Below are 272476 nucleotides of genomic sequence, written 5' to 3'. Positions count from 1 at the left end.
CTGAGGCTTAAAAAAGCTAAAAGCTAAATGATCAGCATGTTGCCATGGGCACAGGCCTGAATCTAGCAAAAAACTATTTATGAAGTTGTTGGTCTTCCTGAAAAGGGTGCCATGTTCAATTTTAAAATAACCTTGTAGGTAAAACAAAACTAATTAAAAAATGTTAATGACAGAGCCGTGTATTATACAGTTTCACTGTTATGACAAGGTTTAACCCATTCAGACTTAACTTATATGGTGTTTTTTATGATTTATGGCCTTTGATGTTACTCTAATCACAAAAAGAAAAAAGGATTTGATTCTGCTAAATTGATCTTTGGGTGATCTTTTACCCTGCTTTTTGACTTCTAGCCTGTGACAGAGCTGAAAATAATGTATATAAGCATATCGTCCGTCTTGATCTTTATTAAATTGTTTTTGTTTGTTTACTTGCTAATAGATAATTGTTTCTGGAGCAGAGCTAGGCAGGTTCATTTAATTTAAAATCTTTTAAATTCTAGCTAGGGTCAGTTGATTTGTCAAGATGTCCATGGCTGTTTGCTGATCTCTGCAGCTCTGTGATTGCTCACCTGCCACAGACGCAGAAGGACATTAATGATGCTGTAAGTGAGGTTTGCTGTCGGAGTGAGTCATGGAGACTGCGTCAGTTCACCCACGCATGCTGCGTCGTGCGGCCACGTGGAGAACGACATGTGCTCCGCTGAGATGATGCTACTGTACGATGAAAAGCTGAATATTGAAAATGTAGCAGTGATCCTCTCATGTAATGTGACACTCACTGTTGGGCTCAGAATTTAGCTTTGATCCTGTATTCATAAAGAGATGAGGAGCAGTGTGTGTGTGTGTGTGTGTGTGTGTGTGTGTGTGTGTGTGTGTGTGTGTGTGTGTGTGTGTGTGTGTGTGTGTGTGTGTGTGTTGTGTGTGTGTGGTGTGTGTGTGTGTGTGTGTGTGTGTGTGTGTGTGTGTGTGTGTGTGTGTGTGTGTGTGTGTGTGGGTGTTTATGTGTCATTCTCATCCAGCCTTGTCATAATGTGACACGCTGTGCTGACCTTACTACATGAAAAGTGTAGGAAACATCCTGTGTTAGGAGAAGAAGTGGTATCTGAGACGCCAATCCCCAGGGAGCCCATTTTCTGTGGCTTTTTCACACATCCTGTCCTCTTCTTTCAGACTCTTCAGTCACCCATGGTTTACTGAGCCATGAGTTCACTGTTCCTTTACAACAGATATGACAGGTCCTGAATCATAGGAGCCCTGGACATCCCTGTATGACAAGCTTCCACACACTGGTGTTGGTGTGTTCGTGTGTGTGTGTGTGTGTGTGTGTGTGTGTGTGTGTGTGTGTGTGTGTGTGTGTGTGTGTGTGTGTGTGTGTGTGTGTGTGTGTGTGTGTGCATGTCCTCTAACCAGAACATCTATTGGATGGAGGGATGGATGGATTGATGGAGGGATAGATAGCAGTGAGGTGAGTGTATGTAATACCTGTAAGCTCCAGCAGGAGGGGGTCTGTTTGTTCCACTTTGTTCTGAATTGATCAGAGCTGCCTGGGCCTGCAAAACAGACACACCTGTAAAACCAAACACTGTTCTGTTCTACAATTTTTCAAAATGTCTAAACCTGTAGCAAACTTAAAAGTCATGGATATTTCTGTAATGGATATACATTTTCCTAGTTATTTTTGTAGAAACATTTCATTGGCTAGAAATGTTTCTTATGTTTATCTGTAATGAACAACTGGACAAGCCATGAATCATGTAGGGTGTTAGCCTTAAAACACCAAGGTTGCCAGTTTATTCTCAAAATAAGGTGACAGGAGTTGGGATCACAAACCCGATCTGTGACTATTGCGCCCTTGAGCAACTCACTTAACCCCAGAATGCTTCTTGTAATCAGTACTCTGTCTTTCACTTTAAAAGTTAGATTTATGTATTCATACATACAGGAAAACTTGTCAGAGATGAAACTTGACACTATTCTGAGTTCCCTGATATGATACAAACTCCTGACAGGATAATGAATTCAAAGTTGACAGTGTCATGTTGGCCTTTGGGAACTAGAGCAACGAGTGGCCCGAAATCTCCCCGCTGGAGCCTCATGTACCTCCCTTCGACCTTTAGATACATACCACCGCGCATAGCAGGCAGTACAAAGGGCACATGAGCGCACACTCACACACTGAGTGCCTGCTGACACAGCCACCTTTCCCACCATCATGTGGGACAAGCTATTCTATAAGCTCCGTCACTCAGGGAGACCAGCTGACTGGGATATTCTGGGATGGCTGTAGAACCAGATGGTCCAGTTCTCAGCCTTAAATGCTCTTTAACCTCTTCGCACTTTAGAGACCTGCAGTGTCCAACAGCAGACCTATGGAAGACAACACGGACACTCCACGGGCCAAAGCCTTATCACTAAAGAGTCTGGTCATAATTCTCTCTAAGCACAGCATTACTTAACACACAGACAGGTCACCCTCCTCTGCACTGCCAAAACGCCCACAGTGATCTATGCACAGGTGTCATTTTGCACTGAGGACGATATTAGCTGTTTGTCATTTACCGTGGCTTGTAAATTAGCTAAATCTCATTCAAAAAGATGCATTCAAAGTTTTGGTCAAAAGAGTGAAATCGGTCAAAATGGAATTGACTTCATGGACATTAAACCTGTTGCAAGGCTTCTTTAAAGGGGTGGTTGATTATGATTTCACTTTTCTAACTTTAGTTAGTGTGTAATGCTGCTGTTTGAGCATAAACAACATCTGCAAAGTTGCAATGCTCAAAGTTCAAAGCAAAAAAAAAGAAAAAAAATTATTTTGCTTTTAAAGAAATTGCTTTTTAAGGACTACAACACACAGCTGGTAAGGACTACACAACATTCTTTCGGGGTTAGTGACATCACCAACCCTAAAATGTACATAAACCCCGTCCCCTGAACACGATTTATAGATTATCACGACAGAATATGCTAATCAATGACTAGAAGATAACTACACATAAATTAATCAACTAACCATTCAGAAATGTCCTGTTGCATTCTACATGTTGTTGTCACTTCTTGAGTCTCTCCATCATTGTCTGAATCCAGTTTGAACATAAAAGGCTAAACGTTTTTGAAATTTTCAGTGCATGTCTGTTTGAGTGCAAGCTGTTGAAGCTCCGCCCCCTATGCCACGAGCAACAGCTCATTTGCATTTAAAGGAACAGATACAAAACGGTGCGTTTTTTGCTCACCCTCAAAAAGTGACAATTTAAAAAAATATCTGGGATATTTTGAGCTAAAACTTCACATACACACTCTGTACATCTGTTACATCTTGTGAAAAGGGCATTATACAACCCCTTTTAAGCGTTTGAATATCAGATTTAAGTGTCATAGAGGAGGGGAAGATTATCAGTGAATAACGACTTATTCTTGAATTCTTGCACGTTTATTCTTGAACGAGCATTAGCTGGAGGTTTTTGCATGATTTTATGTGCACACTACCTAAAGTGTGGGCTAAGTCAGTTTTTGCAATTTTAAGTTATTTTTACCTTAAAATTTAAGTTTCAAAATCATTCTGATGGTAGCCTACACTGTGACTGACTTCTAATAAGGCTATAATGGCTTCTGTTTCTTTCTCATGCTCCCCCCAAAATGTCTGTTCTGTGAGTAAGAGATTGGTGAGCGGGTATGAAATTCTGCTAAAAGGACTGACTGCTACACACCAACATAGCTTTAGCGAAGGAGTATTATCAGTACAACCAAAGAGGAATAGAAAACAATGGACAATGGTCGTGCAAGGGGCTGGACAAGAGTCAATCTTGGTGTGGCGTTTACTTGTTGGTGAGAGCTTCGTGAAATTAAAGGATGCAAAACAGATGCCAAGATGGTCTTTGTCCTGCTGCACTAGTAAGTAATAGTAGCAAAATTGCTATGTATTCTGCATTTGCATTTAATGTTTGGCTTTGTTAAAAAAGTTGTATATCCGCTAGTTGTAGTTGTTGGCAACGTAGGCTATAACCTTATCTGTGTTGTCCCTCACAGTTTTGTAGTTTGTCTGGGATTACTAAAGTCATAACAGTCTAATTTCAGGAGAGCTTGCACATAAATGCTTCTCATTGCAGGTCAGATGTGAAACTTTGCAACCTTGCAAACGTATCTCTGCTTGCTTCTATTATGTCAAATGTATATTATATGCAATGGGGCCGATTGTGTCTCCAACATTTGATGAAAAACATAAACGCTTAGCAAAAATGCATTCTGTCATTCTTATGTTATTCTTTGGTTATGGTTGTAATATTGCTCACCTTATCAGTCTACATGGTTCTTTTTGGCTTTTGAAATAATTTAGCATGTCAAAAAATGCATGTGCACAGCTAGCAACTGTAATTACAACAGGGTGCATGGGCTCCAAAATTGTAAAAATACACAAAAATACATACTGGACCCACTCAAAACACTTGCACATGGGCCATTAGCACAAAATGTGCTAATGACAAAAATTATACCACACGGACTGCCTGCGAGCCACGGTGCAATCTGGACAAGTGAATTATTCTTTGGGCTTATTGACACATTTCATTTCTGATTTGGATTTTGGTGTTTACCTGACAGATTTGCATATCACATCGTATTCCTGCTTTTATTTTCATTGAAACCATAACCAAAGCTAATCATACTCTGTGGTACTGTTCTAGTGTAATGCCAAATGTTTACAATGTGTGCTTCAGTTTAGTCCTACAGTAGCATCTTCAAAGCCCTCTTAAGATGCTGGATTCAAGAGAGCAGGCCAGCAAATCCTCTTCATTTAAATCTCATTTAATGTGTCCAGCCTCAAGACCTGAACACTCCGTAACCTCACAGACATTCCATCATAAACCCCACCTCACACACACACGCCGCTCATCCAGGCCTTTGACATTTGGTCGCATGAGCGAAGTGTTCAGTCACGCAGATGTCGTTGAACGTGCTGCTAGTGTGACGCTGGAGAGGAGATCTCTCGAGGGAGTGCGCAGTGTGTGGTGTTCTTGGGTCCCGCAGGTCTCCGGGGGGGCCAGAGCGGAGCGGAGTCAGAGCCAGACACGTGTTGGGAAGCCAGAGACCGAGGCGGCCAGCCGCGGGGCTAAGCCAAAGCTGGGATGCATTATCACATTCCTCCATGCAGAGAGCCAGAGCAAAAGGTCCACTAAACAGTCCGCTCGCAAGAATGCAGGCAGCAGGGAAGTTGTGGAATAACACAACATCTTCTGTGTTTATGTAGCAATGCGACTGAGGAATATGGCTCATGTGATTCTGGAGTCACCGCAACACATGAACTCCACCTTTAGATCCCCTGAATGAAAAACAAATAGGTGGAAACCTCAGTTTAATGATGATGTAATATCAAAATGAACCTCTTTGTTTTTAGCCTCGGCAGAAATCCATGTTCTTAAGAATAATCTGAGGTCCGGACTAGAATGAGTGCAGTTTCTCAAAAGAGTAGCGCCTCATACTTTACGTTCCTGTGTCCCAGTGGCTTCGTAGTGTCAGGTGAACAAGGGCATGTACTGTACTATACTTGTCATGGTTCACAGGAAAGGTTATAAATAAACATAAATACACACAGATCACGAGGGCGACAGGGTGTGGATGCAAGCGAAGGGCTCAGGTGAGGGCCTCAGAGAGCTTACACCAACATCTTAGACCACAGACCCACCCCAACGCACTCACTGACCTTCCCTGAATCAAACGCAAACCTCTCCCCTGGAAAAATGGGTCAATTAGCCACAAGAAAGAGAAAGAGCGTGAGAGAGTTTGAGGGAGCGTGCATGTGGGAATGCCAGAGAAAAAGCGTTCTTGCAATCTATTCTGAATTTAAAAAGCTGCTCTGGTAACACAGAAGCCTAACGTGTGTTTGCAAACAGCTATCAACTTTTTCTTTAAATATGCAGGTGAAGGCTCATGTTGGCTTTAAAGCTTGGATATATGATGGTATGTGCAATGAATAGCAAACACTCACACCCCCATTATACAACAGTTAGTTTCAACCTCTGATTTGATTGGCCGAGCTGTCTCTGTTTGAGCGTTCCTGACAGATTGTGAATGCATGCATTAGTGGTGGGAATATGAATTGATTCTTTCAGCAGGTTACATAGTTACAGCCGTAGGTTTTGACAAGTGACTGGCTTTATGAGTGAGTCATTGAATCAATTAATTAATCATTTTCGTGTTCAAAAATAAGGATTTTCTTAGGAAGTGGTTGGCTGCATCCGAACTCGCACACTTCTCTACTATATAGGTAAAAAACAGTATGTGAAAAAAAGTAGTATGTCAGAATTCAAAGTATTCATAAAATAGGAGATGAAAAGTTCCCTGATGACTTACTACTTTCAGCGTGGTTCTGATATGCTCATCTAATGGACACTTTTCTATCCCATGAGGCCATGGGAGAGGATTTGTAAATGGCAGTGAAACAAGGAAACTGATCCTCGTAGGTCAAATAACAATGACAACATGGCAAATGTGGTACGTCCGGATTAAATTCAGGTTACTCCTTATTTCGATGGCCCACTTTAGACATTCTACCAACTATAAGAAACTTGCCAACTACATGTCTACTTACTCTTAGAGGATTGGCAGGCTGTTAGTAGACTGTTTGGTAAGGGTTAGAGTAAGAAGAAGAATTTGCAAAGTTACTTATAGTCAGTAGAATGTCTGTTAGGGAGCATCAAAATAAAGTGTTAGCATACAGTCCACTAATACTCGACTAATACTCTAATTGTTAGTTGACATGTAGTTGTAAAGTTACTTATAATTAGTAGAATGTCTAAAGTGGACCATTGAAATAATGTGTTACCTAAATTCATACATGCCCTATATAGAAGAAAACTCTTTAAAGGTCACAAATTACTTATTCAAAAGAAATACCTACTCAGAGATGAAGATGAATGAAACACTGATTCATTTAGGAATGCAAAAAGTGATTCTTTATGAATGAGTCATTCAATCATGCATTCAACCATTTCATTCGAAAAACCGAATCATTTACGAATGCAAAAAGGGATTGTCTTTCTGAATGAGTCATTGAATAATTTACTCAACCGATTCGTTCATAAACACTGATTCATTCAGCAACAAAGGCCCTGTTTACACCTGGTATTAAGATGCATTTTTGGTCGATCGGATCACAAGTACGAGGGAGACACATTCCCGTTTACACCTGGTGTTTTATTCCATCTCTCTTCTTCGATGGAAGGGTCTATGGGAGTTTTTATACATTTGGGCAAAATAATGGCCAAAATTAGCTTTCGTTTCTAGTTTGTGATAGAAATATGAAATGGTGAGAGAACATTGTGCTTGGTACATTTTCCGTCTTCAAGCAAAACTTGAGTCTGCAAGCTTAAATCCCGTCTGGTTAGCGCACTTCCCATAATGTTTATGCATTATGTCAGTAGGCGGAGAGCAGGCGGTCTTTTGTGGCTGTTCGAACACATTCGACTGAGCTTTTACACTACGAAAGCAGTCAGGTTGGATGTGTTTTCAACTACCTCTGGAAGTGGTTGAAAGTGGACAAGCTCAAAACGTCTTAGACCCCATTTACACATGTATTTAGCATCGTCCACCAGTGATCGACCGAACAAAACGCATCTTAATACCAGGTGTAAACAGGGCCAAAAACTGCCAGTATATTGTGTTGCTTAGAGCACAGAAGAGGATATTGTAGCATGAAAATGGACAGTTTTAGTATTTTTTATTTAAACAAGCAAGTCTTCTAAAGACATACAAACCTGTAACATTGTTTGAAATGAAAATTCACCCTGTATATTTTGAAATTGCATTTCTGAATGATTTATCCATGTTTCATTTTTGACCTATCAGAATATCTTAACTCAATCTTCTTATGAAACTACGTACATACTCAGGTGACGTGTCAGATTTCTCCAATCATTTAGTCACTTTAAACTCCGCCTCTTTCTTACTGGTCTCCACCATACTTTTTTTTTCTTTTTTGATAATGTTTTACTTGGACGTACGTCTCAAAACTGTATAGGAAAAAAAAAATCTATCGATACTTCTCTTTCATTGCAACTTAATCCACCATCTTAAGAATCCACCAGCTAACTAACTATGAACCCAACTAACCCTATAACTCACTAGCATGGATATATATATATATATATATATATATATATATATATATATATATATATATATATATATATATATATCATGTGAGTTAGATAATATGTTCAATAATGTTTTGGTAATTTGTGATTAACACGCATCTATGGTTTATGTGATCATAATTTAACACAAATATGCGTACTTGCTCTCAAACTTTGCCTTACTTGTTGTTTTAGGGACTTCAGCCCAGGTCCATGTTCAGGCCCTGACTATAGCCGCTCCCACAGTCTTGTGAATTCATTAGATGCTGCTGGAAAATCCCATATGCAGAGTGTCTGAGGGCTGGATGACTCAGAGCATATGTACACCCACACCAATGTATGAGTAAGTTAGTGGCCTCCTGGTTAAATAAAGCAGTGTACATATAGAAGCACGCAGCCAGCAGATCCAGAAATAGCCAGCGGAGAGATCCTGTTTGGAAGATACTAGAATGAAAAGGTGAAAGATTGATTAAATGAGTACATTTCTGCGCAGGAAGGAATGGATGGAGAGGATGAAGAATTAGAGTGGGGAAAATACAGGCAGTTGAAATTAATTTAAAAACATTAATCTGTCATCTTTGTACCTTCATGCTTAATCCTTGCAGCGACGTCATTACAGGACCTGTCCACCAGACGATTCCCTTCTCTGTTTAAAGGCTGGTTATGTAATTCTATGGAAAGTCTGACCAGGGGAACTAGACGAGCTAGACAATCTCATTAAAGGGACATGATGCGTCTGCGTACGTCTCCCTCGACACTCCCTCCCTCACACTTGAGCTTTGAGCCACAAGCCTTTTTTATATCACTTATTACTTTCTATTGGGTACATTTCTGATATATAATTCCTGGAATATTAATGACACTGTACACACTGCAACCTCCTCTAATTCTCTGACCTCGTATGATTTGCTGTGGTACCATCTGGTCTGTCAGGCCCTTTAGTCTAATGGTCTGAGAGAGATCAACTGTCTGCTAGGTGACAAAACATCGGATTGTTTTGGGGTGAACGGGACAACCTGACAATGGTAATCCTCTTTTTAGACTTACGTCTACGACCAATTATGCGTGTTTAGGTTTTGTTTAGCTTCAAAGGGCACCAAAGTTCAAACTGTTTTATGTAAACATGTAAACAATATAATGGTATATTTAAAGTAAAAAAATATATATATATATTTTCTATATAAAAATTATTTAAAATGTATATTTTGTATTTTATATGAATATTTTATTATTATTGTATCATTTATATATAATAAATTAATAACTAACATTTACATGCAGTGACAGTTATTTACAGCAATGGGTATGATTACTCACTTTAAAGCAAATAATCTGAAGAAACTAAAAAAAACATTTTATTTTAAGGTGAAATAATTGTGCATCTTCATTTTCAAATATGCATTTTTTTTGGAAATTGCATTTAAAATACACGCGGCTTTGTATAATAGTCTTTGTGGGACTGTAAATTCCACCACGTCATTGACACGTACAGACGGACAATATAAAGCTGTTCTGCCACAGTGCGGTTAGAGGAATGAATGTAGTTCCTTTTTCCTCGTGAACAGTGTGTGTGTCCATGTGAACAAGGTGACATGACAAGCAACAGCAGCATGGCATGTTGCCTAGCGCTATTGTTTAATAAAAAAGGAACAGTGATGTTTCCCACACTGGCTCATTATTGCTCTCAGCTGATCTTTCTCAACGGGCTGAGGCCTGTCAAACCCTGCGTTTGGGTAAGTAGTGCTATTTAAGCAATAACATGAGGGAGAATGCTGTTGTTCTGAATTGCACGGCTGGGATCTGGTCACAGGCATGAGGGAGGCTGTTGTACAAAAGCAGATTGCGTGTTATTGCTTTTGTACAACAGGTCAATAAACAAGAAATTAATATTGAGTAACTTGTATTTGACAAACAATATTGTCAGTTCTTTGTCTATTTGTGTTCTGCCAATGAAATAGTTCCAAACAAAGTGACAGCAGAATTCAAACGTCCTCCATGGAAAAAAAATGTCATACAGGTTTGAACCTACATGAGTAAATGATTTTCATTTTTGCGTGAACTCTCCCGTTAAAGCACACTGTCAAAACGTAAAAGGAGTGATCATTTACGTCAGCACTGAGTTAAACAAATGAGGAACATTTAGACGCTGTAAATCTGGGCCATAGGCCATTCCCGCAGTGAGTGTCAATGACATGAACAGCAAAGATCAGCTGGGATGCAGATATATAAATATGGAGCCCTGTAGTGTAGCCTACATGCTATAAATGACACTGACAGCCTTACATTCCATGTGACTTTATTTTTTACAAAGCAATTTTTTTTCTTCTTCCTGGCTATAAGACCGAACAGTCACCATGAATCACCCTCAGTCTCTTGAGGCCGTTGTACAGTACTGAATTACACATTGTGCCGCTTGCCAGTCAGACAGGTTACATGACACCCGCTGTGCAACAGGCAGACTGCGGTACATTGACCCGGTAATAGGAAAAAGGCACCGGCGTGCCACAAGCTTAAGGGCAAAGGCCAGGCAGGATTGCGGGATCCTGGAACAGTGTTGCGACACGGACGTTTCGTCAGGTGAATGATCTCCTGCTTGCCTGGAACTCAAGGTAATCTGGTTAAGCAGCTTTAACCCTGCGGACGGGGGGAATTTAGACTAGTTGTAAAACCCCTTTGCACCGAGTGTGGATCAGTTCTCCTGGCTCTGTGGCCAAGCCGTCCATGTGGAGATAAATGTTTCATCAGTCCACACAAACGGGCTTCTGTTTTGTGAACAGATTTGGTGTGAATGAGTGTGGAACATGGCGTGTAAAACATGGTGTACCAATCAATCTGAAAAATTCTTGTTCAATTTAAATTGATTAAAATCATCCCAACAAGTTGTTCCAGATGCAACTTATACCCTCTAGAACTAACCATAAGACAAAAAAAAATAATAATAACAATTTGTAATACACATGTACACTCAGGTTTGATCATAAATTCCCTGGATTTTAACTTCTGTTAAAAGTAAGGAACAAACCAGGATTTATAAAGACAGAAACTGGTGTGAAAACGTTCTTATGTATACACCAACTGAAGAGCATGTGTGATCAAACTTTTGTCTCTCATTTACCAGTAATTCAAATATAAAAACATAAAGATAACTAGGCAATCACATTATGCATTAATATAAATATGTGCAAATGAGCAAAATTTTAATGGCTTTGTGATAACATCCCTGATTTTGAAAATTACCTGCAATTTTAAAAAAAGAGATGCATTTAGTTTTTTTTTGTGTGCAAACAGACATTATATAATCATTCAACATTTGGAAACCGGTCATACATTCACATTTGGGATCATTATACGCAAGTCTTTAAAAAAAACGAATCCCTAGATTGTCCTTTTTGGCTTCATGAACCTATTCGGTTTGAACATTATCTGAAGTGAGGAAGTTCATTGACGATCCCTGACGGGTGATCCGAGCACCCTTCACCCTGGTGCAAAGTAACTGTGAGGTATCTGACCTTTGCCATTTGGGATTATTTTGCACTTGTGGGGCCCTTTCAAGCTCAAGCTAATTCAACAAAAAAGGGCCCTGTGACCCATCTCACGTTCAAGGAATGTTCCAGTTCAACAAGCGCTCTACAAAAATTATTTCTACTTGTCCCTCATGAGAGCAAACAACCAAAAAAACAAAACAAAAAAAACAGCATATCTAGTAACAACATCTACTTAAAAGTCTATAGTGAATAGTAGTATGCAACAGATGTTGCGAACAGGCCTGTTCCTTTAAAGAACGCTTTGAGAGGCACTAATCAATGGTAAATAATAAACAGTAAAATTATATTTAGATTTAAGAGTGCTTTGCTTCAAAATTAGCAGTTAAATCAATTAGTACCACTGTATTAAGTGGTGGGACAAAGGCTCGAAAGTGACCTTTTTGAAGACAAGGTCATCAGCCTTGCTGTAAAACGGCTCCAACATAAGAAGATTATCCCTAACCTACCACACTAAATTGAATCTTGGCCTTGCAAAGTTCTCAAAAATACAACTCAAGAAAAGCTAGGATGCATAAATCGTCTTCACGTTCATAGAGAATTTAGAACCACAACAAAATATAAATCAAATATGTAATTGCAAGAGAAGATAAACAAGGCATGTTTTCCCAAAAGCCATTTTATTTCTTTACTTGTGCAGCACATCATTGAAAATCACATTTTGTTCATATTGAAAGCCTGTTCATTTGATATTCATAGTAATCTAATCTAAATGTAGCTGATAACTTCACCGTCTGACTCTACAGAGGGTTAGTGTGGGAGGTTCTGCCACGAGCGCACCTGCAACACACACTGGCCGAGCTTCTTATGCGTGTGCTGTTTCTTTAAGAGCAGATGAGACGACGACCCTCAACAATCTTTTAATGCACTTGTGGGGAGATTGACATTAGAATAGAGCGGATCACGCAGGCAATCTTCGTCCATGACCTGAAGAAGCCCTGGGGGGGGGGGGGGGGGGGGGGGGGGTGTCAGAACTATAGGTACAGTTACATGTAAGAGCTTGATGAGAGAGTGGCATGTTCTTGTACACTTCGGAGGGAGAAAAACAGAGCATTTTTCTGGCATGTGGCATCTGGTTCTGCTAAATGCCGAGAGTTTTCATCTGGCTGGGAGGATTTAGAGGGACGAATTTTCATATCCTGTTTTCTGTATTGAAGAAGTCGGCCTTGAGGAGTTTACGTCTTGCATAAGGTCAGTTGACGTGACAAGGGTGTGCATATATGTCGACCTGTGCTTGTGACCAAAGTAAGATTCGTACATAGTGTGCACAAGCACGTAAACACACACACACACACAAAAAAAAAAAAAATCATATTTACGCCATAGAATGACCTCGGAAAGAAAAGAGGAAGTAACATACACTCTGCAGTCTTTCATCAGTCATTCCCTGGAGGATCTCTGCGTCTTTCAACAAGTCAAAGCCTGGGCACGTCTCCAGAATACACGAAAACATCTACAAGAACACTGGAACTTGTCTTTCAGTGGTACTCAAGGTTGCCACCGCTACACACCACACACCACCATTTGCTACTGCAAAAGAGCAAGATGGCCACCTCTGTCAGCTCTGTTGAGAGTACAGAATGCCACTCCCTGCCTGCTCCACACCCAAATAAGGGCAAGGGGACCTCACCGGCCCAGGAATGTGGCTGAGTCAGCATGGACCCCGTACGGTAGCTTTTGTTTATGCCTGAGAAGTACGAACAGCCACGCTCAGGCAGTTCACGTGAGCAGGCTTGCTGGAGGGACACAAATGGGATCCGTCTGGTGCAAGATTGGTTGAGACGGCCTCATCCACTGTCTAGAAGAACTAAAGGCCTGAACCTTGACGCCATTACCTCCACATCGGCATCTCTCTGTGCTGACGTGCCAGGAAAGAGCCAACCACAACAGTTCTTCAGCTGGCAGCTTTAGTTGGTACACAAGGACATAAAGCTTGCCAGTGAAGAACTGCTGCAGGTCAGCCAGTGGGCTTCCCGGAATCTGCTCCCGAATCTCCTCAGAAAATGTGGGAACAGGGCGTGGCAGGATCTGTAGGGATGAAGAAAGAAAGGCACGTTTGAGATGAATCAAGATGGGCAATAACACTTAAGTTTAATGTTAGTTATTATAATAGTAAAAAAATGTCACAGTATAGTAAGTAAAGTTTATTTATAAAGTGAAACTTCATGAGTCTCGATGGCAAAGCAAAAAACTAATATGCTATTGAACACACACCTTCCTAAATGAAATGTTGACTTAAAGATTTATCTAAATAAACATTTTTAATGTTATAAATCAAATTAAAAATATTGTAAAAAAAAATTTTTTTTAATATATTTAGAAAACATTTCTTCAGTTAATCAAGTAAAAAATAATCAATTGAATAAAAAAAAACTAAATTGATTAATTCAATAAGAAAATAAATAATTCAGCAGTTTAAATAAAGATCAGCTGGCATTCTCTGTTTTATAGTTCTATTTTCTCTATTTGTGGTTTGATTAATATTAATGACCATCAATTGCCAAGACATTATTATCAAAAAGGTCATATGATCATTCACAGCCGCAACACCACAAGGCGCAGCAAGGTACAGGGTACACACGCACCCACATATTGGCGCTAGGAATATCCTTACATTCTTTAACATTAGTATCGTTATGGGATATGATAACGAGAGATGTCAGAATAGTTTAAACAATGGAGTTCTTCCATTTTCACTGCCACAGCCATGAAAGAAAGAGAAAGAGAAAACGCGAGAGGTCTAGTCATGTGCTCTTTGCCTCAGAGGTATTCCAGGCCTGCTTCTGCTTCAGCATTCATTCACTCAGATCAACTCCTGCCTATAATTGAGTACGGATAGATCCGCTGCCTGTGCGTTTGATCATGCTCAAACTGTTCTGCAGGGAGAACATCAACCACTCACACCGCATTAAAAGTTTCTCTTTATCCAATTGACTTAGAGGTTAAGTTTCATTTCCAAACAAGTCTGCTTCATTTAACCAAAGAATCTCCAGTATGCAGCCAAAAATCAGGCCATTCATTCTTCTCTCAGGGAAGCTCATGAAGTATGGTTTCATTTCCTGATTTTTCTCACAGACAAACTGTCTCTGGGCCTCACTTTCCCATTGATCTGCACAGCATTAAAGGGGGCTGTAAAGCTCTGCGCTTTTGCTGCAGTTCAAGGACGAGCGCTGGACGGGTATGGCCTCTATGAACCCATTGACCTCGCTGAACCACGGAAAAAGGTCCAGTTTGCAGAGCAACGACTGGCCCTGGACTGGCACTCCCACACACATTCAGCTTTGCTCCCTCCGTCTCTTTTACACACACACACACACACACACACACACACACTCTCTCTCTCTCTCTCTCACCCACGACTCGGAAATGCCAGCTCCTGCCAAATAGCACGGATGATCTGCCCATACTCATTGAGCTGCCCGGTGGAGAAACAAACACAGTGGAGTGACAAAGACGGAGTTCAAACTGCACACAAATATTTTTTTGTGTGGAGACATTTCGTGCGCATTTTATTCATTTCATGTGTCTAACTCAGCTGTCTTGTTCACTCTTTCACTAATGTGACAGTTCACTATATGAGGAAAGAGTGAGTAAAATGTAGTGTATTCAGACACAAGCAGTTATGTCTGAATACAGCAAAAAGACAACATTTCAAAAACTACCAACCGCATTCAAAATAAATTAATTAAATAAAAAATATAATATGAATATAATCATAATAACTAGGTCTGTCAATTGATGTACTTTTTATTGCGATTAATCGCATCAAAATTAGACATACACCATTTATCTCATTTAACACGTGTTTTTTTTCCCATTTGCTAGATCCAGCAAAGTAAACAATCAGATTGAACAACATCAGTAATTTCCTTGGATTTCCAAAACTAAGACACAACACAACTTATTCTGAAGTTTAAGGTCAGCTTACTTTTCTATTAAACATTTAACCAGCTGCTAAGGCATGCATGTTTGTTAACATTTTCAGGTGACAGAGCAGCCCTCTTCTTGCGCACACTGTGTCCAGCGAGTGAAAATATTCTCTCACACGCCACTAGAGATGACAAGGTATGAAAATTTCATATCACGATTATAGTGACCAAAATGATCACAGTTATCAAAATCATCAAGATATTGTTAGAATGTGCTGAAAATGTTCACACAAAATACTGACAGGCTGAATGAAAATGTAAATCCACTCTCTGACAGTAGGTGGCGCTTATGGAACAGCAGAAATAGAGCCGTTTCCCTGGTAAACGCTGTACATAAAGCAGCGTTGCACTTATAAAAATGACTTTATTAGTCATTACACAGATGTAAAATAAAGAAAATGCTATCGAAACTTCTGAAGACAGTCAGAGATATATATCAGAGATACATTCATACAACTTATAAATTCATTCATACATTTATTCATATAATTCCCCTCAGCACTTGATGGTAAAGGTTTTAAAACCTCTCGCTGCTTTTCGCCTGGTTTTCAACTGTTGCTAACTTTGTTTAATGCTGTTAAAAAAAATATATATTATAAGATGCTATGCGTTAAATGATGGCAAAGATAATCTAAATGTAAAAGTAGAGGAAATCTCCATGCTCATTAAAATATCCAATATCGACTGATATAAAACTAATAATTAAGAAAAAGAAGATCAGATAAACAAAAAGCGATAGATATATTGCACATCAACAGATCTTGTCTGAACAAAGCCAGAGAAGAAATGGATGCTCACCGCATCTAAGCTGTTTTCAGAGAAGGAAAAATCACATTTGGTTGTAATGTAACTTCCCCCTTCTGCGGAGTCTTTAGCCCGTTGTTATCAGACACCAGGGCGGTTGAATCGTCCTTTGTCTAAAGGCGGAGATAAGATCCTTCTATGTCCAGGACACTGCAGGCAGGGAGGGCTGACAGCTTCGGTTACAAGACTTAAAAACAATCACACACCACTGTCCAGTATCACACTATAATGTGCTCTCTAAAGTTGTAACACCCATGGATTTACCCACTGAATGGGCGGCACAGACAAAACGGAGCTAAATAACATGCGGTTATGGAAAAGCCAGATTTTCTCTTCAACCCACTCTCAGAAGAGAGAAAATTCACTAGTCCGTCGCATGGTGTTTGATGTCTCCACCCAGTCAAGACGCTCAGAGAGCCACAGGCTAACAAGTGGTCAGCACCGGACACAATGGAGCATGTTTAAACTCTTGCTGTCTCTCTCACACACATACTCTGACTCACCGACATATACAAACACACAATGCCTACGAATCCTGTCGCATGGAACACAGTGTTCCCAAGGAGTGATTTATGTAAAGTTGTGGAAGCTTCCCAAACAATTACAGTCAGGCTGCCCCACAAGGCAAAGGGAAATGGTAAAGTATGCGTCTGCTCACATTTTCCTCCCTCCAAGAAACCATTTCAAATGAACCAATTAATCAATAGCCCAAAGATGGCTCAAGATGGGAGTCTGCGTGGTCAAAAAACACTTTTTTACCTCCATTTCTATTGCTCTATATTGCACCCAAACTGTTGCATCAGCTGTCTAGTGACGCTGTCCAAGAGTGACAGCTTGCTCACATCACCAGGAGACACCGAACAGCTTGAGCGGCAGGTGAAAGACAAAGGTGCGCTTCAGTCCAACTGGCAAAGAGGGTGGTTTTAGGTTTAACGGGCTTGCCCAACATCTGGAAGACAGTGGGAAGAGGTCACAAGTCAGATTTTCAAAGCAAGCACTGTTACACCCTCTGTCTAAACAGACACGTTCACCTACTTGACTTAGCCGACATTCGTTACATCGTTCAAAGCCCCACATTAATTGTGAGTTACGGATCAATGCATTAGTTATTCCCTCCAGCTTTCAGATTAATATTTGGGAAGTGACCAAATGGGGTGGGTGAAAAGAGGATTTTTAATTAAAGTGACATTTTGTGAATCTGAACAAAAGAAGAGCATGGCCATTCCTGAGCCGAGATAAAGATGAAGGAAAATCGGTTTTAAAAGGTGCAAGCTCACCGCTCAGAGACATGGCCAACGGTGGAGATGTTACATTCCTGTCATGCTTGTCCCATCAAGCAGGGGCTTTCAGAGGGAGTACAGTACAGAAAATGAGAAATGAGAGCGCGAGAGAGAACCACACCCAGAGGTTGAAAGTCTCTTGTCATTATGCTACTGTGGAAAAATGCGAGGTTGGAGCCATAAACTGGCAGAATGCAGTAAGAATCTCTGGAAGGAAACCACTAAATCCCTGAGGGATATGAGAATCCATTTTGGTTATGAAATGCCACATGACACAGCATGCAAGCAGATCATCTGTATGTGGGGGGAAAAACGGCCGTCTTTACAACCGGAAGTTGGTGGCTAGGCTACAGAACTTTTGAGACAAATGCCTCCACATTTTACAGATGCCAGTTTGCCACATTAAGCCACTTTTTGAGACATTCTGAAAGAGAAAATCCAGAGTGTCCAAAGATATTTTTTATGTGACTTTAGGGCAGATTCCTGAGTCTGAGCTTGTCCCATCCGCACCATTACCCATTCTCCTCCGTGTCACGTAGGTCTTGTGCATTATTCACCATCCTTTACATATGCACAGAGTGGCATGTACACTTGCATCTCGACTTCGTCCTTAATCAAGCATCGTTGTGCCTGCATCGGACCCTCTAAAGAGGCCAGGCAATCACCGTTCCTACAGCTATGCTTCAAATGCTGAGGCGGCTCCAGTAATTCTGCCATGAATCACAGCATGAGTCAACCGGCGGGCAGGCAACAGTGAGAAATGGAGAAGTGTAGACATTGAGAAATGGATGCCATTCACAAATGCACAGATGAAAAGAATAAAAAAACCCGGCAGATGCCAGGAAGGGGAAGAGATCGTAACAAACCGCTATAGAGAAAAACGCACCTGTAACCAAAGAGCTTTTTGATGACGTTCATTTGTTTGTGAAGACGACGAGGTAAACAGGAAGACGTACCGAGGGCTCGTCCGGGACACAGACGTCACGCATACATCCTGCTCCTCCTTTTGGCTCCCAGACTTTGTCTTGGTTCAGGCGTGCTCGCCCAGCTGACCAGAAATTGTTGAATTGAGGACGGTAGTGGATGTGACGTACAGGGCAAGACACATGAATGTCTGTCTATATAAAGCTCAGATGAACACAAATCCAAACGTGTCACAGCCAAGTCATGGCCACAGAAAGTTTAACAAGCTCAAGGAAAGTAATCTTAGCCTTAATCTGAAATGTCTAGCCAAAGCCTGAGCTTAGCAGGAAGACCAAGTGAATTTTTCTGAGGAACCGAGAAGGAAAGGAAAAGGGGTGTGGCGTATTAGCATCCCAGCACCCCATCACTGCTTCCCCAGCACAAAGATGACAGTTGCGAAACTAACGAGAGCCACCACTTATTTGTCCGAACCGCTATTCTACTTCCTCCAGCCACTTGACAAACAGAAAAACATGCAGGCAAAACAGTTTGATATAAAAGAGGAAATTCCAGCTGGGTTATACAATGGAAATGACTGTGGGGCAACGCGGAAGAAGCGAAGTCATTTCAGGAATTCATGTAATCTCCTGCTAATATCAGGGCTGAGGGGTTGGGATTCTATAAATCTCAAACGAGAGCTCCAGGGACCCACACATAGCCAGAGGAAGCGGTTGGAGCCTTTAAGAGTGTGATGAGCATACCACACATTTACACTGCTGTTGGGGGGGGGGGGGGGGGGGGGGTGTTGGGGAATGAGCCCACTTATACAGCGCAAAAATCATAGACGCATGCATACGTGAACGGCAATGAATGCTGCAAAAATAGGGAAGTTTAGTACTCGGAGGTAATTTTGCGTTCTTGAGCTCGTTCTTCTGAAATGCAGTTTGCAGCACCAAAGAATGCAGAACATCTGGCCAAGATTAAAAACAAGGCTTCAGCTTCTTCTCGTTATTTTTTAAAACACAGCTTGTGGCAAAGCCAAAGACCCATTTAAACCCTGTACTGTGAACCTGACGAATCAGGCATATTTCTGGTATATCATTGCTTTAAGGAGTGCTACAGCCATGCTGCTAGTATACGTGTGCGCACTGTGCATGAGTATATAGCTTCAGCAAGTCCACACCTCCTCCCTGCTCTTCCCCAATGCAGTTACTCCGGACTACATTTTGTATTAGCAGAAAATGCAAAAGGAAGCTGATGCAGCTGGAAAACCATGAATAAGCAAGTAACTCAAATGAAACTTCTTTCATAATGTTGGTTGTTATAATGACAAAGCATGGCCTGTTCTCCCCCTCCCCACCCGTCGAACTCTGAATCATTGCTCGCAATGTTAGCAGCGATCAGAGTGGCAGCTGCCTCTCCCAGCACAGCAAAGGAAGCAAAAGCTTTGATTTGACTCAATCATGCTTTTAATACTGTGCCATGGGCAAATCAGACTGAATAGGAATCTTTCGGTTCAATTAAATTCAATTTCATTAAAATAATGAAATATCTACACTGCAATTATTCTGACACAGCAAACGACTCAACCAAAATTAGTTACTTATTGACTGAGTGCAACTGATCTGGCAAGACTATGTAGCATTGCAACTGAAAATATTTTAAATACATTTTATTAAAAATGTTATGTATTCCTGTGATGTCAAAGCTGAATTTTCAGCATAATTACTCCAGTTTTCAATGTTACACAATCCTTCAGAAATCTATATAAATAAATACATAAAAGTATATTACTCATATTAATTTATATACATCTTAAATGTCAGTCTTATATTAGGGTTTTATTCAACATGCTTGCTTATGCTCATATATTTGTATGTCTAAGTCTGTTCTGGTATAAGTGTGAGGTTCCCTCTTTCTGTTTTATAGATGTTATATTTCTGCTAATAGGAAGTCATGCACAGATGCTTACGGCCTGCCTCTGTAGTGATACTGTGTAAAAACTAGAATAGTTTATCAATAACTTGATCATGCATCCTTGACATGTCACCATAACCTAAACATTCACATGTCCCAATAATTGTTCAAATAAATTATGCTTTTCAGCAGACACCACTCCATCACACAATCTAGTTAATACAGCAGGGGTTCTCAACTCTGGCCTTTGAGGTCCACAATTTTCCAATAGCAAAGTGCAAACCATGACTACAACGATAACTGCACAGAGAAACAATAATGTTGGGATCACTTTCAGAACGATTTTTTCCAGCCAATTAACACTAAAAACATTGACAGCCAATCATGATCCATTCTGCTTTAAGAGCACACGTGTTTAAAGTGGCAGACGACAAATCACAAGCACCCGTTTACAATAAACAGAACGATATCGCCCGCAGGTGTGAATAAAGTTATCGTTACAGATAAGGTTCTTAGTATGAGCGGGCCTTAAGGCGGCCCTTGTCTTCCTTTACATTCAATTTATTCTATTCATCTATTGAGAAAGAAATACTATCAATAGTCTCACATCAGAGTACCTTGGACAAATATGTTCTTGTTTTATTTCAACACTTATTTACTACTACAACTGTCGATACTTTGATTCTTTTCAGTTTTTATAGATTATTAGATATTGCAATACATTTATCTTTTACTTATTAATCTTTGTTATTCCTTATAGTCGAATTCTGTTTGGACATAATTTTTCATCTGCCTGGATCACACTGCATCATGTTACTTAATATTTTTGTGGAAATCGTGATGCGTCTTATTTTTAGGATACTTCCAGACCAGCTTTTATTTGAAATATAAATCTTTTGTAACCTTATAAAATGTGTTTAGTCACTTTTGATCAATTGAATGCATCCTGGCTCAAAGTTTTTTTGTTGTATATCACTTTCATTTCACTATATGAAATCTAATCCATCCGCACTTACTTAAGACTAAATATTTCTTTAGAAAACACTGATGGAATTATACTCAACAGGTTCATTTCTGCCCTCTCTCTCTCGCGCTCACCCTTTCCACTGCGCTTTCTACAGTTCTTTCCGTTGGTCAAGTCTCTGTGCCATGCATTCTTGGGATGCCTGGTACATATGGTATAAATTCCATTCTGTCTGCAGAGGCCCTTCATGCTGTCTGAGATACGCCGAGCTGGACTGACTCCACCCTCCCACAGAGCTGGGCCAGCTCACAGTCTGTAACGCTGAGGTGAACTAGCTTGGCTGCCTTAAAAGAGAGAAAGAGACAGAAAAAGTCCACGACTGAAGTCAACAGAATTTAAACAAGCCCATTTTCTTTGTATAGAATGAATGAGCTCATTATTTAGAGTTTGGGGCATCTCTGCGACATACATGCGCCGCCTTGTATGTCGAGGACAGAAATTCAATGAAGAACAATAGCACAAAACCCCAAACTGGGTCACTTACATGGCGGTGTGGAGCACAAAGCCTGCAGCCCATTTAATCAAAGGGAGATTATACAGGTCCCTCTGGGTAGACAGCAAAGGCAAACTCACTCTAGAAGTCTAAAAGTCACAGACAGTGCCGAATCATCTCCTTACTAAGACAATGAAACGCTATTGCTAGGAAGTTAACTGCGTAATGTTACTGTGGGTGAAAATGTGGACAGAAGCTCCACAGGCTCACTTCCTGAGACCTCGTGGCACAAACCGCCCGAGCGGCCAGCATTTGGTCCCACAGGACTGCACAGACGGGAAGCTCCACTGTCCTTGAGACAACAGCAGACCTTCTTCTGAGATCCTCCCCTCCCACACTCAAGACAACCACAGCCACCTGCCAAACAGGCAAATCACTGTCACAGTCGAGCTTCATCTGCAAAAAAAAAACCCACTCACAGTCTGTGCGGCACGATACCGCACCAATTACGGAGGCAAACGAGGAATGTATGCCAAGACTTCAGAAAAACCACTTAAAACTCTCAAAACTCCACGAATTAGTGTAAAAAAAAAAAAATCTAAATGTCAAAGAGTCCTGCAGAAACAGCGAAACTGTAACGCTAAGGGTGTGGCTCCAAAAGTCTTCATGCTATGACATTTCTCCTCATCTGTCCATGCATGCAGATGTCTGAGCTCCAGGCTGTGGTCCATTCGCCCTTACAGATTCTTTCAATGAAATTTCAATGTTTCATAAAGACCTCACACAGTCTGACAATAAATGTCAAAAACTAAGCAGAAAAAGTATTTGAGAAGCAGAGACCTTGAATAGCAATCAAACATCCTGTGACTTCAACTCCACTGATATATTTTGGTATCTTTCCAGCCACGCATGAATGAAGAATAAACTAATGTAGTAGCGAACGCAACTGCAAGGCCACACAATGGATTCATAAAAAAACATTTCCCTGAAAAAAAAAAAAAGAAAAAGAAAAAACGCTGCCGCCTTTAGATGCTCAGACACTGGAATCAGGAAATAAGAGTCACTCTTACTAAATTCATTCAATTTAAAAGATAGCAAGAAAATTAGACCTTCGCGCAGAGTCAAGATGTCCAACTTTCCTACGGATGGCGAATACCCTGGGCAAGAGAACAGATGTTCCTTTTTCTTCCCCCATAAATTGCACTGTGCTGCTTCTTTAATGAGCTACTTCAATCTGAACTTGCTTTTTTAAAGGTGTATACGGCTGACATGTCGTACATCATTTTACAGCCCTTAATTTATTCAGGCATATTGACTTTCATTCAGGGTAGATGGCAATTAATTTTTTCGCAAATTTATACAGATTTATAAAAAAAAAAATATTTAAAAATTCCAATGCCAAATTCCATTGAAGTTTAAATGTAGTTCAACTAATGTATTAAAAACATGATGCAGAAATGCAAAGATCATGTTCAGTCATGTGACAATTTCTTGCTTATCAACAAGATCTCAAAATCAACTCTTAGCTGAAAAAGCAACAAAAACAAGGAAAAAATATTCTTAACCTAACATTAAAAAGCCAAAGACATTCTTTGACATTTTTCTAAATACTTCTTTGTTCAGTTAATTATGTGGTGTAGATTAAATATGATTAATAAATGAAAAATGGCTTTGATTTGGAGCAATGAAACCCATTAAAGCAGTTGCGCAAACATGAGTTAAGGATGTTTGTCAACACTAATTTGCTTAATCCCATCCACAAATTAAAAAAGTGCAAAAGAAGAATCATCTGGTGATATGATGGAACTGATTTGGAAAATACCTAGCTTGCTTAGTCACTCATTTGACAACACACAACATCTGAATAGTCTGTTAGATTTTTTTCAGTTCATGTATAACAAAATTGTAGAAGCTGAAAAGATTATTTGCTATTAGTTGCTATCAGTTCTGACACATCACCCTCACCACTTGTCACCTCTAAAAGTCATATTTCATAACTTACCTTTAACAGGCGGACGTCATTTTAGACCTAAGAAGAAATCCATTTAATGACAGTGTTGACACTGGTATTAAACTGAGGTCTTCACTCCAGATGTTAGGCTGTGTGTGAAAAGAGAAAAGTAAGAGAAAGCAGACACAAAAAAATTAAACAAGTAACCTAAAGAGAAAAAGAGGACAAAACTCGTAGGCTAAATATCGCACCGTAAAGGGTGGGGTCTTGAGGAATTTGCCATGCTCTCTCCTCACAGGAATCAATAGGATAGGCGTTCTTTCATACCAAATCCGTGTTTTATGTACTACTATCCAACTACAAAGTAATATTTTGATATTTGTCGTATCGCACAATATCATGTTGCTCATGTGACCTGCTATTCATCTTTAAAGAGACGTAGACCATGCATTAGGCTTTATCTTAAAGTGACAGTTCGTTCAAAAAAATTAAAATCGGTCCTTTACTTACACTAATGTTTTTCCTTCAGTAAAACATAATTGGAGGCGTTAGCCAGAATATGAGGGTCTGACAGCCTCAGTCACCATTTACTTTGATTTAATATTTTTCTATTAGGCTAATTGAAAGCGAAATATCTTGAATATGTAGCTATATACAGGTTTAAAACAACATAACGGTGAGTAAACAATTACTATATATTAATTTAGGTTAACTATTTATTTAAGGCCTATGTCATCTGACTCAAGTTAAAAAGAAGCATAAATATAATACAAACAAGTAAGCAAAATAAAAATCACGAAAGAAATAGGCCTAACGTTACGTCAGGCGATACGAGTTTAAGATATTATAAGTGAAAGCAGATCAACGCCCACTGTTAACGTTATGTCAGTAGGCTACCTTAGGTCGTCAAAATACTCTGTTAATTTTCAGCGCCTTCTCTGACACATGCAAATTTACTGGAGTTGATAATAAATAGCGTCACATCGATATCGGTGCAGCATTGAGTTTTTCGACAAACACGTCTGAGGGAAAACTTCTGAATGAGGAATTTTTAACACCTACCTACTTCAACTGGTAGAATTCTCGATCTCTGTCGTCGATCGATTCGTATGTCAGGCTGGTAAACTGTTCGACTCCCAGATATAACATATTATTAGATATCAATATTCGCTCAACATCCTTTAATTTCGCAATGGGTTTCCCCTCAGACGGTCTACTAGCGGACGGCTCACGCCCTGTACGGCTCAACTCTGAACCGAGCGCTCTCGCGATCTCCTCCAATGGAATGTAACAGATTCCATTCGTTCTGAAGTGGTTTCACATACTTCCGAAAAGTTATATAGAGAATGTTGCAACGGTCATTGAACGATTAGACTTCGTTCTGTAATCGAATGCTTCCTGGATTTTAAATAGCTCACCAGTGACACGCGCATCAAATTCTCGCGAAATCCTTATGATTCAATTCAGCCGAAGCTCTGGCGTACAAAGGTAGCGCACATTCGATATTTAAAAGCGGTTGGCTCTCTGGGAACCCAAGTTCGAATCGACCAGGGTCATGTCCTGATCCCATTTACAGTCTCTCTCGCCCCCTTTAATGCCTTACTCTAAGTGTAAACCAAGGCTAAAAATCCAAGAAATAAATGCAAGTGCTGATACAGTTTAAGTAGCCAAATTCGCCTTTTTGCTGAAAGCCACACCTTAATCTCAAATCACTCCTTAATGAAAGAGCTAAAGCGCGATCTCAGCTAAAATATCGATTCCTAACCCACTCAGACAGCAAGAATGCTATAGAAATCATTACCAATATAATTACTCCACTTCAACACGACACCATTAGACTACCGTCCTAAATTTCACAATCTAGCCCACATATCGCTGCGTCCTGAGTCTCCGCTTCAACTCCCCTCATACCGGCTTCTCCTCCCGATCAGCTGGCAGCGCAGTGACGCCAAGAGCAACAGCTGACCAATCAAACACTAACGTCAAAGAACAGAAGTGACGCCCACTTATGACCGAACATGAATGTCAGGCCTGCACACCAATGCCATGCTCTGAGTCAGAAGGGTGTAAAGCACACTGTCCAATGACGTTATCTCTCTCCGACAGGCGTTTCACGGTTCTTCTAAAGAGCAAATGACTGAGCACCTCTGTGAACAGGACTGGATAACTGTTTTCAGACTCCTATTAAATCTTACTTCACTTTGATACATTTCAGACTCCTGCGTAATGTCTTCAACATTTCCACAGACGTTGTTTTATTCTTGTTTTTGGGACTCAAGCTGTGAGCAAATGCCTTTTATAGGTTCATATTCACGTAGGCCTACACATTATTGTCGACTTATTAAGGGTGCACTCAGTAATCTTTCCTCATTAAAATGGTTTTACATAAAGACACAAACAGTACTTGTGCAAAATACATTTAAGATGATGGACACTTACATAAGATGAATAGGCCTACTCCAGCCATATCATCAGTAGGCCTATAGCTGTTTTAATTGAAATGGAGGTCCATTCATGGTGTCCGCCATGTTGAGTTCACATGACCAGCAAAAACCCACTTTATTTCTGTAATCCTCCTAGCCTGGGAAAACCCAGACCCTCTCAGTTGTAACTGAGTAAGGGTCTGGCAAAGCTCCATAGACAATTCATTTCCACAGGGGCGTCACCAACGGACGTCGGAAAGATCTAAAACCAATCAGAGCGATGAATGACATGACGTATGCAGAGCGACGGAGAAACATCTGGAGACTCTCAGCAATTCTCTGTTTGTGTTAACGAAAATGACCATTTTAAATCGCTTGAAACAGACGCGATAGCTGATTCGAACGAGTGATGTTGTGATGTTCCACGGCGGCATCCATCTCTGTAATGTACAAAATCTGCGTCACCGTCTCTGCTCTGTCGTCATCGTGTAAAACGTTTCTGATTGGTGCCGCGATTTCGGCGGATTGGAAATGGGTTTCAATGGGCTCTTTGCCAGACCCACTTGCAGAGCAAATCTAAATTTGCCGGAAGTGGTCTGGGTTTTCCCAGGCTATAATCCTCCTATTATTGGATACTTTCACTTGAAATTCATTCAACATGAATAGATGACAGGTGTGCATTTCTACTATTAGAGTAGATTGAATAGAATGAATCAGAATTAATTAAAGTTATGCAGAACTGGCAACTGGAGTCAGGTGAAAAACTCAGCAAGGAAAATGGTTTTCATTTTCTATATATAAAAAAAATTATTCCATGAGGTTTCTGGTGAAATTTATAGCTGACTGCCATCTATGCTATTGCTCATTTTGTGGACGGAAACCTTAATTGGTGGCTTGCTGATTCTAGGGAATTTTGAACAAAAATGCAAAAAATACAGGCTTGTATTCTACAATCAGAATTTTAGACCTTGCCATCCTTTTCTTTTTTTTTGGCTCCAATGACCAAATAGAGAAAAACATTGTGTTGAATGGAATTCAGGAGGAGGATAATTAATAATTAATTAATCTTATTATTTAGTGTTATTGTAGATGTGAGTTTAAGAAACTCAAAAAGAATAACTTCACTGTATCCTCAGTAAATTATCACAGTGAACTTAGATGATAGCTTATGTGTAGCCAAAAATCTCATTCCATCCATGTACCTCTTTTCTTCGTGTATTTCTTCAGGTCAATAAATGCTAATAAAGTGCATGTTTTTTAATCAAACTGATATACTCCATAACTAAAAGCTGCATGCAAGAGAGCGTCTTTTGGTCTTTTCCTGCATGACTACAGGCCAATTGCCTGATCACAGTTGTAAGGACAGCATTTCCTTCCACTTCATTCCACATTCCCACGCCACTAACTCTGGAACTGTCAAGTCCAGCAACAACATTTTATACCACATGCATTTAAAGGCATTAATATATATGATCGAAAATGATTAACTGAACACAGGGAGCTATAATTGTAGAGGATACCAGTAGTTGTAGTGAAGTTAATGCTTTCAGATCTAATTAGTATCCTGATTGGATACTAAGTTGGAGGTGGTGAATCAGTTGACGAAGTTTCCTGTCCTGTTCCCACATGGATAACATTTCCTTAAAATCTAGGCTATTGGTTATTTATATAAACAAAGTGTTACCAGCTTTGGGAAAAAGGTCATTACAACCAGTCACTACATTCGAAATGTAAATGTCATACAAATTTTCTTCATCTCCACGAGTGGTATCTGTGAGACATCCTACATCCTGTTACTTAAGAGACTGCAGACATTAAGAATATCTGGTGTAAGTCCTGGAGGGCACTTTCTCTGTCTGATCCTGATTAAGTCAAATACACTAATGCGAGGTCCGGCCCACTGTCTGGGCATGTTCTTAGACACATCATATTGTTAAGAGACTTAAAACAAACCTCTTCAATTTAGTTATTAAATGTTACTCAGTTTGTCCCCATGTGAACATGCTATGGTTATGGTTAATGTTGTGTTAATATACCTGGTGCACAGAACTGGTCCCTCCTAGGACATTAATCCAGCGCTTAAATGGATTCCAGGAATCTATCGGCCCACTCCCAGGCAAGTGCCTTCCTGCATGAGTACAGCAATACACGTCCATGATAGAAGATTTTATGTAAATGATCTCCTCTTTAAAGAGGATCTTATTTCTCTCAGTGAGGCATCCATTTTTAATATATAATATCAGTTTGTCAAATGCAATCTAATAATAGGAATGTGGCAGTACTTTCCCTGTGAAAATGTTTTAATTGTGCATTGATCATGAGACTATTTTAACAATAATTCAGACTTACATGTAGCTTTTATATTATTCCCGTACTGTTGTAATACTGTAAAATGAACCCTGTAATGTACCCATTAATTGGCTTCCCATTGGTGTGATTGACTTGTATGATCAAACCGTTCCCACTAACACATCAAACTTGCATTTCTCCTTCCATAATACTCGTATAATCAACGGCAAACCAATATTTACCGTATTTTTTGTTTATATTTGAACCTTTTTTAATTATTTGCCAGTGTCATGTTTTACTGTTATCTAAATGCCCCAACTTTTGACTAACCCCACCCTGTCTTCTGTGAAACAGCATCCAGAAGAATCAGAGTGAAGCCACTGTAACTTTAAGAGCTGCCTTTTGCAAAAGAGAACTGATTAGTGGTCCTGGCAGCCAACCACACAAGCGGCTGAGTGAAGACTCAAGCCAATGAGAAGTCCTGCTGGGCGGAGGTTACAAAACCAGCCTGAACCCAATGACTCAGCACAGGCAAGTGCGTGCGAGATGACACTTAACAGCAATTTAAAGAGCCAGTGCTCACCATGCAAAAGTAGGTAAGGGTAAAATACGCACTCTTGAATCTCAGCAGCTGTTCCCCTCCCTGCGAGGAGGACTGTGAATGTTGTTCAAAGTGACACGGCTGAGCACAACATTCAGTTTTTGGCCATTTTCTCAAAGGACCACACCTACACACTCATGGTAGACGCAGCATGACTCAGCATTGGCCATCATGTCACATAACCACATGACTGACAATGATGAACGCTGGCTACACAAAAATAATGGTTTGTGATAGAGCAGGACAAAGATGACAGTTATGCGTCACTTAGCAAAACATAAACACTATGTTTGATTTACATCAACATAAATATTCAAACAATCACAGGATATGCATGAGAAATTGCTCTGTAATTTCAGATGAGTGAATATGTGGGGATCTGAGCCACATCCTGGATGTTGTTCTAAACTGGATAGCTGCAACAAGCCAGAAAGGCAATACCTCAGTGACAAGGCACTAGCTATATTTACATCATGTGCTGTTAACTTCAGAGTACGTACTTCTCAAGCTGACGGCAGGGGTTCTAGAACATCCTCTTTGTTTAATGTAGGTAGGGCTGGACTTAACAGGTTCCTGAAATCGTAGGATGTGATGAAAAGACATTGTAAGCACTATTCAAGTTAATTATTTGTATGACACACACATTGCACCATTCAGATTCAACAAGCTCATATTGTTTACAGTGTGAAATATGTATGCTATTAACATCCAAGCATGAAAAGCAGGACCGTTAATAAGATCATCAGGTAGAACTAAATGCAAACTTGCATTATCATGTTTTTACACCCTTTAACACAGTAAAATTATGTTTACAGAAAACATTAAGAGTGAAAATGCTTCGGGACGGGAGGTGTGATGAATCATGAACGCATTTTACAATGGTAGTTTTGGTATGTGAGCTTATGATTGAGCCAGAGCTAAAGAAATGAACAGTGTGACCTGATTAAGTTTAAACTGAATTATTCAGCATTCTGTCAGTCGGCCTTACCATGAAACACAGCTAGACCTATAGCGCAGCGCACGGTCAGGACTACACGGCAGAGAAAATATCAAGAGGAATGTTGACCCACCACATTGAAAGGGCAAACTGTATTAGTCTCTAGGGTTTGCAGAGAACCAAACTGAAATCATCATAAAATTATTCATTAATCAAAAGGATTATGTAAGCAGCGTTAATTCCATTACACGTATTCATACAACTGCTTGCTAAAAATGATTAAATATGAAATAATTGTACCAAAATTCTAAAAGCATTTTTTAAATTAAAGTAGTTTCATTATACACATACCTTTTTTAAAAGGTCTGATGTCTCGTGATGTATAAACATATCCCTACAAATGGGTCAATGACATATAAGAGTGTACACATTTAAAAAAAAAAAAAAATTAAAATGCATTTATTATGCATAGGTTGGACCACATAAACAATGTATATGTTACTGCCAGTTTTTTAGGTTAGTGTAGTGTTTTACACCCTTTGACCCCTTAAACATGTTGTCTCTGTCTGATATTATCAAATATTATCATATTTTCTCCACTTATGTTCCATTGACCATGCCTTGTGGACTCTGCTCTTGTGCATATTAACAGGCCTGTCCGGCAGTGAAAGTTTGAGAGGAATTTATCTCCCTTTCCACATGCAAGGCCAAGGCCTACTTACAGATATGATTAGCCTCGTTCATATAACCTTACATGCTCTCCTTGACCAGATTCAAAGCAGCCAAACTCCATTTGAAAACAGTTTGAGTTAGCAAATGTATATGCTCCCAAACCTTTTGCCTTGATTTCTTTATCGGAGTATGTTCAGGTTTAATGTTAACTAATCAAGACAACCCAGACAACAAAGGAATGTAACCAACACAAAATCTGACAACACGCAGTAGAAACCGGGGTGTAGCCTTGCAAGAGGGGAGTCGAATTTGACGTGTCAAGCCAGGCGAAGTTAAAGCACGCCATTGCATCACTGCTATCGAGAACAGTGATTAATCTATCCTGAATAAAAATATACAGTATATGAATGCATAGCAACACACTTAGAGATTAGAGTCTGCTGAAAGAGCTATGATCATTTTATAACTTGGACCCTTGGAGTTGTTGCATCACTGCAGTGCTGGTAATTAGTGAACCAGCGCTGTGTTTTCGAGTGTACCGTGGAATCAACAGCAGGTTATGTAATGGCCCTGATGGCTGGAGGTGCGATATGAGCTAGTTAAGCATGTGACAGTGATTTGGGTGTGCGTGACCCACATTCCCATCCCAGCAGCCTTTGCCCATTAGGTCACCCGTGTCATGCTGTGCACAATGTTTTTCCTTCGGAATTTCAAAACAATTCTGTCCTTAATAATAATCGTTACTTAATGTGAGCAAAAAAACATCACTTACGACAGACTCCAAGATCCTAGATGACCTTGGAAACAAGTCACAAGCGATTGTGTCAACTGACAACACTGTTTTTGTTGTCTCGAGTGAGGTCAGTCTATATTCAAGTAAGGCTTCCCCTCCCAGAAGGGTAAAGAGCTCAGCCTGTCCCTATTATACACACAAGCACCTGTCTAAAAGAGCAGCCGTCCTCCTACCACACACCTGCCAATCTTACAGTCTGACACAGATCCAGCAGTTCGCCCAGCTGATTTTCCACAAATAGAGCCCGGTGTTCCAACTATAGCACAGCTCTCCGCTTAGCACCACGCATTTACATAACCTGGCAGGCTGGGAGGGAAGTGCCACATCGCCAAGCGGTGACACTGCACCGCCCCACTGTACCCGGAGCGGCCGGCTACACCCTCATCCTGAAAGCAGCACAGACACCTGAGAATACCCATGTGCCCCGTCAGCCTCTCATTCATATCCAGGGCAATCCTTTTAATCTTCATAACCTGTAATATCTGCTGCAGTGCACCTCTGTTGTAAGGGTGGGTGTGATTTACCTCTTCCTGGATGGTGTTGGATTCTCATTGCTGGTCTCATTTCAAATGTCGTGAGTGTCACATCCTGTTCTTTCCATTTTTGTCTTGCATGACATATTTGCTTAGTCATGTCATGTGAGCTAGTTGAAACACATTACACTGACTGGTTTAATCTGTAACATTGTGGTCAGGATTGGAGAATAGACCTCAAGGAATGTCATTGAGACATATTTGGTTCCAGGCCTTCTCAAAGATGAATGCAGGCTTTTACATGAACACATCTGGCCCAGCTAAAGATTCTGTAGGGAATATAGGAATGAAAATCACTCGTGTGTGTATGAATGGAACTAATTTTATGAAAGCAATGGCTCAGTTGTTTCGTCGAAAGGGTTTACTTCAAAAGTTTACTTCACTCTCGTATGGACATGAATGGAAGTACTGTTTTTATATGTAGATGAAAGGATCCACTAATGCTTGTGTGTAAGTAGTGTGTGAATTACAGTAGGTCGAAGGTCAATATTCTATTAGTTACGGTTATCCATTGGTTATCTGATGAGGTTAATCTCTAGGGCCCTGTTTACACCTGCTATTAATGCGTTTTGGTAGATCGGATCACAAGTAGACGAGGGAGACACATTCCCGGTTACATTTTAATCCGTCTCTTTTGTTCACGTTCAACAACTTTTGTCAAGGAGAGGGTCTATGGGTGGGTAAATGTATGATCTAATGGACGAAATAAGCTCATGCATTTTACATATGAACAGTGAACACAACAGGAGAAAACAGAAAAACATACCGAGAGCATTAGCTTTCGTTTCTGCTCTGAAATCAGGAATGGTGAGAGAACACTTTTACACTATGAAAGCAGTCTAGTCAAATGCGTTTTCAACTACCTCTGGAAGTGGTAAAAAAAACTGGACAAGGTCAATTCACACTTTAATTTTAGCGTCTTCCACTTGTGATCCGATCGACCAAAACGCATCATTATACCAGCCGTAAACAGGGCCTAGGAATACCACAATAAAAAATTAATTTTTTGTAAAAAAAATAATATTTAAATATAAAATACATATTTGTGATTTGTATAGTCACAGCGTGTACAAATAACAAGGTCACAAGAGACACAGCCATCTTCTAACCGTATACATACTGGGAACTATATTCTCAGAAGGCGAAGCTCAGCTACTTGGGCGGAGTGATTTGCGCAACGCTCTGAGCGAACTCTCTGCTCCTCACCACAGGGCTTCTCAGGTGCTGCGAGCAAATTACTCCGCAGAAGTAGCAGTGCTTCGCCTTCTGAGAATATAGTTCCCATGTATACGGTTAGAAGATGGCTGTGTCTCATGTGACCTTGTTATTTGGCATTATTTTGTCACTCATTGGGAACAGTATGCTAGCTGGAGCCATTTACCTCCAGTCTTTGTGCTAAGCTAGTGGTGGGTGCGTCAGACAGAGTTATGGAGATGAAAAGGGTATGTATGGACTTATCTAATTCTGGGGGATATGGTGAATAAGCTAAAGTCTCAAAAAGTTCCTTTAAGTAAACTTTTTGAGTATCTGTATACTTTACTTGAGTATTATTTTTCCTAGAAACTTTTTTACTTTAACTTCACTACATTTGAAAGACAAATATCGTACTTTTCTGTCAAGGTCCTTGAGTAGAAAATAGTAACGTCAGTCAGGGGATGATTTTGGTGGCAGGGAGTGCTTTTGGTTGGAAATGAAAGTCGGCTTGACGTCAGCATCTGGCGATGGATAGACGTTGATTTTGGTTGGAAATGAAAGTCGGGTTGACGTCAGAACCCGACTGCTTCTGGTTTCTGACGTCAACCCAATTTTCATTTTCAACCACAATACAACATCTGTCCGACAGTGGAGATTAACGTCAATCTGACGTTGGATTCTGACATCAACCTGATTTTCATTTTCAACGTTGGGTTTGGTCTTCTAAATGCAAATTTTGTCATTGTTTTGGAGCACACTAGCTTACAGATAACAGTAATGCTAACATATTCATACTAAAAGCCCAAAAATAGCCATTTGGGTGTCCGAAACCATTGTAGACGTTATTGCACTTATTCTATCTCACATTCAATCCCACTACTGGAACTGTGTTCTAGAAATAAATTTGATATTGATATGAGGGTAGGTAGGCAGGCATAGATTCAGAGGCATACGGTACTGTAAGTATTGCAACAATGCAACAATAATAAAACAATGCATTGATATTTACTTTTTACTTTTGATACTTAAGTACTTTTAAAAATTAGTGTTTCTGTACTTTTACTTAAGTAAAAATCAGTCTTTACAACTTTTACTTGTAACGGAGTAATATTTGACCAGTAGTATCTGTACTTTCACTCAAGTAAGGAAGTTGTGTACTTTGTTCACCTCTGGTTATTGCAATTACTATAATAAGTTCATAGTATCGATGGGGAACAGGACTGTAAAATAAAGTGCTACCGGATTCTTCCTAAGATATGAAAGAGTCAGGATTTGGGCAGTGAGACATTTGGCCAAGGCTATTTCATGTGGAGGTAATGAAACACAACATCCAATAAGCTGGGAGACAAGCGCTGTACTTTTCCAGGACCAATGCACCGATGGCCATGTGAGCGAGGGGCCAGGCCCACCCCAGCCCACTTCACCGCTTTGTTATGAGGAAGAGAAGCGGAAAGGTGCTGCCCTGCGGACAGAAGACACAGATGTCTGATGTACCCATGGTACCCAGCCACCCTCCCCCATATCCTCTACTGCCAGAGGCTGACATCCCAAGGACGGGAGCCAGGAGCTGTGCAGTCCCTGCATGTTTCCAATAAATCAGACAGATTAATTACGGAGCCAGGCATGCGAGTGCTTCAGGTCCACATCTAAAAAGAGGACAGCACTATAATTGGCAGTGTACGTTAACACGGTGCAATACCTTCCATTTAAAAGCATGATTTACATTCACTCACGGATAAAGAAGGGATAATGTACAGGGATAATATTATCCCGTTTATTACAATCCAACTCATCAAACAAATAAATAGGCTAAATAAACATACAATTTAGATTTGAGATTTAAACAATGTAATTTTTTTATAAAAAAATAAGAATTGTTGAGTGCAAAAGAATCCATCATCCAATAATGTCTCAACTTTATTCATATATCATAAAAGTTATGATAATGCCATATTTTAGAGTTGTTGGGATGTATTTTGCGGGAAACTGGGGCTGTGGGGGGCAAGTATGAAGATAAATGTTTTTTGTCATAACGGAGGAAAAATTACCATGGATCATTCAAAACACAAAACTGATTTATTTGTTCATCCGCTGATAAGATGTTCTGCATCCATGCATGTGTAGCTACACTGATGCCAAGAACCATATTTATTTTTGGAGCCGAAGTGCAACTAAAACAATTTTCTTCCGCAAGACCATTCACCTTTAATAAATGCTAGACGGCCAACACAACAGCTTTAAATGATTTTATAATTTTACTTTTATTGTCTTAAAGCTAAATACTGGCAACTGGCAACCCGGGGTGTCGAAATATTATTGGATAATTTGACAGTGGGCGGAATTACACAGACCAAAACAGCAACAGACATTCCAACCTGGAAAGTACATTTCAAAGTAGAATAACTGCTGTATAACAGCATTGTTTTTCAGAGAAACAAGTATGTGAACTTTGTATGTTTACTAAATATCTGCAAACATATTATGGTATTTTTATGCTTTACTACAGTCAAAAAAATAAATACATATAGCACATTTAATACTGAGGTGCTTTAAGCTGTTTTTTAAATACAATCAACTGAGACGGCGTCCGTCTTGTTTGTATGAAAGTAGAGTGGCTCTCAACTTTTTTTTACTTCAAGGACCTCAATTATCAACACAAGTATCTTGAGGCCCCCTAGTGGCCCCCAGCCCACTGGTTGAGAATCATTGAACTAGAGGGCGAGTTAGCGAATGATCCGTCCGAATCGAGGAAAGCCGCGTAAAGACAATTTTAGAAAATAAATTTAGTTTGATTGCCTGATATGCGAAATGCATTAAATAACCATGTGTAATGCGTTTAAATCTGTTGTGTTTTAGTTATTTAATCCCTCCTCATTGCAACAACCCTTGACTGTAACAGTGGAAACTAATGTCCCTGCTCTTTTGGCCTGTGCCTGGTATATCTGATGGCAGTCAGCAGTTAAGTGCCCACAGATCATGCTACACAGGCGTGAAGTTGCACAATGGAAAAAAAAAACCTGATGCAAGTCTCCACCAGAGAGGGCAATACCACTGGTAAACGTGGCCAGTTTCTCCTTCCTTCTCAACCAGCCGTAAAGATTGCAAAGAATGCGATTCAACCGCGGTGAAATCAAAGTTGGAAGAATGCAAGGTCCTGATCTGGCCCTCTTCAGACAAGCCAGGCAACCTGTCAACCCACATTACATCTCCTGCCATCAGTCCTCCTCATGTCTCTGCCCAGGGGAAAGGCGTTAACCTGCTCTTCTCCAAGTCACAGCTATTCAGAGTGATTAAAGCAGATTTAGGTATGGGAAGAGAGGAAGAGAGAGAATTAGAGCAAGAGAGATACATAAAGTCTGTTATAGCGAGATTTCACTAGTAGGCCTACATCTGCGTCATGCACATAGCAAAGAATTTGCCGAAGGCTTCTACAAATATTTGCTGCTTGGGTTGGGAAATGGTCACACCTGGGTAGCAGCGACAAAGGTCAAGTCAAATAACACAGGTGTTGTACATCTGCAGAGTCCAGATTACATCAACAAAACATCAGCTAGAATTATGCGGTCTTTATAGTTCAAACTGAAGTTTGAAGCTCATTGGGAAAAAATGTAGCCTATCTAAAAACGTAAGGTATGCAATGCATGCGGAACATGGTGTGCGGAAGAGGCCTTTCTTACATCTGCCAATGATGGGTCAATATAGCCCACTGATGACCCACTAATGATGAGCATCCCGACCGCGCTGCTAATTCACCCCTGTAATGCTGTGGAAGAACTTTTCTGAACTAAATGACATTCCCATTTGGTGAAACCCTATCCTTTTATGCACAGCAGGACAAAGGCATTGTATGAAATTCAAAGCGGAATTTATTTAGGCTACATGTGTCATGTTTCAGCTTAAAAATAGGTGCTAAATATAAACTCGCTTTCCGAGCCAAAACGAGAGAGATCTGCGTCATGTTAACTGTCACTCATGGCTGCGCTGCTTTTCCATAGTCTCAGGCTGTTTCCCACACTGCCATCTGCTGCTGGGAAACACGCGTGCATGAGTATGCATAGATTTAGAACATGAAGGTCTACAGACTTTACCAAAGGCAAAAAAAAAAATTAGTTGTTAGGTTAAGCCTGTTATATAAAATTAGGATTGTCTTGGCAACTAACTGAAATAAGTTTTAAGTTCTAAATTACTAAAACTAAAGTAAATTAAAGTAAAATAAAAAACATCTAAATAAAATTTTAATGACAAAAGCGCATGGAGATTTTAAAATGAAAACTAAAAATATACAAATTTAAATAATTCAGAATATGCGCTATAATAGTATCTAAATATACATCAAATAAAGATATAAAAATAATACTAAAATAACACTGTGACAAACACTACATGGCCAAAAGTATTTGGACACTCCCATCTAACAGGTTTCAGATACCCACATTAATAAGAGCATAAAATACACTTAGTGTGCATGTTCATATCTTAAAGGAATATATTAGTAGTAGCTTAAGGTACGAAGTACATTTTTTACACATTTTATATTCTGACATTGTAGGGTCCTTTTCTGTTCTAGCATAATGTCCCTATGCACAAAGTAAGCTCCATAAAAAGTCACAAATATTCAGGATTGAAAAAAGTCCCAGTTGCAGTAGTTTAAGAACCTGCCAATAAACACCCACATTGATGGTGGACCACTAATGGAAATGCAGCACTGGTTACAGACCTGTTCTTAACTATTATCCACTAGATGGCCCCGTAAGGCAGTTCTGTAAGGATTCTTGAATTTATCAATCAATGCGTTGAATAGAGCAGCAGATTTTGAAAATCATTTTAGTAAACAACAATCTTGCTATATTTATAATACAGGTTATTTGACACTGTATGTATCAAAGTAGAGTTTGCGGTTTCAAACCATGGCAAAGTTGAGTAGCACAACTGTTCTCAACATTGATAATAAGAAATGTTTCTTGAGCATCAAATCAGCATATTAGAATGATTTCTGAAGGATCATGTGACTGAGTAATGATGCTGTAAATTCAGCTTTGCAGGAAAAAAAATAATTTTAAAATATATTCAAATAGAAAACGGTTATTTTAAATTGTAATATTTCACAATATTACGTATTTTTGCAGAAAAAATAAATGCAGCCTAGGTGAGCATGAAAAAAATCTAACCATCCCCAAAACTTTAGAACAGTACTGTAGATGCCCATAAATATCCAGTCATATTACTATAATACACATTCATTAACAGAACATATACGAACAATGCATATTCAAATATTTCCAGGATGATACGAACTGAAAAATGTACATGATTTGATACAGACAAACCAAAAATGATTCACTGTATATAGGTTAATTATGAAGAGCCATTTTAAACTGCCATAGTGCTGCCTGTCAGAGCTGGAGTCTACAGAGACGGTCTCTTCTAATCATACCTCCTCTCTCTAAGCTCAGGCTCCAGGCTGAAGTTATATTTGGGGCTGATGATCATGCATCCAATGAACTGTGTGATTCCAGGATCAGATAGCGTAGAGCTTTGTGACTAAATGCACTAAATGCTAACAAATACTTCAGTTTGGCTTTCACTTTTCTGAGTCTGCTCACAGGAACAGCTGTGGGAGTAAATTAAATCCCATTTCTGTTCCATGCGGTGTGTTGCATAACCTCTCATTCTGACGTACTGTTTACTAACAAAAACCTGATTCGCATACATAAACGTGTTTAGCTGAAACCCTTTAATGAAAGCTCCCATGTTCACAGATCATTTAAACAAGAGGTTTGACACCATAGACATTACACATTTTTGAAATGGAGACAGAAAAGGCAGAAAACAAAAACAGTGAGGAAAAAACTAAAAAAAATCAGTGTTGGAGTTGTGAAAATCTGCAAAAATCTGCTCCACCCTTGTCAGCTTTCCCTGAAACCTCAGAATGACGTCATAAGAAACCCCAGCAGTGCCGACTGACATTTTACTCCCATTCCACAGGCTTCTCTAACGGCAGACTGTCACTTTTCATTATTGAATGCACGGAATGTGCTAATGCAAAACATTACTGACGTCAAAAGTACCAGAGGGAGAGGCCACTGTGTAGATGGTTTTCATTTGCTCTAAATTTTGGAATGAAGAACTGAAACATTCATGAGGTACAGAAAAATCATTTGGACCAATCCCTTTGAAAAAGAGAAACACGGTTCAAGGCTTATTTATATATACTGCCATTCCAAAAATATATATTAATAATAATAATAAATATATTAAATAAATTAATAATAATATATTGTTTAATGATATTGAGATTGTCATATAAACATCCTAGATAAATGGATATTACGGCTTGTTTTCAGATAATATATTTTGAATTAAGTTTATTTTCTGTAATTTTACTTTTTACTTTTCTTTAGTTTGGCAAACTTTAACCATCAATCCCAAATTTAGTGAGCCAAAATGGGGTAAGACATTTATTTCTAATATAAGTCTTATTACCTAAAAATAAAAAAAATACCTTGTTTTAAGGATGTTAAACCCATTTTTTTAACCCGGCCCCCCCAAAAAATTAAAAACTGAACTTCTTTTTTTTTAAGTTAATTGAAATTTTGAAACCATGATTCAGTAACATCATCTTTCTAATGTTCTACTTCAGCTTTTAGCAATTTTCTGGACAAAAATCAATGTTTCAATACTCTCAAAGATAGGCATTGTTCATCTGTTGACAGTAAAAGTCCAATTCTAAATAGTCCTGAATGTAAACAGATATTTTGTCTCGACTGCTGGTTTTATTGGCTGCGGTGAACAGCAAGTCAGACAAATGGATCAAATCTATCTTTTTCTGGCAGTGTTCCTTGCTTTTTCAGTCTCTCCCAAATCCCAAACAAAGCAGGGGACCCTCTGAGCACATCATCATCTGGTGTAGGACCTCTGCCAGTTGTAAATGGCGTGAATGTTATGCGAGCAGACGGGCAGTCGTTTGCATGTGCTGACGCTGCGATGACGGAAAGTCTTGCCAGCCCCGCTCACACCCCTCCGCCGGGCCGCCAGCTTGGCACGCTCCTCCGCGGCGAAGAAATCGGTGGTGGCGCGAAAGAACTCCAGTAAGGCCTGGTGGCTCCAGACAATCGGGCCCTCGTCTGATGTGGAGAAGCCGCAGTGGCCTCCGTGGGCAGTCAAAAGCAGGAAGAAATGTGGATTGCTCTCAAAAAGCTCTAAGGGTAGCGTGGCCTGGTCATCCCCTCGGATGGGGTCGTCCTGGCTGCACACACACAGCACAGGAATGGCCACTTCATCTATGTCCCTCAGAGGGTCGTTCCGCTCCCAGTACGCCTCCCAGTTACCTGCACCCTCCGCCATTGGCCCTTTTGAGCCCGAATGACAGAACAGCGCCTCCTCCATCGCCTTCAAAGAGCAGCTGGAGAATAAGTTGTCCGTGTGGACAAGCTCCCCGAGCACAGTTTTATACCTGCAGTTTAATCATAATAGAGAAGAGCAGCAAAGGAAGAGTTTTGTTATCATCATCATCGATTCGAGCAGGCAACCTATTTAGACAGATCACAGAAATCAATAGCACTGGATACGCATCGCTAGTCGTTATGGCAACAGCATTGTATTTTAATTTGGATCACCCTGAGCGGATTTATTTTAGAAATACCTTATTGTGACCAATCCCTTTGAAAAAGACAACACAACTTTAATTGAAATAAGCTTTCATTTATATACTGCCATTCAACGCTCCAGAAAGAAAATGGAATTTGTATTTTCATCATTAAACTTCCAAAAGTACTTTTAATTAAGTTTTCCTTCACTTCCTCTTTTTTACATTTATATGTATTCTTATCTTCCCTTTTTCATACATTTCTTTATGAACTGTTTCTTCTTGTTTTTGTTTTGTTTTTAACCACAATTCATACGAAAGATTTTGTGAGCCAAAAAATTTTTTTTTTTTAAAACAAAAACATTGCAGTGAAAAATTGCAGGCGACATGACATTTTGAAAACCGGATTTGATAACCAACTTTTAGTGTCCTATTTAAAAAAAAAATCATCATGTTGACATAAATTAAATATTCTTATACTTGATATAATTTTATTGTGATACTTTCACTGATTTTTTTTCTATTTGGTATATTTGATAGTGTGTGTATTGAGTTTTTTTAATATTTAAGTATAAATGAAATCAAATCTAATAAAATTCTTCTAAAATGTTTCAACATCCTTAAAGATAAGCTCAATTCTAAATAGTCCTGAATGTAAACGGAGATATTTTGTGGAAACAGAGGAAAAACATACCTGCTGAGGCAGATTTTTTGGTAAAGCAGGAGTGCCCAGTTGAACGGCCTGGTCGGGCCGCTCTCAAACCAGCTCTGGCAGCGGAAAACCGGCGACAGGCAGGCCGCAGCCGTCACATAGCTGGAGGAGCCGCACTCGCCCAAGTAGGACAGGAGGAGCCCTGAACCAGTGCTCTCACTCACGGCGTAGATCTGGCCCGCCGGCTGCCGGTACCGAATGTAGCGCACCGCTTCCCGCAGGTCGGTCGGGTCGCCGAACTGCTGCAGCTTGATGGTGCAGAGCGGTGTCCCGTTCTGACTCCGGCGGTTGAAGATCACAGGAAGGTAGCCGTGACTCAGAGCCGCCTCACAGAGCTGAGGAGAAAAAACAGAGACGGTCACAGGCCAGATTCAGCACACAGGGGTCATACTTGTGCATATAAACAACGATGTTTTGCTTGAGTCTTGTCCACACCTGTAATAAGTAGTCTTGGGTTAAAGTAAAAATAAATATTCTAAACTATACACTTTTCACTTCATTTTGAAACAGAGCGTTCCCATAAACTACCTGTTATAAAATAAAATATACAGTTATAAATGTTATAAAATATACACTATATGTGCATACTACCATAATATGGTCATTGCTACCCGGTTGCTGAATTGTTTTAACATCAGGGTTGTGTTAAATTCTGTTACTCGGTGGAAGGACTAGCAACAATGACGCCAAATTCCTCAAGTTTCACAAGTGTGAAGAATCCTTATAAACAAACAATCCATCAGAGTGCAAAATATTTTCACATTTTCATAATCTTTGAGTGAGATAGAAGGTAAATATATTTAGCTTGAGTTCTGAATACACCCCACCCCCTGCTTCATTAATGATGATTTTATTATTACATAGAAGGAGATTAGTACATAATATTACAAATATGAAATATTACCTCTAATACAGAGAAGTAAACAAGGCGGGGGTGAAAAGGTACTGCTTGATGATTCAATTCTATACCATATTTAATTTTTTTTAAATAAAACACTAAAAAATTAAATCAATCTTTTTAAATCCTTCAAAACATTATAATGTACAGTATGACAACTTATGATTAATTTTGAAATGCGGGAGATTACAATTAACAGTGTTATTAATTAAGTGTTTTTAAAACTAAGTGAACAGATGATGGCAAAAATCATTCAAATGTAAAAAAAAGAAACTGAACATGCACAATTAAATATCCAATATGTTGTGCATACTAAAAATTAAGGATTCAAATCTAGCCAAGAACAATGGTGCCGTTGTTTTTCACAGTGACTTATGGTGCTCATATGGGAAAATCTGGACTTAAACATCTCCATCCCATTCCTCTTTTTCCCCATTACTTCCCGTCATCCCCCGCCTTCTCTTCCTATGAGCAAAATTGCAAAGACCAAAAACAAGCAACAGCAATTCCTCTATTCTATTCATGATGACAAATTACTTATCGGGCCAAGATGCAAATGAATATGACTTAATGTAGAAACAGGATCTGCCCAAGTACACCACAGTATTTTCATGTCCCTTACTTGCGTCAATTCCCTGAACAGCCAGGAAACACACTGCTTTGTGATGTGCAAATGTGGTTCAGCCTCTCGCCTAGTGTGCAATGATCACAGTGTATATTAACATTCCTTTGTAACACACGAAGTGGACTAGAATTCATCCCCAACCAAACCCTTTAAATGTTTCTATTTGAACATATAGACTTACATATAACCATAAAACAGACACTGCCATACCTATAAAACTAAAAGGGAACCATTATGCATGACTTTATTGTTCTGTAAAAAAAAGAAGCTGGGTCTGTACTAATTTAAATGTGGTTACTGTAACAGTCAGTCTAATCACGACCAAGTGTCAAATACAGTATACAGTTTTTACACAAACACGCACAAAAAGTGATTGAGCAAATTAGCCCGCTGACTACTTGGCCATGCAGAAGTGCACTCTTAAAAATAAAGGTTCCAAAAGGGGTTTTTGCGCAGCGATGCTATAGAAGAACCTTTTGTGCAGTGGATCATTTCAATAGATGTTTAAGGTTCTTCATGGAACCATTGATGCCATAAAAAAAAACAATATTTTTAAGAACACAGCGCTTTGAGTTTTATATGGCTCTTATCTCTACAAAGATATCTTCACCATGACTGCTCTCAGTCGTGCCCCACACAAAAAGGAGAAGTAGAAGAGCCTGCTAACGCCAATTATATTCACAATGCACAGCTAACAAAGTTCCGGTGAACACAGAGTACATTTCTCCAGGAATCATCCACGATGGGGTGTGAAATCTAATGAGTTTACTTTTAAGTTGCCTGGAGCTTTAGGTCTGGAACATGGAGTGAGCTCCAAATTGGCTGAGGAGGAATGACTCACTTTTGACTCTGCTACAAAGAGTCAGAGAGAAGCTCTATCATGCATGCTATAATTGCCAGAAATAATGAAAAAGTCATGCAGCATCTTCACTTTAATGCAAAACAGTCAGAGTATTCACGTCACCTCACTGTACCCCAGTTTCATACTGTATTCTCAAGACTAATTTGCTCCTTGCCTCTTTTATCGTTTCAAATTCAGACTGTGCATAATGCAGCCTCACTCAAAGTACATACATTTATAAACTCTGTCTGTACCGTATCAGTTTCACATGTCCGGTTTGTTAAATATGACCCCACAGAATGCATTTATCCTGGACATGGACAATATGCAGAAGATAATGGTTTCAAATGCACATTAGCTGCCTGGAAAAGCCTGAAAAGTGTGTGTGTGTGTGTGTGTGTATGTGTGTGTGTGTGTGTACAATTTATAAAACCACTTTTCAGTCTGTCCCCATTCAAGTAGACAGAGATTTGGAATTTTCAAAACATGGTTGCTAAATAAGGACTACAACAAGAATGCGAGTTTACCATTTACCAGACATCTGGTAGTCTTTATGTAGCAACTTGTTATAAACTTAATTGACATATTGAATGAATGTGCAATTTTTGCACAACAAAAAATCTTCGAGTACTGTTAACCACAGATTTTTAAAAAACATAGCGTATTAGCCTTCTGGATTGGCCAACAAATTCAAGTCACAACAACAAAGATCATTAAAAGTGTTTAGGAAACTGCTGCCAACATTTTTGTTGCCATAAAATTGCACCCAATGGGTCTTTAGCCTCATTATAATGGCAAAAATATAGAATACCCGTCAGCCATATTCGATTCATGTAGTCACTCAGCTGCATAGCACACTGAAAGGTCAAAGGTGAAAGATCATAATTGGTTCAATAAAAATGGGTCAGAGAACACACACAAACACACAATCAAACACAAACAAACAAACATATACATACATGTATATATATATATATATATTATATATTATTAGAATAGCTACATTTGTGTTTTGCGATATTCTCAGAAATGATTAGTCTATTTTCAATATAAAATTATATAAAATTATCCAAAAAGGCAAGTAGCCTACCTTTAACACATTCCTGGTAATTTTCCCATAGGAGTTGGGAATGATAAGCAGAACGGGACTTGTGGAATTACTGGAAGTCCTGCGCCTCTTGTGATGTGCTGCACCAACAACAGCCCAGTCTAACGCCACGAGTCCATCATCACTCAACTGCAAATGATCTCGGATGAAATGCACGGGGCAGTCAAACGGCCACAAAGCACCGTAGACAGTTTGTAAAGACGAACTCATCCGCCAGTTCCATTTTGGTATCGATAACGACTTGCAAAAAGTCATGCAATGTTTGAGAAGGTAGTTTGCCAGTGCAGAGGGCTTGCATATCAAAGCGACCGTGGCTGATTCACCTTGTCCCTCGAGTTTCGAGTCGCATCTCTCCGCAGATCTTTTGCTCTCGCGCCGTGGAAGCAGCAGCGTGGAGTGACTCTCCGCTCCAAAACACTTCACCACTGGCCAGAGTATGGCCATTAAAATCATAAAACAAGCAGCACCAATCCATTCCAGCATTTGAACGGCTTCTGAGGCTGTACAAATAGCCTATACCTCCAAAAGCTTCCGATATTGGCTTCAAAAAAACCTATAAAATCACATAAGCTAGTTTAGTGTTAATTGAGAGCACACTGCACAGGTAGCCTAAAAAAATAATGCAACCTCTGGTAGAAAAAATTTAAACTTGAAAGTTGAGGCAGGGTGTTTTTTATCCTCATACCCAACAATTCGCCGCTGTTCTCCAAGGTGGCACGTTTTCTCGTTATCAAATTTTATGTCAGAATAATGAGATTTGTTGCCGCCATAGTTCAAAACGAAGCTCCCTCGCTGCCTCCTCTCTTTGTGCACCGTCGGATTATGCAATAGATCCACTTTCGCAGTCAACTCTTCACCTGCATCCGCCTGTCAGACTCATGCAGCGCGTCTTCTGGCATTTTTTGTCCTCATTTCAGTGGTGTGCCACGGAACAACAGCTATTGTAATGAATGATTGTCAGATAGTTTTCTGAGCAGAGTCGCATCGCACACTGGCTCGAATCCGTGAATCATCCCTGTTATAGAGAAGGAACGCCCTCTCCAGAAGATGTTATTCATCTGCAAGATACTTTTAGGCTGATGCTGTAATAAATGACTTACTTCTTTTAACCATGTTTCATTACAAAATCCTATGCTTGGATAATTAGCATTTTAAAAAATCAACTCTTCAAGGGTAGGCTAGTTTAAGTTTTACGCATTAAAAAAATGCGCTTTTTAAAAAGAAATATAAAAATTAAACTAACTAAAATATTACAAATTAAATTAATTGAAAACGGAATATAAGGTCTTCTAAAGTCGTTTTACTCTGCATGGTGTGGGTTGCCTCATGGGTGTCGCTATGTTGACATCACATGATCAGCCGTTTCACAAAATAGTAAGGCTATTACTAATATAATGTTTATTTTATTTTTTTAGCACTTTTAACCAGTGTTAAAATGTTTTACAGAGCATAAAAATAAAAATGTAACAAAACAAGCTAATTTAACAATATAACAAGCAATGTGCATACAGTCACAACATGGAGAGACAAAACAAACCGTCCACTTCACAAACCAAGGACAAAATGCTGTGACATCAAATGCTGAAAGCAAACACACAACGGTCACAGCCAGGTCACAGTTTAGCCAGTTAGTGAAAATGGGTCAGATTAATTACTAATTGACAAAATTATCTGATTCCCTAGGCCGTTATCATGAAAATCAAAAATTGCACACAAGTTATCAGTACTTAGAAGAATACAGATATTTGAATTTTGTTACAACCATTGCTTACAGTTTTGCTAAGATGAAAATGCAGTAGTTTACACTAGTTTTAGAGAGATAAAAATGTTACACAAGTCAACTACTTAAATGCATTTGATATCCACAGAAGCACCTTAGTAGCAGAGAGTTCAGTTTCTGTAACTGCATTATGGCTGAATGATTGGGGGCACAACTCCAGCTGGGTGTGTTGCCAAGTCAGAGACTGCTGGCACCACTTGAGCTATTGTTCCCAGTGTATTCTTAATGCCTTCAGAATAGACACTGAAATGGTCCATTAATGCAGCATGTTTTATTTTTAGTGCTGCAAACCAAGCATCAAGATTACAGGGGCCATGTGACATTAAGCTTTGTTTCTTTGACATTAAGGCTTAAGCTGGATTTCTACATGCAACAAAATCTGTTTCCTCTCACATTTAACTTGGTCACTCCAGCGTGATCGCTGCTTTCATGTGGAACAGGGTAAATATGGAAAGGGGATTATACTGTATTGTGTGGTGAATTGTTATGAGATGGAGAGATTGGGTCAAGGTGCATATGTGGAGCTGTTTGCATTATTGTTGCCTAACATATCCTTCATTTTCTATTTAATGAGGCCATATTATGCCTTTTTAGAAACTATTGATTGTGCTTTTGGGGTCTAGTAGGTTTTGATGCTTGAATGTAGAAAAAAAATGCACGTTACATTGTTGCAGCACCTCTCTTCGCAGTCTGTCAGTAACACTGTTTAGTTCTGGTCACTTTGAAGCTCCTCCTGGGCCAGTGTGTTGTGATGGTCAACGGCTTTGAGCGTGTTTTGGAAATGGTATGCCTCTTATCATAACTGCTTTAGATCCAGGGTGTAAAAAACACACTACTAACGCAACTTAAGTATTTTCAACTTGTATGTTCCTGGAAGAAAACTTGAGACTAAAAAAGGTGTTTTAAGAAACACATGCCACTTAAATAACTCTGTGCTTTGTAACTTTGCTGATCTTTTTATGCGCAAACAGCAATATTACACATGTTACGTCCCAGGACATATGCATTTGTGTTTTACAATAATGTGTAAGAGTCATTCATTGATGCTTGTGTGTGCTGCCAATGGACCCAATGGCCTGCTGGGAGTTTTTGTAAATAAAATATTTTCTTTGATACAGTATATCATCTGGTGTCACCTTCACTCTGGGAAAGAGGATTGAAATGTGTTCTCATCTTTTTTTCTTTTCTTTTTTCCTTTGTCACCTCCCCTCCCGACCCCTAGATGGTTAAGGGAACGTAACACACACTAAAGAAAGTTTAAAATGTAAAAAAAGTATAATAGCTATAGCATAATCCTCTTTAAGGGACAGAACTCCAAGTCTTACCTGGATAAAATGCTTTGCACGTATTGTTGTTGTCAAAGGCTGTGAGTCCAAATTGTACTATTTTGGAATAAATTCCTCTGTCGCTTGAAAATATTTAACCCACTGTTTGCTCCATCTGTACAATATGATTTCAATTTCATGCTTAGTTTGGACATGCACAATTCACAGTATTTCTAATAAATTCCACAGTTTGATTTTAAGGAAAATATTATTTACCTTTTGTATAATACATTTTTTTTAGTAGTATGTCCAATGTAAAAACTGGATCCAGAAGCAAAATCAGCCGAGAGCCAATGGTATAATATAGACCTCAAGGGAGTGTGGCAGGATGTATAAAAACATTGTATTTTGGGAATGCAGGTACTGTATATTATACAAGTTTTTCCACAAGTGTCACACCCACACAGGATTCAGTGACAATGAAAGTGTCCATTTGCTATGCAGGAAGTGTCTCAGAATAATCTTTGAAAAAGAAAAGACCGCCTCTGATTGCCTTGGACAGTGAGGAAACAAAGGATCCAAATGACAAATGGGGGAAAGGTTTTTGAACAGCCATGACCTTCAGGGCACAAATCCAACAGTCTGATCCCTTTGCAGAGGCCAGACTGTATCACATTCTCCTTTGTGCCCGCTCGCCCTCCTTTATGATTGCGATCTCCCTTGTACAGTATGTGATTGCGATAACACACACCTGCACTCACTGGGCCATATAAATATGATGAAAGCCTTCTATACTAATGTTTTTCTACTGCCATTGCCCATTAAGGGAGCTGGGAAGGGCTCGGCTATAGTCCCTTGAGTGCTGATTCCAACTGAAATACTAAAATTGAATCTAACCCTGCATAATGGCTTGAATTATAGAGAAAGTACCACCGCATACATTATAAATGAGAAATGTCCTGCTCAGGCAGCTGATCGTTCAGCAAAGTCATGCAGATTTAATTCACAGTGAGTTGAACCTGAACTGAAGAAGCATTTATTGTTTCCGCTTTAAACTAAAATGAAATTAAAACATGCACTGAGTCAACAGAAATGTTTGCTCTGGTGCACAGAAATGAAAGAAGAATGAAATAAAAAGGAAGGAATGAGGTGGTTTAGTTTGGATTTAACCAAGCGGTGTCACTATTTTATCATATTCTTTTATTTGAAAACCTATTAAAAATAAAGATGTTGAAATAATGAAATTAAAAAAGAAAATTAATAAAAAGTTTTCAAAAATAATTATTATTAAAAAGTAAAATGATAATAATACATAAAAGATACATTAGTAGATCAATTATTTATATATTAAATATATTACAATTAAAACAGAATACAGTATATGGTTCATTTTGAGGCAAGTACAAGTAATAAAAATAAGTAATAAATAGGCTGCTCATCACAGGTGGTGCATATTGACATTGTCAAGTCTCCCTCTTGATCACTGTGGAAACTCAAACCTGACGTCACCAGTACAGTACAAGCACATGCCATAAATCAGTTTGCCAGCAAAAGTGTCAAATCAACATCATTACAGTAAACAATGAGTTATCTCCATTCCTCCACTCGTATATCACACAGCCGGCGTGCTACACATGTTTATACATGTAATGAAGCGCTGAAGAAGCTCATAAATTAGAAGACGAGGTAGCATATACATCTGCCGTCTTCATCTGGTTGCTCATACTCTGAACCCCTCTGATCATAGACACTGTGACGTCAACCATCGGGACACACACGGCTGCTTTAGAGGAATGTAAATAAACATCTCCAGTTGATAAGCAGGAACATTAATTCTGACCCACTGCTCTATAGGCCTTGTTCTGAGTGAAGGTTGCAGAAATGTTTCAGAATGCAGCAGTGCTGCCAGATCTCTTTAAACTGTCTGTAAGAGCAAAGGTCTGGTTATGGCAGAGCTGTAGAGCATGCAGGGACAGGCCCTCCTCGCTGCAGTGGGTTTGCAGACATGTTGCAGTGTTAACCGGCTTTGGGTGAAGGTAAATTTGAACATCTCACTGTGGCTTTTGTGTGAGGCTTTTTAACGCTTGACCACATCCTTCTTGGTGCTCTTCCTCATACACTTCCTGTTTCAAAGGACCAGCCATATTCAGACAGGTGCACTGAAGTTTCGAAGGCTTTTTTGGTCTGCTCTTCAGTTATCTCATTGGGTGGGTGTGATGTCAAGAATGTGAACTTGTTCAAAGTAAAGTTGCTGCGCGTACGTTTTTACAGTGGCTAATCATTAATGGAGTTCTCAGATACAGATCAAAGTAAATGTCAGGATATTTTTGCAGGCCTTGGTATCATTCATTTCATTCATATTCTCACTTGTGACAGACAATGACCATGAGCTTCATGTTGCCTGAGCTTCAATAAGCAGACAAAAAATGAGATTAAATTGAGATTCATGTGTTTTCTTGTCTAAACAGGTTCTAAATAAGTTCCTATTGAAGGTGATATGTTATGGATCTAACTGTACCTGTCTTACCCTGTACCTCTAGCAATCCTAGCTGTTGTACTGCTGCAGGCGGCTGCTTTGTAAAGGTATGTGGTTCAGATCTCTGTGGAAACCAAAGACATTGAGCAACAGCAAAAAGCAGAGCGGATGTTTTCGCATGCTATTCATGGGGGATTTAAAGAGTCACAAAATGTCAGCTGTCATGCAGTCTGGTGTCAGACTGTAAAGTGAGTGATTAGCAGCGGTGGACGGAGTAATCCTGTACTTGTGTTAAAGTGCTGAGATTTTACTTAAGTGTTAAGTAAAGTGTTAAACGTTAAGTACTCTTTTCATATTCAAGTTGAGTAATAGTGCATAAGTACTTACATTAAATGAAAAGTCAAAGTACTAATCTAGGACAATACTTTATTTTTTAAAGTATTAAAAATGAATGTCTATCGACTGCAAATCACATCATTAAAAACTCTGTTTTCTTTATGGAAAATGAATGGCAAGATCTTAAAAGCTGATACTGTATGAGTAGGAGGATGTGTTAATTTAATTTAATTTGAAAAAAACAGTGAAAAGTGAATAACTGTAGTAAAATACATTATGTAAAATAATAAAAATGATTTATGTTAAATATAAAGATGAATTGAAACATATTGAATATACATTTCATTTAATATATTCAATAAGTTAGTATATTAAGTGTATATTTAATACTATATCTCATATCAAAATGATGCATCAAAATGATTGATTTATCTTATGTTACTGTACTCATTCACTTCAAGATAATTCGAAATCGATTATAATCTTTTAATATAAGATGAAATTAAATCCCAAAATACAGATTTTGAAAAGTCAAAATACTTTATTTCTTTAGCCTGTCATGCATAAAAGTACTTTTTATTGGGAAATGTGTGAAAATGTGTTATGAGGATATGGCAGCATTCAAGCCTCATGACGTACATCTCTCTGGTTCTCTCTCTCTCTTTCTGAGTCTCTGTACACGAAGAGAAGATTAATCCACACCAGAGTGATGAATGTGTCTGATGAGCCATGGAGCAGCAAGCCACAGATCAGGTCTCATTACAGCTGCTCTCCACCAGAGACCCAACACCCCTCACTGGGAAACAGCTTCAAGAAAAAGATCGATGGATCGCGTAAACCTTACAATCATCCATCACAAAACAAAACCTTGTCTGCTTTTGTTGCTATGGTTCATCTTTCAAAAACATATCTGTACTTCCTGTGGTCTTTGTGTGCTGTGAATGTGTGTTAAACAGAACACGACTCTGTGGGCAAGTGCACTGAATGAATGGGCCGACAAGGGTACTGTTTGTTGTACGACTCCAAAGGACACAAAAGGAGGGACGGAGACACCAAAATGTAACTGGAAGTGAGAGACAGAAGATCGCCTCTATTGATATGTACTAAAAACAAAAACTTTTTGATTAAAACTCTCAATATATAAAGGTAAATTGTGCACTGTATATACACATACCCACATCGTGATCTAAAGAATCTTTAAAGTGACAATTTGTCAAAAGTTACTCAACCTAACCTATAGGCAACTCTCTGCCAAGTCACCGGGCCTGGTGTCGTCCTGAAGCATATGTTCCAGCAAACCATCCATTCCCTATAGTGGATTGCATTTCACCAAAGCAGAATCATGAAGTGCTGCTCTGGTTGTTTGTCTCAATTGTAGCACACGACGAGCAACCCAAAACCCACTGTGCAACCGAGAGCAACATTTCTTTCTCTCTCTTTGATCCTCCTTTAAAGTCTCTTTGTGAATGCATTGTGGGATAGCTCAACCCCAGACTCTTTCATAAAGGAAGAAAAGATGAAAACAAAGTGCAACGAGAGCCAATTAAATGTGACATAACACAAGAGAATTTAAACTCAATCACTGCTTCTCTTTACACTGCCTCAGAGTGTGTTTTGGAGACTTAGGGGCACAGTAAAAAATCTCACAAATTCTGTTGTGCCAAGAGATCTATTTCTCTGTGGAAACTAGAACAAATCAGTCTGCGCTTCAACATCAGTTACAAAATGTGGGCAGACTGATAAAGGGAGCTGAAATGAGCTGTGACTGATTGTGTGTGCGTCTGTGTCCATAACCTCATAATCTCAGATAAATGCCGTCCAGCTGGCTTGTGGAAACTCTCCTCTTTAAACAAGGCTTCATTCTTCATGACCTGCATGCTTCTTCTGAATTTATCAGAGTCGATTTGGGCACATCAGGTCTGTAGTGGAAGGTCAAAGTGGAAATAGTTTTTAAGAAATATTTGGCCCAATATTTGAATTATTTATTCTCTGTAACATAGGCATAATTTAATAATTAACCTTTTTAAAAAGTAAAAAACAATAATGTATGTGTATATATTTACAGTACAACTAGAATTACTATAAAAATGCTATAAAATATATATATTTTTTACATTTTATATATATATATATTGTTTTTATTAAGGTACTGCTATTAAGTTTTTTATTTTAAAATTCGATTTACTTTTTTTTTTTAAAGATTTATTTTTATTTAATGTAGCCTAATATTATGTTATGCCATTCAAAATAATATTTTTTTCTGGAATGTAGTGGAGTCAAAAGTAAACTGAAATCAAACAAATAACGCCAAGCTCCAAAATGACAAAAAGTTAAAAAAAATATCATAAAAGTGACCCACACGACCCATGCAGTATATTCCAAGCCTTAAAGGGGTAGTTGATTATGATTTCACTTTTCTAACTTGAGTTAGTGTGAAATGTTGCTGTTTGATCATAAACAACATCTGCAAAGTTACAACGCTCTAAGTTCAAAGCAAAGGAAGATATTTGCTTTTAAAGAAAAGGACTACAACAAACGGCTGGTTTGTTTTCTCCCACATTCCTCCCAGGGTAGTGACATCATTAACCCTAAAATGTACATAAACCCCGTCCCCTGAACACACAGTCCATGTTGAGAAGAGGAAAAGTTGTTGTAGTCGAGCACATTTGTGAGTCAGCTCAAACTTTAGCATCCGTCTTTTCACATGCAATAGAAAGTCACTCTGTGTGCATCTCACAACAGTTCCTATATGAGTGATTTATATATTACCATGACAGAATATGCTAATTGAAGATAGTTAACTCGACATCAGCAACAAATTCATCAACTAACCTTTCAGAGACGTCCTGTTGCATTACATGTTGTCACTTCTTCTTGAGTCTCTCCACCTTTGTCTGACTCCATTTTAACATTAAAGGCAGAACAGTTTCTGTCATTTTAGTGTGTCTGCGTGAGGTAATTGCAGCTGCTAACACACACAAGCTCTTGAAACCCCGCCCTCTGTGCAGCTCATTTGCATTTAAAGGGCCAGGCACAAAACGGTGCGTTTTTGCAAACCCTCAAAAAGTGACAACTTTAACATGCTATTTAAAAATTAGGCTGTCCGTTAAACGCGTTATTAACGGCGTTAACGCAAACCCATGTTAACGGCGTCAATTTTTTTATCGCGAGATTAACGCCTAGCAAACTTTGTAGTTTTTTTCACATGATTTTGCAGCAACTAGTAACGTTATTAAAACTACAACGCCACACCGGATCTAGATAGACCAGAAACAAAACAACAGCACGCCACACACACTTGTTTGGGCTTGCGAGCCGCCAAAGAGTGGACGAGAAGCGCAGAGCCGAGCCGCGTCTAGGACAACTCATATCGCACATCGGACGCGCGCTTTCTCAGTTTATGGCCAGCAATAAAAACGCAGAATGGCGCCGCCGGTGTGTGTGCACTCATAGAGAATAATTTATTCGGATTTTAAATACGCGGCGCTGCGCTGCGCTTCTCGTCCGGTGTGCGACCCCCTTTAACGTTACGTTTTGACTGGATGAAGAATTAGCGCGAGACGCCGAAATGGATGCCAATAAGATTCTGAATGGAAAGTTTACTTTTAAAAAGTTGGCAAATGGGTTAGTTGACAAGACCAAAGTGATCTCTGTGTTTTGTCGTTGTGAACTGAGCTATCATCGCAGGCAGCACGTCCAGTCTGAAATACCACTTGATGGCCAAGCACACACACACACACACACACACACACACACACACACACACACACACACACACACACACAGCTGATGCGATCTCAGCACACTCGTCACTATCAGTAACGTTACCTCGTCAGTATTTCTGTCACCCTTTTATTGATGGACAGTGTTACATTGTGTGAGAGATTATTTTCTCCAAGTGAGAATGTTAGTGTGGAATTGAACAGATATGCCAATCTTGTTTTCAATAAAAAACATTTGCACAAAGCAAGCCGATCCACTTTTCCATGTTGATAAGAGCATTAAAATGAGAAAAAATAATGGGACAAAAAGAAATCAAGACATTTAGAATAGATAAAAATTTGCGATTAATCGCGAGTTAACTATGACATTAATGCGATTAATCGCGATTAAATATTTTAATCGTTTGACAGCCCTAATAAAAATATCTATGGGGTATTTTGTGCTAAAACTTCACACACACACACACACACACTCTGGGGACATCAGAGATTTATTTTACATCTTGTGAAAAGGGCATTATACCACCCCTTTAATTCAAATGACATTTTTGCGAAACAGGCTGAAATTAAAGTCGTTCCCTCCACCGTTAGTTCTCAAATCAAATTAGGTGTCAATGATGTAGGTGTGACATTCAGTGAATACAAACTTTACATTTTGGTCTTTTTCCTAGACAAAGCTATCATTTAAATTCAAAAGACTTGCAATCCAGTGCATAAGTCGATTAGACCACTTTTATAATACTTTATAAATAACCATGCCTTTATGTTGTATGGAAAGCTTGGACAGTCATTTGTTACATTTCGCAAATGCATATGCAGGATCAAAAACCTCCTTGTGAGCTGAATTGTGTAATCATGTCCTTTGGGTCAGCTGTTCTCAGCAAAAAAAAAAAAAAAACTCCCTGCTCACACTCTCTCTCTCTCTCTCTCTCTCTCTCTCTCTATATTACAGTGGTGAAAATATCACAGGCACTGAAACTTCAGCAAATCAAAGCAACAAAGAAAGAAAGCATAAAAGCCTTGGCCTAAGGGATGATTCAGTATCCAGTGCTGCAGTCAGGGAGACAGAATGAATAACACATCCTCTCCCTATTCTTTTCACAACACAATGAGCGAGATCAAATCACAACCACAAACAACAGAAAAAAACGCCCCATTAGTTTATCTCACTCATCTGAACGTGCCAGTGAACATGTCAGCTGTCTGCTCCCCAACTGAGTGCTTTTCCTAAATGATTTCTTGGTGCAGTCATGCACTCGCGTATGTCCACAGCGCACTCTCAGCTCAACACCTCCTGACTCAGTGACGCACAAATGAAGAGAATGAAATGGCTCTCGCGGGTGATTTCGAACTGACTCACATTTGCATAATTTCTTCTTCAATGCATTTATGCTGTCATGAAGTGATTAGTTTGTTTTCAAAATACTTTCTGTGGGATTTGACTTGTGCTTTTCGTGCTGTATTTGACTTTCCCGTGTAACAGTCTGTCCCTAAAGAGTCACTCTTGCTGCCCTATCTGGTGACAAGCCAAGAGAAACACAGTCCCACAGGACACACATGATAAGGCTTTCCCTTGCTCTTCTACCCCAACACTCACACATCAGGCAAACATGATTAACTGTGACAAGTGAATGTTGTTTTACTGCACTGCCATTTTTTGAGTGTAAACAAGTGAAAAATGCACTTACAGATATTCAACATACAATACATAAAACAAATCTTAATATAATATGTCAGAGATTTGTCATTGATTATTTCTGCTTGACATTTATGAGTGAGTCACAAAATCACTTAGGCTATTCAAACGATTCATTTAAAATACTGATTCATTCAGGAACGCAATAAGCCTTTAACAGTTAATCTTTTGTTCTTTTAAAAACACTGATTCTCGCATGAGGAAATATATATTCCACTGTTGTGTGCTGCTCAGAGACGTGTGGCGGTTAATAATGTTGCTTTGTGTGGATTTTTTGTTGGTGGAGCAAAAATAATGTAACTGGCAACATTGTGTCTAAGATGAGATATTGATTAAATATACACAACCATTCAAAAGTTTTATTCAGCAAGGATGCATTAAATTGACCAGAAGAGAGTGACAGTGGTACATTATTGTTTTTCAAATAAATATTCTTTTGTCTTTTCTATTCAACAAAGATGCCCGCAAAAAAATATCATGGTTTCAACTAAAATTATTAGCAGCACTGATTTTTTAACTGTGATATTAATTATAAGAAATGTTTCTTGAGAACCATTTTAGCATTTAAGAAGGATTTCTGAAGGATTTCTGTGGTTGATTTCAAAATCAACCACAAACTTCTGAATGTATATAGTGTATTGCATTTAATAATTTCATCATAGATTATTCAAACACAATAATCATGTCAACCTTTACTCAAAAAAAAAAAAATCAAACGCATTTCAACCTCAGTTTAACACTGCTTTCCCAAAGTTATATGTCTTAAGAAGGAAACTGAACCCATGCAAGGGCATTGGGGCCTCATAGACAACGAATCTCTACATCCATCTCCCTGGCCTTTTACACAGAGAAATCAACGTCACTTGAAAGCTTCTCTCCCCTCATCTGATGGTGAGGAGGATTTCTAAAAATATCCCCCGTGAACACGTCCCCAGTGTAAACGCCACTCTTTAACACCGCTGCCTTAGTAGGTCGTTCTTAAGATTGTCAGTACAGTACATTGCGCTCTCACTGTAACTCTAACCTCCCTGACACAATTCCCTTTGTCCTTGCAATCTGCTCATCTATCTGAGACTGAGATAGTAAGCCTCTCCCTTTCATTTTGTATGGCTCGCTCATAAACCCAGAGCCTTCCGGTAAGAGATGTTATAGGAAACTTTGCATGGCGCACTTTAAATTCAAAATAGGATGAGTGTATGACATCATAGGTGTTAAAGAGCTCTCACCAGGCGGCTAATATCTTCTCCCACGGTCCCACCAATCAGCACGCCAATACTAAACAGGTGAATTGTGCTAGGACTCATTAGCACAGAACACCATCTGCTTTTCTAGCTTCCTGCAATTCCTGTTCTGGGAACAAGCAAGCTCTAAACCCCCCACTGCTGGGACAAAGTGACGGACAAAGGCCGAGTCATCACAGAAACATGCTACTTTACATGTGATGTAGAGGAAAAACAAGCCGGTGATGTTTTTAGTTTTAATCACAAGCGAAAAGAACATTATGTGTAATTAGTGTTAGGACCCTTCTGCTACAGATGATAACTCGATAGCTTGTTTTGTTCCACTCAGTGGGGCACTATGTGGCAAGAGGACAGTACATTCGATCATGGCAGTAATTGCATGAGTGCTGCTGGTAGTAACTCATGCTGTCATAATAGAAAGGAAGCGGCACCTAATGCACTATAAAACCACATATAGAACCATGTTTTGAAGACACTTCCCAGCAATCTCCGCTGAGGTCTTTAATGTTGACACGCAAGTTGAATGAACAAACGATATGACAACAGCTCCAAATGCGTGTGTTCAAGGTATTTCATTGAAAAACACTGGTGTCTAAAGCACAAACATTGTTTAACTTTAATAATACCTGTCTATATTGTTTGAATGGCCAGCATTCTGGGGGACTGGGGAGGTTTTTATTTCTTTACTGTAAAAAATCTGTGATTTTTAATGAAAAATAAATGGAGCAATTCCAAGATGGCAGCTGTGGTTGCTAAAAAATATATAGCTTTGTGTGAGGAAAAAAAAACTTGTTTCACAGACAGGGTTTAGTTTAAGCCAGGATTAGGCCTTAGTTCAATTAGGGAATTTAAGTAGCTTTTAAAAATATATCTTGGAAAAAAACATTACTGGTGTGCATCTTGAGACAAAATAATGGTTGACATATTTTAAGATATGTCAGTTCAAGATGCTTTCCGTTAAAACAGCTCAAACATGCATTTTAGTCTGGGACTAGACTTAAAACCGGGGCAGAAAGTTGTTATTGACAGTGCTCACATTCAAATTTCATTAATGCAGTGAATATGCATATTCAAACTTGGCATGTTTGCAGTTGCAGTTACAAGATGCATAAATCATATGGCTATATAGGCTATGACTTGGAATATAGCATGCAAGTAATTCGGGCTATTATTAAAATGTTTTTTGTAATTATGGAGCTTGACAACTCCTGGTCACCATTGACTTTCATTGTATTTAAAGAGTAGTGTAAACATTCTGCTAAACATCTTTTGTGTTCCACTAAAGAATGAATTTGAAATTCACAGAATCCCTTAAAGTGCTTCAGCTAAGCAACAGATCAATCTAAATGAATCAATCCTGTTCGGACACATCTTTAATGTGCACTCTTTGTTCAGCTACATTCATTTCATCTGCTTTTTTCTACATGATTTGCTAAATTTGTTCTCCGCTTGAATCGCCAAATGTCCTCTGCCTGGCCAAAGTGAGCAGACTCACTATATGAGCATGCTAAAAATAGCAAATGAATTCATATCTTCTCGTCGTGCATGAATAAGCAAAATATGTGTGTTGTGTGTGAGTGTGTTTGACCTAAGGGCAAATTGCCCTTGCCAATACTGAAAAAGTCACCGGTCTAAAATATAAAAATGCAATAAAAAGGAACATGTACTTTTTCTATCTGGTTAGATGAGAGTGGCTGTTCATAAACGTTTAAAGATAATCAACAATTAAATTAGTTCATTTCTTCTATAAAACAGTTCTGCAAAAAAATTATGTCATCGTCCAGCTCAGTTCTCACTCAGATCAATAAAATTGTTGAATATTAAGGATTCAACAATATTAAATTTGTGAAAAATAGGGTTAGGGTTATTTTTCACATATCTTACATTGTTGCAGCAACTCTCTTCTCAGTCTGTCAGTAAAGCTCTGGTCTCTATAAAGCCCCTCCTTCTGAAAATGTGTAATGTGCTCTGATTGGTCGGCTAAACCAGTGTGTTGTGATTGTCAGCATGTTTCGGACATAGACAGTATATAAACTGGACACAGCGACCCCATAGGTTTCAACGGAGAAAAGTGAAGTCAATTAGAAGCACTCACTTCCTGATGACTGAGCGTAGTACGCAGGCTCAACCTGAGCTTGATGACGTAGATGTGACGTGAGCAACCTGTCTGACAGTTGTCAGTCTTCTAGCTGTGCCGAGAGAAATCTGAATCATTCCCTTCCGAATCTCGCAGAGACGGAGAGCGTGAGTATTAGCTGTCCATGAGCTAGCAGCAGGATCAACTTAATGACTCTCTATGGGCTTCTCCCTTGACTTTATCGGACTTTATGTCTCCACGTCCCCCCGATTGCTTGCGAGCTTCTCCGCATGTCTATACGGTAATTTCTCGACTGTGCGACAGAGAGTCGAGTGGTTGACGCTATCATTAGCCTATTTTTACAAAAACTGCTTCTACGGGGCCATAACGTAAGATACAAGGTAATTGAGCCTTTTATACATTGTCGTGTTTCTTTCGAAATAAATAATGGACAAATGGAGTCTTTAAACGCCTCAGATGTAAAGTTATTCGCTGTCAAAGTGACGCCAAAATGAATGAGAGTCAATGGAATGCTAACAGCAGGCGATGGCTTGAAAGCCAATGGCGGCCCCCGGGGAAGCTTCGGTTTCCGGCCGATGGATTACCCCCTTGGGTTTTGGAAATGTCACACTTTGAACAGTTTCAACACACTTTGCATACTCTCTTAAGTACTTATTTTGAATAAGTAATTACTTCACAACCACTTAAAAAGTGCGTTCTATATAGTATGAATGTGTGTTGGATGAATGTAATCTGGACGTACGACATTCGCCATGTCATTATTATGTGACCTACCAGCTTCAGTAATGTTGCTTCACTGCCATTCACAAATCCTCTCCCGTGGCCTCATGGGATAGTAAAGTGTACATCATATGCACACTTCAGAAACTCGCCAGAAGTAGGTCATCTGGACTCTTTTTGCTGACTCTTTTATGAATACTGTGAATTCAGACATACTTCTTTTGTCACATACTGTTTTTCACCTAGTAGTATGCAATTTCAGATGCAGTGTGTAAAGCAACTCAACCAGGCCTCATATGCATGTATTGGGCAGTAATTCTTTAAATGAGGAATATTGTGATATGTATGTTCCCGGAAGAAAACTCAAGAGGCAATTGAGGCATTTCAGGGAGTTCAGAAACAGTGCTTACTGATATGGAGAATCCTGTAACTCCCTTTGGAGTGGACTTTGTTCTTAGTAACTTTGAAGACCTTTTTCATGCTCAAACAGCAACATTAAAGAAACACTAAAGAAAGTGGAAAATAAAAAAGCATATAAGGACCCCTTTATTATTCCAGTTCTGTCCTGACTATTCTTTAGAAATGCATTTTATTCCCAGAACAGTAAGTTATCAAATTGACTTGTGACCTACATAATGAGCTGTTTCTTTCTGTGCCGTGTGACAGAGATAAAGCCCTGTAACAGGGCTTCCTGTGCAGCACGGTCACTGTCAACTGCCATTTCATTAACCCAGCACGTTTCTGAACAGCTCAATTAATCTCTCATGTACACAAGCTTGCATCCTCACGCACAAAAGCACACTTGTGTCACTAATATGCAAACACTCACCCCTACTTCCCCTGCTGAAACAAACTCACACAACTGCACTCACATTCTCTCCTATCTCAGCCCCTGGATCCTGTGTACTTTATTTTGTTTCACTTGGAGTTATTTGTGTCTCACTAAAGGATGCTTCAGAGTCTTTCCTGGAGGCTGATAACTTACGGTTCTCTCTCGCTCCCTCACATAGCACAGAATGAAAAATGATACTCCCCTCTGTTTTTTTACTTTCCAGGACAAGAGGACAATTACTCTATTAGGACAAAATGTGCACGCAACCAGATATGTAGTTTTAACAGGGTTTGCATGAAGGCACTAATGCACTAATGGGCCTTGTGCTCTGCCAAAAATGTAAAAGAGTGAATTAAGATGTCCTTTACAGCAAAACAAAGGGTCTGGTATCAAATGTCCTGAATGCATTTAAAACCACAAGAGCCCTCTGTGCATGAGCGAAACTGGGTGAAAAGGAGTTTTTCTTAAGCAGGGAGCACACTGTACGATTTATAATAGTCTTTTACGACTGTACGAGCATGTTCCCCGGTATAAGCCAAGTGTCACATTCTTAGTTTCATTATCATGGACTTTTAGTTTGTTTTCTCCAGTTTCCTGTCTTTGAAGTTTTTGAACACTTGCCATCGAGCCACCTGCAATCCCTGCTGGACCCTAGAGAGTTACATCACTATCGCACTGTGAATAGATGGATCCCCATTCACAGTGGGTGAAGCAGAGGATGACAGCAGCCTCGTCCAGCCACACCTTGCAGAAGTCTCGCAGCCAGACCCTGACCTCAGCCCACCATCACCCAGCACCACAGAGACGCCGCCTGAGCCCCCCGCAGACAGAGAGCATCTCCCTTCCAGGAGTGAGCCTCCTATGACGACAGCGCCAACCATCACCCTGGAGCCGATGCCCCAAAGGGAGTCTGACCAGGGGTGTGACCCGGCAACCATCGTACCAGTAGGAGTCTTGGTGGAGCTTGAGACTGAGGACTGTTTAATAGACTGGGACTCGGAGGTACTGGTTCCCACCCTTCCCCACCCTGAATCGTCTGTACTATCATCATCTGTGCCTTCATCACCGCTGGTTAAGCCCAGCATAATGACTGTATTTTCACCCTGTATAGACAGCGAATTATCGTCTTTGATCCTGCCCAACCACTACAGATCTCTGCCAGTCCCTGAGCCCTGCCTCAGTTGGTTTCTTACACTCCTTCACCTTCCCCCGTGACGCCTTGCGGCTCCACCTCCGGTGGCTGTTCCCTGCACTCCGCCACGGCTCCGTCGACCTGTCCACGCCGACTTGGCTCCTCCCACCCTTGGCTCCACCTGAGATCCTCTACATTTCGGCTCCACCAGGCTCCCTCGTCCCTCCGGCTTTACCTTGGTCTGCCATCACCATGTCTGCGCTGCGGACTTATGATCCATTCGAGGAGCTCCGGCTCTCCACCCCTTTGGCTCCAGCGGGCTCCGCCCTCCCTCCGGCTCCACCTGGGTCCTCTGTCGCACCGGCTCCGCCTCGGTCCTCGATATTCTGGTTACACCTCGAATGCTCGTCACCGCACTCAGGCCCATCAGCTCTCCGTCTGCAGCCTGGGATCCCCTAACATCGCCTCTGTCTCCGTCAGCCGTCCCGCGGATGTTGTCTGCCATGTCAACATCTTGGCTCCTACCTCCATCGACTCCGCCGTGGGCTGTCGTCATAACTGCGCTCTGGGTCTGCAACATCTGGCCACTCCTCCTGTCACCACCTTGGATGCTCCCACCATCTGCTCCTCCGTGGGTTTTCTGCCATTCTATCTGCCTTTTATTACCAGCCCTTTGCCTACTCCTCGTCCTCCAAAGCCACCACCCTCCCCCCCTCCATCTCCTGTTTGTCTCTGTTTTGGTTACGGCGCGAGGTCACGACTTCTGGTCTTAGTTTCATTATCATGGACTTTTAGTTTTTTTTTTTTTTACAGTTTCCTTTCTTCCTTCGTTCAATTTTCACTCTTTAGTTGTCATGGTAACAGATATGATTAGTTTTCAGTTCAGCTGTGAGTCATTAATTACCCTTGTTTGCCTTGTTATTTTTGTTTGGATTTAAATTGGCCAATGCTTAAGAGTCTATGATTGAATCATTTTTGCATTTGCAGTGATTATTGTGTTTCTGGCAACAGTTCTTCTAACTTAATTGATGAGTGTGTAGCTTTTAATTTCTTAAACAACCATCTAGGAAGACAGATCATGGCCATATTCCAGGATGACAATGTCAAGATTCATCAGGCTCAAATTGTCAATACAACATCTTGACCAAAAATGCATGCACCACTTGATGGAAAAACATCACAATATTTTGTTCCATCAAGAGGTGCATACATTTTTTTTTTATCAAGATCTTGTATTGACAAAGTCTACTCCAGCACCAAAGACTTTTCAATGAATATAAGGTTTGGACTCAAGGGGTGACAATTCATTTGAAAATTATTAATGCTCCCTCCCAACCATTTTGTGATCATTTGAGCCTGATGAATCTGGAAAATGGCCATGATACGTTTTCAAATATGGTTGTTTAAGAAATGAAAAGCTATACACTCCATCAGTTAGAAGAACTGTTATAAAAGGCATGAAACATAATACTCACTGCAATAATGATCCAAAAATGAAGACAATGTGTGTGGAGCGAATACTGTTTTTTTGTTGTCTCGGTATTTGCATCATCAGGTTCGGCACTCCTGTTGGTTTTTGATTTGATGGTCGTCAAAGGAGAAGTCACACTGCAGTACTGTGCCACAAATATTGTTCTGACACTGTCAGAATTTCATCGGAAGTAAAATTTGATTGCTACAGACATTAAATCGGCTGTCAGCGAACGTCAAACTAGCGATCCAAAGACTTCCGATTTTGGCCTAGAATCAGAGGAATCTTTTAGGATTGTCAACATTGGTCTCAGACAACTAAAAGTGTCCTTTTTATAAAAAATTGAGCAGTACACTGAAAATGATTTGGTGTAAGATTTACAACTTTACAGAAATTCCAAGTAAATTTCACAAAAAAATTACAAAGAAACGACAATTAAGTGAAATTTTGAAGTAGGACTGAAATAGTATTTTCTTGTAAAACATACTCTTGTTCTTTACATACTACTACATTCGTTTTATTTACTTAATTCATTAAAATTAAAAAGATTTTATAAAGTGCATATCTATTGTTTCATCATTTAAACCATGACGTAACCTAATCTGTTATCACATATTTGCAAAAGGTTTGAGAACGGCACTGAAATACACTTGCTTTTCTCACAACCCTCTTCTCCCTTCCTCCAACTCCCTCAGCAGTGCTCATATTTCATTATATTATCACAATGATGACGTCAGTGTTATTAGGCCCTTGTGCTCAGTTTCTTAAATCACATGCAGCAGATTCCAGTCTAACCACAGTGTAGGGCTGATCCCTGGGATTAAAGAGTCAGAAATGGAGACAGAGGTGTTTTAGTCAGTTGACTAATGATGACAGTGAGATTGGGGTTGTGGACAGCTGCTGGCTGGGTCCAAATACTTCCTCATGTTTTGCTTTAGCTTAAAGAGGCTTGTGGGTTTCGATTTCTCCAGACTGGGATCATTTGACCATGTGGGGATCTCCACACTGAGCAGGGTGGAGCTGGATTCTGGCTCGGTTACATTGTTGCGGCAGCAGACCGCTGTCACTCTGTAATGAGATCTGCGTCACAGGCTTACGCTTTTAATGGATTTACTGCATTGTTTGTAGTCTATTCATCACGCATTATTTTAGTTTCTTATTTCTCCAGTTCCTTCTAAGAAAATGTATCATGAATACACTCAAGTAAACAACCTTAAACGTTTGTTTAGGTGAATATTAACAAGTTAATTACAAGTCTGGGTCATACTTACTTAAATTAATACATTTACTCAGAAAGGGTGCAATAGCTTGCACAAAAATCCTGAAAAACATGCATCATCCTTTTCACAAAAATATCAAACACCACAACTGCTTTCAATAAGAAATGTTACTTGAGCACCAATTCTGCATATTAGAATGATTTCTGAAGACTTGGGTAATGATGCTGAAAATTCAGCTTTGCCATCACAGGAATAAATTACATGTTAAAATATAAAACAATTATTTTTAATTATAATACATTATCACAATATTACACAATTTACTATATTTTTGATCAAATAAATGCAGTCTCGGTGCCCATAAGAGAAATCTTTAATAAACATTAAAGGATAATTCCGGTATTTAACACCTTGAGTCTATAAGTTTGTTTTGGATGAACAAGAGTGGTGGACAACATTTTTTTGACAATGGTTCCTCTCTCGAGTTTTTGACTATATTGGCGCTTTTCCACTGCATGGTACAGTACGGTTCGGTACGGCACGGCACGCTTTGGCGCTTTTCCACTGCATGGTACGGTACGGCTCGGTTCGGTACGGCTCACTTATGGCGCATTTCCACTGCATGGTACGGTACGGTACGGCTCGCTTCGGCTCGCTTTAAATGGTACCACCTCTGTTGAGGTTCCAAGCGTACCGTACCGATACTAAATGTGACGTGAAAACACTGCAGATCACTGATTGGTCAGACAGAATCGTCACTTCAGCGTCATTGTATTTGCGACACGAGACACTAAATCCGCTAGATTTAAATAGCCAGACAACAGCCAACGCAGTAGCACCTGTTTTTAGAGTATTTACTTGACAAATAAAAGTAAAAAACAAACAAACAAGAAATGGCTGAATCGTGGTCAGTGGACGAGGTGCAGACGTTCCTCTCGTTGGTTGCCGAGGAGCAGAAGTAGCACAGCTCTTAGCCGCACACGGCTACCACCGGACCTACAACAACGATCAGTCCCACCCACTTTGAAGCGGTACTAACTGCAGTGGAAAAGCAACCGAGCTAAAGCGAACCGAACCGTGCCGTACCGAGTCAAGTCGTACCACGCAGTGGAAAAGCAAAGCGAGCCGAACCGTTCCGCGCTGAATCGAACCGTACCGAGCCGAACCGAGCCGTACCATGCAGTGGAAGAGCGCCATAATAGAATTGGCCATGGACCCATTTAACATTGGAGTCAATGGGCATGTCCGAAAATGTCATTAAAACAGCCAATAATGTTCGTTTACAAAACTGTTAAACTCACCGAGTGGTTAGTGGTGTTCGTTGATGATTATAAACCATATATCGTCGCAATATATGATTCCAATCCGTTTATTTTGCTATAGTGGAACTATTTTTTCAGACACTTCACAACCGTGTAACTTCCGCTCAATATTTGAATCTGAAGCGTTAGCACACTCCCGACCACTTGATGGCGATAACCGATGTTTATGTCTCGCGCGACACTCACGGTCACAAATCGAGCGGGTCCTCCATAATCCACTTTTCATAATCTATGTTACAAGTAACAATTAATGAAGGTTTTGTTTGTTTATTTCGCTTACTCTCCCGGAGCAGTTGCTCTGCTCGCTAGCCTTATGAGAAACGGAAGCGAGCAAAAAGACTACATCGACCAAATGTAAACAGCCCCCTTTCCGTTTCCGGTAGCGCATTTATATTAACGAGCACTCAGTCCTTCAACAGAATTCAATGGGATTTTACAAAATGACGAATAAAACACGACAGAAACTGTATTTCGCAACACTTTTTGTTTCTGGAACATCAACTAACATCACTAATCACTCGGTGAGTTGCATAGTTTTGAAAACTAATGTTAAAGGTTGTTTTAATGACATTTTCGGACATGCCCGTTGACTCCAATGTTAAATGGGTCCATGGCCAATTCTTTTACAGTCAAAAACTCGAGAGAGGAACCATTGTAAAAAAAATGTTGTCCACCACTCTTGTTCATCCAAAACAAACTACAATATAGACTCAAGGTGTTAAATACCGGAATTATCCTTTAAGAAAAATCTTACCGACCCCAAACTTTTGAATGTTATTGAATTATTATTCTTAGAATATATGACATTTTAGACAATATATGAACTATGTACTATAAGTGAGATTCACCTTATGGTATAATCATTTGCCTACATGGAATTATGTAACCAATGTGATGACATTCATCAATGCAAGATATCACAATGCAAAACGAATGATTCCAAAGTCCTGACACATTTATTATTCCTGCATTAGTTCCCATGCACTGCACACTCACATGAATATCAATTCAATCACCCCACGTGTTTGCACTTAGTTTTACACATAATTTAACCCTTCTCTGACATGATAGGAAAATCAAGAATGGAGCCTTTTAACTTCTTTTTGTCTGTGCCTTAATGCAATCACCATTCAGAGACCCTATGTTGGGCGTCCTATTGATCAGGGAAGGCAGGAATTGAGTTTGGCGCAAATCAGTGAGCAAGACCAACAAAGCATGAACCGAAGGGCCACATTAGTGTAGGATGGCTCCTCTGTCTGCCAGGTGAAAAGAGTTTACAAAGGCTGAAGTGAAGTGCTGAAGCACTTTACTAGAGACTGAGTGAGCGGGAGTGCTTTTAAGAGCCTTGAATGAGGGGTCATTAGCGCCTGAATGACTTGCAGGTTCCTATAGCCGCTGCGTTAAGGAAGATGGCATGCTTTAGTGCAGACATGAGCAAACACAGCACAGGGTATGGCTCTTTTAGCCTGTTGACTATCAGATTAGAACAGACCTCAACCACCACAATCTAATAGCGGCTGCTCTCAGCCTCTTGGCTGTTTGATGCATGCCACGAGCATGTGCGATGCTTGGTAAAATCATTACTGCTATCAAATTAGAGCGTAGATTCTTCTCTATTAAGATTTGCAGTCAGTTATGTGTGCTGATCACAAGATCAGCAATAAGGAAAAGAATGAGTCAATTAATTATTAAAATTAACAAGCCTCCAGAGACAATTAAAACAACGTTTGTGCCATGCAAAGGCACCTACACATCTTAACCAACAGCCTAGGAACAAACTCAAACATTTGTGCACTGAATTTAAAGACTGACTATAGTATTTATGTGTTGGTGTGTGGTTTAGGTTCACATGAAAAGCACCCCAGGGGAGTGTGTGGCCTCTTTTAAATGCCAGATGTGTCATTCCTAGTCTGACAGTGTCATATTGATAACAAGGACGTGCTCCAAGGCCCGCGCTCGATGACGACATGTGAAGAAAAGCAGTGCTGAGGTCAGTGCCAGTGCAGATGAAATTGCGTGCCCAAATAAACAAGCATCTCCGTATCAACACGAGTGTATCATTATGAGAGATCTGCTAATCAAAATATGGCATTTCCAGTCTTTGGCACACCGCATCACTGATTTCATATTAGCAACAACTGTCAAATACAAACTGATAGTGTCATAGTTATCATATTATCATCTTACAGAAATGACTCAACGTTCTAAACCTTCAGTAAGTTCAGAGACCAAGTAATTATTAATGATAAAATAGCACCATCTAGTGGCACATATTCAATTATAAAATATAAATATTATAAGATGTTATGGAAGTGACAAACATTAAATAAATCATAATTTATTTAGTTAGGGATTAACATTATTAATTATTTAGCTATTAATAACTTATTAATACATAATGGTTAATGATGTTCATCTTTGTTTTAAAACAAAATGACAGGGACAATAGAAGTTCTATATACAATTTGCTCACTTTAAATGTATTATATATTGATTATATTGGCCTCCCTTGACTGAAGCCATAAAAGTTCATTGAAGTTCATTGAAAAGCACATCTAAGTGGGCTAAATTTCTTAATGTACACAAAGAAAGCTTTCAGCTTGCTTCCATTAAAGCCATTCTAATCCAAAAATTGCATTACGGATTAAATCATGCATAATGAATCCACAACGCATCACTCACAGTCATTATAGAGTTGCACAATAACAGTCACATTACATCATTATTTACAAAACATTATAAAAGTATAAAACTTAAAAGCTAAAAATATGACAAAAGTTGCACGTACACATGTTTGCATCAACTGTAAGATGCTAAATCATGAGCAGGAGCTAGCATGAGCTGCTTGTTGGTCAGATACTTGCGATCTATTCTTTTTCCAATCACAAGTCTGTTCATACAGGCATGATCTACATTTCCAGGCCTCCTCTATGTCCACTCCTTTGGGTTCCCTCTGGCCTGTCCAGTAGGCCAGATAACCCTGAAGCTCTGCCCGTAGTTGGGCTTCATTGAAAGGAGCGACTCTGGTCCCAATGGGTCCACTAGAGCCTTGGTGATAGTATTCAAGCTGAAGCAGGTCAATGCATGGAAGATCAGAACATGACACCGTTATTAGTAGGGCATCAACCAGTTCCTCAAAGGTAGTCACCTGAACCCCAATGCTTTTAGCATGGGCCTGCACTCCCGCTCCAAGCACTTGAGTTGAACGCAGTTTAAGGTGATTTAAAATATGGTCTTTCTTCACTTCCCCTCTCACCAGTCCATCAAATAGCAATTTATACAGGCCCACCTAAATAATAGATGGACAGTTTAAAAAACAGATGCAAAGATCCAATATATATATATATATGCAGTTAATGGTGCATTAGAGTGTGCATAAACAATATTTTTTGGTAATTGAAATTAGGCTGCAATTTAATAAAGAAACGTAGAAAATTAGAAATGTAGAAAATTAGAAACTGAAATAAATACATTTAAGCTAAAGTACTAAAATGACATACTAAAACTGAAATAAAAATAAATTAAAGCTTATAGAAATAATTTATAAAAAGACAAAATTGCATAACCAAAATGAATTAAACTTACTCTACTAAGAAATAATAATAAAAGATTACACCAAGCTACTTAAAGATTTCCTCTCTAGAATTTCATTATTTCATGAGGATTTTTTATTATTATTATGCTATTAGGACAGTTGTATCACCCTGACATTTTTTACTTTATAATTTTCAACACAAAACAAAAATCATGCTCTTTATAGAAAATAGAATTTGTATTCAGGTCATTGTAATGTTTTTTTTTTTGTGTGTTTTTTTCTAAATAAATTAATAGATGTCATAAATAAGCGTCACATCATTGACCCTCACTATATGCCCAAATGTATGTGGAAACACAATGAAGTCCAGGGAAAACAAGGCAGCTATGCACAAAAGCACAGTTCAATCATTAAAGGGATAGTTCACTTTAAAATTAAAATTCTGTCATCATTTACTCACCCTCAAGTTGTTTCAAACCTGTATTCATTTATTTCTTCTGCTGAACACAAAGGAAGATATTTTGAAGGATGTCAGTAACCAAACAGTAGACTGTACCCATTGACTTCCAAAGTATTTTTTTTTCCTACTATGGAAGTCAATGGGTACAGACTACTGTTTGGTTACCGACATCCTTCAAAATATCTTCCTTTGTGTTCAGCAGAAGAAATAAAATAATACAGGTTTGAAACAACTTGAGGGTGAGTAAATGATGACAGAATTTTAATTTTAAAGTGAACTATCCCTTTAACTGCTGTATCATGATGAGCTGTAATAAATAACTCCAACTCACCTGTAAGCAGTTAACTTTATCTTGTGCAGAACTAGGCATGGAGTTGTGTTTGCGTGTCTTAAGCTCATTTAGGACTAGCTCCCCCTTCTGGTTATACATCAGTTCATCAATGACCCCCATGAAAAAAACACCTTCCTGCACACCAAACACAGGGAACTCTCGCACACGCTCCCCTGAAATAAGATGTTTGAACATTAAATGTGTATACTTCATCTAAGTACCAAAACAATACCCACAATTATTTCTACACTGTCAACACACCTGCTTCTAACCGTGAAATCATGTGTGACATGTTGAGAAGTTTGATGGCTTCTGCATCCTCTCTAGTCCGGATATCTATAGGGACAACGTTCTGTATCTCCAGTTCTGGAGATGAAAGGTATGGATGGAATTACTGAATATGCATGATACATTATGTTGCACTATACACAAAGTATTGAAAGCCAATGCAGTTTGTTACATCACCTCTTGATAAGTGCATGTCTGCTCCGATTTGCACCTCAGTCCGTTGCAGGTCTTTTCTTTTGAGATATGGCTTCAAAAGACTGTAGACGGTCTTCATCTCACACCAAGACTGGTCACACAGGAGAGTCACACTCAGATGCCGCTTGAGGAAGCGTTGCATTGGGCTGAGGCTGTTATCATGGAGGCTCTTTCTCTTTAAACCCCTCGCATCATCAGTTTTTACTGCTTCTTGCCACAAAGCCTCTTTGTTATGGCTGAAAAGTAGAAGAGCATTATGTTATTATGTGACAACAGCAAAGAAACAACATGTAGGAGAATGCCGTGGGTTGCATGTCGGCATTTTTTCTCTAAGCATCACACAAAAGACTTACTTGTACACTGATGAAGTGGACACCCTAGGGCTGTTAAAGTCCACTGAGTGTTCACAATCAGTTTCTATACTGAGAGGACGCTGGGGATCTAAAAAGACAGAGAGACAAAATACTGTTTACGTGTATAAAACCTAACAACATAAAAGCTGTATCTCATTTTTCTTTTAGTGGAAAGAAACAGATTATTTTAGTGGAAAGAAACAGATTATACAAACAAATGAACAGAAAGAAAAAAACGCATGACAATCACAACAAATTACCAAAATTACACAATATTTGGGGGCTCCCAATAGACATTGAAAATTACATGATATTTTACCGATGCTTTGTTCCTCGCAAGGGATGTTGAGAAATTCTGAGTCGCTAATGTCATCCCAGTCATCGAGCAGTTGTTGTGATCCAGAAGCATCCATCTGATAACGAAAATAAAGTAACTCTCAGCTCATTCTAATCTTTAAACCAATATTGCAGGAACAGCGATAAAATAAGCACGCCATTAGTTCTTATATTTGTTGTAGATTTTTAGTAGTTTGGATTAGTTGCATGCGACATAGTAGTAGGAAGTATCCCAAGTTAACATCCCGCCCCGTCAACGTCAACAAATGTAACGTTATTCGATTGGCTACTGCTCCATGTAGCCCCACCCGTTTGTTAGTGTAACAGTTCCTACTAATTCTGAAACGCCACGATATTTAAAAAAAATACACATTTTAACATATTAAATGAAAAAAACCCATTATATAATCATATGTATTTACACTTCCAATAGGAAATACTGGATGGCGGATGGTTGCCATGAAGAATCGTTTATTTAGCGTAAACAGTGAGCCACAGAAAGGAATGGCGTTTTTGACGTCCCGTACAGTTGTAGTTGTTCCCACCATTTGAATAAAAACAAAAAATGGCAAACTGATATTCCAAATATACGACCAAAGTTATAAAGAAAACAATTTATCAAGAAACATAACGTGGATCATTACATGTCAGGTCAGAACATCTCATTCACATTTTAATGATAACGTTACAGGTGGGTAGGAAAGACGGTGTAGTGTAACTTAGCCACTAGTTTTACACTAATTTAACATAGCCTACATAATTATCTAAATCACAGGTCTTATGAAGTTGTAAGAGTTAAAAACTATAAAATATCAATTATTCTAAAATAACTCTGGACATGATTGTTACCTTCACAGTTATCACAAGAGGATTAACGTTAACCCTTCAATGGAAAACAACACTTGAATTACCTATGGACCAGAGCCAAAAGTCTAAAACAACACCTGGGACCATGAAAAAGCTGAAGAACAGTCCTGGAGATCATACATGCTCACAGAAGACCAGAAAAAGGGCCAAAAAAGGGAGTCGACAACACAAAAATGTAATGGTATCCAAAGCCAGGCCCAACCAACCTAAAAAGACATCCATGAGCCAGTCCCAGGAGAGTCTGAGATGGGTGGGAGAGCTGGCCGACCCTGTGGAGGAAGAAGAGAGGATTGAGATTTATAAAGCCAACAGAAGGAAGCGCTATTTGGACTCAAGAACACTCAAGAACATTTAATCAAGAGCTTGCCCTGCATTGACAGCCAGTAAAGTAGGCCTACTGTAGTTCTTGTAAACTTCAAAAAGAAATGCATATTTTATACATAATGCTATACATTTCAAAATAGCTGCATTCATATTGTTTAGGAATAAAATCCTTTTAAAGTGATATTTTACCCCAAAAAACTAACATTTTGTCCTCATTTACTCACCCTCAAGTTGTTCTAAAATCTAAACCTTTTTTTCTTATCTTGACCACAAAAGAAGATATTTTGAAGAGTGTTGGCAACCACAGTTCACGGCACCCATTGACTTCCATAGTATTTTTTTCCAACAATGGGTCAATGGGTGCCGTCAACTGTCAATTTGAGGGTGAGCAAATAATAACAATATTTTCCCCAATATTATCCCTTTAAAATATGACCGCTAATACTTACTTTCACCTCTAGGGGGCTCTCGAGTACAACAAATGAGAAGATCACTAGTTGTACTATTAACTTTGTATTTGAAGCAGGGTCTTGTTTTCTAGCATGATGCAAACATTAAGGAAAATGAACATTACATTACAATAAAAACCAACATGTCACTTTAAATAATGAATTTATTTTATTTTAGGAGTTAATATCCATCGTAACCTAAACATTAAAATCAGAGTTAAAAGAATTAAAAGAATTGTACACAGCACAAATACAGATTTATAAAGCCAGCCCATTTGTGTCACTCACTCAATCAATGACTGTGCACAGAATAAAAAGGAAATTAAAACAAGAACAAGAAATAAATAGAGAATAAAAACATTTTTAAACTGAAGTGCTGTTATTTACATTATAATTTATTTCAAACGCTAGTCTTCATATACCTCAGTCTGCAGTATCAAGCACGATTGAGCTAATGTCTAATGTGACCCCACTTGTAATTTTTCCTTCATAAGTAACAATACAGGGAACAACTTACTAAAACCAAGCCGAGCTGTGGAAGTTAGCTAGCCTTTACATAAAGAAAATATGGTTAACGACTTAAGGCGAGACACGGCAGGCAAAAACATCGTTTTTTTTTCACTGGTCAATTTTGAGATTTTAGGCTATTTGTCTTCAATAACATGTCTTCTTTCAGACTTGTGGTGAAAAAAAGTCCAAAATACACATTTAGGTCTTTATTTCACTACACTTTGTCTATTTGCGTCTATAGATTTCTCTGAAATTCAACAAAAGTTGGCGTTCTAAATCAACGCGCTGCTCCGCGATCTCTGTGTTCTTCCTTTAATCACGCACATGTCTGGAAAACTCTCTCTCTGCTGTACAATGCTGTCGGGTCCAAATATGGTCATTTCCTTTTAATCAGCAACCAATCGTAAAAGTAAAATGGGCATTTAACCCTAAAAGCGAAATCTCATTGGCTGATGTCAATTTCTGACAACGTGATTGGTTCAGATGCATCACGTGACGCGCTCTGACACTTAGATGTGTGTTTTTGACTGTTTTTCTGCTCAGTTAAAGGCCATAAATGCTGTGTTTATAAGTTTTGATGTGATTTAGGTGGTTTGTATTGTTGTTGCTAATTATTTGATAAGATATTGTGTCAGTAAATAGTTGTTTCTACTAAAAAAGTATGATTTTTTACATTACAAATCTTTAAATGCCTTTTTCTCAAAATGTTTTTTTTGTCATCCTCCAGTAGAAACATCTCAGCCTTTGTAGCACCTATGTACACCAAATTTTCCAGTTATACACTTAGCAGTATTCTGAAGATATGTTCAGAGGGATTTGTTAATAAATCATTCCTGGCCTGATTTATGGGACATTTTAATCCCAAAAATATGGCGAAAATCGATTTTTTAAGGCTATGGACAGTATATTTTGATTTCCTAGGTAATGAAAGCATATATCCTGAAATCCCTCTGAACATCTTTTTTCATCTTGTGTGTAAACAAAATGAAAAAATAATTTTGCACCTGGCTTTATTATATGTTCAGATATATCTACCGAAAATATATGCAAAAGTGTGCATATTTAATGAGATAATACCTAATTTGCATAATTAAACATACAAATTTCAAAAACTTGTAATACATTTTTTTTATGAACTTGTGTAAGTAATCAACTGAGGAAGTGTCATGGTGATATCTATTATTTTTAAATTGTACCCTATTCACCTGTAGTGTCTCGCCTTAAGTGTGGCTACAGTAGTAAAAATATGCAGGTTAGTTGATCTGATGGATTTAATGTTTCAGGCCAGATGCCTTGTGCAAAGACTCTCTAAAATACCATGTTTTTTTTTGTTTTGTTTGTTTTTTCCCCAGAAAACCTTTTTAAGGCCCTAATAGCCTATGTTAATTTTTCCCTTCTAGATCTCAGTGAAATGTGAATCACGTGAAACATATGGTGTGTGGAAGCTCTAACTTTGTAACCCAGCCTAAAATGTTGTTATTCTATTACACAATTATTGGTGTGGAAAATCAGTTTTCACTCTAGTACATCCCATATTTCTCTATGGTCAACTGTGTGTCCTAGTTGAACATCAAATCTAACCTTTCAAACCAGTGATGGTCCAATATCAGAAGATCTTAAACTTTAATCTCACCATTAAATAAATCAACCACATTTCTACATACAATTAAACCCATTGGTGTACACTAGCACTAAACACTGATGGAGAAAACCATCCAAACCTTCATATGCTGCTTCTAACCAAACCTTAAAAACGACAGGTTAAAAACACAGTTGCCTTCCGTCCTCCAGCCTTGAACTCACTAACTGCATTTCTGTCTTGGGAACCCCTTTCCAACTGGCAACAATTTCAGTCAGAGTTTCCTTTTTTTCCCCCTCTTGGGACTCAATGAATGCAGGCGGTGGTTTATAATTGGTACATATGGGCGTAATGTCAGGCACATATGCCAGTGTGTCTTTCAAAGACCAGCCTTGGAATCAGAAGCCTGCAGCTCAACAGCAGAGAAGAAGCGCTTGGTCAACTTGTGCCCGTCATAATTGAGCTGGGTGGTGTAGAAGGTCCGGGTGTGTTTGGGGTACACTATGGTGGTGCTCTGGTAGCGCTGCACACGCTGACGGGGCAGGAACTCCAGCTGGGTCTTATAATGTCTCCAGGTGCTCTGAGGCAGGGCCAAAACTGTCTGGCTGCACATCTCCAGACCTAAACCCTTGGGCTGCAGGGTCACGTCCTGGATGAAGTGCCGATCTGAATCATAACGCACCGACGATGTGTATCTGTAAAAACACATGTAACAAGTTAGTGCTGCATATGATTTGCACCTGCCCAGAGCAAATGGCCCAAATCCCCAAAATCATGCGATGGGGTTACAGTAAGAAAGAAAGAAAAGAAAGGAAAAAAAAATTCACCTTATTTCTTTTAGTGGCAGAGGATCAAGTTCAATTCCTTCTCCATAGGACAATGCATGCAATTGGCGATTATTAGGAACCTGTATAAAAATAATCAATATTTTTTCAATATTAGCCTACTTTGGGTCAGGTAGGCTAAATAATACATGCATACATAGGCTACTGTAGCCTACATAAATAATTAACAATCTATCTAATTTAATAAGTAGCCTAACTTCGGTAAATATACATTTCTATAGGCTATTTATATAAATCACATCACACATAAAAAAAAGCATGTTTGTAAATCGAAATGAAGCTGAAATATAAATTTTAGATAAAAACTTAACCATTAGTTCTACTTTTTGTACTATGTCTTGGCTTAGCATGAAGGAATCATACCACAGCTGTCCCTCTGCTCTCGTCTTCAGTAACCGGGCTTCCAGCCCCGGTGCCCTGCAATAACCAGACGCTCGGGCTCGGGCTCGGAGGCAGACCGGAGTCAGGACTGTCCAGCGGCCGGTCAGCTTTAAAATTCATATCCAGCGGATCGTCGTCAGACACATTCCGCAAGTTCAGTCTTCCCACCATTGCTTTTTAAAGTTGCTCAACACTTGCGGGTAAGTTCCACAAGCTCTCCTAACAATGCAATTAAATCGAATTATGTGCACAATTGTTTTTCTCTGTAGATCTTGCGGGCAACCCGGTCTAAAAGAGATCCGAGCGGTTCGTATAAAGTAAACCAGATGTGCGATGCCGTGGACGATCGTCGATAATCCGTTTCGTGGCTCTGGCTCACCGCTCCCGTTTCCTCCGAGACTTTGAAACGCAGATCTGAAGAAGCTGCAAATGTGTTTGTTGTCGCCAAGTTTAAATGGGTTTATAAAAACTGAGAGCAAAATGGAAAGTTCCCTGACTTCGCTCCTGAGCGCATTCAGTCAGGGGGTCATCGCCGGGGAAGGGAACGCAAGTTTGCCCGCTTGTCAGCCTGCCTGCATTCAAAATTGTCCACACTCAAAGAAGTTCATTGTTTTACAAGCGCCAGCAAGAGAGGAGACGCCTTCAAAACTGCCTCCCACTGATGATTGGAGTGACAATTAGAGAGTCAGGAGGAGGCCCTTATTGCTTTTAACAGAGGCCAGCAACTTCACATCAAGCTTAACAAGTCTGTCTATCTATCTATCTATCTATCTATCTATCTATCTATCTATCTATCTATCTATCTATCTATCTATCTATCTATCTATCTATCTATCTATCTATCTATCTATCTATCTATCTATCTATCTGTCTGTCTGTCTGTCTGTCTGTCCATTGGTCTATCTATCTATCTATCTATCTATCTATCTATCTATCTATCTATCTATCTATCTATCTATCTATCTATCTATCTATCTATCTATCTAGGCTATCTATCTATCTATCTATCTATCTATCTATCTATCTGTCTGTCTGTCTATCCGTTTGTTTGTATGTATATCTGTCCATCCATTGGTCTATCCATCCATCTATCTATCTATCTATCTATCTATCTATCTATCTATCTATCTATCTATCTATCTATCTATCTATCTATCTATCTATCTATCTATCTATCTATCTATCTATCTAGGCTATCTATCTATCTATCTATCTGTCTGTCTATCCGTTTGTTTGTATGCATATCTGTCCATCCATTGGTCTATCTATCTATCCATCTATCTATCTATCTAATCTATCTCACACACATAAAATGACAAAGACAATTATCAGTTCATCCATTCATCCGATCCGTCTTCCTAGCATACAATATACTCCTGGGCAAAAAATAAATAAATAAATGTGCCAAGTCCAAAATGGCTAAACACTAGGCTTTTAATTGTCTTAACCACAAATTATTGGTCAGGAAATTAGCTACATTTAAGCAAATGCACTATTTAAAAAGCCATTGCTGTCTGTGAAAAACAGACGGATTTTTGGCAGAATATGGGAAATTGTGTGTGGAGTAATGAATCACAATGAAACACCAGTTGCGTGGTTATGCTCCAGAGCGGTGTCTATATAATAATAAATACTTCTCTACCACAGTGAAGCATGGAGGAAGAGCTGTCATTGTGTGTGGAGCCTTTTTAGCTGCTGGTGTTGGTGAGCTGCTTCACTGTGAAAAGGCATTTGATGCTTTGGAGTACAGGAGAAGGAAAAAACAGACGGATTTTTGGCAGAATATGGGAAATTGTGTGTGGAGTACATTGCTTAAGACTATTAAAAGACCACCAAATATTTTGCCATTTTTAGTTTGTCCCACTTTTTCGGCCAGGAGTGTGTGTGTATGCATGTATGTATGTATGTATGTATGTATGTATGTGTGTGTGTGTGTATATATATATATATATATATATATATATATACACACACACACACATGTTGTAAACACACACACATACCTCTTAGTAGGGCTGTAAACGATTAATCGCATCCAAAATAAGAGTTTGTGTTTACATAATATGTGTGTACTGTGTGTTTAATTATTTTGTATATATAAATACACACACACATGCATGTATATATTTCAGACAAATGTGTTATTTATATATAAAATATTTCTATTTATATATAATATAAATTATATAAAAATATATATGCAGTATATAAATGCAAATATTTCTCAAATATATGCATGCACGTGTGTGTATTTATATATACAAAATAATTATACACAATAGTAATACACACACATATATTATGTAAACACAAACTCTTATTTTGGATGCGATTATCGTTTACAGCCCTACCTCTTAGTTCATCCATCCATCGATAATACATACAGAAATGATCAGACAACTATTGGCTCATCCATCTATTCGTTTAACCATCCATCTTATATCTATCTATCAGTTCATCCATCATACATAAAATGACAAAGACAAGAAGTTTGTCAAAGCCAATAATCAACAGATGTTTATTGACAAGAATTTATATCTGCAGTTGACATTAAAAAGATGTTGTTGTCATATTCACATAAGGCAGGAATGTTTTCATTAGAAGCAATCAACAGTATAAATCATAGCAGAAATAGTTGCAAATAACATTGCAATAAACTCACACATCACAATAGCCCACCCAACACATAAATCATACATTCATTGCACACATTTTAGCTTTGATATACACTGCTGCTGAGGTCTTTTAACAAGTACAAAGCCATGTGCAGAGAAAAAAAATTATGAAGGAGAGTGTGATGAAATGATGATGAAAAGTACAGTAAACCGATTCCAGAGTTCATATAATCATCTACTAAAAAGACTAAAATAAGTTATGTCAAACAATGGGGAAAAAAAAAATCTATACAAAAGTGAACAGTAGATGAAGTAAAGTAAAAGAATGTATCCAAATTTCTGCATTCCAATAATCTCTTATGAACTAGTTATTGTTCGCAGATAAAATATCTCTAGTATGGGAAAACACAAGTGGTCAATATTTTTTCCTTACAGCTCCTGCAGGGTAAAAACATCTACAATTTGAGCGTTTCTTTCTTTTCACCCCAACCTGGGAAATTATTTTAAAAGCCAAAACAACTGGTTTGTCATTCCAGAGGAGACAGGAAATCCCAAGCTCCTCGGTTGTGGAGTACCGGAGACCTGAAATCTCACTCCTCTTCTCCACAGACACCTTTAGCCAGAGCAAATTCACAGCCGTTTACTCTTATAATGAGGGGACAATTATAAAAACGTTGGCTTTAAATCATTCTGATGTTGGAAATCCCAGGGCAGAAGACTTTGTGCCAGAATAGCAGCAGGTTTCTTTTCTGGGCCACACTGCCCTCTGTTTTGCTTTAAGTGCAAGCATATTTCAGAGAAATGTGCAAAGTAAATGACACTGGGGGTATTAGTGTTGTATATTGGAGCCAAAAAAAAAAAAACTTGTGGCAAAATGACTCATTCATGCCAGTAATGTGTTGAGGTTCAGGAAAAGACTTGAATCATAAGGCTTATAGTAATGCAAGTCATGAAAGCCTCAAAGTTAAACAGTGATCTGTAACTGAACATAAATACATACAAAAGACATAGCAGTATTATTTACGCGAGCGGAGACATGTCAGGCCATGCACAAAAGAGAGCGCTCACATTAGTATATTGATGGGAATAAAGTTCCTGCTAATTTACTGAATTCTCTTTTTAATGAGCTTTTCCAGTTTGCGGATACGGGAAGATTCTTGTTCAGGGGTGGGGGCACTGAAGGACAATGACGGGCCACCGTCTGGTCCTGAGGGCGGAGTGGGCAACCTCTGTCTGAAAAGCTCCAGCATGGTGCTCTGCTCACTCCGTTTCAGACCCTATAGATTTAGGGGTAAAAGAGGCCAAACAATTTCAAAGATCTTTTAAGTCATTTGTGATTACTGGTGTTACAGCTTATGTCTTTGAGAAAGTAAGTGTTTGTGTTTCTGAGTGTTTCTGTTGCAGGAGAAGGTGTGGCCTGCACTCAAGCCGGCAGAGATCCTGATTGTCTGATCCTGATATATATATATTTTTGTTTACAATTTGACTTATTCTCTAATGAATCAATTAGAGATGTTTGTGAACCAGTTGAACTAATTCTTTCAAAAGATCTGACTCAATACTAATAGATTGATTCACTCACAAATGGGAAATTAACTACCGGTACATGAGAAATTACCCCCAAAGGAACATTTAAAGTCATTATTGTAAGAAAATGATCAAATAGACATTACAAAAAAATAGCGTTAGAATTTTCTTTTTTTATTCAACATGTATGGAATTTATTACACAAACTTGAATGAATTACACTGCAATTACAATTGCATAAATAATGGAATGAGATTAATCAGTATTTCAGATTTGCACTGGTTACTCCTGTGATATTCCTTAACTATATCATATTATATAACTATGAGATTAACTCATACAAGGGCATTTTTGTCCCAATATCTAGGATTTTAGGGGCATTCTATCTGCATTCTATATCACCAATCAGCGTCACCAATCAACTGGATGAAATGTGAGAGGACCTCGGGGGCGGAGCGGATACGGAAAATGCATTAATCATTAACAAAAAAATTGTTTTCCCCATAACCAATTAATTAAACTAACATGTTAAATCAACAAGCCTAATATATATATTTCTTTTTTTACAGTTTTTATGTGGGTCTCCTGTTCTAATAGTTTTCCCTGAAGCAAATAAAACAGACTCACCTTCATATCTAGTATCTTCTGGAAAGTCTCAGGGTTGCTGTCAGCAAGGAGCTTGATGTAGTTGTCCACAAAGACCACGGACGGTTCATGAGGGGCCATGACCACCTGAGAGGTGGGGGGGGGGGAAGAAAAGAAAAAAAGGTCAGCTAAACTACAACTGGGTTCTCTGAACACATGACACTCTGGGAGCAGGATACAACATAATACATCGAGCTGATAGATAAAGCTCTAAACAAAAGACAAAAACTAGAAGTGTCTATTTAAGGCTCATTTTAACAGCATTATTACTCTATGCTTGAACGAAGCTGAATTGGCCTCACCGGTAATTTTGTGGGGTATAATGAGAGAGTCTCAATTGGGCAGTAAAAAAAAAAAAAAAAAAAAAAAGGTTAAATGGGGTACAGGCCTGCATTGTTAATCTGTTTCTTTTCCCTCCAAGGTTGGGAGAATTTTTTTTTTAATTGGATATCTTGTGACTATTTAGATTTGTAACAGGGCAGAAAAACACATGGCTGACAGATACAACTGTATCTTAATCAGCATCCTGTGCAACATTTCCCTTTATACAATACCCATTATTCTTTTCTTTTTACTCTCAGTACCTGAAGGGATTCACCAGGATATGCGGATAAGGGTCAAAACAAAGCAGGACACGGAACACTTCAGATCATCTAGAATTCTGAACGTTCCTTCCTTACCACAGAGTGATTTACTTAGCGACCATCCTGGAGACAGGCCAAGGATAAGCCTCGAGAAGGCTTGTTGTAGTTACCTCGTAAATGAGAAAGAAAGAATAGAGAGAGCACGAAAGAGAAAACGCGAGGAGGGGGATAAAGTCTGCCTTTCCATTCATTTCCAAAAAGAGCCACAATGGGGGGTGGGGGGTGAGACAGGCAAGAAAAAAAAGAAAAAAAAGGAGAAGACTGTGGAAAACAGCCACGTCTCACAGGCAGCAGCAGCATGCTTGGCTTGCGCTACCTCCTTCAGCTTCACATCTCTCTGAGGTTTGGGCCCTAGGATGGGCAGGAACTCATTCCCAGCCAGGGAAAGAGAGAAAAAGTGAAGACATCTTTAACAGATTACTCTCCACATTTACCCTGTAATGAGCATCATGTGGACAGCCAAGCCACCACCAGCAATGAAGGTCCTATTTCACCCATTAACTGCTTAACCGGTGTCACACTTCACTGATGTAATTCGTCAACGATTAAGAAAGAACGATGACAAAGCGAGACTGAGGTGGCAAACGATAGTGCCATTGTTAGCACAATGCAAACAATACCAGCCGCTGATTCGCCTGGCCAAATGGCAGCAGAGTCCCTTATGCTAAGGAGCATACTGAAGTATGAATGACTAAGAACCGCAGAGCAAAATGCTGATGAAGATGGAAGTAATTACCTGAGAGGCACCTGGGGCCCAACAAAGCCAATTATTAAACGCCAACCAGACTTTCAAGACCCACCGTATGGAAGTCAAGATCAAGGCCAGGTTTCTTACACAGACCTTCGAATTTCAATTAATGGTCAGTTAAAGGGCACTGGTCATGTGTTCATCAATATTTATCCAGTGTATTGTCTAATCTGGCTTATTCAGGGCTTATATAGAGATGGAAAGATACAAACTCAAACTTGCAGGGTAAGTTTACCCCAAATTTAAATTCTGTCATCAATTACTCACCATTGCATAGGACTCACTTATTACTCACCATCTACCCCGTAGTGATAAAATAAAATAAAATTCTGTATCAAATTTATAGGCAGGACAAGTAGTTTGTTTAGGCTTGGTTTGTAGAGAATTACAAACATGCGCACATATATTCCAACGCACATAACTATAGAATTAATTATTGATGCGCACGTGAGCGCCATCAGTGTTTATCACAGGTTTGCGTTTAAAGTATGTGTAGAGAGAACGGTGTCGTCTTAGCGGCCCCTAATTTAATAACAAATTATCCTTTCGACGGAAGTGAATCAATCAAAACTAACTTTAGCTGTAAAATAACATTATTCAAGAACCGCTATAAAGCCCAAACAATCTGTTACCTTAAATTATACGCAAAGCAGCTTTGAAACAATCTACATTGTTAAAAGTGCTATATAAATGAAGATGACTTGACATTGTAATTTCAAACCCATAAGACTTTCGTTCATGTTCGAAACAATTGATTATATTTTTAATGAAACCTGACAGATTTGGGTTCCTCTATTGAAAGTTAATTCCACCAAAAATGTCATAATTCAAAAAGTTCTTAAAACCATTAAAAAAAAAAAAATCAAGCGGTTTAATCCAAGTATTCTGAAGAGACATGATCGCTTTATGATGACCAGATTTAACTTAGGCTTTTATTCAAATATAAATATTGATCAACGCGCACACACATAGAGCTCGTCAAATATGATGAGCGGAAGCTCAAACGTTCTTGCTTGACGCACGAGAACCAATTTGGTTTGTTCTTGTGTCAAGAAAGTATGGGTCATCCTTTTTTTATCTATTTATTTAATTGAAAATATCTTTGAGTTTTGAAGTCTTAAAGGTTTGAAACAACATAAGGGTATGTAAATGACAAGTTAAATTTTTGGTTGAACAATTTTTTATGTTGCCCATGTTTTCTTGTAGCAGTTTTCCTCTTTTATAAATGCTCTTTGCATGATCTTGCACAATTAGAGCTGAACCCAGTATGAACATTAGGTGGATAAAGGCTGAATTCCAGGCAGTTAAAAGACCAGGAGCAGGAAAGCCCCGGAGAACCTCATAAAAGCCTGTGGAGCATGTTGGGCTGAAGATAAGGGTCATGGAGAAGAAGGTGGGCCTGGAGATCAGGGAGAGGAAGATTCACTAAGGCACACGCTATCCTCTCCTCCTTTTTGTATTTCATAGTATAACACAGATGTTCTGGTTGGGCGTATGAGCTCTGTCTACACATAATATTAGAGGCATATCATGGGAAACACGATATTCCATACACTTCTTAGTATCCGTTGACACTAATGTTTGCAACTAAATCGGTCAACCCTCTTAGACCATTTATGAAAACTAAGGCGCATGAATGGGTCAGAAATCATTGTGCCTCCCAACCTTTAAAAATGACTAAATTCATCCCTCCACTTTCTGGGAGATAATCATTAGATCTTTAAGAGGTTTAAGGCCTGTTCACATTAAGACGAACATTCAGAAAGTTTGTTCCGATAAAACATTTTAACTTGACGGCTGTTTGCATGTTCATCCGTCAATGACAGTTTTGTTATGAAATCTTTTCCATTCCATTGTGAAGAAAACTGGCCAACTAATAGGATTTGCGCTTCTGGTCATGTGCCTTGAGTGTGCATACAACTAAATCTTGGTCGTAGCAACTATTGTGCTAATTGACAGTGAATAGTAGAAGAATTTTTTTTTTAGAAAATCAGCCCAAATTTTTAAGACAAACAGACTTTTACGCAGATTGAATGCTGATGTCACTAAAGCAAAATAGGGACAACCAACGAGTCTGTTCTGATCACATCAAATTCACTCTCTTAATAATTATAATAACTTAAGTTGTAAAGGGGAAAAAAGTTTGAACCTCCACTGTATGTTACAAGTCTATATACAAGTAGAGATCTATGAGTGAGGAATATTAAACTGTGGCCTGCTAAGGCTGTAGGCAGAAAAACCAAGGCATGTGAGCACTTCCTGTCTCTCAGAGAGAGCTCATTAAACCAGACGTGCACAGCTTAGTAAATAACTCCAACTGAGCGCTGCACCACACAGAGCTTTATGAGCAGCTGATCATTAAAGACTTTCCTGTATTGAGCTTCTCATCAGGGAGGCCAGTTTAAAAAAAGAATTGGGTGAAAGCTGAGCGATTTCTCAAATGTTTAAGGGTCATGAATGCACATAAGGTTCCCACCTTGAGGATCATCTCCGCTCGAGTCATTCCTTTAACCACTATTTTGGTGTAGCTGGCCGGGGCTTTACGGACCACCTGAGAGCCAATGGAAGGGAGGTCCAGAAGAACGGTCTTGAGGGAATGTGTGTCCAGGAGTAGCTGTTAAGGGGAAGAAGGCATTTGAACTTAGTCAGGTCTATGAAACCCAAACATCCCAGGGTCTGAATCTTCACCTACCTGCTCTGCTCCAACCATGCTGATTGGCTTACACCTGAACAGGTGGTTGATGAACTTTGGAATGAACGAGCTGAAACGAATGGATAGAAAGTACAGTTAGCAGAGGTTTAGCAAACCCTGTGTTATGAAAAGAGTCTGTGTTGCACTGATTAGTGAGTGGTTGCGGTACTGACTTGGTGAACTTAATGCAGAACTGCGTGAAGTATTTCCGGGTGGAGGCCAGGTTGTCTCTAATGATGGGCACATTCTGTTTGATGTGCATGATTACAGAGGTCACATACGGGCTTTGGTCTCCCACATGTTCCACACTCTGCCATGGCATCTGTACAAACATAGACAAAATCAACTTCAAGTCTAGTATAAATATCCTAAAGACACTCTTAAACAATGTTGTTATTGTTAACTAAAACTTAAAATGGAAATAAAGCTAAAATAAAATATAAATAGATGAAAAACCAAAGAATTACTGAAAAGTTGAGTAGAAAAAAATACATATGACAAAAGCACAAACCAAATTTACTAAATGAAAACTGAAAATATGAAAGTATATAAATACTAAATTAACACTAAAATACTAAATATCTGTGTTTTTACAGTTTAATTTCAAATGAGTGTTAGATAACGGTCAAGGTTAAAATACGGGAAATTAGCAATTACAATTAAACACCTAATATTGCCTGGTACGATAAATGGGGGTGGGGGGCGGGGGGATTTAATTTCAGTCGACAACTGCTATGATACCGGTATAGTACCTTGCTCATCGCTGTAAGGGCTGGATCGCATGCAGCATCCAGGTCCTGAACCAAGAGCTGGATACTGTTTGAGATAACCCTGCCAAACAGAGAGATTCATGGGAACATTACTTAACAACCTTGGGCAAATATGTTTTTATTTAGTGTTGAGGGTCAAGTCAGTGTGACTGGTAATTACGTGCTAAAGGTGTCCATCTCCCCAGTTAAGTTGATTCTCTCCATCAATAACTTGTCCACCTTTTCCTTGAGCTTCTCCTCCAACTGTGGACATGATACAATAAATTTGCAGCATTAAAAAAAGAAAAAAAGAAAAGAAAATATGATATGTTAATTGATGCATGCGTGTTGATCACCTGCTGTGTGGTAGCCAGGCAGTATTCGGCTGTGCTTAGGATGCTGCAAATGAGACACAGCTCTTCCATTGTGAACTTGGCCGCTTCTGATCCCTCTTTCTCCTTCAGCAGGCTGCTGATGGTCAGACCACCACTATTGGTGCTGGTCCTGCATGCAAACAAGCACAAACATGGTTACCAAAGAACCCGAACTCAACCCTCCAGCCCACCCCGCTGAAAGAAACAGAAGAAAGACTGCATGGAAACCACAAGACAGCTTCTCCAAAACAAAGATCCCTTTTGAAACTCCCAAAGACAATACGGGGTAAACCACACAAGGCGACGGGTGGGGATTTTTCTTCTTTTGAAAAGCGGCAACAAGAAACCCCACAAATGCGACCACACAGAAAAGTCCACTCGCTCTCCTCTCAAGCATCACCACAGCATAAACACCCCAGCAACTGGGCGGATCAAAATTATACCATAACAAGCGAGAAGGACCAAATAAAAAAGTAATGTGAGAAAGTCAGGTGGCTCAACTCACTTGGGTAGGTTTCCAGAGAGGATCTTCCAGGCATACTCGCGCAGATACTTCTGGAAGATGGTGCTCAGAGCAATCATTGGTTCTCCGGTGCTCAGTTGCGAGCATTGCACCATACACTTCTTGTAGTACACAAAGAGATCTGCACAGCTGGGAAGCACAGCACCCCCCTCATCCGTCCCTGATTTAGGGGGACCCTGTGCCCGGAAATCAGCAACAAAACGGTCGATCAGCTCTCCGAGATTTCTAAGACAGAAAACAAAAACATTAATGGCAGTAGGCCCAGACATTATCTACATTTCCTCCACTGCATAAATCTGTGGAATGGATTTAAACATCACAACATATGTTAAACAGAATAAAAAAAACAACGAATTAAAATCTTGCATATTTTGTATTGCATTTATTTATTTTATTAAAGATACCAGGAAGAGGTTTTGAATGTTTTCAGTACTGCTTAGTTTCAATATCAAAACAAAACAAATGAAATAAGATATGCAAGGTGACATTTTTGGGGGTATAGGAGTGACCAATCCAATCTCTGTTTTGTTGGATAAAAGTACTAAATATTAAAAATGAAAAAAAAAAAAAAAAAATTTGCAAGGGGGATCTTTTTTGGGAGAGCTATCTGGCTGACACTGTTTTGTTGGAAATACTACACAATTAATTATTAAAAAAATGTATACAAAAATGAATAAAAAAGTATTTGCATAACAAATATTTGCTTTTTTGGGACAAAGTACAGTATATGATAGATGCTTTGTGTTGGGAAAAAAAACACTACTAAATAAAAAATAAAATAACATTTATTAGCTAAAACATTTCATATAATAAAAACCAGACTGCACCACATATCTGACTATGACTGAAATCATAATGTGTTAAACTTGCTTTGAACAGCGACGTATTGTAAGGTCAGTAAATAGGCCATCTCTCTCAGCACTGAGTAATCAGATAGATGCTGACCCCAAGAGAAGAATGTGGACACTCTCATGCCAGACAGGTCAGTGTGAACTGGTATAATGCAAGCCATTGTTAACAGAAAGGTCATTCTCCTTTAGGCAGTGCCAGCGGAGTGTTACATGGGCCAGAGAAGGGCCTGTACAAGAAGCCCTTTTCTTGGGAGCCCCGTGGGTGAGAGAGAGGGTGAGTGGGGAAAAAGAGAGGTAAAGAACGAGAACAGACGAATAAAGAAAGAAATCAGCCGCCGTTTTCAGGTCGTCTCTGCAGCATCTGAGGTTACCAGCTAATGGGAACCATTTTTGGTTGAGTGGTGAGGCGGAGAGAGTCAGACAAGAGAACTACTGAAAAGGGGTGTACAAGAGAGAAATGAATGGGCTTATTCCCATTTGGCTTGTCTGACATGACTGTGCACAACGTTCCAGCACTTTTCACTCACTTATCCTGCGACTCGATGTAAACGTAGAGATGAGGCTCAAAGCACTTGGACACAATGCCGTGGAAGGGGTTGTCTGGAGCCTTGGGCTTCTTTGGCTGTGAACAGCAAAACATTACTCAATCAGAAATGTCTTAAGAGTTTCCTTTACATGTGCCAGTGTTATTTTATTATCATTGGTATGCTCTTACAGTTGAATTAGATTTGATTTGTATATTTTCACTTCATTTTTTACATTTTTATTAGTTTTAGTTTTTTTAGTTTTATAAATCTATATAGTTTTTATTCATTTGTATTCAATAGTTGTTATTTTAGTGCTTCAAGTTAAACAGAATGAAAATGAAAAATGCTGCCTTGGAAACTAGCTGAAAAAAAATAAGTTAACTTTTTTACATTTTATTAATTCAAGTAACAATTTGTTTTATGGTTTTAGTTAATGACAATAACCCTGGCATGTGCTACAGTTTGACAGGAAGGTGAAAGGAAATTCTGTTGCAAAAACACCACAGTGATAACGGTGAACTTTTGAGGAACCCAAATCATCAGAAATGTTCTTACAACACCTAAAACTGAGAACATCATTGCCAATTTGAAGATAAAAGGAAATAAGTGTGCAATAAATATAGGACCTGAGCCAAAGTCAAGCTGTTGTTATATTAAAGTACGCGTTAAGAGTTTGATAAATGCATAGCAAATAAAGACTTCTAAACACACAGCGTCTTGAATGTTTTCATAACACGTCAATTACAGAGAATAAGCGCCTGATCCAGGCTAGAGTTCAGATGCAAGTCAAATCAAACTACATTAGAAAGAAATGTAAATTGCATGTTGGAATGGTACCAAATGCGGGATCACATTTCTATCAGAAGATGGGTGGAGTAGACTGGATATGGAGCAAATAGGGTCATTGCTGCATGATAGAGAGCAAATAAAGAAAAGCAGCCTCACTCTATCCAGATCTTCCTCCTTTTCTGATACGTTGTCCTCTCCTGACTCGTCTTCCAGAAAGGGGTTTGTTGGCTCTAGAGGCGTCTCAGGTTTTTTCTGCTGAAGAGAGCAAAGGAGAAGAAACATCACACAACAGCCAGATTACCAGCATGTTCACGCCTCAGTAAAGCCCTTTGCCCGCAAACAGGCATGGTCCAAAACAAAGAAGTGCAAGTGTGGGATTTCCTCACCCCGGGCCCGTCGTTCAAGGTGCAGCCCGAGAAGCGCTTAGCCAGCAGTCCCTCGAAATTGGTGGTCCTCTGAATAGCGAAGAGCAAAAGCTTGACCTCGATCTCCCTGGCACGGGTTCGCATCAGCTTGGCTAGCTCGATTCTGATGAGCAAATGAAACACAGACATAGTCCTTCTTGGCACGTTAAGTTTCGCTCACAACCCTGTGTAGAAAGCTTCAGGTCAGTGCTTTTATAGGCCAGTGTGTGCAGATGCCTGGTTTGGCTGTTAAAAGGAACCACAGTGGATCAGTGTTGTATTCAAAAAGAAAGATCCAGTTACAGTCAGCTTGAAAAATAACCTTTTTGAGAGCCTACATAGGTAGAAGATGGTGTGGTGTATCCATTCTTATATAAAGTTTTGCCAAGAAATGAGAAATATATTAGATTGGATTACAGTAGACCTCAAACATTCTTTCCAGGCATTGAGGGTTTTGTTATGACTCTTTTAAGAGGAATTCGACTATAGACAACACACAGCCTACTTTAGACTTTATCAATACCACTACTGAAATCCCAGACATGTAACCAGTTCCTTTCCATCTAATCATTCATGTCATACTGTGCACAATTATGTCTTTTGCTAAATCATGCCATAGTGGTGTGCTGTATAATGTCTAGTCTTCTAAGCTAACCACTAATGCACATGTAATTCCCCAGGTATATTTTCTCTATGGGGCAATGGAGATAATGAGGATTTATGCTGTGCTGATATCATGTCGGAATTGCCGTAATTACAATTCTACTCAGACTCAATTATTAGTTTCTATGGTTTCTATGGTCGTCTGAGGACGACCTAGAGAGATGGCAACACAAATTATGCCAAAATGTACCCATGTCTGGCTTTGTCATTGAAGACAGCAAAATACATAATCACTATAAATGCCTTCCTTTATATTCTTTATACCCCCTCCCCCTCCCCATTTATTTGTTCAAAAATGCAGTAATATGGTGAAATATAAAAATAACTGGAATGGTACTAGAAATTGAGGGGGGGGGGGGTATAGTCACATGACTTGAGATGCCTTTTTGGATGTACATTCAGAAATTTATTTGATCGTAGTTTATGTGAATGTCTTGGCAAAAAAGAAAATCCTCGAAAAGTGCGAAAAAAAAGGTTTTAATGGTATTATGGACATTTAATTTAAATTCAACATTATATATTCCAATATTTACATAAAAATGTGGATAGAAATTTGACTAATGACATGAATAAACTTCCAATATTATGTGAATGCAGTGTTAGTGCGAGGTGTTCAGTCGGTACCTGGTGATATGACAGAACTCAACAGCGATGCGCTCGGTCATCCACCACTCCTCAGGGAACATTCGTCCATACTTCTCTTCATAGTCCACGAGCTGACGCTTGATCCACGCATAGCGCCGGTCTATTTTGTCGAGCCACGCCACCTGTACTCAGGACAAACAGCAGAACAGTAAGAGATATGGTTTAGCACAATTTCTGCATGTGCAGGATGCACAAGGACACACTCACATCCTGGTTCTCTTGGAAGAGAACTAGGTATTCTGACAGGTGCTGCCTGATGAACTTTTTGATGATCTCCTGCTTAATCCGAGGATCCAGGACATTCGCCACCAAGCAGGCATCTCTGAGAACAATGCTAGGACCTCCAGATTTCTGTAAATAACAAACTAAATGTTTTTTTATCGGTCACAGGAATGATAAAGAGACTAGCTATGCATTAATACTAAAAGTTGATTATTTGTAATTTTTTCATCAGAACGTGATATCTGTACCTTTGAGCCCTGGGCAGGAAAAGTCTCCTCGAAGTCAGCCAGTATCTGTGTACCAAGCTCGCTCTGTGCGGCTTTAACTCTGAGGAGGGGCAAAACGAAATAGGTTAGTGTTTACAAGACACCTGGTAACTTCAGGATTCCCTGGTGTCTAGTGAGATTATCAAAGCAATAAAGTCAAGACACCAAATGTTAGAATCTAGAGCCAAACCAGCTACATTTTACAATACTTCATAACAACTGAATTTAACGGGGTTTATGACATGGATTTTTAAAAAATATGTTTCCTGTAATGCACACTTATAATGTTAATAAAGTTTTCCACAAAAAAAACACATATATATATTTTGTAAATGCCACTGTTATGATAGGCTAACGTCGTCATTGCATAGGAAACAGTATTAAACACTCATTATTGCACGCTAGTAAGTGTTTTGAAAACATCTATACAAAACCGTGATTTACAGACAAAGCATTATGAAATAATTTACTTGTGGTTTGTGATGCAGCTGCAGTCAGATCCAATACAGTTGACTGCTTCATCTTTCAACAAAAGCTTCTTTGCGAACTCTCTATTACACTGTGCTGCATCACAAAATGCTCATAACAAACATACAATCCTCCGACGCGATCCGGGACGATATTAAAATAAACCATCCACTTGTTTCCGACTCTGGCATAGCTGTCTGTATAGAGACACAAACGAGCCGTTTAAACTGGACGCGTCAAAGGGCCATTTGTCCTGTTGTGGACAGACTCTAGTGCGTGGAGTGAGTCAGAAACTGAATGCTGTATCTAGTTTATAATGGGTTCTATTTGCTTTTGATGCGACACTCGCATCCGGTGTAGGCAAGTGTCAGCCGTTAAGCGACTGAATAATGGGTGAGGCCTATGGTGTGTGATGATGTATAACTATTCTTCGATGTCTTGCTCTGGAGGCAGTCATATGCAAATGTATTTTCCTGTGCGACATCACAGATCCCACAATATCAAAGCGAGCCATTTTTAGAGCTTGATCAAAAAGGTAGGATAGGCAATTTCGGAGAGGCTAGCAATAACAAGCTAGCTTTGAAAGCATAAGATCCCACCCTCCCTTCAGAGCGTCTCTAAAGCCACATCTCCTTTAAATCACATGAACGCACACAGCCACAGCGGAGTCTGCAAAGCGTCACAAGAAACAGCGTTAATTTACCTCATGTCCCAAAGCACATAATAATAATAATAATGGACGTAAACAGATTAATTTCATCATTTATAGTGTTGCCACAGAAACGCATAATTTCAAGCAGCTCCAAGTGCGAATGTATCAATGCATTGAAGATCATCGCAATGATTGGACAAACATTTTTTGGTCCCGAGACTTCCACAGAAGGTATGTACATTTGTTATTATTTAGGTCACTTCCATTCAATCAGTTTCAACAAGTATAACAAAAATTGTTTCTAAAAAAACATTGCCAACCCTACCTTTAATTAAATGCTTGGTTTATAATGAGGACGTTTTAAAGACCTCTTATATGTCAAAAGATCCAGAAAATCTAAATTTGATTTATGTCATGGTCAAGGTCAAATTTATTTATAAAGCACATTTCCAAGCAGTCATTACTGCCACAAAGTGCTGTACAGAAATTCCTACCAAACATAAAACATACTAATTAGTCATGACTCTATAATATATTATAGTTAATATAAAAGGAAGTATTTTATGTTTTTTCTGAGCAAACAGTCATTAAAAATTGTGCTAATCTCTATTAGAGCAATGTGAATAGCTAGTACTAAGATCCCTCCTAAAATATTGGCTTGAATTAGAACTATTGGCAATTGAAAAAAAAAAAAAAAATGGAACAGAGACAGAAATATCAGCTACTTCTATGAAAACAGATGTAAATTTAAATTCCAATAAACAATAAGGTCAAACTGTACTTTGACTAAAAATCTCAGAGACAGTGTAACGTAAGCCCAATTCCACGAAAGGGTCTGGAAGAACCACAACTCGATGATTAGAAGATGCTCTTTTCATTTCTGAATCAGTTGCTGGCACAAGGGTCTTCCAAACTAAACAACAAGATACTCAGAGGGAGAGAGAGTGAGTGAAAGAGAGAGACGGAGACACATGCACTTGCCAGTCAGACACCAGTCTTCAACGTGGCACATGGCTGCCAATTTGCTCTCTCACCAGCTCCATTAAGACCTCCACACTGTCTGAACCACAGCACATCCCTCAGCTGCCGCCCCTGATCTCTGAAACATCTCTGCCACACCTTATAACCAACCAGACATCTCCATATAGGGACAGTCGGGCTCGGAAAGAAAGCATCTCAGTTTCTCCATATTTGGCATGTACTAATATTAAACATCACAAAGATTCAATTAGACATCACAAGAATTTTTTTGTCCTCATAATATGCGTTAAGCTTGTGTAAACAACATCACTAAAATCAGCCCATCTGATCACCAAAGGGGGGGGGGGGGGGGGGGGGTAATATTATTTACATTGTAAATTCCTAGGCACAATCCCCACCCTCATCAAATATAATCTCTTTCTACACCACAAAAGAAACGGACGAGAAAAAAAATGAGTCACGCAGCGGTCAGAAAGCGCTGATGTACTTTGGCGCACTTAAATGCTGTTTTAACAAAAACACTGGATTCGCTTGATGTACAAATGCACGTTCAACCAAACAAACTCTCATCATCACTCAAGGACGCCTGTGAAAGCTCTTATGAACCGAATGGGTAAACTTGACTACAGGGGCACTGAAAGGGAACCGCGGATACATGCTTTTCCAGAGAAACATTTAGAACCTGGAACAATCAGGGGAATCATATTTCCACATCAAACACACCCTTCCTTGCCATCTGCTTATGAAACAACAGCTTTATCAGAGCATCCAACATAAACAAGCAATGGGAAGCGCAGAATCATAGGGACCGGAGCCTCGTTTCTATCCGAACAAAAGGCCCAGTCTCTGAGCCTGCAGGGGACGTGGACAGCACCACCCAAACCAGAGAAAGCACCTCCACTGGGAAAGGCCTGAAACAAAGAGACGCTTTCCGCTCTGGGAAAAGTCCAAAGTGGGGGGAAAAAGTGAATAATGAGACACTGTGAAGCAGATTTCCTTCCTGTGCTCATCTTCAGTAAACATAAACAGGATCTTCCGACTCTCAGCACCATGATTTAGTCAAATAAACAGTGTTGAGAGAGTCTTGTGCTTGTATCCTTACCTCTCTGAGAGCTGGCGTATCTGGGGGATGCCCATGTACTTCTGGAAGTGCTCAAGCACGTTGACTACACCCTGAAGGAGATTGGCCACCTCCCCATACTGCCTCTTCCGAGTCATAGCTCTGCAAAGGTACAACGAGACAAGTTTTTAGCACACTACTATGAATGAGCAAACATACTGATCTTGGGAAAAGGTATCTTGAATAAACATACTCAAGAGAGTCCACACCGCCAGCCAGCATGTGCAGGTGATTGAGGGTGGTTATAGAAGTCGTCAGGTGACGCTTTGCATGGTCCAACTGCTTGATGTCCCGTGTGATCTCTTTCACCTGAAGAATTTTTTGTTTTAGATACATTAGGTATGCATTGATATTTCAATTCTGGCTGAAAAATTATTTTATTATTACTGTATGTATAATATTATATTTAATGCTTTCAAATAGATTAAATCACGATTAATCGCATCTAACTAAAAAGTTGTTTACATGTGTATATAATATATATATTATTATATTTATATATACATGTCTGTGTGTGAATACATACTGTATATACACAGACATGCACACACACAAATATTTAAATATGATAATATACACAAACACATACATTATACAAACAAAATGCTGATTTGGTGCTCAAGAAACATTTCTTATCAATGTTGAGAATAGAAATAGAAAGGTCAAAAGAATAACGTTTGTTAGTTTTTGTTTGTTCAAAACAAACCTATGAATGGTATTATATTATATTATTTATATTATAAATTAGCAATAAATATAACTTTAATGCTAATGATGTAAAAAAAAAAAATCAAGTGAATTTAGTAATCACATCAATATAATGTAGTGTGAAAATATATTCGAGATTTGCTCAAGATTATTTTTTTTAAGTTTTATTAAATTATAAGTGTTGAGTATGTGAGTATTAAATGATGGCAAAGGTAATCTATTTGTAAAAATAGACTAAATGAACATGCACAAATCCATTACTATTGATCCAATACTAAAGATGATTTATCATTATTATTTATTCAATACTAAAAACACTTCAATATTGGCTAATAACCTATATGGTGGTACCGATATTTCATCCACCCTTCTTTATATTGCTGGGGACACAGGGACAGAGCTTTGCTATTGTTCTCCTGCCTTCCTCCCCTTGCCCTTCCTCTGTTCTGCACTGCATAACATTCACAGATGGCCAGTGCGTTACCTTGGGCTCAAAAAGAGTGCTGTGGACAAAACCACAGGATGTCACAGTTTCTCGTGCCTTGGTTACCAAGCCTGTTGGGGTGGGTGGGTGGTGAATGGCTATTTACTCTGGGTCGACTTTCAGGCCTTAAATGACTGGGTTCCTGTCTAGAGGGCTTATTTTTACTCACCATTTGCTCCGATTTCTCCGCTTTGTCTTTGATGTCTTTGATTTTGCCAAAGAGTTGCTGGATGGCTTTCTGGGCCTCCTCCAACGCCTGGATGAGGAGACAAAAGATCTAAGATGACCCAAACAGCACCGCGGTAGCGTTTTCTTACAGCTCGCTGTCAGTTCGATGTTTTCTGTGAAACAGCAACCTGAAGTTCACTGGCTTGAGTGCAGTTTGTGTTGGGCTGGTTTCATCGCTTTCAAACTAGGCTATTAGAAAAACAGACACTCAATCTAAATCTTACTGCCACATCAAAAGCAATTAATAATGAACCCATATTTAATATGAAAATACAGGCTGAATGACATTTTAATGAACTTGCTTCCTGCCTGCCCTCCTAACCCTTCAGCTACTATATTATTTTTAGTGGGAAGATTTCTGTGCTTCAACAGGGTGGGGAACAAACCGCACGGCCTGATGAAACCAGTTTTTACTTGACATTCTTGAATGCGAAGACTGCAGCAGCTGCAGTTTTGGCCCTTCCACATGTTGCCCCACCTGATGCCACCACATCACAAGGCTCCCGGCCCGGCCCTGAAGGGATCCAACCTTCCTGGCCACTCGAATGCAGAGTCACAGCAAGTGGCACACCTCCCACTGCAGCCACACTGGCAGTGTTTGGACTCTGACAATGCATAATTACTACTTCCTTTAAAAGCAGCTGCAGCACTGGATGAGTGGGAATACTGGCTGCTGCCAATGTATTTAGAGACGTGCCTGGGCTGAGAGTGGAGAAAGTTTGGCCGTCCCTTTTGCCTTGCTTCTTCACAGGCAAATGGAATGCTAACAGCCGGCACCAGCTGCCCCCTGGAATTTACCACTTTTACAAGCCTCCTCAAAAACACAGAGATGCTTTGAGCCACACCGTGTTAACAGCAATGCATCCTCCTTTCAAAGAAAGGATTCTTCAAATTGCAGTATTGCAAGGTCATGCCAAGACTTTTTACGGCTTTGAACAAAAAGCAGAACTAGAGCCCAGGTGTTAACTGTGATGCATCTAGTTTAAAGTGGCCATGTTGTATTTGTGCATAAGAAGAAGCCATCCAGAGTTAGAAAAATGGACTGCTTGTTGGAGGACAGTCTCTGGATCTCCTTCTTATACTGCTGACCAGAAGAAAGAGAAATAGAGAGAGGTTTATTTGGATCTGGCAGGAAGGAGAGCAGCTGCTATGCATGTGGACTCTATTTGCAGTTTCAGGATGTTTCCCCCCCACCCACAGATGGTTTAGGCAGGCCACAGACTACAGGACGACATGGATGCTGGGATGCCTGCTACATTTCCCCGTAGTGTTGTGACTCAACTAAAGAATATGTAGGAGCACTGAGAAAGAAAATGTTGATTATTGGGACAGTTTAACAGCTGACAGGCATGAATGAGACTGTGGTTATTTCCTCTGTGATTATGTGGTCAATCATTTACAGCATTCCCAACATGCACTAATGATGATTATCCTACATGTAATTATTTTCTGAGATTATGAACAGCCTGGTTGCCCCCTTTTATGGTTGTATACTCTATTAAATGTCATTACCTTCGGGTTACAATTTTCTTTGTTCTGCAAGATACCAAGCATGTTGGGTGATCTTAAAATAGCCATTTTAAATGTCTATGGTCATTTTAATATCTTTTTCTGCCATGGTGGACTTTGATTTACAGAATTGTCCTGAGATTTGCCTTCACATTTCACCCATCAAACTATGATTCACATTTGTTAGTGAGTAACTTTCATAAAACATTATTTTATTGTTAATTTTTATGTTATAAGAAATTGCTTAAATATTGCCTAAAAGCAACATTGTGCAACAGTGGAATGGATGTACACTACTGTTCAAAAGTCAGGGGTCAGTAAGAGTTTTTATTTTTTAATTTAAACTTTTATTTAGCAAGGTGCATTAAAATATGAAGCGAAATATGAAGCGGTACAACTAATGATGCTGAAAATTCAGCTTTACCATCACAGGATTTTAAAAAAAATATTTTAAATTACATTAAAACAGAAAACCGTTTTAAATTGTAATATTTACACAATACTATATTTTCAATCAAATATTGCATCCTTAGTGAGCATAAGAGACTTTTGTCAAAAACATTTAAAAATAAATCTTCCCAACGGTTTGAACAATTGTGTAGCTCTCCTTTGCAGTTATCATGCTTCTTTTTTTGTATTATCCATTTTAATGTCTCATTGTATTAGTGAAAGTAAAATTTCATTTTGAATTAGACTGTCATGTAAAATCCCATCTAATCTGTATTCAACAATCCTGTTAAACTATTTAGCTAAATTAAATTGTTGCCATGACAGTTTTATGACATCAGCAAAATGTACAGTGGCTCAAATACTTAAAAAAATGTTTTTGATTAAATTTTAACATACTCAAATACCATACAAGAAAAGAAAAAACAAAATAAACAAACAAGGGTTAAAGAGGGTTAAAACCTAGGCATTAAGTCGATAAAACCTCTGTCAACAAAGCCTGCGATGACTAAAACAACTCCAAAGGGACAATCATGGATTGGTCTATAACGACTGATAGAAAACCACACATGCAGCAAACTTTCCATCCTGTGTTTAGATTAAATATTTATACTACATTCTTGGGGAGGCTCCTTCTTGGCATTCCTAATAAGCAGCTCCAGATGCCAAAAACTACATGAGACATCCTGATCCCAACTGGCTCCCTGACAGCTATAAACCTCTCATCTGAATGCTCCATCTGGGAACAACAACATGGCAAACTTTTTATATGGAACTTTCTGCAGCACTGAGGAAAATAATGTATATTAGCGCAAACCCTGCGTGAGGCAAAGGGGAAGGCCAAGTGAGGGACTCCTCAAATAATTCACACCAAATGTTTTGGCCAACTGTTGACTTTCCTTTATGAATGATATCACAAATCTAACAAGGTTCCCCACATTGTCAAATGCTTTTCCAATTCAGAATTTTTTTTCAAATATTGCTGTCCATTAACAATAATATAAAATAGTACTTTCCTCACACTCTAAATTTCCTGATAAGAACCACAAAAACTATAATAACCACATAAGAGTTATTATAGTTAACTGAAACCATATAAAAATGTAATTTCATTTCAGCTAGTTTCCAAGGAAACATTTTTCAATTTTGTTTACGGTAGTTTGACTTGATGTACTAAAACAGCTACAAGATTACTAAAAAATAAAATAGAAAAATATCAAATTGAAAACCAATTCAGAATAGTAAAAAAAAACATAGCATCTCACTTATTCTAAAACAACACTGACCAAAACAGCAGGCAGACGATAACAAAACCAGAGAGGAGTCTGGGTCTTTAAACAGGGTGAAACATCTGTGGCGTGACTGCCTCAAATACTATTTATCAAGCCCTCAGCTTCATCCAAACTTCAAAGAGACTCAGTCACAAATAAGATGCCCGGTGCCCAATTCTAACTTTAGCATTTTCTTTACCACTGGGGAGAAGGTGAAAATACTCAGCAAAGACAAACACATCCGTCCACCTCCTCCACACAGCAAGAAATGTCATCAAGCAGACCCCTGGGATCCCGTTCCAGACACGGATGTCTCCATCTCACTGATAAATACTGCACAGACTAAACAAAAAAAAAAAAGCTTCAGCGGGTCTTTCCAGTCCTCTCCCTCGGTCTCCACCATCACTCCCAGCCTCGAGTTGGGATGTGTAATCCACACTTCCCGCCGTTCCATCTGCTGAAAGGATTTTTCCTTTGCTCTGTGGAAACAACTCAGAAGGCTACGGGCCGTGAGACTCGTGGCCCCGCGTTAACAGCGATCCGTTCAGACACAACCAGTTTCCAAAAGCGGTGCATGCTGGGTAATCCAAGCTCAGCTGACCCCACTCGTAGGTCTCAGCCACACTGGCTTTTAACAACCCAATCGCATTTCACCTCAGCCTGCTGCTCTGATTAAGAACGGATCTGTGTTGAATCAACATTTTCAGCCTGGTCCAAGAAATAGTAGGACACTAAACCACAATGTGGAATGGAGCTGTTGCGAAGAACAGGAAAATTCGTGGTAAAGAGCGCCTTCCTTTCCAGGAAGACACAGCATCTTGGACTTTCAAGAACCTCGGTCCCTTCCAGAGACGTGAGATGGAAGAGATGCAAAAGACATCCATAATGTCGAGCGCTGTTGTGAAGCGGACAGAGAGGTTTACGGCGCACAGAATAACATTCTAAAGCTGCTTTAACCACTACAATGATTTGATTAGAGTACAAAAACACTTATTTAGTTTCGCCCAAACATGAAGAATCTGTCATCATTTACTCACTCTCATGTCGTTCTATTGTACTCCACAGAAGAAAGTTGTACTCCACAGAAGAAAGTTGTACAGGTTTAGAAGATATTTTGGAAAATGTGGGGCTTTTTGTCCACACAAATAAAGTCAGTGGGGATGTTGTTTTGGACCCCATTGACCTTCATTTTATAGACAAAAACAGTTCAATATATCTTCTTTTGTGTTCCACAGAAGTCAGTCAGTCATAAAAAAAATATAATCTTACAGCCTGGAACACCATGTGGCATAATGTTGATGAACCCAGATCATTGCTTTAATGCTATTATTTATTTGCCATTTATTTCTATAACCTGAAAACTATGCAGGTATGAAGGGGAGAAAGCTTTATATTTATTATTTTGATCTTAAATTATTCAAAGTCATAATCACTTGATTGGATCACAACAGAACATACAGCATTGATCTGACATTATGTGTGTGGAACCAAAATACAGTACTCACCTGTCTGCCATCTTGCCCCACATTAGTCTGTCCCCTCACCACTGTCCTGATGTTGTCATCCAACCGCCTGTTTAAAGGAATTATATGCAATATCAATTTAATAAGAATCAATAACCTCCACATATAAATGCAGGTCATGTAAGGGGAATAAATATTGAAAACTCACCTGATTTTAAGTCGTATGTTATTCACCACATCGTCTATGTTCGCCAATGACTACAAAATGATGGGGGGTGATACATAAACACTACTGAAATACATCAGCTATCCTTTCATTTCATTTATCTCTTTTAAAAGTCAACATCTCATAAGTCAGTTCTTCATGTTCAGAGAGAGTAGCGCTCTCTAGTGGCCAAGAATATGAACATTCAATAGGTCGCAATGTAAAAAAGCATAAATATATTAGTAGTATTATTGGTCACTGGCCTCCATATGGGTGACTTAAACACAGATTGACAGGCATTAAATTGTATTCATTCATTAGTTTTATTATCAATGCTAATAGCATACAATAGTATATTGCTCACAACTAAAAGTTACAGAATGAAGGTACATTCATAATGCTGACCATTATGCAAGTATTCTAATTCAGACTCACCTGCTCTGTTGGAAACAAGGTATTAATGTATTCAACAGCATTGAAGTCCGCTCGATCCAAAGGGTCTTGGCTGGGGAAAACCTAAATATTGAACAGATGTCATATATGACAAGCCCAAGCCCAGAAAAGCAGGCTCTGCTGATTGAGGGTCATCCGGCCACACTGTTGCTAAAGATGTTCTGTGAGTCTGTATTGAACAGCAGGCTTTACTACACTGCCGTCCATTCGGGTGGCACCAAAGAACCAGTTGCATTACTGATCTTATGCTAGACTCAACAGGAGCCAGTGGAAGAGAATTATTATTGCTCAATTAACCATTAAAAACAATTCTGCACATCATTCCTCTCCAATGATGCTTCTTTAGTCCAGGTCTTTTCCTTTCTCACTTTTGGTAAACATTATATTTCCAACAGATAATTATAATTAGATAGAAATTGCAGTGCAATTTAAGTTATTCATTTTATGCCTATTCTTAACGGACTCCCTTGTTCAAACCCTTGAATGTGTCAATCTCTTTTTTCCTGTCTTGACACCTCCCATCAAATAGCAAGCTAGCAATGACAAATTTACATTTGCGGGTCCGTCGTTTTAAAAAACAAATTCGGGTTTGACAACAGTTATCTACGTAAACAAAAAAGTAAAATGAGAAATAAAACAGACAAGACCAAAACTGTGAGCTTCAATGGAGAAGTATCAAACTGGCTATTAGCATCTCATAAGAAGACACTCTGACACTACAATAAAAACAGACTCAACCCCAATTGATCTCTTACCTGCTCAATGGCGAGCTGCACTTCTGGAGTAAGGTGTAATATCGCCTCCAAATCTTCCACAAACTCTAATTCTTCATCCTCCATCATTGTAAACAGTAAACAGACGTTTTATTTCCTGTGCTGACGTTAATGCTTCTTTACCGTTGTCGATGATCAGGGGAAATATGATTCATTAGCGCCATCTTTCGAGCTGGAGACTCAACAGCACGAGACTATTTTCATATTTCAAAATAATCCGAAATCTTGTTATTATCTATTAATTTAAAAACGATGACAATACATTTTTGTATATTTCTTTTTTTATTGATTTTTTAATTGTTGTGCGTTCCTTAAATCTTAATTACCTTATACCGTTTGTGTGTCAAACTTAACTGGTATTAAAACAATTCATCAATCACACTATGAAAAACAGTAAATAGTAGCCTAGCCTTTGTAATTAGCCAACCGAGCGAAACAGTAGGCTATTATAACAAAAACACATAAAAACTAAAACAAACATGAGAACATGTGATAAATAAAAGTATAGTTAACAAATATTTTTAATATATAAACCATAAATGTCAAAATGACTTCCTTGGAACGACCCTTCGTGTATCGTCACCAGCAAAAAAAAATAAAAAGGGACAAAAGAATGTTCCGTTTATCATGCATGACGTCACAATGTTGTTTCTATTGACAAGTTCAGTGTGTGTGTGTGTGTGCGTGTGTGAATCTTCATGTCTACAAGTGCGCTTGAGCGTGAGGCTTTCGACATCACCTCCAGACTGGGATATTTATGCTTTGAAGATGATGGAAGAGCAACCAGAAGCTTCAGAAGAGCAACAGGCTTCTTATATAGCAGCCACTCTGGAGAAAAGCCCAAAAGGCAATCTATCCAACATCCATATAGAAATAACATAAAAAAAAGCCTAAAATCATAATAAATAATCTTGTTTTATATTGAAATAATCTTGTTTTTAACTAGGCCTATATGCCCTGTTTCACAGACAAAACGTAAGGCTATCCTGGACTAAAATGCATTTTTGAGTTTTATCTGAAAGCAACTTGCACTGATATAGATAAGCCTACATTAAAATATGCCAGTGCTATATTGTTTTTTCTCAAAATGCACACAAGTAATGTTTTGTTTTAATGTACATTTATAAAAGCTACTTAAATGTCCTAATTTAACTATAAGGTATAATCCGGTCTTAATCTAAGCCTAATCTGTGAAACCACAGCGGCCAGTTAGCCACTAAATTAAGACTTGAAATTGTTAGGCCTAATGACCTTTATTTTGTGCTTTTCATTTTTAGTCGTAATTTTGTTTCCTGCAACAATAAAGTCTAAGCTCTGTGTTTTAATTATATTTCTAACCCATTTATTTATTCAGAAAAACAAACAAAAGTAAAGAAGAAGAAAGGCATCTGTTCATTCTTCCAGAGAATATGTCACCGAGGCAACAAAGTGGCACCACAGCCCGCCACAGAGACAGAAGATCCCCAGCCAGGTCCATCCGGTGTCACGTCCACGCCTGACATAGGTCTCATTGCCCTATTACTCTGGTTCATGTCAATTCTGTCTTTATTTTCAGTTTTATTATTGCTTGACAGATGTCCCTCGGTAAGATAGAACTACGTGTTGTTAATATCCACATTCTTCAGATGAATAATTATTCTAACCATAAAGTCACAAGCTTATACAGAGTTCATGTACGACTATCAAAGAAACAAGCATTATAATATATTAATGTGCTTTGTGTATGTTTTTTCCCAGTTCTATTTGACTCCCTTTATAGAGTGGGAGAGAAACTGGGAGAAGGATCCTCTGGCACTGTGTTTAAGGGGACTCGCAAATCTGATGGCAAGAAGGTAGATGCTCAACCATCCTTTTATCTGTCCATTATATTTTGTGAACTTCGAAGTTATATATCAGTATCCTGTACAAAACTTGTGTAAAATCTTTACATTCAGGATTGTAATTACATTTGATTACATTTCAAAGCCAGAAGATTTGCTATGATTAATTCACCATATTTATTCTCATTTTCAGGTCGCTATCAAATGTTTCCCTAAGAGCACAGTGGATCGTTATATTTTGATTGTAAGTTGGTGAGACTATATCTAATGACATGTAATCTAAATTCATGTTTACTCTTATTTAAACAGTGAGAGAAATCATGCATACACGTAGTCAGCTAATCTTTTGAGGAATACTTCTCTAGCCTGGGTATTCCCAGCCTCTGCTTCAGGAAGTGGCTCTAAATCTGCTGGTGAAAGAACCTCAGATAAGCCCCTACATTGTCCAGATGCTGGACTGGTTTGAAGAGGCAGAGCGACACATCCTCGTCATGGAATATCCACATCCTTGTATGACCTTGGACGAATTCGTGATTCACAACAGATATCCACTGAAGGAAAAAGTGACACGTGGCTTGATGCTTCAAGCATTGCTCGCAGCAAATCAGTGTATAAACCGAGGTGTCTTCCACCATGACATCCATTCAAGTAACATTCTGGTCAATACAAAGACACGGGAGATCAAATTAATAGACTTTGGCATTGGTCTGCATATTACTAATCCAGGTAAGTTGGTTTTTGGCGTTACCATTAGCCCTGAAATTGTCAGTCTTGTGTATAGTGACTTATTAATCATATAATTAATCGAAAAAAAGTGCTTTTTTTTTTGCTTTTTTTTTTTTATAGAAAACAAAACCGAAGCTGTCTCAGAAACAGTCAGGTCTCTGGGTTTCATGCTGTTCCAGTTAGTGAATGGCAATCCCAGTTTAACCAAAGGTAAGACTACGGCAAAAACAAACACATAATGCCAAAAGCAATAGCATTGTTAAACACAAACATAAAGCACAATCTTCTCACCAAATGCAACTAAAAAAGTGACAGAACTGAAAATGATTGGTGTATAAGTAAAATTCAAATAATAAATGAGCTAAACATAGGAGAGCGCCTATGTTCATATTGTTTTACATACAACAAACTTTAGTGTTTTGCATGGTCATAAAGAATGTGCATGACTGACCATGTCTCTCATGAAAACATGTGCAGAATCCCAGGATTTCATGAACCAGTTTCTTGGTACGCCAGGGGAGACATCAACGTTGGAACAGCTTTTACAACATAAATGGTTTAAGCGGGAAAAATGGTGGAGAAAATTATTCAGGAGGTAGTGTAACATACTATTTGAGGGAAGACAGATAAAAATAAAACTACATTGAAATCTGGTGTAGTGGGACTTTAAAATATGTACTTATTTTTAAACATTGCAAATATTTTTTGCATTCAGCAGATGATCCAAAAACTCCAGTGAGGAAGAGCAGATTACAAGCCATTTATCAGACAGTCTGACCGGAGGAGCACATTTTTTGTAAAGTAGGGCAGAGTGAAACTCTGATTATTCTCATTTAAATAATGACAAATGAAAGACCATTCTAGAAATTCTTGAAAAACATACAGCACAACCAGTGTAGCATGATTCGCAAAAGAATTACTGTTATGAGCCAGTTCTTTTTTAATTCATGGAAAACATACGACACAGCCAGTATAGTCTGATTCATGAACGAATGACTCTTTTGAGCCAGTTCTTTTTAATTGATCAAACACACACAGTGCAACGTATGTACGGTAGTCTAAATCACAAATGAATGAATCTTCTGAGCCAGTTTTATTTTTCAATTAATGGAAAACATACAGCGCAACCAGCAGTACAGTCTGATTCATGAACGAATGACTCTTTTGAGCCAGTTCTTTTTAATTGAATGAAAAACATACACAGACAGACCAGTGTAGTCAAATTCATGACCTCAAGGCTACATTATTGCACTGCATTACTTTGTGGTTGCCCTGAAAATGAAGTCTAGTTGCTCCAAAAAGTTCTTACAAGAACCAAAAAGTTTTTCTCTGTCAACACTGCACTGGGTTCGTATTAAGCATCGTATACATTTTAAAATCTTGCAGATTAGACTATTTTTAAGTGAGTTATTGCATTACAGTGCTTCATATTCATTGCGGTTTCATAATTCTGGCCTGTTTATAATACCTAGAATATATAAAATCGACCATGGGCAGTACTTCTTTTCCTATTTAGTGCCCGAACTCTGGTCTTTCACTCTGTCTTGTTACATCGAAAGTGGAATGGCATCTAGTCTTGTCTGTCTGTCTCTTCTTTATCTGAGGTTACCTTTAGTCATCCAGATCTGGTCCGTTTCCAGAACAGATGGTGGACCACGACGCAACCCTGAATGAAGACCACAACTAGACAAGCCCTCGGCACAGATCTTCAGCAAAGACCAAGAACCAGACAAGTCCTCAGCACAGCCCCTATGCCAGGACCAGAAGACCATTTCGTCATGCTTTACAATAATTTATATGACCTTCCATAATTTGACTTATGATGCAGCCTGGAATCATAATCACACCCATGTTTGTTCATTTGGCCAGAGGAGAACTGGCCCCCTGACTGAGCCTGGTTTTTCCCAAGGAATTTTCTCTCCATTTCTGTCACCTGATGGAGTTTGGGTTCCTTGCCACTGTCGCCTCTGGCTTGCTTTGTTGGGGGACACTTAATATCCAGGAATATTATGGATTTGACTGCACTGACACTATTGAATGTGAACAGAATTATTTCTTGATATTTCTTGATAACAGACCGCTGCTAAGTATAACACACTGTTGCCATGAAAAACAGAGCGTTGCCATGGACACGGTGTTCTTTAGTGGAATCAATACAATCGTTTTTAAATCAATAAATCCTTTTTAAATCCATATTCTGTGTCAAATTATTGATTTATTTGGTAGGTAGTCATGTAATAAGCGGGATAATGTAGAGTGAGGCGGTTGTTATAGTCAATACAACCCCTTCAGGCTGATTCAAGACCCCTCCGCCTGTCAGGGTTGTATTCGCTATAACAACCGCCTCACTCTACATTATCCCTTACGTATATCACTGTAAAGCTGCTTTGAAACAACCTATTAAATAAGTACTATATAAATAAAGGTGACTAGTCTAATTTGTGAACAAATAGCTCTAAGGAGCCGGTTCTTTTTAATGAATCAGAAACGTACAGCGTGACCATGTCTGTTTTGAAAAGGAATGATTCTTATGAGCCGAGTTTTTTTTAATTTGTCGAAACACACAGTGTGTAGGCTAATTCCCCATTACTGATAAAGTTCTTTCAGTAAATTATATGTAAAAAAACTTTTTGAATATTAATTTCTACATTAATTAAAAAACAGGAATGAGTTGGGTTACTGAATTAAGAGGTGTTCAGCAGAGGTGGGCAGTAACAAAGTAGGCCTGCATTTACTTGAGTACTGTACTTATACACTTTTTGAGTATATGTACTTTACTTGTGTCACGGGGTGACAAATAATCCCCGGAACTAATCCCATCAGAGAAGTGTTCCCGCCGGGGCACTTTTAGTGTAACACTGTCCCCGGGCTTGTGTGTGCGTCTGTCGTCATGACAACTAAACGGCAGATTGACAACAGGTGTGGGGACTTTACTTTGAGTGTTTGATTGAGGCCACGCCAGCATTTTGAGAGGATAAAACACAAGGGGAAGAGAAGGCTGGTGTTGTTCCTCCTCCGTTGATCTGGAGTGTTCTCTCTCCGCGTTGTGTGGTTGTTTCTTTGTCTTCCCCCGGCGATCTGGTGTGGTTCTCTCCCGTTGGGAAATGTTTGTGGAGTGTTGCAGCTGAAGGACCATCGTGAAAGAAGAGGAGTGTTGCTTGTGGGATCCGAGGGCAGTTGTGAAGAGTGGAATTCGCCGTCTGGACTGGGAAAGACCTCCCCCTCGGCCATTGAAACCAGCGAAGTGAAGCCGCTTGTAGTGGTGAGGAAATTATTCACCGCATCTGTCCCAACTCTGACTATCATCGGCTCTTCAGATCGAGACCTCTGGGTGAGTGTTGGCCTTACTTTGCACTTGAAGAATGGATTTGTAGTGCTGAAATTGACGTTTCCCATCACGTTGCATGTTTGGAATTGGACTGTCGTGTGTGTGTGGAAGATTTACCTTTTATCGCCGTGCACTCCCCATGTGTTATGCTGGTCTACCGTCCATCATAAGAGTCTAGCAAGATCGATTGCAGTCACCTGTTGGATGTCAGAAGGAAAAGCCCCTGTGCGCACACTACACGTGAGAACTGTTTTCCTCTGCTTGAAGTTTATGCTGTCTGTCCCAGTGAGAACCCTGCTCAGCTTATGACTCTGTCTCCTGCCACCCTTGTGAGAGCTGTTCACCTCCATTCGAAGTGTTGATTCCGTCTGTTCCAGTGAACGGCGCTCAGCTTGTGACTGTGTCCCCTGCAACACACGTGAGAACTGTTTACCTCTGCTTGAAGTTTGTGTGCTGTCTGCCCCAGTGAAAGCCCTGCTCAGCTTATGACTCTGTCTCCTACCACCAATGTGAGAGCTGTTCACCTCTATTTTGAAGTGTTGATTCCGTCTGTTCCAGCGAACGTCGCTCAGCTTGTGACTTTGTCCCCTGCAACACACGTGAGAACTGTTTACCTCTGCTTGAAGTCTGTGTGCTGTCTGCCCCAGTGAAAGCCCTGCTCAGCTTATGACTCTGTCTCCTGCCACCAACGTGAGAGCTGTTCACCTCTATTTTGAAGTGTTGATTCCGTCTGTTCCAGCGAACGTCGCTCAGCTTGTGACTTTGTCCCCTGCAACACACGTGAGAACTGTTTACCTCTGCTTGAAGTCTGTGTGCTGTCTGCCCCAGTGAAAGCCCTGCTCAGCTTATGACTCTGTCTCCTGCCACCAACGTGAGAGCTGTTCACCTCTATTTGAAGTGTTGACTCCGTCTGTTCCAGTGAACGCCCGCTCAGCTTGTGACTTTGTCCCCTGCAACACACGTGAGAACTGTTTACCTCTGCTTGAAGTTTGAATGCTGTCTGTCCCAGTGAAAGCCCTGTTCAGCTATTGACTCTGTCTCCTGCCACCCATGTGAGAGCTATTCACCTCTATTTGAAGCGTTGATTCTGTCTGGGCCAGCCAAAGCCCCGCTCCGCTTGCGACTTGAGTCTGCTGTAGCCCTGAAACCCACCTGTGTGGTGCGAAGTGCCCGCCCTTTGCAACTCCTGTGAGCCCTGATCCACCTACTCACCTGCGATACTCACCTGTGATACTCACCTGTTCAGTGAGTTGGCACCAGCGCCAGAAGGAAGTAAGCCTGACCCCCCCACTCACCTGTGATACCCACCTGTTCAGTACCTACCACTGTGAGTTGGCACCAGCGCCAGAAGGAAGTAAGCCTGACTCATTTACTCACCTGCGATACCCACCTGTTCAGTACCTACCACTGCGAGTTGGCACCAGCGCCAGAAGGAAGTGAGCCTGACCCCCCACTTGCCTTGGATTCCTGGGAAGAGGAAGGAAGAGGAATTTTAGATTAGGATTTTCAAATTGTTTTTATATTTAATAAAGCCTGTCATTCTTTTTATTCCTGTCTCCTGCCTCCTCCTTTGACACGCTCCTCAGGGTGATCCTGGTCTAGGGGTGGGTGCAGTCTGGCTTGGCCCACCTCGACCTGTGACATATTTTGGCGTAGTCGGCAGGGTTCACCTTGAGTTGAGCGATCAGAGGTTGAGATGGCGGAGGAGGAAGAGCCTGGAGCTCGGCAACCTGTCATGCCGATTTTCATGGGTGCCCCATGGGCCTCGAGGTACGGAGGCCCGGGGTCCGAAGTAAGTCTGTCCCTCTGGAAGACCCAGGTGGAATACCTGGCGGGGCTTCAAGGTCTGAGTGCTCTGCAGAAGGTCCAGTTCGTTTTGAACTCTCTGGAGGGGGAGGCGAGAAGAGAAGTTCAGGCAGCACCAGAAGCCAACCGTGCGACGGTCCAGGCTATCTTTGAGTTTCTTACGGGGCAGTATGGAGATACCACTCCGGTAGCTGCTCTGAGGACGAAGTTCTTCAATTCTCGCCAGGGTCCCCGACAATCCGTTCGGGCATTCGCCTTGCAACTGCGGGAGCAGTTTTCCAGGCTCACGGGAAGGCCGGACCATGGCTTGGGGGAAGGAGAGGTGTTGTTGCGAGATCAATTCCTGTTGGGGCTGCGAGAGGGTCCCGTACGACAGAGCCTGCGGGTGCAGCTTCGGAGAGGGCCAGACATGACTTTCGAAGAGCTGAGGCAAGAAGCCCTGGCTCTTGAGCGCGACCAGGCGGAGCATGTGGAAACCCCCAGCTGTTTGGCTACCAATGTCGTCGAATCCCCCTTGGCCATTGCGGCACCCGACTGGAAGCAGGCCCTCCGGGAAGAACTGAGGCGAGATGTTCAGGAACAAATGTCCGAGTTGTCCAAGTCTGTCATGGAAGGGCTTCGTCGGGAGCGCCTGCAGCCACCTTTTCACTCTCGGGAACGGGCTTACTCCGACGGGAATCGCCCTCCCGAACGCCGTCCTCCCCGGCCAGCGGGCTCCCGATTCCAGTGGGACGAACATGGGCGGCCCATTTGTAATGGCTGTGGAGAGTCGGGGCATTACTTTCGCCAATGCTCTGCCCGACGGGCATCACAAGGGGGGTTTTTAGAGTCTCCGGCCACTGTGGGTCAAGTGGTCGGGACCCCCGTATTAGACCCCTCTTCTTCCACATCCCCTCAGGGTCGCTTGATAGGCCGCTGCCCAGTGGTGGTGGCCCAAGTTAATGGTCGGGAGATACATTGTCTCTTGGATACAGGCTCCCAAGTGACCTTATTCTCTGAGAGTTTGGCCCATGAGCTGTTTGGCACCAACGGTAGATCGCCTGTGGATGCTCCCTGGTTGACGCTGCGTGGGGCAAATGGACTGGACATACCATACGTAGGATACCTTGTGACCGATTTGGAGATCCATGGAGTTGTAGTGCCTCAGAAGGGGGTGGTAGTTGTCCGAGACCCGTGTCTAGGGTCCCATCGTGCCCTGATTGGGATGAATATCATCTCGGATTGCTGGGAGGAGCTATTCCGAGGTAGACCGGCGCGAACAGCTGTAACCCCGGCCGGACAGGAGTGGGACCGTATCAGGGCCGATTGCCGCCGGATATGTCTGGCTGAAAAACAGCATGACCGGGAGAGCACGGGAAGAGTGGCCTGCCGCTACGCCCTGTCTATCCCAGCTCGAAGTGAGGCTGTAGTCTGGGCCAGGCTGCCCCCTCGACGTTACCATCCGCAAGAGTGGGTGATGGTGGAGCCCCACGAAGAGGGTCCCAAGGTGGAGATAGCTCGAGGACTGGCAACTGTTCAGGGAGGCCGAGTCTCAGTAAGGGTGAGGAATACGAACCCCTTCCTTGTCCACCTGTATCATCACCAATGTTTGGCCCGGGTGACCTCAGTAAGACCGCAGCAGGTTCGTGAGCAGGGCGAAGTCAACTTTAAGCGGGTGAGTCCTACAGTGGTCGAAGTGGCTTTAGCGCGGGCCGGTCCAGGAGTGGAGGAGATAGAAGGAGGATTGCCTGCTCACTTGAAGGGAGAGTCTTTACGGGGTGACGGGCTGGAGGAAGAACAAGTGGGACAACTGCAAGAATTCTTGAGGGGATGGCAACACCTGTTCTCTACTCACGAAGAGGACTATGGCCGCACGGATGTGGTAAAACACCAGATTCCCACTGGGGACGCTGCACCGAGCCGAGAGCGCTACCGACCTGTACCCCCGACCTTGTACACGGAGGTCCGTACCCTGTTGCGAGGAATGCTTGACAGAGGGATTATCCGTGAGAGCAGCAGCCCTTGGGCCGCACCAATAGTGTTGGTCCGTAAGAAGACGGGTTCCTGGAGGTTTTGTGTAGATTACCGCCGGTTGAACCAGGTAACCAAGAAGGATGCTTTCCCGTTGCCGCGGGTTGAAGATTCGCTTACGAGCCTCACTCAAGCTGCCTGGTACTCCACCCTCGATTTGGCCAGCGGTTATTGGCAGGTACAAATGGACGAGCGTGACCGGGAGAAGACGGCCTTTACCACCCCTTTCGGTCTCTATGAGTGGGACCGTATGCCGTTCGGCCTCTGCAACGCTCCAGCCACATTCCAGCGGCTGATGCAGCGTTGTTTGGGCAGCCAAGTGATGGATACCACCCTCGTCTATCTGGATGACATCATCACTTACTCTCCCGATTTCAAGTCCCATCTGGAACATCTTGGGCAAGTCTTCAGCTCCCTAGAGCGCTATGGGCTGAAGTTACAGCCGGACAAGTGTCAGCTCTTCCGAAAGGAGGTTAAGTTTCTGGGGCACGTGGTCAGTGCGGCGGGGATCTCCGTCGACCCAGAAAAAGTGAGGGCGGTGCAAGAGTGGACAGCTCCCCAGACAGTGCGCCAAGTTCGGTCATTCCTGGGCTTCGTGGGCTACTATAGGCGATTCATTAAGGGCTTCTCCAAAATTGCCAAACCCATTAACCAGCTGTTGGGAGGCACGGGTCGAGCACGGGGTCGAGGGTCCCCTTCCATTCAATGGGACTCCGCCTGCGAAGCCGCTTTCCAGCAGCTCAAGCAGGAACTCTTGCAGGCCCCGATACTGGCCTATGCCGACTTTACTCAACCATTCATCCTGTACACCGATGCTAGTCAACTGGGGTTGGGAGCCGTGTTGGCGCAGAAACAACAAGGAGAGGAGAAAGTCATCGCCTATGCAAGCCGAAGCTTACACCCCGCAGAGAAGAATGACTCGAACTACAGCTCCTTTAAACTCGAGCTACTGGCCATGAAGTGGGCGCTGGGTGAAAAATTTAAAGATTACTTGTGGGGAGCCAAGGTACAAGTTGTCACGGACAATAACCCGCTGGTGCATCTACAAACGGCCAAACTAGGGGCAGTGGAGCAACGCTGGGTGGCGCAACTGGCCAACTTTGACTATCAGATCCAGTACCGGCCAGGGAGAGAGCACACCAACGCTGACGTGCTATCCAGGTTACCGGGTGAAGGATCGGCAGGCCATACACCGGCCTCAGGACTGGGGTCCGACGAGGGATTAATGGTGGGAGTTGTAGAGGCCCCAGGGCAGACGCCTGAGGACCCCCCTCCGTGTTGGGGGTGGGACCCACAACGATGGAGACTGTGGCAGGGCGAAGATGGAGATGTGTTGCGGGTACGGACATGGTTGGAACAGAAGACCTGGCCCGAGGGGGCGGAACGTCGAACTCAGACCCGAAGTGTGCGAGGCCTGCTGGGACAGAGGGAAAGGCTCTACTTGAGGGATGGGGTGCTCTGTAGGACGCTCCAGGACCCCGGCCGAGGAGAGGAGGTTTGTCAGATCGTGGTCCCCGAAGGACGGAGGCAGGCTTTGCTGGAGGCGTATCATGCTAGGATGGGACATCAGGGGCAAGAGAGGACATTGGCCTTGTTGAGGCGACATTTCTACTGGCCTGGGATGGAGGGTACCACCAGGACTTACCTTCAGAGATGCCCACGTTGCACCTTGTTCAAGTCCAGGAGGGAGAAACGGGCACCGTTGGTCCCGATTCAGGCCAGGGCACCTCTGCATATGGTGGCAATGGACTTCCTCACCCTGGGACGGCCGGTGGACCAGATCCAGAATATTCTCGTTGTCACCGATCTGTTCACCAAACATGCTTGGGCCATCCCCACTATGGACCAAACTGCCCTGACCACTGCTAACGCCCTCTGGAAGTACGTGATCCAGCCATTCGGATGCCCTGAAATCCTCCATTCAGACCAAGGGGCCAACTTCGAGTCAAAGGTGATTCATGAATTATGCCAACTGTACGGATGTAAGAAGACCCATACGACCCCTTATCATCCTCAAGGGAACGGGGGGTGTGAACGATTCAATCAAACCTTGCTGGGCTTGTTGGGAACCTTGGAGGAAGAGCAGCAGGGCCACTGGGCTGATCGGCTCCCAGCTGTGATGCAGGCGTACAACAATAGCATACACAGTACCACCGGTTATGCCCCTACCTACCTGATGTTCGGCCGACATGTGAGGCTCCCAATGGATATGCTCATGGGAACCACTGGGGGAGAAGAGGGAAGTAGTCTGTCCGACTGGGTAGCGAACCATCACCGACGCCTCCAGTCCGCATACGAACAGGTCGCTGGCCGGATTAATCAGGCGGCGTTAAAGAACAAGAGATTGTATGATAGGACGGCCCGAGAAGCCCCGCTACTGCCCGGGGAGAGGGTGCTGCTACGGGATAATCGTCGACAGGGGAAGGGAAAATTGAGCAACCGATGGGAGGCCCAGCCATATGTCGTTCAGCGACAACCCCATCCGGACCAACCTGTATATGCCCTACGGCCCGAAGGGAAGACGGGCCCCGAACGGGTGTTACACCGTAACCTGATCCGCCCTTGCCCGAATTACCCAAAGCCAGTGGTAGAGGACCCACCGGCCGAGACGCCTTGGATGCCCCCGCTGGTAGGATGGGCAGTGATCCCGAGGGGCCTAGGCCTGGGACCACGACCTGAAGCACCCATCTCTCCACCCCGGCGTTCGCAACGAGAGAATCGGGGTCAGCCTCCAGCCAGGTATGGAGACTGGGTGTCTGGAGACCGTTCTCGGGACTAGAACGGTTTGGTAGGGGGGTATGTCACGGGGTGACAAATAATCCCCGGAACTAATCCCATCAGAGAAGTGTTCCCGCCGGGGCACTTTTAGTGTAACACTGTCCCCGGGCTTGTGTGTGCGTCTGTCGTCATGACAACTAAACGGCAGATTGACAACAGGTGTGGGGACTTTACTTTGAGTGTTTGATTGAGGCCACGCCAGCATTTTGAGAGGATAAAACACAAGGGGAAGAGAAGGCTGGTGTTGTTCCTCCTCCGTTGATCTGGAGTGTTCTCTCTCCGCGTTGTGTGGTTGTTTCTTTGTCTTCCCCCGGCGATCTGGTGTGGTTCTCTCCCGTTGGGAAATGTTTGTGGAGTGTTGCAGCTGAAGGACCATCGTGAAAGAAGAGGAGTGTTGCTTGTGGGATCCGAGGGCAGTTGTGAAGAGTGGAATTCGCCGTCTGGACTGGGAAAGACCTCCCCCTCGGCCATTGAAACCAGCGAAGTGAAGCCGCTTGTAGTGGTGAGGAAATTATTCACCGCATCTGTCCCAACTCTGACTATCATCGGCTCTTCAGATCGAGACCTCTGGGTGAGTGTTGGCCTTACTTTGCACTTGAAGAATGGATTTGTAGTGCTGAAATTGACGTTTCCCATCACGTTGCATGTTTGGAATTGGACTGTCGTGTGTGTGTGGAAGATTTACCTTTTATCGCCGTGCACTCCCCATGTGTTATGCTGGTCTACCGTCCATCATAAGAGTCTAGCAAGATCGATTGCAGTCACCTGTTGGATGTCAGAAGGAAAAGCCCCTGTGCGCACACTACACGTGAGAACTGTTTTCCTCTGCTTGAAGTTTATGCTGTCTGTCCCAGTGAGAACCCTGCTCAGCTTATGACTCTGTCTCCTGCCACCCTTGTGAGAGCTGTTCACCTCCATTCGAAGTGTTGATTCCGTCTGTTCCAGTGAACGGCGCTCAGCTTGTGACTGTGTCCCCTGCAACACACGTGAGAACTGTTTACCTCTGCTTGAAGTTTGTGTGCTGTCTGCCCCAGTGAAAGCCCTGCTCAGCTTATGACTCTGTCTCCTACCACCAATGTGAGAGCTGTTCACCTCTATTTTGAAGTGTTGATTCCGTCTGTTCCAGCGAACGTCGCTCAGCTTGTGACTTTGTCCCCTGCAACACACGTGAGAACTGTTTACCTCTGCTTGAAGTCTGTGTGCTGTCTGCCCCAGTGAAAGCCCTGCTCAGCTTATGACTCTGTCTCCTGCCACCAACGTGAGAGCTGTTCACCTCTATTTGAAGTGTTGACTCCGTCTGTTCCAGTGAACGCCCGCTCAGCTTGTGACTTTGTCCCCTGCAACACACGTGAGAACTGTTTACCTCTGCTTGAAGTTTGAATGCTGTCTGTCCCAGTGAAAGCCCTGTTCAGCTATTGACTCTGTCTCCTGCCACCCATGTGAGAGCTATTCACCTCTATTTGAAGCGTTGATTCTGTCTGGGCCAGCCAAAGCCCCGCTCCGCTTGCGACTTGAGTCTGCTGTAGCCCTGAAACCCACCTGTGTGGTGCGAAGTGCCCGCCCTTTGCAACTCCTGTGAGCCCTGATCCACCTACTCACCTGCGATACTCACCTGTGATACTCACCTGTTCAGTGAGTTGGCACCAGCGCCAGAAGGAAGTAAGCCTGACCCCCCCACTCACCTGTGATACCCACCTGTTCAGTACCTACCACTGTGAGTTGGCACCAGCGCCAGAAAGAAGTAAGCCTGACTCATTTACTCACCTGCGATACCCACCTGTTCAGTACCTACCACTGCGAGTTGGCACCAGCGCCAGAAGGAAGTGAGCCTGACCCCCCACTTGCCTTGGATTCCTGGGAAGAGGAAGGAAGAGGAATTTTAGATTAGGATTTTCAAATTGTTTTTATATTTAATAAAGCCTGTCATTCTTTTTATTCCTGTCTCCTGCCTCCTCCTTTGACACGCTCCTCAGGGTGATCCTGGTCTAGGGGTGGGTGCAGTCTGGCTTGGCCCACCTCGACCTGTGACACTTGAGTATTATTTTTTCAGGAAACTTCTTACTTTAACTTCACTACATTTGAAAGACAAATACTGTACTTTTTACTCCACTGTAACATTTCTGTCAAGGTAAAGTAGTAACGACAGTCAGGGGGTGCATTTTGGTTGGAAACATCAGAACCGGCTGAAGACGCATCTTTTTCGGCAGCACTTGATCCAGTAATACTAACACTTTCTCTTCTCTTCTATTTATTTAAATAAATAAATAAAAACTTTATGTGTACTGCGTTAGATTAAACTGAGAAGGGTCATAGCACTTGCATTTTGTTGTCCTACTGTTTAGTTTAACTGCTTTGTTCTCATTTGTAAGTCGCTTTGGATAAAGGCGTCTGCTAAATTAATAAATGTAAAAGTAAACCTGGCGTCGGGTTGACTGGATTTTTGTTGAAAATGAAAGTCAGGTTGACCGACGTCAGTACCCGACTGATGTTCATGATGTTGAATGTTCATTTTTAACCACAATACAACGCCTGTCCAACGTTGGAGATCAACGTCAATATGACGTTGGATTCTGACATCAACCTGATTTTCATTTTTAACATTGGGTTTGGTCTTCAAAATGTAAAGCCCATCAATGGTGTACATCAAAATGTCCAACCCAGTTGTTATCTCAATTCATTTTATTGACAACCATAAAAAAAAATAGGCTTGGATGGTAGTAAGTTGATAAGTTTAAAAGGATTCATACACATAAATCAGTGCAGATGTCTAATAAGTTCACTGAATTTCAGTGATTCAAAACAATGACAAAGACTTACTCCTGGAAACAGCTTACAACAACTGTTTTTCAAACCAGGAGCAAACCATCATTTCAGCCTATCTGGCGTTGTCTCTCTCAACAACTACAGCTTATGACAACTGTTTTACAATTCAGGAATGTATGCTCACAATCTCAAAGACAGAAATATCAGCAGCCGATCTGGCGTTGTCTGTTCAGCGTGCGCCGCCATTACTACTGAACTAGCGCTACTCCATTCATTAAGGGGACATTGGGAGAAGGGTATTCCTGCACAACGGGAGGCTGCAGTTTCAGGACCCCAGTTCTAGGACCGCAGCAGTTTCAGGACCCTAGTTTAATATGACAGCGCCATCTACAGAACTGGATCACCAAAAACACTTTCGCGGCAAAGATCACATTGTTAATCACAACAGATTGTTGTTCAACATTCATTACTCGTTAAAACATCACACTCTTACTTATTTTATCTGGACAAACTGAGCATCATTAGAAAGATTTAAGACTCGATAGTGTTTATGATAAAACTCAAAGAGCGAACACAGAGAGATCTGGGTCTCCTCTTCCTGATTTGCGCCAGTAATGTACGCAAGTCTCATTCGCTGTACAGCTGTCAATCATCTCACGTGGTTCAACGAGACAATAATCCTGCTCTTCTGCATGACGCGGTCCTGTTATCCGTGATAACAAAGCTAAGACACATCTCTTCACCTGAAACAAGAAGCTAATAAATGCACGATTTCGAGTATATGTGGTTTGTGTGTGATTTTCGTGCGATTTTGGGTATTTTCATATGAATTAAGAATGTTTACAGTATTGCCAAGCAAGGTGTATTAGCTGCATATAAATTGCTTTATTATACCATATTTCAACATCGGAATATGGTAACTTACAAATACTCGATGGTGGTTTAAAGTGAGCTTTAAGTAAAAGTGTAATATTAATATTTTAAATTGTGTCGTGTAGCTTGATGCTACTTGCTCTAATCCACCTGCTGCAGGAGCTTTTCTTTTCCATAATCTTATTTGTTAAAATATATATTTTTTTCTAATGAGACTTAGGATCAAGGTGGATCTTGATACTATGTACAAACTAAACCACCTGGATCCTAGAACTGCGGTCCTGAAACAGCAGCTGCCGCTATATCATCCAGTTCGGTAGGTGGCGCTGTCACAAAAAACTAGGGTCCTAAAACTGCGGTCCTAAAACTGGGGTCCTGAAACTGCAGCCTCCGGTTGTGCAGGAACATACTACTGGACATTGGACCGGAAACTACCGTATTCACCCTACCACACAGAACTACCGTAAATACTTCAGTGGTTATATCCATCACCTTATCACAAAAATGCAAATTTTGTCATTGTTTTGGAGCACACTAGCTTACAGATAATAGTAAGGCTAACATATTCATATACTAAAAGCCAAAAAACTTTAAATAGGCCACTATTTAAGGGAACAGAATTTGGGTGTCCGAAACCATTGTAGACGTTATTGCACTTATTCAATCTCACATTCAATCCCACTACTGGAACTGTGTTCTAGAAATAAATTTGATATTCATATGAAGGTTGTAGGCATATTCAGAGGTATAAGGTACTGTAAGTATTACAACAATGCAACAATAATAAAACAATACATTGACATTTACTTTTTACTTTGGATATTATTAAGTACTTTTAAAAACGAGTACTTCTGTATTTTTACTTAAGTAAAAATCGGTCTTTACAACTTTTACTTGTAACGGAGTAATATTTGACCAGTAGTATCTGTACTTTCACTCAAGGAAGGAAGTGTACTTTGTCCACCTCTGGTGCTCAGCGACAGCTATTAAACCTCTGAAGGTCACTTGTCCTACTCAGTCCAGGGCAATAACCCTCAACGGTGTCTCTGAAAGATAATAGTCTAAACAGGTTAACTGTTTGTAATGTGAACTCTTGTCCTCCAATTCTCTCCAGAACCTAGCTTAAAGTTCAACATTAGCCCACAGTGAACTCAAGATCCCTACAGCTGTGTACTTTGTTTCTTAAACTGTAAATGATTGATCTTATTATTCACTGAGATTCTGTCTCAAAGCTCCACAGAGGAGACACAAGATGCCTCAGGAGCAGCTGGACACTCTCTGCTATAAAATAAGAGAAGGACTCCCTAAATGGAGGGATATTTTCACATGGTGAGTGGATGCAAGCTTACATTCAGTGGTGTGTATATATACTGTAAGGCTAAACTTGAAAATCTTTTTTGTTTTATATCATTCTCAACTTCAAGTCATGCTATATAAAATGATCATGAGGGTTTAGTGTTATTTTAGTATTATTTATATTGTATTAATTTTTGAATGAGTATGTGTATGTGGTCATTAGTATGCCAGATGGTTCAGAGGATTTATTAATAGTGCATGATTGACTGGTCTCAAAACCTTCATCAAATGGTGAACAGTTATTCAAGCAAATGTTCATTGCAGGCAACTGTTCAAAACTGTGCTGATGGGTCAAGGCCTCTCAGCACTGATCTGTGGGACTGCTGTAACATCTCAGTATCTGGCGTCCATTTATTACCTTGATACACCCATGCTGCAGAGCTTTATTAATTACAGCCTCCTAGGCATCACTTACACCATGGCACTGATCTTCAGAAGAGGTATTTGATCACAAATCCATCAGTAATTATTTTAGTTGTTGCGTTTCATTCTTGATCAACCATTACATTTTTTTTCAGAATAACTACTACTGTTTTTTGGACATGTAATATTCAGGATGCCTCTCTTTTAATGTAGGTGATGGCAATATTTTGCAGATATTAAAGACAAAATGGTGGAAGTATCTATTGTTGGGACTGATAGATGTGGAGGCGAATTACGCAGTGGTGAAAGCATACCAGTACACCACATTAACAAGTATACAGGTGACAACTTTTTATGAATGTGTTGATATACGGTGTGTGTTTACATAAACTACCATTCAAAATCTGGGGTCAATAAACAAATTTTTTTTTTAAAGTCTCTTATGCTCACCAAGACTGCATTCGTTTGATGAAAAATACAGTAAAAACAGTTATGTTGTCAAATATTATTCCAATTATTACATTTTAATGCATTTTAAAATGTAATTTATTCCTGACAGCAAAGCTGAATTTAAATGTCACATGATCATTAAGAAATTATTCTAATATGTTGATTTGGTGCTCAAGAAACATTAGCATTTTCAGGATTTTTTGATAAATCCTATTTATTTTTATTTGGGAAAAAAAGTAACTTATACCCTAAAAAAATGCCTATACCCTTTTTTCATTTTAAATTTAAGTATTCATTTTCCCCCCAAAATCCTTTAAACATTTAATGGTTGTGTAGGTTCTTAATTGACTGAATTCAAGATGTGTCACTTGTAACACATTGCAAAAGCAGAATCTGATTAAAATTCTCAAAGCAAGTTGTTGTTTGACCATTTCAGCTGCTGGACTGCTTTATTATCCCGGTTTTGATGATCTTGTCCTGGTTCTTCCTGAAGACCCGCTATAGGATCATTCACTATGTAGCTGTATGTATATGTCTGGCTGGTGTGGGAGCCATGGTGGGAGCGGACATCCTCGCTGGCCAGGACCTGGGATCTAGTGAGGGGCAAGCTGCTTCTCCACAACATAATTTAACACAGAACCTAACATAAGTCAAACCGTGGCCATTATTTATTCCTGTGTCAACAGCCAGTGACATTCTCCTCGGTGATGGTCTGGTTCTAGTCAGTGCCACTCTGTATGCCATCTCTAATGTGTGCCAGGAATACACGGTGAAGAATCTGAGCAGGGTGGAATTTCTGGGAATGGTCGGCCTCTTCGGGTCAATCATCAGTGGAATACAACTGTAAGATGTGTTGATGAACTTCAAGAAAACAGTAGATGTTGCTAAAAGTCAGAGCTACATCATCTGCACTGTTGTGTTTTGTCACTTGCAGAGGGATTCTTGAACATAACGAAGTGTCTAAAATTAAGTGGACGTGGGAAATTGGTAAAGTACTGCAATATGAAATTAAAATACTTTCCATTTACAGTATCTCGATGACCTCATCTGAGGTTTGATTTTTGTGTCCTCTCCTCAGCTCTGCTCTTGGCTGGATATGCGCTCTGCATGTACGGCTTCTATAGCTTCATGCCTGTGGTGATAAAGATGACCAGTGCCACAGCGGTTAATCTGTCCTTACTCACTGGAGACATCTTCAGCCTTTTCTGTGGACTCTTTTTGTTCCAATACAATGTGAGTAACATATTTATTTTACGCGCGCACACACACGCACGCACGCACGCACGCACGCACGCACGCACGCACGCACACACACACACACACACACACACACACACACACACACACACACACACACACACACACACACACACACACACACAACTTTTGGCCTCTATAGAGTTAAAAATAATTTTTTACTCAATTATTTTAATAAATTATTGTTCTTACTTATTATGTTCTTACTTTATGGATGTTATGGGCTTTTCTCCGGAGAAGCGTGTGTAAATCATATTTTCAAATGAATTTTATTCCTGTGACGCAAAGCTGAATCATTACGCCAGTCTTCAGTGTCACATGATCCTTCAGAAATCATTCTAATTGGATGATTTGCTGCTTAAGAAACATTTCTTATTATAATCAGCTTAGTTGTGCTGCCTAATGTTTTTGAGGAAACAATACACTTTTGTCCCTGGATTTTTTAATGAATAGAAAGAGCATTTATAACATTCATAACAACAGCATTTATTTGTAAGTGTAATAAAAGTTAGAATCGGCAATAGTACGTTTATAACACATTTTTCTGGCCAATTAATGATAAAGCAAATTGAGAGAAAACGTTATAGGCTATCAAATAAATGCTGAATAGAAATAACAAGAAATGAAAGTAAAAATGTTGGTCTTATTTTGCTGATGGTCTCTTTAATCCTGACATCAGCACAAGTGGCAGAAGTGTTTAGATGTCCTTGTATTCTTATCTCAAATATTCCAGGTCATTGTGACATGGAGCTTTATATTTCTTTAATGTGTGAAGGAATTGTAAGTGTCCCATGTAAGTCTCCTGCTGATAAAAAATGGATCTTGGATCTTCACAGTACTTTTTTTGCACTCCTTTATATATTTTATTTTCTAGAACCAGTCCATCAATGTTGAATAAAAAAAATAAAACACTTTTTTCATTTCCTTCTCACCTCACCTGTTCTTCCTCAGTTCTCAGGACTGTACATCGTGTCACTGGTGGTGATCTTCATTGGTTTCATCCTGTTTAACACCGTCCCCACACTGAACCGAGCTCTTGCCCCAGCGTCTGAAGAGGAAGGTTGTGACAATCACGCCGCGGAGTTTGATAACAACAGCATTCAAGGCTGTGTGGATGAGATAAGCTGTGCACAAGCAGAGCAAGATCAAACCAAGAGCCGGCTGAATCAAAGACAGTCAGCATGTGTTGTCATTAACAGTGTTCAAATGTAGTTCAGATAATTCCATGCAAACACTAGAACTTTTTATATTTTATAGCCATTATATTTTAATAGTGGTTTAGGATGATAGATCAAACAGACAATGAATAAACTGAATATGACGTAAATGTTCTTATCTCATGACATTTTGTGTTTAAACAGATCAATTATCTCATTGTTGTCCCATGTATTTGTTGGTGATATTTATTGTGCTGAGAAGTGCTTTGTGAAATGTAAACCTCAATAAAACAAAACATTGTCAGCCATGAGGGATGGGTTTATGTTGATTACTCAAATGAAGTGAAATGCAGTAATATTTTACAGCTTAGACGTAGGAATTTAAAACAGACATTTTGATTGCCGCAATAATTATAAATATTATAGTATATCATAACTAAATTGTATCTTTTCAAGCACCAGATCTGTGTTTATGCAGAGAAAGTTACCCAATCTAATGTTCCTATATTGAAAATTTGGCATGTCTCATAATTAATAAGTTTTACAGTCTGACTATTTTGAGATGGAAGTATTAACATAATACTTGCAGAGAAAGAGGTGTTTATTTTAATAATTTGTTAGCTACAACATTCTCCACATGGTTTGGTTAGATGTAGCAGAATGTCGGAGTTGCTCCCCTCTATACAATGAAAGTGGATGGTGACCAACGGATGAGGCATTAAGGTTATTTTTCAGTTTACAGTCTTTCAGTTTAGTTATTAGAGTTCAGTTCCAATCCTGTTCCAACACACCAGCTGATTATTTACAAGCAGCCCTGAACACATTGTTAGTTGGTTGGTTCTGGTGTGTTTAATATTAATATTATACATTTACATGATTCCCAAAATGTGTTGGGTTTAATTGTTTAACTAAACAAAAATTATCAGTTTTCTTTTTCATGTAAACATGAAAACTTTCATGTAAGCTTTACTCATACCGTCAAACAGATGTAGTTTGATAAAAGTGGAGGTTTAAGAAATATTGTACACATTTAAAGAGATAGTTTACACAAAAATGAAAATTCTGTCATTTACTCAACCTCATCCCGTTACAAACCTGGTATGACTTTCTTTTGTCTGTGAAACAAAAGTTATTTTTGTAAAATGTCTCAAAGTCGGAAGTCAAAGGGCTCCACAGTTGTTTGGCTCTTACTTCAAAATATCTTTCCACAAAACAAAGAACATCATACAGATTTGGAAATGAAGGTGGGTGAGTAATTGACTTATCATTTTTGGGTAAACTTTAAATTCTCTATTTGACAGTCAAATTATTTTAAGTGTCCACAAAACAAGTAAATGCATCAATATTTATTTATTTTTATTTAACATTTGTTCTTGTTTATTGTTTTCTCCTCTTATAACATAATGGACAGTTAGGTCTATACTCAGCCCCAAATTTACAGGCTATATACACAACTTAAACTTTCTCCATAGGGAAAACAGACTATATATATGCGCATATATATAATATCAGTGTGGAAAGAGGTCTGAAAAGTTGCCCCAACATATATATAACTGTACATGGTCCCAGAAATGTAAAAGAACATATTTTAAAAAGTTAGCACTGAAACAGGAATCATCCATCTACATGCGAAAACAGCCACGTCAATTCGTCTATGAATGTGTACATCCTACACAAAACTGCGACAGCCAAAATAAAAAAAGTTCAATGTGTTTTCTCTCACACGCTTACAGAAGCGAAACAAATGCAGGGACTCTTGCACAACATAACGCTAGTTGTAAACCTGGTTTGCACTTATTGGGATAACTGTCAGGGATCACAGTGTTAGTTTTAAATCAAAATCTCTTTGTAGGCCTACACACAGGCTATGCTCTACCTGTGTGGCGGTCAGTGCGGCTCAATACAAACATCTTCTCGTCCACGCATTCCTCTCTCAGACTTTTAAAACTGTCCTGAAGCATAAAGATGTTAATTTAACACGGTGACAGCCATCCACCTTCCAATTGCACCGGAACATTATTAGTCACAAGCACACACACACACGCGCACGCACACACACACACAGTGAATTGATGAATGCATGAAATTTTTACACTCCTGACATCTGCTACATACACAAATAACCATGTACCGCCTTTACATATGGCCTAATAACCAACATTTATCAGCAGTGGCAAGATGAAGGCATTGAATATGTTGGAATACATTCGCAAACATTGTTTGCACTGTTGCAAAACTGATGGCTACCTCATAAGTTACCACTTAGCGAATGGGGAGCACAAGCTGAATTCATTCACCACTCAGTTGGATACAAGTTGGTGGCTTTGTTAGTGAATAACTTAAGAGTGCAGTTGCAACAAGAGAACAATAGTGGGCGTCTGTGCAGCATTGAACAGGACTCCAGATTGACAATGTTAAAGGCACTGCTGTCAGATTCCCAATGACTCACGTGATAGTCACAGAACAAGAGTGTCTATGCCAGCTAGAGCACTACAGATAGGCTACAATACATCATGTAAACTCTGTCAAAAGATATTTCCTTCTAGAAACATCTCACATTCGCTCCAGGTGTCTCGAAGTGACGCTGTAGACTGCAAAAAATTATTTTCTTACTCAGTATTTTGTCTTGTTTTCCAGTACAAATATCTAAACATTGAGGAACGTTTACTCGAGAAGAAAAATGTATCAAAATTAAATGAGTTTAGTCTTAAAACAAGAAAATATAAGAACTATAGGAGAACAAGATTATTTTTCTTACCACATTACATTTTTTTCTTGTTTTAAACACTTCATTTTGATACATTTTTCAGAAAACAAGACTTAATATCTTAAGTCATTTTCCTTCTCAATTAAATATATCTTGATTTTAGAATTTATAGATATTTATAAAGGAAAACAAGACAAAAACAACAAGAAAATAATTTTTTTCAGTGTAATGATGTTACGTCACGCATCTACTATAGTGGTAAAATATGACACCAAACTGACCAGGTAAGTTGATTTTAAAATGTCAGTACACCCCCCCAAAAAGACAACTGTCATTATTTACTTATCCTCATACCATTCCAAACTTGTATGAATTTCTTTATTCTGCTGATATTTAGAAAAATGTCTCGGTGGTTTTTAGCCCATGCAATGAAAGTCAACAGGGTTTAACGTTTTGAACCCCATTGACTTTCATTGTATGGACAAAACAGTTTCGGAAAGATAGAAAAACATAGAAAGAAAGCCATACAGGTTGGAACAACATGAGGGTGAATAAATTGTCTTTTATCTCTGTAGGGACTTCAAGAACTGGTTTGGGAATTACATCAGACACAACACAGTACGTTAAACCTGGTCTAATGGGAGCCGAGAAGAGTATTCGCATGAGGTGTGCTGTTAGTTGAGGAGTTAGTATGAGGTATTATGGGGGGCTTCCTTTTAAATAAGTCATTAAAACCAGTAGTTAGACGTAATAGGCTGGCTAAGCGTCAGTTTAGGCTGGGACTGGACCACAGTTTCATCATAATATACTCTACTAGAGCTTAAAACACTGAGCGCAGCACACAAGCACTCTAGACTTTGCCTTTACCCACACATAAAGATAAAACATCTCTTTTTGTCTTTTATTATATATCATTATATAGTATTAGACATTCAATAAATTTCTTTGTATCACTTTTTGAGTCTTTATATACTTTCTTTTCATTTGGAATGTACTGAGTCCTGTAGCTTTATAGTTCGTTTAGATGCAGTGCTGCGTGTGGCTGCAGTCTCAAACGGGGCGGATGTGGTCTAAGTGTCTATACTCTATCTAGGGGTCAGACTGTCAGCGCTTCAGGCCAGCTTTAGCGTGCTGACTGGGAAGGAGGGCATTGTCACCATAGTGACTGGGTTGAGGACGGTCTGGCCCACCAGCTGAGGGTGATGGGTAACCACTTGAGCACCCACAGCCGTCTGCTTGCCAACCATGGCGGCTTGTGCGGCAGATACCGAAGTGCCGTTCATCTGGGCGTGAGAGAGTGTGTGCGCGATGTGGCTCATAACCGCCGGCTGTGTGACTGTAACGGGCTGAGGGTAGATTGCAGGAAGGTGGGCGACAGTGATATGGCTAATGGATTGAGGTCCGGGAGCCAGCTGCATCGAGCTCGAGGAGGAAGGGGAGATGTGGGCCATGTGCTTGGAGCCGGGATGGATGACGTGGTTGATGGTTTGGATGACAGAGGCGTGCGACGCCGATCCCGCGTGAGCAATGACGGTAGGCTGCAGGCTGGCTGTGGTCACTATATGGGTCTGGGCCGGAGGTAGGGTCTGCAGGGCCGGAGCAGATGGTGGGCCATTAGGAGCTTGTGCAGGCATTGAGGACAAAGCGGGACTTGTGATCAGGGCGGCGGCGGCCACAGGGGATAGTTGAGCTGAGGGAATCGGGGACAAAGTTTTAGACTGTTTGTGTGGGATGGAGATGTGCTGTGTTATGAGGGACAGGGCAGAATGTGACTTCTGTAACTCTGGCTGAAGCGCAGCAGGCACTTTGAGTAAGGCGTTGGCCGTGGCGGATAAGCTCTCGTCTTCGATATCGTCATCGATGTTGTCTTCACCTTCTGTAGAGACATCAACAAAATAAAAAGGGTCAGAAACTATTACTAGATTGTTAAAAACAAGTTGAAACTGAAGTAGGAACTTTTAACAGTACTGTATCTATACTGTATCGTTCCGTGGTGCTTGACAGATATAGACAAACCCTTCTGCAAGACTAACCTGAGGCAGTGGAGGTGGAGACCTGGTCATCATCTGGTTGCACAGTCTGTCGAAGAACACGGTCGATCTCTATCACATCCAATCGCTGACTCAGCTCGTTCTTCAGCTCAGCCAGTCTCTGCTGCAAGGCGATCTTCTCCCGCGCCAGACGTTCCATCTCATGCTCGTAGTCTTTCTCCTTCCGCTTCAGAGTCTACAAGGGGAAAGTGAAGAAATAAACAACTGAGCATTTATCCTATGCATTGAGAGCTGGCAGGGTCCACTGAAAATCTATAGCTGCAAGAATTAAATGTCACCTCGCTGTGCAACAAAAAGCATGTCAATAGAATACAATATCAGCATTCCCATGCACTTAGAGTTGGTGGCTATTTCCTTAACCCCCTCTATTATTACCGTAAATAAGACCTGCTAAAGCAAAAGTAAAACATCACACAGAAAAAAAAGGGAACCAGTAACAGACGGATGTGTGAGAACTTAAAATACAGGAAGAAATGTTACATTGTAGGTACACATGTTTGCAAACTTCTCCATAAATGCAGAATAATACTATAAATCCAGTGATAGCTTATAGATGTGGGTAAAATAAGAGGCATTATCATTACAATATCATGTGTGTGTGTATAAAAAATCCGCCAAAAATTACTTCAGATAAACATCACATTTGTGTTTAATTTTTTGATTTTTATTGCTGAAGTAAGAGCGTTGCACCTCCTTCTCCTGTGCTATTCTTCTGCTATTCAGAATGGCAGCACAGCGGAAAGGTTTGCTTGAGCTGCGTCCTCTACTGTACAGGTGTGAATGGGAATTTCCTTCTGCCTGAGGCTGATTCATACATTTGCCAAAAATAGAACTTTATATATACACTTTACTATATGTATAAATTCTCATTATATATGCATTTGTGTCATTTATTTCCCTCTCTATATAAACTAATTATTTCAGTTTTACATAAAAGATAAAAGACTCATAACGGTAAACGATGATGGCCGATAATATCTCTTACTCATATCCTAATAGAACCCAACCAAGGCTGCTGAAATGAATGTAATTTCTTTTAAGGAAGCATGTGGGAATTTCTAAGACTTGTTGTAAGTAAAACGGATGTCACATGCTTCTCTGTAAGTGTGCCTGCCATCTTTAGGCATAGAGGTTAAGTTCATGGTCCTTCCTGAATGTCTCGGTCAAGCACACACCTCCCCCACCGTCAGTTTTTGCTTTCATCAGAGCCCTGCCACGGCCACTCTCTCACACTCACACAAACACGTGGATTACCCAAAGCATGACAGCACCTCCCACTTCTGGGAAGGCATTCACTTGGTGTGCAAGAGTGCACACGCTGAGTAACATCAGTGAGTGGAGCTCATGACGCAGGAGCTCGGCCAATCACAAGTGGACATCTGGGTAGTGTGAGCGTGCCAAACAAGAGTACATTTCTATCTACCCACATAAACACATAGATACTGATCCATCTTCACAAACGAGGTAAACTGTAGATCAGAGAAACATGAAGCTCCAAACACACGCAGAGATCGAGTGAGAGGGCAGGGACGGAGGACGAGACACTGCACACACACTGGGCAGGGCCCAAGCGACCCAGTTTCCCTGCACTGTCAGCTGAAGCATGAGAAACAAACAGGCAACGAGGACACAGCAGCAGCTAAAGACCTTAAGAGGATGGAGAGCAAGAGATTAAGGGGTCTGTGCACAAACAAGGGGAACTACACTCAGCTAAAAAACATGCTGCTCAGTGATGTATCTGACGTGTGAACAGAATGAAATGTGAAGTTACTTAAAACATAAAAATATATATTTTTTAAATATTTAAACGGGAAATATGTTGTTAATATATTCACAAAATATTGTACAATATATAAATATTTTTATAAATAATAAATAATAACGATAATGGTGCTCTGCGATTTGTCTAATGGGTGAACAGACTTTTAAATGTTACATATATTTTTGGGAACACCTCAGTATAATAATAATAATAATAATCATTACATTTATATAGCGCTTTTCTCGGCACTCAAAGCGCTTTACATAGAAGGGGGGAATCTCCTCAACCACCACCAATGTGCAGCATCCACTTGGATGATGCGACGGCAGCCATATGGCGCCAGAACGCCCACCACACACCAGCTTACTGGTGGAGAGGAGACAGTGATATAGCCAATTAGTATACAGTATATATATATATGGGGAACACATTAACTATTAAATACAACTTTTGCCTCAAACTCCTAATTTACTCATTATTTGTTAGCGAGGTAATTTTTGTAGTGTTTAAGTTTAGGTATTGGGTAGGATTAAGGAATGTAGAATAAGGCATTGTGCTTTAGAAGTACTAATAAACAGCCAATAGCCTAGTAATAGGCGAGAATTGAACCCTAAAATAAAGTTACACCTATTTTTTTTATTTAAAATAATTATAGTGTCAATATATTCACAAAATATTGTACAAATATATATATATATTCATTAAATACACTATTTTTTTTTTTTAAAATATCAATTACCGGTAGCCTATAACTTTTTTTTAAATACACATTTTAAAGTAATAGGTAGTAATAACAGCATTAATACTATTTAAAAATATATTTTATGCATTATTTTTTAATATTGTATGAAACAAAACCATATAATAATATTAATAATAATAATTAATTTTATTAACAAACCAGAACTGAAAGGGGTTTATAATAAATCTCTCTGTGGACATTGTGTTAAATGATTGTGAAGCTTGTCTAATGACATGCTCTTTAAGAAACTCAAATAGCACATTCAAATTGTGGTATGTGTCAGAAAAACACAGCATATAAAATATAATACATTTAAAGACACACTAACCCTCAAACACTGAGCAATGACAACGATGGAGGACGCACATTTCACACAGCTCATCCTTTTCCTACACCACGTGCGTTGAACAAGCATGGCATTGCAGAAACAACAACAGCGTGGAAACACGATCCAGGCCAGTCATGTGATATGGGTACAGGTGTCTGTAGATCGCAAGACAGAAGATAATGAGGGGCTTCCAGCTCGATCGATAAGGTCTATTCTTCTGCACTCTCGTGAATAATGACAGGTCACTGGGCCAATCGATACACCCCACTTCCTTTCCAAAGCTCAGAGTGCCCTTTTGCCTCCCAGAGGCGTCAGCGTCTTTAACTGTCTCATTTCGAAGGCTGCGTCCTCCGGAGGTCGCGTTTGTTGGCCGCATACGTCATCGGGGCTGCTTGATTTCAGTAAACGGACCACTACTTTCCAAAGTCAAAGAAATTACAACAATTTACGCTTCACTAGGAATCATTTTATAATGGTTTCTTTTCTGAAATAAGACATCCTTTATGACGTATGGGGCCCTTCGGAGGACACAGCCTTCGAAATGAGAGACAGCTTTTGTCTCAGCAAATTAAATGGGAGTACTGGAGTGTTGTCAAGGCAACAGCTGAAAACCGTCCCAGTTGCCGTGGTAACCGGTATGGTGAGCGGGCAGCAGAGTGTGACGGCGTGAGCATGTGCTGTCTGCACTGGGCAGTGGTATAAAAAGCCTGTTTGATAGAGCACCTCTCATGGCTCCATATATAGGTCTAGTGTGCAGGACAGAAGCTTAACGTAACAACATTAACAGAAGGAATCAGAGCAGCAGAACTTAAAATAGTAGCAATATGTGTGACCTCAACTGATCCTTCACTTAGCCCCACTTTAAAAACATTGCTGACCTATTCTACCTCAGCAACTGTTGTTGCCTGCCATTTTCTCAGACAAGCTTTTGCTCTTTTAATATACAATCTTTCAAAAGTTTAGTGTAAGATTTTTTTTATGTTTTTGAAAGAAGTTTCTTAAGCTCACCATTTTATCAAAAAATATGAAATATCATTACAATTTAAAATAACTTTTCTATTTGAATATATTTATAAATGTATTGTATTCCTGTGATGATTTTCAGCATCATTAGTCCAGTCTTGAGTGTCACATGATCCTTCATAAATCAATCTAATATGCCGATTTGCTACTCAAGAAACATCATCATTAACAATGTTGAAAACAGTATTTTGGTGGAAAGCACGATACAGTTTCTTAAGGATGAATAGAAAGTTCAAAAGATTTGTTTGACAGATTTTTTTGTAACATTTGCTGAATGAAAATATTATTATTATTTTTTTTTTAAATCTTACTGACCTCAAACTTAATAGATAATCTGTGCATTCAGATAGTTCAAAGTGCGATTTTATGGAAAAATATGGGAAAACACTGTTGCCAGATCACTTATAACGGTGACACAAGGTATTCATACAGGATTAGTCTTTTTCCCTATAGGATGTTCTGCAAAGCTCATCTGAGCTAGTAACCAAGTGCGCTGGAGCTTAGCGAAGTGACAATTACAACCATAAACCTCAATTTGAAAGAACCCCCCCCGGACTTCTGCATGCTGATTGGTCGATACAGCATTCCAATCATGCAAATATACATGGACATAGTGAATAACATGATGTGAAAATCTTCTCATTATGCCAAGTTCAAGGCTAACTATATAGGTAAAGCTAATAGCACTTTTACGCCCACGTTAGCTCAACCGGACTACATTTCAACCAGAACACAAATCTAATACTGAATCTCAGTGCAAGCATTTCCTAACATTATCTCCACATCCGTCATAAGAGTCGTCTGGTCTTTTTTTACAAATGCGCCCTCCTTTCCCTGGGGGGCCAGTACATTCCTTGCTAGCTGTCTCCACCAGGCCCTCATGGACCCCTCCTCCCACCGCTGATGAGGCATGCTGACAGCTCTCTGGTCTGCGTACTACATCAGGCGCAGCTCCAGCTCACAGCTGTGCATGCCTGCCTCTGTTAGTCTCACACACACACACACACCGGCCTGCTCTACAAACACCCAAACCTACTGAACTCCTGATCCGTGGACTAGGGCCCCATTCCTTCCCTCCTGCCCCATCCCAGGACAGCTAAACCGTCTCCTGACTCAATATGAGTGAGATGTTATCATCTCCTACATAGGAATAACAACATCTGGATGGTGTTTGAGGAGGAGATGAATGTGAATCATTGTCGTATTTATATCCTGGAGGACATGGAGGTAAAATCAGGTCAGTGCCTAGTGGCTGAGCGATATATCATCAAGGCCGATATATTGGACAATATTTGGCATTCTTTAATAATCGGCATCGATCGATACGTTTTTCTGCTTGGCTGATGTGGGGGAAGCGCACACTAATGTTTTACCCAAGAGACAGACAAACTGATTGAACATGTTCAGGCCATCAGGGTAACGCACTGATCCGACAAAACTCAACAAACGTGTTTGTTAGCGGTTGTCTGTGCGGTGTGAATAAGGCATACAAAAAAAATCAATATCGTTCGACCACGATCGGAGACAAAAAAAATCCTACGTTTTTCAACATCTGTCAGAACAGCAGCTCTCCAACTAAGGGTCGAGGGATGCGCTGACAGTGGCTCTTATCAGCTTTTATAGTTGATTTCTCACAAGCTGAGCACATGACCTCACCCTCCCCCATCGGTTTGCTATCTTCAGTTACTCACTTAAGCTCCGCCCCCATGACTATGCACATGCAAGTGTGCATTTGCGTCGTCACGTTTATGTATATAAAAGTGTACCGTGCATATGATGGATTTGTATGAGGGAAAAATTGACCTGATGTTGTCACATGCAGTGTTAGATGGGGAAGGGGGGGGTCCTGTGTTTGCAGACTCCGTTCTGCAGAACAAAAGAAGGGAGAGAGAGAGAGCATATGAGCCACGTTGCAGCCACGCTCTTCCTCATAAACAAGCCTGCAGTGAAAGATATTCCGTGACTCCAGTTTGAGGCATTTGGTAACTCGGCCTATTCAAGCACAGCTGTAAATCTCACTGGGTCTCTGGTTTGACGTGGTGCTGAAAAAGAGGAAGTCTTGTACTGCAGTTTATATTTGTGTGGAGACAGAAAGCTTAACCTACAACATATATTTCTTTTGACTGCCACTGCTTGTTAATAGTTTGGGCTTGATTAAACCCATTCTGTGATGTCATCAACATCAAATGTAAACTTTTTTTTCACTTAGGAGGTTGTCAGATATTTTTTTAAACATCGATCCCGGCTCACTTAATTCCCTAGTGTAAATTAAACACCAAAAAAATAAAAGAAGAACAAACAATGATTAATTTTTTATATTGGGCTTTTATTGATGTAGACTAATGATGATTTATATCACACACACTTCAAAAGTTTGAGGTCAGTAATATTTTATTTAGAAAGGGAGCATTAAATTGAACAAAACTGACAGTAAAGACATTTATGTTACAAAATATTTCTATTCATCAAAGAATCCGGGGAAAAAAGTATAATTTTTCAAAATTGTAATAATATTTGCCAGGTTTATTTGTATTTTTGATCAAAGAAAAGCAGCCTTGGTGAGCATAAGAGACTTCTTAAACCATTAACACTCTTTCCTACCACACACTTTTGAATAACAGAAAACTATAAAAAAATAAAATAAAATAAAAATATATTTGCCAATCTTTAAATTTAAACGGAATATATGAATTAGGTCGGAATTAGCATTTTATAATTGTAACTGAGCTAGATAGCCAGTAGGAGCAGCTTTTTCATTTTTGTCCCAATAGTTTTAAATGACATGAGGATGAATAGATGACAGGATTTTCCATTTAAAGCAAATGATGTGCAGATGGTGCTGACATGTCATTTACCAAAGAATACTTGTTGAATCAGCTACATTGAAATTGCAGTGGTTTGTACAAAAACAAAAATGAGTCTTAGCATACGTAGTAGGAATCATGTGATCCTGCCCACAAGGACAAGCCACTAGTTTCCGCAAAGCATGATAAAGATGACCAACTGACCCACATCGGCTATACTACACACTGCTACACAAAGGCAGGAAATGAATCAGGTGGATTTCACAGGATTCCTTCTGGTTTTGCACAATCCTGCTGATCATGACACATCAGGCTTGACGCAAACATAAATCTGCGTCATAAAGCTCACTGATATTTACAACTGACCTTGATTTTTGTAAGCACAAAAAAAAAAAAATTCTCAATATTATTATTAGGTTGAAACAATACATCCGTCACACAGTCAGCACTGAAACAATGCACTGCAACCTGCTTGGCAAAAACAGGTCCTGCAAGGTTCCTTAAATAAAAGGCAGCACCTAATGCGGGGGTTTCAGGGATGTGGCTAAACTAAGATGGAGCTCTGCGAGTGTGCCGTGCTGCGGCAGGAACAGCGGCTGGAGGGGTGACGTCACGAGGCTCTGTCTAGCCATGTGCTCGCTACTCATGTGGCCGTGGCAGGGAACATGAAGGAGAGACTGGGGGAAGGAGGAAAAAAGCACAGAAGGAGGGAGAAATGGAGGAGGAGCTCTGAGCTAAATGACATGAGAGAACGGCAGGGAAACTCCTGAGACTTATCAGGACTGTAGGATAACATTTAAAGAAACAGTCACCATAATCTGTTCACTGTCTGGATTGTTATTGTGAGATATAAAATGAGACTAGTAGCATGGAAAATTAATATATAGCTATACATTGCAAAACAACAATATGAAGAATGAGTCAAAACCACAAGGACTGCCGAGTGACTACTTCCTCAACACTTTCCATGACAAACAAATTTATCTGAATATTCAGAGAAATGAAACACTTTTTTCAAGCTTTTTTTCACCCGCCACACAATCGTTTTTTTTTTTTTTTATAGCTTTAATTATGTCAGTTTTAGTAAGTTGAGTACTAGTTAGCCAAGGCAACATTTCTAATTTTTAAACGTTTTTATACGTTTTTCATTGTAATATTTATATTTAATTTCATCTATTTCAAATACCAAAAACAATTGTAATAGTTTTAGAGCGATACGGTTCCATTTGTTAACATTAACTTACATTGCAAAATACTAGTTCATTCGAACATTTACTATTACTAAAAACTAATGTTGTATCTGTTAATATTATTTAAAGGATATAGTATAGCTTTTATTTTAATATTTTCATCCTTCATTTAAATATAAATAATTTTGCTGTTTTTTTGTCATTTTATTTTAATATTTCTATATAGCTTCAATACGTTTAGTATGTTTGCCAAGGCAACATTTCTACTTTTCATATGTTTTTTATGTAATATTTTATGTCATCTTTATTTAAATTACCAACAACATTTGTAATAGTTTTAGGTCAATACTGTTCCATTTGTTAACATTAGTTAACAACATTAGCTAACATTAATAAATGCCATAGAAGTAGTTTGCAATGCTAATTTCAACAATTACTAAAATCTAAAGTAGTATCTGTTAATATTATTTAAAGGATCTGAGCTAACATGAACTACCATTTCACAGTTGTGTTTTTATTAACAACGATTAATGAATACTGTAACAATCGTATTGCTCATTGTTAGTTAATGGATTATCTAACGTTAACTAATGGGACCTTATTTTAATTAACAATAACGACACTGGTATGTTACCGTCTGGCCTAAACACAGTTATTGTCGCAATTTGTCCCGCGATTAATGAATCAATATCAATGACTTCACTTTGAACGCCAAAAAACATATTTGGCACGATGTCACACGAATATGTCAATCAGGTGCCAAGAAGATGTAATAAAATGAAGAGCAATCTCATCAAACAATCCTTTTACTCAGTTCCAGGAGAAGCTGATTGGTCGCTGAGGGGAGAGTGGGAGGGGCCTCCGCCCATGGCCGCGGCCGGCCTGGACACACACTGTGCAACCGCCACCTCCAGAGACCATCGCAAAACACACTTACACACAAACACAACACTAATCATTAAAAGAGAAGCCCCATGACCAGCAGGAACACACTAATCTTTTAGCAGGAACACAGAACAAAACAGAAAGGGAGATGGTGAGATACTGGCTGGGAAACAGCTCATATCACTGACTGACTAGCTAAAAAAATAGACATGAGCTTCTCAGAAGCCTGTTGTCCAGGAAAAACATTCAAAGACAGTAATTATTCAGTGTCACCAACAATAAAACATCCAGAATGACTAACTAAACAAAATGTTACGTTGCCGTTTTTGTCACACTGTATCAGCGAGCTTTGAAAACACTGACAACACACTCCTCACACACAGGTCCGTCCTCTCAAATAGAAAGTTGGGAAGTCTAATTCATTTACGTTAATTGGTTTGTTCAGAGTCATACAGTAAATGAACTGTGAATGTAAATAAACTGGTTAAAAACAAAAAAAGACAACGACTCTTCCACCTCCTTGCTAAATATCGTTATTAAATTATAATTAACTGGTTATTAATTAAGTAGTTAAATTAATCATATTTTTTTTAATTTAACAAATGAATTCTCATTTAAATTAATTTGTGTTTCAACACTGTTACCCAAATTGACACTATTTTTTTTTCTGTACTAGACAAACATTTTTTGGATGTAAAATCAAATTTATTTCATTTGATTATATAGTTGAATAAATGTGTTTCACATTACATTTACAAATGTATACATAAATGTATTTTTTAAACGATGTAGTCACTATTATTGACTTTGTAGTTTAAAAATAGATTTATGATCCGGACATTTAAAATCTACCCTTAAACAGCTTCAATGTAGTTACCCGTTTTATAAGTAACATATAGTGTAGCTAAATACTTCTTTATCCAGTAGCATGTAAATCTACAGTTTCAAACTAGATCTCAAGATTAATTACATTTTATCACAAAATATGATTTTCCAAATACAATATATTGTACAAATATACCATATATTCAAAAAACTTCAACCTCCCAGAATACTGAACACATCCTGCAGAAATCCTAGCAAATGGCTGGTTGTTTTCAACAGGCCATGTGCTTTAAATAAATACACCTTAAGCCTGGTTGAGCAACAGGAAAGCGGGAAGAGCGATAATGGCTCGGCTGGTCGGTCTGTCAAATCTACCAATGGCCAGAAGCAAGCGGCTTAAGGGAGGGAGGGGGATCCAGTGACACGACTTCTGTTTCCACACTGCCCTAGTTTCCTGCACATCTTGTGCCTCGGCTAAATCAAATCCTTTGATTTGATTGGATTTCTTCTTCTTCTAGACCCTATAGGCGAGCACATGTGTGAATGAGGCGCTGGTTTAATCAGATAGAGCAAAGCTTATGATCTCGGTTTACATGAACCAAACGAAGCGATGGTTAAGGGAAGGTGCTCTGCTCGCACAGCAGGAGAGAAGCAATCCATGTAATCTCGAGCTTAAGATCAATCAAAGAAGCACTGGATATATCTCATTTTCAATCTTCAGACATAACCACTGCAACTAACAAACTCAAGAATGCGTCATCAGGTGGTATTCCCTTCTGCTCAAGCATTGTTTACACGTGTAAATATACACCTCAAGTCAAGGTCAGATGACGTGGGAAAAGATGTAGACGTACAGCAGACAGTGAAGATCTATCACCAGAGACTGTGTTGAACTTACCTGAATGTATCTCAAAGCACTTCTCAGAACGCTCAGATTGGAGGTCTTCTTTTCATCAACATTAGGGATGTTCTTCTTCAGAGTCTCAAAACACTCCTTTAAGTGTGCACGTCTGAGAAAAGAAGATCATTTATGATCAGAGAAGTAATAATCGACAAGGGTTATTCATAGTGTCCGCATTCACTTATTTATGATTTGTATATTTTTATATAACTATAAAAGGCCAATAGCAAAATCTGTTCTTGATTCATTTGTATATCAATCAATGGCAGACTTTTTTGAAACATCTTTATTTTTGACACAGGAATTAAACTAGTGTTCAAAAGTTTGGGGTCAGTCAGTAAGTTTTTGCATTTTGTTCAAAATTCAGCAAGGACACATTAAATTGATCAAAAGTAAAAGAAAAGTCATTTAAGGACTATTTCAAATAAATTTAAAACTTTCTATTAATAAAAAAATCCTGAAAAAAACATTAAGCTGCACAACTGTTTTCAACTGATAATAATATTGAGAACAAAATCATCCCCAAATCAGCGTATTATAATGATTTGAAAATGATCATGTGACACTGAAGACTGGAGTAATGATGCTGAAAATTCACCTTTGCACCACAAGAATAAATTAAATAAAAAATAGAAAACAGTTATTTTAAATTATAATAATGTTTCACAATAGTACTGTTTTTACTGTTTTTTTATTTATTAAATAAATGCAGCCTTGAGCACAAGAGACTTCTTCAAAATCATTTAAAAATCTTACCCTCCCAAAAATTTGAATGGTAGTGTACACCTTCCATCACCTTCTATGTAGAAAAGCATTGGGTGAAAGTCATTTAATAGAGGTAAACCAACAGCAAACAAAGATGACCTTACCTGTTTTTTTCAAGCTTATTGTGCACTTCTCTCGTTCCTGCCCTGTAAACACGTCATACAGTCTTTAATAGTTAGCTCCCAAACATAATACAAACTCACAGCCATAAAACCCGCTATAAAGTTCTCATGTGATTCAGTCTTAAACACTGGTCAACATGGTCATAAATGACAGCTTCACGCCCTCACTCACCCGCCAGGTCTTTTCTTGCCATCCAAACTACGGTGGTCATCGGACGGGCTGAGTTGTGCTGAAGAAGGCCCAGGCTGGGGGAGAAGTGCATGCTGGGAGGACGCGATGATGGAGTCCGGGAAGGTTTGGAGCTGCTGCGCCAGTTTGTTGTTATTGAACGGAGACAGTGATGTGGTTTCTGCCTTCACCTGAGACGGGATGAGGGGGCGCTGGTGCAGTGCCTGCTGGTGTGGCAGCGAGTGGGCATCTTTTCTGGGTGGCGTGAGGTGGGGTGCTGCCGACGGGCTGAGAGCTGTGGTGGGGGGTGGAGGGAGGGCGGGAGGAGTGGAGGCTACCACCGGGATAGGGATGACTGTGATGGGCATGGTGGGGGTGGGGGGGAGGGGGAGGGGGAAGAGGCTGGGCCGGGGCAGGTATGTGGCGATGCTCAGGTCTGGACTCCTCCACCCAGGTCACATGGTTAATTCGAATGGGCTGAGTATAAGAGTTGACTTCTTCTGTCCGCTTCTCCGCCTCCTGCTCACGGCGCCGCCTTTCCTGAAGCTCATTCTCTTCTGTTGAAGGAAATATTGGAAAAAATGCATTATTATTCACATTCAGAAACTATTGGTTCTTCAATGGCACATATTGATACTTACATAATACATATTTATGTAGCAGGAATGTAGCAATGTTAAAATGTTGACCAATACTTTTAATGAACCAATTATTTTCACGTTATGGCTGTTAACCAATGAATGGCGAGATGTTTGTTTAAATAAATTAAAAATCAAACACTAAATATTAATTAGAATTCCAATTTAGGCAGCACAGCATATATTATATATATGGCATATATATTAGGCAGCACACTGTATATTCACACAGTACGAGAAATGGATCTAAATGAACATGAATTTTCATTGTTATTTTAGTATTATATATTATATCATAATATTTATTAATATTTTGAATTAGCTTTTATTTTTATACCTTCGGTTTAAGTTTTAAATTAAGTGTTAATTGTTTTGTCATTTAGGTTTTGTCATTTTTATTATTTTTTAAATATTTCTATTTAGCTTTAATTTATTTTATTTCAGTTTTAATAATTTTAGTACTTCAACGTAAATTAGCATTTCAGTTAGTTGGGCAACATTTTAAATTTTCATTTATGTTATTTAGGTTGTCCGTCTAATATTTACATTTCATTTCATTTCAGCCCCATTTAAATTAACAACATTTATTTTAAATGGTTTTAATTAACAATAACAGCACTGCTTTTAATAACAGTTGATTACAATAAATAAAAAGTAAAAAAACTGATACATGATTGTAAATTATTTTTCTAAAATTAAATGTACACTTATTTTATTCAGCGTTTATTCACAAATACATTACAAATCTGTAATCAGTCATTATATCAGTCTATAAACATTCAGGTAACATCTATAGCAAAAATACAAGATAATAAATAATCAGTCTCTATCAGTATGATCCAGTAAACAGTGTTCAAGGAAATGTAAGAGACTGAACTATATGATGAACACTGCAGTAACCTTTGACCTCACACATATGATGTGATAACATCTCATCTAAACTAGGGCATATAATGGAGACAAGGCAGCCACAAATCAGTACAGGTCAATAAAGCAGCCTGAGATTATATCCGTCTCCTTTAAAGGAGCTTTTGTGTGTGTACAGACAAATAAGTGTTACTTGTTAACAATGGGGGATAGAGTCTACACTGTTAGAGCACATTGTGAACAGGCTTCAGGCTAAAGTTTCTCTGGCCTAAATGGAAACACGATTCTTGCCCCCCTTCTACCACAATCCCTTCTTCAGCAGGGCTACTCCAAAACACCACAGGACGGCCTTCTGAACCTTCGCCAAACCTTCAGCATCAATTATACATGCCGCTGCACCCTACTTGACACCGTTTACGAAAAGTAGAGACATTGGAGAGACACTCAAACTATTTTTTCACTTAGAGAGAACTAGAACTACATATGTTGCACTAAAGGACTTCCACTGCTGTTCACCAGTAAAGAAATTAAGGAAGTTATGTCTATTTTAGGTGAAAAGATTGCCCCCAGACTGAACATTCAATCACTTTGTTTTTCTCCCAGTTTCATGTGCAAACTCAGGTAACTAAAAGTAACCCATTCGTAGGTTGATTTTCCTGAAAAGTATGTACATGCACACAGTAAAGTTAAGGTTTTTGAAAGACATCACTTATGCTCACCCAGTTAACATTTATTTGATAGAAAACACAGTAAAAAACAGTTAATGTGAAATATTATTACAATTTAAAATAACAGTTTTTTATTTTAATATATTTTATTCATGTGATGGCAAAGTTGAATTTACAGCAGCCATTACTCCGCATTAACACTGAACTCCCCCGATAAACATATAGGTTTTGCTCAGCTAAAGTACATTTAGATATTAGCTCAGTGCTGTGGGGCTGAAGGAGTATTATCCTGATCAGAGGTTTTATAGTTAATCCAAGTCAATCTTCATTCCAAAAGTTCTCTATACAAGGGGCGTTTCCTCCGAGGAGGCAAAGGAGGCAGTGCCTCCTCACAAAATTAGATGAGAAAATAAATAATCCATGTAACAAAAATAAAACAATGCAAATAATACAAAATGTGACATTTAAAAAGTCTGCAAATCACCCGTTTCTAATGTAACACTGTGTCTCTCTTGCCTCCCCTGAGCCCATTGAGTTTTAACAGTCCCCCTAAAGCATGTGGTGGGTTTGGTGGAGGGGAAATTGAGGGAAAAGTCAGTGAGAGGAGGCAATGCCTCTATCACGCTATGATTGGTTTGTGCGAAAAATCCCGCCTCGTTTTTGTGTGTGTTCCGCGTTTGCGATTTCATGGCATTAATGGGAAGAAAACTAAGTAAACAACTCACCCACTTAGATAACACCTCTTTATGTCAGGTCAAAATCAAACTTCACATGGCCTGAAAACATAATGACTGAAAATATGCAAATATGTTGTTTAAATTATTATTGTCGTGAGTTATTATTAAATAGAACATTAATAACATTGTACAACTGTATTTGGTTTCTTTTTTTAAATGTAATGTATATTTAACCAGAAAAAAATGTACAATGTTAAGTCTACCTGGGACATCAATTTACATTTGGACTTTACCTCATTTCAGAACACCAGTGACTGCAAGCCACTGCCCTATATGCATGACCCTAACCTATCAGCCAATTAATGCCAATAAAAAATAAAAATAAATGTCTAATTGTGCAATCTAATGCTACTCGTTTTTAAAAATCCTCTTAACGCACAGGGTAGTAAAGAGGTCACAGGCATGAGGTGCCCTAGATAAAATGAAAAAGACACAGGTGTGTGTGTGTGTGTACGTGCACCTGGAACGTCATGAATCTCATTAGGGTGAAAAGCAGGACAGCATCAAATCATGTGCATTCAGAAGATAATGAGACTTAATACAGTCATTCTTATCGTGTGTGTCAGTGAAGGGGGTGGTGAAAGTGCTCCAACCTAATCTCAGCCAATCACAGCGCAGCAATCCACCCCCAACCAGTCACCACTATGCTATTTGAACAGCGCACGCTTCCTACTCTGAAAAGAGATGCGGGGGGTGGGTGGGGTAGATGTCTAGTTCCTATGGAACCAAACAACCAATTACCAGAATACACAAGGAAGCACAATACACATAAAAAAGCAAGTCTTTCAAGTCAACATAAATGAAATGTGACTGTTTGGTCCCTCCCTTATCTGACATTACGAGTTATGTGACATTATATATATATATTATCTATATATCTATATATATATATATACACACACACATAAAAAATAAAAATAAAAAGTATAATATATATATAGCTGTCAAATCGATGAATCGATTCATATCTAACATACACGTTTTTGTATACAAACATATATATAAATACATATATATATATATATATATATATATATATGTGTGTGTGTGTGTATACAGAATACACACACACAGACATATATATATTATGCACACAGACATATATATATAATATATATATTATGCACACACAAATATTATGTAAGCAAATACTTTTATGTTAGATGAGATTAATTGATTTGACAGCACTGTATTGTCAAACAAGGAAGAGAAGCCCTCAGGTGTTTCTTTACATAATTCCCATGGACAACACCTGACTGTCCAAAGAATTTAGGTATACTTATTTAACACCTACAGTGAGCAAAGGGTAACTGCACAAAGGAAATGACTGTCCACCAGTTTGCAATGCAATTTACAGCCCAGCTTAAACTGTTGTCTGAAAGCTTTTACCGAGTCACATGCTGAGTAGAATTACAGTCAGCTGTGGTGAAATATACAGAAGTGAAACTGACTGAGAAGATTTCCACCACGCGCTTAGACTGGCGTAAAATTTGAAACTCTGCCTATGAGAGGCCATTTGCGGCACTTAATAGCATTTAATAATATGATACATCAAATGAGAAATAGAAAATCAGCTGAAAAATCAATTAAGCAATACGTTTTTATATATTTTTTTTCAAGTCTGTTTTATTTATATAGCACATTAAAAAGCAAAGAAAAAAAAATAGCAAACACAGCTAACCAAAGTGCTGAACAAAACATAAAACAAAGAAACACAGGGGAAAACCACACATTCATGACAGAAGCTCACAGTGAATTGAAAGCCAAGAGAGAAAAAAAAGGTTTTAAGAGATGATTTAAAAACAGTTAAAGATCTGATACGCCGGAAGGCTGTTCCACAGCCTAGGGCCGGCAATAGCAAAGGCTCTATCTCCTCTATAGTTTTTTTTATTTTTATAATTTGGATAAGTAAATAATAAGTATTCAATTTGAAAGTGCAAAAAGAAAATATAATATTCATTCATGTTCATGTCAACTTCATGCAGTATGAAAAACAGCATTGTATATATTTTTAAATTCAATAAATGCACACAGAAGAACTGCCTCCGGACTGGGAGTGGGAAATCAGTAATATCGTAAGTATCGTAATAACATACTAAATAAATGTTCTTCATTATTAAAAATCAAACTAAACATAATTATAAATCATTATTTTAACAGTATCAAATGCTAAACTGAATACTGTATTTTATCTTAATTATTTTTTTATTATCTTTACTTTGACATTATATAATATCTAAACTGATTGAATATGGGTTCTTAATTGATTGCGTGATCCAAAAGCCAACAAGCTTGTCATTATTTCAGTACTTGGCTAAGAGCAACACGATGATCCAAAAAACTGCAGGAGTGCGTTATATAACTGCAGTACATTTCGGAAAAGCAAGCAGGGGGTTACTGTCCTACTTTGCCTCTGGTTGTAAACCCCCTCCCTACACAGAGGAGCGCCTGGCGCGCACATGGAGGAAAGGGGGAGGGCTCTGTCCACGCGGTTCTTATAAAAAGGCGTGGCTATAGCAGACACGTCACCCGGTCGCTTAAGGGGCGTGGCTATGGCTGACACGTCACCGAGGAGCTTCAGAAAGCGCCAGTGGACGCATGCAGCGCGGGAGAGAAAACAATAGTGAGATAAATAAGCCGTACACTATTGCGCTGCAGAACACCATAAGAAAATTAAATAACACATTACATCCATCTCTTCCTACAGAAAGGATGCAGATAAGAGCTGCGTAATGTGATACTTGAGATATTATGTAAAGAGCAACTGGCACTCGCGCACGTACTTGTAAGCCACCGCCCTTAAAAGCAAGCAGGTATGTTTTCCTACATCGACACTGCAATAAAGTGTTCAATCACTAACTACCCCAACAGTCAAAGCAGATAAACATACATTCTCTGCATTTTAATGCATGGCTGTCACTATGCGAAAAACATCAGTTTACTACACTAGAAAGTAAGCGTAAGGACATTATACTGCAGTTTTGCAGAGTCTTGTTATTATCAGATTATTCACAACAAAAATATTGCATGTCACGCACTACACCGAATCCAGTAATCACAGCCTGTGACATCACATGCAACAATGTCTCAAATTAACCGGCTACTCCGTTAGAGAACAACACTGATTCAGTAAAGTGACCCTCTGACTGTAACAGAGGACTGCATCCCCATAATTTTCCTTTCTTACCACGTGCTTTCTGTTGTTGCAGGGCTTGCAATTCCAAAAACTTCGCCGCCTCTAAAAGCGTCTCGATACTCATCTCTTTTTCGTGTTATGGTCCAGAAAACGATTGGAGAACTGAATTAAAATGCTATCTAGTTAGATTCAAAAGCTTCTTCTCGGGATCCAATCTTGTCGTCTATAAAAAAAAAAATATAAAAAAAAAGGAAAGACGTGACTGGATCCCCCTTGAAGTCACTCTTCCACACGCACGTAGAGGAGTCACAACAAGATGGCGGGTTATTCCGTCAACACATCGGGCCATTGTACAGACCGTTTGGCTCCGCCCCTGATTCAATGACCACGCCCCCACACGCGCTGGTTTTCAAAACACGGAGATGGCCGTTCTTCATAATAGTCGCATATTTTCGTCAAATTACGACAGAACGCGAATATTACAAGGTCAGTAATACACGTGTACTGCAACGTTTCTTATCTATTGGTAAAAAGGCCAACACAGAACGCTTAAAATGTGAATGTCAAATCCAGGTTTTACGCAATACTCCTACACATACCACGGCTCAACATGATTAATAAAACATGAGATTAGAGCAGCCAATAGGAAAGTAGACACACAAGGCATGGCATCTGCTCACATGGGTGTCATTCTGCCAACTAAAAACGAAAACGCAACCTGCAGACAGACCCATATTCCAACAGGCAACCAGTATCGATAAACAGTCCGCAGTAACATGATTTGCCTGTGACCAAAGCGCAGTTTCTGTGAGAAAGAACAAAGATCCACAACAGTTCTAAACACAATATAAGGACTTAAAGGGATAGTTCACCCAAAAAAGAAAATTGTCATCATTTAATCACCCTTATGTTTTTCCAAACCTGTATGTGTTTCTTTCTTCTGTTGAACTAAAAAGAAGATATTTTGAAGAATGTTGTTAACCAGTCAGTTGATGACACCCAATTGATTCACATAGTAGGAAAAAATACTATGGAAGTGAATGTGGTCCATCAACTGTCTGGTTACCAACATTCTTCTTTTGTGTTCAGAAGAAAGAAATTCATACAGGTTTGGAACAACACGAAGAAAAATTAACGATGACAGAATTTTATTTTTTGGCTGAACTATCCCTTTAATGTCCTCATAATGTAGGATAAACCAGTACACATATGTAAACAGTATGCACACACTGCTTTACAGCTATTTAAAAATCTTACGTTTTAATATAGCTAAAAAACTAAATGGTTGTGTCCTCCCACTCTACTTAATATTTATACTAGTGAATTAAAATGACAACAATTTTATGTGACCAGAGAGATATGCAACTTTTATACAGAAAAAAATAAAATAATCACCACATCTATCAACATTTTATGCCAATAAATAAATAAAGTCCACTTCATGCTGCTGTCCCTTTTCACCGGAGATCTTATCAAAGTACCAGAGAATATTTTCCCTTGCTGCCATGATACATGCATTGACTGAATAAAGGGCCAGTCATGTGACTGTATCTATGGTAACCGTTGAGGCAGTGCACTACTGCAGGACAGTAGGAGTCTTGAAGAGAAAGAGAGAGCAACCGGTCTATGACAAGAGAGAGAGAGGACAGAAAATTATGAATGTTGCAAATGCAATGCATTGATTATATCACAAAAAGGGGGAAGGGTCTATAAATGCACTCTATTACTGACAACCCCAACGAGTTAATAATAACATCTATACATTTCCAGCAAAAACTAATAGTAATACATTTCTAAGCTACTCGCCACTGAATCTGAACTCTCTTAAACTTTCTCTGCAGTTTCCAACATCAGTTTTTAAATAGCTGTAGCATACATATTCAAACCAATGTAGGCTATAACATTACAAAAACAGCGGAAAACTTTCTGAAAAATAGCCTTCCATTTGAGATCCAAAACCCTCTGCTTACTAGTGTCAAGTCATTCTTCCTGTTAATCACTTGAAAGGGTCAAAGCAAAGGGTATGCGAACATGCTCATAAACCTGCCCCACCTTTATACTTTCATATGACTCTCACATGCATGGCAAACAGTGAATAAAATTCTTGTTTCAACTCAAGAAGCTGCCCCTGGAGCTTGTTTACCCTGCTTCACGTGACTCTGCGCGCACGTTATGTGCTCGTGCTCGTGCTCCTGTCGCCGACTGCTGCTGCTTCCTGTTAGGAAGCCCTGCTCCATACTGTCTATGCTCTCGGGACGTCAAAACTTCCTGTGATACAACCAAAAAGGCATTCCAGGGACAGGAAATGCTGAGGAACAACACCACCCACTATTGGATTATTTGGATTTGTCAAAAGAATCAATGGGGCAATCTTCATCAAAAGTTACTCTTAATGAACAAAAAAAAAAAAAAAAAAAAAAAATGTATCTAAAATAATATATTTATTTAAATTATTTAAAAAAAATGCCAAAGCATTTAAGAAAGTCAAAACATTTATTTGTAATATTCATTTTAATCATATTTTTGTATTTTATATTTGATTAAAAATTATTCAATTTATGAGGAATGCTAAATGTTTTGAAAAAAAATAATCTAATGCATGATTTTTGTTTATTAGAAAATTATGCAAAATAGTGCAATGTAAATTGTAGATCCATTCACATTTCTTTAAAATCAGCATGAAATGAAAACTCACTCTAATACATATTATAGATCCCAGGGTGAACAATTCATTAATGAATTGTGAATATGTTTAATTAAATTATAATTTTTTTTACTTTTAATCTTCAAAATGTCATAACTTAACCTTCCGGTAAAAACAACAGACTTAAGACATTTAAAAATTCAATCAACAACCGATAGATAGAACCAAGTCCCTGCCCTACATAAGGATGTTCATCACGATATGGAAGAATAAATCTCTCACTACTTTAAACAATTGTGATAATATTATTATAGATTATATTATGTAATTGCCAAGCATTAAAGGGACAGTTCACCCAAAAATGAAAATTCTGTCATCATTTTCCTACCCTCAAGTTGATCCAAACCTGTATGAATTTCTTTCTTCTGCTGAACACAAAGATGATATTTTGAAGAATGTTGGTAACCAAACAGTTGATAGACCCCATTGACTTCCACTGCCAGTATATATATGTATATTTTTTCATATTATGGAACAACTGCAATGTGTTTTTGACTTTTTCTCTAATTCAAAAAAGGGAAAAGTACTTCTGAAAAAAATATTTTAAATCTAAATCCATTAAAAATAAAAACAACAACATGAATACAATTAATTACTGAGTGCACCTTTAACCAAAATCTCAAAGACACTAACAACAAAAATATTTAAAACATTTTTATTACAAACGTGATAAAACTTGGTTCAAACAGGTCTGATCACAACATTGATCAGTGGAACATCTGGTAGTGGAGTTTTGTTTCATTTGGAGTCCATTGGGTTTGGAGTTTAGTTGCATTTGCAGCTTTAGCAGTGGCTCACAGCATGAGGGTCTGGGTTACGTGTTGAATCTGTGTCTGAAGCGTTAGGTGGTTTTGGCCGCCTGTCGGAAGAGAGAGTTCTTCAAACAAGTGCAGAGCTGGTTCATCAGATCTTTATTTTGCCCCTCCACCCAATGCATCTCCACCACCACATCATTCTCTTCTTCCTTCACGTTCACCAGGCACTTGAAGAGAAAGTGCTGTACCGTCTCTGGGTTTTGAGGACCACCAACAGCCACTTCATTGGGTTCGGTGGGGGATTCCATTGGGACGTCGGCACCGGTCTCCTTCCCGTTGCTGCCCTCTGCTGTGGTTTCCTCTGGTGCTGGAACAGATGGAGCGGCGGTATCCGTGGCGGACGCCGGTTCTGCTCTGGGGAGCTCGCGTAGATGTCGTCCCTGTTCTCGTCTCTTCTGACGTGTGTGAACCCAGGTGTTCTTCACTGCTGTCAGGAAGAGGCTGAGCTCCGCCTCTCCACAAGGAACTCGCTTGTGAAGTATCTGAAGATGGGAAGGTCAGTGTTAAACAATTCTGTCAACCACTGTCCATCTGGAAAACCTACAGCGAGTTGATTTTGAAAAAAAGGGTCTGCTAAATAATTTCACTAATGATAAATAACACTAATAATTATTATTTTATGTTAATGATTTAATAATAATAATAATAATTATTGCTTTATATTAGTTATTTAACAATATGGTAACACTTTACAATAAGGTCTCATTTATTAACATTAGTTAATGTATTAACAAACAAACTAACAATGAGCAACGTTACACTGTTTATTAATCTTTGTCAATGTTAGTTATTAATAAAATTGCAGTCGTTCATTGTTTGTTTATGTTACTTTACAGTGCATTAATGTTAACAACTACAACTTTTGATTTTAACAATGTATTAGTAAATGTTGATCATGAACTAAGATTAATAAATACTGTAGAAGTTTTCATAGTTAACTATAAAACCTTACTGTAAAGTGTTACCAATAATAATAATAATAACTACAATTATAATAGCATTGTTTAATTTGATTATTATTTTATGTAAATTGTTAATTATTATTATTTTTAAACACAGGAAACACAGCGATGTTTGAAATGGTCTCTCTGTTCACCTTCAGGTCTGTGAGGATGTTCTCCAGCCAGGCACACACACTCTCTGTGGGGCTGATGTCAGTGCAGCCGATGCTGGGCGCCTGCGCCTGTAGCTCCGCCACGGTGGCCTTCAGTACGGTTAAGATGAGGGGCTTACGGGCCTTGTCCAGCTTACGCTTCTTACACGGGGGCGACTGAGAGAGATTTAGAAAGAAAAGTTAACCTTTAAAAAAAGAAAGTTTTGTTAGGTAACCTAAGAGTGTTTACACCCCATGTAAGAGGTCTGCAGCCTTAGAAACACAACACAAAAAATGTGCAATTTTACTTCAAGAATAGCTGGTTGTCAATAGAGGGCAGCAAAACACAAAGTTCACCTTGGCCTTGAGTTCAATGACCAACACTGTAGCTATCTGGAGTCCTTGTGGCGCTCGTGTTTGTCTGCTGCTGTCAGATGAATCGCACACAGTTTCACAAACCCATCAATCCCACAATGACAACCCATCAACCCAAACTTGTTTGTGTTATTGCTAATTAAAACTAAAACTAAAAACCCTCTCCATTAATTGAAATAAAATAAGTATGTTATATGAAAACCTGAAATTACAAAAATCTCACCTTGAAATAAATTAAGTTGAAGTACTAAAATTAGAACTGAAATAGATAAAAAATAAAGATGAATAGAAAAAACTCTAAGATGTATAACTATAATTATAAAAATCACAAAAAGTATATAAAAAATACTAAAATAAAAATGAAAGCTAGTCCAATATATGAATAAATACTATAACAGTATATGAATAATACTAAAATAACACTATTTTATATAAGTTTGAGACTAGTGTAAAACAATTTCTTAGTAATTAAAGATTACAATATGATGAAAGTGCCGATTTCTCTGTAAAAATCAACCAAATTGGCGTACATATATATATTGCTGATTCATATGCCACTGTAATATGAGTGTTCCCTGATGTCCGTTTTTTCTTTCGCAAACAAATATATATGAATGAATGCAGTAAATAAGTGTCAACAACAAAGCCACCCATGGATTCATTTTGGCATTATACGTGTTGCCATAGAAACAAATCATTTGCATCTGAACGGCTCAGTGCAGAATGAGTTATCTTGGAGTAATTCTTGATGTATATAACCACTGAATCATGTTGTACTGAGACATGCCACTACACACAGGCGCATTAAACGTGGCGACAGTCATATTGGACTTTTCCAGCTCATCAAAGCTGATTTACGAGCAGGAGAAACCGAAGCATTGCTCTAGTCACATGTCTCTCTCCTCCTCTAACAGAGCATCTGTTGTTAGAGCAGATAAACGGACAACATGACTCATCACAAGCCAATAGGCCGACCCCCTCTGTGCCGAAAAACACACCACACCACACCCATCATCTACTACTGCAGTCATCCATCAGAGTTTACAACTCGCCAAACAAACACCTCACAAATTTAGTCCTCCTGTGGGTGACTTTTTAGACAGATCCATTGTTTCGTGGTTTTTGTGACCGCTAATTCAAGACAAATCACACATAAGGCATCCATCACAGGATCTTACTCCACTTAACACCCCATAGCTTCTGTCCTGTCTGGATAAACGACACATTTAGTACACAGTAGCCCATACATCTTAACTATCTTCCTCATATTTGATAACTACATTAAGCAGATTCGATTTAGGGACAGTCATCTAGTTATGGTTTCTGAATAACTCCCTGTGCTGAAGTTGCTGGTTCTGCCGTTTGTCAAATTTGCCATGTCTCGGCAGACAACAGTTAAATGATGGTTTCATATAGAGTCATTGTCAGGGGGGCACAACCAGGAGGAAGTCCCATGGGGTCCCCTGAACCCTAGTTTGAAAACAAACATTTTAAGGTAGATAAATGTACAACATGTATTGAGATAAAAGAAATAAAGAAAATCCTGTCATTAATTACTCACCCTCATGTCGTCCCAAATCTGTAAGACTTTCATTCATCTTCGAAACACAAATGAAGATGTTTTAATAAAAACTACCACTTGACACTTAAAAAAGTTCATAAAAAGATCGTAAAACTAATCCATATCAATTTAGCGGTTTCGGTCCAAATTTTCTGAAGAGACACGATCGCTTTATATGATGAAGAGATTGAATTTAGGCTTGTATTCACACATAAACATTCATTAACTCACACATCAGTTTTGGTATCAAGCATGTTCACTTGATGTGCAAGAACCAATGAGGTTCATTCTCGTGTTACGCGGCACGTTTGAGCTTCAGTTGGAGGTTTGTTCTCGCAACTCAAAGTACTGTTGAGCTTCTGTTTATGTTTGCTGATCAATGTTTATGTATGAATACAAGCCTAAATTCAAGCTGTTCATCATATAAAGCGTTCGGGTCTCTTCAGAAAACTTGGACTAAACCGTTTAATTCATAAGGATTAGTTTGACGATCTCTTTAGGAAGTGTCAAAATGATAGTTGCGTAGCTGTCAATGGAGTGACAGAAATCTCTCAGATTTCATCAAAAAGATCTTCATTTGTGCTCCGAAGATGAATGAAAGACTTACGGGTTTGGAACGACATGAGGGTGAGTAATTGATGATAATTGTTTTCCTTTTTGGGTGAACTAAGCCTTTAAGACTGTAGCTAAGTTATCATCAACATAAGATATTGAATATTTATTAATATGTTTAATGCATTAAATAAGCAATAATTTGACATTATTAATGTTTCATTCTAGAGGGAATTAAACATTATAGCGCGGATTATAGCAGGTGGATATTGCAACAGTAATATATCTTTACTAAATTAACACTTTATTAGACTACAAATACAAAACAAAATATTTTGAATTTTTTAAATACTCTCTATTTTACAGTATCTTTGCAGTAGTGATATATTTCTTTATTGATCTTTCAATAAATTTAATATAATTGACATTTTCTAAATTATCATTATTATATGTAAGGTCATATTGAATGGAGGAAAAAAAAAAACTGGTTTTCCTTATTTTTGCTTTAGATCTCCTGATTTTATAAGGCGGTTCCCCTTGCAGTCCAGCATCCTTCTCCAACACACGAGGGCGCCATTTTCTGACTTTAAGTTGTCAAACTCAGCTAAGCATGACAAAATCATCCCGCAGACAAAGTCAAATCTATTGAAACAAAAGCAGACCTAAATCCACAAGAATATAAACAAATATTGCGACAGCAGTAATTCTGTAATGACTACATCCTGCGCTAAATCTAAATATGATTCAGTGTTTAGCCTCAGACGTACTGAGCAGGATGTTTTATAGATTGTCAAAAAAGTGCAATCTCTACCCATTTGTGATGAGCACATAATGGATGGAAACAGATGAACACACACATCGATCCACACGCTCCCTCTTAATTAATTTCTATCAGTCTTAATCAGGGCGATGCACTGCTTTTATCCCCTCTTCACCGTGAATTATAACCCCCTCCGCTCTGTCCATTATTTATCCGGCGACACATTTGCTCTAAGTAGGTTGAATAGATCCTGCATAAAATAGCTTCCGCTCTCAACACCGAGCCTCTTGATGCATCTGAAGGGGCCTCGCTCATAAATGTGCACAAAAAAAAGAAGAAGAAATTCATGAGCCTTGGGATTTTCTCTGCGGTGAGACATATAAAAGGTCATTATTCAATTATTGAACACAAGCAGATGAGTGCCGCAATGATCAGCGGTTATCCACGGATGCTGACAACTGGGCTCATTCTGCCCTGCTTTACACTTCCCCCAGTGCTGCCAGCTGACCTTTGACCCCTCAGCCTCCCCCCCCGCGCCCCATATCCCGGGCACGCTTTCAGCACCGCAGGGTCCTTTTCAAACCCTACCTTTTTTGTACGAGTCTTCACTGTACCCCCTACCTCTCGTGCAATACATTTCACTGTCAAAGAGATTGATCTAGCTTCTGTGCGCTCTGCTAATGGGGCTCAGCTGGCTTCCGAGAGGAAGAATGGGCACAGGAAGTGGAAAACAGCACGAATGGGAGAGAGGAAATAAAGCACAGAAGGATGCGGGTGCCATCCAGATCTAGACATGTCTGTACAGCCCTGGAAATCTGCTGTATGAGAGCGGAGCAGCTCGCAGACAGATATGTAGGCCAATCTTTCTGCTCAAGTGCTTGTGAGGAAAAGGGCATCTGGGACTTGGGGAATTCTCCTGAAAGACCATAACAAATCATCCCACCGCCCCCTTCTCCATCCCCTCAACCCTTTTTCCCTTTTATAGCTCTTTTTCCCCTCTAAAGTGCGTGACTATACAGCACCGTCACCCTGTCTGGGCAACTGTTGCTAGGAAGGACGTGCGCCGTGCCTCAGGAAGCAGGTCAACTGTATCTGATGGAATGGGCTAAAGATGCATTATTAAAAAGAGTGCCGAGCACAGTGAATATTCAGCAGGTGTTGCTTTCCCGCACCCAAACACATCAAATAGTCTAGGGTGCATGGGTTATGTGAGGACTAGCTGATTCTAAACTTAATGCAGGAAGTGCTCAAAGCTTACAGGCACAGGTACGTCATCGTAGAAACTCCAGGCCAGGGCCCAGCGCATGGTTCGTCCTTGGCAGAACTCAGTGTGTGTTAATTTGGGAACCTGTGAAAGAACAAAAGATGATGAGGATCTCAACAATGGTGATTCAAACACAAAATAGTCAGAGAATCTTACAAAAACCATCAAGAAAAGTCTGGGTTATGTTAGATAAACAAAAAAAGTAAACTAAAAGATCATTCTTAGGGGTGCACTGTGACATTTTCATTATAATAAGCACATTTCCGTATTCTAATCACTGTAAAGTGAAATAATCAAATTTATCTTCACAATGTAGATTACAATTAAAATAAAATTAGGAATGCCCAATATATCAGTATCATATCAGTTATCAGCTAATATTACAGACTAATTTAATTTATTGGTATCGGTCATTTCCTGTATTTTTACATTTTTACTTTGCTGTCATCTAACTCCCATTTAAAGATAATCTTTAAAAACACACCAAATACATTTTTTTAGCACATTTACAGTACATTAATAAACATTTTAACAAACATATAGTACATTATACTTTTGTGATGCCTAAATTTATTGGTGGTAATTCAATTGATTGATTGATTTTACTTTATTTACTTATATATATTTATTTTATTGGTTATTTTAATTTTCATTTAGGAAATCAGTCCATCCCTAAATAATACATATATATATAATATATATACGCATTGCAGTAATTGGCCATTTATCTGTTACATTTATTGGTAATATTGCATTGCGGTTATGGGTAATGCAGTATTTATTTTACATTACAGTAGGTTGCAGACATCTGGAGGAAGGGGATTAAATATGCTTGATTGCCAAGGAAGCAAAATGTCACAATGCAAAAAAGAAAGATATAGGACTGACAGGAAAATTACTTGGGGAAAGATTATGTGGAAGCGTGTGTGTGCCGAGTCTATGACCGACACCAGACCCTCCCAGAAGTCTTAAATACAGCATCATAGACCCAGACCTGCCACTCACACAGTGGGGAGTGTGTTTTAACACAGATATGTGGGTGTTAGGGGTGAACTATAGGGTGAAACCAAGTCCAACTGCTCTTCAGTAATAAAAAAAACACCATCTGAGTCTGACCTTTGCAGGCAGAGGGCATATACACAAACAGATAATAGCAGAGAAAAAGGAGAGGGGAAAGTGAGAGGGTGAGCGAGAATGAGAGAAAGAACCTCATTAGCATATTAATTACAGCCACAGCGGCGAGAGGAGGAAGCGGGCCGTCTGCTGGACGTTGGCCAGGAGCACAATGACTTTAATGAGGGGTGACAGGACTCCGACACCTTCAGATGAATCAAACGACACATCGGGCCTGAGTCGAGCAGACTGACTGACACCAGACTAATAACCTGTGAGCAGGACGAAAGCCTTTCCTTCACAGAAATCACAGCATTCTGACTGTACAGACACAGGTGGGGGTAATCGAGAGGGGCTGGAGGGGTGACGCGCGAGCTAATGATGCTAATGAACTAATGAAATCTACTCCATTAGCGCTCCCTGTCGCGGTACGTTTATATGCCACGCTAGTGAAACTCATTTAGATCAATTAACCTGAAGTCTAGGGGAAACGCCCACTCATTTATCTATAAAGATCATAGAGGAATTGTAATAAAAATTGAGATAAAAATTGTAGTAAAATTGAGATGCACAATATATTAGTATCATACAAGTTATCATCAGTCAATAAGACTGAATATTTAATTGTGCACCCTCATTTCCCATATTTTTACATTTAGATTACCTTTGCCATAATCTTCCACTCACTTAAAGATAATCAATAATTTACACATAATTTATTAAATGTAACATTTTTATTTTTAGCAAATATTAAAAATATTATACTAGTATTACATTTAAAATTATTTATTTTATTTTTCATTTATTTACACAAAATAGTATAGAATTTTTAAAACTGGCCATTTATCAGTTATCAGACATTTTAATTTTAATATCAGTCAATTTATAAATAATATACGCAAAACAGTATGGAACTTTAATATTGGCCATTTATCAGACATTTAATTTTAATATCAATCCATTGATTCTATTCCAATTTTTTTAGCATTGCACTGCCTAGAGCACAAAGTGGTCTAAGAAAAACGTACCCCTTGTTTCCGCAGCTCATCTTTCAAAGGTGCCAGGCTACACTTCTTTCCCAGCATGCAACTGTACCACCTGTAGACAGAAAAAAAGGAGTTGTGAAACCACCAGCCTGGACACCTGATCCATGGGAGCACATCAAATAAACCACAGGACTCAGAGCCGTGGGTTGAATATGGGCTCGCTCTGTGGGAACGGTCAGTTGGGCTACTCTTTATATTTTTAAGATATGAGGCTCAATGTTTAATTAAAAACCCCACTTTGACAGGGAGCTTTGATGTTTCGCATGAGACAAAAATCAATGCATATCCACCATTATAAAAAAAGATGAGGCTTCATCAGACAGGGCCCACAGAGAATAGGAGGATAACACGGTCCATGCATGATTGGTTCTCAAATCTTAATTTTTTAGCTCATTTGGTTTCTAAAATGACAGAATCTTGCTTTTAAACACTGAAGAATACCTTAAAGGTCAACATGAAGACATTTTATGTCTGTAATGTGACATTTATGAGTTAAAACAGGATATTTAATGAGTAAATGTAGGGAAAGACTTGATTTTATTCATCAGGAATAGATTGGGTTGTGGAAAGTGGGTGTTACATATCAGAATATAGCCAGACGTAAACACAAATTTGTTCATTATAGAGGACAGACAGATGGCACCCATTTTTAATGAGTATTTGTGGGCAGAACGTGGTGGCTGAAGGTCAAGTTCACTTTCAAGTGCATTTTAATGTTAACATTTCTTCTTCAAATCCATCGTTATTTCTATTAGTGCCGTTACTTTTATGACATTCCCGACAATATTACATTATTTCACCCATTACTGAATGCATTTTGAATGATTATTGTGTAAAATATATACAATAAATCTATTCCATTTTGATCATTCTTTTATATAAGTTATACATGCAGCTTTTATGAGTTCATATAATTTAAAAACTATAATTACACTTTTAAATTATTGATATATTTAATTTTTATATATATATATAGTTCATGGATTATATACAATGTTAAAAAAGTAATGGCATGTACTTTTTAAAGCCACTAACACTTGAGGCTGTTTTTTCAAAGAATAAGGCATAAAATATATTTTATAGTATACTACTGTAATAAAGGTTTATGTCAAGTAGAATGGCATTATTCATGTAATTAACAGGTGAAACTCGAAAAATTAGAATACCGTGCAAAAGTTCATTTATTTCAGTAATTAAACTTAAAAGGTGAAACTAATATATTATACAGACTCATTACATGCAAAGTGAGATATTTTAAGCCTTTATTTGTTATAATTTAGATGATTATGGCTTACAGCTTATGAAAACCAAAAATTCAAAATTAGAATATTGTGAAAAGGTTTTAATAGCTGTAAGCCATACTCATCAAAATTATAACAAATAAAGCCTTGAAATATCTCACTTTGCAAGTAATGAGTCTATGTAATATATTAGTTTCACCTTTTAAGTTGAATTACTGAAATAAATGCACGATACTTTTGCACGATATTTCAATTTTTCGAGTTTCATCTGTATTGTTATGAAAATACCCAGAGATGGCTTCAAAAACACAAACCATATATTGTAATCGTGTGTTTATGGTATTCACATTTCATCAGTCAAAACGTTTCTGCTTTTTATTCAGCTACAGGGATAGCTGGATGCCGTTGTCCGTCATAAGTTATTACTTCTATGAGTATGTTTTAGACTTTGTGCGTGAGGGCACCCTCCGGCTTCTAGTATGAGTGAAACAGACATTACATGAGAGCGTTTAGTGCTCCATAATGCTTACATTGCCTCATTTTGGAAAATAATAAAACGTCAGGTCATGCATAGACTATCTTGTGTTGAATTTAAATCGAGACCCATGAAAACCTCTATGTGAACCTACTTGACCGGAAAAAGCAATAATTTACATTTTATTAAAAGCTTAAAACGTTTGAGTAACATTGGCATATTAAACCATAGTGTGTGTGGTCAAGCTGACGTCACTGAAAAGTCAAATAGTTTCAGAGGTGGAACAAGTAACAATTACAGACAACATTTTTTCTTAAGAAAACGCTCGGATGAATTGTGTACAAAAGACCTGAAAAAAAGTACACAGGACCAATTCTAACTCCATGCTGACTTTACTAACTAACAAACAGTCGTGTGCAGACTTTACTGCAGTAGACTGAATTTGGTTGGGCGACGGTTTTGGTTTTCAAGGGGCAATCTAGCACAAGAATGAGGGAGCATAGATGAACACATTACACTGCATATGGAGCCTTAGGGACCTGACAATCGTTTCATTTTGTGTGATGAAATATTGAAGAGCCCTAATATCCAAACATGTTCTCCAAACTGGAGTGGAGGGAGGCTGTGTGGCACCCCGGCACATGGCATGCTCCGTTAATAATGGGGTACTCCAGCATCTATCAGGGCTTGAAAAAGGGGGTTTACGCATTTTCTTTAGTTATCAGGCCCTGAAGAGGAAGTAGTAACAATTACAATTTCAATAGCACAGATTGTTTGGCATGAGGAAAAATCAGAGTTGCATTTAGGATGTAAGCGAGACAGGGGGGGCTGGAGGAAGACTGGCAGTAATTACAGATCTGAGGGGCTGGAAAGGAAGAAGCATCTCAGAGGGCCAATCAGAATGCCTGGCTGGCTCTACGGGCACCTGCTGACGCACACACACACACACCGCTTTTACGGCAGTCAAGCAGACTGCAAGCAGCATAGTCTGAACCCATGAGAGAACAGCGAGATGGAATAGAGCCCAGCTTTCCCTGCGGTCACCAGTCAATTCTCAACACATGCAAAAGATGCATAAAACACACAAATTTTTAAAACTACATGTGATATCTCATGCAAACAGTGAAAATGAAAAGATACCATTCAACTTTTCTATACACACACAGCCACGTTCTTCTCGTTCCTCAGCTCATGACATGGCTAATCAGGCCTTATGTTGGTTGCTCTGCCGCCCCTCCGCCTCACTCCAGTGCTCCACTGACAGTCCTGGCACGGGGGGGGCTCGTCGTCTGCCTCAGTCACATACACAGCTGCTCCCGTCGGGTGGCCCGGATACCGCCTCGGGTAATTATTTACTTTCCTTGTCAATTAATTACGCAAACTCTGTATGACAGAGCCATCCCAGGATCCATCTGCCCTACCCCTTTCATCAGCGTGGCCCCTCTTTGGCTCTCTCAGTACAAAACACCTCCTCTACAGACCTGGACACACTATTCCCTTCTCATTACGCTCTTCACAGCCCCTCATGTGTTGATATTGGTGCCAAACTGATATATCAGTTGCTATTTGGCCATTTTGAGAATTAATAGAAGGCCGTTTTGGATAATTAACAGAAGTTTGAGTTTCATTGTGCACATTTGCGGTTTAAAAAAAATGTCTGAATGAATTTTAAGTGAATATTGTGTCAAATAAATTAATATTTTCAATTTTAAACAGCATTTCTCTCTCTCTCTGTCTTTGATTATATGAAAAAAATGAGACGGACTAAATCCAGAAGACCTGTGGCAACATCTTCAAGACGGTTAAAGCGCTTTGGTTGATATGGCAAAAATATGCGAAAAATATTTTCAGTCAGGATCACGATCTTATCACAATTCTTTTTCAATGCCTTTTTTTTTTTAACAGCAAGAATTGGTTATTTGCCCATGTGGAACACAGATTAGTCCTGTCACTTTAAGAAAGTACTCCTAATGTCCTAATGTCCATTCCAACCTCTCCACCACCAAGGGCAACACCAAAGAGCTGTCAAACGTCAGGGACCGAACTGTAGACCTGCACAAGGCTGGAATGGGCTACAAGACCATCAGCAAGAAGCTTGATGAGAAGGAGACAACTGTTGGTGCGATTATTCAGAAATGGAAGAAATACAAAATGAAAAATCAATCACCCTTGTTCTGGAGCTCCATAAAAGATCTCGCCTCATGAGGTAAGGGTGATCATGAGAAAGGTGAGGGGTCAGCCCAGAACTGCACGGAAGGAGCTTGTTAATGAACTCAAGGCAGTTGGGACCACAGTCACCAAGCAAACCATTGGTAACACACTACGCCGCAATGGATTGAAATCCTGCAGCGCCCGCAAAGTCCCCCTGCTCAGGAAGGCACATGTACAGGGCCGTCTGAAGTTTGCCAATGAACATCCAATGATTCAGAGAAGGCTTGGGAGGAAGTGCTGTGGTCAGATGAGACCAAAATTGAGCTCTTTGGCATCAAACTCAACTCGCCGTGTTAGGAGGGAGAGAAATGCTGACTATGACCCACGAGAACACCATCCCTGCGGTCAAGCACGGGGGTGAAAACATTATGCTCTGGGGCTGTTTCTCTGGTGAGGGTACAGGACGACTTGGGGCCAATGGACGGGGCCATGTACCGTCAAATGTTGGACGAGAACCTCCTTCCTTCAGCCAGAACACTGAAGATGGGTCATGCATGGGTCTTCCAGCATGACAATGATCCAAAACATACCGCCAAGGCCGCAAAGGAGTGGCTCAAGAAGAAGCATATTAAGGTCTTGGACTGCCCTAGCCAGTCTCCAGACCTTAATCCTATAGAAAATCTGTGAAGGGAGCTGAAACTTTGAGTTGCCAAGCGACAGCCAAGAAACCTTAAGGATTTAGAGCGGATCTGTAAAGAGGAGTGGACCAAAATCCCTCCTGAGATGCGTATAAACCTGGTGACCAACTACAAGAGACGTCTTACCTCTGTGCTTGCCAACAAAGGTTTCTCCACCAAGTACTAAGGCATGTTTTGCTTGGGGATCAAATACTTGTTTCACGAATAAATGTATAACCTTTATATAATGTTTTTTTTCTGGAGTTTTTGGTTGATATTCTGTCTCTATCCGTTAAAATAAACCTACCATAAAAATGATAGACCCTTCATTTCTTTGTAAGTGGGCAAACTTACAAAATCAGCAGGGGATCAAACAATAAATTCCCCCACTCTCTCTCTCTCTATATATAGCAGTTTTAACCATACTTTTTATTTGGGGTGGTCCTTATTGTGTGTGTGTGTGTGTGTGTGTGTGTGTGTGTGTGTGTGTGTGTGTGTGTGTGTGTGTGTTTGTGTGTGACCTAAGCCTCTTCTTTAGTTGCAGACTGTCATGGATGATCCTTTTCACAAACTCCAGCTCTCCACCCTCTGCCATGATCTCAGTGACACCCCCTGTGTTGATGGAGCTGGGCGGAGGTCTGCGGGAGTTTCTCGAATTCACCCCCTGACGGAAATGCCAGAAAAGAGGGGAAGAAACGGAAGAATGAACGGATAACAGCTATTGTCATGTGCACAAAGGGATAGATACTGCTGGAAGGGGGGGGTAATGTCTGTTAAAACACTGGAGCTGAATGTACCTTTGCTTCTAACTGGTTGGCAAAGAAAGGAGGATTGCACATGCAGAAATCGTAGACAATGGATTCTTCCTTTAGCGCATCCATCAGCAGAGTCTTTTGGGGCACCTTTACCACTGCAACACACACATTTATGCGGTTCAGTGGGTTAAATTACATATAAGACTGTCAAGCTCTCTCACTGGATCACACACAAACCATACCTACCTTTAATGAGCTCTGCCAGGTGGTTTTGCTCAACGTTCTTCTTCGCATAATTAAAGCAGATGTCATCCACTTCTGTGGCGAGGAAGAACCAGCCATTCATTGTGGCTCCCAGCAGGGGGTAAATACAGGAAGCACCAGTACCTGCACACAGCCAAAACCCATCATATCACACGCTTAAATACAAATGAAATATGATCTGCCTGAATCTTTACGTAAACATATTCTTCATGTAGTGACGACACTTCAGATCAAAAGTGCGATTCAAAAAATGTTTTAATACTTTGTTATTGTATCAAAACTGAGCACAGAATGAGGGAGCAATCTGAGTCTAGTTAACAGGGATGAGTTTTCACTGTGCAACATATTAGTTAACTAAATTTGTCATCTAGGAAAGGAGAAATTTGATGTAATATTAATATTCCTAACTGTATTTCCGGATGTTGATTAAAAAAAGTATTAAATTTTTTTTTATAAAAATAAAATAAAATACAATATAATATAATATAATAAAATACAATGATATATATATAAAAATACACTAAAATAAATAAAATATTATTGAAAAAATGCAGTACAATAAAACCTGTATAAATACCTTAACCATTTACATATAAAAATATGAACATAATTCACTAGTCAGCTCTACCACAAATGTTGTGCTTTGATGCATGCTATATTTTTGTAATTTTCGCTGCAAAACATATGGAATAAAAAAAAAGTACAATAGCAATTCCAAAAGAAATTGTTACACAAACATAATTTTACTACTAAACGTTAGGACTCTCAAGTATGTATTAGTATGATAATATGAAGTGCAAGCGACTGCCTGACAGTGTGACGTATGAATATAATGCAGTTAGACTGAGGCAGGACAGCTATGGTCATCCATTACCCAGTCAGCAGGCCTTAAAATGGACTGAAATTTAGCAGAACTGAACAAAGATGATACCCATAAGGTCTGAATAAAAGAGATTTGGGGTTATTCATCATGTGTGTGACACTAACACCACTAATCTCATCCCAGAGTTGACAAAGGTCTTCCATCTGCAATCTAACCCAATCAGCAGAGCCACAACTATATCACTCACACAATCTGACACAACGGCCAAAGACGTCCATCTGAATGTGTATGGATGCAACAATAATGCTTTCAAGGAGACGAAATAAAGACACAACTTTTCAGAGACTTTTTCGTATTAAGCTGACAACAGTAAACTAAAAGGCTGCATGCCAATCACAGCTCCGCAGCAAAAAATATCCAAACTAAAAAATGTATATATGCTAATGAATTATGAATATTGATAGACAATTTTAATACATAAGATATTTGTATATATTTGTATCATTATTATATTCTTGTTTTTATTTTATTACACACACACACGCATACATATACACAAATATATGTGTATATATTATTTCTAAAAATAAATGAATAGAAGTCTTAATGTATTATATTTAATCTCTCGAAAATTGTGTCTCATCTATACTGAAAACAACAGTAACCATGGACAGTTGCTAAAGTATTTAGAGAGACAGGACAGAGAGGATGGATGTGATGATGATGATGGTGGTGGAGTGGAATATTTTAATCCAGAAGATCTGGTGGCATGCGACTGCCAGCACTGTCTTACTCTCCTCCAGTCAGTGTGTGTGTGTAAACCAATAAGCAGCACCTGCCAAACCCCGTACCACCAGCCTGCGGGACCGCAAAGAGCTTTAACCGGATAACACCAGTGAGTCTGAGCTGGCATACCGATGTCGATGCCCCTCCGTGGGTTCCCCTGTCCCCCAATCAGGTCCTCCACCCAGTGGATGTAGTTAAGGCGGAGCGGCACAGTGGGGATGAGCCGTTCCAGAGGGATCTCGATGGTTAGGCCAAAATCCTCTTTCAGCAGGGTGCATGTGAGAGCCCGAACAGCCTCCGGGTCTTTAAAGTTGAGCCTGTGGAAGGGATGAGGTTTAGTGGGGGGTAATAGACAGAAAAGGGTCAGCTAATAGCTATTCTTAAAAACACACCATAGCCTCTTCTCAATTCATTAGTGCTGAATGAAACCATGCAGAGAAACACAATGAAGCACCAGCTACCATTGGTTTGCAAAAATTTATTAACTCTTTCCCTCATTTTGTGTAAGAAATGCCTTCATAAAGATTTTTCAAATTATATAAATTGTGTATATATATCAGCTTTAATGCACAAAAGCAGTCAAATGTCTGTTTTGATGACAAAAAGAAATATTCAAAATGTACAAATGTGTTAACTTGCAAACTGTGGATTTTTTCTCTCTCTCAAAATCTTTAATTTACTCTCACTGTTTGAATGTAGTAAAACACCCCAGAAAACATCTGGGTCAAGTTTGCATTTTCTTCCGTCACTGTCACATAATTCTAACCTTGAAATCAGGATTAGACAGACAATAACGTCATACGTGCAAAAATCAGCTGAGTATTGAACAAAAAGTTCCAGCCTGGCTCAGAGGAAGATAGGAATCATGTCTTTGTGACAGCCCTTGCCTTCACCTTACAAATGGTTGTCGAAAACAAAAATGCTTGCTACGAAATGCACATAATATTTTGTGGGAAAGTGATGTGCTAGAGCAAAATGCACTATTTTTGGAATCATCAAAAAAAAACTATTGGATCTCATTCAGCAAATATGATGTAATCATCACCAAGATTAGTCCTATTCACTCTAAATTCTTAATGTACATCTTAAAGCATTCAGTGGTGGTACTGTCACGTTTCTGCGGTTATAAAAGCGAGGAGGGTGAGAGGTGTAATTAGGGTGCTTTCGTTCACTCACACCTCTATAGATGTAATTAAACGCTCCATGCAGCAGTCCATGTCTGGCACCTCTGAAGGGAAGCAAGATGTGCATGTTAGCCTATGATGCTGTGGAAAAAACCATGGTGTGTGAAATGCTATTTTGCAGAGCCTTTAAAAACACCTGCACCCCACCCTAAGCTGTAGAGCTCTCATCACAAAAGGCCTATGTGACATTAAGGAGAGAATGTGTCTTTTAAGTAATGGCTGTACTGGGCTTGCTGGGATGTGCAAGCATTATGAAATTAGAAAAAATGCTTCAGCACAAAACAGCCTGATGATTGTGATATAACATTTGACGTAAATATGTTAAATATGGAAATGTCAATGTGCAAGACAAAAGAATAAACTGGTGGTTTAGGTAGAGCATTTATTTTAATGTTGAGGAATATGATGCTCCAAAAAGAAAAGATAATTTATATGACAATCAGGTTTAAAGCTTATAAGATGTGTGGGACAACCTAAAATCACAGACAGCTTAAAAGCATTGGCTGATAACTGTGGAAATAAAATCAACAACCATTATAAATCCTATTAAAGGATATAACTATAATGCATAGACATATATAATGGCACCCAAAGTTTAAAACTACCAGATTATGAATATATATATATATATATATATATATATATATATATATATATATATATATATATATATATATATATATATATAGAAAAATATACAACAGAAATAGAAAAAAATAAGTTAATGATTTAAAATTAAGAAATATATTAAATAATTTATACATTTTCAAAACTTGCTGAATTAACATTTCATTTAATTATTTAATGTTTTGAAAAGAAGTCGCTTATTCTCACCAAGGCTGCATTTATGTGATGAAATCATCCAGTAAATATGCTGAAGTCAAAACGTTTCCTAAATCACCACTTTGGAGATGAATGTAAAATTGCTAGTGCATGCATGGAGAAGGTTATGAGATGGTGTAATATTCGTTCTGATGATGGGAAAGAATTATGTAGTTATGCAAACTATTCTCAGAGGGTGCTGCATATATGCATTAGGAATTTCAAATTTATCTCCAAAATGGCGCTTTAGGAGACGTTTGGCTTCAGCATAACTTCTGCCTGCGTTCATGTAGAGACAGCTTCGAATTAGTTCCCTAGTTCGGCTGTGGTCTACTGCTCTAGATAATACAATCAGTTTTGGCTGCTATTTGTTTTCTCCTCATGAATGGCCTATATTCCAGAGGATCCCCACTGAAAACTGGAATCTCCCTTGTAGGAAGTAAGACTTGTTTCTGCTGGGTCACAAATACATCAGTCCGATCGCGTTGCCTTTGCAGGACAGAACCGAGATCAATACTAGTAATGTTAGAATTTCTAGCTGTACTGTGCTGGTTATCTATCCTCTGCTGGCCAGTTTGTGTCATTGTGAGTGTAGTTGCTGTTTGATTAGAAGTAAGTTTCGAAGCATTTTGAGTTCCATGGAGGATCCTTTTTAGTGGTGCTTTAGGAATTGTTCTAATCCTTTTGAAATGTAAAGAAGATGGTTCAGAATCAATGAGCAAATATGATTTTTCTTCCAAAACATTTTCCAGGTATTAATTCATAGCATCTCGTATTTTGAGAGATGTGTGGGAGCAGTGCAGTGAACTTACTTCAGAAGCAAAGAGATTTAAAATAGCTTGTGCGTACATGGACGGCTCTGAGATGGGGTAATACTTGTTCTGATGATGGGAAAGCATTATTTAGCTATATGCAATCTATCTCAGAGGGTACTGCAATGCAGCACAAGATTGGCTAATATGGCAGAGCTAAATGTATCATTCAACCTAATAATAATTGTCTCTAGGCTTCCTTACAAGCGAAGAGAAAAATGGAGATCTACAGCCTGTGAAATTCTGGAATGTTCTCAAAAAAGGCCAGACTTTACTGACTCGGTAGCTTTCATTCAGAAAGCAGCAAAGATTCTTTTAGACCCAGTCTTTGGAGAGATTCAAGATGCTAAAACAAATTCAAATGTCAAAGAAAATGTCCAAACAATCAGTCATACTAGTCATACAATTCTACTAGTAGTTAAAGTTATTACTACTGTTACTCCCATTGAATCATCAAAAGAGCAATTGATTTTGCACGCCGGCGCATGTATCATTTCTATTTTGCACCTGACACACAGCGAACTTTTCCCTCCACAGAGCGCACAGAGCGGTTCAGCGGAAAGAGGTGGTGTGTTCCGGCACAAACGTTCCCTGGTGCTATTTTGCAGTTTCAGAAAACAATTCCGCCACAGACCAGGAAAAACCTAGTCTAAAGTCAGTGGTGCGTTATTCAGGTGCTATTTTAGGGGTGCATGCTTGGCCATAATGTAGCGTGTGAACAACGCGCATACACTTTGCTTCTCTCATCTACACAGACGCAGCAGTTTCCATTTTTGCAAACCATACATAATTACAAGGAAAAATATTACCACACGATGGAAATCATTGTGGTGTCCATGAAGATGTGAAAAAATAGATCTAGCTTACACATTTACTCAAATTATTCAGGCTAATTGTAGTAATGACGGATCAAACCTGTTTGATCAATAGTGGCAAGACACATAGGTATATAAGAACATCTGACAAAGTGGGTTGTACGTCAAGAGCCAGGAAACTGAGGAAAATTCTGAAGACTGTGAAATCACCTTTACCATCATGTAAGTTGCGTGCACTGGGCAAATCCACCGCTATAATAGCAATCCGCCATGGAACAAGCGCGCCTGCTCTTAAAGGGAATGTGAGATGACTCTCTGATTGGTTTATTGCACATTACGCCCAAACCACACCTATGAGTAATGTAGCTACTTCAGACCAACCCATTTTAGATTTGCCGAGATCCGCCCACAAAGTTACTTGCATTTCAAGTTTGATACTTACGTTTCAGATCGTTAAAATAGGGCCCCTAGTCTCTTTTGCTCATGCAATGGAATCTTGTTTCAAATGGCAAAAATATCACAGGATGATAAGACTGAATTCTTAAGAACAAATGGTCTTTGTTATGTTTGCCTCAAAAGGGGACATCTGACAAAACCTTGCAAAAAGCGTCTCATCTGCCAAATATGCTTTAAGAAACATCCTTTGGTGTTGCACATCAGAAACACTTCATTTCATGGAGGCTCACCTAATCCACTAACTGATGTGAACAAGAAAGAGGACAATACTACAAAAGTTAAGACCAGCAGCTGTTATCATGGCTGTGGTAGCTACAGAGCATAAAGGGGCCGGCACAGCCGTGAGTGTTTCAGACATATGCGTTTTAAACCCTGGAAGCTCAGCCACATTCTGAGACAGCTGCGTAGCTTGCAAATGATCAGAGATTTTGCCCAGAAACTATGGATTAGAGAATACCTCCAACTAATGCAAAAGAGGCAGAAGTGGAACAAAAATAAAAACTTAAGGCTGATGATATCGTGCTCATCATTGACGATGCTTCACCATGGAAATCTTGGCTTTTAAGTCGTGTAGTGAAAACATTCCCAGACAAAAGAGGATATGTGTGTCGGGTTAAAGTGAGGACAAAGAACATCATCCTAAAAAGGTCTATAAGCAAAAATGATGCTTCTTGATTGGACATTGTGAGAGCGGACTGCAAAGAAACTGGGCTAAAATGCACACATTTATTGTTTCGTTTTTTGTCGTTCTTGTACACTATGACTCCTTTTGAATGAACTACTAGAATTGTTAAATCGTTGGCAATTAGGGACCAGATGTTGGAGCCATTCCAGATTTATGACTAATGATTTAACATGTGATTAAGTTAAGTTTGAGAACTGTGTGTAATAGTGTATCTGTATGACTACTGAATGTTGACTCTTATTGTGGTTGCGTAAAGAGTATTTAGGAAGGGTTGTAAAAGGTAACTTAAGTGAGGTAGAGTCTAGGAGCCAGCATAAAGTTTTGTTATAAAAAGACTTTTGCATAAACCACTATGTTAAGACGCATACTTCCCTACTATATAGTAGGCGAAAAACAGTATGTGGCAAAAGATGTATGTCCAAATAAATAATTCACAGACAGTACTCATTGACTAGACTTTGAGGTCCTTTAGCAATACTGGTCATTAGCCATACACTTGAAACATCAGTGGACCACAGTTTTTAACATTGCAAGAATCCTTTATTCCAACACAAATGAGACCACAACACAAGAGAGGAAACATTTGTCATGTGAAAAATCCAATACACGTCTATCTTTATAATTTATTAACACATTAGCCATAATTAATCAATTTTTTCAATCCAGCCTATTAATCTTGAAAATGTGACCTTGGGAATTAAATATGAATATGGATGTCGTAGAAGGTTTCCATGGTTACCACTTAACAGGATTAACTACAGTAATAAAAGCCTTCATGAAGCACAAATGTCGACAGTAAATTTAAAAAAAAGCTCTGTAAAGAATCAGGTGTGGACATTACAAAGAGGGCCAGATATGGTAGAGATCTAGCAGCTCATCTGGTCCTGACACAGTGTGTAAATGATCCGGTGTATCTGTGGCTGACCTTGCATCCGTCAGGTCATAATCAGTGTGCAGAGGACGAGCCAGTGAGAGCCGTTAACCTGCCCTCTATTTTTAGCCTCCATGTGAATCGCTCGGCTCACAGGACGAACACCAAGTGCCGCAGCCCAGCCGTCTCCACAGTAACTGCTATAGCGCATGTGAGGAGCTCACCCGCCCCGCAGAGGGGTGTGTGTTAGTAGAGCACAAGCGGTGTGGATGTGTGTTAGTGTGTGAGAGGACGGTGATGCTGACGTGAGTTGGGTGTGTATATGGGCAAATCAGCTACAGGATGAGAAACTCAGAGACTGCAACCCTCTGACTCAAGGACACAGACTGGAATGAACGATGAAAAACATACTGTAAGCTGCAAAAGGATGGTTTATCAAGTAGAAATCAGAAGATTCAGAAAGAGATGTGTCTGAATATCACAAAAAACTAGGCTAAATAACAACAAATATTGCCGTCACCCCGCTAAAGATTTCATCAAGGTTCATTTCAGAAGGGGTGCAAACCAAAAATTACACAAACATTTACTATGTTGGGTTGCAAATTATGTGAAATCTGAGTGCTGAAGCAAAACCACTGTTCTAACCAATCATACTAACTGTTGGGTAACATGGGTCTACCCATCAGCACCATCATCAGCAGCAACACAAGGTCACCTCTACAGCTCCATTTAACCACGTTTCAATACCCCGAACTCAAACGCTCCCAAAGCCGACCATTAGCAAACAAAGCATAGATGCTGAAAACAATCCACGGCTTTTTGTTGTATTCTGTAAGAACAAAGAATCTAGCTGTGCTGTTTTAATAAGAAAATAAAGAGCCGAGTGGTCTTATGAGGATTGACGTTCCACCAACTGTCAGGTTCTTTGGTTTTGTCAGCATCTCAAATCTCCAGTCGACCAGGATCTCGTTTCAACTTAACACTGCATTAAACACAAGCATGGTGAATATCCATTACCTCTGAGATTACAAGAGTATGGTTTCTGAAATTTTTAAAGAGAAACTAAAAGGCAAACTGCAGTCACACATCATTTAAAATAAATCCTGTCATTATTTCCTCATATCTTCCAAACCTGTATGACTCTTTCTTCTGTGGAAAACAAAAGCTGCACTTTTCCAAATTAAAGCGTCAAACTCCAAAAAGGGCAAAAAAGCTCATAAGAGCATCATAAAAGTGGTCCATGCAACCTATGAACTGTATTCAAAATCTTCTGAAGCCATGCAATATTTTTGTGTAATGAATAGAATGAAATAGCCGAAGTCATTATTCACTTAAATCTTACTTAACAACCGTGGTCACCATTAACTTTCACTGTATAGAAAAGAGCAGTTTGGACATTCTGCTAAATTTCTCCTTTTGCGTTCCACAGAAGAAAGTTATACAGGTTTTTATAATTACATGAGGATGAGTAAATGATGACAGAATTTACATTTTTGGCTGCTCTATTCCTAAGACAAGCTGATGGCTAATGCTGGCATGTGTCAGAAACTGACACCCCAACAAGGGGAGCGTGAGTTTAAATGTAGGATTAGCCCTGTAGCAGGCAGCAGAGAGGATGAGCGATGTGAGACGCCCCCCTCCATGTCCCCGCATCTCATTTGTAAGCGAGCTGAGGCTGAACCCCGCAATTACGCCCAACATTTCAGCGGAGGGCCCTCACCAAGGACAGCCCTCCGCCGCATCAATAATGCAACTCACTGTCTGCTAGGGTGGAGAGATTAATGCTACTTTTACTGCAGCTAGAAGCTACTGAAAGATCACACAGACTTCTTTTCACTACAGAATGAAATTAAAGGGATCGTTTACCACAAAATTAATATTCTGTCATGTTTTTCTCACAAAAAACTATCTCTTAAGAGTCTTTACATAAAATACCATGAATTCAACATAAAAGTGGTCCATACGATTTGTGCACTGTATTGTTGTTAATCAATTAATCTCTGCTGTAGCAATCAAACCAAATATCAGGCAGGGAGGATGTCAATAACAGCAAAGTCACATGACGTCAAACTTGTGCCTATGTGAAGATCTGCATTGGAGGTCGTAGAGACGTATTATTTTATTTACAAAAGTTTTATTTAGCAAGGATGCATTAAATTGATTATTTAAAAAAATCAACAGTAAAGACATTTACAATGTTACAAAATATTTCTATTTTAAATAAATGGTTCTGTTGAACTTACGATTCATTAAAGAATCCAGAAAAATTAAGATTGGATATTAAGCAGCATAAATGTTTGATAAGATTTTTTCTTGAGCACCAAATAGGCATATCAGAATGATTTGAGAAGGATCATGTGACACTGAAGACTGGAGTAATGATGCTGAAAATCCATCACAGGAATAAATTACACTATAATATATTAGAACATATATATAAATAGAATATTATTTGTTAATACTGATCAAATAAATAAATAAATGCAGCCTTGGTGAGCACAAGAGACATGTTTCAAAAACACGTTTCACCAATATAGGTTTGGAACAACATGAGAGTTGTGAACGACAGAATTAATTTTTGGGGTTTCATATTTCCTTTAAATGCCTGAATTTTTAATGCTCCCTAGTTCTTTCCAGGTTGTTCACGAGCCTCTGGTTCATGCCTTCTAATCCCATCTCTCTCTGGATGACATCTGCGCCCCAAATCTTTCCTCTCCTTTCATATCTTTCTCCTCCAGTGGCAGCAGAGGAAAAATGATGGGGAAAGGATTCCTTGTCGTTCCCATATCCCTCTCAGTGAGTGTCTATTTCCAGATTAACCCTATCCTCCAAACTGTGGCATAAGAGACTTAGGAAAGAAATGGAAGGAAGCTTATCTAACCAGCAATGTCTGGAGTCTGGAACGACGAAAAGGAGAAGCTGATGATAATTCGTATATATAAAAGACTTAATATTTTGGCAAAACCCACATCTTAAGACTAAGTTTCGGGGGCTAACTTGTGAAGTTTCGGTTAAAAACCAGATCAGTTTTTAGCAAATCTCTAAGCATACCACAATAATATTAGGGACTTTAAGCAACAGCCTCTGGTGGAACGGCAACGGCATTCTGTCGTTCTATTGCGCATGCGCGAATTTAACTGCTACTTAGCGACGCTCTACTGTAAGCGTCTACTACGGGAGAACAGCTGATTTGCCGTAGCCGCTACTACGTGACAGATTAAGAAAGTTAATGTTATGTTTTAGGTTATGTGGCATTGTAATCGTGTCTGTATATTATTATTAAATGGCAAAAGCAAGCTTTCTCTTTCTTTTTAAAATCACTTAATTTTTTTGTATTTTGTCTGATGATTAGATGATCCCCTATGCCGTCCTCTTTACTGTTGCTTAGTGATTTTTGCGCTCTTTAGCTACGGCAGTTAACCGTTTACTTCCGGCTGCCGTTCCATCAGCAGCTGTTGCTTAAAGTCCCTATTTTCTAATATACTAATACGACTATTCCTGCAATACTGTGTGCACATCATGCAAATTTTCTTTATGACTATCATTTTTATTTATCAAAATGTGCAAATAAAAAAAAAAAACTGCATAAAATACTATATCACAGAATGAAATGCGTTTGACTAGACCTTCTACCTCCCACATGTTGAATCAGCCAGAGATAATAACTCGTGATTAGCCCTTTGCTTGACTACGTTATCAAACAGCTAATAATGTATTGCTTATGTTACACAAACCATCTTCCCGTTCGTCATCTCAGAGTCAGACAGCTGCCTTTAAAAAAATCAGCATCATGGAAAGTCAGTGGTCAGTGTTTTTTGGTACACTGCAATGGTGTTGACTAATGAATTAGCACATAAGGGTTGTCTTAAAGAATTTTAAAAACACTACACAGACAAATAAACAACATTAAAAACTTGATTTTCACACGGGGGGAGGGGGTCTTTAAATTAAAATTAGACAGATATAGATTGATAGAAGTCGATAATGTGATAATATACACAAATTAACATTATTAAGTACTGTTTGAGAAATGGATATTCATATTGAGGTCTGATAAAGATTCATTTTACATTAACAGTGTTTTTAAAATTAGTAATGTTTTAAAGATTAACTTAAAGTAAATATTGGCAAAGGTAATCTAAATGTAAATAAGCATGCACAATTATATATATATATATATATATATATATATATATATATATATATATATATATATATATATATATATATATATATATATATATATATATATAAATATGGTGTCTGACACCAATTGAATTAAAGATGCAATGTGTTGTAATTAAACAGGCCATGTTAAAAAATAGCAGTTTAAAAATGTACATTTAAATAATGCATTTTATATCACATACCGGTACTTTAAAATTAGTAAGCAATATGCATTTTATACAGTGGTTAAGCAAATACAGCTTTCAGAGCATAATCAGGGAGAAAGAGTGAAAAAGAGAAAGTGTGTGTGTAAGAGACATGAGGAGCATGTGGTCCAGGACAGTGGTTGATGGTAACTGTGCTGTAACGTACACCTGCTGCAGATGGCAGGAGGATTTACAGTTTTATATTAAAAAAACATGCAAATGTGTGTCAAACTAACACCTGCTGCAGAATTCATTTACATTTAAACAATGTCGTTTCCTCCTGTTGATACTGAGATTGTCAGACCAAACATGCATAAACATGAGCCGTAAACATCTCCAGACATCTGACCAAAGTACCGTGTAGATGAAACGCTCCAAACGCTTCCTAAAAGACACTTGTTTGTACAATTCCTGAATGCAATACAATTCTTTAGCAATCAATGCCAAGAGATATAAAAAAGGAAGTGGATGTAAAACAGTAAAAAAGTTATTTATATAATATTACTTATTTACTATTCATATACGTAACTGAACAAAGTCCCTCTCTCTGTTAAGACCAGTGTGGTCATTTCAAATGTCCTTATTATAGTTATATCTGACCCAGATCTGTGCTAACTAAATCCAACTGGATAAATGTGGCTGATGTTGGCTTGATCAAAGCGATCAATCATGCATAAGTCATGAGGAACAAATGAGGACGTTGAGCTGATCAGGTGTTTATGCACCACTTTACTTGAACAGAGACCACTGGTCCAGAAAGCACCACTAATTATCTGAATCTACAGCACCAATATTTCATTTGAGTTGATCAAAAACAAATTCAATGCAAAGACAACACATCTTTCTATTGTATAAGCTCTAACCATAAACAAACAAATTGCACAAAGTCATGTCCGATTCATGAAAAGATGATTCGTATGATCCGGTTCTCTTCATAAATCACTCAAAAAGACCAATAAACTCAGTTTGAATCACTCTGACAAATCCTTCACTAACTGAACTCACTAAAATCAATCAGAAGTTAATTCACATCTCACTCATTTACCTGCAAGTATTTACTTTTAGTAACTCAATATGAAGTATTTTGTGCACTTAAGGTCCATAAAACTTAATATCAAAATAAGAAATGTATTGATATAAAATAAATAATAAGTTTATATTATTCAATATTATTATATTATAAAATTAATCAAACAATTTGAATTTAAACATTATAACATAAATATAAAACAAATAATATAATATAAAATATAATATAATATAATATAGAGTATAAAATGCATACTCACTTTGACAATTGCTAAATATTATATTTAGTGTTATTAAATTATTACTGTTTTTAAAAAAACAATTACGATCAGAAAACTTTGAGATGATGGCAAACATAATCTTAATGTAAAAATAGGCGAAATAAGAATGCACAATTAAATATCCAATATCAGCCTATTTATAGGCATATATATAAAATATTCAATAGTCTGATAACAATAAAAAAAAAACGATAAAAAGACCTCATAATGGTAATTATATATTTTGTACATCCCTGATCAAAATAATAATTCATTTGACAACATATTAAAAAATTAAAGGTATTTGTATGCTCTATATGTGCACTAGCAAAAGGACAAAAGACTAGGAGATGAAGAAAGGCTAACAGAGGAGGGAGTTTGTGGTGGACGGGCTGTAAAACTCTGCTAATTAGACCGCAGAGGCGAATAGCTCCAGGGGCGTTGTTCGAATTTTCAAAACCATCATTAGGAATCAAAGGGTGAAGAAACACGGGGCTCTTTTCAAGCCGCATCTTCAAAAACAGCCTCTACGGCCAGACCTGCCAGAGCACCTGAGAGAAAAGACAGCAGAAAGATGGACACACTAATGCTATCAGCTGAGCCTCTCCAGGTGCACACACGTCAATACAGTCTGGGGCTGCGAGCACAGGTCTTTACAGAGCGGATTTCTTTTGTTCCTCTGCTTTCTCTCGCTCTCTCTCTCTCTCTGTCACACTGTAATGACTTCTCCTGCTGAGGAAATGTGACGTGACTAGACAGGATCAGCGCGGTGGGTGAGGAAAGACAGGCCAACTACAGTTCTCTTTGTGATATTATTATAGTCAACAAAACAATAATAGACAATACACACGAGAAAAATATCACATACCTCAATTACACCCCGACATCCTGACTTCTATTCGTTTTTCTCAAGCTCATTTGAATAGTTTCAAAGTACTTTAGAAAATAGAATGCAAAATGAATTATATTTGAGTTTATTGCAGCATTTCTGTGCATGTTACACAATTTTTTTTTTTATATGTTCATTCAAACATTAAATGTGTCTTTAAATCAAATGTGATATCATACACTGCCGGTTAAATGTGTGGGGTGAGTCAAATTTGGCAAGTTTAAGCAAGGATGTATTAAATTGATCCAAAATGACAGTAAAGACATTTGTAATAAGATTTCTATTTCAAATAAATGTTGTTTAAATAAAACTTTCTATTCATAAAATATATTCATAAAATAAATATAACGGTTTCCACAAAAATATAAATCAGCTTAACTGTTTTCAACATTGATAATAACAAGAAATGTTTCTTGAGCAGCAAATCAGCATATTAGAATTATTTCTGAAGGATCATGTGACACTGAAGACTGGAGTAATGATGCTATTGAAGCCTAATCATTTTAAATTGTAATTAATATTTGACAATATTACTGTTAATTGTAATTCAGATCAAATAAATGCATCCTTGATGAGCATAAGAAACTTGCCAAAGACTGTCCAAATCTGTGTGAGAGAATGTAAAACATTTCTGAGAGGGTTTTACCATGCAAATGGCCCAAAAACTAAATCAAAGCACCTTGTTAACATGCTAATATAAGAACTTAAAATGCCATTAAAAATGTCAAACCTTCTTGGACAACTAGCCAAATCATTATTACCCATTCGTAGTAAATACAAAAATAAATAAATAAATGTATATATATTCAATAATAATAATTCCGTTTTTGTGTGTAATTTGATATCAATAATACATATCAGTTTAATATAAGCCAAATCGATCTCTAGATACCGACCGAAGTCATTAAAAAACCCTATTGGTCAACCACTAATCAAATCTCAATGTTCTTTCCCAGTTCTATGATGTTTAGTGGTCAATGATCAAAGACGACACTGTGAAACTGTGAGTCACTGTCACTCCTGCATACACCGCCTGAGGTATTTCACATTTCTGTGTCCCAATTACAAGCTCCATACCCTCCAAATCTCAAACACTTGAGGCGTTCTTCCGCACCGAGATGCTTTCGTACCAATTTCCACCTGCCACTCTACAGCTCTGTAGTGCACATCTGCAGTGCTTTCCCACAGATACGGACAGGAAACAGCCCGGTGTCGAAAGGCTGCATCCAAGATTCCTGCTTCCTCTCATACATGCATAATCAGTCTTTCTTTCAGCTGCCAAAACAGGTCCAAAACAATAGCGGAGATAATGATGGAGGCTGAGTCTGTAAAAACTTTAGTGTGTGCTATACAAACCCTCAGGCTTGGCTAAGACTGTGGAGAAACCCAAGAGATTTGAGATACTGCTTTCTGGTACCTGAAGCGCTAAACTCCCAGAAGCTGAGATCTTTGCTCCAGTCAAGACTTCACCGAACCAAACATCGCCTGTTTCTTTAAGACTGAAACCCTGTAGGCACAGCAGGCGATTTGCATGCACTACCTCTAAAGCCTTCGGGACGTTACACTCAGTAGTGAGAGAAGTACACACCTCTTGGCAAGGTCAAGAGTAACGGTGCACAACCAAGTGGGAATATGGAGACTTGGCAAAAAATGCAAGATGTTCAGCCTCAGACATGACTTTAGGGCGTTTGCACAAGATGATTCCCATTAGACCAAAAACTAATCTTGCAAGTGATGCTAAAAAAAATAAAAGAAGATGGAGAGGGGGGAAAAAAGCTCATGCAATTTACCCAGAGAAGAGCGCTGCTTGTCAAGTTCATTTTCTGACAACAGCACGAGCTCCACCCCTCCCCTGGAGTCCTGGATGCGCTGCTGTGTATCGACAGTCACAGCAGGAAGCTCATCCAATCATAGCGGCCGCTTCAATGGGACAGGCCTAAAGTACTGCGCCAAAGTGATTATTGATTTACAAATAACTCATCTCCTTTTACACAGCCAAACCAGAGCATGCATGAGCCTCTGAGCCTGCATGCATCCTAGCAGATATCAACATACTAGTTTGTGGGTATTAAAGGTGATCTCTAATTTATATTAACGAATTGATTAGGAATAGAGTGCCTTTTGTCTTGATAAAGTAGAATTCTTTCTGTTTCTATCAAACATGATTGGATGTTGACCAATGCGCTATACAATCATATTCAAATAAAAAAAAAATAGCACCATAACATAACTCAACTAATAACACCATAACACTGACACACACAGTCAATGACAAACAGAATCAGATACACAAGATCAACGAGAGCCTCTTTCTTCATTAACCCGTTGAGCCAAATGCTAATGTAAGTAAATGTAATTTCAGATCACTTTTAAAAGAGCCTACCACTGCAAACCACTGCAAATTCCCAGTTGCCACTCAATTTTAATACGGTCCTAGGAACATCTGAAGTCATCTGACCTGAGAGTCCTAGGTGGTTTATGTACACAATGAAGCTCTGCTAAATATGAAGGCTCCAAGTTGTGTAGTGCTTTAAATGCTTTGTATACAAGAATCAATAGTTTAAAATCAATTCTATATTGAATTGGCAACCAATGTAGTGAGGCCAAAATAGGCGTAACATGCTTTCTTCTTACGAGTACCTGTCATGAGTCTGGCAGCAGCGTTCTGCAGCAACTGAAGACGATTTAACAGTTATTGACTCATACAGAGAATTACAATGATCCAGTCTTACAGTTATGAAAGCATGAATAAACTCTTCAAAATTACTAGAATACAAAAATGGTTTAACCTATATAGTATAGATCTCAAAAAGAAAAAAAATGAATTTGACCACTGAATTAATCTGTTTATCAAATTTCAGCAGATCAAGCCCCTGTCATGGCCAGCCCAATCTCCAGATCTGAAAACCTCTGGAATGTGATCAAGAGGAAGATGGAAGATCACAAGCAACAAACAAAGCTGCGCTGCTTGAATTTTTTGGTCCACGGGTGGCATAAAGCCACCCAACACATGACGCATGAAAGCTGTGATTGGAAATTAGGGTTATTCCACCAAATATTGCTTTCTGAACTCCCCCTTAGTTCAAATATTAGTAACAAATTGTTTAAAAATTTATATAAACTTGTTTTCTTTGCATTGTTCGAGGTCTGAAAACGTCATGGTGGCTTAATTTGTGTTATTTAGACCAGTTGTCATTTTCTGCAAATAAATGCTCTAAATGACAATATTTTTTTTATTTGAAATTTTAAAGAAATGTTGTCAGTAGTTTATAGAAAATGTTAATTTTACTCAAACACATACAGTAAATCCAGAGAAACCGCTAATATTGCAGTGGTCTCTTTACAGAGTTGTGTGTGTGTGTGTGTGTGTGTGTAGTACATACTAAATGAACTTTGAAATTCCCTGACACGTATAAGATTGATTGTCTAACATCTCTAAATTACTATAATTTGTAGCTGATAGTAAAAAAAAAGAAAAAGAATTATATATATATATTTGCAACAAGAGCAGGAGTTTATGATCCTCCTCCAGCTTGTGTCATTTGAAGATCATTCTCTCACAATACTAGAACAGAACAACACATTTACGTCATAATTCCTCTAGCAAATCATATGACACATACAAAAGAAAAATACAAAATAACATTACTTACGTCACTCTGCCGGTAAGTGTGGTCTGCACGTGCTTCTGGAATTCAGGATATTTAGAGGCCAGATAGACAAAGTCTGGAGGTTTATCCTTATAACGGTTTCGAGGATGCATGGATTTATTCAGGGCCATTCTTCCTACAATGCTGCAAGACAGATCGCACGTCACTACAAACAGCAATCAAAAAGATCCACGAATCTTAAGAGTCGTGAGTCAAATAGAATTAAAGAGATAACTTAGTTCATTCCATTCACTTTTTAATGAACGGAGAAAAAAAAATGCTTTGAAAGTCAATGGTGACTGTCAGCACCAACTATTCTGCCTTACATCTCCTTCTTGTTACACAGAAGAAAGAAATTCATAAAAATGTAAATAACATGAGGGTGAGTAAATGACAGAAATTTCATTTGTGGGTGAACTGTTGCTTTAAGTTTTGTTTTCCATGTGCATGATTTAAAGTGCGACACGTATGTGCTGTGATTGCAGATGTCTATTTATAGAGAAATCTTTTTACTCTTGTCAGCATGTAATTTAATAACTTATCACGAATCACAAACGTGCTCAGGGGTAATTCTCTTGATTTGCTAAGAGAATAGCCAAACAGCTAATAGATTCACCAGACAAGACACTGCAAACATGCAACTCTAACGAATAGCACAGGCGACACTCGTTTAAAATATCATTAGATACCGTTAAAAAATATCGGAAGAACAGATGAATACCGATGAGCGAAAACTTCAGGAGTTTCTCAGTGTTCAGCACACTCGGCTGTCATTGGCAAATCACGTTGTACCAACGTTCAAGTGTTTCTTCCCGGGTTCCGCATCAGTCACAATTCTGCGTCGGCGCACACATATGGCGTCACGGGATCTGGTTTTAATGTAATATTTCCGAATATTTCCCAGTTCATTTGCTATTATAATTAGTTTTTAACATAATAATGTATTATTATGATTATTATTTCCCCCTGTCGGTTTTCTTATTTTGTACGGGTGCTTACTGTTCTATACTGTATTTATATTTGCTCATTTATAATAACAAAAGTAACACATTTTCTAAAATGCTAATAACTATGGTAGGGCAGGTTAACCATAATATTCTTCATGCATAAATTTGTCAACCTAAATCTTTTTTTAAATTTTATTACATAAATGGATAATTATGGAACTAATTGTATTTTATATATTTAATTATCAAAGTTTGCATTATTTTTTTTGACCAGTTTAGTCATGTTATTTAATTGTTTTCTTTAAAATGAAGCCATGTGTGTAAGAACAAGTTGTAATCGTTGTGTACAGTTTGCACTATATTCTGTAACCTCTAAAACACATTTTGAAGTGGAATATGCAGAAAATGTAATAAACTGTAACCACTGGAAACTGAGTGTCACATCCCTCTTTTGACTATTCATACAGCAACACTACCAACAGACACAACATTCATATTTTTTTCTTTTCTTTAATTATGTTGCAAACAATAACATCCAGATATATTGTTAACAATTGGCTGTGTGAACAGTGATACCATAAAAAGCAAAGAGTCCCATCCAAGCTGTGAAGACTGAAGCCTCCAATCTATTCACAAAGTAATAGCTGATGATAGACCTGTGGCTGGAGGATGGACCTACAGACAGGACCTTCATGAGTCTGTCTGTACATGAACCCATCCAGCATGTGCAGAAGTGGGATTGCTTGGGACCTGCGAATAGCAAACGTTCTCTCCAGACACATAAAAACAGGACATCATCATTGTCATCATCAAGACCTTTTAAAAGAGGCATATCCAATCTTAAGGTCTTAAGGAAAGCCAATCATAAGGGAGTAGCACTTCTCATGGGGATAATAAACTCTGGACAATGTTAATACATGCTTAAATTACAAATGATTAGATTCAGAAATATTTTTTGTCCAAAATTACCCACTTTTTTTTGGTTTAGGTTTACAGCCCCGGTGCATATGAATCTCTTTTTGGTGCTGTGTAACACAAGTGAAGTGACTGAAGAACCAATGTCAATCGTCTCCACTAGAAACTAAAGGAGGCATCAACGGTGTTTGCTTGTGATGGGCACTTCTCCCTTGGGTTGCTCAGTCTGCCACAATCCCATAGCGAAACAAAGTCGTCATCTTCCTTCATTCAAGCACACACAGATCGGCCTCTACAACCACATACTGAGCGGCCCGCTGACCTATCTGGTAGGGTGTCTAGCTTCATGAACCAATCATAGCACATTATATTACATATTAGACGTCACTTTGACCATTTGAGGATGGTCGAACATCAAATGTGGCCAATGGTTCCCCGCCAGACAGCTCAATTCTCGGCCCGGTTACATGCAGCAGTGCTACGTGGACAGGTACAGATCTCAGACTAGTCACTATCAGATTTTCAGCAGCAGTAGGTACACCCAGTACACACACAACAGGAAATCGCTTGATAATAGCATGGTTAAGCAGTGAATTCTTTATTATATAATTGCATTGGAATGAAAAGGCGAATTAAAATGCATTTTGAAGCCTTACATTGCGTAAACCTTCAATCCGATGGGACCGAAAATCTAACAATAGCAGGGATGTGCAAGTTAATTGAATATCTTTTGTCTTCGCACAAAGTCAAAAGGCATATATTTTCCTTAAAAGATATGGAATGGTTTATCTCCATGTTTGGGACTTTATCAAATCATTTCCCATTGTGTATTTTTTTTTTTGTACATTTATTAATAGATAAAGCAGAGAAAGTGCCACTCGTCACACTTGAGCACCTGTGGTTATTTTAGGGATATTCAGCTACGGTCCACAGTATGAAGATCCCTTTACAATAGGAGTCCCCATCAGGACTCTCCACAGAGAGAACAGGCAGATCATCAGTTCGTAGCTACACAACTTGTTGGTTTATTATGAGATTGAGCTTTCCACTGTTTTTTTTTATTTTATTATTTCATCTAAGCCCATCGTTTCATTTTTTTCACCATGGAAATCTTTGCACCCATTCTTTTAGTACAGATTTTTGCACATCCCCTGATGAGAGGAAACTTTGAGCTCTTGTCATGCTTTGAAACCTATGTCTAAACTGAAGGTTATGAATTCTCAAGTCTCTGCACAACTGCCATATGGGGCAACGAGATCATTAAACAACAAAGGAAGAATCAGGACGTCTTCATCTGAACGCAATCTTAAACGTTGAGGGCCAAATCAAGTGCTTCGTAGAGGCAACGTTTACGGTGCTTTACAAGTTTGAAGTGCTCCTGAGTGACAGACAAATCATAGGTCAAAATCAAAATCTTTACTAAAGCTATCTCTGATTCGGGCCAAAAAGAAAAAAACTCTTGCTGCCCACTATTCAGCATGGCTTTTTGGACGCAGGAGTTCCATACAAATTCACTCCTATAATTAAGCACAATTATCTCTTACAGTGTTAAGTCATGTCTCTGGGATTGTACTTCTCAGTAGGACGTGTCATGACAAGTGTACAAAGATTTATTCCCAAAGGTTTCCAGACAAAACACATGAAACGTTCTTAGATGCAACCATTAAATGTTATCTAAATCCACAAGAAGAGAATGGTAAGTACACCCCAGAAGTGATGCCACAAAGCTACAGAATAACTCTGATAACAAGCCCCAGATCAACTCTCCTCCTCAGCATTATAGGTTCGTTCTGTAGCTTTTGCCCCTTGAAAGGTAGGCACAAACAGACTAAGACAGTGGACGAAAAAAAAAAAAAAAAGACAAAAAGAAATCAGACACTGTCATTAAATTATCAGTTTAGTGCCCTACATTTAACCCAGTCAGCTTTTGCCTTCGGTAGGTCAGGCTGAGTGAAAGATCAGCCTGTGTTAAACCTATGGTACTTCTAGACAACATTATGTAAATTTACAGTATACAGTTTTGGATTCACCATGCAAGAATACTTTTTTTTTATTTAATAGCTCGATCTACATCCAGAATAATTTACATAAAAGGACACGCTATTGAACCAGAGTTTGGTGGGTGATAACCGTGGTGTTCGAGTGCATCCAGAAGAGCAGGAGGAAGCTGAGGGGGAAGTGTAATGGGTCCAGGGGGGTGGAAGGGAGCATGGAGGTGTGGTGAAGGGTCCTGCGGCTATGATCAGCGACACTCCCACACTTTTACTGTTTGATCTACACTCCCAGTGACGACGTACGGAGCCGACTTGTGGAAATCTGTGGAGAGATTAGAGACACTGTACTTTAGGAACATTGAACTAATAATTATTATTACTCATAATAGAAAAGGCAAAGACGCAACGACCGATGATTAAAAATGCCAAAGATGTTGTGTAATGTGACTTTTTTCTCAAGCATGGCAACATTAGCTGAGCCAATGGCATGAGTTTAGGGTGGGGCTGTCTGATCATTTGACAAATGGAAGAGGGGAGAATCTTGTTTGAAACCAATCTCTTTTGGTGACGCTCATGGCACAGACATGACATACTTCAGCTTTAAAACATACATAAAACACTTCAAAGTAGCAGGATTCACAAGCTCAAACAGTGTCAAGAGACCTGAAGCCTCAAACAGACGTTCTCTATTCACACCAAAACCATTGTTTCAAATCAATAGTCTCTAGAAGACGAGTGTTTTGTACTGAAGTGCTTTTAAAAGGAAGTTTGAAGCTTCACAGGAGCCTACAGGGGAACTGGCTGAATAACATCAAGTATCTCTAGAGAGCTTCAGTGCCTTGATCCACTGAAAAGATCTGGACTCTGGAGTTAAAAGAATGGAGGGTTCAGCGTTCTCTCTAAATAAGCTGCCAACGGCTGACACGACTACCTTTTGTCGAGATTCAAACTTCAAAATCACTCTTTGGGGGAAGTAAGGATGTGCTGTACACTTCTAAAAGGCATCTTTACCTTGGTCATCAAAACAACTGATATGCATTTCAAAAACCAGTGATAGAAGATTAACTGTAAATACGGCCACTTACCCAGAGAGGTAACAAAATGTTCATGGGCACTCAAGGTCTTCATGCAGCGCTTGTTTTTGTAGTCCCAGATCCTCAAAGTCTTGTCATCAGCACAGCTCACAATGAACTTTCCTCCAGGGTGCACAATAATCCCACGGACCCAGTTATCATGGCCAACCTAAAGAGATGCCACCAAAAAAAGATTCAGATTCAAAAAGCATAAAGCTTCTCAAACAGTCACATTCTGCAATGCAGAGACTCACACTAATTTTACTAGACCGACTCACCAGTGTCATAAGGCACATGCCAATGCTCACATCCCACATCTTAATCGTCTTGTCTCTGGAACCAGACAACAGGAAAGGACCAGGTTTCCCGCTCTTCTTGGTCTGGCAAAACAAAACAGCAAAAAGAGCATTTGAACCAATGCTGTGGAGTATTCAACTCAAAAATATTAATTTAACAACTAGTGTGACGGAAGTCGAGCTGTTATTAAAATACTAAAAACCAGTGAGCGTTCTGTTGTTTTTCGGACAATTCATGTAAATTAAGAAATAATTTAAAAAAATTACTAAATAATTGCCTGCCCCCAAATATAATAAAATGTTTGTATTCTAAATATATTTGGTGTTAATATATCAGTTTTCAAGTTTGATGCGGTCATCTCATCGAAAACAGTAACTGTGCCAGGAAAATAAATAAACAAAAGCTTATAGCCTGGCAAACAAAAACAACTTCCCCGACCTGTTCCATCACCCCTTTTTTATGCAAATTTTGTGATACAGAATAAAAAAAACCCGCCAGCATCAATTCTAAAAATGTATGTGCTCAATTGAGTTGGATAATTTTTATCTGGCAAGAAGACATGCGCATAAACTATAAAGGAAACACGTTTACTGAATAAATAACTTGATGTGCAAAAATTCATGTGACTGCCTCAACGGATCATGTGAACTGGGGAGCGATGGAACAGCATAACTGGACTAACCAGCGGACTGATCTAGCAGAGAATCTAAAGTGTTGTTTTGGTCATTCGTAAATTCCTTAGCCAAAGTCTATCATCAAAGGGTTTCAGTAAAACGACCTCCCAGGACTGTCTTAAGGCCCCGTTATACATCAAGTGAAATTGAAGAATGAACTGGTATGATATAATTTCGAACAAAATCAAGCCAAAACAAACTTTACATGACTGCATCCGCCTCCGAAAGCAAGATAACATAACTGCGTTTAATTTATTATATACAAAAAAAGACCCACAGTGACCTCTCCTACTGCAGCAACTTCCATTTGTCTAAGTGATATTTGATGGCAGTTAATCAGGAAGTTACGATTTTGTTCTCTTCGACTCACTGGATGGAAACGGTGCTTTAATGTTTTATGCGATATTCCAATTTGCACACAAGTTAAATACAAAAAATTGGATGGAAACATAGCTACTGATGTATAATATCTCACACAGAGCATGGGTGTATAGATAGATTAATATTTATTGTTCTTTGAAGGAAGATGCAATAGCATTTAGTCAAGTCTTTAAACCACAAGGTTACGGAAACTGCTTTATCAAGACTGATGCCGACAACAGCAACATTAAGAGAGAGAGACTTTTGTGGAGGTGCCTATAACAGACATAAAATAACACCACTCTGATGAATTACTGTCCTTTGAATCCCACACCCTTAAAATAGAGTACAGAGACCCATTACACATCTCGTGCAGGCAATGAAAAGAGGGATATAACAAGAGCAGAGGTGTTTGGGGCGATAATGCATTTAGATAGTTCTGCAAAGAATGGACGGTCATTACATTCAAGGCCTTATCTATTATTTCCCTGCCATAAAAGGCCAACTCTGCTCGAGGTGAAGTGTGAACAGACACACAACAACAAAATTGCTCTTGATGAGAGGCTGGCATGCTCAGACAAGTGTGTTCAGGCACATTTACACAGAGCTGCTGTAATGACATACAAGGCTTTGTTATTAACATCTGTGGCAGTTTTATGGATATCAAGAGAGTGTTTTAATTCCAGCCTGAATAGGTTCAACAAGAGCAAATAATGTTGCTTTTTTAATATTGAGGCAAAAGTTTCCTTTACACAATAGTAATTACTGTAAGGGTTAAAGGCTGTATTCAACTTGCTGTGAGGGCTAATGCTTCAGCAGATAAAGATTAAATTGGACACGGTTGATCATAAGACTGGCAAAAAAATCCAAATGGTACGTACTTCACCTTAGGCCATCAACTGCTAATCCCACCCATGTAATTTCATGGTCTATTTCAAACCATTGTACATGACAAATTTAGATCGTCAGTTGAAAATCAAAGGACGATCAAAATGTGTTTACAGTGCACAGCAAAGAGATCAATAATACAATTGAATTTTGTTTGTATTATTTACAAAAACAAAAGAACCATTGATTCAACCCATATTTTTTTAAATAAAAGGTTAAAAGAAGTGTGTGTGTGTGTGTGTGTGTGTGTGTGGGGGGGGGGTCCTGTTGACCTGTAATAACATCTGAAAGCTGGTTTCTTGTAGCAATTTTTACCTGCTATTTTACTGTACCCATGTTGTGCATATTACATGTTATCAGTTACTAATTACCAGTGGTGGTGGTTGAAGTACACAAATCACAAGTACACAAAGTAAAAAAAAGACCAGACCCAATTATGATTTTCATTTACAATAATCAATACTAAAATCCAGCTGTAACATACTATCACATAAGCAAAACTTTAATGGCAAAAAAGGGCCATTGTCACTTAAAACAAAAAGCTTTATGTTGGTCAACGTAGCGAATCTTTTACCCAAAACTCCCAATCGCATTTCCAATTGAAATTATTTCACAGGACAAGAGTAAATGTGTAATCTCTTGGTTATTAGCCAGACTAACTGGATCATTGAATCAGCAGTTGACTCAAATGAATTGATCGATTTGCTAACCGATTTAACGGGTTCATTGAAAGAATCAATTTCTTTCAGCTTAAAATAACAAGGCACAATATGTTTTTTTTATGTAGAGGAGTTAAATGTATGATAGTATGCTTTGGAAACGTGGTGAAGTAAAAGTTTACCGGGGGGGAAAAAATGCTTTGATAAAGAACAGATAATTGACAAAATGTACTTAATTACAGAAACAAAGTTAAAATACTTTGTCCACCACTAATTATTATAGCAACAACAATCCGAGAAGCTGTTCAAAATAATTACAGACATGCACTTCATTACTATTAGTCAGCAATTACTCGTTACCTATAATTATAATTCTCATACATATGAAATGATAGTCTTTGACTGAACTTTATCGACAAGAAAAACACTTGCCATCATAAACACAGCATTCCTTTTAAATCTGTAAAAAGAAGTGTTTTCAGAAAGCATCTACAAATATTTGACATCACCAATGCTACAGTATTTCCCACTAATTTTCACTTTGTGCTCTCACCTCTGAGCCGGTCGCCTCCAGGATGGTGGGATGAGCGCTTTCAGGGGCCCAAGAAATGCACTCCACCACATGCTCATGCTCACGAAGCTCCGCCTTGCATTCTTTTGAAGCCACCACCCAAACACGCACCGTTTGATCATTAGAACTACTGGCGATCAGGGTCCCGTCCTGGTTGGGCCGCACCATGCGGACCCACTCTCTGTGGCCAGTGAATGTCTTCACACAGTACCTGTTAAGCATTTCCAACAAACACAGATTTAACAATATTTATTAATGTTAAGAACATTTCAGGTATTAAATATCTGCAAGTCACATCTGACTATTACAACTTTGAGAGCAAAATGTTGATTTGTTACTTGTACAAACATTTGCACAGGTGCTTTTCAGCTGAAGTAACTCAACACAGTAATTGAAAGGCCTGTTTTGTTGAAGGAAGCTATGGTTAGACACATTGATCTAAAACCAACAACCTGTTTTAGCAGCCCAGGACTTTTAAACAATATGCATGTAATAAATATCAAATAAAAAAGATGAAACCTGCATACAGCATTTGCTAAAATGACTTACCCAGTAGCCACCTCCCACATTTTAATGGTTTTATCCCTTGAGGCAGAAACTATGTGATCTCCATTGGGCATAATAGCTACAGATGAAACATTATGGTCATGCCCTGAAAAAAATAAAAAAGGTCAGTAAAGAATTAAGTATAAAATTGTCCAAACTGTCCTGAAATTGTCATTCAAAGAAGGACCAACAGTGTCTGAGATGGATGCACTGAATTCATTTCTCGATTCAGTGCATAAAATACACATTTTTACCATACAAATCAGACAGTCATGCACATTAGCGTCTGACAATGTACTGTTAAGGTTTAAAACGCATTGAAAAATTTAATGGAGAATAAGAAGCTGCTAATTTGCCTTGGGCTGCTTTGTTCTCACAGTGTGCAGGGAAAAGATGAGCTAATTACACAGGACGCCATTTTTAAGCTCCTCAATAGATGATGAAACTAAGTAGCCTAGAAAAAGCAGTCTTAAATATGGGGGGTGGGGGGCACAAAATGTTATCTCGTCTCAAAGAGGATAATTAAACTGCTGTCCAAATCTCCTAATCTTCCACTAAAGCAGCCGACCCACGAAGCGAGACGGGGAGAGAGAGAGAGAGTGAGCGCGAGCAGAAGGGGGACTTGCAAACAGAAGGTAGGGGGGTTCCTTTGCCACCTCTTCAAAGATAGACTGTGCTAGAACAGTCTACCCTAGTCTCAGGGCATCATGCCAGCTTTAGTGATGGGTGTAAATTACAAGCCTTTGGATTTGTGCATATTACAAGCTGTCGCACACATTTTTTGGATTATAACCACTCAGGATTTACACATTTTTTTATATGGATTACAAATTACTAGAGGGAAACTCTAAGGACACTTTAAACATTAAAATATGTTTTTTGAGATGTTAACAAACATTTATGTATTGTGCATGACAAATGATAGGGCACATCCATCCACGCCATCTATCCTTACTGTTAGCCAACCAGCTGACCTATTCTTAAAATCAATGCTGCTAGCATTTGTGTATTTTGAAGCACAGAACCTGTGTTTTTGGTTTGTATTGTAAGATTCTAAAACAATACAATTATTTTAGCACTTTGAGTGCATTAGTGAGTTTTTGATACAGTTTGAACTTCATAATTAGTGGAATATAAAGTGACTGGATCGCAGACAGTTGTGCCCCCATCCCCCCTTCTCTTCGCAGATTTTCACAGACTAATTTTGCGCTTTTCCAAACCTGTGGTGAGATCTGACCCAAGCTAAAATGGGGGGTTTCGTGACACTTTAAGTGTTAACTATCCATCTAACACATGCAAAGATATGTTGACATAATACAGCACCCGTAAGACAAAATGCAAATTCACTTGTGGTGTGATCTCCCATATGAAAAGCCTGAAGGCCTCCCTTTCCAAAAAAGCTATTAAAATGTACCAAGCAATTAGGATTTTAAACAAGAGCAGAGCCTAAGGAATGCCTTTCCGAGGAATGGCGCTCTCACTTTTGTGGAGTGGGGAAATTTGTTTTACATCAAAATGTTCTTAGAACAAATCTTAGGCTTATTATACATTATATCAAATGAATAAATAAGAATTATAAACAAATATATAAATATATTTGCATATAATATATTTATAGGAATTATTAATTAATAATATAATTATACAATAACTAAAAATAATAAAACCTTCATATACAGCACAGTTATATTTGAGTAAATGTGTTAAAGGCTGGCTTCTAATACAGTAAGAATCTCTCTTATGGATTTTTTGGCAAGCTGGCACATTAATGAGCTGCATTCAGCACCTGCCCCCTGACACTCTATTCCCCCCTGAGACGCCACACCGCTCCTAACAGTTCCCAGAACCAATGACAACATATGACACCGTGCTCACCGTGCATAGTCCTGATACACTCGAAGCCCTGGAAGTCCCAGAGCTTAATGGTCATGTCTGCTGAACAGGAGGCTAGGAGCTTTCCAGTTTGGTCAAAGGAAATGTCCTGCACTGAGTCTGTGTGGCCCTTGAGGGTACGCTCAAAGTCACCCGTTTCATAGTCCCAGACCTGGATCAGACACAAAACATATTTTAGCCCAAGATGAGCATCTATTCAATAAAAATAAAAAAACATTAACTTGTTTGGCAGCTTGTAATGATAAGGTAATATATAAAAGGCAGGTTTGGGCTTGTAGCTGCTATTATTTATTCAGTGAAACATCTGTTATGCAGCCACCTTTTAAACATCATCAAACACGCAAGATTGCCCTCTGGATATAATTTATAGTGTGAACGTTTGCTTATTCAGTCTTTATCAGCCTGTCAGAATTTTATCCCATATTAACCTTACAGTATCTACTGCACTCCAAGCAAAATTGTGGCCGAATATTTTGACATGTTTACATTTAAATTCAGTTTTCATCATTTTCTTTATCATTAAAGCATTTTTGTGAAGTGAGGCAAATGTTATCTGCTTGTTCGCCTGGATGCAGCAGTATGATAAACAGCCTCAGGGCTTAAATGTGAAGATCAGGTTTCAGCAGTTTCTAGGCGGCAGCCAGACACACAGGGATAAGCCCTGTCTGCTATATAGGGGGCTGGTGACAGAAGTCCCTCCACCTGCTTTACTGTCTCCTGCTTCCAAAGGGGGAGACTGAACTTAACCAGTCGTGTTCTGATAGAAAACATGCACAAAAAAAGCCTGATGTGGCACACCTGGGTCAGTCAAGCACGTAAGCTTTAACCATGTAGCTGAGACTGCAATTCTATTATAGAGTGCATGCTACATCTGTTTTTAGCAAGGACTTATATCTGCCCTCATTGATCTGTCTGTATGTGCCTGATCATCAACATACTCTCACCTTTACTACAAAAATCAATACAAATTAAATCGAAAAAAGTTGGGAAATTGTAGGACTACAGCAATTTGAAACACAAATTCTGACTGATATTCAAGAAGGCAATAATTTGCTTTATGGCTGATAATTTAACCAATCAATGGCCAATACTGAAATTATATATTACTTTGCCTAAAATAAACAAAAGAAAATCACTAAAAGTATCACAACATAACAGTATAAAAAAAGGGTCTTAATTTTGAGATGTACTAAAGATTACATTTAACAGATTTATAAAATTATGTTTTTAAAGACTAACTTGAGTGTTAGATGTTAGTTATGTGGATATTTTGGATATCAGCAAAGGTAATCAAAATGTAAATACAAAAGGAAATTAGCATGCACAATAAATTAATACATTTAGCCGATAACAGATATGGTCCCAAAACATGTGCATCCATAAAAAATAAGCTCATTTTTATCTGAAGAATAGAGGCTGAACAAGACTATATAACTAGGCTAAAAAAGCAAGGGAAAATAAAAATAAAAGAGCATGCTGATGAAATTAACCATGAAGTGCTGGATGAACAGAGACTGCTTTTTTTAGACAAGTGTGTTCAGATAAATTGTGGAGATGAAAGAAAAAAGAACTGAATGTTCGAGCGCATGTCATATTTTCATGCGCATGTATAAAACATCACAGTCTGAAAAAAACATTTGCACATGAAACTGAACTGCAAACCTGAATTGCAAACTTTGTTTGATTCAATAACCCGGCTAAGCAAGAGAACTGTCAAAAAAAAGCTGTCAAGCTGCTTATTAACATGTTTAAGAAAAAAATACGCAAGTAAAAAAAAAAGAAGCAGCATTTGGCTGCACAGCTTCAGGCTCCATGATAATTAGCTATGAATATGTGGATGGGGAGAATGGGACAGAATATATTTGGACTGGTTCTAGCTGTCTGGTTGAGGGCTGCCCATGTTAAGATGGGCAGGCCTGGGGATTTTAGGGAAGGGTTTAATATCACCAAGTACAAAACTAGGGCACAGGAGGAGGGGGCACCGACTCAGGTTGGTGGCCATAGCTGCCGGCACTAAGGTGGGAGATGAATCACTCCAGGAAAATAGTGGAATCCTTTGTAGGACTCATTGGGAGGACTGTTGGACTATGCCTTTCATGTATTATACCTCTGCATTTTCTGGCTGATCTAAAGTGTGAAAATGTTCCCTCTTGGCTTTAAAATCAGCCAAAAAAAATCCTCAAGTGGCTATAAATGGGTTTAGACAGGTTGTCTGTATAGTTGCTGGGCTCGGTTATGAATAGCAGGCAGGCAGAAATAGGGCTTATTACCACGGGTATGTCATACTGCTTGTACAGACTTGTGTATTGTGTGTCTCAAGAGCCCCAGCATGACAAAGTCTCAAAAAAAAAAAAAATGGACAGTGGCGTCCAGTCAAATTTACAGCTCATTCCAGGCAAGGCACTGCAATTATGTCAGTCAGTTAGCCTACCTGGGCCATTTTCACACTGTAAATCAAGATTTGATAACACCAACGTAATAAATGCAGGGTCAGTTTTAGGGATATGAGATGTACACCATGCAGACAGAGTGCTTGATAACACCACAGAAGATACAGAAGACCTCACCTTTATTGTTGCGTCCTCTGAGGCAGAGACTATGACACTGAAAACAGGATGGAAAATGACTCTGGTGACAGGACTCCTGTGGCCACTCAGGGCGTATCTCTCAGGGGGACGGGGTATCCATTCTTTGGGGTCTCGCTTCAGTGCAATTGGCCCACCTAAAGTAATCTCCTCTTTTGCCTCATTCAGTTTTGATTCTAATTCCATGACCTAGCAAAAAGCAAAATGTGTAAGACTCATCATTACACACATCAAATTAAATGAATGGTGACATTTTGGAATTCAGTTTCTGTAGTTGAAACACAGCGTTTCTAAACCCAGACTTTTGCCATTTTAGAGCATGAATAGTCAATGAGTCAAGGCTGCCTCCATGGTTCTTAATAGGATTTGCATTAAATATGAAAGGCACAAACCTTTTTCTGTAATCTGATGACTGATGTCCATTTCTTTTCCAAAAGACCTGCATACTTTTTATCCAATTCCTCATTCTGGTGACAAAAGATGACAGAAACGTTACACCTTAGCACAACACATTGCATTAAAGAAATACAAGAATTACTACAGCCTTAAGCAAAAAGGGAGGCACACACCTATCACCCCAGTGGCAAATGTAAATTCCCTCTAAATCCCTTCACATGGGTTAATCTCTGGCAGACAACGAGAGCTTACCAAGATTACAATTACACAAACACTGCACTGTGAAAAATTTACTTTAGGGTGCCTGGCACCAACTAGACCTTTCTGTAAGTCACATTTAGCTTTCAATTTGAGACATGAATCCCATTAGCATTCTCTGATCAACAAACCAAAACGAATAACTACAGTACTAACAATGTCTTTAGGGGTGGGCAGTATGACTTGCGTTTTAGATGTATAAAGAATAATAATAATAATAATAAATTATTAAATAGATTTTTTTTTAGGACCAAGAGCTCCTCTTAAACATACAGAACAGTAATATCAGAGGCTGTTATAGTAAACATGCCATGATGGTTGGTTTTACTGCTGTGGATCATTTACCTTCATTCACAATTCCAATTTATTCAAGACTAATTCTTATTCAATCGAATTCTGAAGTATGAAAATCCCACAAGAGTAATTGTGTGTAAACCCTGACTTGACATTTTTATGGATGTGTTTTTAAATAGGCAAGCTGAACAGTCTCAGCCGGAGACCAATATGAAGGATCTGTTAGCTGAAAGAAGTGTACACATGGTTTTGCTTCACTAGACTGCTCTATAACCATTAAAAATGCAAAAGCATAAGACAGCTCTCAGATCTATGGTTGAAAAAAAAAAAAAAGGATGTGGCAGACAAAGAGAGGGAGAGGCACTTTCGGAGTAATATTTGAGGTGTCCAGCAGAACAGGTGCAGTTTCTGTGATGAGAAGTAGAATGAGAGAGGTCGTGTCATGCGTCTGAGGGAGAGGGGCATTTAAAGCCTCTGTAGAGGTCTGATCCGCCATCTGCCTGGACCCTCTGCCACGTGTGGCGGCCAATGGCTAAATACCAGCCCCATCAGCCATGCCAGCCTCTAATCACTACTGTCTGACAGTCCATCAGCTCCCTCCAGCCCTCAGAGAGCCACTCTTCATCTACAGTTATGCCTAAAGTCTCAAACCCCTGCCACCTCTTAGAACATCTTAACAGCTGGAAGGATCGATGATGAGATCTCTTCTGCTAAATGAAGCCATGTTAATAGCATTGTGGTTAATTAAAGAGAGCTTTTAGCACCATAGACCACCTTTCGGTCGACAAATCTGATCAATAATTCATCCTCTTTCTTCCCTGTACAAAGAAAATAAACAGTTTATCTTCTGTCCAACCAGGAGTGTTTTTAAACAAGAGCTTCTGTGTGTAAAGGGCTCTCACATTTCTAGACGGCATATAACGCAGAGACGTTTTCTGCTGAATTTCAGTAATTATCCTGGTCTATCCTGTGATAATGGAGAGACACTATTCAGTAGGTCCCTTTATCAGTGTGAACCATCGCTTAGCATCAGGGTCTACACATCTGCCACACATCATAATTATCTCTGCACTGCCTTAATTCAGCACGTGCGCTGTCAGTCACAACCTCATACAGAGGCGCCAATTAAAAGGGGACTATTTCAAATATTGGTTTGACTGAGGTTTAAATGGAAGGGGGTTCCCACACTTACCATGTCTAATTCTGCCTCCTTTTTGAAAACTGAATATGCCTCTTCATATCCGTTGGAACGAAGGTAATCAGCTATCGCTCGGTTTCTGAAAAACAAAGAAAGCCTAATTAGTTCTCTTGATAACCAGGTTTTATGATTGAGGATTAAGAAAAGAGCTGTGGTAAGAGCTTTTAACACAACTGAAATAATCGTTATGAGAGACAAAACAACTTCTCATGGAAACCTCCTTAAGCTTTAATGGTAAATCAGGTTTAATAAAGATTGTGCAGGGAAAAACACATGCAAATTGCTCAGTAAATTTCAGCACTGACCCAAAGATGTGCCCTTCAAAAATACATTTATGAAGGCAGTATATCTAATTAGCCTGGATAAGTCACCCAAAACAGAAACAGCTAAATCTGAAAAAAAGCATGAGTGTGCACATATTTTAGATTGATCTACTTTTGCAATATTTATCTGATTTTGCAATATTACCAATAACTAAGGGTGTGACGAGATCTTGTGCTTAGAGCTCCATGGTGTGCACAAATTAGTCTGCATACAATAGCCTGTCCTCTGAACTGTAGTTGTGGCTCTGGTCTCTGTTTGCACTTGCACTTATTGTTTGCAAACGTAATAAAATCTAGATTTTATTAGATTTACTAAAAATCAAATATTCGTTTATTTAAATGACGTTTAACGAAAAAGACGATATTTTTTAAGTTAATTTTTTTAAACGTTTTTGTCACCATTTCTGAACAAGCTTACGATTAGGCAATATACACAACAAGCTACAATATATGTTAAAGTTTTCTTTTAGTTGAAAACATTAAACAGTTGGCCTATGTGTAAACAAAATATAAAGAACAAAGGGATTTAAGCTCAAGCAGCACGAACAGAAAAAAAAAAAGCCTAATAAAGCAGAGTAGCAGACTGCGCCAGATATCGTACAGAACGTACACATACACTCGAGTCAGCATGATTATCGCGTTTATATTGTTTCACGTTAATGTTGATAAAAACAATAATATCCACATGCAGGGGCGCCGCCAGCAATTTATGCTCAAGTGAGAAAACGCACTGCGCTGACAGACGTTTCAGAGACACAATAACGGTGTTCTAAGTTTCTAACAGCACTTTGCATTTTCTGTTCTTAAACCTGTCTCCCTCAACGAAACTTAAGGTAAGTGTCTCAAAATAATTTTGCTATTAGATAAGTTATTCTATTACCTAAATTATCAAAAAAAGGAGATAAATTATCTGCATGGCGGTTATAAATGGCAGTTTTCCCTGTGATATTGAAAATCGATATTTTTTAAGGTATCGTATAGTTGAAAAATTCCAGTATCATGACAACACTACGCTGCATATTGACAGCAGCTTCCTGATGCCTGCAAATCATATACAACATCTCACCCGCCACCTATGTTTTTATACATATATTTGAATGTATAGGATTATACATTTATTATACATTAAAAATCATTTACAGCTAAAAGAAAATGTGTGCACATTCAAATATAATACAAATGTTTTTCACTTTAATAGGGAAGGAATATGTCAGTTAGAAGGAAGCCTCCACCTCTGCTTTCAACACATTCTGAGCTGCTGAAGAGTCAGCAAGACTGTGGTGAGCGGAAGATATTCACTGATAGTAGTGATAGTGAAGACAAAGAAGGCTGTCTGAGACGCCACTCTGCTGTCCAAACTCTTCCTGGCATTGTAATGCCAGAAGGATCCACAGCCCAATATGGAAATGCTGTTTCAGCAAGACAGCTACATTGTGCACATATTCTCTTAAATCAGGATCAAAATCAAGATAGACAAGAATTATAATATCTATAGACCAGACAACAATGAGTCTAACAGCACACAGGCAGAGGAAAAACTCATGGTTAGAGATTAATAATATGATTATATAGCCTATATATAAACCGTGAACTATTTGGTGTATCGGCCAGTTCACTAAGGAGCAGACAATGAAGTGACAGAGTACTACCATCATATCTACTGACAGTGAGGGTGCTCTGATTAAAGTCAAGGTTAGCATGAGGTTATCTCCCATGTGACAGACGGCAGGAATGAACTACACTGCTTAATGCTGAAGGGGAAAATTGTGTGTGTGACTCTACTCTGCTTTGAGTTGGACATGCTCAAAAGATACCTTTCCTAGAGACACAGCTCAACAACAATGCTTCTTTGTGAGTCGAATTGAGCCGTTTAGCAAAACAAAACTGTGATTATGGCCATGTACATTCTGGAAAGTTTTGGGAGTGACAACCACAGTTAAATGCAGGAGTGAAAGCCCTGAATTCTGTGACTCATTCTGTGTGTACTGAATACAGTAGTCAATTACACATGTGCAAAACAGCTGTAAGCAAGAAACAGATGACAGCAGTTCAAAATAAATTTATTTAAAACCAATAATGAAACCATCTGATAAATTGAATTAATTAGGCTACTTGTCCAGTCTATATACAGTTCATAAAAAAACATCAGCATTATATTTTGGATTTCAATTAAATAACGGTTCTTGCAGGTTTCCATAAGTCAAATTTAAGACCTTAAAGACCCACTCCGATGAAAATCATGTTTTTCTAGGTGTTAACATGTTCTTGTGGCATTTTTCTGATGTTAGAGGACATATCTTGAGAAAAATAAGCTCAAAGTTGTATTTCTGAGTATTTCTACATTCAAATGTCTTTGAATCAGTAGCAGACGCTAAAATGCCGTTTAAAATAGACTGGAGTTATGACGTAGTAACTCCACTGGGCGGGGCCACGAGCTCATACTCAAATTGGAACACATACTGTAACAAATAAGTCACTTTTCACCGTCTATCAATCGTCAAAACTAAAGTTTGGAGAGCACAGACTGATACCGTCAGTAATTACATCATTACATAAAGAGAGAGGGCAGCCAGCCTCCTCCAGCCAAGCAACAGGCGACATTCGTGCATGTGAAATTCCGTGCTCGTCCAAGTAGACTTGCACACGCCGGGTGGCGACGAGTTTCGCCTGTCGCAGTCGTTTGTCCCCTCGTGTGTCAAGCCCATCACTCGTGAGAGAGTCAGTCAGTTTTTCAGATATAGCGGTGACATTAGCATCATAATAATCCCGAAATTCCGAGCAATCCACTGATACTAAATATGTCCTGATTGATCACTGTGGGAGGGATGAAATATTGAGACGAAGTCGAGCTGTTTTTTACCGCGACGTCTCGGAGTGAAATAATGATCGGTGATCGGTGATAACTTTGATTAACTTCGGATAATAATAATTAACGTGTATATATAATACTGTAATGCTTCTCCGTGCCAACGGCTCCGCCCACAACGCAGAGGCGAATTGCTAATGAGCTACTGCCGCTCTGCTGAAGCGAAGTCCCAGAAAACGGCACAGGTTTTGAGATTTTGGCTAAAAATGGCATAATCATAATTTAAAGACCACTGGGAATGTTTAAAAAATAGCTCAAAATATGATCGGAGTGGGACTTTAAGACATTAAGACGTAAAGATTGAAATTTAAGACGTACACAACGCATTAACCAGCAAATAACAAATAAAAATAGCATCAATATGCACTTTTTGTTTACATAAACATTAAAATGATAACATTAAAAATGATGGCCAGATTTTAAAAGGGTGTCTTGCAACATGTTATCTACTAACATGTACAAGTTCAAATAAAGTATTTCAGCCTTTAAATATTATTTTTATAAAAAGAATGAGCCAAAAAAAGATAAATTACTGAAATTTACTATAGAGAGTCCCACCCCTCCGCTTCCGGCTCATGGGACCTTATTTCGGAAAAAATATGTATGGTAGTCAATGGCGAGAGACGACTTATCTTTTTATTCCGTCCGAAACATGGGTGTGCCCTGAATTACACCCATGTTTGTCAATTTAAAAGATAATTATGAAAGTCAAGAAAGTCACAGTTTGTCATAAAACAGAAGAGTAACATTTAGTTTCAAGTGAAAATCGCTCAATGAACTACATCTCTCGTCTCGCACTATACGTCACCGTTGCTCGTATGTGTGCAGTCTGATACACAACACTCAGGCGTGACGGCATAACGTTGCGATTATGACGTAAGACTATAGAAAAAAAGACAGACGTTAGCTTCAGTAAAGTTAGCTTCATTCGAGTGAAAAGGTATGACGTCACATGTGTGCCTTTTCGGTTTGTAATTACGTATTTTCAGTCTTATACCTCAACAGTTTTTCATCAAACTGCGACTTTCTTGACTTTAAAATGTATCTTTTAAATTGACAAACATCATGTGTAATTCAGGGCACAATTCAAACGAGATCAAAATATTTGTTGTCTCTCGCCATTGACTACCATACAATATTTTTCCGAAATAAGGTCCCATGATGGTCAACCGGAAGGGGAGGGACTTAGGCTCTCTATTATTAGCTTATTATTGCACATTAAAATTCGGTCTGATTTTCCCGTGGCGTCTGTCGTTGCTATCCAACCATGCACTGCGCTCTCCACAACGACAGAGTTTTAGTAGCTAATGGATTTCCACCACCTATAAATGCTTGCTGTAGCTCTGCTACAAGATTTATTTATGGAGAGGAGAAAAACACCCGTAGTGTTTGGGTCCTTCATGTTGACTGAGCTTTCAATGTTACTGAAAGGGTGAAGCTGATTGGTTGGTTCTTGTCACATGGCCTGCGGTGCGCTTGCAGTATTCTGAAGTTTAGATTTTTTCATCTCGCTCCGCCTGGAAAAAACAGCCGCATCGCTTCTATTATGAGCGCGCTTGCCGCACGCCTACATTTGAAATAACGAACTTGAGTGCGCAAAAGACGCAATATGTGAACGGCCTCTTGGCGAGCTACCTCTGATCATGCCACGAGCTACTGGTGGCTTGCGAGCGCCGTGTTGGAGACCCCTGCTCTACAGCTCCGCTTTGTAGGCTACGACTCAATACTTTTTTGCTACGTTATAATAACTTTCTACTTTGTAATAACTTTCTGCAGCCAGCGTTTCTGGAAATGAACGAGAGTAAAACCTTTTTTAGACCAGACTAAATGAAATTTAAGACCTTGGATGAAAATCGGGCCGTTTTTAAGACGTTTTAAGGCCTTAAATTTAAAGTTCATCATTTTAGACTTTTAAGACCCCACGGGAACCCTGAAATAAGGTAAATTTTAGTTCACAAAAATTAAATTTATGTTATCATTTACTCACCCTCATCAGTCATTCCAAAATCATGACTTACTTTCTTCTGTGGAACACAAAATATTGATATTTTGAGAAATGTCTCAGTGATTTTTTACTTCTATACAATTGGAAGTCAATGGGGTGTTGCTTCTTGCTTGGTTCCCAGTGTTTTAGTATCATCCTTTTGTTTTGTGTCTTCGTATCGGATTTAAAAAAAACATTTAACCACCTCAATTGTTAGAAGTTATGTGCATTTTTAGAATGCATTTTTTATGCGATAGGCCAAGCTTTTACGTTCACTCGATCGCACAACAGTTCCAGTGCAACCAAACTCAAATCACTTCCTACAGCCTGGTTCAGTAGCCTACTCCGGTGCACTCCTGGGTCCGCATGACAGCTTTCACATTACCAATTTTGAACTAAACTGAACTAAGCTAAGCTTGCTCTCTCAGTGAAGTCTTTGAAAGTATAACATGACTATCTCGCTGTTAGGACAAACCTTTTTTTTTTGTTGTTCAAAATAGAAACTCTTATGAATTCATAACATTTACAGACAAGAATATAATAACTGTAAATCTAAGTTATGCTCTGGAGAAAAACAATCCAATCTGAAAATCATTAAACCGCAAGTGCAATCTGTCAAAAAACATCAAGAAGCCCACGTGAAACACTGCTTATGAGCTTTTTAGACATTTAATAAAATGCTTGAACAAAGACAACCATCCTTAACTGTGTATGTGACTTTGGACAGAAATCAAATACCCCTTTTCCACCAACAAGAACCAGGTGCTGGTTCAGAGCTAGAGCTAGAGCCGGTTCGGAGTTGGTTCTACTGACGGTTCTTCTAAGAACCGGTTTGCCTTTCCACTGGCTAGAGAGCCAAAACAGAGCCAGATCTTACGTCACTGTGTATACATCTCATGTTGCCCAGCAACGCTAGCGCGGCAGCGCCAAACAAAAACACACCAGGCTTGTTCGAGATGGTTCGGCTTCACGCAGACCGATCGCCGCGTGACATTAAAGCACTGCGAAAGCGATCCAAAAGCACAAGGAGTCGTATGCTCTCCAAATAATCCCGGAGCTCTGATCGGTCCGCACCGCTCCGATGCATCTCGAACAAGTCTTACATCAACAATGGCGTTCGTTGCGTTACTATTGATGCTCATGGCTTTGCGAAACTACATCGGCATCCAAACACGGTGAATCCAACGCGTTCGTGCAGCTCGCCGTAACTTGCATAGACGGAGATTACAATCGAGCAGCTATTAGCTGGATTAGCAGCTATTTAAAAAATGGCGGTCACAAGTTTCTTTTCGTCTTGTTGGTCACGGTAACCCCACCCCCAGCCCCTGACGCAAGCGGTTCTTACTCTAGCCCAGCAATGTTTTGGTGCTACTTAAGAACCATTTTTACTGGTTCGGAGCTGGTGCTTTGGTGGTCGAAAAACAAAGAACCGATTTGAAACTAGGCTCTGGCTCCGAACCAGCACCAGCTCTGCCTTGGTGGAAAAGGGGTAAAAGTAAAGACTTTATTAAATCTATGCTCAGGATATCATTAAGATGGCCATTGGCCACAAGATGAAGTTTCAATGTTTTATCATGCATGATGTGGAAACAGAGACAAGTACCAAAGATCAGTGCTGGCAGGAAAACAAGCAAGCATTAACAAAAACAAATTACTTTCAAATAATTCCCATTATGAGGTAAAGTGTCATGACTGTTAGACTCTTAGGCACATGATAGTCCTCAAACACCTGCCCAACCGCTTTTGAATAAATGTCATTGAAACCCTAGATCTCAATAACAGCAAGCCACAGGAGCTACACAGTCGCAACACAAATACAAAATTGGAAATGGTACTGAAAATGGCAAAGAAAAGAAAACATTGTGATCAAACAAATGAGTGCTCAAAGCAATGGGTTGGTATCCATGGAAACAGAGAAGCGAAGTGGCGAAGAGTGGAACCTGAGTGGGCAGAGATGCTGAAGACAAGGAACAAAATATAATTTCATTTAGAGAGGGCTTCCTCAAACTAACCAAAGAACTGTCTTAAAACATGCAGAGCTGCCTCTTTAGACTGCATTTTTGGCTGGTGCATACACAGCCCTATGACTTCCAAGATCTGGAAAATTCGGACGGACATTTAACAAGGCAATAATAGTTGGTTCAAATAAAGTATCAAAAGTAAGCAATCATATGGTTTTATAGAACAACACTGTAGAAATACATAATATAAAAATCATCTTATGTACATTATGCATAACAAATGTCTGCAGAGGGCACCAATGGCCTTGTCTTGTTACACTTTACAGCAGATCAAATCCTTGTTACACTTTACAGCAGATCAAATCATTGTTTAAAAAGGTACACTGTGTAGGAATTTCTCCCATCTAGCAGTGAAATTGTGTTTTGCATTCAAACGAATAGTGCTCTCTAGCGCCTTGCTTTTTCAAATGAGTGTTGCAACTAGGGTAGCCGTTATGTACCAAGAAGCTACGACTCCAAGAAGTCTTCCAATAGCCCTTCATTGAGTTTTCTTTTTCAAACAAAGTGCAACTTGACACACAACGAACAAATGAATGTTACAGTATGAATCACAGACTGTAAAAAGCATGAACTATGCCAATTAGTAGTGATACATTCTATAATTGTTTATTTTTCGATGTACGTGCATTATTAAATATCATCATCAGGTGATTCAACGGTAGGGAGAGGAAGAGGTAGAGGGAGAGCAAGACGACAGAGACGTACCCTGCATTATGAAGTACCGTGCAGGGCAGCCTTTCAAATTTGCCGGGACAGTGACAAGCGCCTCTCCTTGTCCGTTCCAGCTGGTTTCAGTCACGTGACGCTGGCTTTGAACGAAAACGTGTTGAGGTAGGCTAGTGCTTTTTGTCCCTCTCTGCTATTATAGTTTTTCAAAATGGCGTAACAACATGGAAGCCTCCTTGGACTTACCCGTCCAATGTAAATAAAGATAAAAAAAATGATTTGCTTACGAGGATAAGTAAGATCATTGGCAGAGGTCATTTTACACTAATGAGGACACATTTATGAATAAAGACATTGATTTTAGCAAATAAAATACTTTAATAAAAAACTACACCGTGTACCTTTAATATTGGCCAAATTACATTTAATTCAATTGTTTACTTAATCTTTATTATCTGGCGACTTCTTTACGATAGAAATGCTCTGATTTTGCATGTTGTGATGTCCACATATTCTACAGTGGCTGTTGCGAGGGTTTAAACTCATTTAGAAATCGCAAACAAACAATCTGCATATTTTAAAGCGTATTAATGTATTCTCCTGTGTTGGCGTAGGTTTATAAATGCTTTACCTTACAAATTTGATGAAATGGCACACATTGCGTTCCCAAACTAAAGTTATATGCATCCCAAACCAAATGGTAACGTTTGTGTGGAGCAGCATTTACTGATAACGGGTAAATTGCAATTCAGGATTTTAAAAAATTTAATAGGCTACTCGAATTTAATTGAGGAATCGTGACAGCCCTAGTTGTTCCATCTCTTTAGAAGATTTTTTTACTGTGAAACAACAGCCTGGGCCAGCGTAGCCACATTGTGGAACAACTGATTAGTGCAAAACAAATTCATTGGAAATGTGCGATGTATGCGCAGTTACAAATATCAGGCAGTATACACACCATTCAGGTGGCGAAATGTGTCGCGCGCAACATACTTGGACCCTCGCATACACACAAAAAAAAAGTATAAAAAACCCCCCACACATTTCATAAGGTCTTTTTAAAATGAAATGCATTTTTAGTTTTATGAATTCAATTGATTAGACAATAATTTTTGATTATTAAAATTCAATTAAACCATTCAGAGTCCAGAAGAATTCAAAATAAAATTTGGAAAAAGAAACTCAATTTCACATATGCAATAACTAATTTACTGATGCATCTGTAGTAGTATGTTCAGGACCACATAACTAAATCTACAGCACAAGAGCAAGTCCTCATCAAACGTCAAACTATAAATCTCAGGCAGGGCGGTGGCAGTATGCATGTGCAAAGTGTAAAGTGAGTAAGGGGAGCGGCTGCAGGAGAAGAGATGTGCAGCATTACCTCATTCTTGTTTGGAGGAGAGTCGTCTCGCTCTAACATCATTTCCGCAAAGTGCTTGCTTCCGGATCCACATCACCACTGCCAGCAAGACAGCATCCCGTACCCCTCCCACATCGACTCCACAAAACCAGTGCATCTCTCCTCAGTAAACAAACAAGTCTTATCAGACTCAGATGATCCCCTGTGGGTATATCTTGTCTGACTGCCTCTGGGCGTTTGGATTTGCTTTGCTTATTATCCAGCTGCCATCATGTATCAGAACATGGCATCACAGGACTGCAGAATGAGTCCCTTTGCAGGATCTGAAAGATGGTAACCTTTGTACAAACCCTGTACATGAAACAACATGGCCGACAGAAAGTGGCTTTCATCAAAGCCAGCACTCTCACTTTGTGGCTCTATCCAGGAATTCTGCGGGAGAGCTCATTTTTCCCTGATAAAAGGCTCCTAAACGGAGGTTGCTGCAAGTCTGCTGAGTAAGCACACACAATGTGTTCTTGAAGCATCCAAGTAGACTGTACACTGGTTAGAGCTGGAACGGTACAGATTTTTGCGAAGAAATTCCCACGGTATAGCGGTAAACCACTTTAAATCCGTCATAAGTCTTAATTACAAAAAATTATACTCCATTTTTATGTTTACATAATGTTATTTTTTAATTGAATCTCTATGTTGATTATATGAAAAGTGAACAGCGCGAGTAAGATAGGATCATAAGATGGGTCAGAGATGATTTTGACCACTTTATTAAGTTTTGTTTTGTAGAAAGTCTTTCTTTAAATTGTATTTCGTTTTGTAGAAATTAACTTGTATCTTAATTTTAATCACTGTTTAATCAACCAATTGCCTGGAATTAATAAAGAAGCAAATATAGCAGACATATAATCAGGATGTGGAGGCGCCGATGCGATCTCTTACATTACACGTGAACTGGAGCTTGTCTCATAAATGAACCGAAAGTCAGCGTATAGGCTACTTGCCTCACAGACATGAGAAATAAATAGAAAGCTTGAAATGTCTACTTTTAAACAAAATTCAAAACGAAAAAGAAACAGACTACTCTCTGCTTATGTAATCCGTATGAAATGTGCATTTCGTAGAGAAGAGTTTACTCTGTGAAAATATTTATTTATTTTTGTCCCTGTGCGCCGATCAGAATTCTGGGGATACATAGCCAATAGGCTATAGGCCTACTAGGGACTTTAGCTGTTAAATATCTTTGCTGCATTGGATCGGTCTCCTTTCTAGAACAGCCAAGAGCTTTCTAGCCTCGTGGCTTGCGTCAGCAGCGCCTTGCATCGCCCATAGACCTTAAAACAATCAGCGGATGGTGGGCGGGTGCGGTTTTGAAAATTGGTCAAAAATGTTGGTCTGGATAGATGTGCAGACGGATGATGAGTTTTGTGATGCGGTTGCAGATGAAATAATAGTTTATCCGCGCATCTCTTGAATGGAATGTTATTATGGGTCATCATGTAACATTGCGCTCCCCAACTCGCGAAAGGTCGGATTTGCTCCATCTTTTGATAAGTTTTGTTTAGAAAACCTTGAATCCATGCAAGACACAATTTCATTAGACATAATCCATGTCATTAGAATCAATGAATCCATGTCATTAGACACACGTGCACACATGTGCAGGCCAATGTTTTTTTGTTTTTTTTTGCAGTGATGAGCTCAGACCTTTCACAAACCTTTCGGATTTAATCGAATCCAGCTGTGATATCTTATGAAGCGTGCATTGTAGCTTTACCTGCATAAACGTGTTGCTACGAGTGACAGTCGGTCCGTGCGAAGTGAGTGAATGCGAACAGAAGATCAGTTTCACAGGAGACACGATCGGAAAACTTTAAATCCTTTGTTTTAAAATATGCTGTGCTATATCCAGTTGCCCACTGTGTCATATTCATATCGTTTTCACTGTGTGCTGTATGTAAAATGTATATATGCCAGGGTTCCTGCAGAATTTTTAATGTCAAATTTAAGGCTTTTTAAGACCTGAAGAAATCAAAATTAATACCGTACATTGGGGGGGCGCAATATTGACAAAAATGTCTCGATATTTTCAAAGTTTTGTTGTTAATAATTAGATTACTTTTTTTGTACTGGTACCATGGCTGATTTAGGCCTGTTGTTGACAGCAGACTCGCAAAGATATTCATATTTTTTATATTCTATGCAGTGGTCAGTTCACAGTAGTGACTGAAATTAAAATTTTTATTAAGGGGCAATATTTGCCACCTTAAATTGATTTCCAGGGGCATTTTCACCTATATATGGAATTTTTTTCTAAACGTATTTAGAGGTATTCATCACCTTTTATGTCAAATTCTAACATTCAAATTAAATTATATTTGAATAAGACAGTACCAAATTAAATCATTAAATTAAAATCCATCCTTGCAGTGCAGAGGAGACACCGAAGAGGCACTGAACTGGCATTACTATATTTACACTTAATTTGCAATTGCATAAATAAAGCTATTCAATATTTAAATATGAAATGATTTATAATTTCAATGTTTTAATTAAAAGATACTTTAAATATGAAACTAAAACCACCAGTAGGTGGCGGCAAGTCACTGTCTTAATAAGCGAGTTGTTGGAATCACTTATTCAACCGATTTGTTCAAACGGCTGATTCATTCAGAAAAACAAGTGATTGTTCATTGAATCAAATGAAAAAAAAAAAACCATCGCTGTCTGTGAAAAATTATCTTCATTATGAAATTCTCGTTGGCGATATAAAGTGAAAATTGACAATATTGTGTCCAAAAAGTAACTCACAATGTTAACTTTATTGTTAATTTAACTGTTGTATAAAATAAAAAGTACATTTGCAATTGTGCACAGGAAAACGACACTCTTGCTTATGTGATATTCTAATATAACAACATAATATGATATAAATATAAGACAAAAACTCATTTGGGGACATATCTATAACTGCACTGACACATCACGCAGTGAAAGCAGCATGAGAGACAAACGCGATGTCAGCTCACACTCACAGTGCCTCGTACAGTTAAAACAATGATTACTATATCATCATAGTAGACAATATCACACACTCCTAAGCACATAAAGAATGAACTTACAATTGAACTGACATTTACTCGATCTCTTATCCTCTCAAAACAAAGAAATAGCAAGAAAACAATGCATTATGTAGCCTAATTAGGCCTATAACAATGCATTATGTAGTGCATTACAGTAAGCAACACTATATTGCTTACAATTAAGGATCTATTTTTTAATGAAAAAAAATGAAATGATCAACAACAACAAAATGTGACTAATGATTTAAATGATTTATGAATTTAGTTTGAGATCAAAAACTGATTTCCTGACAGACGTGGATTGGAGGAAGGACCTGAACCATATCTAGGCACCACCAGAATATTATATATAACCTGATAGAAATTGTGACTGCCATTTAAACTGAAACTCTATACCCATAAAATGTGACACTATTATGTGACACAAGAAAGCCAAATAAATGAATGAATCAAATACTCTTATTTTAGTGATATGATGAATGTGGGTTAATTACAAACGCTACATGTTCTGGCAGTTCAGAGACGGCAGACCTTGAGCTAGAGTGTGTAAAGGGCACGTGCAATTGGATGTGTGTGCGCACAGCATGGGAGTGTTGAGCCAGCTGTCTCACATACACATGCACAGTCCCTTTGACAGAAGGCTAATGAGATTTGGGCTGCTCCGCAGAGGCCACGCCCCTTAAGACGACTAGCAGTGGGGTCTTAACACTAATGCTGTGTTTTTGTTTACAATCATTTGAATAAGTCCTGAGCCATGACACAATCTCCCGAATGCACACACACACACAAGCAGGCAGGAGCAGAGGGATTTCCACACTCTATCGGGAGGAAGCTTTAGATTACGCATTCACCTTCCCTCGCCGCAATGAAGGAGTGGCGGTTGGCATAGTAATCTCTGACTGCATGTGGCACTAATGCATGTATTATGTGTGTAAAGCTTTGCTCAGCTCCTCCTCAGGAATCTCTTAATCATAAACAACTACACCACCACAAAATTGCAATTCAAACACCCCCTGCTTGAACCTTTTCTTAACATCTCAAATATTTGGCATTTCAATTACCCTATTTCAGCCATCTACAATAACATCATAAATTTCAATCTGAAGTCTAGACTGACTCTAGAGGTGCTGACGTAGCATCTTAGTCGCTGGGTGAAGCTCCTAAGAGCACCAGAAGGGCCATCACCTCCTTCATGTGCCAGTCTGCAGATTAAATCCATACTGGTGATGGGATTCCTGCTGATTGGCTGGCGGCAGCTTCATCAGAGCTCGCCAGGGGCTGGCAAAGAGGCTATGCTTTAGAATGAGGTGGTCTCCAGAGCCCAGGCCTGCACACACCTGTCACACCTACAGCACAACACAACACGAAACCTACAGCTGTCACAATGAAACTACACAACCACGCACACAATTTAAATGCTGAACCTTACATGAATGGGGTGCTAGATTTCAGTGCTGAGGTGATTTTGAAGGTTGAGAAGGAGAATTATTTAGAGTAGATTAGTAATTTCACAATTAACTTGCAAATCTGTTTAATTAGAATAAAATCCCAAAGCCAAAGAAGGTAAGATCTAATAAGATACAAGCCACACAACTAAATACAGACAGCCTGGAGCAAGATGAGAGCACATTTTATCTCAACCGCAGAGTCAACAGCAATATTTAGCTCCTATAGGAAGACCTGACCTATGAGCTGCTCACACTGAGAGAGTTAAACTCGCTCCAGGAGAGCAATGACTCCTCCTGAGACAATGTTAACATGAGAAAAGCAAACCTTCCATCTTAAATACCCACATCTCACATATGTGTCTACAGAGCAGTGTGCTGTGTTTATTTTTTAAAACAAACCCTCACAGGCTTCAATCTGCCAAGCGTTCAATGCACAAACACAATGTGCTCTTGTATGAGTGACTCCATTATGTCTTTGTAACTATATATAGCAATTTTAAGATGTTGTGCAACCGTATGACCAAGATAAACATCACCAGGAATCCTGACACAGTTTTCTTAATGCTTTATAATTCATATTTTTTCAAATGAACAAGCAAAAAATAAACACAGCACACTGCTCTGTAGACACATATGTGAGATGTGGGTATTTAAGATGGAAGGTTTGCTTTTCTCAAATCTATTTAAAATGGATATAATAGGCTATATAAAATGTACAAGAAAAACCTAGACAGGCATGAGAAGAAAAAAAACTGAATAAATCAAATATAAAAAGTGAGCCAAGGAGAACAAATCTTACAATAGACAAACTCTTTTATGTTCTCCAGAAAAGATTTTTAAATAGTTCAAGTATCATTTCTGTATGGCTAGCAGCTGTGCTCTATGTATTGAGAAAAGCCTGAATAACTTGAAAAACACAGATTCTATTCATGTGTTCTGTATGAAATCAGCCAAAGAGGAAAACTGTTGAAGCAGGCGGTCAGCTTGTCAATGCCTCCATTTCCCCTCTGCTTTTGTCTAATAAATCCAGCAGTAAGTAATGCATCAAGATGCCCCCTGGTATTCTATCAGTATTCACAAAAACTGTCCAGCATTTGCTGCCAGTCTAAAAGCAGTCTTCACATTTATGCTAGAGAATCTATACAGGGTGGGAAGTTAACAACCTTTCTGCAGTTTTTCTTTTTATCCCAACATTAAACTTCTAACAGAATATCGCTGCAAACATATTTCGAACTTCTTTTTACCTAGAAGCGAACAACGGAAAATAACTTTGCAGTGAGTATATCAGGGCCTTAACCATAACCCTCTAAATCAACAGCCAAACAGAGAAAATCTGTATTTCTCACGTTTTTGTCAGGATAACAAATGATAAGCTCCTGCAATCAATATCTTCATTAGGTTGTTCATTGAAAGCCAGGCTACAGCCTGTGCCATGGAGGAGGGGTAAACAGCTTTACATATTCAACTTATTTTAATCTCTCCCTCATTACCTCATACCGATGATTAAAAGCTCTTATCTGTCCAACTCATGCACGTTCGAAGGTTAATTACACCGTGTGTGGGACCTCAGGACAGATTTATCCTCATACAACTGCAAGACAACTCCATAACCAGACCAAATAACAGTCCTTTTTCAGATTAAAACAGCACGTGGCATCAATGTATTTAAACCATTTCTCACAGTGGTTAAAAGCGCTCTCGAGCCTATTACAATGATGTCCATCCTGATGAGACACAAAAGAATTGTTTATATCCAGGCTTTGTAGTCATCTTCTCATTAACTCCTCATGACAGTGAACCAGAGATCTTTTCAACTGTCAAACTTGCTGATAAATCCATTCTGTTCTTCACTGTAGTGAAAAGTTGACGGTACGAAAAGTACGAGCACTCAAAGATGTCAATCACAAATTAATAAATGTATTTTCAATGGTGTGCTATCACAGTGAGATTGAGAAGAGATCAGAGAACTTACAACTCGTCACGTTGCCTCTGTGACAGCACCATGGTGGCGGTGGGGACGGGGCGGGGATGGGGGTCAGGTGTAGAGTGTGCAGCAACTGCTGTCTCCTTGGCAGGAGATCAAAGAGAGGACGCCGGGTCCGGCTCGCAGGGTGGTCAGCAGCTCACCCCAAACACTTCTCCTTAAAGATGGTCTCCAGGAACACCACGCATTGACAGCCTGCAGGCATCTACCAACCAGACAGTCCTTGCATCTGTGAAGAGAAAAAAAAAAAAAAAGACATTCGTCATTCACAATAACAGGACGGAATCGGAATGCAAATAAGTCCAGTCCAGATGCGCAGTGGTCATACAGGCTTACGGCAACAGTGGAAATACGCTACTGACCCTGTTCCTCTGAAAGTAGCTTTGGGGGCTAACACACAATTCATATCAGGTGTTCCATCTGCTCCATTTCCCCCCAGCACGCATCTCATTCTAGCCTGCATTCAGACCACCCTATCGGCTGCCATGTGGAGCGTTTTGTTACGGACTCCTGCTGCCCCTGTCAGTAGCTCTGAACACGTGTAAAAGGGACCGCTGACCCAGATTTTAACATCAACCTACTTCTGCACTCCAGTGAGATACACAGTTTGACAGCAACAAGGCGGCCTCTGAATTTCTCTCAGCTAAAAGAGAGATCACTGCAGTATGGATGGCAAAAGTACAGCTACTTTACACAAAGGCTTATTACAGTACTAAAGCCAAATGCACAGTACAAGCCTGAAGATCACAACAGCTCGTGGTCATCCACAGTCAATATGGTTGAGTTATAGAGATGAAACGGTAATTGAACGAAAATTTCATATCACAATATTGATAAAGAACACCGCGAGCGGGCATGTCGGAGAATAGCGCAGACACGCGTAAAAACACACCGCGAGCGGGCATGTCGGAGTCGGAGAATAGCGCGGACACGCGCTTCACACTGCGAGCGGGCATGTCGGGGAATAGCGCGGACACACGCTACACACCACGAGCGGGCATGTCGGAGAATAGCGCGGACACGCGCTTCACACTGCGAGCGGGCTGCGGGCACCCAAAAGATTGTTTGACAATCAATAATCCCTCACATCACACATTTTTTAAAATTATTTTATAGGTGAAAACAGACTTAAGGAACAGGATCCAGGGGTACCATTTAGCAAGCATAGGCTACGCTCAGCATCAGGGATGTTTGTTGTTTGGACAGACCTTTCCCCCACTGCCAAAAAATCCTAAAGGAAACACTGTAACTCTTCTCATTTGAACTTTTCTGAAACATTAACCAAGATGGCCTAGTATTGTTGTTGAAATGAGTCTGTGTTGTCTCGTTTTTTCACCGTAATTCTTAAAGTTAACATAATCTGACTGAGGAATCTTAGACAAGTAAATATTTTAACTGTGGTCAAATGTAAATTAACTTGTGCCTATTTAACTTTATTCAGAAAATTATTATTTAATTCTGCAATTTGCCTTCATTAGCGATTATCATCAATTTGATTACACAGATATTAATTAAACTAAACAGCTAGACAATGGCATCTCTGAATTCAATAATGAAATGCCTTTAACTGAACATTTTATGTTTAATCTTATTATTATACATTACTGACACTCTATCCTCCAATTTGATACTGTTAAGTGCTTTTTTGTTACAGAAGGCTATATTTTAATCTTTGTTAACAGTAGGTTATACAAATACAACGGGTCATGTTAGCCCTGGTCCAATTAAAAAAATATTAACAGATAGAACTCAGGACATTTTTGTTCATGTAAAATATTGTCATCCTCATTGTCATGTTCTAGACTTGTTATATTTAGCTTTAAATAAAAAAAAATACCCCCTTAATATTGTGGCAGTTTTTTTCTGTGGTATCGAAAATGGTATCGAATATCGATATTTTTCAAGGTATCGTATCGAAGTTAGAAATTCTAGTATCGTGACAGCACTATTGCGCATAATTTTAATAATTCCCGCAGGTCTCCCACTTATAATGCGGGAAATTGCCACAAACATTGATTCACTTTAGCATGCCATGTAGGTTTTATTAGTAAATTAATGCACACAGATTATAAAATCAAATCAGTCATTTTAAAACATTGTGCGAGATGCAATTTCACAAACAGCATCAGTGTTCAAACGGTGCTGCATTCTCTCTCGTCTGTCAAATGTGTTGCACAAGGCAAGCGCCAAGCGTGGTGCAGGCGGCGATACTACACTCTCGCGTTTCGGAGTCGTGACATGACGGAATATTTACTTGCATAATCGGGCCAGCATTGCATCATGACTAAAGTTTACAATTTGCACGTCTTTTTATGTCTTACCAGTTTAAACATTCAAGCGAATTTAAACTATTCAGTACTCGCGCGCTCGAGATGGTTTTCTCTGCATGCATACATAGAGTAAAGCCGCCTCACAAACACCTCGCGAGTAACAAAAGATATTTTTTGCGGATTATATCGCTTTATCCGTGTTTTGTATCCATACATATCCATACATGTTTTGTATCCATATATTGTACGATGAAGTAAAGCGAGACGTAATGAGAAGAAATGACACTGTTTGGTGCGCATTCCAACACTTACGTAAGACCAAATTGTTAAATACTAGGTGTTTAAAAGAGTTTGAAAAAAAAAACTAAGTTAAATTTAAGTGGTTATAGGTTTTGCTTTTATGGAATACGTTTTAAGTTTTGTTTAGTCATTGAGCATTGTTGACACGCTTCAGTATCACTATAATTGACATTATAATTGTTATTTCAGTTATTGAGGCAGAGACTTTAAAAGCAAAAGGAAGAGCCATTATAAGCTTTTTGTGCCAATTGTTTTATTTAATTTAACTCATTAAATTAAAAACTAAATAGTTTTTCAGTATAGTTTTTTATATCACAACTGTTATAACACTGGTTATTCAATAAACATATTACTGTTATTAAACTCTGCTCAAAAGAAATTTTAATTCCAAATTGATCCATATCGTGATACGTATCGTATCGTGGCTTTAGTATCGTGATACGTATCGTATCGTGACATTGTTGGTGATACACAGCCCTACCGTTCACCCCTAGTTTTTTTAGATTAGATTAGATTGGGTTTAGTAAAGGATTTTACTGTTTTAAATATGTAATTGCTGTGGGCCGTTAAAGCTACTGTTTTTTTTTATTTAATTTGTTAAAGGGGTGGTTGATTGCGATTTCACTTTTTTCATTTTAAATAGTGTGTAATGTTGCTGTTGGTGCATGAACTGTATCTGCAAAGTTGCTGCGCTGAAAGTTCAACGTAAGCAGAGATATCGTCTTTTAAAAATCAGGAAGTTTAATGCCTACAAAAACGACTCGAATGGGACTACAACGAGATACTTCCCGGGTTTTATACGTAACTAACCCATACATTTACATCAACCCTCCCTCCGGAATATGGAAAAAAGGGGGCATGGCCATATTTCTGCAGCTTTGTGGAAGAGGAAGAATTATAGTGGAGAGCTGTAGCCATGCCGTCGAAAGTGTGTCATTTTCACCCAGCTGTCAGGGCTTCTGTGTTCGGCTTCCTATGGACGCTGTAGTTCGTCAACAATGGCTAAAATTTCTGTTTGATTATGTTCCTGAAAATTACAATCGTAGCTCTCTGTGCTGCACAGTTTACGGAAGACAGCTTCCAGAATCTCCACGAATTCAATGCCGGATTAAACAAGAAACCGTCACTAAAACATGAAGCAGTTCCAACTTTAAACCCAGAGGCAGCCGTTGTTGGGCCACAACCTGTAAGTAAGACTTAATAATTGTAAATGTTTGCATGTATAATTTCAGACGTAATGTTTTAGTTTTATCAAGTACGTAAACAAATGCCAGCGCTGGTGTTAGTAGCCACTTAGTTATGCTATTTCGTGTGTCTATGACAAACGCGTACAAACATTTTGAACCTGCAATTTGTAATTATGTACTAATTTTGTAAATGTATTTTCCATGTATACTTTAAAGTAATTTTTCGATTTGATCAAGAACGTAACCCAATGCCAAAGCTGTTTGTTTATAGTAGCCAGTTAGTTCGATGCTATTTTGTGTGTATAAGACAAACGTGTAACGTTATAAAGTTTTAAAAATGATATGTAATCGCAACAGCAAACTTCAGCTGCGGTATTACTCAGTAATTTATTCAGTTATATTAAATGTTTAATCAGGAGAAAACTATCTCAAAAGCTAACAAGTGGCAGCAGTGGCATTTTCAAGTAACAGCGTATCGAAATTATTATATAATAATAGTAGAATAGAATAGAATAATAATAAAAATGTACCATTCAGAAACGTTTTGTAAGAGCCGTGTTTGGGGAGGTTCTGCTTGACTCTTCATTGCCGCTTTCTGGGTCTGATTCTGGCTCAAACTGTACGGCAGTATTGACACCATTATTTACATTTGACCGGAGCACATGCGACTTTCGCCCGTAAAGGTGATGGGCGTGAAGTTTCCGGACAACGTGCACTACGCAGTTTAGCCAATTACAACACACCGGCCCAACTAACCAATCTGAGCCCATTGCCTGTTTCTGAGGGAGTGGTTTTATAGAATCAGTAAGTCAACCGGTCGTTCAAATGACAGAGGAGAAAGCGGCTTACAATAAACGTGAAATTTATGAAAAATAAGGCAAAAAAAACAAAAAAAACAAGACAGACATGTTAGCCTATATTGCACCCCATAAAGCAAAGAAAAAAAAGCAGTAAACCACCCCTTTAATATTTAGCTTTAAATATATACAACAACATACAAGTTGCTATTATTAATATTGCTTTAAATTAGTACCATTTAAGTCATTGGCACTGGTAAAAATCACAAAAGAATTTTGCATTGTGACAGTCCTAGTGTGTAGATTTACACACGCTTCAACCGATTTGGTTTATTGCGATTATGAAATCGCAAAGGCTGCGATTATTTTCTATCCACAGCTTGTCAGTGACGGACGGTAGTAGTAAATGCTGTTCCATCTGAAAGCTCACGAGTTTGAGTTGCTTATAATGCGAATTTGAAAAAGCAACACACGGCAAACATAAGCATTTATGGACCTCTTGTACAACAAAAGACAACATTATAGAAAATCAAAGCGTTTCAATCTTCTGTTTATTCAGCTACAATGATAGTATGATGCCCATAGTGGTTTCCTTGAATAACGCATGTTGTTTACTTCTGCAGCAGGGCATATTTGGAGTTTCTACTCTCGCGTTTTATGACGGATCAGCATTTACTACTGAGCACAGAGCCATACTTCACTGACAAGCTGCACATAAAATAATCGCAGCCTTTGATAAATCATGTGCGGTTTCATTTCAATTAAACGTGCAGCCCTATACAGAACTACTCTATTCAGGAAATCAAATTAAGGAATTGAGAATATTAGGCTATACAGTAAACAAATTGTCTTGACTAATAAAGAGCTAATCCAGCCATCAGAGTTGGTTCTCTTGGAGACATGAAGGGAAACACTACAAGCCTACCCCTTTTTCACCAGCATGAACCGGGTGCTAGTTCAGAGCCAGAGCTATTGCCGGTTCAGAGCTGATCCGACTGACTAGCCTTCTAAGAACGGTTTGCCTTTCCACAGGCCAGAGAGCCACCACCACAGAGTCAGGTCACTGTAACTCATGTTTCCCAGCAACGCTAGCGGGGCAGTGCCAAACAAACACACCAGGCTTGTTCGAGATGCATCGGCTTCTCACAGACCGATTGGCACATGACATCAAAGCACTGCGAGAGCGATCCAAAAGCACAAGGAGTTGTATGCTCTCCAAACACTCCCGCAGCCCTCCGATCGGTCCGCGCAGCTCCGATGCATCTCGAACAATCCTTCCATCAAAAATGGCAGTTGCGTTACTATTGATACTCATGGTTTTGTGAACCTACATCAGCATCCTAACACGACGAATCCAACGGGTTCGTGCCGCTCGCCGTAATTTACATAGACGGAGATTAAAATCGAGCTGCTATTAGCTTTTTTTTTTTAAATGGCGGTCACAAGTTTCTGCTCGTCTTGTTGGTCACGGTAACCCCGCCCCCAGCCCCTGACGCAAGCTGTTCTTACTTCTAGACCAGCAATGTTTTGGTGCAACTTACAAACCACTTTTTCTGGTTCAGAGCTGGTGCTTTGGGTGTCAAAAGAAAAATAACAAATAAGATTTGAAATTAGGCTCTGGCTCTGAACCAGCACTTAAACTGCCTTGGTGGAAAAGGGGTATTAGAAACCTGGATCTTCTATAGAGGCTCAATGGTACTACTCATGATGAACAAGACACAGCACACAGAATTCCTCAACCGAGCACTAAACACTCAAAGACATTCCACACATAAATCTGACAGGCTCAGCACTGAGCCAGAGAGAGCCTGAGTTGGGACCAAAAAAAAACAGCAGTAGTTGAATGGCTTAAAGTGCTTTCAGTTTCATACGAAATATTATTAACAAGAGTAAGAGAACAGTCTTTATCAGCAATTGACCTGCTGGGCCAAACGTTTATCTGTAAATTTGCCAGAACCCAAGCACCACTTGAACTATGAACAACTTAAGAGGCTCTGATATGCTGACAGGCCTGTCATTTAAACGGATCAGATAATCACTGAAAAATAAAGAGAAGCAGAAATCAAATCACCATATCATGACAGCCTCATCAGGCTTGCCAATCCCAGCAGCGTTACATGTGATGCACAGTGCACAAGACCTTTTTTTCTCTTAACAGCAAGGGCAGTTGGACACAATGCCAGGAATGTAAATGATACGAGCAAGAACTGTTTTATTAAAATAGGACCTGTATAGTCATAGTAGCTTTTTCAGTCTTTGTCATGCAAAACATTAACAGCAGCTGAGGGAATCCAATTCAAGCAGACCCAATTTACTAGCGGCACTACATTTATTGCTTCAAATACAATTTCATATGAGAAAGTGCTTTGAGACTTCTGCAATACTAACTGTAATCTTTGAAAATTAGATTAGGGTCAGAGAAGCAGGTTCAAGCCACAAATAAGCAGTATAAGTAGTTATAAGCCAATAAATTCTCAAACGCACAGGCCTTAGTCATTCTTCGTACCAAACCGAGCCATAACGTATAATCCTGGACATTTCAGCATATAGATTGAATCAAAAACAGGGAAGAGATGCTATTGATCCAGCCAACTGACCACCATCTTGAAATCCACATTTCACACATCAAACAGTGGAGCTTTTAGTTGCCATGGTGAATGCATTACTGATCCCCACTGGCACCGAAACACATTATGGCTGCTTCTTTGCAGACGCACATCCAGTGAGCAAACCAAACCCACAGTAACAGTACTTCATGCCACGCCACCTCCATCCTAGTCATTACAAACTGCCTGTTGGGACTCCACAAACACACAATTATCCTGCGTTATTTCAGCCAAGGGCATGATGGGGTCTCTAGCAACCGTCTGTCTGTGTGCAGCCGAACCACACAACTGAGGAAAAACAGTCCAGTAGTGATTATCTGTTACTGCTATAAAAAGACCAATGCAGAACACTAACAAGAGCCTGTTATTAAGACAAAGAATGAAACAAAGAACTCTAGCATCTGCTGTATTCTGGTTTATGCTGATTGTTTATTAGTATAAAGATAATGAGAGATATACATTCAACAAGGACTTAGGCTAGACTAATAGGCTATAGTACAAATGTTGCATGATTAAAAAAAAAAGAGAAGTGTAATTTCTAGGGGTGGGAAAAAAAATAGATATTGCAATATATTGTTGTGCTCTCTGTCGCAATAAATAATCGATACACTAACGCCCAATATCGATATTTTATTACAACACAAAATTATTAATTTACCCGTTGTCAGTGTCACTACCCAATATCTACCATTCTGTTTGCGGGGGGCGCTGTTCGAGTAAATAGGGGTAAAGTGGTGCAAACAGCGGCCGGTGAAGAACACAAGTTAACTAACAACAACAGGGAATTGCAGAAAAAAAGAGAAGCAAGAAGAATGGCGGAAAACAATAAAAAACTAATCAAAGACCCACCCGCTAGTTTCCACTCTAAAGTGTGGAGACACTTCGGGTTTTACGAGACAGTCGACGGAAAGGCACTGGATAAAGACTATGCAATCTGCAAGAACTGCTTTGCAAAGATAAAATATAACAGCAACACTACGAATCTGCAAATGCACCTCGTTCGCTATCACGGTGAACTACTCTCAGGTGATAATGAGGGCAAACCAAGTCAGCCGACAATCACTACTGCGTTCGGTATTATGGTTTACCGGTGACATAATCTCTGCTCAGAGGTGTGCTCTTACATCTGAGCATGCTGATCAGTTAGTGTTCCTCAAGAAGAATATGCCTTGATGTGTCCGCTGTTTACAGTAACTTACTACTGACGTTTCAGTATTATGGTTTACACATGTTAATGTTGTTTTGTAATGTTCATGCACTTTTATCTGTCTAGATGTACAGTGTTTACATTGAAGACCAGGAGGCAGTGAGTTATTATGCAAATGAATATTTCTTTGCACAATGTTGGAAATGTTGGCATTAATAAATGCATAAAATTTCCTTAATTCCTTATTCCTTTTTCTTTTCAGTCACATATATCGTGATATATCGTTGATGAAATTTCTTCCAATATATTGAATATTGTAGATATCGCGAATCGTGATATTATCATATTGTGGACCACATATCGCCACAGAATTGAATCGTGAGGTACCTGTATCGTCCCACCCCTAGTAATTTCCATCATTTACTGTGCATCTCAAACCCCCAAAACAGGCCTGCAAGTCTGTCGATTCAATAGATTATTTAGTTTAAGACAGAAGGCAAAAGAAAACATCCCTCTTTCTGAAATTGTGCAAGCTGGTAAAGACAGGCGGCCAAAAAAGCTTGGACTAGTAATCACTTCTCACATTCCCTTGATGGAATTGCAGGATCACAAAACATTTCCACTAAGGGAATGTTGAGTAGCAGCACATCTTGAATGGCACAGAGCTTAAAAGATGACCAGACGTGAGATGAATATCCCTAACTTGAGATCACAAATTATGAAGCACATCATTAAAACATATTTGTAAAGATACTTTTATTCAGCAAGGATGCATTAAATAGATCAAAAGTGACAGTAAAAACATTTATAATGTCAAAAAACAATTTGTATTTCAGATAAATGCTGTTATTTTGAACTTATTCATCAAAGCATCCTAAAAAACATTAAAAATAAGAAATGTTTCTTGAGAACCAAATCAGCATATTGTGATTTTTGAAGGATCATGTGACACTGAGGACTGGAGTAATGATGCTGAAAATTCATCTTTGACATCACAGGAATATGATTTATATAGGTTTAACTTTAATTTAATAACCTATATATTAAAATATAAAGTAGTTATATACTATTTTTATAATTTACAGGGGATCAAATTGTGTGATTAAAAACATAACCATGATTATTTTGGTCAATATTGTAATCACAATTATGTAACACGATTAGGAGTGGGTGATATAACCAAACGAGTAATTATAATGACTCATACTTCCATATGACTAGCCTATAGTATATTTTGTTACAAACAGTAAAATCAAAGAAGATTTAGTAGAAGAACAAATATAACAGAAAAAATATATAAGTTTTTCCTGCAAGTCTATCTACCATTATAGTATTCAGTTAAAGCCTACTAGAGAAATCAAGTAATACAAATAAACAAATAAAACACTGCAGTCTTTAGTACTGTATGAAATAGCTACTCTGATTCTTATTAAAGTTACTAAAGCTTTAATAGCACAGCGCATTAATATTACGTGTTTTACTGTATGTTTGGTCAAATAAATGCAGTGTTGTTTCTAGTGAAAGAAGACTCCTATTCTCACCATTAAAAAGTCTTACCAAACCCAAACTTCTCAACAATATTGTAGGCCTATATAGTATGCTGATCAGTGAACTTAAAGCTATAACATGATTGCAAGTTGCAACCATGCATGACACCTGTCAAACAACTAGGCTGGGAGTGTACAGCAAACTTGGCACAATAGCTAACCATAACGATTAGAGTACATCCAAAGTACACAAGGTAGGCTACCACATTTATTCAAAGCATTCACACCTTGATAAGAAACATGCATCCACCTGCCTCTTCAGCATGTTTAACGTTATGTATGCTTGCAAGATATTGTTAGTTATGCAGTAAGCAACAGTCGTTCAATTAGAGCATCTATTGTTGCATGGCCAAATATACTGCATCTTTATATGCAACCATAATCATATTCACAACATTACAGACCATCACAGTGTCCCAAAGAAATGAGCAGTATCGGGTCTGCATGCAAAGAATCAGCTGACCTACATTTTGAGACCAGCTCGGCACAGGTTGTCCAAATCTTTAGCTCACCCCTAATGACGGCATGTTTTATAGCTTAAAATGTCAAACATCTCAGTTATTTTTCATAACCTTGAAGTAAACGCACAAATATGTCGTCTAGGTTAAGCATCACGTTATGTTTTAAGACAACCAATGTGTTTGACAATTAGAAGCTCGTTTGAATACTAAACATGAATACTCTGTTTAGTAGTTACGCTCATATCTAACGTTAACCCCAAATATGCTGTCTAGTTAGGAAGTTCACTAGGTTTTGAAACACAGACCTCATCACCTTTATTCTCAACCGGTATGCAAAAAACAACAACAATATGAATGATGTAACTTTTATGTATTTACCCTAACCGAAGTGGATACGGCAAGGTTAACCTTGAACGTAACGTTTATAGATGATAAAATAGAGACTTGTGTTGACACGGGCGTTAGCCAACTGTTGCTAGCTAACATGACATTGATGAAACGACGTGTTGATTCGCCGACAACATACACTTATAACGAGCCGCTAAAACTACAGACCAGGGTGGGTAATTTATTGTTTTTTTTAGCAATAAATATGGTTACACAATACACACTGCTGAAGCTGTCGATATATTTACGACTAATTAAGAAAAAACAGAAGCTGAAGTATTCCTCCAACGGCCGCGTCCGCCATTTTGAGACACCGAGAAAAGGAGGCGCAAAAATTACATCAACAGCTCTTCTACCGGCGATTTTTTTATCTAACATAACCACAAAGGGAGACAAAATGGGATGTTCTTACCCTACAGAGTTAGCGCAGAATTTTACTCCTCAGAAGACGGTCGTAAGGGACGAAATGCGTGTTATTTTCGTGTTGAAAAGGGGGGCTGAAGTCTCGGGGTCTGCCTCCTTGCAGCGCCGCATTCGACTCTACACAGCACGGGAGCGCGCATGGGCTGACTTCAGCAGGCGGAGGCGCGCACGCCCTTCAATCTCACGCCCTCCTTTCAAAACCTGTGGGCGTAACTTGAATAAATATTCAGCTCATCGCCTAGTATTGAAGATAACTACAAAAATGGACCGTGAAAAATGATTTCTTACATGACCCACATCAATGAACTTTAATCTGGGTACAATCAGACCGCGTGCCCTGTTTGTGAGAGTCACTTGTGTCATTCTCAAGTCAGGTGCACAAAACAGTTAACATTATGATTCAGGCTTTGATTGTAACTTCCCAGCCACATGATGCAAATTATTTATATTGATACATCTATTAGTTGTTGCAACCTAAATAAAGTTTATATTTAAACAAAAACTTTAGTTCCTCTAAAAGAAAATGTAGACAATTTCGAAAACAAAGTGTAAAATGTCCTGTGTTTAGGCAGTATACACAATATTTCAATGAATATAATCACATGTTGTTTTCTAGTTTCTTTATTCATTTTAATACAAAAGGATACTCAGAACAAAAATAATTAGATTGTTATTTAGAAGAACTGACATTAATGTAGGCCTACCACTCATTAAAGAAACCAAAACAGACACACAAAGGGCATGACAAACATTTCATGTCAAAAACAGGGAAATCAAAACAACAACAAAAGAAAAGAAATCCATAGATATCCTGGGGTCTTTAAAAAAAAAGAAAAAAGAAAAAGGTAATCTGTTTGTCAGATCTGAGACAGCAGTGTATGCTCTAAATCAATATCCTAAGATAACAAAATGTTGACGTTCTAGTTTATAATAGGTTTATGCAGATTATTTTAGAGCAAATAACTAAATGTGCTACAGACTGAGTGTGGCAGGTGTCATAATAATTGTCATTAATAATTTGCTAACAAAATATATTAAAATGAATGAAGCCTTAAAGGCTCTGACGTTTTTAAAAATTGTTCTATCAGTTATCTTCCAATTTAGAAATCAAAAAATGAACTCATTTCTTTGTTAGGCCTTGACACAGAAACATGTTGTGATTAAACTGTAATTTGAATATTATACCCAGGAAGACATTCAAGACACTTCAAATTCAAAAAGGAAAATGAATGAAAATACCTGCCATTTAGTTTTTGCATCTGTTGTAAATAAAACAGACCTTTCAAAAAAAAAAAAAACACTAAATATCTAAATTACATTAAATTGGTTTGTCATGCAAGCAGTTATTGAAATCTTGATCTGACATGTTGCTTTGCTACATAACATGAACATGTCACAGATTTGGTGAACATTATTATGAAAATGACTTTGCGGCTAAATTCAAAACTGTTTTAATCTACCGATGTTCTCTATGAGATGTGCAATGGAAGCATGAAGATATTCAATTAAGATCATATTTAACAAGCTTGACTGCAGATTGTTTACTTGCTATTTTTATAAACCACAGCCCAGGAAAACCCTGAGGTTAAGTACCTGGCTCAAGAACACACTAGACACAGGATTTTCTCATTAACCCTTCAGTTCAAAGGTCATACTTATTTGACACAGAACTTGAGATGCATCTGTTACCAACTCAGAGCTTTAACCACTAAGCTACCACCATCACGTCACCAGAAAATGTGTCATATTTCTAATAAGTTTTGGTTATTAACTAAACTCCACTTTCGATTCCAGCAATTGTTTTGTTTCAAATGTAGTTCATATATCATAATGTAATACATCAAAAATGAGTTTATGTCCGTTATCAATGTAATATATTGACTGCAGCACACCCATGTGGCACCTAAGGGTACTGAAGTAGACATTCAATGACTTCTGTCCAACATCGAAGCTTTCGGATTACAAAAATCTACTGGCCAAGAAGTGATGAATTGACAATTTAAAAAAACACACAAAAAAAAAACAGTTGCCAGACATTTTGACTTAAATAGGCACAAATCTCACACACTATTAGATATTCTTGCTCATAAATATAATTTCCCAGTAAAATCATTTTTCCCCACCAATTTTCAGAGACAAACCATTTTTTTTAAAACAATTTTACTTTTTGTTTTATAGAGAAATACAACCAGGCTAGCAGTTTTCTTGCATCCATGTGCATAATCCAAGGTGCACTTAGTTCCAGCATATTGCTTCATACACAGCAACAATTTTGACATTTGCAGGACACACACAAAGCATGTAAGCAAACACATCATCCTTGATCATCTTTTTGTTTGTTTGGTATGTTACATCAAAGCAGCCTATCTTATTCCTCCTTTGGTGGTCTTATTTGAAAACCACACAAAAATTCGGCACTGGAAAGTGCAATAAATACTGCTGAGGAGGAACGCGAGTCTCGTAAGTTCCTGAACGGTGTGCTAAATTATTCTGGGGAATATATTGATCTTATCTCAAATACCACATTACAAGTAGTACATTTTCACCATCTTCGTCTTAACAGGTTGCACGAGTCCATCCGTTATCAATGATGCATGTATAAAAATATCATCACAATATCGTTCGGTTGCAGCAGCTTTGGAGGAATCCTCAGAATCAGTTTCTGCACTAGCATGGACAACCATAAAGAGACATACATACATAAACACGCACACATACACACGTTTAAAGTGAAAAAGAGTTTAAACTGGACATTTCAAATCAGTATTTCAATCAAAAATGAATCAAGCACCTGTCTAACCCCCATGACAAAGCTTTGTACAGCTTCCCAATGTATTTCTATAAAAAAAAAATACATGGCTTAAATTAACGTTTACATGAAAGATCTAATGGCTTCTCATGTACTTTTACAAAAAGATTCCTTGTTTTACAGACACCACCGATCTTAAATGATTGGATGAGAACACGCATCTGTAAAGTTGCATCGATCTGATTTTGTCTAAAGGCAGAAGCCATGGAGAGCACAGAAATAACGTATGGGACACAATACTACCATTCGGTCCTGAGACTAGACCTCTAAACTGTACATTCTTAAGCCCATGATTCTCATATGTATTTCTCTATTGAATTGTACGGTGAACGTCTCTCATCTGGTGCGCAGTGTAGAAATCACCTGAGTTTTCAGATAAGGAGGTGTGTTTTTAGGATCTCTCTACACTCGTGGGTTGGTTTGGGACGGTTGTGGTTTATCCTGGGGCCAGATGAGAAGGTAAGAGATGGGGTTGATGGGTGGATGGATGGATAAGGCTCTGGTATAAAATGTCATGGTCATCCTTGGTCACCTCCAGCCTCATCTCTGCAAACTCACAGAGGAAGGACTACATTCTCTCCCGCTTCCTCCTCTGGTAGACCTCGAGGGGTCATGTTGTTGAATTGCACGTGTAAAACATCTGCTTTCATTCTCTTTACAGCTACAAACTACACTCTGTACACTTTATTTGTCGCCTGTTCCTGGTCCTCCCTTCCCCATTATGCTCAAATTGAATTGGTTAGATTAGACAGCTCAGTTCTCAGGTCCACAGGTTCAAACAGATGGCTGCTGCATCGGGTCCTCCTCATATGGAGAGGGGCTGTACGGTTGGGTTTGTTAATCATCCACTGGCAGCTTGTCATCCAGCTCTAACTGGCTACCCTGCTGCTCCTCAATTCTCCCAGAATCCTGCATCAGCTGCCGTCTCTGCACCTCAGCCTTCAGATTTTCCAGGTCCTTTTGGCTGTGTGAAGAAATCAATGGCTTGAATTAAGTATGTACTAATATATCTATATATTTTATTAAGTTATTAAGTACGTTTTTTAAATGTTTTAAATCTCTTCTGCTCACCAAGGCTGCATTTATTATTTGATATTATTACAATTTAAAAAGTGTTTCCTATTTGAATATATTTTAAAATGTATTTTATTCCAGTGATGCAAAGCTGAATTTTCAGAATCATTACCCTTCTGAAATCATTCTAATGTTATTTGATGCTCAAGAAACTTTTCTGATTATTATCAATGTTGAAAACTGAAAAAAAAACAATCAAGATTCTTTGATGAATAAAGTGCAAAAGAACAGCATTTATTTGAAATATAAATCTTTTGTAACATTATAATGTATTTACTGTTACTTTTGATCAATTTAATGCATACTTGCTGAATAAATATTAATTTCCCCCTGACCCAAACTTTTGACCCAAAGTGTGTTACAAAACATTTGCATCGAAGAATCCTGAAGAAAAAAATTATACAACCGTTTTCAAGATTGATAAGAAATGTTTCTTGAGCACCAAATCAGCATATTAGAATGATATCTGAAGGATCATGTGACACTGAAGACTGGAGTAATGATGCTAAAATTTCAGCTTTGATCACAGGATTAAATTACCTTATAAATTACCACAAAAAAAAAAAAAGTTTGGTTAAAGTTTTTGTAAAATAATGATATGCCATTTCACCCTGGGTAAATTGGACTACAATTATATAACATGACAAAATATTTAAAAGACTGACACTGAATGGTGTAAACCTTTACTCACCTGAGAGGAATAAAGATGATGCCATTGATGATATTAAGCTGTTCCAGAACACTGGCCATGTTTGGAGCCGTAAACTACAGAGAGAGAAAAAATTAAACCATCAACAAAGATCCTGAAAAGATAATGTAGCAATGTTTAGCCATCGAGGCCCAGGACAGCTGAGGCGGGACTGACTTTGAGAGGCATTATGCTAGCGTTGGATCCGTTCTTGTAGATCTCGTTCATGGTTCTCTGTAGAGCCACAGCCTGCTGTGTGAGGTACTTCAGGTACTCAGAGCTCTCCTTCGTCTTCTCATGACCTTCACCAACCTTAAACACAAGTGTATTGTGTTATCATTAACATTTATTATGATATTATCAGTGTACTACAACATCACTATTAAAATCAGCCTTTTATTTGCAATTAAAAACAATTAATGACTGTATACAAAGTAGGGCTGCACGATTATGGCCAAAATGATAATTACGATTATTTTGATCAATATTGTGAGATCACGATTAATTATCACGATTATTTGTTGATTTGAACCAAAACAAATTTTATTGTCACATAGGCCAATTATAACTACAGTCATATTGTGCTACATTTGCTGCTAATGTACAAATATGTGCATCAAAATAAAATAGGTCCTCTTATTCACCAAAATTCATCTCCTTACAGAATAAATAAAAATAAATATCTTTTATATTGTATTTATATTTTATATACATTGTATTTATAATTAATATTAGGATAGACTACAGATATTATCTTCTGTTATAATTATTATTACATGGCTTGGTTATATATATATATATATAACACACCGCTGCCATGAAAAACAGAGCGTTGCCATGGACACGGTGTTCTTCAATGGAAGCAATACAATCGTTTTTAAATCAATAAACTTTTTTAATCAATATTTTGTGTCAAATTATGGATTTATTTGGTAGGTAGCCATGTAAGCGGGATCCCGATGTCGGTGAATAAAATTCAGAGTCATTGTTATTTGAAAAGTCTCTTGTTATTTGAAGTCTCTCGCGCACTATTGCTTGCGCGCAGACACACTCGGTCTCTCTCGCCCAGTTCGCTTCGCTTTTGTCCAGTCCGGCAGAACGTTCTAGTTTCTACATCTAGAAAACTAAGCTGTGCGGTGCAGGGAACAACTCTGATCATTGGCTCATGGAGTCAGCGCTAGATTGACTTTGCAAAAAAAAAAAAAATTTAATATGGAGCGTTCTATGAACGGAATGACGCATTTTAAATATCACACGTTATGATTAAAATTAAATTAATTGTGCAGCCCTAATACAAAGGTTTGTATAACCAAAAGATTAAAAGTGCGGTCACATTTACGATTGTTTGTGAATTTTCATGAGCGAAATCGATAGGAATCTACATCAGGATTTTCACATGTAGATTTCACAACAGCTTCAAGATGGTCATATGAATTTGGTGCATTGACCAACAGAGGGCTGCTTGATCTAATCTAATAGTGACTTCTGTGTGAGTAGTGCTTCATTTATTTCTACACTGTAGATAATGGACAATGGACTTTCTTTGGCTGCTTAATTTTCTGGAATTTCACTAACATGACTGCACCTTAAACGCATTATTAAAATGACATCAGGTCCGATCTATATGGGATAGCAGGTCTGATGTACTGTACATGTATGGTTGAGTGTACCTGGTTCTTGTATATGGTATAACCCTCCTTCTCATGCTGCAGTGCAGAGCGAAACTCCGCCTTGCTCTCATAAACTCTGGCCACCAGGTGATGACTGCAGAAGAACAGAGAGGATGAACATTACTACACATTTTGACTGCATATGACACCAATGATTTGAACTAGGGCTGGGTTGACAATATTGATTAGTTAGATAAACTAAAAGATCAATTTAAGAATCGATATCGGTTCATGCTGTTTTCTGTTGATGCGTGAACAAAACTTCACTGATCGTTATTTGTAGCGTGCCTCCCATTCAATAAAATCGCAATAAGCTTTGTTACTTTTGATATGAAACAGTCTTCGCTTTCAAAATGTCAATTTGATCAGGAAATTCAAATAATAAATGCCGTTTTGACTTTTTTTAATATGGCGTGCCGCGTGAATATCTCTTCCTCTTTACTACTAGTTATAGCACAAAATAAACATGAATGTACACCAGAAGATATGTTGAAAGAAACAATAAAACTTAATGTAATGTATCATGTCTCATGTTATCGTTCAAAGTGTTTCAACCACAGAAATGCGTCAATAAAACAGCTTGTAAACAGTTTCATAAGTACATTTACCTCAGGAATGCCATTTAATGTCCATAACTTGCTATTCAGCTTGAAAAATAGAGGAACATTTTGATAAAAATATGCACTATATTGCATATTCTTTTTTTTTTTTTTTTTACATATCACTTAAAGGTTGTTTAATTTATTGTAATAAATCTGGCACAAAAACAAGTTATGACAGCAACCATTTAAATGTTTATATTTAAATGATAAATTGGAGTATGAACATAATTATATAATTAAAAAGTATGTATACAACAGTTTTTATTTGAGTGGACTCTGTAGTTAATTTTAACCTTTTATATTAATGTACCAACTGACAGATTTCCTTGCATATTTTACAGCTTCAGTTGAGAGATTGTTTTACTTAAGAAAAACTGACATGTATTGTGCCTGACATAGCCAAACGAATCAATATTAAATATAATCGAATTGGATGGTGAAATCTGTGTCAACATCCAGCTCTAATTTGAACTAGTGTAATCAGACGTGTGTACCTGAGGGCTACTTTCAGGGATCGTGTCCCATGGTATTTTGAATTGATGGCCAGGGCGTTCTCCAGGAAACGCAGAGACAGGTCATACTCCATCACACCATGAAGCACCAGACCAATATTGCTCTACGTCAAAGACAAAGGATCACAGTAAGACATTGGCATTGTTCCACTTGCCTCAACTTTAGTGACCACAGGAATTCAATTCAAGGTTTACATCAACAAAATGAAGGTCAGAACATTCGGTTTAGTTCTTTGCAAATCAAAGAATGGCCACAGGTTAAGCACTAAATCAAAATAAATGTTTTAGGCTTACATCGAGCAGGGCCATTTCAGGATGGTCCTCCCCACACACCACGAGCATGAGGTAGCGAGCGCGGTACAGCAGCTTCAGGGCAGTGGACAGCTGGCCGTTGGCAAAGCAGTACAAAGCTAAGTGCATCTGTGGAGAACAAACATGAAACATTTAGAGATCACAGTCAGAGACTGGTTTGAGGTTCATTTATTGTTCTTATTTGAGTTTGTAGTTGAACATTTGTACAGTTTCTGAAGGAAACCTGAGTGGTTCTTGCCAGTATCAGATCTGAATATCTGCTAGTACGTTTTTTAGGTGATTACCAAGCTGTTGCTTGGTGATTGCTAGAGCAATACGAGTATTTGTTAGAGCATTTCAGGCGGTTGCCTAGATCCTTCAATGCTTGTCTACGAGATTTTCTTTCCAGATTTATCGTATGTCTTATCCCTAGCCCTTAAAAATAACAGGACACCACATGATTTAAAAGAAAAGAGTTTGTTTAAAGTAAGAGCAATAGAACAAACCTTAGCAACCACTTACCACTACAAATAAAATATGTACAGAAAATTATGTAGATACTTACATATTCTTGAATAGTGTTGGGGTGTTCAATACCCAGTGCTCTCTCACTCATCAGGACAGCCTTCTGCTGATTGCTCAGAGCCTTGAAAAGATGGGGAGGAAAAATCAGCATCACTAAATCCAAAATAATTATCAATAGACTAGTGTTGAAAAAACTACTCATTCTTTTTGTAATTACTTTTTATAATAATAGTTAAAACTTTCAAATAATAATAAAGCTGTAAAATTAGAGATAAAAAAATAAGTAGTTCATATGTATGCTGGGAACTAGCTGATTTTCCTTCACATCTATTTCAAAATAATAAATAAATTAGTTTAGTAAAATAATAGTTTTGTAAATAAATTAAATGTAGACACAAATTACATCAATCAAAAGTTTAGGGGGATTTCATATGTTTTTCAAAGTAGTCTCTTATGCACCCCAAGGCTTTATTTATTTGATAAATAAAATATCAAAAAATAGAAAAGTTGTGACACTACAATTACACTTTTTTTTTTTTTTACATTTTATTCCTGCGATCAAAGCTGAATTTTCAGCATCATTACTCCAGTCTACTCCAGTCATTATAATATGCTGATTTGCTGCTCAAGAAACATTCCTTGTGTTGAAAACAGTTGTGCTGCTTCATATATTTTTGGAAACCGTGATACCATTTTTTCAGTATTCTTTGATGAATAGAAAGGGGGGAAAACAGCATTTATTTTAAATAGTGAAGACATTTATATTGTTATAAAAGATTTCTGTTACTTTTGATCAATGTAATGAATCCTTGCAGAACAAAAATTGTAATTCACTTCAATCTTACTAACCAATTAATAAAAATAAAAAAATGTTAGCACAAGGTTTTTAAGGGTGCTTTCACACCTGAGCGTGTGTTTCGGAGCCTGGTGCATTTTCTCCCTTGGTTCGGTTTGTTTAGGCATGCGTGTAAACAGCAACAGCGCTTGGATCCGCACCAAGACAATCTCTCCGAGACCATCTGAACGAGGAGGTCTCGGGCCGATTGCAAACGAACTGTGAGGCGGTTCGCTTGAGGTATGAAAGCAATCCGACCAAACGGACCAATTCATAACGGGAAATGTACTATATAAATAGCAGTAGTGTGTGTGATTGTGTGAGGGAGCACATTAGTTATCACAGTTGAAAACCAAAAGAGCACACCCCTTCATCTTAGAATATTGTGTAATTGCGCTTTACCGTGCGAGAATGCTGTCCCAATGAAGACTTGATTCCTGCTCAGCTGCATTATAACATTTGTATAGTGTTTGTGTGTCTTGACACTGTAAACCTCCAGACAGTGCGCGTTTGAAGTATTAATACGAATGTAGTATATCATTTAACAGCGGGAATGACAGCTACATTCATAGTGTTGGCGTGTGTCTCGACAGTGACAAGTTCGCTCCATGAGCTTATAGTGGCTTTATTTGTAAATCACCTTGATGTATGACACAGAGGAAACACTGACCATAAGAGGACAGTTACTCGCATGTGACTTGCATGAACAATTTGGTACGCTTTGAAAGGTTGCCTTGTGAAAGCGAACCGAAACGAGAAGAAAATTCACCCTAAAATAATTTGAAACAAATTCAGACATTTGTATCCAAACATTTGAATGGTAGTTTGTAGGATGTACCTCAGGGTGATCCCCCATGATGTAGTTGAGTCGGGCCAGAAGGCGCAGGCAGGCACAGATCTCCACATGCATGGCTCCATACACATTGTTGAAGAGGTTCAATGCCTCGTTGATGAGCTCACATCCCTCCTTTAGGAAGCCTAAGTAACAAGGACACATCAATCAGCATAAAAAACCTTTGTATGTGTAGGTTCATTGATGATGTGTAGTAAGGTACCTTGCTGAACCTTGGCCTGCCCGCTTTGGAAGAAATGGAAGGCATCTGAGGCTTTGGGGTTGACGTGCTTCACAACAGGGAAGATATTCAGGATGTCCTCCTCTGTGAAGGCCGGCTTGTGGCGGCTGTCAAAGTTGTACTCTTTTATTAAGATCTGCAGGGGAAGCACAAAGGAAAGCCTTGTCAGTACCGGCCTGATGGAGCACATCAAAGACACGTAGCAAGATCGATAACAGCACTACCTGAATGCCAGTCTTGATTGATATCTCCCTCAGCAGTGTGATCTTCTGCAAGTTGTACTTCTCCACTGCTTGGTCCACACTTTCACTGCGAAACATAAAAGCACAACACCATTAAGGCCGTGACACCGAAACCAGTTAAAAAAAAACAACAACAACAAAAAAAAAAAACTCTTCAGTCGCATCGTGTGCAGTTTAACACCACAAAGACTACAGACAATGGTCAACCATGTTCAGCTCATGCTTGAGAGGAAATAAATGTATATCAGCAACTGCAGATATATAATGCTTAATGCAACGCTTGCTTACCATTTGGAATATGAATCGCTTCATTCCAGACGGTAATGAAATATTTGCATACTTGCATAAGAGTATGTGAACAGCCTTCTGTCTGTGCCATCTTTTTATTACTTTGATCACTATCGCTTTTCTTCATGGGGACTTGTTCGTTAAAGTCCCCATGAAGTCAAAATGTAGGTTTTTAGCTTATAGTATAATTATGTTAGTCTACATTTATATAACATATAATTATGTTAGTCTTAGGTTATCCATAAGCTAGTGTGCTCCATGCAACTGTAGCAAAATGCTATTGGCTATTTTTTTGGCTAAGGGGAGGGGCTGCTCAATATGTCCCGCACTGTCTTCCAGTTTCAGTAGAAATTACGTCAACACATTGAATAAAGCTGCACGTTTCAATCACCAACGAATGCTGATTCAACATGCTCAATTGGCTAATAAGCCACAGACAAAGTTCAACAAGTCCCAACGATGCAAAACACACAGCAAAAACTAAACTGATAGACACTCAACGGCCTGACCTTGTTGACAATCAACCGTCAGCTTGGTGTATCGGGACCTTTAGTCTCCAGAATACTAGGTTAATAAAACCAGGGGTGATTATATACAACTAGTTCTCACCATTGCAGATTAAAGTGATAGTAGCTTTGTGCCTCAGAGGTAATATTCTTCCACAGCTCACTGGGTGTCAGGCTGGCCCAGGTCGTGTTGTCTCCTCCACCGGGGACACGGTTACGTCTCTTGCGGCTCTTTCTGCGGGACACCAGCTCATCTGCAGGAAGGTGAGCCACTGCATCCGGGTAAGAGCTCAGGAGGCAGTTCAGGAAGTGGCTCACTGCAGCGGATAAAGCAGAGAGCTCTACACCCTGCAAATCACAAACACACAAGCATTAACACAAAGGTCAATGCTAATAAATAATAAACAGCTACAGTAAAAGTAAAATGGTACTGCCATTGTTTTATTGAAAACGTATCATGGCAATACCATAAATCAACAGTACCATGTAAATACCATGGTAAAAAGATATGGTAATATATATATAAAATTTCGAGTCATTAGGAAAGAAAATAAATGTTATATTCAGCAAGGATGCAATAAATTGATCAAAAATAAAAGCACACACATTTATAATGATTTCTATTTCAAAGAAATGCTGTTCTTTTAAACTTTCTATTCATAATAAAATCCTGAAAAAATATATCAGTTTCCATAAAATATAATGCATCACAAACTTATTATTATCAACTTTGATAATAATAATTTTAAAAAAATGTATTGAGCAGCAAAATCAGCATATTAGAATGATTTCTGAAGGATCATGATGCACTGATTCAGCTCTAAAAAAAATAATAATGGGATAAATAAGTAAAAAAAATATTTAAAAAAAGTCAAATATACCAGTTATTTTAAATTGTAATATTTCAAAATATAATTTACTATATCTGTAATCAAATAAATGCAGCCTTGTTGAGCATAAGAGACTTCTTTCAAAAAACATTTAGAAAAATCTTACAGAGCCCAAACTTTTGGCAAAGTACAAAACAAAACTTTTGTTACAAAACAAAAAACTAATGCATGTACCATGATATTCCTCTCAATGTACAATAGTAGCAACTTACCTGAAGATATGTTTTGAAGATATGCTTTGCACATCTGGTGATCAGCTCACTGATTCCTATTCTCTGCACAAACAAAACAAATTAAATCCATAGTTTGTATTATATATTTAAAAAAAAGTTGGAAACAAAAATATATTTTTGTAATAATAAATTATCAGGTGCACTTTATTTTACAGTACATGCACTTAAGTGTACTTACAGTATACTTGCCTAAGAAAGTACTCAGTAATATAAGGTAACTACATTAAGGTGGTTAAGGTTATGTTTACAGGTAGGTTCAAGTTTAGTACTTAGTATGTACTTATTTTAGTTACTACATTAACTGGGTAATAACTATGTACACGCGGAACAGGACTGTAAAATAAAATGCTACCAAATGATCCTTCACTTACATAGATGTGTTCAAGTTGTGCTTTTGCAGGCATTTTGTCCACAAACTCCAGCACAGTACCAAGATAACGCACATTAATGCCACGCTGATGAAGGGCTTCTATCATTGTGGCACCATCCATGGGCAAAGAGCTGTGATCTAAACAGTCTTTTACCTGCGCACAAAGAAAAAAACAATTAAAGTCAGCAGCCAAATTAATTTATTCTAAAAACACTTTCCAAAGGTGTATATGCCTTCATCCTTATTTTAGATAGAATAAATCACTAACAAAAGAAGGGATCTGGCAGGACACTAGGAAGGCTGCCGCCTCTTTGAGAAGCTGCTTCTGTTTCTGGATGTCCTCAGCGCTGTCATCTGGGAAGCGTACTCCTGTAAGAGACGAATGACGTCATGTGACCAACTTTGCCCATATTGTCAAAAAGATAAATCACACACACAAAAATACACTATACCTGGAGAGAAGATATCTGGATTGAAGCGAATGTCAAAAGAGGTGTTGCTGATAGAGCCTACAGCTTTACAGGCGTTGAGGACCACCTCTCGACTTTTAGGGTCTGTGAAAAGCAAATGTTCCACAAACTGTCAAAATTAATTCACTATATAAATAACACTAAAATAAATAATAATTTTAAAAAAAGATCACAAACTTAGCAAAAAAAAGATTGATAACCATGATAAGGTGTTTGGTTGAATCAGAGGTTTTCAAACTGGTGGTCAACAAAAGACATTTGAAGACATTGATTAAATTTAAAAGGGTCATGAACAGCAATTTTTTATTCTTTTAAAATATTTCCTGAAGCTTGATTTTAGCCCCCTGATTTGAACGCTTTGTTAAGCGTCTGCTCTGAGATTCGCTTCTGTGATTGGCTAACATCTTTGCATTTGAAATAAGTATTAAAATATGGAACTCTCTCAAACATTTACTACATTTTTATTATTACAGCTGTCAAGATAAACTAATTGTGAAAAGAGTTGATAGCATTATATTTAGATCTACTCACGTTGAATGAAAGGTTGCAGCGATAAGCATTGTAGCCGATGCCAAAAACGAGTCTGAACTTGGTTTCAATAAAAGCTATTTTTGGACTTACGAGGAAGTTGTGAATTCTGAAAATTGCAGTATGTTTTGGTGGTACAAACGATCTCTTAAACGTCAAAAGATCAAGGAAAATTTGATTTCTCAATCATGACCCCTTTAAAATTATCTTATTATAAATGGGAGCACAAATGGATTTTTATGCATTACATGCATTTTATAAATGAAAATTAACACAAATATTAAAATATATTTGAAATATTACATTTTAATATTAAAACATCTATATAAAGTTTGAAAAACCCTGGTTTCAATTAGTAGCATAATTAACAACGGGGTTACAAAACCACTATCACCACACGTTAATCCAACATCCAATAAATGAATTTGGTTTTAATTGGAAAAAAACTCAGGTTTTCTAATCACCACAGAAAAAGATTAGAAGGGAGTGTTGTCAGGTGGAAGATGTGAGGATAATAAACTGAAGTCCCAACACAGTGGAGCCAGATCACTATAAAGCCAATCTAGGAGATCCTCGTCTCCGTTAATGAGTCTCAGAGAGAACATGAGCACACAGCAAGAGGAGAGATGCACTGAATAAACAGATAGCAAATGCAAACGACAACAGCAGGACATCTAATGAGATGATGACAGAACTCCGATGAAGCTAAGATAAGAAAAAGAGAGGAAAAAAACAAAAACAAAAACACTGTATGAGTGCATGTCTCTACCAACTCTTGCTCTTGTTCCCTCTCATGCTCTTTTTGGTCGCTCACAGGACGTACCAATACCTGATCCATCTTCTGCTGCTAAGGACTCGGCCAGCTCTTTAGCTTGGGCAAGTCCAGGAATGATTTCATCAGCTTCCTTACCCTCCAAGAGACTATCACACCCTCCATTCTGCCTCTCTGGAGCTGAAGGCTCAGGAGTACCATTGGTGTTTGCAGTAGGAACTTGGGCTTTCTGATCGGCTGAGGCTTCTTGGTTCTCAGGAGCAGAGTTTTCGGACACAGTCGTTGCCTCCGAGTCATCAGGGGTCAGAGTGGATTCAGAGGAAGTTGGAGAGGTTGGCTTGTCCTCAGGAACCTTTTCAGATGCTTCAAGAGCCTGCGGTTTGCTTTCAGACTCCACATCTGCAGTGCTCGTGTCATGCAGGGCTGCGGTCTTGTCTTTGTTTGCTTTCTGCTGCATCAGCTGGAGTGCTGCCATCTTCATGAAGAGGAGATATCTGAGGCACAACAGGATGACATGTTTACACCCACTGACAAACTAGCCTTCAGGACATTCAAGAAATTAGCAATTAAGGAGAAGACTAAATACTTAAAGCTGCAGTCCGGCACTTTTTTGGGTTTAAAAATATCAAAAAAGACATTTTTGAAAAAAAACGTAACCAGCCAGTGTTCAAAACGATCTGCTTGCCTTACCTCGATTCAAAACGGTAAGCTTGTAATAATGATTTTAATTCCAGTGGTACTGGTGGATTTCCGCGGGAATTTCGAGCATGTCTTTGCGTCATTACGTCACTTCTGTACACATAGAGAAAGAGTCCCCGGCTAGCGTGTGTGAATGATGGAGGTGGAGATTTAGCTTAGCACTTGGTATGGCGGATCCCGAAAGTTTAAAGCGACAATCACCAGTGACAACTGGAGATTCACCAGTTGTAAAACCCAAAGACTTCGGACTTCAGACTGGCTACAGAAAAAATATATTTTTCACGTTTTGACGTGATATAAGCAATCGTTAGATTTAATCAGCATGATATAGCTACTGAAATGCTTCCCCCCACCCCCCGAATTTGGTCAGAACAAAAGTGAATGTTACTTACTTGTTCAGATGACATTTTCCGATGAAAATTCTAATGTTGACACTTTCAAAAAGTATACTCTGAGATTGCTGATGACAGTAACGTTACAGTATCCACAGCGACGCGGCAGCCTCAATACATTGTGTTCATCCGCGCTGTTTCATGCCGATTTACTACCCACGCACAGTTAATAATTCCGCGAATAACTGCAATTGCAGATTTCTAACAGAGATGGCGACAGAGGAAAAACGACGGACTGCAGCTTTAATAAAAATTTAATAAAATCTCTATTCTACACACATTTTGTTTTACTTTTTATTAGTAGTAACTACTAAACCACTAACTAAACTAAAATATATGTAATTATTTACATATAGTTTACTTTATATTTTTTGTAAGTTACTAAGAATAAAAATTTATATTAACAATAATAATATCATTATTATTCTACCTTTAACTATTAACAACATTTTAAATCCATGTAAATTAGATAATTATTATATGCAATTCATATATATATATATATATATATATATATAAAATCATGATGATTATTATTATCAAATATATAAAGATATATATTTATGATTAACAACAAAGTATGTGGCTTCATTCTTATGAGATAATTTTACAGTGACTTTTGGGAACCTGAAAGAAGTACATAAAACATACTTTCATTAAACAACATATGGGAGAGCAACTTTACTCAGATTTGAATGAGCATGTTGATCAAGTAGCAGGAACACACCTGTGCTCTACAAAGGCCTCAATGAGCTCCTGGCGCAAGCAAGCCAGGCGATGGCGATGTAGCCGAGGGAAACCCAGCTTCTGGCTCTCGGCTATGAGCTCTTCTCCTTCCACTGGCAGGAAGTTAAGGTCAGGAGGGAAGGTACGCAATAGGTCCAGGATGTAATGGCGCCCATCATTGCCAATGATACCCTTACACTCCACAGAGGAGCAAAGCTCTACAGAGGCGTCTTTCTCGTTGAGCACAGCATGCCGCTGCACCTTCAGGGGGCGGCTGGTCTTCTCCAAAAACTCCAGATACTTGGGATGGGACACTACAGTCTTGCCGAAGTCAATGGAGCCATAGATGACACTCTGCTCTTGCTCTCGCTCCAAGATGCCAGGAATGATGGACTGAGCGGTTACACGGTAACCTCTGTAGTCCACCACCACCGTGCCCAGGGTGTAGAGCCCCTCCACGTCCACAGCACTGTATGCCCTCACCCCGTTCAAGTCGTTGGTGGGGGCGGTGTGGGCGGCAGCGTCCCCGCCCAGCTCCCTGTAGTGGTCACGTACGTCAAAGCCCAAGCTGAAGAAAATGTTGTTCCAGATGAACATCTGCATACGCGTCTCCTCTCCAGGATTAATCGCCATGACATTGCCATCGATCACTGCCATCGCACCACGCGTCGCCGCAGCGGCAAAGTCGCTATGAACCTGAGGAACAGAAGTGCGTTGGTGAGCTGAATAATTTATCAAGTGAAAACGTACTTGTTCTGAAACTAGTCCTGGTGTGTTCACCTTGAATATGGCTCGTTCTCTCAGCAGGCGCTCAGGGAGGTTCTTACGAGAAAGTTCTCTGGTTGTCTGGAGCTCCTCGTTCCAGTCTCTAGTCTATCATAGGGAACAAGAACATTTTAATAGCCCTATAAAAAAAAAAATCCACTCAAAATTAAAGCTTTGTAGGACATACTTGGCCAGGTATGTGCTCTTCATAACCCAGGCGGGAGGTGTAGGCATCCTCAGCTCTCACACAGTCCATGGCATGGTCAATCTGTGGTGCAGTCCAGCTGTATACTTGGAAGGGAGTAGCTATTCTCTCAAATGGATGTCTTTGTACCCTATTATCAATAACATGACAACATAAATGAAGATGGTGGGGGGGAAAAGGCCACTAAAACTGACACAAATAAACATTTAGACCAGATGTTCTCAACTAGGGGGCCTCAGCAAACAATCAAAGGGGGCCACAGGAGGATGACTTCAATAGATTTAAATGAATAAATTGTTAATATATTCTTGAATCTAAACTAAAATGCTTAATCAAGATGTAAACCGAAATCATATAATAACTATTGTTTTTATTGAAGAACATACGTTCTTGAAACTTCTGAAGTGACAAAATTAATCATGATTCATTTAAATAATTTAACACTCCCAAGTTTCTTGTAAATAAAAAAGTTGTCATAACTACACCAGATTTCCCTGAAGAGAGGATTTCTGATTTTGTGACCACATATGACTTGCGACATCATAGCGTTACTGTATGTTGATAATGCACAGTAAAGTAAGCTGGCATACTGCTGCTTCCAAGTGTCCTTTGTCACACTCCTGAGTAGGATGTTAATACTAAGTGCAAACGTGGCCTAGCTGAGATAAAATGGTTCATGATTCTTTAAACAGGCTAGAGCCGGTTTGTGCAAAAGGAGTTATTTATCGGTTTAATCCAAATGTAAGTGAAAGGTAAACTAAACTGGTTTTAATAATGCATTACCTCTTCTTTTGCAGAGCAGTGAAGTTCTTCTTGAAGGTGGGGCTAATCTGACTCAGCAGTTCCACTAGAGAGTGGCTGAGGAAGCTGGGGTTGGCTGGCTTGGGGTTGAAGATATAAGTTGTGGACCTGCGACAAATCACAAATAATATTACAATTCAACACAATTTTGGCTAAATAAATTAAAAATAAACACTAAAATCAAAAAACGAATATAGGCATCACATTATAATAATGTAACAGAGACATTTTTTTAAATAATGCAGGCTGATGGCTTCAACAAAAGCATATAACATTGGTTAACCTAGTAGATCAAAGTAGGCCTAGTTTTAAAGGTTTATTTATAAGTTAGCATTAAAGGCAAGGTAGGTGATTTGTTCTAGAATTAGTTTTTGTTATGCTGGTTGAAAGTCTTTTCACTAAGTTTGTTGAGTGGACTAAATGTATTCATATGTATATACATTGTCTATGGAAGGCGTAGGACCATAACATGTTCATCCAATCATTGCATTTGGTCCGAATGCAATAATAGGATGTCCAACCTGCCTGTCAACGTACATATTTTCTAGGGCTGTAATCAACCAAAGAAAATCTTGGTCAACTGAAGTCCTGAAATTTTCGACTAAAAATAATGTTAGGAAAAAAAACTTTTAATTAATTAGCTGTGCACTGTGCGCAGTACTTGGTAGCCTTGTTGTCCGCCTAAATGAATTATAAATAAACATAAAAAACTAGTAGGCTATTTGCAGTATATTAAATCGTTTTTGACCTAATTATTTTGCACTGAAATGAGTCTGACACACGAGTCTGTCGGCTCTGACAGCTTTGCATCACGTGCACCTGCGCAATATCATAGCCTATGATTTCCGAAAATAGTACTGTGTTGTCAACTAGTCATATCACCACAAGAACTTTTGAGGAATATGCAACAATTTAGACAATTGTCTTTTTCGATCAGAATTTTGGTCGAGCCAAAACGTATCGACCAATAATCGACTGGGAGATTACAGCCCTAGTATTTTCATACCGCCGCGCACCTGCTCAAACAAACATAACACGTCATCAGCGTGTTTCATGCTATGCAGAGTTGGACAGGTGTCAGTCATTTTTTTTTCTTTCTAATTTATGCGTTTCAATGGCAACACTATCAACGGCGAAGCAGTCAGGTGGTACAGGTCAGAGCTCTTTAAGTTGGTTACGTTCTTTATTATTGTAATATGTGCTTTGTGACGCTTTGCAAACTCTGATGTGCGTTCATGTGTTTTGAAGAAGGTGTTTGGAGACGCTCTGAAGGGACGGTGGGATCTCAAGCTTTCAAAGCTAACATGCTATTGCAAGCCGCTCCAAAATTTGCCTACACTACCTTTAAAAATGAGGAAAATTAATTGGATTTTAACTTCTGGAATCCATCAACAACTGATCATAAAATGCCACATTGACTCATCAGAATCAAGTATTCAAGAATAATAAATTTGCTTACTGATTGAGGTAGAATCCGCGGGTGGAGGCAGTGATGCTGACGTGTCTGTCCTCAACAGTCACGATGTACAGATACATAAGGTCTCCATGCATCTTCCTGTTGCCAGGCGGTGGGTTCCAGCCACTCATTGTCAAGACCTTCAGGCACTGCATAGGCTGTAGACAGAGGAAAAGGCAAAAGTAAACTAAAATCTCAAAACAAAAGCAAGACATCATGAAAGAGTTATGGCAAAAATCTGTAATCTGCTCTCACCTTCCAGTCTTTGTTCTGTGGCTGAAGGGGAACCAAAGGACGCTCTTTGCTGCCTGGCAGAATGTGTTCAGGTGGTGTGCAATCAATCTGCTCAAGTTCACTGCCCTTCTTTTTGCGTCTCCCAGTATCTGCGGAAGGTAAGAGCAAACAGGCAATCGAATACCAGCTGTCAATCTCCTAGAAACCATTTAAGACCTCACATTCTTCCTGTCACAAACCTCCAAGATCTCCATCCGTGAAGACACTGAGGAACGAGAGGGAGTTGCAGTCCACTCCATTATAAGCATCTGATGGATCAAGACTCTTCAGCAGGTCTCTGATGTGACGGACGTGAATGCGAGCTTCACGCACTGTGTAGGGCTCTACAGTATGGAAACAGAAAGGTGAAAGCTCAGTCCCTTCAAATGAGACGTATACTTAGGATAGAGGGTCTCGAATTGTACCTTCGACCACTTTGAGAAGGGAGCCTTCCTGCAGGCCCTCAATGGACTTGAGCTCGGCAAAGTTGTCGAGTACGTTGCCGTCGAGCTGTAAGGAGAAGCAGGTACGGTGGCAGGTGTCCTCGCGGTCCATCAGTACTTGATGGATCTCTTGCACCATCTCTTGTGGTGACACCTGAGTAGGAACCACAGACTTTGTTACAATATTTTGTTACAAATGTCTGTGATGTGAAGTCAGAGCAAGAACAGGAATTACCTGAAGGTCAAAGGGTTCGGTTCCAGGTGCTTGGATCTTCACAGTGAAGCCAGTGTCTTGAATTACGATCACTTCCTGTTCGTTGGCATCATCTACAAGGTCTGCATCGACACTGCCATCCTGCTTGGAGTCGGCCTCCTCGGCCTGATCGTGACCAGCGTCCCCGTTCATTACTGCTGTGTCCCCACGGTGTCCTGTGGGTAGAGAAATAAAAGTGTTACAATAATTATCATTTTTGTCTAACTTTCAGGAAATGTATGAAGTTTTTACATATTTTTTACATAAGTTAATTAATTATTATGAACCAGTTAATCAAAGATTCATAAAACAGTTTCAAACTTGCTTGTGATTAGTGTTTAGAATCAGACTGAATCACTCATCCACAACTGACTCCTTCACTAAACCGGAAGTCATTTTTGGAAGTCATGTACACCTCTAAATGTAAGTTTGTAAGACTTACGCGTTTGTTCATACGACTGAGTAAATAAAAGACATTCACAACATGTAGAAAAAAAATGTAAAACCGTACAATATCAAGACCCCTAGAGTAAAAGCATAAAATGGGAACTACTTTAAACCACATACTAGAACACCATAGTTCATATAATATAAAGTTTGTGTATATATATATATATAAAATTTAAAAAATATTATTATTTTATATGAAAAAGTATATTATTATCAATTTAATATAATAATAATAATAATTTATATATATAAAAAAAAAACTTAAAAGGGATCTTAAATGTTTAATTTCAGGAACCGATGAATCCAGTCCTTTTCTCTTTTTTTACCTATAGCCCTGATTAATTGCTCATTCATATTTAATACAGTTTTGTGTTATTAACTAAAACTAAATCATTTTCATTAATTAAAATAAATAAAACTAATATTGGAAGAAAAACAAAAAAAAAGCACAAAAAAAATCCAAAAATCCTCCCTCTGCAACAACTAGTAGAAAGTTTGTTTAAGTACTAAAATTATTTAAACTGAAAACAGCAAAAAGCTTTTTTTTAAATAATAAAATGACAAAAGCACATAACACAATTACTAAAACTTAAACTATAATTAAAATTAAAACAAAGCCAATTCAAACTATTAATACTATAAATTATATAAATAAAAATAAATACAATTTTCCAATAATCATTATATTAGTTAGTTATCTTAATTCATTAATTACAACCCTCTATAGTTTCACAAAGGACGTTACTCACACAACACGAATCTCACTAATCACTTTCACAGGTACTGCTTAGCCTGAGGGAGTTGAATAAGGCTAGAGGATTTTTACCAATAGGTCAGCCAACTAGCACACACCGGTCATCTTCTGAGGGCCTGTGACACTTCACACACTGTACACAATACAGCTCCCACAGCGCAATCCCGAGCTGCCATGGAGATCTCCACGGCAACAGTTTAAGTCTTGAGTCTCGGGGGGCAATCATTCCCGGCACGCTCTCCGGCTGAATGAATGTGGCGCTGCAATATCATCTGACTCAATTGTCTGAGGACGTCCCTTCTGCCTTACTGACTGATTCACTCAAACAGATCTGCTGAGGTGGCATGTTTTGTGATACACTAAATTAAATAAGATGACACAGATTTGAGATTCCAGCCCAGGCAGACATGTTTTCCAATGCCACAGCTGTCTCGGCCATAACTCAGAGATAAAACACACTGTTTGCTTAAGACAACTGCAGCATGTCCTTGGCTCTCCTCAATGGTCACGGCTATGACAACAAGCAGCTGGTCTCACACTTCAGACACCGAGGACCACAGGGGAGGTGGACCAAACAAATTTCTCAAAATTCCCCTATCCATACATTTATGTATTAAATACGTATGCTAAGTGTAAATAGCATGTAATGAGTAATTTATTTTCACTGACTAAATGGAATGTGGAGCTTGTGCTTTATTTCAGTCACTTACAGCAGCCATCTTTAGTTCAACCCGAAACCGACTGTTTCTTCAGACCTAGCGGCACCATATGGGTATTTTATCTTGCTCTAGATTGAGTGTTTACACAGATCTCCCCCAATCCAATCCAAATCTAATCATGAGCATTAGGTTAGATGGTTCTAAGTATAGGAGCTGCTAACACAAATTTTGAACCACCTTACTGCAGGGAAATTCTGTAAATTGAGTGTGTACTCAAAAATATTTTTGGCACAAAAAAAAGGAACATGGAGTTATTTTTATATTTTCCATTTTCATTTTAAAGTTTTAATTTTGATATGTCTCAGGGTCATAATATTGTTTTTTATAAAAAAATAAAATAAAAAAAAATGTTTTATTTAGTGCTGAAACCAAATGCAAATGAAAAATGTTGCCTTTGCATCTACCTGAAATAAAAATAAGTTAACTTAAGTTTTAGTTAACTAATAACCCTAATCAGAATGACAAAAATGAAAATATATCACTGAAATCTGTTTTTTACAAATGGAAAACTACAACCTAAAGCGGTGGTTCTCAACCTTTTTGATTTCAAGGACCCCCGTTGTCCACAACAATATTTGAGTGCTCTTACTGCCCCATGGCTTTTCTATTTAATCAATATTTACTGGACAAGGATTATGGATTTCATCACAAAAAAAAAAATTTTTTTTAGAGCTTGGCATTTTTAGAGCACGTAATTAGAATTTCTTAGAACTAAAAATGTGTACTAATTATAAAAAAAAAAACTCATGAAGCTTTCCTATTTTATTAATTTACATGACTTTAGAAATAACACTTAAAATTGGGCTTTCAAAAATCATAGGAACCCTGGTTATTTAAAGAAAAAAACTATTGAGGGAGTGAATTCAAATAAGGAATATTGATTTTGTTGTTTTAACTGATTTAAAATCATGTTTTTTGTCTCATTTTAAATAATCTCGAGGTCTCCTTGGAAGTTTGCTGGGGTCCCGGGCTCCTGGTTGAGAACCACTACCCTAAAATTATTTCAAGCCGGACAATCCAGTGAATTGCATCACAAAAATGGCTGACTTTTAAATAGAACAAAGTGTGTATGAGGTTTGTGCCTTGGCATTGCACAACCCCAAAGTCAATCCCACTGTCCTTTAGTCCTCCCTCTCACTGGGTGAAGTCCAGGTGTACGCCACATTCAGTGAATTTGAAAGGCTGGCGGATTAGATGAAAACAGTTTACATTAGGCTATACTGATACACTAATCTCCATATAACAGTCGAACATGTTCAAAGACTTCACTCCATCCTTTTTCACAATCTAGTTTTGTTTTATAAATCACTGGTGCAGAGATTCAAATAACTCCAGTATAGAAATAAAACCCTGACGATTAATTTGCAACCATAGGTAAATCATTCAGAAGGGTCAGGACAGATATATCTTACACTATTACACCTCTAACTAGCCAAACTTCTAGTTTGTCCTATGCTAAAGTGAAAGGCAAGTGCAAAGTACCATTGTGACAACAATAACACTTAAACAACAATAAATGGCAGTGAGCACAAATTGGCAGTTACACCTGCACTGCAGTCACACACAAGACTTTATGCCAGTCTTTATCACAACTGAGATTATTGCAAGTGAGACACGAGTGAGGCTGCAGCCCATGCAGATCCCCTTTGGAGTGACATGATGTGTTGGGACAACAGAGCGTGGTGTCGGAACATTTGGCACCGGTAATGCAAAAGCTGCAGGAAGTGATCCTTGTAATCTAAGTTATGTAAAAAGTACATAGCCATGACTTGTTTGTATTCTACAAGTGAAAGTATCCATAAACAAAAGGGTCAAAGTAGTCAAATTCAGCTGATCAAACAGTATCGATCGACATAGCCTCCCTCTTGAGGACCCATTATATGCTAAATATCATATCTTTATGTGCAAACCGTTTTTGTATGAAGAAAAAGGTGCATCTTCAAAAGTATTTGATTAAACATGTGGAATGATGCTGAACAAAACTTGCAGATTAGCAATTAAACTTGCAGTATAATTACAGACGACAGAGTAACAAACCAAATATGGTCTATCCAGCTTCCTACATGGCTTTATTAATATTCATTGCGTGTATAATCATAATGCAATTGCATACAAATCATGTCAAATGCACAAAGACAGCTATTTTCCAGCCAGAAAATTCACAGATCAGAGAGATCACATCAGTCACAAGCAGGCATCATCACGAGCATCAAATTCAACATATTAAACGTGTTGTCAGAATGACCAATTCCACAGCTGTCAGGTGCCATAACGACTGTCAGCCTCTTCCAAGGTCTCCTTAAATGTGACACGGGTTGCAGCAGTTAGCTAACTGACAGTGTGCACAGCAGCCGGCTATTTGCTCTAAAACCATTTAATGACAGCATGTAACGTCAGCTAGAAAATAAGTCGTAAATTACAGGATCGCCCCTACGTGCTAGGCAAAGTGTGTAATCCCAACACTTACCAAACAGATCCCACTATATTTAACTGGTAGCAATAACCTTCTATCGGCATACATGCACCATGACTTTCCATGAGCAGCTACTTCCGCATCCGGGTCGAGGAGCACAACACTTTCCTGAATGAAAACAGGAGGGGGGGCCGATAAACACAAGCGCGTTTAAACAAGCTATACATTGCTAACACGAGATTTTGTTCAAGAACATCTTATAAACTTCACGATATAATAGGATATTTTGGCCAACAAAAGTATTCAACAAAGGGCCACTTAAAATTCAGACCGTAGTAAAATCCCGCTCTCCTCTCTTTGGCTCAATGGTTCCGTCCCACTGAAGGTGACCTTCAGTTTATTCGTGTGCATGCGCGCTGTTACAGAACATGTGCGTCAAGATCTCCTCACACACAGCTACACTTTACACTGATGATAATGAACGTTACCTTGTAAATATATACGTTTAAGAGCTTCACATGGTCGTTAAATTATTTACCCCAGATATGCACTTGCTGTTGACTTTGCTAGAGCAGAGGCAGGAGTAAACATATCTTGTTGAACGTTTGTTATTCTATTGTCATTTACTTCGTATTATATTGCAATAGTCATTTTATGAGCATAAACTATTTCAATGAACCGTAGTACTATTGAATGTAAATGGGACACATGAAACTACAATAAACACCATTTTGTCACTTCTATCTTCTAACTTAATTGCTCAGCTTTAAAACATTTAATTGGACAGAAATTGTTCAACCACAAGAAGATAATTCAAACAATATTCAGCCAGCCAGTAATCAGAAAAAAAATCAGAAAGGGAACCCTGATCACAGCATACTGAGACTGCAAGGACATTTTAAGTAAATTCCAGTTTGACAACCTGCCTTCTTACAGAAAATATAATACTGAGAACCAAGCTGTGAAGTTTTACTACACCAAGCAGCAAGAGAAGATCTTAAATCAAGAGCAGTACTTATTAAGACTTAAAAATGAATGGGCTGCACAAGGTTGTGAGCACAATGAAAGCACCTACTTCCCATTCAGAAACACAATGGTGTTTATGGGTGTAAAGCAGACACCCATGCGGGACTGTTATGTCCTTTGATACCTACTTCCCTTTGACCTCTATCCAGTTCCAGTCAATCATACATCAGATCTCAACACTGATTTACTCAAAAGTGACTTGTGTTAAAATACAACAAGATCAATGAGAGCGCAGTGAGTTCTGGCTTTGTGGCTGCAATGCTACAGTGCAAACTGCTTTAAAGCTCACATACCGCAAGCACATGGATCCTTCAAGGCTGTCTTGCTGCTGTCTTTGCTGTTTGCTGTCTCGCCTTCCCGGGCAAGATCAACGGGCACTGATGCTGGGATGTCATCCGTCTTGCTAACCATGATTCGTTTCCCAGAATGCTAGTTTGGTTTCAGAGTTAGCAACAGATGTCCGTTGCTGAGAGCTGTGATGTGGGTCTGTTGAATGGCCTTCCGTCAGACGGAATGGCTAGTTACATCCAAAGATATTACAAAAACAACTTGACTCGAGAAGGACAGTTCTCAACTCAGCCTGGCTGTCACACGTGGTTTCTCCTCCTCTTGACCTGCTTGCCTTTGTATTTGTCCCACCCACCAAACACAGGGCTACGGCAACCCTATAGCTCCATTTAGAGAAGCGCGTCTTACTGCCTCAGTTTATGTTGGGTGGTTCGTTCTTTATTTAACCAAATTCAATAACATTTTTACGTTAGATGAATATAAAATTAGCCTACTGTATTCAGTAATTCAGGAGAAAAAATTCAGCACAATACATAAAAAATAGTAATGTTAAGTGCGACTTACTTACGAGAGTTGGTTCTTTCGAGCTCTCAATTTCAAAGACCCGGTTAAAAAACCAGTAGCCTACTAATTTTACGTAATTTCTCAAACTCATTGTGGTTTAAAATATGGTTTAATATATTTATATTTATCTTACGTAACAATATATCATTACGTAACATATATATATAGGCCTATAAATTAAGCTTTTTTTCCAGTATCCTTTTAGTTGTTTTATCTTTTGGATGTTTTGTTAGTTATAGTTGTACATGTTTTATGTTATGTTTAATGTCTAAAAAATATAGGCCTATTTAATGGAATACAAAAGTGAATTTCTTAAGACTTGACATTGAGACAAACTAATCTACTTTTCTTTTATTGAATGCACTCAAATATTTTTTGGGAATATGTTATGCGTTAGAAATAAAGATCTCATCACTGCCTACTTTTTAAAAACCATATTTGGAATGTTGACAGAATGCGGAATTTCCTCAGTAATGTAGTGTTTATTCTTTGTCAATTGTATTTATAAACATGTAAGAACTGAAGACAAAATATAATATAGCTGCAAGCAGCGATTACGGGCCCAAGCCGGTGCACCGCCACCCTGGTGCCTTTAGTTACATTAAAGGCACCGGGCTGGCGCTGCCACCGGCTTGGGCCCTCCATCGCTGCTTGCAGCTATATTTATTTATATATATATATATATATATATATATATATATATATATATATATATATATATATATATATATATATATAAAGCCGCCACCCCGTTGCCTTTCGGGTTCCTGTGCACGACGGGCAATAACGTAACCCCGCTTTGACTGTCGAGAAGAAGTCTGCTTTAGAGCTTGTATCAGTGTAAGTCTTTCTGCTCCCCTCCAAACACACACAGAAAAGGGGGGGGGGGGGGCTGTCTGTGTGTGTCATCAAGTTTCATCAAGATCAATAAATGTATGAAGACGTTATAACACATTGTGTTTTTCTTTTCTCGCCATAACTTAGTTTCCTCGCCACGGCCAAACCGTTCGAGATATCAAAAATCCGTCCGCAATTTAGCGTCCTCAATGTCTTTACTTCATGCTGACCGAGTTTGGTGGCGATAGGATAATTTTTCTTGGAGGAGTATATCAAATTCCAGGGGCATGCGTTTTCATACAACCCATAATAGCCGACTTCCTGTTGGACTGGCGTAAAACTTAGAGCACGAAAGTTGTTCGGCCCGATGATATCTAAATGTGTACCGAGTTTCATACTTATTCATGTAAGCGTGTTTGATATATGGACAAGTGTTCGAATCCCATTCCAGGGGGCGCTGTCGAGCCCCCATGCCACGCCCAGGTACCAGCTTCAACCCGGCCCTGATGGCCGTGGGTTCTGACCTGTGTGCAAAGTTTGAAGAGTTTTTGAGCACGTCAAGGGCCCCATAAGTGCCCGAGAAGTCGCACACAGCAGAGAAAGGGTTAACATAAAGCCCCCCTCCTCTCTCACACACACAGACACTGAGAGAGACTGGCAAAATTCTCAGATCTTCTCCCATTCAAACCAAAATATCTGACTTCCTGTTGGTCGGGGCTAATGAGTGTAAATTAGAAAGTTGTCCGGATCGAAGAGAAGAATATACGTACCGAGTTTGGTTACTGTAGGTAAAACTAATACCCCATTTTTGACTAAAGGTGGCGCTACTGAGCCCCTTACCACGCCCGTTTCTGAAACTTCGCACAAGTGTACTAGGCAATAAATGTGATATGTATGTTGAGTTTCATGCAATTTGAAGCATGTTAAGAGCCTCAAATGCATCCAAAAAGAATATAAAAGTTTAAAGCGTTGCCATGGCGACAGTATTAAAGATATCAATAATCCTTTCACAGGTCTACATTTGTCGTGTGTTTACATTATACAGATGAAGTTTGAAGCAAATCGGGTAAAAATAAGAGGGTGAATTCAAAGCATTTTGAAAGTGACACACTTCCTGCTGCCAGTTGGTGGCGCTATAACTTTGACTCACAATAGTCACATCCATGTGATTGGCCTCTTACAGCAAACACACTGCTGAAGTTTCATCAAGATCAGTTAATGTATGAGGATGTTATAACACACTTCCTGTTTCCAATATTCGCCATAAATTCGTTTCCTCGCCACGGCCAAACCGTTCGAGATATCAAAAATCCCCTCACAAGTTTTCATCCTCAATGTCTTGACTTCATGCACACCGAGTTTCGTGGCGATTGGTTGAATCGTCTAGGAGGAGTATTTTAAATTCCATTGAATGCGTTTTTCTAACTACCCCAAATAGCCGACTTCCTGTTGGGCTGGGGTAAAAAGTCAGAGCACGAAGGATATATGAACCGGTGAGATCTATAAGTGTACCGAGTTTCATATTATTTCATGCAAGCGTGTTTGATTTATGGACCAAGTTTTCGGACCCCGTTCCAGGGGGCGCTGTCGAGCCCCCCTGCCACGCCCGGGTACCAGCTTCAGTCCGGCCCTAATGGCCGCGGGTTCTGACCCGTGTGCAAAGTTTCAAGAGTTTTTGAGTATGTTAAGGGCCCCAAAAGCCCCCAAACCCTTGAAGAACAATAATAATAAAATATAGCTGCAAGCAGCAATCACCGGGGCCAAGCGCAAGCAAGACGACAAGACATGCCAAAGTGGCTGGGAGTGTGAGACCCACTGCAGCAAGGAGCAATTAAAGACATTTGAAGATGAATTTTGGCAAAATGGTTGAAAAATCACATACAATAACTAAAAATATGATTATCACTTTCGACCAATAGGTGGCGCAGTTACGAAACTGATGTGATGTGGTCAGAGTGAAGTGACAATGACACATACAAAGTTTGGTGTCAATATGTCAAGGCATTGCAGATATAAAGCCTGAATAGTCATTTTGGCATCATGCCTCAACTTTGCCACTGCGGTATACGAAAACGGTTTTGTCTATCGACACGAAATCCATAACTTTTACTCGGCACAGTCTGGAGATGACACGATCCGATTTTGGTGAAAATCGGACGTTCGGTCTAGGAGGAGTTCGAAAAAGTAGGTTTTAAAAGAAAATAAAGATGGCGGACAGGAACTTTGATTGACTATGGCAAAATTGGTATCTATGTTTTCAGCATAACCCAAGGAATCTATTGAGATCAGTGTCATTACTATAGGCAAATTTATTCAAAAGTTATTAGCATTTTTGGAAATTTCATTATAACTTTTGACCAAAAGGTGGCGCTGTCTCATACATTTTTGAGTACTTTTAGGGCGTTGTACTGATGACCCATACTGAGTTTCGTAACAATACGTTCATGCGTTCATAAAATACAGCATTTTAGCACATAATTCAAAATGGCCGACAGCCAAAATGGCCGATATGGGAAAATTGGATATCAGTCGACTCAGCACGATGCCCTGAATCTAACGAGACCACTTTTGTGATTTTTGGACAAACCGTTCAGAAGTTATAAGCAAAAATATAAATTCTTCATATCTCCGGACCAGTAGGTGGCGCTGCGCCGAAACGCAGCATGTAGCCTCAGGTCATGCTTGTGATGACATGTACCAAATTTGGTCTGAATCCGATAAAGCGTTGTGGAGATACGGCCTTACGTCTGTTTTTGCAAGCGCTACGTAAAATTTATTTGCGCGGTATTCGAGAACGGTAATTCGAATCAACTTGAATTCCATAACTTTTTGTCGGCATGGTCTGTAGATGATCTGATTCAATTTTCATGGAAATTGGAGCTACGGCCTAGGAGGAGTTCGAAAAAGTAGCTTTCTCGGAAAATTCAAAATGGCGGAAAACTTTTCATGGCGCAAAATGACGTCATTGGGTGCAATCGAATCGTCACGAGGTCAGGAATCAGAGGAAAAAAGAATTTTGTTTCTAGCCCTTGTGGTTCAAAAGTTATTAGAATAAACATGAGTGAAACTTTGGACAGTTGGTGGCGCTAGAGGGAATGACTTAGACACACCAAAATTGGTGTATTTAATGTTGGGACTGTCCTCTATCCGAATGTCAAACCATTACAACTTTCCCGCGATCGGTTCTATGGGCTGCCATAGACTCCCAGAGCGGAAGAAGAAGAATAATTATTTTTGGTACGGGAACAGATACAATAGGTGCCCGCACCTTCAGTGCTTGGCCCCTAATAATAAGGGAACCTTTTTGCCATTTATAGTGCCACCTATGGTCCGATCTGCATGAAACTCGGCACGCTTGTTCACCATGTCATGACACATATGCTCAGCGATTTTCGTGATGTTCTGAGTTTTTGTTTAGGATTTATAGGCTTTTGACTGTATTTTGCCCCGCCCATTTTCCAAATGACCCTGTTATAGCCAACCAAATGCAAAAATTCTACTTTTTTTCAAAAACTATTGATCGAGAGAGTCCAGAGAAATGTCCTAGACTGGTTTGGCTCCGGTCGGGCGAAAAACCAGGGACTAGTTCGCAAAAGTAGGTTTTGGACAAAATTCGACATAGCAGAAATTTTTTCTGGCCTAAATCGAAATCGGAGATGGCCATTTTGTCCGCCTTGAGCCAAGGATTCCAACGATTTGGGGCACTTGATCCTTGGACAAACGGTCTAAGAGCTATGATCAATTTTGAACTTTTGGTTGCTGTAGCGCCACCTATGGGCCATTCGGGGTCATACTCTGATAGGTTGTCCCCAAATTGAGGCCTACCATCTGGCCAGGTTTCACGTCTCTAGGCCTTACGGTTTGGCCTGCACGATGCGTTTTACGAATCCTTAATTACAATAGGGTTTCAGCATTTCATGCTTGAACCCCTAATAAGATTGAAGGCTTTTTGCCAGTTACAGCGCCACCTATGGTCCGATCTCCATGAAACTCTGCATGCTTCCTCACCATGTTCTGACACATATGCTCATCAATTTTGGTGAAGTTCTGAATTTTCATATGGGATTTATAGGCTTTTTAGTGTATTTTGCCACGCCCCTTTTCTAAATGACCCTGTTACAGCCACCCAAATGCAAAAGTTCAACTTTTTTTTCGATATTTATTGATCTAGAGAGTCCAGAGAAATGTCCTAGACTGGTTTGGTTCCGATCTGGTGAAAAACCTAGGACTAGTTTGCAAAAGTAGGTTTCGGACAAAATTCGACATAGCAGAAAATTTTTCTGGCCTAAATCGAAATTGGAGATAGCCATTTTGTCCGCCTTGAGCCAGGGATCACAGTGGTGTGAGACACTTGAGTCTAGGACAAACGGACTCTAGGAGTTATGGGCGATGTAGTACTTTTGCACTAAATCTGTAGCTGTAGCACAACGTAAAATTTGTTTGCGCGGTATTTGAGAACGGTTTGACGAATCAACACGAATTCCATAACTTTTTGTCGGTACAGTGTGGAGATGATACGATTCGATTTTGGTGAAAATCGGACAAACGGTCTAGGAGGAGTTCGACAAAGTAGGTTTTGACTGAAAATCAAGATGGCGGACAGGAAGTTCGGCCAAATATGGCAAACTTGGTATCTATGTTCTCAGCGTGACCCAGCGAATCTATTGAGACCAGTGGCATTTCAATAGGCAGATGTATTCAAAGGTTATTAGCCTTTTTGGAAATGTTGTTATAACTTTTGACCACAAGGTGGCGCTGTTTCGAAACTTCTCACGCTCCTTCAGGGCATCGTGCTGATGACCCATACCATGTTTCGTAACAATCCATTCATGCGTTCTTAAAATACAGCATTTTAGCACAAAATTCAAAATGGCCGACAGCCAAAATGGCCGACATGGTAAAATTGGATATCAGTCGACTCAGCATGTTGGCCTGAATCTAACGAGACCAATTTGATGATTTTTGGGCAAACTGTTCAGAAGTTATAAGCAAAAATAGCCATTTTTCATATCTCCGGACCAGTAGGTGGCGCTGCGCCGAAACGCAGCATGTAGCCTCAAGTCATGCTTGTGATGACATGTGGCAAATTTGGTCTGAATCCAACAAAGCGTTGCGGAGATACAGCCTTACGTCTGTTTTCGCAAGCGCTACGTAAAATTTGTTTGTGGGTTTTTTCGAAAATTGCTAAGCGAATCAACTTGAATTCCATAACTTTTTGTCGGCATGGTCTGTAGATGATCTGATTCAATTTTCATGGAAATTGGAGCAACGGCCTAGGAGGAGTTCGAAAAAGTAGCTTTTTCGGAAAATTCAAAATGGCGGAAAACTTTTCATGGCGCAAAATGACGTCATTGGGTGCAATCGAATCGTCACGAGGTCAGGAATCAGAGGAAAAAAGAATTTTGTTTCTAGCCCTTGTGGTTCAAAAGTTATTAGAATAAACATGAGTGAAACTTTGGACAGTTGGTGGCGCTAGAGGGAATGACTTAGACACACCAAAATTGGTGTATTTAATGTTGGGACTGTCCTCTATCCGAATGTCAAACCATTACAACTTTCCCGCGATCGGTTCTATGGGCTGCCATAGACTCCCAGAGCGGAAGAAGAAGAATAATTATTTTTGGTACGGGAACAGATACAATAGGTGCCCGCACCTTCAGTGCTTGGCCCCTAATAATAAGGGAACCTTTTTGCCATTTATAGTGCCACCTATGGTCCGATCTGCATGAAACTCGGCACGCTTGTTCACCATGTCATGACACATATGCTCAGCGATTTTCGTGATGTTCTGAGTTTTTGTTTAGGATTTATAGGCTTTTGACTGTATTTTGCCCCGCCCATTTTCCAAATGACCCTGTTATAGCCAACCAAATGCAAAAATTCTACTTTTTTTCAAAAACTATTGATCGAGAGAGTCCAGAGAAATGTCCTAGACTGGTTTGGCTCCGGTCGGGCGAAAAACCAGGGACTAGTTCGCAAAAGTAGGTTTTGGACAAAATTCGACATAGCAGAAATTTTTTCTGGCCTAAATCGAAATCGGAGATGGCCATTTTGTCCGCCTTGAGCCAAGGATTCCAACGATTTGGGGCACTTGATCCTGGGACAAACGGTCTAAGAGCTATGATCAATTTTGAACTTTTGGTTGCTGTAGCGCCACCTATGGGCCATTCGGGGTCATACTCTGATAGGTTGTCCCCAAATTGAGGCCTACCATCTGGCCAGGTTTCACGTCTCTAGGCCTTACGGTTTGGCCTGCACGATGCGTTTTACGAATCCTTAATTACAATAGGGTTTCAGCATTTCATGCTTGAACCCCTAATAAGATTGAAGGCTTTTTGCCAGTTACAGCGCCACCTATGGTCCGATCTCCATGAAACTCTGCATGCTTCCTCACCATGTTCTGACACATATGCTCATCAATTTTGGTGAAGTTCTGAATTTTCATATGGGATTTATAGGCTTTTTAGTGTATTTTGCCACGCCCCTTTTCTAAATGACCCTGTTACAGCCACCCAAATGCAAAAGTTCAACTTTTTTTTCGGTATTTATTGATCTAGAGAGTCCAGAGAAATGTCCTAGACTGGTTTGGTTCCGATCTGGTGAAAAACCTAGGACTAGTTTGCAAAAGTAGGTTTCGGACAAAATTCGACATAGCAGAACATTTTTCTGGCCTAAATCAAAATTGGAGATAGCCATTTTGTCCGCCTTGAGCCAGGGATCACAGTGGTGTGAGACACTTGAGTCTAGGACAAACGGACTCTAGGAGTTATGGGCGATGTAGTACTTTTGCACTAAATCTGTAGCTGTAGCACAACGTAAAATTTGTTTGCGCGGTATTTGAGAACGGTTTGACGAATCAACACGAATTCCATAACTTTTTGTCGGTACAGTGTGGAGATGATACGATTCGATTTTGGTGAAAATCGGACAAACGGTCTAGGAGGAGTTCGACAAAGTAGGTTTTGACTGAAAATCAAGATGGCGGACAGGAAGTTCGGCCAAATATGGCAAACTTGGTATCTATGTTCTCAGCGTGACCCAGCGAATCTATTGAGACCAGTGGCATTTCAATAGGCAGATGTATTCAAAGGTTATTAGCCTTTTTGGAAATGTTGTTATAACTTTTGACCACAAGGTGGCGCTGTTTCGAAACTTCTCACGCTCCTTCAGGGCATCGTGCTGATGACCCATACCATGTTTCGTAACAATCCATTCATGCGTTCTTAAAATACAGCATTTTAGCACAAAATTCAAAATGGCCGACAGCCAAAATGGCCGACATGGTAAAATTGGATATCAGTCGACTCAGCATGTTGGCCTGAATCTAACGAGACCAATTTGATGATTTTTGGGCAAACTGTTCAGAAGTTATAAGCAAAAATAGCCATTTTTCATATCTCCGGACCAGTAGGTGGCGCTGCGCCGAAACGCAGCATGTAGCCTCAAGTCATGCTTGTGATGACATGTGGCAAATTTGGTCTGAATCCAACAAAGCGTTGCGGAGATACAGCCTTACGTCTGTTTTCGCAAGCGCTACGTAAAATTTGTTTGTGGGTTTTTTCGAAAATTGCTAAGCGAATCAACTTGAATTCCATAACTTTTTGTCGGCATGGTCTGTAGATGATCTGATTCAATTTTCATGGAAATTGGAGCAACGGCCTAGGAGGAGTTCGAAAAAGTAGCTTTTTCGGAAAATTCAAAATGGCGGAAAACTTTTCATGGCGCAAAATGACGTCATTGGGTGCAATCGAATCGTCACGAGGTCAGGAATCAGAGGAAAAAAGAATTTTGTTTCTAGCCCTTGTGGTTCAAAAGTTATTAGAATAAACATGAGTGAAACTTTGGACAGTTGGTGGCGCTAGAGGGAATGACTTAGACACACCAAAATTGGTGTATTTAATGTTGGGACTGTCCTCTATCCGAATGTCAAACCATTACAACTTTCCCGCGATCGGTTCTATGGGCTGCCATAGACTCCCAGAGCGGAAGAAGAAGAATAATTATTTTTGGTACGGGAACAGATACAATAGGTGCCCGCACCTTCAGTGCTTGGCCCCTAAATATAGCTGCAAGCAGCGATTACGGGCCCAAGCCGGTGGCACCGCCACCCTGGTGCCTTTAGTTACACTAAAGGCACCGGGCTGGCGCTGCCACCGGCTTGGGCCCTCCATCGCTGCTTGCAGCTATATTTATTTATATATATATATATATATATATATATATATATATATATATAAAAAGCCGCCACCCCCGTTGCCTTTCGGGTTCCTGTGCACGACGGGCAATATCGTAACCCCGCTTTGACTGTCGAGAAGAAGTCTGCTTTAGAGCTTGCATCAGTGTGAGTCTTTCTGCTCCCCTCCAAACACACACAGAAAAGGGGGGGGGGCTGTCTGTGTGTGTGCCCTCCCTCCCTCCCCACACACACACACACACACACACACACACACACAGAGAATGGCAGGGGGAACTCTGTCAGAGAAAAACAAAACCACATTCAAACCAAAATATCTGACTTCCTGTTGGTCGGAGCTAATGACTGTAAATGAGAAAGTTGTCCGGATCGATAAGCACAATTTACATACCGAGTTTTGTGACTGTAGGTAAAAATAACCCACCCACTTTAGTCAAAAGTATCTTGAAAGTAACACACTTCCTGCTGCCAGTTGGTGGCGCTATAACTTTGACTCACAATAGTCACATCCATGTGATCGCCCTCTTACAACAAACACTCTACTGAAGTTTCATCAAGATCAATTAATGTATGAAGACGTTATAACACATCGTGTTTCCCTTTTCTCGCCATAATTTCGTTTCCTCGCCACGGCCAAACTGTTCGAGATATCAAAAATCCGTCAGCAATTTAGTATCCTCAATGTCTTTACTTCATGCTGACCGAGTTTGGTTGCGATTGGATGAATTTTCTAGAAAGAGTGTTTCAAATTCCAGGGTCATGCGTTTTCATACCAATCACAATAGCCGACTTCCTGTTGGGCTGGCGTAAAACTTAGAGCACGAAAGTTGTTCGGCCCGATGAGATCTAAATGTGTACCGAGTTTCATATTATTACATGCAAGCGTGTTTGATATACGGACAAGTGTTTGAATCCCATTCCAGGGGGCGCTGCCGAGCCCCCCTGCCACGCCCGGGTACCAGCTTCAGCCCGGCCCTGATGGTTCTGACCTGTGTGCAAAATTTCAAGAGTTTTCGAGCACGTTAAGGGCCCCAAAAGTGCCCGAGATTTTGCACACAGCAGAGAAAGGGTTAAACTAAACTAGACCCCCTCCTCACACACACACACACACACACACACACACACACACACACACACACACACACATACACAGATCCCCCCCTCCCCTCCCCACCCCACACAGACAGACACACACACACAGAATAGCAGAGACAGAGAGAGAGACACAATTCACATTCAAACCACAATATCTGACTTTCTGTTGGTCTGAGCTAATGACTGTAAATTAGAAAGTTGTTCGGCTTGATAATATCAATATACACGCTGAGTTTTGTAACTGTAGGTAAAACTATAACTAAGTTATAACACACTTTATGCATCCTTTTTTAATCATAAATTCGTTTCCTCGCCACGGCCAAACCGTTCGAGATATCAAAAATCCGTCCGCAATTTAGCATCCTCCATGTCTTGACTTCATGCACACCGAGTTTCGTGGTCATCGGATGAATTCTCTGGGAGAAGTGTTTCAAATGCCAGAACATGCGTTTCCATACAGCCCATAATAGCCGACTTCCTGTTGGACTGGCGTAAAACTTAGAGCACGAAAGTTGTTCGGCCCGATGAGATCTATATGTGTACCGAGTATCATATTATTACATTCAAGCGTGTTTGATATATGGACATGTTTTTGAATCCCATTCCAGGGGGCGCTGCCGAGCCCCCCTACCACGCCCGGGTCCCAGCTTCAGCGCGGCCCTAATGGCCACGGGTTCTGACATTTGTGCAAAGTTTCAAGAGTTTTTGAGCACGTTAAGGCCCCCAAAAGTGCCCAAAAGGTAGTAAAATAATAATAATAAAGAATAATAATAATAAATATAGCTGCAAGCAGCGATTACGGGCCCAAGCCGGTGGCACCGCCACCCTGGTGCCTTTAGTTACACTAAAGGCACCGGGCTGGCGCTGCCACCGGCTTGGGCCCTCCATCGCTGCTTGCAGCTATATTTATATATATATATATATATATATATATATATATATATATATATATATATATATATATATATATATATATAAAAAGCCGCCACCCCGTTGCCTTTCGGGTTCCTGTGCACGACGGGCAATAACGTAACCCCGCTTTGACTGTCGAGAAGAAGTCTGCTTTAGAGCTTGTATCAGTGTGAGTCTTTCTGCTCCCCTACAAACACACACAGAAAAGGGGGGGGGGGGCTGTCTGTGTGTGTGCCCTCCCTCCTCCCCCCCCCCCTCCTCCTCCAGTATCTCACTGGACTAACACACACACACACACACACAGAGAGAGAATGGCAGGGGGAACTCTGTCAGAGAGAGACAAAACCACATTCAAACCAAAATATCTGACTTCCTGTTGGTCGGAGCTAATGACTGTAAATGAGAAAGATGTCCGGATCGATAAGCACAATATACAGACCGAGTTTTGTGACTGTAGGTAAAAATAACCCCCCCACTTTAGTCAAAAGTATCTTGAAAGTAACACACTTCCTGCTGCCAGTTGGTGGCGCTATAACTTTGACTCACAATAGCCACATCCATGTGATCGCCCTCTTACAACAAACACACTGCTGAAGTTTCATCAAGATCAATAAATGTATGAAGACGTTATAACACATTGTGTTTTTCTTTTCTCGCCATAACTTTGTTTCCTCGCCACGGCCAAACCGTTCGAGATATCAAAAATCCGTCCGCAATTTAGCGTCCTCAATGTCTTTACTTCATGCTGACTGAGTTTGGTGGCGATAGGATAATTTTTCTTGGAGGAGTATATCAAATTCCAGGGGCATGCGTTTTCATACAACCCATAATAGCCGACTTCCTGTTGGACTGGCGTAAAACTTAGAGCACGAAAGTTGTTCGGCCCGATGATATCTAAATGTGTACCGAGTTTCATATTATTACATGCAAACGTGTTTGATATATGGACCAAGTTTTTCGGACCACGTTCAAGGGGGCGCTGTTGAGCTCCCCTGCCACGCCCGGGTACCAGCTTCAGTCCGGCTCTAATGGCCGCAGGTTCTGACCTGTGTGCAAAGTTTCAAGAGTTTTCGAGCACGTTAAGGGCCCCAAAAGTGCCCGAGAAGTCCCACACAGCAGAGAAAGGGTTAAAATAAAGCCCCCCTCCTCTCTCACACACACAGACACTGAGAGAGACTGGCAAAATTCCCATCAAATCACATTCAAACCAAAATATCTGACTTCCTGTTGGTCGGAGCTAATGACTGTAAATTAGAAAGTTGTCCGGCTCGGGGAGATAAATATAAATACCGATTTTTGTTACTGTAGGTAAAACTAATACCCCATTTTTGACTAAAGGTGGCGCTACTGAGCCCCTCCACCGCGCCCGTTTCTGAAACTTCACACATGCCTAGTACCTAATAAATCTGATATGCATGTTGAGTTTCATGCAATTTGAAGCATGTTAAGAGCCTCAAATGCACCCAAAAAGAATATTAAAGTTTGATGCGTTGCCATGGCAACAGTATTTAAGATATCAATAATCCTTTCACAGGTCTACATCTGCCGTGTGTTTACATTATACAGATGAAGTTTGAAGCAAATCGGGTAAAAATAAGAGGGTGATTTCAAAGCATTTTGAAAGTGACACACTTCCTGCTGCCAGTTGGTGGCGCTATAACTTTGACTCACAATAGTCACATCCATGTGATCGGCCTCTTACAACAAACACACTGCTGAAGTTTCATCAAGATCAGTTAATGTATGAGGATGTTATAACACACTTCCTGTTTCCAATATTCGCCATAAATTCGTTTCCTCGCCACGGCCAAACCGTTCGAGATATCAAAAATCCCCTCGCAATTTAGCATCCTCCATGTCTTGACTTCATGCACACCGAGTTTCGTGGTCATCCGATGAATTCTCTAGGACAAGTGTTTCAAATGCCAGAACATGCGTTTCCATCCAGCCCATAATAACCGACTTCCTGTTGGACTGGCGTAAAACTTAGAGCACGAAAGTTGTTCGGCCCGATGAGATCTATATGTGTACCGAGTTTCATATTATTACATGCAAGCGTGTTTGAGATATGGACATGTTTTTGAATCCCATTCCAGGGGGCGCTGGCGAGCCCCCCTGCCACGCCCGGGTCCCAGCTTCAGTCGGGCCCTGATGGCCGCAGGTTCTGACATTTGTGCAAAGTTTCAAGAGTTTTTGAGCACGTTAAGGCCCCCAAAAGTGCCCAAAAGGTAGTAATATAATAATAATAATAAATAATTAAAGCTGCAAGCAGCGATGAAAGGGCCCTCGCACCCGTGCCACCGCCACCCGGTGGCTTTAGGAAGACAAAGCACGGTGGGCAATGTGCATTTAAGTAGGTAAAAATAGGAGTAGTATGTCAAAGTCAGTTACAAAAATGTCCTTTATCATGGGTATAATAGCATGCGTTATCACTCAGATAAGTGTTGCTAGCATGTTTTAGCATGTTTCTAGCATGTTTAGAACTCAATGGCATATTAAATATGTCGCTAGCAATGCATCACAGTTTAAAACGTGTCACTTCCTGTCGACAGTAGGTGGCGCTATTACTTTAACTTAAAATTGTCATGTAGATGTGTTCAGGGCAGGACTCTTATCAAACATGTGAAGTTTGGGGCAGATTGGACATTGTCTTCTTCAGTAACAATAACTTCCCGTTTCATTGCATTAGCATGCTTTAGCACTTAGCTAAGAATTGCTAGCATGTTTTAACAGGTTTCTAACATGTTTATTACTCAATGGCATATTTAATATGTTGCTAGTACTGCATCACAGTGTTAACCATGTCACTTCCTGTTGCCAGTAGGTGGCGCTATTACTATAACTGAAAAGTGTCATGTAGATGTGTTCAGGGCAGAACTCTTATCAAACGTGTGAAATTGGGGCAAATTGAACATTCAATGCCTGACAGCAAATTCCTATTTAATTGCAGGAATAGCATGCTTTAGCACTTAGCTAATGTTTGTTAGCATGTTTTAGCATGGTTCCCGTGTGTTGTTAACATGTTCAGCACTTGCTGGCAATTTTTTATATGTTATTAGGAGTCCAAAATGGTGTTAAACATGACACTTCCTGTTGCCAGCAGGTGGCGCTATTACTCTAACTGATTATTCTCATGTAGATGTGTTCAGGGCAGGACTCTTATCAAACCTGTGAAGTTTGGGGCAGATTGGACATTGCCTACTTGAGTAACAACAACTTCCTGTTTCATTGCATTAGCATGCTTTAGCACTTAGCTAAGAATTGCTAGCATGTTTTAACATGTTTCTAACATGTTTATAACTCAATGGTTTATTTAATATGTTGCTAGTACAGCATCACAGTGTTAAACATGTCACTTCCTGTTGCCAATAGGTGGCGCTATTACTATAACTGAATATTCTCATGTAAATGTGTTCAGGACAGAACTCTTATCAAACGTGTGAAGTTTGGGGCAGATTGGGCATTCAATGCCTGAGTTACAGCAAATTCCTATTTAATTGCAGTAATAGCATGCTTTAGCACTTAGCTAATGTTTGCTAGCATGTTTTAGCATGTTTCTAGTATGGTGTTAACATGTTTAGCACTTGCTGGCAATTTTGTATATGTTAATTAGGAGTCCAAAACGGTGTTAAACATGTCACTTCCTGTTGCCAGCAGGTGGCGCTATGACTGTAACTGAATTTGAGCATGGTCATGTGTTCAGGACAGAACGCTTATCAAACGTGTGAAGTTTGGGGCAGATTGGACATTGTTTGCCTTAGTTACAGCAACTTCCTGTTTCATGGCGAAACATCAAAATTAGTCAGGCCGCCGAGGACACGCCCTTTGACGAAAACTCTAGATCTTCGCAATTTAACGTCGCAAAGGCCTTAAGATTACACTCACCAAATTTGAAGATGATCAGATTAAAACTGTAGGAGGAGTTCGTTAAAGTACGAGGCCTGAAAATGCCAAAAACTGCACAAAAATCAGAGAGGAAGTTCAAAATGGCTGACTTCCTGTTGTGTTTAAGGCTATGCTCCAAGAGACTTTTTTGTAGGTATTGGGTCATTACATGTATGTACCGAATTTCGTACACGTACGTGAAACGTAGCGGGAGGCGCACTCCGTTGAACCTTTATAGGTGGCGCTATCGAGCCATTTTACCCCGCCCAATTCTGAAACGCATATCAGATGTCAATTTTCGCCAGTTCTGACGCGTGTGCAAATTTTCGTGAGTTTTCGTGCATGTTTAGGCCCTCAAAAATGCGATCAAATGCGGAAAATAATAATAATAATAATAATAATAATAATAAACAGAGCAATTCCAATAGTGTCCTCGCACCATCGGTGCTCGGGCCCTAAATATAGCTGCAAGCAGCGATTACGGGCCCAAGCCGGTGGCACCGCCACCCTGGTGCCTTTAGTTACACTAAAGGCACCGGGGTGGCGGTGCCCCCGGCTTGGGCCCTCCATCGCTGCTTGCAGCTATATTTATATTTATATATATATATATATATATATATATATATATATATATATATATATATATATATATATATATATAAAAGCCGCCACCCCCGTTGCCTTTCGGGTTCCTATGCACGACGGGCAATAACGTAACCCGCTTTGACTGTCGAGAGGGCAATATAGCCCTATGTATCACTCGATTTTATTTAACCAAATGTTTTTTTAACAAAATATGTTATTTATCTGATTCATCCAACCCTATACTGCACTCTTTTACTAATACTATATTATATTTCATCGTTTTCATGTCTTGCCCTCAAACATATCGGTTTAATCTGCTTATTTTTAAGTTACACATAATACATTGATTGAAAAAGAAACTCAAACTTTTTGTTAATGGTAATATTATTTGATACAGAAAGAAATAAGTGAGACTATGGGAGTGAGGGGAGGGTAATGACAGCCAAAGGGAGACAGAGACAGATAACTTTTGATACTAAAAAAATGACATCCTAACTTTGATAATGTTTAAATATACATAAAAATGCAGCATATAATTAATTGAAATTAGTGTACTTTAAAACACTTGTTTAAAATAAAAAACACATTTATACATAGTATAAAACACTAGATGGCACAATTGTTCATAGTCTTTCTGCTCCCCTCCCCACACAGACACACACAGGGGGGGGCTGTCTATGTGTGTGTGTGTGCCCTCCCTCCCCTCCCCACACAGACACACAGACACACACACACACACACACACACACACACACACAGAATGGCAGGGGGAACTCTGTCAGAGAGAGACAAAACCACATTCAAACCAAAATATCTGACTTCCTGTTGGTCGGAGCTAATGACTGTAAATGAGAAAGTTGTCCGGCTCGATGTGCACAATATACATACCAAGTTTTGTGACTGTAGGTAAAACTAACCCCCCCACTTTTGTCAAAAGTAACACACTTCCTGCTGCCAGTTAGTGGCGCTATAACTTTCACTCACATTAGTTACATCCATGTGATCGCTCTCTTACAAAAAACACACTACTGAAGTTTCATCAAGATCAGTTAATGTATGAAGACGTTATAACACATCGTGTTTCTCTTTTCTCGCCATAATTTCGTTTCCTCGCCACGGCCAAACCGTTCGAGATATCAAAAATCCGTCCGCAATTTAGTATCCTCAATGTCTTGACTTCATGCTGACCGAGTTTGGTTGCGTTTGGATGAATTTTCTAGAAAGAGTGTTTCAAATTCCAGGGACATGCGTTTTCATACCACCCACAATAGCCGACTTCCTGTTGGACTGGCGTAAAACTTAGAGCACGAAAGTCGTTCGGCCCGATGAGATCTAAATGTGTACAGAGTTTCATATTATTACATGCAAGCGTGTTTGATATACGGACAAGTGTTCGAATCCCATTCCAGGGGGCGCTGTCGAGCCCCCCTGCCACGCCCGGGTACCAGCTTCAGCCTGGCCCTAATGGCCGCGGGTTCTGACCTGTGTGCAAAATTTCAAGAGTTTTCGAGCACGTTAAGAGACCCAAAAGTGCCCGAGATTTTGCACACAGCAGAGAAAGGGTTAAACTAAACTAGCCCCCCTCCTCTCTCACACACACAGACGCAGAGGGGCAGAGGGAAAATGCTCCAAATAGTACACATTCAAACCAAAATATCTGACTTCCTGTTGGTCGGAGCTAATGACTGTCAATTAGAAAGTTGTCCGGCTCGGGGAGATAAATATAGATACCGATTTTTGTTACTGTAGGTAAAACTAATACCCCATTTTTGACTAAAGGTGGCGCTACTGAGCCCCTTACCACGCCCGTTTCTGAAACTTCCCACAAGTGTACTAGGCAATAAATGTGATATGCATGTTGAGTTTCATGCAATTTGAAGCATGTTAAGAGCCTCAAATGCATCCAAAAAGAATATAAAAGTTTAAAGCGTTGCCATGGCGACAGTATTAAAGATATCAATAATCCTTTCACAGGTCTACATCTGCCGTGTGTTTACATTATACAGATGAAGTTTGAAGCAAATCGGGTAAAAATAAGAGGGTGAATTCAAAGCATTTTGAAAGTGACACACTTCCTGCTGCCAGTTGGTGGCGCTATAACTTTGACTCACAATAGTCACATCCATGTGATCGGCCTCTTACAGCGAACACACTGCTGAAGTTTCATCAAGATCAGTTAATGTATGAGGATGTTATAACACACTTCCTGTTTCCAATATTCGCCATAAATTCGTTTCCTCGCCACGGCCAAACCGTTCGAAATATCAAAAATCCCCTCGCAATTTATCATCCTCAATGTCTTGACTTCATGCACACCGAGTTTCGTGGCGATTGGTTGAATCGTCTAGGAGGAGTATTTTAAATTCCATTGAATGCGTTTTTCTAACTACCCCAAATAGCCGACTTCCTGTTGGGCTGGGGTAAAAAGTCAGAGCATGAAGGATATATGAACCGGTGAGATCTATAAGTGTACCGAGTTTCATATTATTTCATGCAAGCGTGTTTGATTTATGGACCAAGTTTTCGGACCCCGTTCCAGGGGGCGCTGTCGAGCCCCCCTGCCACGCCCGGGTACCAGCTTCAGTCCGGCTCTAATGGCCGCCGGTTCTGACCCATGTGCAAAGTTTCAAGAGTTTTTGAGCACGTTAAGAGACCCAAAAGTGCCCGAATAGTCGTAAGAAAAATAATAATAAATATATATATATATATATATATATATAAATATAGCTGCAAGCAGCGATTACGGGCCCAAGCCGGTGGCACCGCCACCCTGGTGCCTTTAGTTACACTAAAGGCACCGGGCTGGCGCTGCCACCGGCTTGGGCCCTCCATCGCTGCTTGCAGCTATATTTATATATATATATATATATATATATATATATATATATATATATATATAAAAAGCCGCCACCCCGTTGCCTTTCGGGTTCCTGTGCACGACGGGCAATAACGTAACTCCGCTTTGACTGTCGAGAAGAAGTCTGCTTTAGAGCTTGCATCAGTGTGAGTCTTTCTGCTCCCCTCCAAACACACACAGAAAAGGGGGGGCTGTCTGTGTGTGTGCCCTCCCTCCCTTCCCCCCCCCCCCCCCTCCCTCTGTCAGAACTCTGTCAGAGAGAGACAAAACCACATTCAACCTAAATATCTGACTTCCTGTTGGTCGGAGCTTATGACTGTAAATGAGAAAGTTGTCCGGATCGATAAGCACAATATACAGACCGAGTTTTGTGACTGTAGGTAAAAATAACCCCCCCCACTTTAGTCAAAAGTATCTTGAAAGTAACACACTTCCTGCTGCCAGTTGGTGGCGCTATAACTTTGACTCACAATAGTCACATCCATGTGATCGCCCTCTTACAACAAACACACTGCTGAAGTTTCATCAAGATCAATAAATGTATGAAGACGTTATAACACATTGTGTTTTTCTTTTCTCGCCATAACTTCGTTTCCTCGCCATGGCCAAACCGTTCGAGATATCAAAAATCCGTCCGCAATTTAGCGTCCTCAATGTCTTGACTTCATGCTGACCGAGTTTGGTGAAGATCAAATTAAATTTCTTGGAGGAGTATATAAAATTCCAGGGGCGTGCGTTTTCATACAACCCATAATAGCCGACTTCCTGTTGGGCTGGCGTAAAACTTAGAGCACGAAAGTTGTTCGGCCCGATGAGATCTATATGTGTACCGAGTTTCATACTAATTCATGCAATATTCAGTTTGATATATGGACCAAGTTTTCGGACCCCGTTAAAGGGGGCGCTGTTGAGCCCCCCTGCCACGCCCGGGTACCAGCTTCAGCCCGGCCCTGATGGCCACAGGTTCTGACCTGTGTGCAAAGTTTCAAGAGTTTTCGAGCACGTTAAGGGCCCCAAAAGTGCCCGAGAAGTCCCACACAGCAGAGAAAGGGTTAAAATAAAGCCCCCCCTCCTCTCTCACACACACAGACACTGAGAGAGACTGGCAAAATTCCCATCAAATCACATTCAAACCAAAATATCTGACTTCCTGTTGGTCGGAGCTAATGACTGTAAATTAGAAAGTTGTCCGGCTCGGGGAGATAAATATAGATACCGATTTTTGTTACTGTAGGTAAAACTAATATCCCATTTTTGACTAAAGGTGGCGCTACTGAGCCCCTTACCACGCCCGTTTCTAAAACTTTGCACAAGTGTACTAGGCAATAAATGTAAAGTGTCTGTCGAGTTGCATGCAATTTCAAGCATGTTAAGAGTCTCAAAAACTTTAAAAAAGAATATTAAAGTTTGCTGCGTTGCCATGGCAACAGTATTTAAGATATCAATAATCCTTTCACAGGTCTACATCTGCCGTGTGTTTACATTATACACATAAAGTTTGAAGCAAATCGGGTAAAAATAAGAGGGTGATTTTAAAGCATTTTGAAAGTGACACACTTCCTGCTGCCAGTTGGTGGCGCTATAACTTTGACTCACAATAGTCACATCCATGTGATCGGCCTCTTACAGCGAACACACTGCTGAAGTTTCATCCAGATCAATTAATGTATGAGGATGTTATAACACACTTCCTGTTTCCAATATTCGCCATAAATTCGTTTCCTCGCCACGGCCAAACCGTTCGAGATATCAAAAATCCCCTGGCAATTTTTCATCCTCCATGTCTTGACTTCATGCACACCGAGTTTCGTGGTGATTGGTTGAATTTTCTAGGAGGAGTATTTTAAATTCCATTGCATGTGTTTTTTAAACTACGCCAAATAGCCGACTTCCTGTTGGGCTGGGGTAAAAAGTCCGAGCACGAAGGATATATGAACCGATGAGATCTATAAGTGTACCGAGTTTCATATTATTACACGCAAGCGTGTTTGATTTATGGACCAAGTTTTCGGACCGCGTTCCAGGGGGCGCTGTCGAGCCCCCCTGCCACGCCCGGGTACCAGCTTCAGTCCGGCTCTAATGGCCGCGGGTTCTGACCCGTGTGCAAAGTTTCAAGAGTTTTTGAGCACGTTAAGAGACCCAAAAGTGCCCGAATAGTCGTAAGAAAAATAATAATAATAATAATAATAATAATAATAATAATAATAATAATAATAATAATAATCCGAAGGAAAACAATAGGGCCTTCGCCTTTTCAAGGCTTGGGCCCTAATAATCCGGAGGAAAACAATAGGGCCTTCGCCTTTTCAAGGCTTGGGCCCTAAATATATATATATATATATATATATATATATATATATATAAAAAGCCGCCACCCCCGTTGCCTTTCGGGTTCCTGTGCACGACGGGCAATAACGTAACCCCGCTTTGACTGTCGAGAAGAAGTCTGCTTTAGAGCTTGCATCAGTGTGAGTCTTTCTGCTCCCCTCCAAACACACACAGAAAAGGGGGGGGGCTGTCTGTGTGTGTGCCCTCCCTCCCTCCCCACACACACACACACACACACACACACACACACAGAGAATGGCAGGGGGAACTCTGTCAGAGAGAGACAAAACCACATTCAAACCAAAATATCTGACTTCCTGTTGGTCGGAGCTAATGACTGTAAATGAGAAAGTTGTCCGGATCGATAAGCACAATTTACATACCGAGTTTTGTGACTGTAGGTAAAAATAACCCACCCACTTTAGTCAAAAGTATCTTGAAAGTAACACACTTCCTGCTGCCAGTTGGTGGCGCTATAACTTTGACTCACAATAGTCACATCCATGTGATTGCCCTCTTACAACAAACACACTGCTGAAGTTTCATCAAGATCAATAAATGTATGAAGACGTTATAACACATTGTGTTTTTCTTTTCTCGCCATAACTTCGTTTCCTCGCCACGGCCAAACCGTTCGAGATATCAAAAATCCGTCCGCAATTTACCGTCCTCAATGTCTTGACTTCATGCTGACCGAGTTTGGTGGCGATAGGATAATTTTTCTTGGACGAGTATATCAAATTCCAGGGGCATGCATTTTCATACAGCCCATAATAGCCGACTTCCTGTTGGACTGGCGTAAAACTTAGAGCACGAAAGTTGTTCGGCCCGATTAAATCTATATGTGTACCGAGTTTCATATTATTACATGCAAACGTGTTTGATATATGGACCAAGTTTTTCGGACCACGTTCAAGGGGGCGCTGTTGAGCTCCCCTGCCACGCCCGGGTACCAGCTTCAGCCCAGCCCTGATGGCCGCAGGTTCTGACCTGTGTGCAAAGTTTCAAGAGTTTTCGAGCACGTTAAGGGCCCCAAAAGTGCCCGAGAAGTCCCACACAGCAGAGAAAGGGTTAAAATAAAGCCCCCCTCCTCTCTCACACACACAGACACTGAGAGAGACTGGCAAAATTCCCATCAAATCACATTCAAACCAAAATATCTGACTTCCTGTTGGTCGGAGCTAATGACTGTAAATTAGAAAGTTGTCCGGCTCGGGGAGATAAATATAGATACCGATTTTTGTTACTGTAGGTAAAACTAATACCCCATTTTTGACTAAAGGTGGCGCTACTGAGCCCCTCCACCGCGCCCGTTTCTGAAACTTCACACATACCTAGTACCTAATAAATCTGATATGCATGTTGAGTTTCATGCAATTTGAAGCATGTTAAGAGCCTCAAATGCACCCAAAAAGAATATAACAGTTTAAAGCGTTGCCATGGCAACAGTATTTAAGATATCAATAATTCTTTCACAGGTCTACATCTGCCGTGTGTTTACATTATACACATAAAGTTTGAAGCAAATCGGGTAAAAATAAGAGGGTGAATTCAAAGCATTTTGAAAGTGACACACTTCCTGCTGCCAGTTGGTGGCGCTATAACTTTGACTCACAATAGTCACATCCATGTGATCGGCCTCTTACAACGAACACACTGCTGAAGTTTCATCAAGATCAATTAATGTATGAGAATGTTATAACACACTTCCTGTTTCCAATATTCGCCATAAATTCGTTTCCTCGCCACGGCCAAACCGTTCGAGATATCAAAAATCCCCTCGCAATTTTTCATCCTCCATGTCTTGACTTCATGCACACCGAGTTTCGTGGTGATTGGTTGAATCGTCTAGGAGGAGTATTTTAAATTCCATTGCATGTGTTTTTTAAACTACGCCAAATAGCCGACTTCCTGTTGGGCTGGGGTAAAAAGTCAGAGCACGAAGGATATATGAACCGATGAGATCTATAAGTGTACCGAGTTTCATATTATTACACGCAAGCGTGTTTGATTTATGGACCAAGTTTTCGGACCGCGTTCCAGGGGGCGCTGTCGAGCCCCCCTGCCACGCCCGGGTCCCAGCTTCAGTCCGGCTCTAATGGCCGCGGGTTCTGACATTTGTGCAAAGTTTCAAGAGTTTTTGAGCACGTTAAGGCCCCCAAAAGTGCCCAAAAGGTAGTAATATAATAATAATAATAAATAATAAATAATAAAGAAGAAATATAGCTGCAAGCAGCGATTACGGGCCCAAGCCGGTGGCACCGCCACCCTGGTGCCTTTAGTTACACTAAAGGCACCGGGCTGGCGCTGCCACCGGCTTGGGCCCTCCATCGCTGCTTGCAGCTATATTTATATATATATATATATATATATATATATATATATATATATATATATATATATATATAAATAAAAAGCCGCCACCCCGTTGCCTTTCGGGTTCCTGTGCACGACGGGCAATAACGTAACCCCGCTTTGACTGTCGAGAAGAAGTCTGCTTTAGAGCTTGCATCAGTGTGAGTCTTTCTGCTCCCCTCCAAACACACACAGAAAAGGGGGGGGCTGTCTGTGTGTGTGCCCTCCCTCCCTCCCCACATACACACACACACACACACACACACACACACACACAGAGAATGGCAGGGGGAACTCTGTCAGAGAGAGACAAAACCACATTCAAACCAAAATATCTGACTTCCTGTTGGTCGGAGCTAATGACTGTAAATGAGAAAGTTGTCCGGATCGATAAGCACAATTTACATACCGAGTTTTGTGACTGTAGGTAAAAATAACCCACCCACTTTAGTCAAAAGTATCTTGAAAGTAACACACTTCCTGCTGCCAGTTGGTGGCGCTATAACTTTGACTCACAATAGTCACATCCATGTGATCGCCCTCTTACAACAAACACACTGCTGAAGTTTCATCAAGATCA

The 272476-nt window shown here is 39.3% G+C and overlaps 11 protein-coding genes and 1 long non-coding RNA gene across 28 annotated transcripts in view; 2 read left to right on the top strand and 10 right to left on the bottom strand.

Annotated features, from left to right (window-relative positions):
• aipl1 (aryl hydrocarbon receptor interacting protein-like 1) overlaps positions 1 to 8790 on the bottom strand; it is a 15356-nt gene extending 6566 nt beyond the window's left edge. For 2 of the 3 annotated variants that reach the window (XM_079609830.1, XM_079609829.1), the window contains exons 1-2: positions 3011 to 3166; positions 1483 to 1550 (exon numbers count right to left, since the gene is read on the bottom strand). The gene's annotated coding sequence lies outside the window, so the exon portion shown is untranslated. Of the gene's footprint in view, positions 1 to 1482; positions 1551 to 3010; positions 3167 to 8306; positions 8568 to 8707 lie in introns of those variants that run through there. The other variant, XM_079609831.1, reaches the window with a different exon arrangement.
• Positions 8791 to 12277: 3487 nt separating this feature from the next.
• Positions 12278 to 25831, bottom strand: LOC306996901. 3 transcript variants are annotated; one of them, XR_013797200.1, is made up of 4 exons: positions 24969 to 25815; positions 24158 to 24263; positions 23958 to 24055; positions 12278 to 13693 (listed from the first exon to the last, which is right to left on the bottom strand). It is a non-coding gene; the product is annotated as an uncharacterized lncRNA (long non-coding RNA). The 3 variants fall into 3 exon arrangements; XR_013797198.1 differs by lacking the exon at positions 24158 to 24263 and having other exon boundaries at positions 24969 to 25831; XR_013797199.1 differs by lacking the exons at positions 12278 to 13693; positions 24158 to 24263 and adding an exon at positions 20546 to 21806 and having other exon boundaries at positions 24969 to 25829.
• Positions 25832 to 37887: 12056 nt separating this feature from the next.
• abhd15a (abhydrolase domain containing 15a) lies at positions 37888 to 46483 on the bottom strand. 2 transcript variants are annotated; one of them, XM_079608953.1, is made up of 4 exons: positions 45803 to 46483; positions 45100 to 45670; positions 41628 to 41980; positions 37888 to 40801 (listed from the first exon to the last, which is right to left on the bottom strand). In XM_079608953.1, the coding sequence occupies exons 2-4, from the start codon at positions 45598 to 45600 to the stop codon at positions 40246 to 40248; spliced, it is 1410 nt and encodes a 469-aa protein (XP_079465079.1). In that variant the 5' UTR covers positions 45601 to 45670; positions 45803 to 46483; the 3' UTR covers positions 37888 to 40245. The 2 variants fall into 2 exon arrangements, with proteins under 2 accessions (XP_079465079.1, XP_079465078.1); XM_079608952.1 differs by having other exon boundaries at positions 45100 to 46480.
• Positions 46484 to 67363: 20880 nt separating this feature from the next.
• Positions 67364 to 72232, bottom strand: exo5 (exonuclease 5). Its single transcript, XM_079608951.1, has 6 exons — positions 71910 to 72232; positions 71591 to 71678; positions 71220 to 71473; positions 71016 to 71120; positions 70755 to 70927; positions 67364 to 69717 (listed from the first exon to the last, which is right to left on the bottom strand). The coding sequence occupies exons 1-6, from the start codon at positions 72001 to 72003 to the stop codon at positions 69247 to 69249; spliced, it is 1185 nt and encodes a 394-aa protein (XP_079465077.1). The 5' UTR covers positions 72004 to 72232; the 3' UTR covers positions 67364 to 69246.
• A 3190-nt stretch (positions 72233 to 75422) lies between these two features.
• Positions 75423 to 77563, bottom strand: rflnb (refilin B; the record flags this gene model as incomplete). 2 transcript variants are annotated; one of them, XM_079609346.1, is made up of 4 exons in its annotated part: positions 77430 to 77466; positions 76864 to 77382; positions 76483 to 76562; positions 76035 to 76350 (listed from the first exon to the last, which is right to left on the bottom strand). In XM_079609346.1, the coding sequence occupies exons 2-4, from the start codon at positions 77050 to 77052 to the stop codon at positions 76035 to 76037; spliced, it is 585 nt and encodes a 194-aa protein (XP_079465472.1). In that variant the 5' UTR covers positions 77053 to 77382; positions 77430 to 77466. The 2 variants fall into 2 exon arrangements, with proteins under 2 accessions (XP_079465471.1, XP_079465472.1); XM_079609345.1 differs by having other exon boundaries at positions 75423 to 76350; positions 76864 to 77563.
• A 1781-nt stretch (positions 77564 to 79344) lies between these two features.
• On the bottom strand, positions 79345 to 102701 carry vps53 (VPS53 subunit of GARP complex). 2 transcript variants are annotated; one of them, XM_079611597.1, is made up of 22 exons: positions 102510 to 102701; positions 101737 to 101817; positions 101305 to 101354; positions 101139 to 101205; positions 96348 to 96434; positions 95180 to 95295; positions 94969 to 95088; positions 91748 to 91826; positions 91485 to 91628; positions 91257 to 91399; positions 89952 to 90093; positions 89722 to 89820; positions 88777 to 88871; positions 87381 to 87623; positions 86858 to 87005; positions 86683 to 86765; positions 86505 to 86583; positions 85926 to 86074; positions 85753 to 85822; positions 85537 to 85674; positions 81651 to 81755; positions 79345 to 80773 (listed from the first exon to the last, which is right to left on the bottom strand). In XM_079611597.1, the coding sequence occupies exons 1-22, from the start codon at positions 102594 to 102596 to the stop codon at positions 80600 to 80602; spliced, it is 2499 nt and encodes an 832-aa protein (XP_079467723.1). In that variant the 5' UTR covers positions 102597 to 102701; the 3' UTR covers positions 79345 to 80599. The 2 variants fall into 2 exon arrangements, with proteins under 2 accessions (XP_079467723.1, XP_079467724.1); XM_079611598.1 differs by having other exon boundaries at positions 79375 to 80773; positions 89722 to 89817; positions 102510 to 102652.
• Positions 102702 to 103157: 456 nt separating this feature from the next.
• Positions 103158 to 107265, top strand: LOC306997256 (serine/threonine-protein kinase pim-2-like). 3 transcript variants are annotated; one of them, XM_079610480.1, is made up of 8 exons: positions 103158 to 103374; positions 103882 to 104031; positions 104265 to 104359; positions 104541 to 104591; positions 104713 to 105073; positions 105194 to 105283; positions 105551 to 105668; positions 105792 to 105874. In XM_079610480.1, the coding sequence occupies exons 1-8, from the start codon at positions 103170 to 103172 to the stop codon at positions 105793 to 105795; spliced, it is 1074 nt and encodes a 357-aa protein (XP_079466606.1). In that variant the 5' UTR covers positions 103158 to 103169; the 3' UTR covers positions 105796 to 105874. The 3 variants fall into 3 exon arrangements, with proteins under 3 accessions (XP_079466606.1, XP_079466608.1, XP_079466607.1); XM_079610481.1 differs by lacking the exon at positions 105792 to 105874 and adding an exon at positions 106678 to 107265 and having other exon boundaries at positions 103216 to 103374; XM_079610482.1 differs by lacking the exons at positions 105551 to 105668; positions 105792 to 105874 and adding an exon at positions 106678 to 107265 and having other exon boundaries at positions 103167 to 103374.
• A 12606-nt stretch (positions 107266 to 119871) lies between these two features.
• Positions 119872 to 126603, top strand: slc35f2l (info solute carrier family 35 member F2, like; the record flags this gene model as incomplete). Its single annotated transcript, XM_079610818.1, has 9 exons — positions 119872 to 119960; positions 120252 to 120427; positions 120564 to 120691; positions 121237 to 121396; positions 121487 to 121643; positions 121735 to 121787; positions 121879 to 122033; positions 123009 to 123240; positions 126497 to 126603. Exons 1-9 carry the CDS (start codon positions 119884 to 119886, stop codon positions 126601 to 126603), a joined length of 1245 nt encoding a protein of 414 aa, XP_079466944.1. The 5' UTR covers positions 119872 to 119883.
• A 207-nt stretch (positions 126604 to 126810) lies between these two features.
• On the bottom strand, positions 126811 to 145807 carry mnta (MAX network transcriptional repressor a). The gene is given in 7 exon segments (XM_079610439.1): positions 126811 to 127797; positions 127955 to 128147; positions 138430 to 138541; positions 139302 to 139343; positions 139492 to 139869; positions 139871 to 140045; positions 145586 to 145807. Coding segments are annotated over 7 exon segments (1737 nt in total). The 5' UTR covers positions 145659 to 145807; the 3' UTR covers positions 126811 to 127033.
• A 2321-nt stretch (positions 145808 to 148128) lies between these two features.
• Positions 148129 to 180685, bottom strand: mettl16 (methyltransferase 16, N6-methyladenosine). 4 transcript variants are annotated; one of them, XM_079609711.1, is made up of 11 exons: positions 180557 to 180680; positions 179839 to 179979; positions 164119 to 164306; positions 162363 to 162503; positions 162159 to 162271; positions 161883 to 162025; positions 156800 to 156869; positions 154653 to 154742; positions 150150 to 150323; positions 149242 to 149535; positions 148129 to 149097 (listed from the first exon to the last, which is right to left on the bottom strand). In XM_079609711.1, exons 2-11 carry the CDS (start codon positions 179964 to 179966, stop codon positions 149080 to 149082), a joined length of 1359 nt encoding a protein of 452 aa, XP_079465837.1. In that variant the 5' UTR covers positions 179967 to 179979; positions 180557 to 180680; the 3' UTR covers positions 148129 to 149079. The 4 variants fall into 4 exon arrangements, with proteins under 4 accessions (XP_079465837.1, XP_079465835.1, XP_079465834.1 ...); XM_079609710.1 differs by having other exon boundaries at positions 148885 to 149097; positions 180525 to 180661; XM_079609709.1 differs by having other exon boundaries at positions 148132 to 149535; positions 180557 to 180685.
• Positions 180686 to 181294: 609 nt separating this feature from the next.
• On the bottom strand, positions 181295 to 222604 carry pafah1b1a (platelet-activating factor acetylhydrolase 1b, regulatory subunit 1a). The gene is made up of 11 exons (XM_079609615.1): positions 222233 to 222604; positions 211107 to 211347; positions 195378 to 195462; positions 193630 to 193704; positions 193220 to 193426; positions 190635 to 190803; positions 188763 to 188865; positions 188196 to 188424; positions 185043 to 185144; positions 184777 to 184933; positions 181295 to 184013 (listed from the first exon to the last, which is right to left on the bottom strand). Exons 2-11 carry the CDS (start codon positions 211136 to 211138, stop codon positions 183940 to 183942), a joined length of 1233 nt encoding a protein of 410 aa, XP_079465741.1. The 5' UTR covers positions 211139 to 211347; positions 222233 to 222604; the 3' UTR covers positions 181295 to 183939.
• A 251-nt stretch (positions 222605 to 222855) lies between these two features.
• Positions 222856 to 248698, bottom strand: cluha (clustered mitochondria (cluA/CLU1) homolog a). Of its 5 annotated transcripts, none has more exons than XM_079611412.1 (26): positions 248290 to 248698; positions 242617 to 242810; positions 242364 to 242535; positions 242139 to 242282; positions 241921 to 242048; positions 241669 to 241823; positions 240192 to 240317; positions 239391 to 239538; positions 239219 to 239311; positions 238440 to 239134; positions 236673 to 237115; positions 235304 to 235405; positions 235120 to 235220; positions 234853 to 235005; positions 234461 to 234523; positions 233462 to 233706; positions 232547 to 232631; positions 232305 to 232458; positions 232088 to 232227; positions 230455 to 230535; positions 229893 to 230018; positions 229581 to 229702; positions 228485 to 228578; positions 226992 to 227126; positions 226818 to 226891; positions 222856 to 226016 (listed from the first exon to the last, which is right to left on the bottom strand). In XM_079611412.1, the coding sequence occupies exons 1-26, from the start codon at positions 248405 to 248407 to the stop codon at positions 225890 to 225892; spliced, it is 4218 nt and encodes a 1405-aa protein (XP_079467538.1). In that variant the 5' UTR covers positions 248408 to 248698; the 3' UTR covers positions 222856 to 225889. The 5 variants fall into 5 exon arrangements, with proteins under 5 accessions (XP_079467538.1, XP_079467539.1, XP_079467540.1 ...); XM_079611413.1 differs by having other exon boundaries at positions 236679 to 237115; XM_079611414.1 differs by having other exon boundaries at positions 236760 to 237115.
• Between the last annotated feature and the right edge of the window lie 23778 nt (positions 248699 to 272476).

This window comes from Phoxinus phoxinus, assembly GCF_949152265.1.
Source record: "Phoxinus phoxinus genome assembly, chromosome: 4".
NCBI lineage: Eukaryota > Metazoa > Chordata > Actinopteri > Cypriniformes > Leuciscidae > Phoxinus > Phoxinus phoxinus.
This window is presented reverse-complemented; position numbering and strand designations above follow the sequence as displayed.

Bases quoted from the DNA above. Each gene is read 5' to 3' on its own strand.
- pafah1b1a (XM_079609615.1), bottom strand. From the start codon at position 211,138: ATGGTGCTGTCACAGAGGCAACGTGACGAGTT. The intron at 195,463-211,106 runs GTAAGTTCTCTG...TTTGTTTTTCAG, and splicing joins CAGAGGCAACGTGACGAGTT to AAACCGAGCGATAGCTGATT. The intron at 193,427-193,629 runs GTTTGTGCCTTT...GCTTTTTGCTAG, and splicing joins TCATCAGATTACAGAAAAAG to GTCATGGAATTAGAATCAAA.
- mettl16 (XM_079609709.1), bottom strand. From the start codon at position 179,966: ATGGCCCTGAATAAATCCATGCATCCTCGAAACCGTTATAAGGATAAA. The intron at 162,504-164,118 runs GTATGCCAGCTC...GGCTGTGTGCAG, and splicing joins ACGGAGGGGCATCGACATCG to GTACTGGTGCTTCCTGTATT. The intron at 162,026-162,158 runs GTACATTCAGCT...CATTTCCGTCAG, and splicing joins CCAACCAGTTAGAAGCAAAG to GGGGTGAATTCGAGAAACTC.
- cluha (XM_079611412.1), bottom strand. From the start codon at position 248,407: ATGGTTAGCAAGACGGATGACATCCCAGCATCAGTGCCCGTTGATCTT. The intron at 242,811-248,289 runs GTATGTGAGCTT...CTCTACCCACAG, and splicing joins GAAGGATCCATGTGCTTGCG to GACACCGTGGGGACACAGCA. The intron at 240,318-241,668 runs GTAAGCAAATTT...GATTTGTCGCAG, and splicing joins CGCGGATTCTACCTCAATCA to GTCCACAACTTATATCTTCA.
- LOC306997256 (XM_079610480.1), top strand. From the start codon at position 103,170: ATGTTGTTTCTATTGACAAGTTCAGTGTGTGTGTGTGTGTGCGTGTGT. The intron at 104,592-104,712 runs GTAAGTTGGTGA...ATACTTCTCTAG, and splicing joins TGGATCGTTATATTTTGATT to CCTGGGTATTCCCAGCCTCT. The intron at 105,284-105,550 runs GTAAGACTACGG...AAACATGTGCAG, and splicing joins CAATCCCAGTTTAACCAAAG to AATCCCAGGATTTCATGAAC.
- exo5 (XM_079608951.1), bottom strand. From the start codon at position 72,003: ATGGATGCTTCTGGATCACAACAACTGCTCGATGACTGGGATGACATT. The intron at 71,679-71,909 runs GTAAAATATCAT...CTGTCTTTTTAG, and splicing joins TTGCGAGGAACAAAGCATCG to ATCCCCAGCGTCCTCTCAGT. The intron at 70,928-71,015 runs GTGTGTTGACAG...ATCTTATTTCAG, and splicing joins GATTTCACGGTTAGAAGCAG to GGGAGCGTGTGCGAGAGTTC.
- vps53 (XM_079611597.1), bottom strand. From the start codon at position 102,596: ATGATGGAGGATGAAGAATTAGAGTTTGTGGAAGATTTGGAGGCGATA. The intron at 95,089-95,179 runs GTATGTTTATTC...GTACCTTTGCAG, and splicing joins GGCGGTGTGGACTCTCTTGA to AGCTATGACTCGGAAGAGGC. The intron at 87,624-88,776 runs GTGAGTGAAAAG...TTTCTGTCTTAG, and splicing joins TACATCGAGTCGCAGGATAA to AAATCTCGGAGAGCTGATCG.
- abhd15a (XM_079608953.1), bottom strand. From the start codon at position 45,600: ATGCTGGAATGGATTGGTGCTGCTTGTTTTATGATTTTAATGGCCATA. The intron at 41,981-45,099 runs GTAGGCTACTTG...TTTTCTCCTCAG, and splicing joins TTACCAGGAATGTGTTAAAG to CTCTGTGAGGCGGCTCTGAG. The intron at 40,802-41,627 runs GTATGTTTTTCC...ATTAAACTGCAG, and splicing joins CAAAAAATCTGCCTCAGCAG to GTATAAAACTGTGCTCGGGG.